General features: G+C 41.6%; 1 protein-coding gene across 2 annotated transcripts; it reads left to right on the top strand.

The window, feature by feature from the left end:
* The first annotated feature begins 65,621 nt into the window (after positions 1-65,621).
* Positions 65,622-283,755, top strand: LOC139344040 (junction plakoglobin-like). Of its 2 annotated transcripts, none has more exons than XM_070981948.1 (17): positions 65,622-65,864; positions 191,883-191,937; positions 192,837-193,070; positions 226,664-226,917; positions 227,006-227,244; positions 232,218-232,419; positions 232,513-232,657; positions 232,745-232,848; positions 237,338-237,457; positions 239,074-239,292; positions 254,419-254,571; positions 255,211-255,330; positions 255,780-255,930; positions 259,979-260,100; positions 269,674-269,716; positions 274,355-274,494; positions 283,036-283,755. In XM_070981948.1, the coding sequence occupies exons 2-16, from the start codon at positions 191,922-191,924 to the stop codon at positions 274,489-274,491; spliced, it is 2,259 nt and encodes a 752-aa protein (XP_070838049.1). In that variant the 5' UTR covers positions 65,622-65,864; positions 191,883-191,921; the 3' UTR covers positions 274,492-274,494; positions 283,036-283,755. The 2 variants fall into 2 exon arrangements, with proteins under 2 accessions (XP_070838049.1, XP_070838047.1); XM_070981946.1 differs by having other exon boundaries at positions 65,751-65,864; positions 232,215-232,419.
* Positions 283,756-288,358: the final 4,603 nt, after the last annotated feature.

The following is a 288,358-nucleotide window of genomic DNA, read 5'->3' as shown; positions in this document are numbered from 1 at the left end:
GCCAGCCGAGGGACATAGTCACCCCAACGTGTCCTGGGTCTTCCCCGGGGCCTCCTCCCGGTGGGACATGCCTGGAACACCTCCCTAGGGAGGCGTCCAGGGGGCATCCAATAGAGATGCCCGAGCCACCTCAGCTGACTCCTCTCGATGCGGAGGAGCAGCGACTCTACTCTGAGCTCCTCCCGGGTGACAGAGCTCCTCACCCTATCTCTAAGGGAGCGCCCCGCCACCCTGCGGAGGAAACTCATTTCAGCTGCTTGTATCCGGGACCTTGTTCTTTCGGTCATGACCCAAAGTTCATGACCATAGGTGAGGGTAGGAACGTAGATTGACCGGTAAATCGAGAGCTTCGCCTTTCGGCTCAGCTCCTTCTTTACCACGACAGACCGATACAGCGACCGCATTACTGCAACTGCTGCACCGATCCACCTGTCAATCTCATGTTCCATCCTTCCCTCACTTGTGAACAGGATCCCAAGATACTTAAACTCCTCCACTTGAGGCAGGAACTCTCCCCCAACCTGAAGGGAGCAAGCCACCTTTTTCCGGTCGAGAACCATGGCCTTGGACTTGGAGGTGCTGACTCTCATCCCAGCTGCTTCACACTCGGCTGCGAACCGCCCCAGCGCATGCTGAAGGTCCTGGCTCGAGGTAGCCAACAAGACAACATCATCCATGAAAAGCAGAGATGAAATCTGCCGGCCCCCGAACCACACCCCCTCCGGCCCCTTGCTGCGCCTAGAAATCCTGTCCATAAAAATGATGAACAGAACCGGTGACAAAGGGCAGCCCTGCCGGAGTCCAACATGCACCGGGAACAGGTCCGACTTACTGCCGGCAATGCGGACCAAGCTCCTGCTCCGGTTGTACAGGGACTGTACAGCCCTCAACAGAGGGCCTCCAACCCCATACTCCCGGAGAACCTCCCACAAAAAGACGCGAGGGACATGGTCGAATGCCTTCTCCAAGTCCATGAAGCACATGTGGACTGGTTGGGCAAACTCCCATGAACCCTCAAGCACCCTGTGGAGGGTATAGAGCTGGTCCAGTGTTCCACGGCCAGGACGAAAACCGCATTGTTCCTCTTGAATCCGGGGTTCGACTATCGGCCGGATTCTCCTCTCCAGTACCCTGGAATAGACTTTCCCAGGGAGGCTGAGGAGTGTGATCCCCGATAGTTGGAACACACCCTCCGGTCCCCCTTTTTAAAAAGAGGGACCACCACCCCAGTCTGCCAGTCCAGAGGCACTGTCCCCGTCTGCCACGCGATGCTGCAGAGGCGTGTCAACCAAGACAGTCCTACAACATCCAGAGACTTGAGGTACTCAGGGCGGATCTCATCCATCCCCGGCGCTTTGCCACCGAGGAGCTTGCAAACTGCCTCAGTGACTTCAGCCCCGGTGATGAATGAATCGACCTCCAAGTCCCCAGTCTCTGCTTCCTCTACGGAAGACATGACAGAGGGATTGAGGAGATCCTCGAAGTATTCTTTCCACCGTCCGACAATATCTCCAGTCGAGGTCAATAGCTCCCCACCTCCACTGTAAACAGTGTTGACAGAAAGCTGCTTCCCCCTCCTGAGGCGCCGAACGGTTTGCCAGAATTTCCTCGAGGCCAACCGGTAGTCCTCCTCCATGGCCTCCCCAAACTCCTCCCAGACCCGAGTTTTTGCTTCTACAACTGCCCGAGCTGCCACACGCTTGGCCTGCCGGTACCCATCAGCTGCCTCAGGAGTCCTATGAGCCAACCAGGCCCGATAGGACTCCTTCTTCAGCTTGACGGCATCCCTTACTTCCGGTGTCCACCACCGGGTTCGGGGGTTGCCGCCACGACAGGCACCGCCGACTTTACGGCCACAGCTACGGACGGCTGCATCAACAATGGAAGTGGAGAACATGGTCCATTCGGACTCAATGTCTCCAACCTCCCTCGGGATCTGGTTGAAGCTCTCCCGGAGGTGGGAGTTGAAAACTTCCCTGACAGCGGGTTCTGCCAGACGTTCCCAACAGACCCTCACGGTACGTTTGGGTCTGCCAAGTCTGTCCCACTTCTTCCCCTGCCAGCGAATCCAACTCGCCACCAGGTGGTGATCAGTTGACAGCTCAGCCCCTCTCTTTACCCGAGTGTCCAAGACATACCGCCGAAGGTCAGATGATACGACTACAAAGTCGATCATTGACCTCCGGCCTAGGGTGTCCTGGTGCCACGTGCACTGATGGACACCCTTATGCTTGAACATAGTGTTCGTTATGGACAAACTGTGACTAGCACAGAAATCCAATAACAGAACACCACTCGGGTTCAGATCTGGGAGGCCGTTCCTCCCAATCACACCCCTCCAGGTGTCACTGTCGCTGCCCACGTGAGCATTGAAGTCTCCCAGCAGAACAATGGAGTCCCCGGTTGGAGCACTTTCCAGTACCCCTCCCGGGGACTCCAAGAAGGCCGGGTACTCTACGCTACTGTTCGGCCTGTAGGCCGAAACAACAGTGAGAGACCTATCCCCAACCCGAAGGCGCAGGGAAGCGACCCTCTCGCTCAGCGGGGGGAACTCCAACACATGGCGGCTGAGCTGGGGGGCTATAAGCAAGCCCACACCAGCTCGCCGCCTCTCACCGCGGGCAACTCCAGAGTAGAAGAGAGTCCAGCCTCTCTCAAGGAGTTGGATTTTAGAGCCCAGACTGTGCGTGGAGGTGAGCCCGACTATCTCTAGCCGGTACCGCTCCACCTCCCGCACTAGCTCAGGCTCTTTCCCCCACAGTGAGGTGACATTCCATGTCCCCATAGCCAGAGTCGTTGTCCAGGGTTTGGGTCGTCGGGGCCCCCGCCCACGACTGCTACCCATATCACATAGCACCGGCCCCTTCTGATCCTTTCACTGCGGGTGGTGGGCCTACGGGAAGGTGGGCCCACGTCGCTCCTTCGGGCTGTGCCCGGCCGGGTCCCGTGGGCAAAGACCAGGCCACCAGGCGCTCGCCTGCGAGCCCCAACCCCAGGCCTGGCTCCAGGGCGGGGCCCTGGTGACGCCAATCAGGGCGACGTACGCTTCCTTGATTTGATTTCTTTCATAGGGGCTTTTTGAACTGCTCTTAGTCTGACCCGTCACCTAGAACCTGTTTGCCTTGGGAGACCCTACCAGGGGCATTAAGCCCCGGACAACATAGCCTCTAGGATCATTCGGGTACTCAAACTCCTCCACCACCATAAGTTGGCAGTTCAAGGAGGAGGCAATGCAGGTAGGCCTCATATATTGTTTGTGCCCTATCCATGTTGTGTGTATAAGTTTGTTTAATAATCAAAAAGTATGTCTGTGTATGATTGTGTTTGTGTGTGCGTGTGTGTGTGTGTTCTGTGAGTGAGTGAGTGAGTTCTGTGTGAAAAACAGTAGGCCTAATTAGTTCTCCATTAACATGCTTTTCTATATTCATGCAGGTATGTGTCTGATCTTCTGGGAGGAGAGAAGTTTGTGTCTTGTTCAGCAGTGCTGCCAACATTGTGTCATCTGTCCCAAGTGCTGGAGATTACCGAGGACGACCCTGCTTACATGGTCAAGTACAAGCAAAGCTTCACAGCAGACATGGACACTCGCAAGGAGAAGACCAACATCACATGGCTGAGAGTTGCAACAGCACTTGACCCAAGGTTAGATTGCCATTCTTCATTGCTTCATTCTTACACTCATTCTCAGCATTCTCTCTCTCTCTCTCTCTCTCTCTCTCTCTCTCTCTCTCTCTCTCTATCACTAGCAGTATGTTTGTTATTTAGTTGTAAATTTAAAATTTAAAAAAGGCACTGTAGAGATGGGTGTATTGTTACAATTCTGTTATACATACACCTGTACTTGTATTAAAGTTGCATTTCATCTCTAGGTTCAAGGACCTGAAGTGTCTTAAAAAACCAGACAGGGCTGAGGTGTGGGATTCAGTCTGTGCCTTGCTCCATGAGATGGAAAGGGAGAGGCCTGCACAGCCAGAGAGCCAGGTCACACCTGAGCCACCTTCAAAGAAGCCAGCTCTCATGCTTGCACACGAATGACGACGAAGAGGAGGACAGTGTTGAGCAATGTCTAGAGCGCTACAAGGCAGAGCCTCTTGCTGGCTTGGATGACTGTCCACAGGAATGGTAGTCCACACATCAAGGGTCACACAGTGACATGGCCCGCCTTGCACGCAAGTACCTAGCAACGCCAGCCACATCAGTACCTTGTGAAAGGTTGTTTTCACTGTCTGGGCATGTTGTACAGAAAAGGCGAGCTTCTGTTGTTTATTCTATATGTAACAACTGTACTGTACATACTTTATGTACATTGCTCTGCACTCAACTGGTTTTTGTACCTCGAGTTAGATACTAAACTGCATTTCTGCTCAGTACTTGTGCAGTGACAAAAAAAAAAAGTTGAAGCCATTCTATTACCAGCAAGTGTTTTTGAGTGTGGGAGGGAAATGGATTACTTACTGTGTAAAAGTACAAACAGTGTGTCAGTTGCTGGTAAAGCTCTTAATCTCCCTCACACAAACACATAACCACAGAACAATGTATCATTGTATTAGAGATTTGCAGGGAGATCTGGATTATATTTTATTCATGACACCCTAAAGGTTCTTATTACCAAGCCAAGGCCCAAAACATTCAATTAAAAGAGAATGAAGAGAATAGAGGAGAACTGATCCCTGTGCAGCATGCTGTAAGAGAGAGAAACACAAGTGGACAGGAGGGAGGGAATGGGAGAACACAAACAAGGGAGGAGCACCAGGCTGAGAACAATAGCACATGAAAGCCCAGTAGGGCGTGAAATAATACACCACAAGGGCTAAAGGATGAAAAGGGCTGAATACTGGACCCAGTTTATGGCTTAGTACTTGGTCAGACAATAAAGTTGTATTTTTTGTTTTTTTAAGTTGTAGTTTACATTTTTTTTTTCATCCTTGTGGTCCTGGAACTGAGGTGATACCTTACCCACTAAATGGATAGTAAGTTCAAACTTTAAGGGAAACAGACATGTACATCCATTCAGCCCCACAGGTGACTGCACTTCTGTTGTGGCGGTTAGTACCCAGGTCGCTTTATGTGAAAGTGGATCATGTGATGCACTGGATAAACATGGTAAACATACATGTCCACACACACACACACACACACACACACACACACGCACGCGCGCGCGCACACACACACACACACACACACACACACACACACACAAACACACACACACACACACACACACACACACACACACACACACAAAAAATCAAACATTTGCATCACTTCTTTCACCCAGGGCTATGGTAACTGAGAAAAGTAGACCTTTCATTGCTTTGATTTTTGCATACTAAATGAATGTTTTCCATGAGCTCCTTCACCATCTGTCTTTATCAAACTTCTTCTCTGAGATGACACAAATGCATATCACCAGAGGGCTCAGAGGTCAGGGACCACCATGGACCAGGTAGGAGTTCACTGTAAGTAAGATAAGATGCAGGGATACACAAGTTCTACTGAAACCAGGTCAAGCTAAACACATTCACACACATTCATTACTCACTCCTGACATCACCTGTCAGGATCCTCGTTTCCACGTTTCTACAGCTGTTGATCCTTTGGTGACATTAGAGGTGATGTTGGGATGTGCACATCAGAGACACATGAACAATTCACACTGATGAACAATTAACACACCCACATGTCTGCAATTACATGAGTGGATATAAAAGCTTGCACGAAGTGATGCAAAAAATACCGTTAAAAATAATGGCTGCTTTAGCAGTATTAGAAGATATTGCAAATGGTGCAATGCGAAGAGGGTATGTCGGCAGAGACAGAGAGGATTTACTGGCACATGATGACAACTGGCTCATCAGCCACTTTAGGTTCCCGTGGGCAATCTTCCTGGAACTGTGCGCAGAGCTGCAGCCGGCCTTGGAGTGCAACACAGCGAGGAGCCATGTGCTGCCTGTGCCCATACAGATGCTGACCACACTGGGGTACCTAGCAACCGGGACATTCCAGAGGGAGCTGGCAGACCGATCGGGACTGTGCCAGTCGACCCTGAGCCGAGCCATGCCAGCCGTGTGGGACGGAATTATCCGCATTTATACCATGGTCAGGGTGAATACTCGATTCTGATTGGCTGCAGGGTGTCCATTCTAAAGTGTTGTAGGACACCTATAAAAAAATTCCGGTCAAATAGCCTGATTGTTCTAAATTATTGCGCAGGCTCAAACACTAGTTGGTAACCGTGGCAACAGATTTAGGATAGACTTGGTGCACATTTAATGATCAGAGTGAATGGTGGATAATATTTCTTGCAATAAAAACAATTTAGGAAACTATCTGTGGACTTTGATTCTTTGAAACAAAATTTCGCATCATCCTCTGGACACACACAAGTGGTAAGAGGTGCACTTGCCCTCTGAAATGTATCATGTAACATAACGTTAAGCAATCATCTCACTTCTCTCCACTGATTAGGCCTAATATAACAGCTGCGGCCGACTGAGCTGCAGGTTCTGTGGCCAGAGCCGGTTACCTTGGCAACGCGTCACAACGAGAGATATTAAATAGTCCACTCAGCTGCTTCTTGTGGAAAAACTTATGATTTTAACGGTAAAAAACAACATTAAAGTATTAATAATTGATTTAACATTTATTTCTTTCGATAAGAGGTGAGCAGAGAAAAGGGTAACGCTGACACTAATGCTAAAGATGAGCTACTTCATCAACTGAGCACTCAAGTGCAGGCCCTGACTCAGGCTGTAAGCTCCCTCCAGTCAAATGCTCCAACAACAGTGAAGCAATCAACATCTGATTCTCAGCCCCAGTGTACCTGTCAGTGTCCTAATACACAGAGCAGACAGCTAAGAAAAGGGAAACTACATGCCAGCTGATTTCACCTCACCTGTGGCGCTGTTCGAGGTCAGCCATCCAGACATAAAAATGGAACAGCTAGTAATCGGTGATGGCCTAGTTATGGTTCACCACACCAAGCGGCCTTATGTGGAAATCCCAGTGGGCAACCATAGCCAACACAACATCACACTGGACCACTTCACAGTGTTAGGCAGTATCCAGCCCATCGAAAAGATAGTGGAAACAGACCAAGCAGACAACATTGAGGTCAGTGAAGTCGCCTCACCTGTTCTTGACTGTGGGGGAGACAAAAGTGAAACAGATCAGCCACCCCAGCTGTGGCACCCCCCCTCCGTTGATCTGAGTCATCTAAATGAAGAACAACAAGAACTTTTGAAAACAATGCTCTATGTGGAGTCAAACGCATTTGCTCGGGATGATAATGATATAGGATGTGTCCCAAGCCTTCAGATGAGTATAACACTGAAAGATGACATCCCAGTACAGCGAGCCTATGCATCAGTCCCCAAGCCCCTCTACCAGGAAGTCAAGGAGTATATCCAGGACTTATTGGCAAGAAAGTGGATTGTAAAATCAAAGTCCCCATACTCCGCCCCAGTAGTTTGTGCTCGCAAGAAGGACGGGAACTTGAGGTTATGCATTGATTACAGGCTCCTGAACCAAAAGACAGTCCCAGACAGACACCCCCTGCACCGTATTCAAGATCTCATTGACACGCTCGAGGGGTGCAGCTGGTTCTCAATTTTGGATCAGTTTCATTTCTGAGGGCTCACGGCACCTGACGGCGTTCATCACTCCATGGGGCTTGTATGAGTGGGTGCGTATCCCCTTTGGACTTTCAAACGCACCAGCAGCATTTCAGAGGAGCATGGAGGAGATGCTCAACTCACTTGAAACTCAGGCCAACCAAGTGCGAGCTCTTCAAAAAAGAGGTTCGTTATGTAGGAAGATTGGTCTCAGCCGATGGAGATAGGATCGACCCCAAGGATGTGGAAGCCATCCAGCCTCTGAGAAGTAAAACTCCCAGCACTGTTGGCAAAGTCCGTAAGCTTCTGGGATTCCTCAACTATTACCGGACGTACGTTCAAGACTCCTCTAGGGTTGCCAAACCGATGTATGAGCTCTTACAAACCAAAACCACTGCCACAGTGATGCCTCAGCCTAAGCAAAGGAAAGGAAAGTTGCCACAGTTGTCCTCCAGGGCTCCAGTGAAGTGGGATGAAGAGCACCAAAAGGCCTTAGACCAGCTCATACACATCCTGTCTAACCCGCCAGTGCTTGGTTATCCTGATTTTAATCTTCCTTTTGTGCTTCATACAGATGCGTCAGAACAGGGGCTGGGCGCCGTCCTGTACCAGCGCCAGGGAGGAAAGCTCAGGGTGATCGCCTACGGATCCAGAACATTGACGCCAGCCGAACGAAACTACAACCTCCACTCAGGCAAGCTCGAATTTCTTGCTTTGAAATGGGCCATAAGTGAAAAAATTTCGAGATTACTTATTTTATGCGCCCCACTTCATCGTCTACACGGATAACAATCCGTTAACCTATGTGATGAGCACCGCTAAGCTAAATGCTGTTGGCCATCGATGGGTCGGTGAGCTTGTTGACTTCCGGTTTGAGGTGAAATATCGACCAGGAAAAGTAAACATTGACGCTGACACTCTGTCTAGGTTGCCCTTAGACATTGACAGTTATGTGGACTCATGCACACAGGAGCTGCCCAGAGACACTATCCTGGCAACATGGGAAGGCAGTAGAGTTGCTAAGCAACGAGATGTTGCCTATGTAGCTGTCCTCAACATGTCGCAGCCTGATTCAACCATACAGTCACCAGAGCTGCTCCCGACCATAAGCCGCGAGGAGCTCATGAAATGACAGCGAGATGACCCTGTCATCGGTCAAGTCATCAGACTTAAAGAGACTAACAACGCTCTGACTAGTAATGTGAGAAGAGGAGTTAATGGTCTGACTAGGAAGCTTCTTCATGAGTGGGAAAAACTCCATCTCAAAGACAGTCTGCTATACAGGGTAACCAGTCAAAGAAGTCAACTTGTCCTGCCCAACCAGTACCGAGCTTTGGTCCTGAGACACCTCCATGATGATCTGGGTCACATGGGGACCGAGAGGGTCTTAGGTTTAGCTAGAGATCGATTTTACTGGCCATACATGAAACAGGATGTGGAGGCTTATGTGACTAGGAAGTGTCCGTGCATTAAGCAGAAGAAACCTGTCTCACACATCAAAGCGCCCATGGGGAGCATCTCCACCAGCTCACCCCTAGAGCTTGTGTCAATTGACTACCTTCATCTAGAGCCTAGTAGAGGTGGCTTTGAGTACATCCTGGTTGTTGTAGACCATTTTACCAGGTTTGCACAAGCCTATGCAACCAGAAATAAGTCAGGAAAAACAGCTGCAGAGAAGCTTTTTGATGATTTTATCCCACGGTTCGGCTACCCATGGAAATTACATCACGACCAAGGGAGAGAATTTGAAAACGAGTTGTTCAAAACCCTGCAACAGCTGAGTGGTGTTGGTCATTCAAGGACCACCCCCTACCATCCTCAGGGGAACCCGGCAGAGAGACTTAACCGCACCTTGCTCCAAATGCTCAGGACCCTGAAGGAGAAAGAAAAGGAGAGGTGGAGAGAACATCTGTCAAAAATTATCCATGCTTATAATTGTACCAGGCATGAGTCGACTGGGTTTTCACCATTCTATTTGATGTACAGCCGCCACCCACGCCTGCCTGTGGACATGATATTTGGCTTGGGTACGGATGAAGAAGCTACCTCTCCAAGAGGCTATGCAGAGAAGTGGGCCTCTAGGATGAAGGAAGCTTACAGACTCGCCTCTAAGAATAGTCAGCAGTCAAGTTCCAGGGGAAAGAAATACTATGACCGTCACATGAAAGGTGTTGTCCTTGAACCAGGTGACCGTGTTTTGGTGCGTAATGTGAGTGAGAGAGGTGGTCCAGGCAAGCTAAGAGCATACTGGGAGGACATGGTCTATGTTGTGAAGGAGAGGATTGCTGAGGGGCCAGTCTACAGAGTGACGCCAGAAACTGGTGGAAATAGAGTACGCACACTACATCGCAACCTGCTTCACTTAGTCAATGACCTACCAGTAGACTTACCTCAGCCAGCACTGAAGTCACTAGCTGGAAAGAAAGGAGGCTCACCAAAATACTCACCTGCTCCATCAACAGAACCACTCCAACAGAGAGCAAGAGTCAGACAAAATACAAAGAGACAGAGTGAGTGGAACCCAAGCAGTGACTCTTCTGATGATGAGGAACCCCGATACTGGCTGAGAATACCTGTAAAGAGAGGATGTGGGAACACACAAGTTCAGCCTGTATGTGAGCCTCAGAGACACACTAATCAACATTATAAACATGTAATAACCACTGAGAGATCTAACCACTCTGAAACTCGACCACTTGTACTTGAAAGAGAAACGAGACCAGGCACACATGTCAGTGAAAGAGGAGAGAGCTTGTCTGATGTAGAGAGCAGAGAAATGGGACAGAGGACATACGAGGAGGAATGGGCAGATGAGGAGCACCAACCTGTTGATCCAGTACCGGCAGGACCTGAGCAGGGAGTGAATAGGCTTTTAACCCCCCAGACAGAAAGTGAGCAGCCCAATGAGGAGCAGGCAACTCATCCTCAAACTCAGAGGTCTACCCATGAGAGAAAGCCCACTCGGATGCTCACATATCAAACACTAGGTCAACCCTCATTCCAACCCCGACCCATCTGCAACACAGTGGGGGCCTATGGACTGTCAGCAGTACCAACCTGGGAAATGCAACCATATCCCATGACCTATCACACACCTTTTCAGACACCGCCATACCTCACATCATACCAAGTTTTACCGTACACATCAACCACACTGTTCACTGCACCACTATTTGTGTATTGACAGTCGTGCATGTAGTATCATTAGACAGAATTGTCTTTAACTCACCTTTGGGTATTGAAACAGTACAAGAAATGTTGAATGTTAAAAAGATTTGAGGTTTAAGAGTAAGTAAATGTCTGGAGCCATTTTTATTTTGTCAGGGAGCGTGTGACGCTCATGAAATGGAAGGTCACATTTTATGTAATTTTATTTGTTTTATTTTGAAATATTTCTGTGAAAGAAATGCTTTCATTTGGGTCAAAATGCTCAATAATTACCGCTTTTATCTCATAAAAGTGAAAGCTGGAGAGCTACTCAGTGTCACCAGCAGGAGGCAGTGTGGCGATTTGCTTCCCCTCTTGGACTCCTCTTCTGAGTGGACTTTTGTTTGCTTCCTCATTCGACTGAGTGAAGCTGCACTGAACAGAAGTAAACTGTCGCCTGTCTCATTCTTTCTCCTGTTTTACAGGAACCTTATCTGTGCACAGGTACTGGGCACAGGGACCTGTTACATCTCCCATGGCAAATTGGCGAGGGTCCAGTCTAAGAATGGTTCATGCAGACTCCATGGACAAACGTGGAAGAAGAGGTGATACCCGGCCCACCGAGGAAGCCCGGGGCCCCCGTCTGGAGCCAGGCCTGGACGGAGGGCCCGTCAGCGAGAACTTGGTGGTTGGGCTTGCCACGGAGCCCGGCCAGGCACAGCCCAAACAGACTACGTGGCACCCTCATCTTCATCCTGTGGGCCCACCACCTGCAGGAGAAACCGCTGGGCTCAGGTGCGCTGCCATATGGGTGGCAATGAAGGACGGGGATCTCAACAGACCGGACCTGGGCGGCAGAAGCTGGCTCTGGGAACGTGGAACGTCACCTCTCTGTGGGGGAAGGAGCCAGAGTTTGTGCATGAGATGGAGAGCTACCAGTTGGTTCTGGTGGAGCTCACCTCTACGCACAGCGTCGGCTCTGGAACTGTTCTTCTGGATAGGGGTTGGACTCTATTCTTCTCTGGAGTTGCCCAAGGTGTGAAGTGCCAGGCGGGTGTGGGGATACTCACAAATCCCCGGCTGAGTGCCGCTACATTAGAGTTTACCCCACCAGACGAGAGGGTCCTCCCTACGCCTTCGGTCTACGGGGGGGAAAACTCTGACTGTTGTTTGTGCATATGCACCAAACAGCAGTTCAGAGTATTCGGTCTTCTTGGAGACCCTGAGTGGAGTCCTGCATGGGGCTCTGGTAGGGGACTCCATAGTCCTTCTGAGGGACTTCAATGCACACGTGGGCAACAATGGAGACACCTGGAGAGGCGTGATTGGGAGAAATGGCCCCCCTGATCTGAACCCAAGTGGTTGTTTGTTATTGGACTTCTGTGCCATGTTTGAACATAAGCAACGTTCATAAGTGTCCATGGTACCAGGTACCAGAATGCCCTAGGTTGAAGGTCGATGATTCATTTCGTTATCGTATCATCTGACCTGAGGCGCATGTTTTGGACACTCAGGTGAAGAAAGGGGCGGAGCTGTCAACTGATCACAATCTGGTGGTGAGTTGGGTCCGAGGGTGGGGGAAGACTTTAGACAGACCTGGTGAACCCAAGTGTGCGGTGCGGGTGAACTGGGATCGTCTGGAGGAGGCCCCTGTCCGAGAGATCTTCAACTCATACCTCCTGCAGAGCTTTTCTGGGTTAGGGGTCTGGCATCCCTGGAATCCCTGTGGAGGTTGGGGGCATCGAACCTGAGTCCGCGATATGTTATCTCGGAGGACTCCAGAGGCAGTTGTAAGGTATCGACAGGCCTGATGGGCAGCAGCTTCAGCCAAAGGGGAGCCAAAGCAGCGGGTGTGGGAGGAGTTCAGAGCAGCCATGGGGAAGGACTTTTGGTCAGCACCAAGGTGTTTCTGGAAAACCGTCCGGAACCTCAGGAGGGGGAAATGGGAACCATCCAAGCTGTGTATAGTAAGGATGGGACACTGTTGACCTCAATGGAGGAGGTAGTTGGGCGGTGGAAGGAGCACTTTGAGGAACTCCTGCATCACACCGATACGGCCTTTATTGTAGAGCTGGAAGCTGATGAGGGATCATCATCAATTAGTTAAACAACTCTGCAGTGGCAAAGCCCCGAGGATTGATGAGATCCGTCCAGAAATGCTGAAGGCTCTAGGTGTTGAGGGGCTGTCTTGGATGACATGTCTCTTCAACATTGCATGTGTAGGGACCTAAGATAATTGAAAGTGTGTTTTCAACATAGATGGTATATGCATTGGAAACTACTTTTCCCATAAACCTTTAAGTGGTGAAATGCAACAAGCAAAAAAAAAAAAAAAAAAATGGGAAGAGAAGAGGCACATGTTGGCCAGAGAGGTATGCAAGTTAACAGAAAGCAGAGAAAACATTTTAATATTGAGTGGACTGATATTTGTAGATTTGTGTACTTTTAAAGTACTGGCACAAGTATCAATTTGTAGTTAAACGTCATGTGTAGGTTGAATACTCGCTATACTGCAGTTTGAAGTGGAGTGCAGCTAGGTTAACTGCGTTTGTTCTCACTAGCTTTGTGACAAAGTGCTTAAGTGTGGACAATAAAACGTGGATGTTTAACCTAGTAGCCTCGTGAGGGACAGTCAGCTATAAATGCCAGCCGTCTCTTTCACTGAGGATCGGGAGAGACGAAGATTTTGCTGGAGGACTGGGCATGTTAATTAGCCGGTTGTCGCTGCCTGAGAGGACGAACTCTGCTGCTGGACCTGTGTGGCCACACAGACGACTATCTGTTGCATCTCGCCTGCTGCTGCTTCATCACCCGAGTCGGCCAACTTGTCTGCTGCTGCTTCATCACCCGAGTCTGCCTGCTCTTCTAACCTGTTTCTTCTTCCTCTTCTACCTCATGCATTTGTGAGGAAGAAGAGCCTTTTTTCTGAGGCACGGCATATGTTATTACTCATTAAACGATTGGAGAATTTGTTTTTCATGTGCACCAACTTAAGGGCCCCAACGGTTAAAAACCCAAGCGCTTGGTGATATTTCAAACATTTACAAAGTTTGAACTGGTTGACATATAATTTCATTCAGAGTGTACATTGTTAAAAAAAAATATACTTCATTGGGAGTGTTACAGAGTTCATCGTAGTAGCTAAGAAAAAAAACCCAAAGGTATTTCATTCTGGTATTTGTACTAAAAAAAAGGGGGTAATATTTAATTTACAGGAGAAGTGTGTGAGGGCCAAATATTTTTATTTGCCACTTTATTTTTGGTGACTATTTTGATTTCAAAGGGTACACTGGTACTTATTCTGAGTTGTTGATACTGTGAAACAACAGAAGTAATATTGTGTGGTGAACTTTAAGTAAAGCCTTTTCAACAACGACCAAAGACAGAAAATATGTCGAATACATAGAAAAGAGAGAGGGCAAAAGAAAATAAATGTATTCTGATTGCACATTCTACTTGACTGTCATGAACATTTTATTCCTCTAAGGTCTACTAACGTGTAAGATACTTACCATCGTTTAGCTCATAGTGGTTGAGTTAAATGATTCCACATTTTTGGAGGCACCACACTATCACTATCATTTCTTTTGATACATAAGCCTGTGACAATAACATCTACTGGTAAGTGGAGATTTAGCCAATTCAACATCAACTGCTAAGCACTCAGGATCCTGTTAAGTAAGGTTTAAAATAGTAACTCAGTTTAATATTATTCTTCCAGTGGCAGGAAGGGGTTACACGTGGAAGTCTGGGACAATTCCTAAGGAGTGGCAAACTGGGGTGGTGGTTGTTTAAAAAAGGGGACCAGAGAGTGTGTGCCAATTACAGGGGTATCACACTAGCCTCCCTGGTAAAGTCTACTCCAAGGTGTTGGAAAGGAGGGTTTGGCCAATAGTTGAACCTCAGATTGAAGAGGAACAATGCAGATTCTGTCCTGGCCGTGGAACAACGGACCAGCTCTTTACTCTCGCAAGGATCCTGGAGGGGGCCTGGAAGTATGCCCATCCGGTCTACATGTGTTTTGTGGACTTGGAGATGGCATTTAACCGGGTCCCCTGGGAGATATTGTAGGAGGTGCTGCGGGCGTATGGGGTGAGGGGGTCACTTCTCAGGGCCATCCAATCTTTATTTGCCCAAAGTGAGAGCTGTGTTTGGGTACTCAGCAGTAAGTCGGACATGTTTCCGGTGGAGGTTGGCCTCCGTCAGGACTGTGCTTTGTCACCAATTCTGTTCATGATATTTATGGACAGGATATCAAGGCGAAGTCGGGGGGAGGAAGGTCTGCAGTTCGGTGTGCTGAGGGTCTCATCACTGCTTTTTGCAGATGATGTGGTCCTGTCATTGGTTGGTGACCTCCGACACTCACTGGATCAGTTCACAGCCGAGTGTGAAGCGGCTGGGATGAGGATCAGCACCTCTAAATCTGAGACCATGGTTCTCAGCAGTAAACAGATGGATTGCCTACTCCGGGTAGGGAATGAGTCCTTGCCCCAAGTGAAGGAGTTCAAGTACCTCGGGGTCTTGTTCACGAGTGAGGGGACAATGGAACGTTAGATTGGTCAGAGAATTGGAGCAGCGGGGGCGGTATTGCGTTTGTTCTACTGCACCGTTGTGACGAAAAGAGAGCTGAGCCAGAAGGCAAAGCTCTCGATCTACCGGTCAACCTTCGTTCTGACTCTTACCTATGGTCATGAGGGCTGGATCATGACCGAAAGAACTAGATCTCAGGTACAAGCGGCCAAAATGGGTTTCTTCAGGAGGATGGCTGGCATCTCCTTTGGAGATAGGATGAGAAGCTCAGTCATCCTTGAGGGACTCAGAGTAGAACCGCTGCTCCTTCGCATTTAAAGGAGCCGGTTGAGGTGGTTTGGGCATCTGGTAAGGATGCCCCCTGGGCGCCTCCCCAGGGAGGTGTTCCAGGCACGTCCAGCTGGGAGGAGACCACAGGGAAGACCCAGGACTAGGTGGAGAGATTATATCTCCACACTGGCCTGGGAATGCCTCAGGATCCCCCAGTCAGCGCTGGTTAATGTGGCCCGGGAAAGGGAAGTTTGGGGTCCCCTGCTGAAGCTGTTGCCCCTGCGACCCGACCCCGGATAAGCGGTTGAAGATGAGTGTTGAAGAAATAATATGGTCTGCTTATCATTAATCATTGGTGGAACTTGCTAGATTAGTCTTTCTGTTAGAAGTTAAAAGAGGTCAAAGCAGTTAATTTGTGCAGAGAGGTGCACGTTGGATTGTCATTATGAAATAAAGGTGAAAAATGTGGAAAACAATCCAAATTAACTTAGTGAATTCTAAATATGTGAAAGAAAGTAATTTTAGAACCCTGGTGTAACACATTACCAGCACTGGGCAACATATAAACAAAATATATTTTGTGTATATACAATCAGCACTTCCACTACTGGAGATAGGCGCTGACAAAGTGAAGAGGCTTCAAACAAAACGCCAATGTGTTAAAAAGAAAAAGCAATAAAACACTTTCATTGCTCTTCCACCACCTGCTGGTGTATTGAGCCTGTGGCGCAGAGCTGCTGACTTAAAAAAAAAGAAAAAAGAAAAACCTCTTGGCCCTCTGATCATACCTGTTTAATACTGTGACTACTAATGCAGCTAGCACAGCCTCAGGGTTCTCACAAGGTGTGAGAAGTTTTGAAACATAAGATTGTGTGTGTGTGTGTGTGTGTGTGTGTGTGTGTGTGTGTGTGTGTGTGTGTGTGTGTGTGTGTGTGCATGCATGTGGTTATTTGCAATGCTGAGAGAATGTTTAGATATAATTAATAAAAAACATATTTCTGTTTAGACGTGTGCGTATGTGTGTGCAAATACATGCGTGTCAAGTTGTGGAAATATCAGGAACATTTCTCAAACTTTTCTGCCAACAGATCCCATGCTCATCTGACTCCACCAGGAGGATCTCCTTTCTTTGCCTCATTTGACAGCACTTCCATCACATCGCACTATTCCAAATGCCAACATCTGCTCAAAGCTGTCACAGCCACTGAAGGAAGGCAGAGAGACTACACAGTGTGGGTGGGGTAGAAATATCAAAAAATGTCCCCTCTCTCAAATTCAAGATATATGAAAACATCTTAGTACAAAAATCTTCCTCTGTTGCTCATTTGTTTTGCCAGTGCAGTGTGACCTCTGACCCCTTGTCTCTTCACCGTTAATCTTGTTGATCTGAAGACTAGAGCTTGTCTTCCTGGTGTGCTGTTGTCAGTCTGAGTGGATAAGATAAATACATGAAATGTTTATGTGTCACGTCTACATCTCATTGTCCAGTAGGCTTTAGAACAAGGCTGGGGAACCTCTGGTCTCTGGGCTGTATATGGTCCACCAGGCAATTCATAAATACAAAAAAATCAACTCAGAAATGCAAAAATCTTTACACAGCAATTACCCCTTTTAGCAGAAAAATCTAATATAAAATGGTAGATTAAATGACCAAGTTAATCTTGAAGGTAATACACATGTAGCAGTTGATGTCACATCAATGCATCATGGTCAATATCAAGAAAGCAAAGTAAAATTGTTCTTAAGTGTCTTAAAGAATGAATAGAGATGAAGGGAAAACCTATACTGGAAACTCAGTTATAGCAAGGGTCTGTGTGATTTCACCTTCATGGTGGACATTACCAAGTACCACAAGCCAACTTGGGGGTCCTTGTCCAAGCCAGCTTCTCATCTCTAAGCTTTCAAATGTGAACTCATTTGAAATGAAATTAATGCTGTGGCAAATGCAAATAGAAAGATTAAACGCTGTGCATTTTCCTACTTTGCAAGAGCATCTGAATATGCTGGTGAGTGTGCACAACTCCAGGCATTTGGTGAGGGGTTTACAAGACATGAAAAGTAAACAAAAGGAACTGAACATATTTGCTATGCTGTTGGAACCAGTGATGTGTCTGACAACATACACCACAAAATCATTGAGCTACAAAGCTACAACCTCTGAGCAGTTCCTTTTGTGGCAGTGTAGTGGGGTGGTTCGCTTATATTATCAGAGGGTTATAACAGAATAACACCAATTGCAAGCCAGACAACGCCACCTAGGGACTTTCACCCAAGGAGTTTTACCCAATTCTAAGCAATAAGGCAAACACAGGTTCAAACACTACGAGACAGAGACGTGGTTCAAAAGTAAATCAAGATTTATTTATTAATTGTTTAAGCAAAAAAAAAGAATACTATTAAACTGGAAGTGTCTGTGGAGGGAAAGAGAAAGGATTAGAAATCAGCAAAAAATGCAAGTCCAAATTATGGAAGAATGTATGAAATTTTATTACAATTTATTCTTTTAACAATAACTTTACTGAACACACTTCCAGTAAATGATCAAAAAAGGGGAGGGGGAGTGAGTGGAAGCTAGCAAGGGGGGAGGCAAACTACCAAAGGAAGTGTTCCAGGAGTGCACTTACCCACCACTCGTGAACTCACAGCAAACAGGTGCAGACTATCGTGTCCCAGTGCCCTTAACACTACAACAAACCGGTGCAGGGAACCACCCAGAGTGCCTAGCCTCCACCGCTAGCCAGCAACCACTGCACTGCAAGGACAAGAAAGAAAATGTTAAACAAAGAAACCACTAAAACTATATTAAACCAGTTGGTTCAGGCTAAAAGACAATTTTAATAACAATTTCACTAAAAGGTCATGATTAAAAGGCATAAAAAAAACAAAATGAGTTATCACATAGTTCTAACACTAAACAATGTGTAATTACTGTCAAACATTTCTGGCCAACTGTGATCATTCATACCTGGGCAGGTACAACAGTTACCCTGATGTCCTTCACTCAGTTCAGTACAATTCACCACTCAAATCAATGTTCATGGGCACCAAGACGACCATGCCATCAGTGCAGGAAAGGCAGGAAACTAATTAACAGACACATTGTAGCTTCTGTTAAAATAAAGGCTAAAACAGGCTAAAATGACCTCCAGGCCACATTACCTACCTCAGAGACATGACCATGTGACTGCCACCAGGCACAGACAAAGGGAGAGAGGCAGCCTACATGCCACAGGTGTCTTAAATAGGCTCTGCCAATTTACGGGGTTGGGAAAGGGGAGGAGTTGACCTACTTTTTGGAGAGGCTGCAGTCTGGCCTGAGATTCTCTCTGCTACACTTTCAAAACTGATTCTTGCAAAGACTTGGTTCTGCTCTGAATGACTCATGTGAACCTAGCGAGAGCGTGAGTAGCGTGAGTAGCATCATCATCATCACCACCATCTAACATTAGCTGCAGTAATTTAATGTTATTTTACAAATATTTGTTTAAATGATTTTTATTTTGTGGCACTTGTTGCTCAAATCTCCAGGCCTTAGCAACCTACAGGACATTATAAACATACAGCTTCCACGATGATCTGTCTCACAGTGAAGTTTCCAGCATTCAATTCAATTCAATTCAATTCAATTCAATTCAATTCAATTCAATTCAATTCAATTCAATATTCCTTTATTCGTCCCGCGAGGGGAAATTCCAAATTCACAGCAGCACCAATAAAGTGGATAGAATGGTAAAAGACAACAAGTGCATGCAAGTTAAACACAAGTATACACAAAAGGGTGGGATAGAAAGAAAAACGTCATCCTAAAAAAATTGTAAATAGTATTTACAGACTGTTCTGCACCAGTAGTATTGCATAGATTATTGCACAGGTTATTGCACAGATTGTTTCACACGTTTTTGCACAAATTGTTTCACACGTTATTGCACAGATTATTATACATATTATTGCACTGATTACTTGGAGCAGTTTCTGTTGTTAAGTCTGACAGTTGCAGGAAGGAATGACCTGTGATACTGCTCCTTCACACACTTTGGATGTAGCATCCTATCACTGATGGAGCTCCTCAGTGCAATGAGTGTGTGTTGGAGGGGGTGGGAGTCAGTGTCTGTCATGGAGGACAGCTTGGCTCTCATCCTCCTCTCCCCCACCTCCTCCACCTGTTCCAGAGGGCATCCCAGGACAGAGCTGGCCTTCCTGATGAGTTTGTCCAGCATCTTCCTGTCAGCTGTTGTGATGCTGCTCCCCCAGCAGACTACACTATAGAACAAGGCAGACGCCACAAGTCATAGAAGGACTTCAGGAGTGCCCCACACACCCCAAAAGACCTCAGCCTCCTGAGCAGATAGTGTCTGCTTTGTCCTTTTTTATAAAGTGCAGTGGTGTTATGAGTCCAGCCTAGTTTGCTGTTCAGATGAACACCCAGGTACTTACAAGATGTCACCATCTCAATGTCCCTTCCCTGGATGTTCACCGGTGATGGGGGAGAGTGCGGACGCCGACGGAAGTCTACAACCAGCTCCTTGGTTTTATCCGCATTAATCAGGAGGTGGTTCTGCTGACACCAGTCCACAAAATCCTGGATGAGTCCTCTGTATGACCTATCGTCCCCATCTGTGATGAGTCATCAGAGAACTTCTGCAGGTGGCAGGTGGGTGTCAGGTGGGAAAAGTCAGCTGTATAGAGGGTGAAGAGGAATGGTGCCAGCACCGTTCCCTGGGGGGCCCCCACACTGCAGAGGACAGTCCCTGACACACAGTCCCGTGTCCTCACATACTGTGGGTGGTTGGAGAGGTAGTCCACTATCCAGCATGTGAGGTGTTGGTCCACTTCTGAAAGCTCCAGCTTGTTTCTCAGGATGGCTGGCCTGATGGTGTTGAAAGCACTGCTGAGGTCCAGGAAAAGGACCCGAACAGAGCTCCCAGGTGACTCCAGGTGAGACAGAGCTCGATGGAGGAGGAAGATGAGGGCATCGTCCACTCCGATGCTAGGCTGGTACACGAACTGTTGGTTTCTTTGTAGATAAAAGAGCTTGGTCTGTACCAGCTCTATATGGAAAGTGTCCTGAGACAACTTCTGTTGTGATTTGGCGCTATACAAATAAAATTGAATTGAATTGAATTGAATTGAATTGAATTGAATTGAATTGAATTGAACTGCAGCAGGTCCATGGACGAGCTCACCAGGGGGCGCAGGTGAGCAAGGACCAGCTGCTCCAGGGCCTTCATGAGGTGCGATGTTAATGCCACCGGCCTGTAGCAGCTAGGATGTGGGGTCTTTGGTACAGGTACCACGCAGGACGTCTTCCAAAGGCGTGGCACCCTTCCCAGCCTCAGACTCAAGTTGAACAGATGTCCAATGATCCCGCTCAGCTGATCAGAGCAGGATCTGAGGAGCCTGGGACTCAGGCCGTCTGGTCCTGCAGCCTTCCTTATCTTTAACCTCCTGAGCTGATTCCTCACCTGGAGAGGTGTGAGGGACAAGTTGGAGCAGGGGGGCTGAGTGTCTTGTGAAGTGGATGGGGGCTGGGAGGAACAGTGGGGGGGTGGCGTTGGTGGCGGTGAGCTGAATATTGTGTGTGTGGGGGGGGTGTCAGTGGTGAGTGCTGGCAGATCAAAGGAGGGCTGCTGCAGTGCTGGTACAGCTGGGGGAGGGGCAGATGCTTCCTCAAACCTGCAGAAGTAGGTGGTCAGCTCATCTGCCCACCTTGAATCCCCAGCTGCCTGAGAGTTTGGCTTCTGGTGGCCTGAAATGTTTTTCAGGCCACTTCAGACTCCCCTGGTGTTGTTCTCCTGCAGCTGCTCCTCCATTCTCCTCCTGTATTTGTCCTTCCCCTCCCTGATTTTCCTTCTGAGCTCCCTCTGAACAGTTTTCAGCTCCTCTTTGTTTCCTGACTTGAAGGCCCTCTTCTTCTCCTTTAAAAGAGCCTGTTGCGGAGAACATCTTGTTTAAACACTCTAACATCTTGTTTTTGTACTCTGGCATTCAAATGTACTGGCCTGACTCTTAGCCCTGAGTCATAAATATCATATCCCCAGAGACAATCAGTAGTGGCAAACAAGATGTCCATGGCACCTCTACTCCTTATTTACGATGTCTGCAATATTATCCTCACGCCGGACACAACACATATACACACATATGGTTTACTTATCACATGTTTAGTGGTTAGTACTTGAAGATGTCTAGAATGTCCTGAACTGATTAATGTACTGGGCTGGTCAATCCCAACTCCTTAAATGTGAACGATTGTCTGTGAACGGTACTCATTCTGGCTGAGATCCTGAGGGAGCTCTGTCAGTCTGAGTCCAGCGCTGCATTGCTTTACCTGTGACCTACAATAAATACTTTGACTGTGAACTGAAGACTTCTCCGGACCGTTCTTGAGCTTCCAATAAAGAACCAAGCTTCAAAGCTAACAAATTGGTGCCGTGACCCGGATTGGCTGACTCTGAGGCCGTGTCCTATTGATGACCACCGGAGCCGATCAGAGGAGGATTTTTTTTTTTCAGACAATTCTAGGTGCCTAAATCAAAGGTATGCAGAAACCTCTTTTCTATCAGAAACTTCTGCACATTGGACATACCAAATTAAAATTGTCTGACTAAATGCCATCCACTGATCGCTGAAAACTAAATAGTTTTATGCTTAAAGAAAAAACTTGTTTATTAAATGAATGGTCACATGTAAAGTATAAACATAGATTATTTAGAAAGTTAGAGCTCCGTCATTAGGGCGTGGTAGCGACAAAGGTAAGCTCCGTCATTAGGACGTGGTAGCGACTGTTCAGTTACGGCCCAGGGAGGCGCGTAGCTGACTAAGATAAGCTCCGGCCCAGAGAGGCGCGTGGGAGCGACAAAGGACAGTTCCGGCCCTGGGAGGCGCGCGGAGCTGCAAGAGAAAAAGCTTTGGCCCTGAGTGGGGTGCTGAAGCTGTCAAGAGAACGACCTCTGGATCTATAGGCCGACTATAGATACGTGTAGCTGGCCTCAGTCTATAGGCCGACTATAACCGAGTGCTGGGCATAAGTATACTTATATAAAAAAAAAAAAAAAAAAAAAAAAAAAAGGACACAGGGACAAGTTTGTTATTTTTCACATAAATGTGGGGTGGTTTCCTACTTGATCGAGGTTGATTTCACTGTGTGAGTGACAGCGTATCGAGAAGTACAGACTGATAGAGAATTCCTGCTCTGACACAGATCTCAAGTAGTCCTGAAAAGGGGGGCATTGGAATAGATTAAAGGGGATTTTTCAGCTAAGGTGTTACAGAGGTTGGTGAATTAAAACGAGTGAACAAGACTGGGAAAACCCCCAGCGATCAAGCGCACATAGTACTAGACCGTGTGTAGAAGCTTCTTGATCGGGTCCTCACTCGGGCACTACGTCATTCTCCTTCTCTGATAACACGTGTGAAAACTTTTGAATATGGCACAATCTGTTGTTGACAATTGGGAAAAATGTAAACCCGGCTCTCTGGGGTCGGTGTTGCACACAACTTTGACTAGATGGCAGAAAAAGGTTATGCCCAAAGAAAAAGACAATGGTAGGGATAGATTTGTGAACTGGGTCAAGGACATGCAGATGAGAGTACAGCAAAAAATTTCATCCCTGATTTCTCTGGCTTAGTAGCTCCTCTGATTGCACTGATCACACAGGCTGGCTACACAAACTATAACTCTCCTTTGCAATGGACAGCTGAGGCTGATAAGGCTTTTGTTGATGTTAAGGCCGCATTATCTAGTGCCTGCTCTCTGCACTCTCCCGACTACTCAGAGCCTTTCCATTTGGATGTTGATGAAAAGAGCGGCTTTGTCAGTGCCGTTCTGTTTCAAAAGGGGGAGAATAGAAGTGCAACAGACAGAAAGATTTTGATGTACTACAGTTCAAAATTGGATAATGTGGAAAAAGGGCACCCTACATGTGTAAGACATGAGGCAACATTAGGGAAAGCAGTACAGAAAACGTCTCACATCACCATGAGCAACCAGACAATAGTGCATACTACACACAGCGTAAAAGCATTTCTTGACTCTAACGCGTTCACATTATCAGCAAACAGAATCTTGGGCCTACAACAGTTGCTTAACAAACCTCACATTCATTTCACTAGTGAAGGCACTAATATGGCTTGGCAAATGGACACTGTACAGGATCATGATTGTGTGGCAGAGACAGATAAGGAGATGTGGCTGCACTCCTCGCTACATAAAGAGCCGATTGAAAATGCTCAAATGATCTTGTTCTGCGACGGTCATAGTCATCATACACCAACAGGGACATTAATAACATCATATGCCGTTGTAGAAGATACACCAACTGGTTTACTGACAAAACAGGCACAAACTGTTGCACAACCAGCATCAGCTCAGATGGCGGAATTAATTGCAATCACCGAAGCATGTAAAGTTGCAAAAGGCAAGACTGTGAATATCTATACTGATTCGGCTTATGCGGTTCAAGCTGTGCATGTGGACATGTGTCACTGGAGAAGGAAAGGGTTTATGACCTCAGCTGTTAAACATCTGAATCAGTTAATTGACCTTTATTATGCTTTGTTAGAACCAGAACAGGTTGCTGTTATTAAGTGCAGAGGACATCAAAAAGGAAATGGCCACATTGTAAGAGGCAACAATGCTGCAGATACGGCAGCAAAAGAGATAGCAGGATACAATGTGAGTAAACAAATGTCTCAAAAGGCTCCTGATGACAAGCCACATAGAGATCTATGTGTGCAAAATATCAAGGAGCTTCAACAGGCTGCTGCTCCATCTGAAAAACAAGCATGGAGTGAAAAAGGAGCCACCAAAGATTCTCTAGGGCTCTGGAGAAATCATGAGGGAAAAATAGTAGCTCCGGCTGGACTACTAAATCTACTGTGTCAAGAGGCACACAGCAGGGGTCACTGTGCTAGTTCAAAGGTGACAGCTCTTATTTCACAACATTGGTGGCACCCGCATCTTAAAGACATCACCAACTACTTTGTGCAGTCCTGTGAAATATGCAATCAGTATAACCCGAAGATCTCCCTCAAAACTGGGCTAGGCAGCTATCCAGTTCCTGATGCCCCATGGAAAGAAATAGTAATTGACTTTACTGACATGGGGGCAGACCACAAAACTGAAGGTAAAAGATATCTTCTAGTCTGTGTAGATCCATTTTCTTGATGGGTGGAAGCCACACCTACCAAAACAGAAAAAGGAAAAGAAGTGATTAATTGGATGACAAGAGAAATTATACCCAGATTTGGAATCCCAGAAGTCATAAGATCGGACAATGGCCCTCATTTCTCTAACGAGGATCTGAGGCCTTTCTGAGAAACACTGACGTGCTGACGTGCTGAGGTAAGCGTATCGTCTCACTTCCTGTTTCTGGTTGCTGCCTTACGAGTAGTGTGCGTTTGTCGCTCTTGTTCCTCTGAGTGTAATTTGCTCTGTGTTTTGTTACAGCGGCCTTTTATCCGCGCTCTAGAGTAACATTAGTTCTGCTCAAGCACCCATAAGTCTGTTTATTTAGCGACCGTCAATTTTATTTGTCTACGCGCTTGTCTGCTCTGCTAGCTATACCAACTTAGCCTAGCAGCTAGCGATGGCTTCTCTCTGTCCCTCTCCAGCTCTCTCCTGCTTGGTGTGTCACATGTTTAGCTACTCCTCTGCCTCCTTTAGTGATACTGGTACGTGTAATAAATGTAGTTTATTTGGTGAGTTGGAGGCGAGGCTTAGTGAATTGGAAGCTCGGCTCCGCACCATGGAAACAAAACCATTAGCTATAGTTAGCCAGGCCCCCGTAGTCGGTGCGGACCGACCAAGTGCAGCTCCAGCTAGCCGTCCCTCGACAGCTCCCGAGCAGCCGGGAAACCAGGGAGGCTGGGTGACTGTTCGAAGGAAGCATAGTCCCAAGCTGAAGCCCACGGGTCACCACCAACCGCTTCATGTTTCTAACAGGTTCTCCCCACTCGACGACACACCCGCTGAGAAACCAACTCTGATTATTGGCAGCTCCATTTTGAGAAATGTGAAGTTAGCGACACCAGCGACCATAGTCAAATGCCTGCCGGGGGCCAGAGCGGGCGACGTCGAATCAAATTTGAAACTGCTGGCTAAGGATAAGCGTAAATACCGTAAGATTGTTATTCACGTCGGCGGTAATGACACCCGGTTACGCCAATCGGAGGTCACTAAAATTAATGTGGAATCGGTGTGTACATATGCTAAAACGATGTCGGACTCCGTAGTTTTCTCTGGACCCCTGCCAAATCTGACCAGTGATGACATGTTTAGCCGCATGTCATCGTTCAATCGCTGGCTGTCGAGGTGGTGTCCAGCAAACGGTGTGGGCTTCATTGATAATTGGCAGACTTTCTGGGGAAGACCTGGTCTGATTAGGAGAGACAGCATCCATCCCACTTTGGAGGGAGCAGCTCTCATCTCTAGAAATCTGACCGATTTTATTTATGAACCTAACCCCTGACAACTCAGAGTTGAGACCAGGAGGCAGAGCTGCAGTCCTACACGCTTCTCTGTGCCTCCATTAGAGCAGTTACCCACCCAACACTCCATAGAGACTGTGTCTGCCCCCCGACCACGTAAACTAAGTAAACCAAAAGTACAGAGAAGAGGAGTTAAACATAAGAATCTAATTAAAATTAGAACAACCTCTGCAATAGTACAACAAGATAGGAGAATTAAATGTGGACTCCTTAACATCAGATCTCTGTCCTCTAAAGCTGTTCTAGTAAATGAGTTAATATCAGACCATAATGTTGATTTATTTTGTCTGATTGAAACCTGGCTGTGTCCTGAAGAGTATGTGAGCCTAAATGAAGCTACTCCTCCGAGCCATATTAATACCCACATTCCTCGAGGCAGCGGCAGAGGAGGTGGAGTTGTTTTTTAAATGCAGTCTCACCGTAGGCTATAATCTGGTGCTTATCAAACAGCTGTGTGTATGTGGTCGGGACGGGAGAGCTGTCATCAGGGGGCGGGGTGGGCTCTGGGATGATCTGTCAATCAAGCTAGACGCAGGTGCGGGTGCCCGCTGCCCGCCCACACCGCCAAAAACAACAGCATCGCTTCGGCATGCAGCAGGAGACATGGAGGAAAAAGATGAAGGCATGACTCGTAAAAAAAGGAAATGCAGCTACAACAAAGAGTGGGAAACCATTTACTCCTCCTGGGTAAGACCAGTGCAGGGTGACTGCACCGAAGTTTTTTGTGATGTTTGTCAGAGCAAGTTTTCCGTTTCACATGGAGGTGAATATGATGTGAGACGACACCAACAGTCCGAGACTCACAAAAAACGTGTGGCTCAAAAGAACAGTTCCCATTCCATGAATACGTTCCTGCTGAAGCCCAAACAAGACTCCAACACAGATAAGGTGACAGCAGCTGAACTAACGAGCGTCTACCACACTGTACAACACTCCCTGTCATACAGGTCAGAAGACTGTGGCAGTAAGCTAGCATCTGTCATGTTTCCAGACTCTGAGATTGCGAGCAAAATGATGGTGTGGTGTGGTCGTACAAAGGCAGCAGCCATAGTTACAGATGTGCTTGCACCTGCCTCTGTGGAGACTTGTTTGAGAGAATTAAAAACACCACTGGTTGAAGTACTCTCAAGTGAAAAAAAAGTCCACACACCATTTTTTTCTGTGGCTTCAGATGCATCTAATCATGGCACTACAAAATTATTCCCACTTTCTTTGAGGTATTGGACACCAGAGCTGGGTTTGAAAAGCAAGATTCTCGACTTTTATGAGGATAGCCATGAGTCAGCAGCGACCATACACCGCCAGATAACAGGCAAGTTAGACGAAAATGGCCTGCAACTGGACTTGATTTCAGCTTATACAGCTGATAATGCTAGTGTAAACTATGGGAAAAACAATTCTGTTTTTCAGAAGCTGAAGGCAGACAACAGTGGCATTATCAAGGCAAACTGTATGGCACACATTGTGCACAACTGTGCAAAGCATGCTGGAGATAGACTTGACATAGACATTGATTCTGTGGTTAACAAAATATACAGTCACTTTTCAGTGTCTGCACAGCGTACAGAGGAATTGAAAGCAGTGTTTGCCTTTGTGGAGGAAGACTATCTTGCTGTCCGGAGAAATGTACCTACAAGGTGGTTGAGCCTGTGGCTGGCTGTCCAGAGGCTACATGAGAGCTGGGATGCCATTAAGTGCTACTTCCTGTCCCTGGGAGAAAGTCATTGCCCAAAAGCACTGTGGAATCTGTTTAAAGCAGATCAAGATGGTGAGGGTCAACCACCAGTTACAGGCCTACCGGGCTTTTCTCAAAAACACTTTAAAGGTGTTTCATGACGTGATTCTGATGTTGGAGGGAGAAGTCGTGACCATTTGTGAGCTGTATGACATAATGCTCAACCTTAAGCCCAAGCTCCAACAAAGAGAATCTGATTCCTTTTTTGGAATGGAGACCAGTGCTTTACTCAGAAAGTTTCCTGACCAAAAAGCTGCAACAATCAGACAGGATTTAAGGAGAGGACACTACTAGAAGCTGCACGCTCCAGTAAAAAGTATAAAGTCAAGCGGAACACCTAAGGTAAGATAAACATTGTCTTAGAATATTGGGAGCACTGAGCTAGTTTTGTGCTAGATTTTAAGACATTGCTGTATTTTTGTGTTTCACCAGGTGCTTTCCCTTGTGCTGAAAGTGCATTGTTTGTGTGGGTAAGACCTGCCTGCAGTTGCTGTGATGGAGAAAACTGAAAGACTTCTGATGGACAAAATTATAAGAAAGAATATCAGCCACGTGCTCTCCTAAGTGCTGGAAGAGCATTGATTTTGTTACAGTGATGGACAAAACTGAAAAAAAAAAAAAAAAAAAAAAAAATCATTTCATTTAACATATTTTTTTGTTCCCTCCTGTCCTGACCAGTTTTAGATTTGTATATCAGATTTTATTTATTTATCTATTGTTTTATGTAGGGCCAAATCTTTTACCTTGTGGCACCTTTATCACCACAAGGTGGCATTGCTCAGTAAATAACAGGTTAATACAGATAATTTAAAATGCATTTTTGGTGTAGGCCTAATTAGTCTATTACTGTATTGTGAACTGAATGAGTGAGGTGAGCTCCTTCTGCACCATTGTTTTTGTTCAGATTGTTTGATTTGATTTGTAGAGGCTATAGGCGAATGGAGCCTACTTCGGTAGCATACAGTACATACTTGAATATGTGCTTTAGTATTGTTCTATTAGAACATCACTTTAATAGTGTGGTGTTTATATTTTATATCTTTTTGTGCCTTCAGTACCACAATGTGGCATTGCACAGTAAATAACAGGTTAATACATAATTTAAAATGCATTTGGTGTAGGTCTAATTAGTCTGCATGAGTGAGGTGAGCTCCTTGCAGCATTTTTTTTTTTGTTCAGATTGTTGGATTTGATTTGTTGAGCCTAGAGGCAAATGGAACCTTCTTCAGGAGCCTACATCTTGTACTTGAATATGTGGTTCATTATTGTTTAGAACAAACTCTTTAATGTTGTGGTGTTTGGAGTTGAGCTAAGGTTTTGTTGTTATCTTACATGAACCTGGGAAAGTTGCATTAAAATAAAATATCATATACTTGAGCAGAATACCGGTAGATTTTTAAAAATTAATTATTGAAGACAACCACGACATCTTGGTGTCCCACATTGTCCCACTCAGATGTAGTCCCTGTCCCACATGTGGTAAATTGGGATCTGGTCACCCTAACCGGAGCTGACCAGGGACTAGCAGGGGAGTGGCTAGCTGACACAGACAATGGAGTAGACAGGAGGCTAGCAGACTGGGGGTCTGATGGCTGGAGCTGGAACTGACTGCCTCTCAAGCCTGGCTTTGATGGACTCTATCCTGCACAATCCCTTTGACACGTCAGCAAGATCCCAAAACCAGCCTTTATTATGTAAGTGAGTGTCTAGGAAGATTAAAGCTCCCAACCTATCCAGTGTCCAGGGAATCGTCCCAACAACAAAAGGCCAAATAATGCTAAATGTCATCAATGTAACAAAATAAGGCAAACAAAATCCCACGGAGTTGAAAAATCCAAAAACAAAAGCAAGCTCCAGGAAAACAAGACATGGATCAAAAATAACAGAGATACCAGGGTCTATATGAGAAAAACTCATAGGGATCACAGGGAACTAGAAAGCCACACATAAGGGATGACATGACAAAGACAAATGAAAACACATATAGACAGGGGAGAACTAATTATACACAGATGGACACAATCAAACAATCACAAGGGTGGGAAAACACAGTAAGTAAAGTGAACCTTGACACATGAGGGATAGCTACAAAATAAAACAGGAAATAACACAACCAAATAGTCCAGATCCTAACATCTGGCTTGTCATAGGCCTGAGAGAACAGGTAAGTCTAATGCACCCTTCTAAAAGATGGCACAGTTGTCGAACATCTTATATCATCAAATGACAAATGACAGGTTTTTTCCAGTGAGTGAGTCAGTAGTAGCTGAATGTACCTTCACCAGATTTACTTCAGGGGTATCAAGGGTACTGTTAGGAGACCAGAATCTGATGATCTGAAGGTTCTGGAGGGTTCATAAGCAGTGAGCAGGTCAGAAATTCATTCAGGAGCTTGACCATTAAGTGATATGTAGACAGTGTATATTTTGAAATTAATACTATATATTTAATCAGAAGTCAGTGAAGTGATCTAAGTATAGATCTAAGTATTAGTAGTATCACATTCTCCAGGGACCCAGCCTCCACAATGATCACCAATCAAGGAGTTAGTTAATGCTGCCACACTGAAGCTTAGTCAAATTGGTGAATTATTAAACAACAATGACTACAGATATCATCACTCAGTTGTCATCAGAAATGAGACAAACACTATGCTGCTTCCATGAACATATCAGTGATCTTACACAACCTGTGGTATGATCAAACACATCACAGCAATCATAGACGATCTGGTACCTGTCTCAGTAATCTTAAATTTGTCAGTGTTGAGCCACAGTCAGTCCCTTCTCCCATCACAGAATCCCTACAGCTGAAATGAACTCTTTTTAATGTCAGATTATTGGCTAACAAATTGTTTTTCCTTAATGATCTGATAAGTAAAAAGAACTTGCATTCTGTGTTTCAAGTTGAGATATGACTAAACAGCACCACTGGTGTGGCAACACTGAGCGAAGCTTGTCCTCAATTTATGCTTTTTATCAGTCAGTCAGGCAAAACTGGAAAGGAGGAGGCATTCCAGACATTTTTTCTACACAGTTTGGATGTAATGATATTGACCTGGGTGACTTGAGCTCAAAACAGAATTATCTGTACTCATCATTACACTGTATTTGCCACCAAGATATTCATTGATGTTTATGAAGGAATTGTTGATCCTACCTGGTATTACTAGATACCCTGAATTCAGACCTGAATATTCATATCAACAAAAAGAATGACTCCATAGCTATAGAGCTTTGGGATTTACTGGACAGCTTTGAACTCACACAAAATGTAAATTAAGGCACTCATCTAAATGGTAACATCCTGCACTTGGTAATAACAACAGGGCTTAACATTGACAATGGTAACTACTTTTACCTTGTGTCACTGACTACGTCTCTCACTTTGCCCCTTTTGGATTTAAGAATCAGTGCGACTGCTCTTCAAACCAGACAGAATACATCAAATTTGACAAATGCATACATGAATCCTACACCATATACCCACTACCAGCCCATTCTCAAACACAGGTACAATTGCATTACAGTCTGGATGTTCTGTTCAGCCCTGTTATGGCAGAGGGGGACAAAATTCCTGAACTACACTCTCTTCCATGCCAGCAACCTCTAACAGCAACCAGATGGGATGAGCACAAAGTGTGCGTTGAACAGGTGATTGTCATTAAGTGCTATGGTGTGCTCTTCATACAGTGGTTGTGTGAGGTTTGGTAGGTTGAGTGTTGGGAATCCAGTGAACTTGGTCTGTTCTTCAAGGGGGTTGACACCATATTAAAGGTAACATATTATGAAGCTTTTTCAATAAGTTACATAGGTCTATGATTTCCATAAAACATGTTTCTGAAGCTGTATGCTGGAAATAGCTTTCAGGAAAAGATTCTCGCCCCCCTCTATTTCCCTCTGTTTTAGTCCCTTTCAGAATGTGCTGTTTCTGGTGCCTGTAGCTTTAAATGCAAATGAGCTGCTGCTGTCCCACCCATGTTACTGTGGTAATGGGGAGAGCTTAGACTCATGTAGCACTACCTGTGCGAAAGTAGCGTATATGGCAGTAGTGAACAGACCAAGTTCTTCATTAGTTCAACCGTACATGTTCGAACCTGAATCGGATTCTGAAGGAGGGGAGGCTCCTAGAGAATTCAGCACGACGCTTCTGAAAGGTTAGTCAAAAATCATCTTTCTATTTTTTTTCTCTTCAGTACGAGCACCACCTGTACAGGGGGTAGCGTGAGAGGCCCGCAGTTCAGACGGTCAATGCTAACGCTAGGAAGCACCAATCGTAACTTGTAGCATACCAGAATGACGGGGAGAAACTCAGCTAAAAGCCTCTACCAAGCATACCCAGCACCCAAACGAAACATAATTCATACCCCAAGAAATTATATGGACAAACGACAACACAGAAATAGCACATGTCCACTTGGCTGATTTCACCACGTCAAGCAAACAATACAAGCCTGGTATCATATGAAAGCAGAGATTTCGAAGGTCCTGTTTGTTTACATAAAGAGGAGGGGGTTTCTAGCTTTTTATCTTTTAGCAATTTTTATTTGTTTGTATCAGTGCACATGTGGAAATTGTACAACAATGCAGTCAGAGCCTGAGAACAGGCCACATTATCTTTACTTACACTTATGATAGATAACATGCCACTGCAGATACTCACCTTATGTTATGCATAATAGGTTACAAAACAGCTGCAGCAGCTGGATGAAAGGCCTCCATGCATGATCCACCATCCAGGTTTAGATCCTGTTTGCCTAAATGTGTTCTGGCTGCAGAACGCATACAACACTTACAGGGCTGACTACGGTCCTTTACAGCTATGGGGGACAGAGCAGTGAGTTTCATCTATAATAACCTACTTCACTGTTCATACACCATAATAAACTAAGTATAGTCAGCCAATGCCACAAATTCAGATCAAGCTTTTCTTAAGCAAATACTGTATATTACACATTTATTCACACATTTTACAGATATACAATAAATATTTATTGACCGCAGTCATGAATATTTGTACATGGAAAAACTGTACAAGTGAAGGATTCACTGAATCCATATTAGAAAAATGTGAATACAGATGTTGACATTATAGAACCTGTTGACTAACATAATGTTCAATTTTCTCAGTTGCTACAGGTATCTAGCCTATATGAGTTTTGTGAGCTTTCCTCTCTGAGAGAGACAGAGACACTGAGAGGGAAGGACAGGAAGAGTGGGATGGAGAGAACATAAAGAGTAGGAGATTGAAAAGATGGCCAAGAAAAAAGAGGTGGAAATTGAGGCAATGGAAATGCAAACACACACACACACACACACACACACACACACACACACACACACACACACACACACACACACGTTACTTCACGTTACTTCACTTTTGGGTTAGGGTTAGTTTAGTGTGTATCAGATGAGGTGATTACATGGGTATGGGCAGATGGGATACAGGTGTATTCGGGTGTGACCTCCAATCTGCAGCCATTTATCAAGGAAAGATAGACACTAGTTTCTGCCAGTTTTCTATTCATCTATTCATTCTATTCATTGTACAGATACAGACTTTTGGTGCAGGTGAGAGTGTTAAAGGTCCCATATTATGAAGTTTTTTTAATAAGTTAAATAGGTCTATAACTTCCATAAAACATGTTTTTGAAGCTGCTTGCTGGAAATGGCTTTAGGAAAAGATTCTCACCTTCCCTCTGTTTCAGTCCCTTTCAGATTGTGCTGTTTCTGGTGTCTATAGCTTTAAATGCAAATGAGCTACACCTGTGTTACTGTGACCTTAAACTCACGTAGCACTACCTGTGTGAAAGGAGCGGATGTGGCGGCAACGAACAGACCGAGTGCTTTTGTAGTTCAACCATACATGTTCCAACCTGAATCAGATCCTGAAGGGAGGGGAGGTTCCTACAAAGCCTCAGACTCAAAGAATTCAGCAGGACGCTTCTGAATGGTTTGTCAAATAATGTCTTTCTATTCTTCTTCCTCTTCAATACGAGCGCCGCCTGTACAGGGGGCAGTGTGAGATACCTGCAGTTCAGATGGTCAATGCTCACGCTAGGAAGCACCAATCCTAGCCTGTTGCATACCAGAATGACAAGGAGAAACTCCGCTAAAAGCCTCTACCAAGCATTGCCAAACAAAAACAAAACATAATTCATACCTGGAAACACGAAAATAGCGAATGTCCACTCTAGTGCGTCTGCTGAATTCACCACGTCACAAAAACCACACAAGCATTACATAAAGAAGAAGGGATTTCTAGAGTGGGGGGAGAGCTCTTCATGTGATATACTGTCTCTGGGGCTTACTTCCCTCTTGATCATCATTGGTGGTGAACTTGGGTGCTGCCCCTCGAATCTCTTGACCCTGATCAATAGAGGTGTCGATCATCAAATTTGACCACTGGGTTGCTGAGACATTGACCGCTCTAACTGTGCTGTTAGTTTCAGCGTTCCATCTCATTTACACATGAATGGGCAGAGCGCACACAGATGACACTGCTGACCAGCACTATCTGAGGAAGATATGGCCATTTGAATGTAGGCACTTCTCAAACTATTTTTTTGAGAAATCCAGCCTGAAAGATTCCCACCTACCAGGGGAGCCAGGTAACAGTGCTGCTCATTGCATCTCATTTACATCAGTCCAACCCCCTAACCATTGTTCAAACTATTGTAGTAGTTTGAACAATGGTTATCAAATGGAAATGGAAATTTTTTTGTTGCAAAAAGCCTCTGCATAAAAATGAAAAACAAGGTAATATACTTAAGAGTTAGAAGGAGCAAATGTAGATACTTATTTCTAATATTAAATAAAATAAAATAAATTCTGTCACTCTGTGGTGCAGTGGGATGGATCAGTCTGCTGCTGAATGAGCTCCTGTGGCTGATCAGCACATTGATATCTTATGTTCCAGCTCCTCCGCTGCGAGGCCGAGGGATTCTCAAGTCAAGTCAAGTCAAGTCAACTTTATTGTCAATGCTGCTATATGTACAGGACATTAACAGAGGCCGGCACTTGATGATCATAAACTCCCCGAGGGTAAACAGTGTCTACAAATCATCACAGCGCCGTGGGTCTTACCTCCCTCAATGAGGGCTCTGTTTGCTCGGTAGCATGTTAGCCGGTCCAGCTGGTTTCCGTAAAAACGAGAACACAGCACTCTCTCACGGTCTGCTGGGTTGATCTCAGAAGGTGTATATAGTCCAGATTGTTGTCCAAGGAGCGTACACTGGTGAGTATGATAGATGGTATAGCCGGCTTGTATGGATTCACCACTAGCCTAGCCTGGATACCCTCACGCTTTCCTCGCTTCCACCTCCTCTCGCACTGCCTGCGGCGCTTCCTCTGCAGGTGCGCTGCAGTAGTGGGCGCCAGTGTCGAAACGGGCTGCCGACGTTTACCGGGTTTAATTTGCAGATTGCTGTGTTGCTGATGTCAAAAGTCCCACAGCCCTATGTGCGCATTGGGAGAGACAAGCGTGGCGAAAACATAAAATCACTCGAACACACCGATGAAGCCAAACATGTAGACCACATTACCAGCGTAGGCATAACCAGAAGCTGCATAAGTAGCCATGTGGTTCCCCTTTAATGTTCAGCTGATTGGCCGAAAAAAGAACAGAAGTGCATGAATAGCCAAAGAAAGCCAGTATGCTAATTTACTGCTGAATCGCCACACTCCCAACTAGGACCGTGAATTTCCGCTAATACAACCCAAATTCAAATAGAAATTTTATGGTTTTAAGGCCGCCATACTGTTATTTGAAGCACAGAGTGGCTTCTTCATGATTTCAACTTGCAAAAAAATGAAAATCACTAATTTTTTATAAAAAAAAAAAACCAAAAACATTTTTCGCCGTGCTATGTGGAAAAAGGGGATTGGATTATTGAATGACTGTGGGTGGTGTCAGAAACAAACAGGGGTCATTGCACGATTTGTGCTTGTCCTTACGTGCAACAACAGAACTCTGCATCTGGTGCCTTGACATTATGATTTCTAACACGGTGCTTTCGATAGCGAAATGGCAGATCTGTCAGAAGGTAACACTGTATCTGGTAGGTGGAGAGACACTGGGAAGAGGAGGGGGTGGTGGCTGGTGGGTGGGAATATACAAATGTGCGGGCTTGTTACATAATTATCCTCGCCGAATTTGATCGGCTTGTTTGGAAGCTGGAAGCAGGGTGCTTTCAGAAATCCGTATCTCACTCAAAAAAGCAGGGATGGTCTTATTTCACACTTTGTATGCTTGTGGTAGCACCTAAAATAACACCCCAAATCCCATGGGGATGGGACCTTTAAAGCCTTTTCTCCCTCTTTGTATACAGTATGTGTTTAGTCCATATGGGTATGGTGTTCTGTCTTGTGGAGTATGTGGAAATGTTTATTTGTTATTATAAGTAGTTTTCTGTTCATCCTCTCCTGTGTACAGTGTACAGTGTGCAGGTGTGCTGTGGTTGTAGCTTTTGTCCATTACGATGTGTACACAGCAGGGTCAAGCCTGGAGAGCTGCATATGGTGCAGAGCAGCAGCTGCTGGCAGGACCATCAGGAACCATAAGCAACATGGATGTTACAACCGACCAGCCACGACCAGTTCCCTCGATTCAACCTACTTTGAACTTCTTCCATTCCACTTACTCTCAGCTTCCCCCACACCACTGACTCTCAGCACCTATTCCACGTACTTGTAGTTTACCTGGCTTGGCCTTGTTTTAACATTCTATTCATTTATTTATTAGCATTTATAATAAAGATTAGAATCTTACAAATATTTAGCCTGTTGTCCTTTGCCCACTTCATGGCACTGGTTGATCAATCTGAAATAAGTGATTCCTACACCTTAACCCAAGTCTTCACCATAAAATTGAATGATTTACATTATGGGGAACTGCATTTTGTCCCCACAAGTATGCAGAGTCCCCACAATGTGAGTAATATATGACCACACACACACACACACACACACACACACACACACACACACACACACACACACACACACACACACACACACACACACACACACACACACACACACCATGCAGTCATGGTTGAGCTAACAAAGGGACTAGCCTGGGTTTTCAGCTCCTGGGAGATGAACTGGAGTGATAAATTTAGCAAAAACACAACTCCCCTTAGGCTGCACACACATACATACACAAAGATGCACACACAGTCATCATCCTTTCTTGCTCCTGTGTGTGTGTGTGTGTGTGTGTGTGTGTGTGTGTGTGTGAGTTTATGTAAGTATGGCTGCAAAACTTTGCTGCCACATGCATCCACTTTGTATGTGTGTGTGTTTTGAAATCATTTTGAGTGACCTGGCAACAGTATTAACCACACAAGTATGGAAAAGATGGATAAGTGCAAAGTGGAGAATATGAAGGGATTGAATTGAGCAGGAGATGGAAGAGGGAATGGTAGTGGGAAGAAAAAAATCAAGACGAGTAGGAAAGAGGAAAGAGAAGAGACAAAATGGATGTAAGAGAGCTAGACAAAATAGACAGGTTAGATGGGATACATGACAGGAGAGACCAGGAAAGAGAAAAGAGAAGGAAAGAGACAGACATATACATGAAATCGGAGTACACCACTTAGGATATCCTATTTTTTTCAGGTTGGTCACACTGATGACCCTGTTGCAGTGAGGAACACTGGCTCAGTGGAGACTTCTGCACAGGAGATCAAAAAATGATAGTGAATGTGTCTATTTTTAAGGGAGGAATAAAGATTTCATCTGGTATAGGGGCAGCGTTGCAGGGGTAGTCAGGAGGATCAAAAGAAACAAAAGTGAGCTACAAACACTTCTCGTTTATTGTGTGAAATAGAGCGATTTATTTTCCAGAAGTAGAAATCTGGATCATGTTCTGCTTCCCAGTGTTGAAGGAAAAACCAAGCATCTCACAGCTTGGGTAAAATTTGTATAGTTGCAGCCATTCTGACTGTGGACAAAAAAAGAAAAAAGAAATCACTGGGTCATTTCACCCAAACCACATTAAAAAACATCACTTTTGCTGGTGGTAAAAATAGTTTTGGTTTCAACTGGTAAGTTATTGAAATATCTGTCTGACATTTCTGCCAACAGAACAATACAATGATGTAATGATATTGTTACTTCTTTTCCAAGCATCTAAGAATGACATTGAAGGAAAGTCAACCACTGTCTGTTCTGAAACAATTCAGAACAGACAATCCACAAACAATGCTGTCAACAGTTTTAGCAAAGAGAGGTGGAAGCTGGTTGGAGGGAATGAGAGAAATAAGACAGAGGGAAGAAGGACTGATGTAGAGAAGTGTGAAATGTCAGAAGGAAGAAAGTGATGGAGACAAGGGCAAATTGTGTTTTTTGAAATAAAAACATGTCCCAAATATAATCCTGGGGAAACTGTGTCCAAAGCTCCAGGCTCTGTTTTGGTACCAAAGCCTCTGCTGTCCTGCAACATAAGATATGACATACACCACTCTCCGCCACCTGGAGTTCTTAGTTTGAGTGACGAACTGTTTTATGGTATTATTTTGAAAGCATGGTCACAAAGAGGCTGTAAAACACAACTCAGGATTTGGGGAGAGGGAAGGGTATATGGGGGGACAAAGGAGAGGTGAATCAAATCTGAATATGAAAAAAATGCAAAGCCCTCATTCCTGCTTTCTGATGCAACTCTGCAAAACCTGATTGGTTCTAATAAACACAGATTACCTTTTGGTCACTCATTTGGCAAACATTATCCATGCTCCAGTTCTTGTCACCAAATCATTATAATTACTGTACATTGGCTTTAGTCCGCTTTCAAACTCTTGTAAACTTCTGCAATATTATGAGATCATTTGAGTCACTAAGTTATGACTGCTTTTTTGATAACATGGTTGAAAATTTCAACAAAACCATGTCATCTGCTTAAAACACTTAAGGCCCCTACACATGATCAGCGGTAAAAACGCTTTGCGCCGGCTGTCCCATTGGCGTGGCGCACCGCTCGGATCTGCCGCTTCCCGCTGCGCTCAAAGTTCAAATTACTTGAACTTTGACCTCATTTCCCGCTGACCTTTTTAAAGCGCAACCAATGAGATAACAGCTCCAGGCAGCGTTTACGAACTACCGTTAAGCTTAATACAATGCTAACGTTAGCTTAGCTGTTTGTGTACATTCGCTATTCCAGGCAGACGCAGTAGTCACTGCGTCTGCTACTACTGTGGTACTGCAAGGGCCTTCTTTTGCGACAAACTCAGATACATTGTGTATAATAATTTACAAACAACGATTAGCTTTCCGGAGTGAGAGGAAGTACTTGTGTTGCCTAGCAACGGTGAATCGCTCGCACTTGTTGATGACGTATACCTGAGCTCCGCCGCCTCCACTCAGCGCCTCTGCACCCTACCTGGCGGTGAGCGAAGAGCAAATTTCTTATCATGTGAAGGCCCCTTTACTCCATTATAGGTTAAAATGAGGTTGACTCACAGAATCTCTCCATGATTAAACAGCAGCAGTGTTAAGAAAAGGCATGCAGAGGCAACATATTGATCTAAAGATGGCTGCTGGCCACTCGGACCATTCGATTGACATCTTACTTGACCAACTAGGATCTTCTATTTCATCTCCACAGCCAACAACAGCCAATGAGAGTCCATGTTTTACGCAAGTGCCTCATTCTCTTCTTTTGAGTGAAGACCGAGCCAGTTGCAACTGATTGTGCAGATGACTGGCACTTTGTATAGCCAATGATATTCCAAAATGTAGTACATTCTGCCTCAGTGGGTAATTTACAGTTAAATCAAGGAATTCAGGGAAAATAGGCATATTACACAGGGTTTGAAATGATAAATATAGTAAATGGCCTCAATACAAAAACACGTCTAAATATGAGTGTAGATGGCCTAAATATAGATTGCCTAAGTCTAAATATAGATATTAAACTAGACAAATATCATAAATGGCTTTTTTAGAGAACACAGAGACAAACCATTAGAAAAAGATCCAGATAATATTCATTTTTTGTAGCAGTTATCAGTTTTATTGAACTTGGTCTATGGTAAGGCTTCATGCTGTGGTCCCATTGTGTTTTACAGCTAACAAGGCCCAGATATTGTCATCTGCTGGCCTATTTGCAAAATAATATTCAGGGAGAAAAAAAAATATTAAAACTTAAAACCTATTAAAACTTTTATTACTGTTGAAGAAGCACAGAGCAGTAAGTAATAGAAGTTTTCCAGGTTTTACTTACAGTGGTCCTGACTGCTAGGAATAACACTTCAGGGTGTGACCTTTTAAAAGAGAACAAAATCATCCATGTACTCAAGATGGTTTCAGTTTACTTTGGGTTTGCCTTGGATAGGTGTTTAAGGCTAAATGTAAAAGAATTGTAATAGTTTTTTTGTTTTAATAATTTTTTTTGGGGGGGGGCTTTTATGATAGCAACAGATGAAGGTACAACAGGAAAGGGGGCAGAGAGAGAGGGGACGACATTCAGCAAATGAACCGCAGGTGGGAGTCAAACCTGCAGCCGCTGCAGAGGACTGATAGCCTCAATACATGGGGCACAAACCCTACCAACTGAGCTATAGGGGAGGCCAAGCACGCAAAAAGAGGTTTTATAACAATCAGCAATATTTTGCCTTGAAACTGTACAGTAGATACCTGGATATATTGGTAGGTGATATTCCTGCTGAACAATCCCTTATTTGAATTGAATTGATTTTTTAATACGAGCAATGAAGCTCACCAGTTGACTATGTCTTTTTTTTTTTCTTTTTTTTTTTTTCTTCAAAGGTCTACGCTGCTGTACCTACACAGGTACCACAACCCCACACAGCAACAGGCTGTGGCTATACTGAGCTGCTCACATCCTGGTGTGTTGATCTGTGTGTGAATGAGAAGCCATGCTCTTCTATAGAAAAGAGCCAGTGTGCTCAGTCAGCCTTGCTATGGTTAGTAAAGGTTAAAATACACAAAAGAAAATGGCTTGCCATGCTTCTCTGGGGGCTCTGAGCAAAGTCTTTCCAGGGTAAATAAAACTCAAAATGGAAGCTTTCGAAGCTATTGAGCTTGGCCTCATGGGTAATCCTTCATACTGAAGGGTTGGGGGCTTAAAGGGAATAAGCATACAAAAATGGAGAGGGAAGCAGAGAGAAAAACAAAGGGGGATTGACAGAGGAGCACAAAGATAACGAGAGCAAAGAGGAAGGTAAAATACATATGAGATGGAAGGAAAGGGAAAGAGGGATGGATAAGAGGATGAGACTAAGAAAATATGTTGCGGGGTAGAGTAAAGTAAGGGAAAGGATGAATGACAGAGAAATGGAGAGGGAGCGAGGATAGAAGGCTGGGATTGGACAGACTGCATTGCAGCTGTCTATTAATTTTTTTGAAATTAAATAATTTCTTGGAGACAGGGTTGCTGTTTTACATATGACGAAAAATAAGTAAAATAATACAATATTACCAATATATATTACCAATAACTGCAAGTTTCTCTGCTGTCTGAAGATTTTAAAAGTAAAATCCACATAAGACTAGAATGTATTTCAACTCGCATATGCCAGTTCAGAATATTGATACAACTTACCGGATTCCATTCATTCAATTCAGTGTTTTAAGTTGTTCATTGACTTCACTTGACTTCTTAATTCAAAACAAAGAAAGATTTCATGTCATTCACAAGAAAAATACCTTGGGTCAAATAAATGCCGGTTGTCTGTTCTTTAAACTTATCAAATTGTTTTGATAATGAATGGAACGGGCAATCATCAGGAACACTGACATTTATTTTTTAACAACGAAACTTGTACAACATTGCCATTTCATATTTTAATAGCTGTTATCTGTGCAATTGCAGACATCAAAGGTGTAAAACACCAAAAATGGCAGCCAGTGGGACGTAGTCACTGGCTGTTGGACATTAAGTTGCCTTTCTAATGTTTTGAAAAACTCTTTTGCTTTAGAATGCTAACAAGGTTACTGCATGTTAACCCTTTGAAATTACATTTGTAACAATTATCATATCCAGATTAGTGCTGTCAAAAATATTGTGTTATTAACGCATTAACGCAAATCAATTTTAACGGCGTCATTTTTTTTATCGCAAGATTAACATTCTTTGTAACCTAGTGAAATTGTAGTTTTTTTATAAGCTCTGGCCACTGCTAAGTAACGTTGGGTCGACTGACAACACCAAAGTTATCTGTGTGTATTGTCAGTGTGAACTGAGTTATCACCGTAGCACATCCAGTCTGAAATACCACTTTATGGCCAAACACACCGCAAATGTGAATTCTCCGCCGCCTCTGTGTCAAAACCAGGCGACAATGGATGGCTTTTGACAGAGGCATATGGATACCGCAACAAAGAACAAGCTTTCTGCAGCCATAGCCAAGTAATATTCATTCTTTCTGGAGAGAAATAAGAGGCTGGGTTGATAAGCTTCTGGTGAATAAATAGAAGGGCAGTATAGTCTGACTGCTTGTATGTTCAAAGGAAACTTAAGAAAGGAAAGTTTAAGCCATGGTTTAACTGCACTATAGGGAGTCCTAGTTTACAATGATGTGCACTTTGTAACTTTATCTTGAATCACCCTGTTTTGATCCCTTAGAAAGGGTTGTTGAAGGTGCTTTTTTGTAACCAAGTATTTATTTTTTTGTCATCTGTTTATTGACAGTGTTAAATTGTTTGAGATTTGATTCATTCAAATGTGAATGACTGCTCAAATTGAGAATGTTAGTCTGAAATATATCACTACACGTTGTTTTCAATAAAAAAAAACATTTGCACAAAGCAAGCCTGTCCACATTTCCATGTTGATAAGAGTATTAAAATGATAATTAATGGGACATTTAGAATAGATAAAAATGTGCGATTAATTTGCAATTAATCGCAAGTTAACTATGACATTCATGAGATTAATCACGATTAAATATTTTAATCAATTGACAGCACTAATCCAGATGTTAACATAAACCAATGGATACTGGACTCTTTTACATGCTTCATGCTCTCCTCTTGTGTACCTTCATTCCTGTGGAGATTTAGGCACAAAGACAAACAAAGTGACTTTGGAAAACCTAAACAGCTGAGTTTGATATTCAAAACATCATGGCACAGTAAGTTCAATAGAATAAACAAGTTGGGATAACTAAAGAGGGATATTATTTCTTATTGTGTGAGAACCCTTTTTGTGATTTAAAAATTTGAGTGAAAAAGTTAGAATCTTTAAAAACTATCCTATGGCCTTCCTGATCTTTCGTAGGTTGTCCAATGATTCCTTAATAATTACTTTGACTTTGAAGGAGTGAATGATAAAAAGATGATCAGAAACATTCCAGTGGGACTCCCTGAACAAGAGCACAGCTGACACCAGAGGCCATCTTTGAACAGACACAGAGGTCACATTTTCATTGTCAAATTTTTTTTAACCACAACTAGCGCTGTGCATTTTTAAAACTGCAGACCTATTTTGTTGATATTATGCATGTGCACAATAACACATATGTTGGCATGATTCACATTCGTCCATTGATATCAAACAATCAGATCAAGACAGTTTGAATATCAATTTTTATCAAAAATTCCAATTTCAAATAAAAAATGAGAGCCCTAATACACAATGGAAAAACCACTGAATGTAGATGGGCTTTTTTTTATAATTAAAGTATCCTTCGCACCTTTAAGCTGAAAGCTCTCTTATAGATTGGAAAAATAATATTTGTTGTCCAAATGACCTCGGTCTCAAAGGAAAAATAGTAACAATGTAAAGTAGTAGTGGTAAAGTACCTTGCTGCAGATGTAATCTATATACTGGAGTACCCAAGAATATATATGGTCTTTGTTTGATATGTGCATTGTTTAAGACCTTTTTCTGTATGTTTTTTTTTTAATTATTTTCTTTTGACTTTGTCACAATGTTCCACTTATCTATCTGCACAACCCTGATGATTACTAGAACCATCTTTTGTGCAAGCAAAGTACTAAGGGAGAAAGGTGGCAGAAGAGAGAGTGAGAAGGGGTGGAAAAATGAAAGAAGAAAATGAAGACTGGGGGAGAGTAGCGTGGGGGAGAGGGAGAAGATAGTCTGCATGTCAGGGCCATGCAGAGACCTTTGGAGGGGAAGGTGCTCAAAGTTAAAAGGGGGCACATGGATCACGAATTGGAAACACCGTACAGAAACATACCTTGCAATATAACCGGTTGAATGGTAGCAACCCACATTCATAAAGAATGTAACATGGAATCACAACATACCATATCATTGTCCACACCTAATATATTTGTTAGAGGCCACACTGCATGAAAAGTAGCATTTCCGTCAATTATCGTCACTGTATATTGCCTTGGAAGTTCTCTCTCAGCCCCTGTGACCGTGAGGTATTAAAATGCAAATGTAAATGCTGCAAGCTATACAAATGCAAATTGGGATTGTGTGTCAATTTTTGATGATGTCAGTTTAAAGAAGTTTACATGTTTTATAAAATATTCAGGTACAAAAATAAAAAAATCAAAGTACCAAGCAAAATCACGGCACTAGCCAGTGCAAAGCAAAATTAGTCTCTGTTTTGCTTGATGGGGTACATTGAACAGCTTCTGTTGAGGGGGTTGGTATGGAGGCTGCTGCTGATGGTATTGCTGGAGGTGGGCTGTATTGATCTGAGAGTATAGACACTAAAAAGAGCATGGGGGAGATAGTAGCTGATTAAACAAGTGTTACGTGATCATGACAAGATGCAAAGATAACTAACATTGAAAATGGCTCACTGTGACTGACCTGCCATACTGCTGATAGTTTTGAGGAGACTACCTGCTGAGAGAGGCTGCAGCCAAGGCTGACTACTTGAACCTTAACAGAACAAACTGTGGCTACTCTTCCTGGAGTCCTTGCTTTTCAGTTTTAATCAAATTGGAGGACAAAAATTAATCAATTCTGACTCCTCTTTATTTTAATTTCACAGCTTTATTTTTGTTTTCTAACCTCATTAAAACCAAATGCAACCAATCGTTTTGACACAAACATGACTTCAACATGAAGTGTTTCATCCTGTATTTATTAACAGACATGTATTCATATAAATAAAGGAGGGGTGAAGATACAGCCTATATCCACAAAGCCATAATTCAAGCTGTGCATTAATTTAGGACATATGAAGTAGATAATGTATTAAGTTGAATTTAGATCACCATTAGACACTGTTTCATCCTGTATTTATTAACAGACACGTATTTGTACTGTGTTACTAACTGTCTGTCTGTGTCTGTGTCTGAATCTGTCTGTCTGTGTTTGTCAGTCTGTATCTGTCTGTGTCTGTCTGTGTCTGTCAGTCTGTCTTTGTCTGTCTGTCTGTGTTTGTGTCTCCCTGTCATGAACCTTTTTCATTCTTTGACTCAAAACTAACATCTGTTATTAGTAGCAGGTGTTACTAATAACATTAATGGTGTCTTGATTCCATTCAGTGTCTGAGGGGCAACCATGCAAGATCAGATCAACATGCAAGATCACTGCAACTGGTTAATTGTTATTTAATTAATGTTATAAATTACATCCTTGCTTTTGTTGATATAACACAGATATGTCTGTTATAAAAGGTTAAATGGCAACTCTAAATAATATCAACACCTTTATCTAAATATCCAATAAACAGGAGTATCTTTCAAAATCTTCAATTGTTAATGAGTTGTTTGCATTTCTACTATGAATACAAATGTACTATCAAGTTAGCATACATTGTTCATACCATACTCTTATTCTTTATTATTGTGTCAGCCATTGCAGAGCAGAACAAACCTCACACAACTTTGTCACAACACTTTTACACTTGCTACAAATAAGTGTGTGTGTGTGTGTGTGTGTGTGTGTGTGTGTGTGTGTGTGTGTGTGTGTGTGTGTGTCCATGAGCATGCTTCCTGACAGCTGCTATGCAATGGAGAAAACAAGCCACCTCCTCAGCTGCCGCCTCTCCTACTGCTTCTCTGTGCTTTCAGTCTCTTCCTGTTCAGCAGATTGACAGCAGTCTGTTGCCTTATTTTTTGTTTGCCACCCACCAGCATGAGCTTCATTGATAACACTGAGTCATTAGCTGGGACTTTGTTTCACGAATGGCAATTACAGCAGGACACAATGCTGCTGTTGTTGGAGAAAAAAAACCCCAAAACAATACATGTACAGCAGAATGGTTTCCTCCTTAATACTGTCTGTGTGTCAGGAATTATTCATCCAGATAAACAAGGGTACTTTAAGCTATGTTAGTTAAGATATCAAGAATAGTAAATCACAATGAAGACATGGGTCTTAACGGTCATATGGTTTCTTAGAAGTTTTGGCCCTCCTAATATAATTCATTAATTCAGTAAAGCTAATTGCTTAGATCTGGGAATGAATTGTCAGACAATCAGGTAGGTGGGAAACAAACCCCCAACATAGTTAGAGTTTGGAGGCAAAAACAAAGGTGAACATGGAAAATATTCCCCAATCCTACAAGAGGATATATGACTGGGAGGTGAAAAGGCTTCTAGAACCAAAGGCAAGTCCAAATGCTACTAATAAAGCGGAAGGAGCAGCGTTAAATGTATTTAGAGTGTTTGATTTGTTTAAATTTTAACAGACTCTCTTCAAACCAATGGGTTCACAACTTCAGATCCAAAATAACTCCACAAGTGTGGTTCATTATTCAAACATTCAAAAGATTTCACCAATCTCTGTTTTGCCTATATGAAGTATGTAAACCAATCCTAATATGACTGAGGTATGCTAACTTTAATTGTCTTCACTATGTATTTCTGTGAAGTGGACTCACATGACTTTCAGAATGTGTTAACCTTACAGACTTCTTGTAACCAGTACAGTGTCAGCGAGGTACTCGACACATGTGGTTGAAATCGCCTTTCAAGAACATGCTGACAGGAGAGCATTTGGGTGATTCAGAATGGGAAGACTCTCCACTTCCTGCTTTCTCACGCATAATTGCCTTAGCAACCAGGGGATACCCGAAAGGGCATGGTGGCATCTAGTGGCCAAATTGGACACAGTATATATTCCACTCAGCTACATATATATAAGTTACTAATAGCAAAATACCTACAATGAGTAAGGCAGGTCCTGAAGAGATGGCTGAATGAAAAGATCTGGGGCCTCATTCATGGCGCATTTCCATTACACAGTTCCAGCTCTACTCGACTCGGTTCTACTCTACTCTACTTGGTTTGGTTGAGTTTCCATTACAATTGAGTACTTCATAGTACCTCCTCAACGTAGGCGGGGTCATCATACCACGGCTGCGTGAAACTGCCATGACGTCAATTTGTACGCGACGCAAACAGAGCCGACAAACAATGGAGGACATCGAGGCGTTGTTATATTCTTTCATCTGCCACCAAACCCAGAAAAGTCTGGACCTCGTCGACGGACCACGGTGATATTTTACGAGCAGCCATTTCCCTCGAGTGAGAATAAAGAATAAAGTCAGCGGTTGCTGTTGCCCGGCGTTACAATGGAGGGGGCGGGATTGTTTTTCCGGTGTTGGACGTTGCAGACCAGTGACGACACTCTCCGGCCAATCAGTGGCCAACAGGCTGTTAACGTCACACATATAGTATCGCTTCCACTCGCTTGTAACCTCGCCAGAGCAGGTACTAAAAATAGTACCGGGTACCAGGTACTATCCCTAATGGAAACACAAAACAACCGAGTAGAGTAGAGTCGAGTCAAGTCAAGCCGCGCTAGTGGAAATGTGGCATGATAAAACATTGCGTAGAATCCACACTAAAAGTGTGCGTACGCCCAAAAGCTGAAAATGGCATACACCAAAAAATATTCAGATTTATAAAACCATGCATACCCCCACCTGCACGCAATTTTCCCTTTATAAATCACAGTCCACCTGGAAGATTGTGCAGGTGGATTCACCTCACATCCTGCCCCCGACACACCCACATTTTTACCATGAATGGTCAATGCAAAGTACCTCATGAATGTCTTTGCATATAAATATGCCTGCTGATCAATGGCATTTTCCAATTGATCATGGCAGAGAAAAGAAAATTTTACGGAGACTGAAATTGTTAGGATCCTGCCTTCCTGTCTCTCCCAGTGTGTCTCCTCTCCCTTTTTCCCTGTGTGTGTGTCTGTCGGCCTGTTCACCCACAGTGTAAGGAAACCTGATGTATTGACTGGTCATTTTTACAATGCCATCCAAAACAGCAGGTATTATGGCGCTGAGGGATGGCTGCGATATCCCAGACCTAAGGACATAATTTAACTGAATTATATCATACCCAAAAGGGGCTTTAGACAGACAACGTAACATTATATAATATTAATCATATCAAACACTTACCTGACGGCTCATTCCCGCTGAAAGGAACCAGTAAACAGAAACCCCAGAGTAGTCAGCACCTGGATATGCACCGGGATGGCGCGGTTCCGGCGGGTGGGTCTATCTAACACTGGGCCCAGTTCAGCACATAGATCCAAGAGCACCGCTCTAGGGAATCTAAATTGGCTTATTAGCCAGTCATCATCATGGGCCAGGAAATCTCCGTGGTCCCTAAAACTTCTCTCCATCCTGATCCTACCATTTGCGTGATCTTCCAGCAGTGCCAGCGCATCCATTGTGCAGCATTATGCACGAGTGTCACTGCACTATTTATATGCTTACTCAGCAAACTGAATGATTGTTACACACCTTGTCACAATTAATACTAATCCATCAGTGCCATCCACTGCTCTGTATCATTTGAAGATGGAAGTATGATATATGAACATTGTGCATACAGTAGTAGGCCTCACTAAAGGAACACATCTATGACACTGCAGACTTGGTTGTTTATGATTACGCGGGTCTATAAGTCTGATATGTGATGACATTAAATGTATGAGATCAATCTGGCTTCAGTTCACCACCTCACCATCTGCACCGCCAGTTCCCCCTGTCTCCAAAATGTTCGTACAATAGCATCAAATTTGGCGTACCAGTGCGCACATTCTCACGCTAAGTTTATTTTTATAAATCACAATCAAGTTGTTGGCATAGCTGGCAATCAACAGGCTCAGAACCTCAATAGAATTTTAGGGTGTATTCACACCTGCCTTGTTTGGTTCGAATCAAGGCAGGTGTCTTGATGCCTTTGCTAAAAGGCCGATGGCTGTGTCTGTCCAGTGCAGGAGGGCACTTCAGGATAAGCCTGAAAAAGTCTACCATATAATCTTGGCTTGCTGCCTGCTTCACAACTTGGCCATCAGACAAGGTGTCCCTCCAGAAACCCCCAAAGCAGATGAGCCGATGCCCAATGAAGAGCCTGTCCCACCCCCTAATGCCGCTGCCATTCAAATAAGAGAGAGGATCATACAGAGATTTTAGGCAAGTCTGCTTGTTAGCCAGTTATGAAAGGTGACAAATCATTCAGCATTTTAAAGTTTATCTATTTAACATGTGTGTTGCGTACAAAGCAATCTGTGCCAGTGACTAGTGGATTTTCAGTAAAGTGTTAGCGATGATTGTCAGCTGATCCTTTATTTAATTTATAGATCTGGTTGTTTCTTGTTGGTTGTGCAGCACTGCCTCCGTGGATGCACCGATTGGGGTTGGGATGGCCCCGGCTGCTTTGGTTCCACCGACTCCCCCGGCTAGCGGGACTGGCTTGAGTTTCTGTGTTATTTAACGGACACCACATTATCATTATGATTACAATCTTCACAATTTAAACTAAATAAATATTTGTCAAACACCTCAGCCCAGCTTTTGTTTTACCTGCAGTGTGACTGGTTAATGGTGCAGCTGTGAGAGCATCTGCGTCTCCATCAGGAATAATCCTATGTAGTGTTGTGTCCCTGATTATGCCAACAATACGGGCATGGGTGACAGACTAGTTTCTGCTTGTCCTCCTGCAGTTGCAGATGATTCGTGTCAGTGACACATTTTTTGGCATTGATTTCGATGTCAGACCATTTCATTTTTATTTCTGACACTGCTCTTTCCTCTGACCCAACAACATTAATTGCAGCTGTTACTTTCTCCCAAGCCGAATTTTTTTCTTTTGTTGGTAACACCTGCATTGAGTGCCTCCACTTCTCCAACCAGTACTTCTATCTCGGTGTTGGTAAAATTCCTTTTCTTCGCCCTCTTTGCCATGATTTCGGAGGGGAGAAAAGTCCATTTACGCATTTTAGAAGGGATTCCTGCGACCATATATGGTCAATTGGTGGCATTTCTGAATGCAAATAATCCTACACGTGCACGAGCAGGGTAGTTTAGAACAGGTGGGATTTATCATCAGAGAGTACTTACAGCTGTGCATACGCACGTTTGATAAATCAGGTTTTTTGTTTGTTGTTTTTTTTGTTTTTTAAAAAAAGACAAAATGAACTCTCAAGGAGTGGAAAACTACAAACAAAAGGATTATCGTGTAACGGGGTGAGGCTAAACTCAAATGCTGACAAGGCAGGAAGGCACTGAAAGAAAAGGCACACATAAGTGACAGTCCATACAAAAATTCAACATTTAACTCACAAAAACAAGAACACACACAGAATAGAGGGAACTGGCGGAATGCTGCAATACTCATAATGGAAACGAACTAGGAAACCACAAGCGAATCAGGACAGTCTGGCAAAAGGTAGAGCCTAGAGTCTTCCTGAAATACTCTGCCATAATCAGGCTGATGTGCGCCGGGTGTGCTGCTGACTAGGCAAAGCTGGCTGAGTGCAGGGACACATCTAGCTTAGACAGACAGGGAAACAAACAGACAGCCAAATAACACAAGGGAAAAGAGAAAAGGAAGACACTATGACAAGACAGGCTAGTGAATCCTAATACAAAAAGGTTGTGTACAGATGTACAGAAAGACTTGCTGTGAAGCAAGTAACAGTAAGTGCTTTAAAGGCAAAGAAAGGTAATTCTATGGGAAGTGTTGAAAAACAAATCTCACCTTGATGATTAATTATCAGATTCGGACTGTTTTATCTTGTCCTGTCCTGTTGTTTTGTTTTAATTAAATTTAATTTTCCTTGTTTTTTTTGTTTTACCACGTTATTTTTTGTATTTATGTTAAGCACATTGTGTTGCATTGTATGCTTGAATTGTGCTATATATAGGTAAAATTTATTAGTATTATTCATTGATCATAGTCATTGAGCAATAGATGCACATAATATTTAAGTTAACAAATGTTAAAATTTTCACAGTAGCTTCTAACTACTGGGGGTAGTAAGAGCACATCGAAAGCCAAAGGATAATAGAGAAACGGCAGAAAGTCTACCTCATTACTCAGTTAATGAGGGTTAGTTGCCTTTAGTGTGAAAATCCGAAAATGCTTTTGCAGCCACCATCACATCTTACATGGTTAGGTATGACTTCAAGGGTAACTGCATTTAAGGGGGCTCCTGTGTCCCACTTGATTGTACAGAATAGCCATAGGGTAATTTGGTTCTTCTGTGTGAATCGAATAATACATGAAGGCTTACCTACAGACCCTAAATTTTTAACATAAATAAAAGCAGGATTAAATCATAATAAAAGCATGATGTATGCATTAATCCAAAATTTTTTTTGCTTTATTTAAATGGGGCGTGCAGCGTATAGGTGAATGCAAATATTTTACAGACTCTTATTTTAACCTGTTTTGCCATAATTTATTGTAATGCTGTTACATATTTCTTTTCTAGAATGGAGAAACTGCAACGTAACCCAATTTCCAAGAAAGTATTTCTGACTCTGATTGTGAGATTAAAAATTACCAATAAAATTTTTACAATTAAACAAGCACAGCTTTCAGGTTCAACCATGCATGTTTCAGACCTATTTTGAAGTGTCTATTGTGTAAAAAACACTTTCAAATACAGTAGAATCAAAATTAGTGTCTACTGCAAATATTTAGGGTGATCTCTTATGACACCATTATTTTTTATAGTGTCTGTGACATTTTAAATTATGACAAGGTTGCACTGACAGAGTAAATCCTTCTGAGATTCAAACTAACTCAACATGGTACAATGCTGCCCTGGTTTCCTGTTATAAGAGTGGTTCCTGTGTGTTGGCCATACTGCATTTGGGCTCAATCCCTGCCCTTCACACACAAACACGTACACGAACATATAGGGTTGGCCAAGCGACCGAAGCAGCAGTAGCAGCAGCAGTAGTGGTTCATGATGAGATTTTTTCAGGATTTGGAAAGCTGAGAGACCTCCAGTCATTCCCCCAGCTTCCTCTCTCTGTCTCTCTCTCAGACACATACACTCAGCAGCTCATAATTACACTGGTCTATTACTTTAATAAGAGAACTTCTTCTCATACTTACTTTTAGAAAAACATATTATTTCACTTTCATATAGATACAGACATATTGACACACATATTACGAAATGACAAGTTCGTGAATATCATCTTTCTGACCTCTGACTCAGGCCCATTATATCCATGATGTGTCATAGACAGTCCCACAGGTCCTGCTGTATTCCAGTTAAAGGTCCCATATTATGAAGCTTTGTCAATAAGTTACATAGGTCTATGATTTCCATAAAACATGTTTTTGAAGCTGTTTGCTGGAAATAGCTTTTAGGAAATGATTCTCACCTCCCTCTATTTCCCTCTGTTTCAGTCCCTTTCAGAATGTGCTGTTTCTGGTATCTGTAGCGTTAAATGCAAATGAGCTGCTGCTGCCCCACCCATGTTACCATGGTAACGGGGAGGGCTTAGGCCGTTTCTCAATATGCGTTCTTTTCTGTACTTGTGTTCTTGTGTACTTGAGAAACGTCATCACTCTGAGTCCAAGTACACACAAATACCCGGATGTGTTCTTGCCCCTCCCATTTTATCGAGGATGCATCGGATGGTGACTTGTGTGGACTTGGGGCAGCCATGTATCCCAGAATGCATTTCGTAGCAACGATGGCGGAGGAGAGGACTCACAACTGTAAGTTACAAGTTTCGAAATACTGCTGTTTTAGTAGTATGGAATGTGGTTTTAAGATTATTTTATGTGAGAAAGTGGATGTTAAAACTTAAAATCTGTGGTCGATTTATCACGATAGCGTGTAGTTTAAATTTTGCTCCAAAGTTTTCGGAGATGTGTAGTCCGGCAGATAATAATCATGTTACCCCGCTGAAAACAGCCTTATTCCGGCATAACCTTTTGAAATCTGCCACTGGCTGTGATATCTCTGTAGTAGTAAAACATGCGATATAATTCGTTTTCCGCACATGTAACAGGCAATCTTCAGTCTCGGAAACTGATGTATTATATGTCAAGGGGAAATTGTTTTGGCTTAGGGCGGAATGAAGATGAATGATTTTTATTACCAGAGCGCTATCTTTGTGCTTTCGACCAAATCTTTGCTTGCTTGTCCATTTTCCATGCTGTGCAAACGTACTATACTTGTTATAATGGCTGTCATTGTGCATTCAGATTAATAAAAGCAATATTTTAATCGAGGGACAACTGAGGAAACCCGGGCCCTGATTCAGTGGCGGGCGGGTAATGAGGCCCTTTTCACCGGCCGACGAAATTCGGCGAAGTCAGGATGGGAGTGAGTATTGATTTTAAGTGCTTGTATCATTGCTTGTATGGCTGGGCAAGGATTAGAGCCATATTTTTGCAGTCTTCATTCATAATGGTTAGCATTTTATTGAAGTTGTGTGTCACCTCACTTATTCCTGTATTTGTTTTTCCCAGGGACTTTGTTGCCACTTTGGGCTTGGGCATAACAGCCAAGCAAGCAAAAAAAAATGGAACAACTTGAAAGACAAATATAAGGTAATATCCCAGTTTCTGTGCTCGGTATTATTCTGAGAGCTTGAATTATTTTAAACAAATTACTTACTTTAATATGCCAGGACAATCAGTTTTACAATCAAATATTTAGGTGGCACGGTGGTAACACTTTCGCCTCACAGCTAGAAGGTCCCGGGTTCAATTCTGGCTGTGGGCGCAGGAGGCGTGTCACCATGCCTTCGGTGCCTGCAGCTTGAGGAAAGGGGCCTTTCTGTGTGGAGTTTGCATGTTCTCCCCGTGTTCACCTGGGGTATCCTCCATAAAATAGATCACTACCTGACCAATGGTGACAAAGAGTTGGGTCCCCGGGCACCGGCGTCGGCTGGCAGCCCAACGCTCCTGGTCTGTCGCGGAGGAAGGACGACCAGGATGGGTCAAATGCAGAGGAATTAATTTCACGGGAAGCATGACGTGAAGCATATAGTGTGCAACATGTCATGTGATGTGATAATAAAAGTATGTTTCTTTCTTTCTTTCTTTCTTTCTTTCTTTCTTTCTTTCTTTCTTTCTTTCTTTCTTTCTTTCTTTCTTAAAAACTTAATTTCAGGAGCTAAGAGACCCACCAACTGGCAAAGGGGTAGAGGCCGGGAGGTAGAGGCTGGGAGTATGGTGAGATGGATGCTGCACTCCAGGGGCAGCACTCAATTAGTCCGCCCCTGGTTGTTGCGGCAAACATCACTGCCACTGCAGGTGGTGTGGTGAGCACCTCGGCCTCTACCCCTTCTGCAGGAGAGAGCAGGGCCAGGCAGACCAGGAAGAGGTCCAGGGAGGGCGATCTGCTGAACTTTTTAAAAGAACAGGCAGAAAAAGAAGATGAGAGGGAAAGAGAGGCACTGGCCAGAGAGGAAGAGAGAGAAAGGGCAGCATCAGAAAGAGCAGAAAGATAATTGGCCCTGTTTGAGAGACTGGTGGACAAATTTTAAACACCTAGTATTGGTATAATATGTTGTTATGTTGTTTGCTATTAAATTCTGTTATGTTTAAAATTCAATCCAGGATTTTCATTTTTGAAAGCAGTGGTGTATTGTGAATATATTTACAACAAAACAAAAAATGTAATTTTTTTTGCAGTGCTATACAGTTATTAACAGTGTAGTGCAGTTAAACTTAATTTAACTAGAACCAGAAAAGTATATGCAGCTAATGAATATACAACATATTGACAATTATTTACAGTCATGCAGCTGAATTTAAATTAGACAGAAAGAACATTCAGCAGATTCAAAATATTTACACACACATCAATCTAATCTATCTTATATATCTATGATATTATAAGTAACAATATCTATAACTTATAATATTATAATATCCAATAGAATATAAGTTATAATAGTATAAGTAATAACATCTTATGTATATATAATATACAGTATCTATAATAGCATCTAAATTATGTTTTTAATTATTTTTTAACTCCGGCGAACATGACTACATCTGGAGAGGGTTTTTCTCTAGATGTAATCATGTTCACCCAGACATGGAGGCAGTTCCTCAGGAGCAGAGAGCTGGGCAGCAAGCCTTCTGCGGGCACCATTCCCAGACAGGTCCCTCTCATCCGTCGCAGTGCTGCCTGGGTCATCCTCATCATCTGGGGCCGGGCCTTCCTCTTCTTCCTCCTCCAGGATGTCACCTGTTGCCATGCAGATGTTATGGAGGATGCAGCAGGCACCAACCACCTTTGGGGCAAATCGAGGCCGGATCTCCAGGGCCCTCAGGAATATTGAGCGCCACCGTGTTTTAAGGACCCCAAAAGTGCGCTCGATGGTGTTGCACGCCCGTGCATGGTACCTGTTATATCTTGCTTCAACTTGGTCTGTTAATTAGAATTCAGGTAGAAAATGTATGTTGTATTTCAAAGTCACCAAAGTAACAACATAATATGTGTGTGTGTGTGTGTGTGTGTGTGTGTGTGTGTGTGTGTGTGTGTGTGTGTGTGTGTGTGGAGTGAGTGTTCTTACTTGCTACAGGCTGGCGATAGGGTGTCATGATCGCAACAGGACGCTGCAGGCACGGGTATCCTCCATCTCCCAAGAGGAAGTACCCAGCTGGTGGATACAGGGCCTGGTGGTACATTGGCGATCTTCTTAGGACAAGTGCATCATGCACTGATCCTGGTTGGCCAATATACACATCGAGGAATGTGCCTTTAGCATCACAGATGCCCTGCAGGATGATTGAGGGGAAAAGCTTTCTGTTTACATAGCTTTTCTTCTGTGGCTCTGCAGGAGGAAGGATCAGCACATGGCACCCATCGATGGCCCCGGCCGCAGACCGAAAGCCATCATGGCCAGCAAGGTGAGCAAAGCCAGCCCCCACCTTCTCCATCTGCTCTGCTTTTGGAAAATGGATAACCCTGTGGAGGATCGTCATCATTTCTTCAATGATTTTGTGTGCAATCCTGCACACTGTGGCGAGTGGCATGGCAAATATGTCTGCGGTGACTCTGTACGAGGCTCCACAGGCAAGCCAGTACAGTGTGACCAGCACCTCAACATCATGGCTCCATCCATGGGATTTCTCTTGGGGCAGCATCTGGAGCAGCATGATGATGCTGTTTCTGGACAGCCTGAAGGACGGTTTCAGCTCCGCTTCAGAAAAAAATGTGTTCAGGATCGGCACATTATTGTTTATTTGTGTGTATCTCTGCAAGGGGCCATGGTCCTGTTAAAAGAAAGGATTTTTTTTTAAAGAATTGTTTATTAATTCTTACAAATTGTTGTTGTATCTATGTGTTTTTACTATTTAATATTTATGGAATTGTGTTTTAAATATGAATTGTCTTTTTAAATGTGAAATGTCTGATATGAATAAAGAATTAGAATTAAATTTCCCTGTAACATATGACCTGTTTGTTCAAGTGCTTGAGAAGGTTTCTAGTTCTTTCATATCTTGATAGACTGCGTAAGAGCGCACATGATTACTGTCTCAGACATCAAACTTCCCATGATGTTGAAGGTTGTCTGGTTAATGTCTAATGATGTTTTAGTAAGGTAGTGTTATATAACAGCTCTACAGTATCTATCTATCTATCTATCTATCTATCTATCTATCTATCTATCTATCTATCTATCTATCTATCTATCTATCTAGTAGATATTGTAGATATCTATCTATCTACAATATCTGTTTTTGAGAGGTGTTTGTCCATCCCGTATGAATGAGGATAGACTAATATTTGAAACACCTCTCAGTATAACCCAGTACATTTCAACATCCCTACAAACTGCAGCTGACAAAATATAAATCAAAATCTTTAAATAAAATGTTTTATGTATGGTTACCCAGACTAGACAAACGAACAGTGCCAGAGAGACATGCCAACAAGGCACGCCTCCTCTCCATCCGCCTCCGCATCCTGGCTCGTCTTGTGCGGATCCGCCTCCTCACTTCGCCGGCCTCCTCCTCAGCTGCCTTGTACAGCGAACCGATAGTGATTACTGATGCAATCTGATCCATAAAGTTTGTTTTGTCTTTACCGTCTAAATATAGACTACTTATAACTCCACTATTGCTACCACACCCTCCACTACTACAACAACCTTCCGCAGTTTTCCCGCCACTGTCTCTTAATATATAGGCCACAAATCCTTGAAAATAAATATTCATATTCTTTTAATGAAAACCAAAACATACAGGGTCGTGATTTCTATCATATTTCGTTTTATTTCAAATATACATTAATGGCGAAAATAACCTGGAAGACGAGCTGAGATGGTGACGTCATCAAGTACGCTGCCGTTCCAATTGCAGAATGACCGTCCTGCGTCCTCCCATTCTGGAGAGACTGTACTCCCAAGTCGAACTTGCTAAGTCCGAACTGCCAAGTTCGCAAGTCCGAACTTGGCGTACTTGGTATTGAGAAACGGCCTTAGACTCACATAGCACTACCCAGGTGAAAGTAGCGGACATGGTGGCAATGAACAGACCGAGTGCTTTCGTAGTTCAACAGTACATGTTAGAACCTGAATCGGATCCTGAAGGGAGGGAAGGCTCCTACAGAACCTCAGACTCAGAGAATTCAGCAGGATGCTTCTGAATGGTTTGTCCAAAAATGTCTCCCTATTTTTATTTCTCTTCAATATGAGTGCTGCCTATACAGGGGGTCATGCCTACAGTTCAGACGGTCAATACTCATGCTAGGAAGCACCAATCCTAGCTTGTAGCATACCAGAATGAAGGGGAGAAACTCATCTAAAAATCTCTACCAGGCACTGTCACCCAAGTAAAACATAATTCATACCCGAAAACACGAAAATAGCGTATGTCCACTCTAGCTTGTCTTCTGATTTCACCACGTCATGTAAACCACACAAGCCTGGTATCAAGTGAAAGCAGAGAGTCCGAAGGTCCTGGTTGTTTATATAAAGAGGAGATGGTTTCTAGGGGGGGGGGTTACTTCCTTCTGGATTGTCTGTGGTGTTTCTATGGTGAACCTGGGTGCTGCTCCTCGAATCTCTGGACTCTGACTGGTCAATAGAGGTGTCGATCATCAAATTCGACCACTGGGTTGCTGAGACATTGACCGCTCTAACTGTGCTGTTAGTTTCAGCTCTCTGTCTCATTTACTAATGAATGGGCAGAGCGCACACAGAGGAGACTGCTGACCAGCACTACTGGCCATTCATCTCAGGCTGAAAAAAAAGTAGCTAGCGAGAGCACACACATTCAAATTTAAAACATGGGTGCTATTATTGGTTGCAAATACTTGTATGCAAGGTTTCTTATTTCTTTAGCTTTATAGATACATGATTTTTTTTATTTGATTGTATCAGTGCACATGTAGAAAGTGTACAACAATGCAGTCAGAGCCCGAGAACATATGCTGCCAGGAGGTGCCACGGGTCACATTACCTTTATCTACACTTATGATTGCAGATAACATGCCACTGCAGATACTCACCTTGTGTTATGCATAATACGTTACAAGACGGCTGCAACAGCTGGAGGAAAGGCCTCCATGCATGATCGACCATCCAGGTTTAGAAACTGTTTGCCTAAACATGTTCTCGCTGCAGAACGCATGCAATATTTACAGGGCTGACTACGGTCCTTCACAGCTACGGGGGACAGAGCGGTGAGTTGTATGTATAATAACCTACTTAACTTCACTCTTCGTACACCATAATAAACTAAATATAGTCAGCCAATGCCACAAATTCCGATCGTATTTTTTATTGAACATATAGCCAAGTTTTTCCTAAGCAAATACTGTATATTACACATTTATTCACATGAAACATTTTACAGATTGACCGCAGTCATGAATATTTGTACATGGTGATATAGTACAAGGATGGATTCATTGAATCAAAATCAGAAAAATGTGAATACAGATGTTGACATTATAACCAGTTGACCATCATGCATTGTACTTCAGATACTTTCAGAGTTTTCTGACACCCAGGGAAGATACAGAGGCTTCAAAGACTTTGACGTGGTTAACGCACACCAACAGGTTTTTGCCAACTGCAGCGGGGACGTTGCCTACAAAAATGACATGCCACTCTTCTGTTCTCTGCGGCTGGCAGCTGATGGACCAATTTGTGCTTGTCTTTATAGCCAACAACAGAACACTGGGTGTGGTGCCTTGACATTATGATTCCTAACGTGGTGCTTTCGATAGCAAAATGGCAGATCTGTGAGAAGGGGAGAGGAAGGGGGGTGGTATCTGGTGGGTGGGAATATGCAAATGTGCCCGCTTGTTACGTAACAGTGTAGGCGCCAAATTTGATCGGCTTGTTTGAAAGCTGCTTTCAGAAATCTGTACTTAACATACAAACATACTTTGTATGTGTGTGGCAGCACCAGAGACCCAAAATAATATCCAAAGTGAGTTTTTCATAATAAAAAGACACATACCACATACCTTTCATTGTGGGTTTTGTAGTGACGGATGAAACTGGATGTTATAGTGGTTGCATCCCTGATTTCACTGCTGTTCTCTTCTTACTACTCTCAACAACTTAATCTTTGAATCCAAACGTTATTATTTTTGGACTAGTCCCCACCATGGTAGCTGCCTCATGCATTGTCCTCTGCCATATCTTAGCAGGTTGTCAGGTTTGCACGCATTGCACAGCAATCAGAAATTCAATATTTTTTTAAAAACAAGAAGTAACTTAGTATTTAATAAATAAGTCCTTTTGAGCCATCTGTCTCAAATCAAATCTCAAATCATGAATGCCCAGTCAAATGTCTTACAAATGTTAGTCAAGCAGGTCTGAAGTTTTTAAATTTTATTACTTATTATTTTATTACTATAAGAATGACTTGAGTTAGGCGGCACGGTGGAGCAGCAGGTAGTGCACGTGCCTCACAGCAAGAAGGTTGCCGAAGTTTGCATGTTCTTCCCGTGTATGTGTGGGTTCTCTCCGGGTACTCCAGCTTCCTCTCACAGAGCAAAAACATGCTCATTAGGTTAATTGGTGACTCTAAAATTGTCCTTAGGTGTGTGTGAGTGTGAATGGTTGTATGTCCATATATGTTGCCCTGCGATCGGCTGGCGACCGGTTCAGGGTATACCCTGCCTCTCGCCTGTTGACAGCTGGGATGCCCCCCCCCCCCCCCCCCCACAACCCCAAAAAGGGATAGGCGGGTATAGACAATGGATGGATGGATGGATGGATGGATGGATGATTTGAGTTGAGTCATGTGACTCGAGCCAAGTTTGGGAGCTCCCACCCTGGATGTAATGGCTTGATGGCTGATGGTGGTGTAAGCTTCGAAGCGTACATAAAGTGCGTTGAGCTCTTCAACCAGAGAGATGTCCACCATGACTGTCCCAGAGGAGGTTGCTTTGCCAGTTGTAAAAGAGATTTTTTGCCATGTTGGATCACTGTGTTCTAGGGCTGTACCAAATGTTTTTACATTCAAAGCTTATATTAAGGTTCTTAATGATGCTTTGAATGTCTGTTGTCATACAATGGGAAAAAAAACGAAGGGAAACTACAGTGTTAAGTTTTCAACTTCCAGGTAGCTTCACCTCTACCATGAATATCACCACAATCATGGCTTCTAAAATAAAAACGGCACCACAGCATGTTTCATCATGAATCTGATCTGTATTAGCCTTGGCCTCACTGCTCAGCAGGCCACCAGTGTTACGGCTGTCTTTGCATGGTCTTAGCAAGCTAGTTGCTGAGTGCTAATCAAAATTACACACTGTTGCCAAGGAAATTAGTTCCTGCAGTTTGACCATTTCTTTTTCACACATACAGTATATAGCTTTATCATTACCTTCGGGAGAGGCCTGTCAAGTAAATTAAACACAGACATAGTGGCGGGGATCCCAGAGCAAAATGGGCTTCGTATAACAATAAAACCAATGCTTGCTGAGTTTGCAGTGCAGTATAAATACACAAAAACAACAAGAAAAAGTTAAGTTAATCCACTGAGTTGTCACAACCTCAGACGGTGGGTGTAGGTGAAGACTTTTGTGTTGGTTCTTGTAGCCAACAACAGAAAAATTGACTGCTTTGCTTATCATGGTTTCTTCATTTGCACGTGTTTTACTTGGAAATTTGATCTACTGGTAAAATGGGTTCAGAACTAACAGGCTGACCCAGCACTCATCATTTTTTTGTCCCTGATTCTGTCCAGCAGGCCCACTCCTCCCAGCTCACCTGGACACCAGCCATGGACACACGTTCTTTTATATCCGCCTGTTCAGTCTGCACTCAATTTAAGGCATCCACTATACTCAGCTCTGGTCTCTTTGTCCCTTACCGGTTCCCAGTTGTCCCTGGTCTCCATCACCTTGGACGTTGTCACTGGTCTACCCCTTCTAACCGTAAAACTGTCATTCTCACCACTGCTGCTCACTTTCTTGTCCCGTCGAAACTCTCCCTTTGTTGGGGAGAAAGCTGACCTCCTTGTTGAACACATTTTCTGCCTCCAAGGACACTGTTTCAGACAGAGGACTGCAGTTTACCTCATTGGTCTGCAGAGCCATGTGTTCCACCCTGGGTACCTCTATCAGCCTTTCCTGTGGGTACCATCCCCAGCCCACATGAACTGGCGAATCCCTCTCCCACGTGTCACTGCTTCGGGATTTGGAAACTTGCCACCCCCTCTGTCCAAGCTCAAGTGCATCACTGCTTCAGAGTTTGGAAACAAGCCAGAACCACTGGCTGATCAAACACTTTTTTGTAAAATTAACAAACACGTTTTGTCAAACAATCAAGTACTATTTGTATCTCCAAAGTGGAGGCATCATACGAAAAACACAGGGCTAACTGGCTCTCCCACACAGCTGATCCAGACTAATGGTCAAATGGAGAGAAATAATCAGGAAAGGCCATTTCCTGCTACATCAACTCCTCAAACCCATCTTCCTGGAGCTCTCTGCTTCACAGGATGGAACACACTTGCACACCTTGCCTAATGACTCTTCTAGTATGCCATCTTTTCTTTGCTCCCTTGACAATCAACCTTCCCTGTTTCTTACACAGGAACATGAAGTGGCCATCCCCTCTGCCCAAGCCCACATGCTCTGCTGCTTCAGGGTTTGGAAAGAAGCCAGAACCACTCTGCACCGCTCCTTGACCAGGAGGCAAAAACAGGCTAATTGGTGTTGTGTCCCAGCTCCCAGTTACACCCTTGGTCAAAGGGTATGATTATAATTCAAAAATCTTCGTCTTAAAGTTCATTTAAGAAAATTGTCTCCCCATTTTGTTGGAGCTTTTGATGTTGAATCTCCTTGTTTCCCAAGTGAAGCAATGCTCCTCTAGTCTTCTGTGCCTCCCAACACCTCTTCTTCCTCATCCCAGGGTGGTGGATGACCAGCTTGTCTACAAAGTCCAGGGTCTGCTGGACATGTGCCAGTGTGGCCACAAGTTACAGTATTTGGTAGACTGGGAGGGTTATGGTCCCATGGAGTGATGTGGGGTCCCACACTGCCAGATGCTGGACTTGTCCCACATCCAGAATTTCCATCTGTGACATCTAGACAGGTCCAGACAAATGTCAGGTGGCACCCATAGAGTCAGGGTACTGTCACACTCTCTACCTCCTCCGAGCCAGTTTTGTGTATCGGTCTGAGCTGTGTTTTGATTACAGGAGTACAATCTTCTCTGCTTTAAATACTGCACTTCAACTCCACCACACTGCCAGAGCATAAACTCAGCTACACACACTTGTTCAAGCCTTCTGAATCTCTGCATTTCTGCACTTGGGTTTACCCACTTAATCCGTTGTAATATTAGATGATTGATTAGTTGAGTCCACGAACAAACTGTATGGTGTCAACAGTTCTTTACAGAGGTTCCTCTGCCTTGAATACACTCGCCATGTCAGACAGATCAGAAACAAATATTCCTTCAAAAAGTCTCTAAAATATTATTTGATGAATCCCACATAAATATAATTTAGTTATTGATGTTTTTGTACATTCTTGGTTGTTTTTAGTTATTTTTCAGTGCTGGGTGCTTGTGACAATTTTGTTTTTGTTTTCATTATACTGCAGGTTGTTATATATGTTTGGAGTCATGTCACTTATTTTCAGATTTCTGTGTTGTATTTTGTGTGGCATTTTCTTGTCTTACTGATGCTGTGATGAAAAAATATCTTTGGGTGTTTGAACTGTTGCTGCACAGTGGCGCAGCAGGTAGCGTGCGTGCCTCACAGCGAGAAGGTTGCCAGTTCGATTCCAGGGTTGGGAAGTTTGCATGTTCTTCCCATTCATGTGTGGGTTCTCCGGGTACCCTGGCTTCCTCCCACAGACCAAAAACATGCTCATTAGGTTAACTGGTGACTCTAAATTGCCCCTCGGTGTGAGTGTGAGTGTGAATGGTTGTTTGTGTATATATGTTGCCTCGCGATCGACTGGCGACCGGTCCAGGGTGTACCCAGCCTCCCGCCCGCTGACAGCTTGGATAGGCTTCAGCCCCCCCGTGACCCCGAAAGGGATAAGCGGCATAGAAAATGGATGGATGTTTGAACTGTTCATCAGACCAGATTATCAATTTGAAAACATCACCCTGGGCTCTGGGAACTCTGGTGTGTGTGTTTTTTATTCTGCCCTTTTGATTAACTAAAAATGTTATAGATTAATCATAAAAATAGCCAACAGACTGAAAATAAGGACAAGCTGCTGTTGTACTTGATTAAGTCAGTGAACTGTTCCAGAGGTCGGGTGCACTACATGTACTGCCACCTCAGCAGTCCTCATTCTGGAAGTATTTTTTGTAGAGTTGCCTTCCTGATAATAGTGCTCTGTCATGTCACTATATTGGACTTAATGGCACTGTTTTATCACCTTCCATTCTGTACAATAAAGGACTTTTAGCAATTTAGCAATTTGTAAACACTATTTCTTACCTAATTATTTTCTACTCCACTGAAGTCAGTCCTGCCAGCACACTGTGTGCTTGTGTAACAGCTCATGGCTCCAGATTTTTCTGCTTGCACAACTGGAAATGTGATGTCGCAGCCTCGCCTCTACTCCACGGCGAGAAAATTTAATTAATAGCAGATTGTCACAGAGACTTTGCACATCCTTTTCAATTACTTGGTAAGAATTGCGGCAGTGTGTATATGCTCCGGTGTTCTCAGCTCCGTTGCTCCCTGCTCTCTAACCGCAGGCGGAGACTGCGCTCCACCGTCGCCAGAGATGCTCTATGTTTGAGAAGAGGGCTCACTCACTGTGGCAGCGGATGCTGTACAGCCTTGATGGTGTACTGTACCCGGTAGAATTAATGGAATGAGACCAGTAGTAGATGACATACTCTAAAATGAATTTTCCAACGATTTCTGATTGCTAACTACTGACTTAAAAAAAAAAACAACAACAACAACAACAACAAAAAAAAACAACCAAGCAGTTAACAAGCATGGCAATAGATATTGGGTTAATATCAAGTGTTAATAATGTATTTCCTTATTCTGTCTACAAGTAACAATTATTATTCATTCTAGAAGTGTGAGAGAATGACAGTGTGTTATGAATGGATAGAACAGATCAACATACATGAAGTGATAATCTATTCCATCCATTCCATAATATCACATACTTTGTTTCTAAATGTGGGGCTTTCTTAAATTTAAAGATTTGTGTACAGTTCAGTGGAAACTGTAAATGTTCAAGCAGGAAACAAATGAATTATCAGATGGTATATGATGGGCAGACACATAAGTAAACAACAACAAAAACTGTTTTTAAAAGCAAACTGAAGGCTATCCTCAAATGTTCAGCTGTCTTCCTCTGGACCATAATGGAAATTAATGGACAACAACTAACTCACATTACATCAGCATTCCTCAGGTCTCTGCACTGCATGCTTCAAAGTACATTCTATGATGCATCATCAGACCACCTCTGAAAGTCCTAGAGTAAAAAAAACACACTCTTAAATGCAGAACAAAACCTTCTGTCATACAAGGGGTGACACATCACAAATCATACAGAGGGGTATGATCATGGCTCACACTGTTGGATAGTCTCTCCTCAAAGGCATTCATGGTCTTCCACGTAATTGTCTCTGCCTGTTATCGCCAGGAATCACAATAGGTCCATACTGAATATAGCCAGTGCCAATGCTCAGTTCAAATGCAAGAAATAGTGTCTGATGTTCGCCCTTTTACTAACCACAACCCCAATCTGTAACTGTCCAACTCTCCAACTGTAACCATACCTTAGCTGCCATGCGCAGATGTTGTAGCCAGCTGCCCTAGTTCCATTGTAGAAAGGAGACTTTCAGCCTCGCTACATAAAGGACATGCTTCCTTTCTGGACCGAACTGAACATAAAAACATACATGAGATGCAGAATGGTCCAATATCAACACAGTAAAGAGATACTGGAATTAAGATCAGAAATTAAAACAATATGCAAATTCAGTTATTCAAATCGCTGTACTGTCTCCATCAGCTATTTTGTGTGATTCTTGAGGGGCAGTAAGTCACTTGGTGACAATGATGTGTGTAAAATTGAAAATAAATGTTCCCTTTGAGAATCTGGAGCTGAGCATGTGCTGCATCGCAGCACAACGCACGACATGGCAGTCATCTATGATCATATGTGACTGGGAAGCGTGAACACGACGCTTCTCGTCGTCGGAGTGAGACCTCCTCACTTTCTCCTCCTCTGCTGTGACGCTGTAGCAGCCGAGCGGCCGCCGGTTCGCTCTCCTCACTCCGCCCGACTGGCTGCTTGCTGCACATCGTGTTTAACGCGAGCCACAGCGAGGCAGACAGGGTACGAAGGCGAACACGCCACAGAGACGGATCTGCACCTAAACTGCACGGACTGTGGATTTAAAGAGAGGAAAGAAGGGAAAGTTGAGGCTGTCACTGCTGTGAGCCGCTCCAGACTGCTGTTCAGTTAACAAGGTAACCAAACCCAGCTGACCGTCTTTTTACGCATGGCAACCAGATAATGAGCTCGGTCACTACAGATGTGGTGGTAAATAGAAAGGAGGGTGAAGAGTGACCTCCAGTCGGTGGTCATCATACAGCATCACAACCACCAATAGACACACAGGCAGTTAACTGCATCCCCTTTGTCCTCCTGAAACTTCAATCAGCCTGATGATATGTCTCATCTTCAGGATGAGGGCTCCAGCTTTTCGTTGACATATTAAAATCCCATAGAAACACACCATTCTTTTAACAATGAACTGAATTAATGCGGGTTTCACCTTTAACTGCATCCTTGAAGGGAATATATTTTTAGGATGCTGGGAATGTGTGCTGCTGTAGGCGCAACGATCATGTCTGTATTAAAAAGATGAATATGGATAATGAGATCTTGCAGTGCGCAGGACTTTGACGTCGCTGCTTCTCGTGTGTGTTTGTGTGTGTGCGTGTGTGTGTGTGTGTGTGTGTGTGTGAGAGAGAGAGAGAGAGAGAGAGAGAGTGTGTAATTGGAATGAGACTGTTTGGAAACACAAAGTGTGGTTTGTGGGTTCAAGTCCCTCCGGTGTAGCTTTCCATGTCGCCTTGAGTCTCCCAGCATTCTGCCCCTGCATGACATTCATTCTCTCTCTCTCTCTCTCTCTCTCTCTCTCTCTCTCTCACACACACACACACACACACACACACACACACGCACACACCTTCCCTCGCCCTTTTCCCCTTTCAGTTGATTGAGCTTTACTGACTTCCATGTAAAATATCAACATTTCTACTAAAGCACCGTTTGCATGCATGTGCGTGTGCACATGTGTGTTCCTGCAGGCAGCAGAGGCATCTCATTGCCAACAGATGTTGAGGGAGAAGCTGTGAAATGCATCTGTAGTGAGACAGAGAGATCCCTTTAGGACGGATGTAATTGTCACCAGTGGTACTTAACTCTGTCTGTCTGTCTCTCCTCTCTCTTACACACACACACACACACACACACACACACACACACACACACACACACACACACACACACACACACACACACACACTTTCACACTGTTTCCTTGTTTCTGCTGTTGACTCCACATTCTTTGGCTGTGACAAGCGGGTGTAGCAGCCAGAGCTAGCCAACATAGTGTGTGTGTGTCAGTGTGATCATCGGTGCATGTCATTGGGTGGGTGCACTCTTTGCTCTCAATATTTGACTCTGTGTGTGTCTGTGTGTGCGTTTAAACATATGTGTGTTTACAGTATGTCTCAATATGCAGTATGTATGCATACAGTATGCCTGCCTCACTGTGTGTACCAGTGTGTGTATGACCAACACTGACCAATGGGGAGTTTGACCACCTCACCTGTAACAGACCCCATCAATATGGAAAAGCTTTATCTATTTTTATTGCTGTTAAATAATTCAAAAACAGCATCAGCAGATGTCACTTGTTCGTCCGACAGCCTTCGCTCGCTTCAATTCTCCTGCAGGTTCTGGTTGTGCGCTGTCAGTTTGTGTGTGTGTGTGTGTGTGTGTGTGTGTGTGTGTGTGTGAGAGAGAGAGAGAGAGAGAGAGAGAGAGAGTAGATTTAGATAGATATATCACCTAACCATTTCATCAAGTGAAGCCTGTTTTCCCTCTGAGGGAACTCCACCCTTCAGGCTCTGTTTGAAAAGCCTGAAGTGATAAATATTCATTGCTGATGTGAATTTAATGGTGGCACGGCACAGATCCCATTCATTGTATATGACTGACAGCATAATACTGGAAAGATTAGAATATATTCTTCCTAATTTTGTTGTATTTAATTTGAACACCATTGCATGTATGCTACATGTATGCTATTACATGTACATGTGAAGACTGAGAATTATGACCTGAAGCAGAATTGCGGGTCAGTGTTTATTTTAAATCCCTTACTCACTGTATGTTTTGGAATTTTACCTTTACTGTGTGCTGACAGTTGAAATTAGAGGTCTGTGAGGCTGATTCATTTGTGCTGATGAGATGTTTGACAAACTATTGTTATCGATAGAACTTGGCTGGTAGGACCATTGATGGACTGCACAGACTCCAATAGTCATGTGGGGATGTACATCACCATTCAGCATGAAAGTCAAGGTAGTATCATTCTGTAGCCTCCTGAGATCATTTAGATTTAAATTAAGTTAACATTGTATGAGACAGCTTTCTTCATAAATCATGATCATGATAAGGCAGTTTGTTATAGTATAGAATTATTAATGCATTAGAATGAAGATAATGGTAAGTCTGCTGACAGTACGCCATCTGTTTTGCTTGTGTATTGCTGGTTGCTGCTAGTGTTAACTATAAATTTGACCTTCACACTGACCGCATTTTTAAACTGGCAGAGGCATGACTCTTACAAGTGCATTTAAAGTTCAGAGTGAGCATAAGCAACTTCACAGCCTTAACTTAGGTGAGCTAAGCAGTTCCACTTTGAGGTCTTAGAATCCAGAGTAAGATGTAAACAACTTCACCATGTTCACAAGCAGCACTACAACATGAAGCAGCATGAAAATCCATGAAGGGAGCAGACAATGTATTTCACCACTGAGTCACTGTTACTCACGTGTCACCCTTTGTTGTCATCTCGACAAGTAAATGTGTGACAAAGTCAGTTGTATTTCATAAGTACGCTGATGGTGTCACTAGCTTAGTGTTAGATTGTAGCAGGACCAGTCCACTGGGAGCAGGTAGCTTATCAATCCTAAAGCAAGAGCACAAAGACAGTGTTCATTCATAGTTACCCTGAAATAAATTATGTCAGTTCTCTTGAGAAAAATAAGGTAATACAAAATAAATCTTCACAAAATTAACCTTATCTTACAATTCACTATCACGCGTGGACATAAGTGCAAGCTGTTGTTAACTTCTGACTGTATCGAGTTTTTTTTTTTTTCAATGTACAGATGTTCAGCCACACAGCTTTTATTTAAACTGAGTTTACACTCATGTTCTTTTTTGGAGGTGGGGTTCAAATATATATCGTCGCTGTCTGATAAAAAACACGTATCTCCACTTTTAACGATTTTGACTTTCCATTGGCTAAGGAATATTCACATTCTCCCCCAGCACAGGTAGCATTGGGGATCCAAGTGACCAATGGAAAGATGTTTTATTACATCATATATTTAACACGTATCTCCATTGGGTGTCAGAAGTGTCCATCAATGCGCGTATCTCCCGCCTCTGGCGTTGCCTGTATATCAGATGATTTGTCATGTCCGTAAACACAGACTGTATACCGTCAGTACTTGGCAGACTTATTATAGCATCTAACGCTAGGCTAATGTTGTCCTTGCATCGAGCGATGCCGTTCAAAAACTTTTTATAACCATGACAGTGTTGTTTACGGTAGATTACTGACCGAGATGTATTCATTGACGTCTGATGTGTCTGTTATGTGCACTGTTTTCTCCTTTTCAGGCTAGACATGTCTCTCACGTTAGAGGAGCTATGCGCAATAGCAAAAGTAAAATACAGTAGAGCAGCTGAGGCAGAGAGGAGGGTCAGCAGCAGTGAAGCGATAGACGATAAACTCTGTGATTTCCTTGAACCGAGTCAGACTGATGCATGTGCGTTAATACAGTATTAGATGACTCTTCGCCTATATGGACTAATCTGATTTCAACACAAAATACCAAAAAAATCTTAGATTAGGGTAATGTGCTATGTGGAAATGTAGGATAGCCTGCTATCAATAGTTTACGGATTTAATGGGACATGAACGGGAGACTCGAGGCTCGTAAATGACCGGACATCATTGGAACGCATTATTTAAAAAACACGTATGTCCAATGTCACTCACAACAACGCACGTAAATCCGATTAAAATACTACACGGGTTGCTAATCACCGTGTAACCATCTAACTTTAATGTGTGATTTGTTTAATGGATAAAACAAAGAGTATTAACAGCGTAAGAAACCAATTTAACATAGGAAATGAGTAAGACAACTTTTAATGACTTCAGGTGTAGGCCATGCCAGTGCTCGAACGTTACAACATTGCAGAGCCATGGTAAGCTTTACAGCCCTGGAATCATCTTCTCTTCTATATTTTCACTTAATAGGCAATGCTGTTGTCATTGCAACAAAATCACAAATCAGAAGTACCATTGACGCCTATTGACCACGATGAGGTAAGCAGCTGGGCCTGCTCTTGCCCAGGCAGAGAACTTTATTTAGAATGAATGCACTTCTGGTGATTGGTTGAGCATATTATACAGTTTGCAATTGATTTGAGTTCTCACATGGGGTTCCTTGAAGTATTTGTGCATTAGCTGTAGCTCGCTTCATGAGGGAAGTACACTGAAGGTCTCTTTGCAGCAACACAAAATATTCAACCAAGAACATATTCTTATTAAGTTGTCTAACATAACTATTATTCATCCAGACAAGCTGTCTAAGAACACCTTCTTATTTATTTATTTCCTGTTTGGAGCAACTGCCGTAGGGAGCAGTTGTCGGCGGACTGGAAGAGGTTACACACGCACGCACGCACGCACGCACGCACGCACGCACGCACGCACGCACGCACGCACGCACGCGCACAGGATGATTTGACAGGTGAAGAAGAGTACATTTTCCGCACTGGTGATGCTGCAGCTAAGGGGCTGTTTGCAGCAAAAAAAACCCTTTGAAAAACATCAGAGGTTAAAAAACAGGTTTGGATTGGTTGCATAAATCATGGATTATGTTCTCTTGTTTAGGGAAAGTACTAACAAAACAATTTTCTGGGTGCGTTCTCATACATATTTATCAAAGCCTGGGATTGTGATCACTGTGATATTTTTCAATCTCACTTCACATTGTCACAGTTCTATACCTTCACAGCTGGAAACACCTGCTGTACACACATTTTGCTACTAGTGGACTTTAAAAAGTTCCAATGGAATGCCGCAGAGGCTTAATACCACTATAAATTAACTAATATATCTTGACACTTCTAATACTACTAAGCTACTACTACTGTTACTGTTATTGTCATATTGAAATGCTGCTGCTAACTGTGACAACTGTGACATTATGACCCAGTACTGCAACTGGTGCTGCTACTGCTACTGCTACAGGATTAGAACTGCTACTGCCCTGCTATGACAGCTACTATACTACCACCTCCTCCCCAGGGGAGTGTGGGAGAATTGAAAGGGGAATGTGGAGGGAGAGCTATGAGGCAAAATACTGTGTGAGGTGAAAGAGACAGCTGGTGCATGCTGGTGTTCTGAAAACAAGAATTTGGTAGATGTGTTTTGGCTTGCTGATTTGGCCATTAATCAACAGGGTCAGTAGGAGAAGCAATGGCAGTGGCTGTGGCACACAGCTCATTGAGAACATTAAGGTATTTTGTGTTTTAAATCAAAAATATGATTCTTTCTTGGAGTCATAACTCAGTCAAAACTGATACATAAAATTTGGGATGTAGTGCAACACTCTGTGGATATCATTGTCTCAGATGTTCACAGATAATTGGCCATAAATCGGCTTAAAACCATAACCATGGAAAACATATGTTGCTTATAACTGCATGTTTCAAGTGTGTGTGTGTGTGTGTGTGTGGGGGGGGGGGGGGGGGGGGGGGGGGGGTGCAGCATGGATGATGAAAATGTGTGACTTGGAGTGGGAAGGGGAGGAATTCACAACCTTATGAAAAATATAAGTACAAATGATATATACTGTAGGATGTGAAATGGTTGTGTAGGTGCATGCAGCTTCTAGTTTCTGTCTTTAAAGACATCTTCCAACATCTTGAGCTGAAATTGCAAACAGCCCTGTCAAACTCCACGGGGAGATAGAGAGACTGTGTGTCCACTAGTGCAGACGGCCATTTGCCGTATTGAGGACCATCTTCTCGCTGAATACTGCTCCTGTAATTCTGTCCTGGCGGAATCTCCTGCTGACTTTGTATTGAATTAATTCCACTCCGTAAAATGTTGTTCTCCATCCAACCTCATACATTTCCTGTGACTGTGCTTCACTCTCTCTGCTCTGACGACTAGTCAGGTGTTCTGCTTACCCTGGATTGAGCTTCGTTGGGCATTTTTAGACCATTCTGGGCAGCACTTTGACCTTGCTGATCACATCTGTCACTATGCTATCAAGTCACAGTGCCTACACTCACTCCATCAGAATGTTCACGCACTTAATCACACCAAGAGTACATTTGCTCTGCAGGGTTTTTGCCACTGCCTCACAAGGGCAAAATAGTGGTTCATAGCATTGAAACTGAACAGAGTTTTTCCTCTGAGTACCTGTTTATGAAGTTCAGTTTCTTTGGCCCTGGTATTTCTTATTCAACTTCTGTCTGGCTTCTGTATGGCCAGTAAGACAGAGTATGATGAGCAAGAGCACTACTTTTGTTTGTGCACAAGCCCAAAACGTTGATGATGACATCTTTGAAGTGAAGTTAGTGATTGAAACAGCTTCTTGCATTTATTTCTTACAACAACGTGCACAAATTTTAGTCCTCCTGCTATCAAAATCACCTCATGCCCGATTCCCTGAAGAACAAGATCCGGGAAATGATTGCAACAGTGTACATACAATGAGTGTTGGGTTAGTCCTTTGAGCTGGGCCTGAACACTGTACATGTGGCCTGACATATTGGACATACTGTCAAAGCAATGCTTCTGAAGAAGAAGTCATAGAAGGTCACAACATGTTTCAATATTGTTGTAACCAGGTTGAAGACTGCATGATTGCTCTGCAGTGTTGATATCTGTTATGCCATCAGCTGTCAGTCTGTAAAAATCACAGCCTGGTGCACAAGATACCACTGTCCTTTGAACAGAATGTACAACCTGGGCGATCATCCCATCGTCATCATTAATGTTTCTTTCTTTAAGTAAATTATAGGTCTGCTCCAACATCAACTTGTAGAGGATACCATCACGCATTGTGTCTCCTCTAAAAGGCAATCCCTACCAAAGGAGGCACGGTAATAACAGTGTGACCTCACAGCTAGAAGGTCCCAGGTTCGATTCCCGCCGTGGGTGCCGTGGGGCGTGTTTTCCACCATGCCTTTAGTGCCTGCTGCTTGAGGAAAAGTGGCCTGTGTGGAGTTTGCATGTTCTCCCCGTGTTCACCTGGGGTATCCTCCTTAAAAAACTCCCATTAAAAAAAATGCAAGAAGATCACCACCTGACCAGTGGTGACAAAAGAGAACTGGGTCCCCGGGTACTGCTGTCGGCTGCAGCCACCGATCCTGGTCTGCCATGGAGGAAGGACTTGCCGGGATGGGTTAAATACGGAGAAAAGAATTTCACAAATGCATGGCGTGTGCAGTTCCCCCCCCGTAACTCTGTGCGACTTGTGACTAATAAAGGGATGTCTTTCTTTCTTTACTTCTTTGAAAGGAAATAGAAATGAACAAAAACTCCAAGCTTTCTCCTCCTTGTGCCGGTGTGCTGCTCATGCCAGCTTTGTCTTCTGCTCGTTGCATTAGGGTGCTTTTAGCGCCACCTTCTTCCTGTCTTTGTTGTGCCTTTTCTCCAGCTTGGTAAACATCCTGATTGTGGAAAAAAAATAAATAAATAATAAAGTGTCGTGATTCTCTATAATGCAACAAGTTAGTATTGTAACCACGATAAAATTATCTTAACAAATAATCAATTTTATTTCACATGCTTAACATTAAACAATATGTATGCTCTACTCTGCAGCTTAAGCATTACACACTGACCAGATACAGCATTGCCAAAGGGTCAAAACACAAACTCAAAATTCCCCAAGGGTTTAATAACACAGCCATCACTAGGTGGTGACATTGCATGTCAGGAAAAGGCAGCACGAGGGGCATATTATTATTATTATTTTTATATCACTACTTTGATTAGCTGGGCAGCACTTCAAAAGGCATGTATTTTTTATTTATTCTTTTTTTTTTTTCTTCAAACTTTTATTTGGAACAGTGGGGTGTAACATCCAGGCATACATAAGACAGTAATCAACAATTTCCTTGTACAAATATAAATAAGAGTATTATAGTATTTTGGTATAATAGTAAGAAAAATAATATACAAATGCACATTAACAATGTTAAATAGACATTGCTCTAAATATATATTTAACTGTAGTGCAAATTGTATTTCAAAACGAACAGAGATAGTGCCATATGATCCCAGACGCACACAAACGTACACACAAACGTACACACACACACACACACACACACACACACACACACACACACACACACACACACACACACACACACACACACACACACACACACATTTTGTGCCTCACTGTGAAGGGGGTAGATACCATTAGGTACAGGATAAAATCTTAACTATTTGCTCTGGTAGTGCTCTGATTAGTTGGAGGGTAAGCGGTGCGTGGCATTAAAATGGGATATGAAGGGTTAAGATTAAGATTTACTTTATTAATTGCCATGTGGGGTGCCATGTGTGAAAAAATTCCCCCCTGAAGCCCCTGACAGTGTACTTTATTTTCTCCAATTTAAGGAAAAACATGACCTCCCTAAGCCATTGGGAAAAGGACAGATTCTTAGGAGAGTTCCAATGTAACAGTATTGTACGTCAAGCTATGAGAGATGTAAATGCAATAATTTGTTTCTGTTTAGCATCTAAAGAACCATTTCGGGAGGGACACCAAAGATGGCAACATGATAACATGGTTGCAAATTGAGACCAAGCACTGTAGACATAGTTTTGAAATATCCATTCCAATAGTCATGCACCTCTGGGCATAGGAAAAACATGTGGCTGAGGTTGCAGGGATTATTTTGGCATCTGCGACAGATGTCTAAAATGTTTGGATATATAACTGAAAGCCTAGATTTGGAGAGATGAGCCCTGTGCAACACTTTGAGTTGTATCAGGCTGAGCCAAGCACACGTACTGTAGTAGTAGTTTGAACTCTATTAATGGCTGCCCCCCAGCATCCCACACTTATCTCTGTTCCCAGCTCCTGTTCCCACCTAGCTTTGGCATTAATAGTTCCACCATCTTTGAATGAGACAAGATAGTTGTAAATTTTGGAAATTAATGATTTTTGATGTATATTCAAAGAAAGCACATCAGTCCATGGAGGTTTAGGAGGAAGTGAAGGGAAGTTAGGAAGGGTGGAGGAAATATATCTCCTGATTTGAAAATATCTGAAAAGATGTGACTGAGGTAACCCATGTGAAGATGACAAAGAAGAAAAGGTAGAAAATACCCCATCTACATATAAATCTTGAAAATTCTTTATACCTTTTCTGTATGACTGCAAGAAAGTTGAGTCTAACAATGAAGGGGGAAATTAGTGATTATTGTGTATTGGGGTCTGAATTGATGCAGATAAAAACTTAAAGTGACATCTAAATTGTTGCCAAATTTTTAGCGTATGGAAGACAGCAGGATTATCTGTGTAATAGCTAATTTTTAGTGTCATGGAGGATAACAACAAAGCAGAGAGGGAGGATGAGGTACAAGAAAGCACCTCCAAGGGACACCAGGGAGTATTACGGGGCTCGAGCCGGTAAAGAGCCTTGTGAATATGGGCAGCCCAATAATAAAATCGAAAGTTGGGTAATGCTCTGCCACCACTAATTTTGCACCTTAGAAGCAGAGTTTTAGAATTTCTTGGAACTTTGCCTCCCCATATAAAGGAGTTATTAACTGGTCAAGTGCTTTGAAACTTTTGAGAGAGTAAAAGTGGAATATTTTGAAACAAAAAAAGAAACTTGGATAGGACATTCATATTTACTGCATTTACTCTGCCAATCAAGGAAAGTGGCGAACTGCTCCAACTGTCAAAGTCAGTCTTATTCTTAGAGATAAGGGGCTCAAAGTTAACTGTAAACCCCCCTTAGTCTTAGAGATAAGGGGCTCAAAGTTAACTGTAAACAGGCTGGGTAGCGTGCGGGTGACATTAATGCCAAGATATTTAAAGCCAGTTTTACTGAATTTAAAGTAGGGATCGACCAATTATCGGCCTGGCCGATAAAATCGGCCGATATTCGGCATTTTGTCGATGATCGGCATTGGCCGTTTTTTCCACCGATAACCGATAAAATTAATTAATGTATTTTAAAACACGCTCCTTTGGCTCTGATGCAGCCGTCTCTCTGCCCGAAGTCACCACTCTTGGCTGTGTAACAATGTCCCGCCCACAGCCCTTACTGATTGGCTACATGGCACAAGTGAGTCAGTGACAGCTAATCGACACTGAAGCCTCTACATGCAGCGCCACAGACAAGGAGAAGCAGACAACTGCTCCGGTTATCCACCAGAGATAAGGCGACAGAGTCAGTCAAAGTTGCAATAGAAACCTCTATGATGAAGTTTTAAAAACACCACAACCTTATGATTAATTTCAGTGATAACATGCAAGCCCAGAGTTGAAATTTCACCGACCTACTTGTCTAATCACATTAAGCATACGACTTTGCAAGATAAATAGTGTCACACACCAAAAAAAAAAAAAAAAAAGACGTAACCAAGTGAACATGACCTGAAGCTCCTTACTTAATAATAATAAAAAAAAAGACATAACGACATTCCGGTAGGTAGACTATAGCAAGTATAAGGGAGGAAAACCTGCTGAATTCTGCTGTTTGGCTCTGGAGATGAAACTGTTCACAACTTCAACAAGGTGTATTTCATGATCACCCACTGCTATGTTATAACTGCCACAACCGCTTTATAGCTTTGGCCAGATCGGTTACCATTACTTTGTGGGAATAATAAATCTCCTAACGTGTCTCAGCCTGTGGGGCAGCTCCTGGTTTATCAATAAACAACACTGGAGGTGATTATAGTCAATAAGTTTAACAGTACTACACGCTAAGGTGTCCTTGTTTGTTTACAGTCGCCTCTCCTGTAGGAATTAGATGACTTACTAATCCTGGGAATCAGTCTATGAATTGTAAAACTCTTTATGGCCCTTTGTCACTGAGGGGAGAAAGAGGATCAAAGGACATTCTGTGAGGGACACTGGATAGAGGGGGAAGGTTAAGGTACAATTCACTGTACCTGAGGAGTTTATGGTATAGTATAAACCCTAAAGAAACAGGATGAGTGAACTCCCCCAAATGGTCATTGTTCTTTAAGGAAAGATTTATGATTACCAGGTATGTGTGCGATAACCAGTTGTCCTTTTCCTGCTAACAGTATAAAAGCCAAGACATTGTGGAGATCTGCAGAGAACACTCTGCATGAGTCTTCCTTCCATGCTGCATGTATTAAAGAGACCTGATTCATCACACAGAGTCTATAATTCTTCAGAGAATTAGCAACTCTCAACAAGCAACACGGAGAACTTCCCTTACACTCCCTCAGCGCTCGTGCTCTCACTACACCGGTGCAGCAACGTAACTACTGGTGTTAAATGATCGTCTTTTTGCCTGTCACTCGTAAAGTCCAGGGATATGAGTCAGGCAGAGAGCACACGTCGAGGAGATTATTCTCAGTGTTTTATTTTCAATCAATAAATTTACCGTCACGTCTACAACTCACGTATGTAATGAAGCCTTTATTGTTTGCTTTTACAGTTGTGAAGTGCCTTATTCTTATTTATGTAATACGACATAGAGTATAGGCACAAGAGTTTACATCTAGCCTACTGTTCTGATATTCAGAATATGCCTAAATATAATAATAAATAAGGAACTATAGGTGAAAAGCTCTGGGAACCCCTGAAAGTGTAATCTTCATTTACTCACGCTGTTTTATGTAAAAATTTAATCTGAAAAGTAACTACTAAAGCTATCAAATGTAGTGAGCCAAGGTTCCTGCCACCCCCTTTATTGGTTTGCTCTTCATCATTAAGGGAACGGGAAAGGAATCATTAATCATCACTTTTTGTTTTAAAATAATTAAACTTAAAGGCATTTCAATTAAGATTTTGTGTTTGTGTCATTTTACAAAAAGTTAATATCTTTTTTTTTCAGTGTACACAAAACAAGCAAACAGTATACTGTATTCATTCTAGTCCCAGGTGTGTTAATCTAAATTTTGACACCAAAATTTTCATTTTTACTGCAAACGAATATCGGTTATCGGTTTTGCTTGATTATTAATAATCGGTATCGGTATCGGCCCTGAAAAACCCATATCGGTCGATCTCTAATTTAAAGGGCATATCTGTGTGTTGAAGGTGGAATGCAAGAGTATCAATAGGGTACCATATACTTTTTTGAAGATTTAATTTATAACCTGAGAAGGAGCTAAAATTGTCCAGAATAGACAAAATAGATGATATGCTAGACACAGGATCAGTTATAAACAATAACATGTCACCTGCATACAAAAGAAGTTTATGTTCAACACCCTTACGCACAACCACGATGAACAAAGGAAACCGCGATGAACAAAGGAGAAGGACCTTAATAGAAAGTGGTTCCATCGCCAGGGCAAATAGGAGGGGATAGAGTCGGCATCCTTGGCACGTTCCACGTGCTAGAGGGAAATACTCTGACTGATAATTGTTTGTATGTATGCTGGCTTGTGGAGTTGTATATAAAAGGCGAATCCATGACACAAAATTATTGCCAAACCCAGATTTTTCAAAAAGATAGTCCCATTCCACCCTATCGAATGCTTTCTCAGCGTTGAGAGAGAGAGCAATCTCAGGGAGTTCAGCGTGATTTTTCAAGTAGATCAAATCAAAGAGCATACGAGTATTAAAGAAAAGGTGCCTTCCCTTTATAAATCCATTATGCTCCTCTGATATTATATCGGGAAGTACCCTTTCCAAACGGGTAGTGAGTAATTTTGCCAACACTTATCATCCACATTTAAAAGAGATAAGGGTTTGTAGGAGCTACAGGATGTAGGATCCCTATCCTTTTTTAGAAGCAGAATTATTGATGCTTGTGTTAAAATAGGAGGCAAAGTGCCACCAATAAGAGACTCATTAAATATAGACAGAAGAATTGGAGCCAGCTTGTCATGGAATTTTCTATAAAATTCGACGGAGAATCCGTCTGGTGCTTTGTTTGTCTGCATTGCCTTAATAGCAGATACTATTTCAGCAACTGTAAGAGGAGACTCGAGATCCTGTACACATAAGGGGTCAACCTTTGGAGTCTCAATCTCGTCCATGAATTGTAGCATATTTGAAATGTCTGACGGAAACTCAGATTTGTAAAGTGACGAATAAAAGGCTTTAAAAATATCATTGATTTATGAGGGATCAGAAACTAGATTCGTGTAAGGGTATGTAACTTGTGGGATCAAGCGAGATGCTGTGCCTCTTCTTAATTGGTGGGCTAATAATCGCCCTGGCTTGTCACCATGTTCGTAGAAGCAGCTACGTGATTTCATTAGTGTCTGCTCTGCATCAAGAGTGGATATGAGGTCAAACTCCGATTGCAGATCAAGTCGCTGCTTACGTAATTCAGGGGAGGGATTCAAAGAGTATTTTTGGTCAAGTTGTAGTATCCTAGATGTTAACTCGCCAAGCTTAGCCTTATGTATTTTCTTTGAGTGTGCTGAGTAGGAGATTATTTGCCCTCTCAGATATGCCTTCAGGACTCCTATAGTAAGGAAGAAGAGGTAGAGTCATTTTGATTCAAAGCAAGGAAGTCATCAATGGATTCAGAGATAAATTTACAGAAATCACTATCAGACAGGACAAGGTGGTTAAATCTCCATAGTGGAGGGTATCTGATGTTGGAGGCAAATTTGATATCTAATGATTGAGGGGCATGATCTGATATAACAATGCTTAAAATATTCAGAAGAAGATACGTTCGAATTCAGAGAATGGTCAATAAAAAAGTAGTCGATCCTGGAATAAGAAAGGTGGACATGGGAGAAAAAAGAAAATTCTTTTGCTGTAGGATTGCGAAACCTCCAAGGATCAATAAAACCGTTCTGATTCATAAAATCAGAAAAAAGATTTAGCCATATTAGATTGCTTGTAATTGCGCGGATTGGAGTGATCTAGGGCGGGATTGATAACACAATTTAAGTCACCTACAAAAATTAGTGAATGAGTATTCAAAAAAGGGAGCTTGCTCAGTGTTGTGTGGGCAAAATTGAAATTAAAAATTAGCTAACAGCACAGGGGTTGAGTAAAGAACACCCACTACAATAATATACTGGCCATTTTTGTCGGAAATAATTTGAGAAGGGGAGAACTGAACTTTGTCTCTAATTAGAACAGCAACACCTCTGGACTTAGAATTAAATTCTGAGTAAAAAACTTGACTGATCCATGGACACTGAAGTCTTGTACTGTTACCACTACGTGTTAGAAACTCTGTGTATGTTGACGTAGATAAACAGAAAGCCAAACTTGTTTTCACAAGCCATGATTCGAGCGTCTTGCTCCTTTATTCGAGTCTTCTGAAGACAGTTTACAATTTAACATTGTGGCTTGAAAAGGTCGAGTGAAACTGAAATACATAACACAGAAATAGAAAAATATACCTCAATTATTGGCATTGGGAAATGAATACATTGGCAAACAGCCAGCGCCAAAATAGTGCATTAAACTTAACTAAACTGCTATCCCCGAAGTCAGGCCAGCTGACAGTCTTGTCTGGGCCCGGGACAAGATAATGTTAGATGGGCCCTCCCCTCCACCACCGCCGGGTTTTTTTGTCACTAAACATCACCAGTTATGTTTGATATATTGTGATAATGCAATAAATAAGGTATTTTATATGAGGGGAAGATCTTAGCTCTCCATGGCAGCTGAGATTTTTGCTAAATATGACATTTATATACTTGTCACAAAGGACCTGCTAATATTATTAAGAGTTATGCATACACATTTTCTAATTCTTATACATGCAGGAAAAATAGACCAGGGAAGAATAAATTAGGCATTTTAGTTTGAAGAATTTTCTCTTTGTCAACTGATAATACAGTAAATATGCATGTATATCAAACTTTAAATGAAAACTTTATCAGTTCAACGTCATGCTAGAATTGTCAGTTCTGTAACTTCAAAACCAAATGAACATCTCATAACTGACATTAGTTCCTCTCTTCTCCTGTCTTCCTCTCCTCACCTCTGCTCCTTCTCACCTCTCTCTCTTATCTTCCTCTCTTCTCATCTGCTCTTCCTCTCCTGTCTTCATCTCCTCACCTCTGCTGTCTTCCTCTCTTCTCTTCTCATCGGCTCTTCCTCTCCTCTCCTCTCCTCTCTTCTCATCTGCTCTTCCTCTCCCCTCCTCTCTTCTCTTCTCATCCCCTCTCCTCTCCTCTCCTCTCCTCTCCTCTCCTCTCCTCTCCTCTCCTCTCCTCTCCTCTCCTCTCCTCTCCTAATAATCGGGGATCAGAAATAATCATTTTCTGATCCCTGCTCAGCGGACAGCTCCCGCTCTCTCTCTCTGTCTTCTCTGTCACCTGCAGCCTGACTGCTCCTCCACTCCACCGTGACACTGACACACCCCCCCTCTCTCTTCTCCGTCACCGGCAGCCTCATTCTGCCCCTCGGCTCCACCGTGACACAACCCCCCTCTCTCTTCTCCGCCACCCGTAGCCTGACTCCTGACTGCTGCTCGCTCTCCCTCCTCTCTGCTTCTGTCAAAGATAACGTGTTTTGTCAGGCTTTGTACAAGCTAGGCTAATGGCCGTTAACATTAGAGCTAGTCTATTCCACTCGTCCCAGCTTCACTGTCGGGACATTTTTTAAAATATTTGTTTAGAACATTTCTCAACCCTTTGTTGTCCTCTTCTCTTTTTCTCTTTTCTTTCCTTTTCTGGGCACCGGACTTGTGCTTACCAGACATTTTGATCGTAGACCCGTGCGCCTTCTCAACTTCAAATTAATAACAATAATTATTATATTATTGTTATTAATTATTATATTTTATTATAATAATTATTATAACAACAATTATTATTCCTCTTCCGTGTCAAATTTCGATTCGCTACTTGTCCTACAGCTTTGAGAGCACCCAGGCAAATTATATATCAAAACATGCATCTTGATCGGAATCAGCATGCTATTACTTTTCTCAAATTTCTGGAGTTTTTGGCGACGTAAAAAACTCAAGATTTTTTCTCTTTCCACACTCCTACCAGCCAAAATTTACGCTCTACACGCATGATTTCTTCCACCTTTGTAGACAAATTTGTTCTGTCTTTCACAATGTGCTTGAAAAATCAGAGAGACTTACAGAATTTGAATTAGCCTCTAAGTGCGGACATGTCTGTCTCTGCTCCTCATTGACTCCAATACAAAGATTTTCTGAGAGAAGCAGAATGGACCCCTGTTTTAAACTTGCAAGTGTCTGCAAATATTGACTGTAGAAACACCAAAATCCCACCGAATCGTTCAGGAAGTCCTTACAGCGATGACGGTCTGTGTTTTTTTCTGATAGGAGCTACCGTTTTGTCAGCATAAGCCCAAATGTCAGACCAGTGCAGAGGCAGAAAATCGCTTTTTCTCCATTTGAATGCATGTGTGTCTGCTGCGCTGAGAGCAGGCGTGTGTGTGTGCACCTGTGTCTGAGTGGGTGACATCATCAGTCAGAGTGGGAGAAAATCTAAAATTACTACAGATTTTTCCTTTCCACACTCTTCCCAGCCACAATTTACGCTCTACACGCATGATTTTTTTTTTCCACATTTGTAGACAAATATGTTCTGTCTCTCACAATGTGCTCGAAAAATCAGAAAGACTTACAGAATTTGAATTAGCAGCCTCTAAGTGCGACCACATCTGTCTCTGCTCCTCATTGACTCCAATACAAATATTTTCAGAGAGAAGCAGAACGGACCCCTGTTTTAAACTCGCAAGTGTCTCCAAAATATTTTCTGTAGAAACACAGAAATCACACCAATCGTTCAAGAGGTCCTGACAGTGATGACGGTCTTTGTTTTTTTCTAATAGGGGCTACCATTCTCTCAGCATAAACCCAAATGTGAGGCCAGTGCAGAGGCAGAAAATGGTCTTTTTCTCCACGTTTCTGTCTGCCCCTGTCTGTCTGCCTGGGGGGCCCCTATCATCAATGGCAACCAGCTTGAGTTGCCATGGCAACCTCTGAGCCTCAGTACTTCTCTGAGCACTCCTCTGCCACACACACAAACACACATGTAGCTTCAGCTGCAGCCATGTAGCAGATTCAAATGATCAGCTCATCATCAAGCTCTGCAGTGGCTTGATAACGAGCCACTTATCTTACTTACTATTACTGGTGAGTTTGAAATGTTAGTCATGTAATGACAGATGTTGGTCTGTTAGCATTAGCCACAATGCTAACAGCGGCTAATGCTAACATGAGGTCCGATGAACTTGTTGGTACATACAGGTTTGACTTTTGATATCAGGTTGTTGTGCTAATATGCTAATGATTAGCATGATAATGCTAACATGCTAACCTACGATAAAATGATTCTTAAATGCATTCTAATGGTGTTTCAGATCTTTGTACTGTGTTATTTGACATGCTAATTTCAGCTTTGCATTAACCGCTGTTAGCATTGTCATAATGTACACACTCCGGCAGTAGCCCCCGTGGCCCTTTCAAAATTTCAACAGCAGGTAGTGCGCATGCCTCACAGCAAGAGCGTCACTGGTTCGATCCCCGGGTCGGGCAGGGCCTTTCTGTGTGAAGTTTGCATGTTCTTCCCGTGCATGCGTGGGCTCTCTCCGGGCACTCTGGCTTCCTCCCACAGGCCAAAACTGGTGTATCCTCACTCTGATCTCCTTCAGAAGCCTCCTCTCTCCTCGCTCTTCATCTCCTTCAGGTGCGTTTAAACAATTGGAAGATCCTTCAGCATGGTGGAGGGGAAACAACTTCTGGGTTGACAAAGGAGATAGGAGACGAGGAGGCACAATTCAGCATAATGAAAAGCACCCTCTATGTTGCCCTGCAATCGACTGGCGACTGGTTCAGGGTGTACCCCACCTCTCGCCTGTTGACAGCTGGGATAGGCTCGCCCCCCCGCAACCCCGAAAGGGATAGTCAGTATAGAAAATGGATGGATGGATGGATTTTATTTACCCCTTTTACATGCAGTCAAGTCCAGGGTTTCGACACAGTTATTTGTTCAAAGTTAAATTTCAAATGTGAAAGGTGTTAATTTAAAGGCTCACGTTTGTGCTGTTTGCAGTTTTTATGATTTTATTCATTTCAGCCTAACGTCTCCTTTTTATTTAGGGTGATGAGCAGGAACAGTTAAATGTAGCAGTTTCCCTCCAAAAGTATCTTATTCACCACTTACATATGCAGCATAGCAATTATGCTGCCAAAAATGAAACTCGTAGATTGACTGACATAATGTACATTGTTTTTGGAAATATGACTTATGACATACTGTCTCCCAAACAGTATGATTTAACTGTTTCTTGTGTTTGAGTGTTAAAAAAGCAGACAAAAATTTAAATAAATCACAATATCGAATTGCAATACTTTTGGGGATTGAAGGTTGTAGTATGAAAACCTCAGTTGATAGAGAGCCTCTTTACCATGAAAAAGTAAGCAGTGAATTTCACAAATGGAGAAGCAAAAATAAGTCAGTGAATTCTGTGCCTTTGTACTGTGTAAGAAGAAATTAACAAGCTGCAAAGTTCCACAAACCTGTCTGAAACCTGCTTCTCTAAACTTTTTACCACTACTGCTATAACAGTTCATGCAGCTGATAAATGAGGCCAACATTAACCATTACCGTCCAATTGCCAGCTGAATGAGGGAGTACTTAAATGAAAATTAGGAGGGCTAGTTCATTAGCCACCTTTGCATTATTAGTGCCAGACATTCTTAAGCTTTAGGCCAATAGGCATTCCACTCACATTTACATTAGTTATTTAACTTGTCAGTAAGATGAATGTGCTTGTGTAGCTAGCTGATTCAGTTCCTTATCACTCTTTTAAACTTAAATATTTTTAATACATAATTCAAATTCAAATTGTGGCCTTGTCTACAACCGTGATTCCAGGAAAGTTGAGACGCTGTGTAAAACATAAATACAACAGAATATGATAATTTACTAATCCTTTCTGACATATATACAATCGAAAACAGCAAAATGTGCTTAATGTTTTACCTCGTCAACTTATTGGTAACAGATGATAGTATCATGATTGGATATGAAAGAGGCATCCTTGAAAGGCTCAGTCGTTCACAAGCAAGGATGGAGAGAGGTTCACCACTTTGTGAAACTGGTTTCAGGAGTTAGAATTGTTTTACATGCACCATGATAGCTTGTCTATCTATCTGACACTAAGACACTAATAGTTTTCAATGTGTTTTGGACCCTTAGGCAACACAGAGTGCATTTTAGTGAGTACTGAAAGTAAATAAATCAGTATGTGTTTGCAGTCACTCCACTGGGAAAGCTTTAAGTTGATTCTGGTGAAGGCAAGTTAGGTTGTGCTTCAGGCCTCCAAACAGTGGAGCAATGTGGGCTAAACCCAACTCTGTGGAGGGAAGAAACCCAGACAAAGAGGAAGGGACCTATGTTACACTTTCTAAACCATCATGACCAAATACTTTCAAATCAAAAATAGTCTGTTTTATTTTCTATCTGAAAGGTGTTAGATGTCAGATGTGTAAACTGCCTTACCAGTGGCTGTGACAGAGTGGCTTAATTCTCACAGAGGACAGGCAGAATGAGTAGACGGCTGCAGGATATTTTACTGGCTGACATGAAAATCAATGCAGTGGTTGTAGAGATGCCACTCCTAAATCTACACTCTCTTGGGGTTTCTCTCTTTCTCTCTCTCTCTCTTTCTGTGTGTGTGCGCGCACGTGTGTGTTTATTTGTTTGTGTGTGTGTGTGTGTGTGTGTGTGTGTGTGTGTGTGTGTGTGTGTGTGTGTGTGTGTGTGTGTGTTGAGAACAAGTAAGAGAGAGACTGACTGTGTCTTTTGTCTAAAATTCTCATCATTTCTCTCTTCCTCACACTGACCTTGCTTTGGGTCTGGGTGTCTCTTCAGCTTCCATTTATCTATTTTCTCTCTGTTATGTAAAGCTGTAAACACACAGAATGTGAACATGTATTTGTGTGTATATGAAACAGAGACACATACACACATTGTAAGATGAGAAGGAATAAGCCAGGGAATAGAGGAAATGATTACTTACACACATGCGTGTGCACACGCACGCACACACGCACGCACGCACGCACGGCAAGGTGTTACTGTGTGAAATGCAGTAGTCAGTGTATGTGTTATATTCCCTCTCTTATACATTTTATGGATAACATGTTGGACCATATTATAAAATAATTACAACAGAATGAGACACACTCCTCATGAAATGTAATGTAAATGTAAATGCTACTCGACAATAACAACAATCATAATTTGACAATAGATGCAATTTTTTTTATTCTACATGTAGAATCTTCATTATCATCTACAAACAAACTGTACAGATATTTCACAAACATAAATGCACGGTCCAGTTATTATTCTACTGCAAAGGGTTATTTAACAAAATACTTTTTTGTAGACCCCTTTATGCTACTCACGAAACAAAATACTCACGAAACAAAATTCTACAAAATAATAAATACAAATAAACTATGCAATGATATATGGAATCTCGCGATATTGTGATAGAAATATGGCTTGATGCCGTCCTGGGACTGTGATGCTATCCACCGTGATGTTACATGGTTATTTACCACCTCTCTTTGTCAAAAATGGTATTGTTTTTGTTTAAACAGCAAAGGGCACAATCACAGTAGTCAAGAAGACAGACATCCTTTGGGTGCAAGCCAAGCACTGCTAAAGATAAGTCAAGGAGAAAATTACGGATGAACTTGCTGATAATGAAAAAGAGATTGAAGATGCTCCATCGACTTTAAGAGCTGATGCGTGGCAGCAAGCTTTTTCAGCCGGTTTCAAGAACTGACAATGGTGAAAAGGAAATTGACGCAAACACTGCTGGACGATGTACAATTACAATTAGTCCTTTGGCAGACGCTTTTATCCAAAGCAACGTACATATGAATTCACACACCGATGGCACAGCATCAGGGGCAGTTTTGAGTTCAGTATCTTGTCAATGGATACATCAGCATGTGGACTGCCAAGGCCAGTGATCAAACCATCCAACCTGATAAGTGGACGACCGCCGTACCTCCTGAGCCACAGCCACCCCCAACTACAACTACACTATGTGAAACACATTAAACATGAGAAGCCATTTGGCACATCTCCACCCAGAGAAGCTTAAATCACAACAACAACAAAGCTTCAGCCAGGTCAAAGGAGCCTGAAAGAAGCATTTGGAGCCCTGCTTCCCCATAAGAGTCCCAGAGCTAAAGAAATTACAAGATGTAGCGGTGGACATATAGCCAAAGACTTAAGGCCATTTTCTGTGGAAAACTGCTTACTACAGCTGTGCAGACCACCAAACAGAGACTGTTAAACCTGCCAGTAAAAACTGAACATGGTTGTGATCACCCGATGGAACAGCTCTTTCAATTATTTTTATAAAATGACTAAAAGTAATAGTAGCTACTGACTGCTGCATTGTTTTTGTTTCGAACAACCATTCATTGCCAAGACAATTCATACATTTTTTTTTGCACAAGCTTAGATCATGGCTGGCTACTTTTATTTTATGAAAGAAGAAAAACAGAAGCACTTTAAGCTAAAAACTCTCTCTCTCTCTCTCTCTCTCTCTCTCTCTCTCTCTCTCTCTCTCTCTCTCTCTCTCTCTCTCTCTCTCTCTCTCCCTTACCCAACCGGTCAGGGCAGATGGCCGGCCACCCAGAGCCTGGTTCTGCTTGAGGTTTCTGCCTGTTAAAATGAAGTTTTTCCTCGACACTGTTGCCAAATGCTTGCTCATTTTTATGGTGCAGAGTGAAGGATGAGTTCAGGAGTCTCACAGCCTGAGAGGTAAGTTGCTGCTTTGTAATCTAGTGATACAGAAGCACTTCTATATTGCTCACCAGACGGCAGCAATGTAAACAGGCTGTGGCTGAGTTGGGTATTGTTATTGAGTATCCTTTGGGCTCTGAACACCTCATCTCACCAATATCATTGATAGTTGGAAGATGGGTATCAATCAATGTTCTGGGTGGTTTTAATCACTTGCTGCAGAGCCCTTCTGTTCTGGGCCATGCAAATCCCATGTTTTAAATGTTTACAGTCAGATGTTTTCTGTTTCTTCTCTTTAAAAGTTGACAAGAACTTGAGATGCCCTTATAGCTCACCTGGAGGAGTGCATGCTTTATCTACTAAGGCTGTGTCCTTACCACAGTAGCCCAGGATTCCAACCCAAACTACTTGGCTGCATGTCTTCCCTACTCTCTTTAGTTTAGTTTAGATATGTATGGTTTTAAGTCCTTTACCTCAACCAACAAGCTTACTGGTTGCCATTAAAAAACAAACACGCCATTCAGATTTCAAATTGGTTAATGAGCTATAATTAAGCTCTAAATACATTTGTGGTGAGTAAGGTTTTAGAGAAATAACAGTGTGATGTGTTTGGTTATAAACAGCACTTAAAATGGGATTTACTTCGACTATAATCCCATTCAGTTTTTAACAGACACATTAAACATAGCAGTTTCAAGACGGTAAAATACTATGTTACCTATGTTACAGGCATGAGCATGATTTACTAGTGAAGAGATGTGTGGAAAGGCAGGGACTGGGGACATTAGTTGTGTGCGTCAAGCAGGCTGTTCTCTGTCAAACAGAATTGATCTCCCTCTTGTCTCTTCATTTTCACAAACTTGGTCTTGCAGTTCATAATAATCTTATAACTTTATAACTTTAATCTTATAACATTCTTATAACCAATTTTACAGCTCCCTTTTCATTACAACATGGGTCTGTATAGTAACCGCTCGAATGACATACCTTCCATTTTGAATTTACAAATCTGCAGTTGCACAGATATGCCTGGTTACCAAAGTTAGCAAATACTACTGTAAAATCTTAATGTCTGCTCGGGCAGTCAGTGAATATTCTAAATTTGAATTTATTGTGGGAATAAAGTGCAGCCCCAGTGGTGCTGCATTGAATGCACTGCATGACGGACAGGAGTCACAAAACCAGAGTTTCTTTTGTCCAGTATACATTACTACCACTACTGACATGCTGTGGTTCATGAGGTAGAATGGTCGTCCACTTATCAGAAGGCCAATGGTTCGATCCCTGGCCTCAGCAGTCCACATGTCGAAGTATCCATGGGCAAGATACTGAATGTGTGTTTGAATGGATAACTCTTGTAATATAATAATAGTTAGCAATATAATACTGCAAAAAAAGAAGAAGAAGAAGAAGAAGAAGAAGAAGAAGAAGAAGAAGAAGAAATGTACTTTATTTATCACACATAGTTAGTTGCACACATGCATGCTTCCGTGAAATTATTTTCTCTGCCTTTAACCCATCCTTGGTCCGTCCTTCCTCCGCGGCAGACCAGGAGCGGTGGGCTGCCAGCCGACAGCGGCGCCCGGGGACCCAACTCTGTTCATCACCATTGGTCAGGTGGTGATCTTCTTGCATGTTTTTAGCGGGGGTTATTTAAGGAGGAAACCCCTGGTGAACACAGGGAGAACATGCAAACTCCACACAGAAAGGCCCCTTTTTCCTCGAGCAGGCACTGAAGGCATGGTATGGTCAAAAGGGTGAATGCAGAGTGCTATACAAATACAGTCCATTTACATGACCCAGATGAGCAACTAGAGACATTTAAATAACTTTACCCATAGTTAACCATATTATCTTTCACCCAAACTTTAGTTTAACAACCACAGTAAGGTACATGTGTCAAGGAGCTACAGTGGCAGTCAACAACAACATGGACAGTGAGGCCACTATCTTGTTGCATTGTCTGCACAGGAGTTCACCTGATAATTTTGTCATCAATTTTTGACAAAAAAAGAAGAAGCAAGTATTACAATAAGCAAAATCAGTGGCACAAAAGGGTCAAGTTAAAAAGAAAAAAATGCACAGGATACAGAATAGAAAAATAGCTATGTATGTACATTATGTACAAATTATAAAAATACTGAAAATGCTAAATGCCATAAAAAAATCCTACTGCCCATAAAAGTACTATTGCCAATATTCCTATGAGAAAAACTACTAATGTCATATGTTGTGTTGCACTTGAGAAACACTGTTGCATTGAAATCTTGAATGAACATTGAATTTCTCTGTAAGGACCTGCAGTAGCGTTCTTTTGAGACTGAAGGAGCTGCTTAAGCCTTCTACTGTCTCATGCAGGGATGGGGTGGGATGGGTCTCCATGATTGATGTTGGTTTGGCTGACATTGTCCTCTCACCCACCTCCTTGATGTTGTCCGGAGTGCAGTCCAGGGCGGTCCAGTTCAGTCTTTTTCTGTCCCTCTCAGAGCCTTCACAGCCCCAGCAGACCACTGCATAAAAAACTGCAGATGCCACCACAGAGTCATAAAATGTTTTTAACAGTGTCCTACATACTCCAAAGGACCTCAGTCTTCTTAGTAGGTATAGACAACTTTGGCCCCTCCTGTACAGGACATCTGTGTTGTTTGTCCCATCCAGTTTGTTGTTTAGGTGAATACATTTAATATATGAACTCTGGCCTATTTTACAGATAAATAAATGAAGTAATGTAACAACTGTGACCATAAATTTGCAGGTGTCACACCTACTACGGTATAAGGATTATTTTTACTGAAGTACTTTTCCATTGCTTCAGACACTCACCAATTGCTAGATGAAGATGGTGGTCAAAATACTGTAAGCAGAAGTGTCTGGTCATTCTGCTGAAGTATAAAGATGTTGTTTTGGCTTTTGGTGACAGAGATTAGGTGATCCTCACACAGGTGGACAATTCAAGAGCTTCCCCAAGACCTCTGCCTGTCATTTCTCCCATTTGATCTTTGTTTGTTGTAACAACACAATACATTGTGGATATCCTCCTCTACTTTCGTCTAACGCTCTTCAGTGAAAACAAATGCAGACTGAGGTGTTTTTTAAGAGTCTTGAACTGTCAAGGAGTCGTGAGTGTCAATCTTAATGTGTTCTAGATCAGTGATTCTCAACTGATTGGTTGCACCCCCCCCCCCCAAAAAAAGTAAAAAAAAAAATCCTGTGATTTTATTTTGAAGGGATTTTTTATGCAGCGGAGTGCCGTCTCTTCGTGTCGTGGCTCGTAATTAAGAGGGGGGTGGTGGGTCTTGAAGCCAGACCAGTTGAGAACCACTGTTCTAGATAGTTTTGTGTCTTTGAGCTGTCTGCATGTGTTGCTCAAGTACTGAAAAATACTGCCACAAAGAGTATGACAACACAAGGAAATATGCAATAGAGCATAATTTGAAACAATAGATGTTTTTATATCATCACATGATATGTATCTTTTTATTGCCCAGCCCTTTTGCGTAGTAGTCAGACCTGATGTTATTGAATGGCCCTGGGGTCCCAGCCCACCTATCCAGGGAATTGACCCTCGCAGGTGAAATCAGATTTATTGTTGTTATTGTCACATATATATATTGCACGGTGGCGCAGCAGGTAGTGCGCGTGCCTCACAGCAAGAAGGTCGCCAGTTCAATTCCCGGGTCGGGCCTTTCTGTGTGAAGTTTGCATGTTCTTCCCGTGCATGCGTGGGTTCTCTCCGGGCACTCCGGTTTCCTCCCACAGACCAAAAACATGCTCATTAGGTTAATTGGTGACTCTAAATTGCCCCTAGGTGTGAGTGTGAGTGCAAATGGTTGTGTTCGGCTGGCGACCGGTCCAGGGTGTACCCCGCCTCCCGTCCATTGATAGCCGAGATAGGCTCCGGCCCCCCCGCGACCCCGAAAGGGATAAGAGGCATAGAAAATGGATGGATGGATGGTGTGCTCTAGGTTTAAATATTATCAATCATATTTTTCTGTGGAAATGGTCATAAGAAAGTAGTTCACCACCAAGAAAAGCTCACCTAATGGGGATGGTCAGCAGGTGCAGCCACACCACAAGATTCAGCGACCGCAATGTAAATCCGAACAGATACTCCTGAATAGTTATCCTGTTCAGGTCTTCTCAGGGAAGAAACCCAGTTTTGCCAGCACATTGTACCAGTCATTAAAAAACACCCATATCGTTTCATGGCAGTCTTTAATACATAAACCTACATACAAACAAACACTCATCTGCTTACTTTCCTCTGGTTCTATAGATTACCTGTAGCTTTGTGTTAAATTCCTACTGCTAATGCAGGCCCGGAATTAAGTCATTTTTAGGGCAAGGTCACTTTGGCCTTATACAAAAACAAATTAATTGGGGCATTGCAGCCAAAATGTAATGCACCACTTAACTTAAAAACATGTGTGTTAATACTTACACAGTGTACAAAATCCGTACAGAGTGAGTGAAATCTTGCGCTGCTATTGATGTCCACTGTGATGATGGCGATGCTGGGAAACATGTTTATTTGTTTTGCTGCATCACATGTAGTTTTGAATAAGGAAATCTGCAACTGTGGCTGAAGGGACATTATGGCCACATTGCAGGGCATCCATGGCACTGACTGTTTGGCTGTGGTATAAGTCATGCCCTACTAATGCAAACTGACCACCTGCTGCTGCTGTTGCTTCATGATAAAAGCCACTCAGAGGTTAAGTGCTGATGGATCGGCACAAGAAGAAGAAAAATTAATTTCTTCATTTCAGCCACATTGACCTCAATAGGCTCATTAAACTACAGACTGCACAGCACCAATTCCTCAGTGAGATAACCAACTTTACAGTGTACTGCTGCGCTGTGGAAAACTATTGACCGTGTAGGCAGCATGAGATCAGATCATGGTTGCTTATATGGTGATGAGAAAAGGCCAATTATTGACTGTCTTCTTTATTAAAGCAGCATAAAGTATTGAATTCTCTCAGTCCTCAGTTTGTTTGGCAGACACAGTTATTCTTCTACCATTGCATTTCTGAGAGAGCAGCTGCAGCAGGCATGTTTTCTGCCCCTGGTCGTCATCATGTTTGTCAGTTCCAACAGGATTTTGTTATTAAAAAGACAGTTGGGCTGAGCAAATAATCAGATTTTATTTTAAATTATGATTTTGGCTTCCAACAATTATGAAAACGAGATAATCGAGATAAAATGATTACTGTGTTGCATATTGGCAGTCCTTTCTCACATTTTATATACCAAATAAAAATGACATTATAATACACATCGTATATAAAAGTATCCATGTCTTCTTCTTCGTCTTCTTCTTTTTCTTATTTCGATTACTATTTTTATTAGTGCTGTCAGGCGATTAAAAAATTAATCTAATTAATTACAGGATTTGTAATTAATTAATCTAATTAATCGCATTTTAATCTCATATCTGCTAAAGGTCCCCAAATAAAGAATTAGAATTCTAGGACATTACAATTCACTGACATTCACATTACAGCTGGTGAATTCTTTTCATCACTGTAGTTCTCGACGGTAGCTGGAAATTAGAGTCAGATGATGCTATCTGAAACGCCTCTTTTAGGCCCTTGTCTTCCACGATTGAAATCGGCCTGCAATCAGCAGCAACCCACTTTGCGATTGAGTTTGTCAGTTTTTCTGTCGTGGCTTTGCTCATTCGTTTTCCTAACTCAGCAAGTGTGGGTTGGCGGAGTGAGCTCACGGTAGCACTAGCGGCACTAGCAGCAACTACATGTTTACATGTAGCGTTTAAATGATAATTCAGGCTGGAGCTGCTACGGTGATAGGAAAATTCTTTTTTACACAAGGTACAAATCACTGCGTTCTTGTTAATAGTCCCGTCTTTGTTCTTTTTATAAATAAACTTGCCGTTCAAAGGTCCAAGTAGGCTTGCCTCGCTCTCCGGTGTCGCATCCACGTCTGTTGTCACCCTGCTTTTGACTAGTAGCGCAGGTAGGATGCAGCCTACGGGTCACTCAAAGGGCCAAATTTAAAATGCTTGCGCAGTGACTTGCCACTCATGATTAATTGCGTTAATTTTTATAGCGCATTAATTTGCAGCGTAATTAATTAATCTAATTAACGCGTTAAACTGACAGCCCTAATTTTTATTATTATTATAAGGCATTTTTTTTATTTGTGTTTCAGTTGAATTAGATCTTAAGTTCAAGGAAAAAAAAATGCAGCATGCAATAGTGTGTGAAATTGATCTGAATATGTGTGGCTACATATTGTCATCCTACATTCTTGGGCTACATCAACACAGCAGTAAAATCAGTAACCCCAAAATAGGTAATACCTAATGTCCAACCAATATAGTGTGTTTTGAAAGACTGATATGATGACATTTTTCAATTTGTTGGCTAAATGTCCAATAACAACATCTACAGTAAATACCAAATACTAGTATGAATGAGAGTGTGAGTGTTTCACAATGACAGATCATCATCATCAGTCACTTGGAGTGTTTTTGTCATGTCCATGGGGGACAAAGTCAAGTCATTCAGTTTACTGCTAAACACAAATTCATACAAAACACTAGCGCAGGTAGAAATGTAAACGGTCAAGTGTGTGTGTGTGTGTGTGTGTGTGTGTGTGTGTGTGTGTGTGTGTGTGTGTGTTTGTGTGTTTGTTTGTTTGAATTTGTTTAAGTTCATTACTGTCCAGACATACTCCATCACTCTCTGACCATGTGTTTAATACTGAGTCTTGATACATGATTTTCTTGTTTGCTGGGATCATTTGAGGAAAAGCTGTGTGTATAGCTTATTAGGATAAACATTTGATGTATCAGTTGTTTTCTCTCAGGGGTCAACATGCCCAGAGCAGCGCTGTAGTGCAGCTTTGCAGATTTATTGTACCTGACTGCGTGCTTTCACTGCATCTCTCAATCGATGACATTTCAATTAATTTTAATGGAGAAAAGGGTATTACTCCCTCAAATATGACTACTTGTTGTCATATGATCGAAAGTTTACATTTAGGTACCTACTATAGGCTAGCGCCATTCACTGAATGAAGACCGAGAGATGTGGTTAAAAAAAAAAAAAAAAAAGCTCTGAGTTATTATGTGGCACATGTACCTTTGAGCACATGTACCTTTGAGCTACATTTTCTTCATGTCGTCAGGTGAAGTGACGACATTTTCCACACTTTTCTTTTTTACATTTTGTATTACTTTCTTGAAATCCATGAACATTGGCTGGTATCCAATTTCATTTATTCAAGTAGTGCACTTGGTACCTAATGAATCTGAGTCATTCCTTTCATAGTATGTTATTTTTTACTTCACTACATTTCAGAGCAAAATATTCTACTTTTTCCACAGAATTGATCTGACAGCTGCATTTACTTAGCAGTGTTTGTGTGGCAGCTGCAAATGGTTACTTGTGTTTGAGTTTTGGGGGTCTGCAAGAGTGTAATAAATGACACAAGGACAATGCAGAGACCCTTACTCAACCTCAAACAAATAACTTACTATATATAGAGAAATTGTTAGCACTCAGACATGAGGAACAGCTGCCTCAGGATATACAGTATAAGAACTCAAAATCACATTTTCTTTTGGCTTCTGTGAGCTTAATGGTAGAGAGGTCTATGTGAGATACAGTATATCAGCAACTGATAATGTGGGAATTTGTTTTGGGGATAATTGACTACCAGCTAAAGGAGTGAAAAATGAAACCTTTATCACAAAGTGATTAAAATGAATTTTAGAGGCTTATGCCAATTTCCAGCCTGGCAAGACAACAGAAAAGCACAGAGCCTGATACTATGGGCAGCTCTACCAAGTATGTGAGGACACACACTGATTCACAGTCTGCCTCAGACCTGATAAGAGACTGTGCGTGTGTGTGCGTGCGCACGCGCGTGCATGTGTGCATGTGTGCTTGTGTGTGTGGAGTAAAGTTTTTCTGTGTGTGGGTTTCTGTGGTAGTTTATGTTTCATGAGGAAACACTTTAATGGCATATGGGCTCTGCCTGCTTGACTGCTAGAATTCTGTATGTTGTGTATTCTACAGTACTGAGTAGATGAAAGTACTCCTAAAGGGGGTCATCCACTCATACACCAAATTTCTTTGGGGACCCCGACCAGCATAGTCAGCCATTGGCCCATGTGCCCTCCTTGTGCCCAACTCCTCATTCACCCTGCAGTCCTTCACTCCCTCTGCTGGTTGCAGGAAAGGAACTAGGGAGAATAAACTGAAATCTTATTTTTTAAAGCTCTGTGCTCCAGTCATTTCTGAACAAATTACATACCTACTTCAATTTTTATGTAAATTATCCCTAAGATGTGGAAATCTGTACATGTAGTCTCAATGCATAAGGGTGATGACAACAATGACTGTTGGCAAATTTCTATACTGTCATTAGTTCATCATCATCATCATCATCATCATCATCATCATCATCATCATCATCAACCTTTATTTAATCAGGTAAGTCCCAGCATTTAATGGCATAAGAGCTGATGTTGCTGCATGCCTGTAGATCACCTCACCATAATCTAGCACAGAGAGAAGGATTGCTTCTGCACTCTTTTTCTACAACACAAAGGGAAACATGACTTGTTTCTGTATAGAAAACCAAGCTTTGTTTTTATCATATATTTTGTCTTATTGGCATTGGTAAACAGAACTGGTCCTAAAATTGAGCCTTGTGGGACACCTTTAGTTACTGTCAGAAACTCTGATTTGGTATTATCCATTTTTACACTCTTGTCTGACAGACAACTATCTGTCTGACAGAAGAACCATTGACTGGTATTAGAATCAATTCCAATACTTGAAAGTCTGTGGACTTTTTAAGTTAAGATCTCCCATAATAGTTACTTCTGATTTCATGAATGGCTTAACTTCTCAAAAAATATCAGCAATCACCTCTAAGGGAGGGGAAGGTGGGCAAAATATGCCAACAATTGTGAAAACAGCATTTTGACTTTTTTTTAATATTCACTATCAATAATTCATTTAGCTTTGGGAGAGACACGTTTACTAACATAGATGTTTCAATGTTACTTCTGACATAGATTGCCACACCTCTAAATAAGTTGTAGTCATTTAAATTGGCATTATTATCCCCAACTGACTTTTTTTAACCAGGTTTCTGAAAGGACTAGAATGTCAGGATTGTAGTTAAACATCCATCCATCCATTATCTATACCGCCTATCCCTTTCGGGGTTGCGGGGGGCTGGAGCCTATCCCAGCTACAATGGGCGAGAGGCGGGGTACACCCTGAACCGGTCGCCAGCCAATTGCAGGGCCACATGTAATGACAAACACGCATTCACACTCACACTCACACCTACGGACAATTTAGAGTCATCAATTAACCTAATGAGCATGTTTTTGGTCTGTGGGAGGAAGCCGGAGTACCCGGAGAGAACCCACGCATGCACGGGAAGAACATGCAAACTTCACACAGAAAGGCCCCGCCTGACCCGGGGATCGAACCGGCAACCTTCTTGCTGTGAGGCACGCGCACTACCTGCTGCACCACCGTGCAGCCACGTAGTTAAACATACAAATGTTAATATAATCCATCTCTATTTTGGTAGGTATTGGGAATTCAAACAGGTCAGCACTGGGCTGACCACAATGACATGATTGGCAGCAGGTGGGAATGGGAGCACAGGGATAACGGCTATTGTATGCCATTGGTTTAGCCCCAAATGAATGCCAATGGTTCTGAGAGATGAAGGTTGTAACAGCTTCAGCTGGAGCAGCAGCAGCGGGCTGAGTAAAGGCAGCCTGAGGAGCAGTATTGGCTGCCAGATATGAAACAGTGTAGGAAGCTGAGCCATCACCCAGTTTGCTTCACACTTTGATCCACTGGTAACTTCACTTAACTAATCCAGCCGTCTGATTGCTATATCCTTCATCCACTTAAAAGATGTGATCAAAAACACTCAAGATCTAAAGCCATGGCATAAGTATGGCATTAAACGTGGAATGAAACTGGATGAAACTAGTTAATAATCAGCTCAAGAAATTCACTGTTAAATCAACACCGATCTTGTTTCAGATCTAAACATAGTACTGTCGGGAAATATTGTGCTCCTGCATGTTTTGTAACAAAAATTTGTAGTTTTGTGAAACATACAGTACAGTATAGTACTAATACTGTACCAGTGAGATGTTACAGTACTGTGTATAGTATACAGTACAGTACTGTAAATACAATAAAGTTTTGTGAAATATGCAGTGATTACATTGAGATGTTATGATGCTGTGTGCGTTACATACAGTAAAGTACAGTATATACAGTACTGTAAAAAAGAACCAAACCAATAACAATTTGTGGTTGCATTTTCCTACAGAATGGCTAGGAGACCTTCTGGGGGTGGACAGCAACGCCTGTTCACCCAACAGCAGGAAATTGCCATTGTGGAAATAGTCAGAGCAAACAATGCAATCCGTCTCTACCAGCTACAGCAGCCAATACTTGCAGATAGGCAAGTATTCGTCAACATAAATCGAGTAAGCATTACCACTATCAGACATATCTTGGTAAAGCACAGCATCACCAGGAAGCAATTGTATAGGGTCCCATTTGACACGAACAGTATCAGGTTCAAAGGACTTTGACATGAATATGTACAGGTAAGTGTTACAGTCCTTTAGATTTACAATACAGTATTGGTTTAATCCAGTAATAGCTGAATATGTACCATTGTATCAGTACCACATGGATACATTCAGAGGGCCGCAGGTACCTGTGTGTTTGTGTGCTGGGGTGGGGTGGGAGGGTGGGGGGGTGGGGGCGTGGGGGTTCTGTATGTGTAGTATTGTAGTTGTAGTTGTGTGTTTTGAGTAACGCCATCTACAATATGTATTTTTTTGTTACAGAGAATATTGGACATGGGTGGAGCTGTGCAGCCTCATGAATTTATTTACATGGATGAGGCTGAATTCAACCTCAGCAAAACTAGACGGTGGGGTCGTAATATAATTGGCCAAATGGCGATTGTGCATGTCCTGGGGCAGCGTGGGGGAAATACACATTGTGTGCTGCCATAAGCCTTTGAGGGCTACTGCACCATCATGCCAAAGTAGGTCCATACATTACGCAACATATAATCACATTTCTAGATGCTCTTCTTGATGCAGTTGTAGAGGACAGATCAGAGCAGCCCAGGTTCATTGTTATCTGGGATAATGTTAGTTTCCACTGGGCTGCTCTGGCCCAGAACTGGTTCACTAACCATGATCAATTTGAAGTTGTATACTTGCCCCAGTACTCGCCATTTCTAAACCCTATCTAAGAATTTGTTTCGCATATATGACCGCCAACCACATGCCCACATGCCTCTGTTACAGGCAATGGAATAGGCCTACGGAGACAGTGAGGTAAGAGGTCAATCCATGGATGGATTCGGCACACAAGGTGATATTTTCCCCGATGTTGATGAGATCCTCTGGCCAGACCCCAACAGACGGCAGGATCCATTAGCCCACCCATGCAAAATTGCAGTGTTATTCTGTGTTTACAGTAGTGTATTTGTGGTTTTATTTTTGTTTTATTTTCTCTTTACTGCATGTACTGTATTGTAGAGGATAGTGGTATAAGGTACAGTATTGAGTTGATGTAATTTGTAACCTTACAGTTATTCTATTACAGTACTTTTCATTTTTGGTTGTTGTGAAAACATAACAAAAACTGTAACAAAAAGTGCTGTACTGAGCTTCACAGAATGCAGCTGAGAAATTGAATAAAAACAGTGAAAATGAAAGACTGCAATGTTTTATATAAAGTACACCAGTGTGTGCTAATCTGAAAGTGTATTCGTATGATGCAAGTATGTATCTTTTTTTTTTTAACAGAGTGACATTTTGACAAAGGACTGTTTTGATAGCAGAGTTTCAATTTGACATAGATGTGAATGGACAAGAACTGTAACAATATTACATCCTCTATAACAAACTGTAATAACCATCTTTATGCAGATGATACAGTGCTTTGTTGATACCGAACACTGAAATCCTACAATAAGCCTTTGATAAAATGCAAGATCCTCTTTTTAATTTGAAATTAGTCCTGAATGCAAAGAAGACTGAATACATGCTATTATCTTGAGTCAGAGATATTGTGGACAATGGTTTACATATCACCACTCTGAATGGACACAGCACTGAGACGGTCTCAGAGTATAAGTGTCTTAGCATCTGACTGGATCAAAACGTTATGTGTAAATTTCACATTTACACAAAATTGAGTATTTGCACAGAAACAGAGCTAATTTTCCTGTTCTCAGTAGGAAGCAGATAATTGAGGTGGTCTTCTTGTGTGTTTTGGATACTGATGATGTTATGTGTAGACACACCTCTGCCTCCAGTCGCACAATTGTTTTAAGTTTTAATGTTTTTTGTAAAATGTTCCAGGTGTGTGCAGCACAAAAACAGCATCGTTCACAAATTGAGTGTCTGCATGCGGGACATCGAACATTAGCCAACCGAGTGGGCTAGATAACAACTGTGGGACCAGTTCAATAAGGAAGTGATGTGTGATGTGTGTGTCACCATGTATTACTCACATTGTGGGGACATAAATCTGTTTACACAGTCACATTGTGGGATTTTGGGGTGTTGTCTTTCTAATGGGGACAAAACACAATCCCCTATAATGTAAATCATTACATTTTTGGGTGAAGTCTTGGGTTAAGGTTAGGGTAAGGGTCCTATGCAAGTAGTGGTTGTGGTTATAGTTATGGTTAGAGTCAGTCTTCAGGTAATTAATGTAAGTGTGATGGAAACATGACTTTGTGTGTGTGTGTTTGAACTCACTGTAGAGAACTAAGTGACATCTAGGCATAGATGTCCATCCAGACCCATAATAAGAACAAACAATAAGAATAAAATTACTCAACATTCATTTGACAAATGCTTTTATCCTACAATAATGGCATTCAAATAGAACAGTTATTTCAAAATTGAAAGTACAACCTCCCAAACAAGTGCTACACTGAGGTGCTGAAGTGAAGTCTGAAACTTGTTCCTGCAGCTAAAGACTGAATTCAGTGGGAAGTTCATCCCACCACTGTGGGTCCAAAAAAAAAAAAAAAAAGAGAGAGAGAGAGACTTGACTGAGATGAGTGACCACAAGGTCCCTGGAGTGACCAGGCAACCAGTCATCCAGAGGCAGAGGAGCAGTGGTTCTGCTGGAGTCTAGGGTTTAATCATGGCTTGGAGGAAGGAAGAAGCAGTTTCTTTCACTGTCTGGTAGGCCAACTCCAGAGTCTACAACTGGATGTGAGCTGCAGCAGGGAGCCAGAACAAAGAGAACTTTGTTGGATTGAGCATGAGTCAGGCAGCAGATTCTAGACCAGTTGCAGAGGTCTGGTCACAGAGTTGCAGTACTCCTGGCAGTTCATAGGATCCTCCTGGCTACATTTTGCTGCCTCCCTGATCTCTTTCCAACTCTGTCTTGTGCATGTCTTTGTAGTCTCAGTGCATTGAATCATACAAACAGGGATGGGGCTGCACATGATTGCACACACAAAAAGGTGATGGAAGGAATATTTTCACATCTCCACAGACTGGCCCAATGTTAGATGTCTGAGTACAGAAAAGAGCATTTGAGTATTGAGGCCAGTTGAAACAGGGCAACATCAGAGGTATACAAATCACATTCACATACAGTATACAGAGGAGTATACAGAAGAAAAACTTTTGGAGACTGAACAGGTCAAAAGAGAGAGAGGGGAAACTTGACTGCGAGAGGTATGTATGAGTGGTAGCCGAGAAAATGTAGTGCCACAGGAAAGGATTGAATATATTAATATAGTGTACATTTAGACTGATACTGATTATTTGAGGTGGGCTTTCTTTTAGATGTCGAAATATATTTTTCTGTTGACCATGCCCACACAAGTCTGTTGCTTAGCTTCTGTGCCAGTTGTTTGGCAGTGTCTGCTTCTCCAAAACTGGGGGTATGCTGACCACCATTTACTGTTGCTAATATGCAGACTATGCACAAGTACCTTAAACAACCCCTTTTCAAAAAAGCTGAACTGTCCTTTTAAGTGGGCTACATCTGTGCCCAGTTCTCCCTATTCATTCTAATTACATCATGGTTGGTTGATCCAGTGCTCTGCTGGACTCCCACTGTCCCTCCTCTACAAGCTGCAGTCGTGCTGTCAGCAATGTTGCCAACTCTGGCAAGACAAATAAGCAACAGCAGCATCAAAAACAAACCCGAAATAAGCATAATGTTAATAAACCTGGTTATGGCCTCAATGTAAACAGGCTCAACAAATGAGTGAATGTTGGATTGCTCACAGAGTGTGCTGTACAAAGTGTATCAGCATTCTCATATGCCAATCCTCTACTTTTGAGAAAGTAGTTTTCTTTTCTCTCCATGTATTTGTTGGCACAGTTCAACGTCCGCTCCTCACTCATAGGAGGAAGCATGCTTGTGTTATAGAGCTTTTGCTGAGTCTGTATTTGTTACCACTTGCCAATATGATTAGAAATCATAACATCAATTTCCATAATTACGCAGATGATACTCGGCTATATGTATCTGTAAGCTCAAGTGATTACAATTCTATCAACAGCGTAATTGCATGTATCTCAGACATCAGCTTGTGGATGACTCAGAACTTTTTACAGCTACTACTGAAGAGAACATGCTGTATATATATAACACTCCTCTGTTGACAAAAAAACAGAGAGCCCACATTACTTCAATCATAAGATTTTTACTTTGTTACCTGTCTGTCACACAATTCTTTCATTGGTTTTTAAATAAGCGAGAATCGAACCCAGGACTTTCTAGCTGTGAGGCGACACTGTTGCCACTGTTCCACTGTGCCGTGAGCTTTCAGTAGCATTGAATTACCTATTAGTGAAGACATTCATACACGATCATTGTTTTTAAGCTTAAAATTACTTGCCACTGCATGATCATAAGTCGTCAACCTTTCAATCCATCATTTATTGTATTGTAATCAGAAGAAGACTGAGTAAAAATCTCAAGTGCTTAGCTAACATGAACTGCAAGGTTTTTAACATCTGCTTACCTCCTCATACTTGAAAACTCTCCAGAATCATCAAAGCAGGAGACATTAATCCATCCACATACACACAGCTAAGTGTCAACCCATTGTTTAATGTAATGTAGTCAATGTTGGCACCTTGCCTGATATGTATGAGGCATTAAAGGAACAATCCACGCTGACAACCAAAGTGGGTACTGCAAGGTTCACAGGGAATCAAACCCATGTCTCTGCTGACAGGCTGGAAAGCTTCCTAAAATGTCTTGTAATCTTTTTTCACTGAGAAAATTATCACCTAACAGCTAAGTGGTACGTCAGCTCGTTGCCATGGTGAACCTCAGCAGGTCTGACCTGCAGGTGTGTGTGTGTGGCAGTCTGTGTATGTCTGTTTGCATCTGTGTGTGTGAGCAGGTGAGAGACAGAAAGAGAGTGAGATTAAAATTAGGCAGATTTTGAACCAGAATCCTCTCCTCACGACATTAGCTCACCCTCTGCTAGCCTCAGTGTATATGTGTGTGCGTGTATGTGCACCTTCACTTCCTTTTGAGTGAGTGAGTGTGTGTGTGTGTGTGTGTGTGTGTGTGTGTGTGTGTGTGTGTGTGTGTGTGTGTGTGTGTGTGTCTCTATGGCAAAGCCTTCTACCTAACAACTCATTATCATGCAGACTGTCAACTGGTGTATAGCTCTGCTGCCCTCAGTGCATCTCTCTCACACAAACACAAACTTCTACAATCTCACACACACACACACACACACACACACACACACACACACACACACACACACACACACACACACACACACACACACACACACAGTGACAATGCTTCCTTTCCTTCCTTACTCATATGCATTTCTTCTCATCCCTCGTTTCCTCCCTCCCATATCTTCTTTGTCTTTTACTTGTTTTTTATCAGCTTTGTTGTTATTGCTTCTCTTTCAGAGCTTAGCCCCCTCTTCTCTTCAGTCAAGCATGGTACACACACATACACACTCAATGCTGCTGAGAGTCAAAACACACTGTGTGCGTGTGTGAAATGAAATTGTGTTCTGTTGCACAATTAGACCCTGGACGTTGGACTGGACTGAATTAATCCTGATGTGACCACACATTCCATCAAAGAAAAGAATTTTATAGGGACCTACAGCTGTCATGAGGACTGTCTTGTAGTTCAATCACCTAGAACAATAAACCTGAAATGAATGATATATTTGCTGAATGTGGTGGAGCATATACAAATGTGTTTGATTCCAGAGAGAGCAAAATGCTGTCATATGAATTATATCTTCACTGCAACATGCAGAGCATGAAAAAAAGACAAGCTTATATGTGCATCCAAGGAGAAGATGAAATGGCGGAAGCCGAGACACTCACAAGAATGTGTGTAACTAGTTTACCAGCTCTCAACTCTCACTTCATAAGTAAAATGTACAGCAGAAAACTGCATGGTTCATCCACCCCACTGATATTAGGAATGAATACAGGGTGCACTTAAGTCAACATTAGAACATAGAATTATCACTTTATAATCATGCTGCCTTAAATGCATGCCTGTCGCCGTCCAGTCAGCATGCTAACAATCAGTATAGGGTGCAATAACACAACTACAGTGCTCCCGTTACCAAGAAAGGTATACTTGGAAACAGCACAATAAATTGGTGTAATTTGGTGAAATGAATACATATCAGTAGAACACATACCATAATAAATGAAAATGACCACAAGTTTTTCCTGTAGTTTCTTCTCTTTGTTACAAATGCATGCACACATTTGATTTGTCACACATGATTTCTCTTGGATGCACACACTGCTGACTCAGTGTGTGTGTGTGTGTGTGTGTGTGTGTGTGTGTGTGTGTGTGTGTGTGTGCATGCTCTCCTGTCAGATTGGCCTACTCTACATTTGCTGTATCTGTGCCAACCCAGTGGCTAAGCACAGTCCACCTCTCTCTCTCTTTCATTCAGTCACTATATCTGCCTCTACTTACAGTATTTGTGTGTGCGCGTGCATGTGTGTGTGTGTGTGTGTGTGTGTGTGTGTGTGTGTGTGTGTGTGTGTGTGTGTGTGTGTGTGTGTGTGTGTGTGTATAGCTTATGAGGGTTTATGAAAGCAGTCATGGTGGCAGAGGAGAAGTTGAGAAAAGAGGAGGAGGAAAGGGTATGAGATTGAGAGGAGAGGAGAGGAGAGGAGAGGGATAGCCAGCGGGGCAGGAAGGAGCTTTGTGTGTGTGTGTGTGTGTGTGTGTGTGTGTGTGTGTGTGTGTGTGTGTGTGTGTGTGTGTGTATGGGTATAGTGGGAGTGTTAGGAAGTGAAGCCAAGTGTAAAGAAATAATCTTGACAAAGCCTGGAAATGTTGCAGCTCAGTAGTTGCCAGAGCCAACACACAGCTCTAATGTTGATAAATGTTTTTATTTCAGTGACTTAATGAGTGTGCCTGTCATTTTAAAAAAGCCAGTATAGTACTGTACTGGGATTATTTGGCTCTGTTAGCAGTTTGACATTTCAGTGTTGTCTTAGTAAACCACAATGTAAAGATGAGTGGTGTTTTCTCCACTTGGTCCAATATTTCCTAACCTGGCTTCAGCCCTCTGAATCACTACCCACAGTGAATTTTCAGAACTGTTTCTACTTTTTTTTTTTTTTTTTTTTTTTTTACATCTGCTGCACCTCCTTTTGCTTTGCTTAGCTTTGTGCTGCTTTTTTTATTTTTTTTACTTCACAATGCACACACATCCATATCAACACATCTGATACCAGTAATGCTCCTCACATTCAAATTCTCTTCTGAGTTTATTTTCCCTATTACAATCAATAACTCGTTTATTGGCATTTTTGTGATCCATTCACATTGTTGTCATGGCCCATGGGCCTGGTTATGACAGCCAGAGGCTTTGCTCTTTTTCACTACATTTGTAAATTTGTTCAAAATGTGTGTTTTGTAGAATATAGCAATTAGTCACACATTTGATTTTGTGTGTTTTTTGGGTCTTGGTTAGTTTGTTTTGGTATGTTTTCAATTAGATATTAAACATAATAGAGATGTAAATAGAACTTGTCATGTGTGCCAGTTAACGGGAGAGCCGAACCAGTGTGTTACGCCTGCTCCACTGCAAACATATCCCTTGTGGACTGTGTGGGCCTGCTGCTGTGCTCTGAATCAGGCAGAGAGAGAGATGTGCTGTTCTGTGAGAGCAGATCATGCTGAATGGGCCTAAGACAAATGCTAAACTTCTGTGACTGTGTGTGTGTGTGTGTGTGTGTGTGTGTGTGTGTGTGCGTGCGTGCGTGTGTGTGTGTGTGTGTGTGTGTGTGTGTGTGGTTGTTAGGAGGGGGAACTGAAAAGCCTGTCTCCTCTCTTTACAATCACACACTCTTCTCCCTCTTGTTATCTCCTTTCTCCTCAGTTTGCTCTTCTGCTTCTCATGCTCCTCCTCACCTCTCTCTCCTCTTACTGCCCTACTTTTTCCTGTCCTTCCATTTCTCCACCTTTCATTCATGATTACACCTTTCATCTTTCATTCTCCGCTGATTTCCTTCATTACCTGCCCTGACATTTTCCCCCTTGATTTATGTCCTGTCTTCTGTTTGTCAGGGTGACCAGAACAACTAGGCTGGTGAGGGGTTTTTGACCTGTTACTAAGGTAACAATGTAGTGTGTCTTTTTACCTTCCCTCCATCCCTATCTATCTATCTATCTATCTATCTATCTATCTATCTATCTATCTATCTATCTATCTATCTATCTATCTATCTATCTATCTATCTATCTATCTAATAAAGTATATTTTATCATGTTCTACAATATGATGCCTCTGTTTGCTGATCTTCATACATTCAGTATCACATACTTTCCAACAGCACTAATTCCATCATTTGTGTCACAGTCATGTCATGCAAAGATGTTTCACATTAAAAGCCTTCCAGTGGCTCAAACAAGGATTTACTTTCCAAGAAGTCGTTACCTTCTCTTTTCAAAGTCTTATTTTTCCGCAACATTTTAACATTTTTGACTTATTCACTCAGCTTCTCTCAATAGTGTCCTCTGATTGTCCAGCCCCCAAAATCCTGATGAGCAAAGAGAGGAGCAGATCAAAATGTTGATGTTGCTCATCAACATCTGTATCGCCTTCTTTTATGCATTGTTAGTGAACAGCTGCTGCCATCTTTGTTGTGGATAGTTAACATGGTTACAGATATTGTTTTTGTCTATCAGGTCAGTAAGACAGTCTCTTCTTTCTTCTTCTCTGTGCTGCAGTAATATATCCAGTTATCATTTCCAAACGCCAGTTGTGACCTTCCTCCTCACCTAGCATGCCACAGCAAGCTGCTCTTTTCACTGCAGGGCAGCTGATAATTCAGAAGCTGGATTCACTCACCTGTTCATTAAAATACTCTTCCTTGTCTGGGTTTAGCTTAGGAGAAAAACATAAATGTAAGATTATGTAGAGATATTCCTATAGGAACATGCAGAGGAAGATTTAGAGGATAGTTACTCATTTCTATCAGTAGCAACTAGAAACATAGTCGACTGATAGTCATCATCTTGCCAAATGTCCACTCTGACTCATGGATGAACTGATTAGAATTTGGTGGTCAAAGGTCAAAGATCACTGTGACTTCATGTAGCACATTTTTTGCCTATAAATCAAAACTTCATACACTGAAGCTCATACAAATGTCTAATAGGGGAGATTGTGACCATATTTCACATTTGGTCAGATCCTGAATTGGTGACACTAATCTTGGGTCCCACCCTGAAACTGTGCTGAATGTAGAAATAATCTGTGCTGCCGAGTTGAAGATGTGTGTGAAGCATTGACTTTTTAGAATTTCCAGCTTCTTTCCAGCAACATCCATATTTGAAGCATTCTCTATTGTCGTGGCTGGAACCTTTTGTAAAGAATTAGAACTTTCACAATAATAGACATGCAGTAGAACAACAGAGTCAAACTTAATGAAGTCAGATCATATCGGTTTTATGGGGTTAGGGTTCAGAGGGGACTGTTTTAATAATCAGGAGCTACAGTGTGTGATATTTGTTGTTCATTTCTCTATTTTTCTTTCAGTTGTCCTTTGTTTTTATTTGTTTTTATTTTATATAAATGTAATACTTTTCACCTTAGGTTACTTTTTACTTTTTTGTTTACAACCTACCTTTTATTAGTGAGCAGCCCTTATATCTCAACCTCAAACATTTTGCCATTATTTCAAAATTATTTACCACATTTACAGTAAGATGCGGATTTGATGGAAATGCTGTTGTTAGCAAACTCTGTTTCTCTTTACAATGTATCTGTGTGGATGTGTGTGTAAGCATACATGTGCACAACATTCTCTGCTGTTCACTTCAGCTAAATAAATACAGAGAAGACTGGAAATAAAGACAGGGACACACTTGTGCCAGAGGCTTGTGCATTTATTTCTATGTTTCCCAACCGTCTTCCAGGTCTTCTCTCTCATCTCCTCTCCCTCTCTTCCATACTTTACCTCCCTCATTTTCTCCTCCATTTTCTCTCATTTTAATTTGCTACTTTCATCTCCACCCAGTGTTTTTTTTTTTTTTTTTTCAATCTTTCTGGTAAGCGACTTAATTCAGTAAGTAAAAGACTAATTGAAAAACAGTAAGATGTAGCTGGAAGAAGACAGCGGGAGAAACCATGAGAGGAAAAAAAAACACTTTAGACAGGTAGAAAAATAAGTAAATAGTTAACAGTATAGTATACATTATATATTCCATACAAAGAAGGAAAACTGGAAGGAGAAATCTGACCAAAATAAAAAGATTCAAAAATTCTGGTGTCAGTGTGGATGAAGGAGATGGAGATGGATGGAGAAGGATGAGGAGAGATGTGAAAAAAGACAAGCAGATTAAGTGGGAGGAGTGAAGAGATCAAAAGGAGGAAAAGAAAATAGGAGAGGCGAGAGAGAGAGAGAGAGAGAGAGAGAGAGAGAGGAGCCAAGACGAATGGAGAGAGGATTAGAGTCATTGTGTTTAGTAAAGCAAACCAAGCATTAAACCAGCACAGAGAGAGAGACGGAGAGTGAATGATGATAAAAATGAAAACAAAAATGTCTGAATGATCTTGTTCCAAGTGTGTGGAGCAAAGTGACAAGCAGCCCGTCTGTGTTCTGCGTTGACTCTAGGAACAGACAAGTCACAAGACTTACACACTTATCCCGGTTCATTCACTCTCACCCTGCACGGCTTTATTTATGTATGCAAGAAGTAATGCAAACAAGGCCACAACAAGGCAGGGCTCATTTCATTGGTCAACACTACACCTGGCCAACCAACTGTTGGTTGGAGAATTTCAACAGAGTTTTAGGCCTACGCCTGAGAATTTGTTTTGGACCCAAAGATGCAGACCAGAGACAGAGATATCAAATATAACACAATTTATTTTAAACACAATGGGTGAAACAGAAATAAACAAAAGACACACTTAAAAGGAGTGAGGAGAAAACTAAGGAAGCTCTGACGAAGCAGGTATGAGGCACGGCATGTGCTGACATGGCAGAAGACGCTGAAACACAGAGCTCCCCCCTTTTATACTGTGCCTTAATCAGGATCGTGCATGTAAGGTGTGCACCTGAGGAGGCGGAGCTGACTGAGTGTAGGTGAACCGAGCTAGACAGACAGAGGAGAAGAGACAGGCAACAATAATACTGGGGAACAGGGAAAAAAAGACACTAGATACTAGGAATAGAACAAGTCTGTAGGATCGTAACACAGGGTTTTTGCACAAAAAACATAAATGCAAGAGCAAAGCAGAAATGTGAGAATGCACAGAAGCAGCCTGAGCATAAGGAGAGGAGCCGAAGACACAGTGCAAGAAATCTGGGCAACAGCTATATGTTTAAGTGCAAGCATGTGGTTTGAGTCATGCTCTCAAATTGAAAGACCATATTCTTGAATAAAGACAGGAAAAAGCCTTAAGTGCCTTAGAAAGAGAGGAGAATGAAGAAAGCATGTCAGTATAATAATTTGGTTCTAACCTAGTGAGTGATGTGCATGTAATGTAAAGCTGATGCTTTGACTTACATGTCTGGACATGAATACTCTCACTTGAGTAATATTTTGAGATGATAAAGGTTTTATGTGGTAACTTATATAATTTGACTGCTAAAATTCTGATTCAATTCCAAGACAAAACCCAGACTTCTGACTTGAAGATTTTAGAGATAAAGATGTGCTCTGTCCTCTGTGTGTCAGAGTGACCAGAGCAACCAGGCTGCTGAGGGGTTTTTGACCTGTTACCAAGGTAACAATGTACAATGTGTCTTTTTACCTTCCCACCATCCCTATATTATAGGTCACACCCATCAGTGATGCTGTGACAGTGACAGAGAAAGAGAAACATCAGAAAGGAGAGAAAACACTATCTCTTCAAAGCTTATATTTTGGTCAGAAGCAGACAGGAAACAAAAATATAGCAAAACACACAAAATTGAAGCTGAGCTCAGACAAAAACTCTGGCAGCAACTGCGGCAAAGTCATTGAGGTTGAAGGTCTGCCTACGAGATATATACGAGACGTGATTCCTGTCTAGGAAACAAAATTTGAACCAGGAACAGTGATACAGTGACACAGACTTGTCCAACCTTGTTCAACAATAGGGTGTATTCAAGAAACAAAGAAGCATAAGGTTGGCACTATTCTATTTCTATGTTTTCTTTTTTAGATATATATTTTAGCCATACTCGCAAGAGGAGTAGATAAATGCATAAATCAGCGACTGAAAACTATGACCATGAGACTCGTGAGATCATCAGTTGTTTGTTCAGATGTCCATGGCACGAATGGCAAATGTGATTTAATTATGACAGACTTAGCCATTTAGCATCTCCACTGATTACAAATATGATTGTAATCTGTTATAGTTTATTGTAGGCTACATGTGGTGGTAATGCACATGGAGTTATTTGGTAAATGCCAAAAAGGCCAGAAGTTGGATAAGTTGTGCAGTTTTAGCAGATAACAATAACAGCTAGCGAGCTAACATCTATCCATAAACTAGCATAAACAAATGGGCAGATCACGTTTATCGACTATGAGCATGACATGGCCTGTCACTCACACTGCCTTGCCTTTACAAATGACTGTATTCCAACTATAATGCTTTAGCATGGACAGATACTATTGAGCAAGTGTTCTTAAACATATTACTCCCCATCTGATCTTTATTCAAGGGCAGAGGACAGGAACAACTGAGGATAACAAAATGTCATTTAATCAATTCTTGTGACTGGGCCAGCATGAAACTGCATCAGACAAGGCTTAGACAATTAGTCCATGTTTATTTCTGCCTTGAACATATTCTTACAACTACGTTGTCTTAAACTACATTTGTCCAAGTGCCGAATTTTTCTTAGCAGACACTGTTGAGGTCAAACTTAAATACAACCATGTTTCCAAATGTGATGATTTGCAAAACACTGAAACCCCATATTTAATTGAAAATAGCACAAAGACAACATATACAAATGTTGAAACTGAGAAGTTTCATTGTTTTTTTTTAAATTATATCTATTTAGAATTTGATGCCAGCAACAATTTTCAAAAAAATTGGCACAGTGACAAAAAAGTTGTGAAATGCTAAAAAGAAAAGTTAAAAAAAAGTAAAAAAAACAAAAAAAAAGAAAGAAAGAAAGAAAGAAAGAAAGAAAGAAAGAAAGAAAGAAAGAAAGAAAGAAAGAAGGAAAAAAGGTCTCTGAAGTAAATATGGGGCAGGGTTTACTACTGTGACAGACTGCGCTGGCAAACGATGATTTAAAGAAAAATGTTTCTCAATGTAAGATTGCAAAGTGTTTGGGTATTTCATTGTCTACAGTACATGATGCCATTAAAAGAGTCAGAGAATCTGAAGAAATCTCTGTATGCAAGAGACAAGGCTGGAGGTGCATTAGTGCACATGACATTTGTATCCTGGACACTTGTGAAGGCACCATTAATGCTGATATGCATAGGTTTTTTGAACAAATTATTCTGCTAAGTAAACAATGTTGTTTTTAAGGGAAGGCCTTGTTTATTTCAGCAAGTCAATACCAAACCACATTCTGCATGTATCTGTAGTAAAAGAATGTGGGTGCTAAACTGGCCTACAGTCGCGACTTGTCACTCGTTGAAAATGTTTCGCGCATTATGAAATGTAAAATATGACAAAGGAGACCCCGAACTGTTGAGCAGCTGAAATTGTACATCAAGCAAGAATGGGAAAACATTCCACTTTCTAAATGACAACAGTTGGTCTCTTCAGTTCACAAACGCTGACAGAGTGTTGTTAAAAGAAGAGCTGATGCACCACAGTGGTAAACATGAGCCTTTCCCAACTTTTTTGAAATGTGTTGGTGGCATCAAATTCTAAATGAGGATATGATTTTCCAGAACAAGGAAACTTCTTCTCTTCTTTGCTTCAACATTTGATATGTTGTCTTTGTGCTATTATCAGCTAAATATGGGGTTTCAGGTTTTTTTTGGAAATCATCACATTCTGTTTCTATTTACATTTCGCAGTGTCCCAACTGTTTTGGAAACGGGGTTGTACAAAAATATTATTGTTAGTGTGTCTGTTAATAATTCAGAAGTCTTACAAAATTAATGTTATATCAGTGTGAACAGGCTCCTAAAAAACAGACTGGCATTTTGAAATATTGTTAAGCCATAACAGGGACTGTATATGAAGAGTGAGCATACATGGGAGCAAGTGTAATGAAATAAGAACAGGGGCAATATGATCACATTTTCTAATTTTGGTTAATATTCTAGCAGCAGTACTTTGTACAAGTTGATGTAGGTGAGCCAGAGAAAAGTCGAGCCTAGATGAGACAGATGCTTGAACAAGTGTTTCAGCATCAACACTCGAGAGAATGGGATGAATGCTGGCAATGCTTTGTAAGTGAAAATACGCAGTCTTTGTAATATTGCTGACATGCTCCTCAAGGGAGAAATTAGGATGAAACAGAACACTCAGATTTTTCGAATACAAGGACTTTGTGAAATTGTTTCTTGAGACTCACTATTACTTTGTGGCTTTTTTCTCACCTGTTTACATTTTATGTGTTGGAACTAGCGCTGTCAATCAATTAAAATATTTAATCGTGATTAATCTCATGAATGTCATAGTTAACTTGTGATTAAATTAATCGCATATTTTTATCTATTCTAAATGTCCCATTAATTATCATTTTAATACTGTTATTGTATCTACATGGTGGATAGGCTTGCTTTGTGCAAATGTTTTTTATTGAAAACAGCAACGTATAGTGTTATATTTCACATTAACATTCTCACTTTGAGCAGTCATTCACATTTGAAGCAAAATCTCACACAATTTAACACTGTCAATAAACAGATGACAAAAAAAAAGATTACAAAAAAGCCCCTTCAACAGCCCTTTGAAGTGATCACAACAGATAACACAACAGGTGATCCAAAATAAAGTTACAAAGTGCACATCATTGTAAACTAGGACTATCGTGCAGTTAAACCATGGCTTAAACTTTCCTTTATTAAGTTTCCTTTGAACATACAAGCAGTCAGACTATGATGCTCTTCTATTTATTCACCAGAGGCTTATCAACCCAGCCTCTTATTTCTCTCCAGAAAGAATGAACATTACTTGGCTATGGCTGCAGTAAGCTTGTTCTTAGTTGTGGCATCCATATGCCTCTGTCGACAGCCATCCATTGTCGCTTGGTTTTGACAAGGAAGCGGCGGAGAATTTGCATTCGCTGTGTGTTTGGTCATCAAGTGGTATTTCAGACTGGATGTGCTACGGTGATAATTCAGTTCACACCAACAATACACACAGATAACTTTGGTCTTGTCAGTCGACCCATCTGGCAACTTTTTGAAACTAAACTTTCCATTCAGAATCTTGTTCACATCCATTCCGGTGTTTCGCGCTTGACATCCTCACAAACCGCTAGCCTACGCTTTTACAACTAGTGAGCAGACAAGACCAAACACATGTGTGGCGCGTGCCTATTGTTTTGTTTTCCGGTTTACAATCAGATCCTGTAGTTTTTGTAACGTTACTAGCTGTGGCCACAGCGTATAAAAAAACTACAAGTTCACTAGGTCACAAAGAGCGTTAATCGCGCGATAAAAAAAATGACGCCGTTAAAATTGATTTGTGTTAACGCGTTAATAATGCGATATTTTTGACAGCACTAGTTGGAACATTTCATTTTATTAGTTTTTATGTAGCACTTTGTAACATTTTGAAGGTTGTTTTTGAAGGTGTTCCATGAATAAAGTTATTATAATGTGGGGATGATACTCCTGCCAGTATAAATCATGAAGGCTGTGCTGCTTTGTAACTCATCTTGCAGTGAACATGAACGTTACAGTATGTTTTCATTACTAACATGATATCTGATACAGTTGCAGTTGCATTGACGACTGTGGCCAAACACTCACTTGGTTAGATTTTGTTCAGATCTGATTCTGGTATTCCTGCCAGGTATACCTATAGACTTTTTCTATATTTCTGCCAATCGCTATTCATGCTCAAGTTTTTTTTTGCTGGCAGCAAGATTCTGCATATCTAAGGTGGCTGTGCTGGGAAAAAGTATTTGCCCCCTTCTAGATGTCTTATTTTTTTTTTGCATATTTGTCACACTTAAATCAAATCAAATCAAATCAAATCAAATCAAATCAAATCAAATCAAACACACACACACACACACACACACACACACACACACATTCTCACCACAGACAATAGCAGGGGTAACGAGACATGGCAGGGCACTAATGATTGAGAGAATGCAACCTTTGGGGTCGTCCACACCGAGAGTCATCAGTGACTGTGAGCACAGGGGGCACCGGTCCCATCCGACCCTGACAGACCGGCGGACCCCCACACAAAGGTAGGGAGTCCCCCCACCAGCTGGGCCGAAGGGGCCTGAGGACAGCACCCCTGGCCACAGATCAGACACATCTCTCTGTGTGGAGGACCCGCCGAGGAAACACTGGAATTAGAAAATAAACATTTAAAAGAAGAAAAGTTCATAAGATAATAAGTAAAGTAGATAAAATAGGGTCAAATAATACAAAATATAGAACAGCAAAATAAAAGGCATCTACATAAGATAAATGATAAAATGTAAAAAGATTTTAAAGGTCAGCTAAAAGCCTGATTAAAAAGGTGCGTTTTTAACCTTCTTCTAAAAATATCAACAGTCTCCGCAGTCCTGAGGCTCTCCGGCAGGCTGTTCCACAGGTGTGGAGCATAGTGGCTAAATGCCACCTCACTGTGGGTTTTTGTTCTGGCTTTTGGTATGGATAATAGGCCGTTGCCAGAGGACCTCAGGGTCCACGAGGGTTGATATGGTAAAAGCAGGTCAGATAAATAAGAGGGCGCAAGGCCAGTAAGACATTTAAAAACTAGTAAAAGAACCTTAAAATCGATCCTGAAGCGGACAGGGAGCCAATGCAGCGACTGTAAAACCGGTGTAATGTGGGCCCGCTCCTTGGTCTTTGACAGCACTTCAGTACCAGGCTTATTTTGTCTGTCTTCTCCCAAATGACCAACCCAAAAATAGAGTATATCTTCACAACTACAAGGGCTATATGAATAATCTTGGTCTCAAAGAAAGCTAAGACCTGTGAGATTACTACAGAAGTGTCAGAATCAAAACATACCTTGTCAGAGTAAATTAATCTTGAACACAGTAAAAATTATTAATTAAAAAAAACAAAACATTATTTTGAGTAAAAACCACCCTTAAATCATGTGATGAAGGCCAAATTCTTCTACGAATTAGGAAAGTCATATCTGATGAGTAATTGTGCAAAAGTACATGCCAAAATAATGAACCTGAGCAGTTTTATGGAGGTTTTCCCACAGGCGCTCTCTGAGCGAGTACCGTTATCTCTCTCCTGGCTCTCTACCAATCTTCTCTGTAGCGCCGTTTTCTTTTTTCTGTTGTTTTTACCCTCATGAAAGGACGAAATACAAATAAAACAGTAAAATAACACCTCGGCCTGCTTAGCAGGGTCGTCTGTGAGCCTCTGTAAGCGCTCTGCCTGTTTACTTGTGAATGACACGGAGAAGTGAAACTAACTACGCACTTACAGTAGTCAGTAGCCCCCCCCCCACCCATTTGGTCATTCAGGGGGCAGGACCCAAGTTCACCATAGAAACACCAATGACGATACAGAAGGTATCATAGAAGTAAGCCGAAAGATAGGGTATTTGATGCATGCACTCCCCCCACTCTTGAAACCCCCTCCTCTTTATGGAAACAACCAGGACCCTCGCGGTGGATCATAAACTAACACAGAGTCATAGGAGCAGACTGTAACAGCGTTTTTTCGAGCTGGAATATAACTTTTGACCACTAAACAGCAAAGGTAAGACATACTGTATGCTTTTGAGAAATATTTTTCTGCTACTCTTTGGCTGCTAGCTCGCCGAGTTTTGGTCACACAGTGAGGAGGCAGACATTGTCGTGATCATCAGACTCTCTGCTTTTATATGATATCAGGCTTTTGTGGTTTGTATAAAGTGGTGAACACAGCAGACGCTCTAAACTGGGCGTACGCTGTTTTTGTGTTTTCCCTATATGCCCATATAATTTATTGCAGTATGAATTAGGTTTCGTTTTGGCAATGCATGGTAGAGGCTTTTAGCTGAGTTTCTCCCCTTATTCTGGTATGCTACAAGTTAGGATTGGTGCTCGCGAGTGTGACCTTCGATCATCGACGTGCGCACGCATCCCAGATTGCCCCCTGTACAGGGGGCACCGTACTGAAGAGGTTACATGTGTCAGATCGTCACACAAATTTTAATATTAGACAAACATAACCCAAGTAAATGCAAAATGCAGTTTTTAAATAATGATTTTATTTATTAATGGAAAAAAGGCTATCCAAACCTACATGACCCTATGTGAAAAACTAATTGCCCCCTGAACCTAATAAGTGGTTGTGCCACCCGCAGCAGCAATAACTGCAATCAAACGTTTGCAATAACTGGCAATGAGTCTTTCGCATCGCTGTGGAGGAATTTTGGCCCATTTTTCTTTACAGAATTGTTTCAACTCAGCCACATTGGAGGGTTTTCGGGCATGAGCTGCCCGTTTAAGGTGACACCACAGCATTTCAATTGCATTTAAGTCCGGAATTTGACTCAGCCAGTCCAGAACCTTAATTTATTTTTTTTCATTATTATTATTTTTTTTTTTAAGCCATTCAGAAATGGACTTGCTGGTGTGTTTTGGGTCATTGTCCTGTTGCATAACCCAAGTGCGCTTGAGCTTGAGGTAACAAACTGATGGCCGAATGTTCTCCTTCAAGATTTTCTGGTAGACAGCAGAATTCATGGTTCCATCAATCACAGCAAGTTGTCCAGGTCCTGAAGCAGCAAAGCAGCCCCAGACCATCACACTACCACCCTGTTTGACTATTGGTATGATGTTCTTTTCATCATATGCTGTGTTCTTTTTACACCAGATGTAACGGGACACACACCTTCCAAAAAGTTCAACTTTTGTCTCGTCAGTCCACAGAATATTTTTCCAAAAGTCTTGGGGATCATCAAGATGTTTCTTGGCAAATGTGAGACGAGCCTTTGTGTTCTTTTTGGTCAGTAGTGGTTTTCGCCTTTGAACACTCCCATGGATGCCATTTTTGCCCAGTCTCTTTCTTATTGTTGAATCATGAACACTGACCTTAACAGAGGCAAGTGAGGCCTGCAGTTCTTTAGATGTTGTTCTGGATTCTTTTGTGACCTCCTGGATGAGTCGTCTTGCGCTCTTGGAGTAATTTTGGTAGATTATGGTAGACTTCCCTCTCCTGGGAAGGTTCACCACTGTTCCCAGTTTTCTCCATTTGTGGATAATGGCACTGACCGTGGTTTGCTGGAGTCCTAAAGCCTTAGAAATGACTTTGTAACCCTTTCCAGACTGATAGATTTCAATTACTTTGTTTCTCATTTGTTCTTGAATTTCTTTAGATCGCAACATGATGTGTTTCTGTTCAAGATCTCGCATCCTACTTCACTTTCTCAGACAGGTTCTATTTTAGTGAATTCTTAATTGAACAGGTCTGGCAGTAATCAGGCCAGGGTGTGGTCAGTAAAATTGAACTCAGCTTTCCAAAAAAATGTGGTTAATCACAATTGACTTATGATTTAACAAGGGGGGGAATTATTTTTTCACATAGGGTCATATAAGTTTGGATAGCTTTTTTTCCCTTAATAAATAAAATCATTATTTAAAAACTGCACTTTGTATTTACTCAGGTTATGTTTGTTTAATATTAACATTTGTGTGATGATCTGAAACATTTAAGTGTGACAAATATGCAAAATAGTAGGAAATCAGGAAGGGGCAAATACTTTTTCACAGCACTGTATAAACACAGTTGTGTCCATTCATTCATTCAAAGCCTGGACGACAAATTGCTATCTGCTTTGCAAGTTGGCAACCTGTTCTGGTTGATAGTGCCTTCATCTGGACTTTCTGCCTCGTGCTATGGCAAAGCTGAACCCCGGACATTTAGCTGTGCACTGACATTTTCACAGTTAACATCACTGCACCTGAATTTTGGGTCACATTGTGTTTCCTTCTTGTTCTTTTGTTCATGTTGGTGTGATAGCAAATTCAAAACTATTGGGTGGTGGTCCTACAGTAGTGGACATTAGTAATGCCAGGTTTTCCCTACTGTAGGTTATCTCAGAGTCACACATTTGGTCATCCAATGTGTGTGTGTGTGTGTGTGTGTGTGTGTGTGTTGCATTTGCCCTGTGTGGGTGCTGGCAGACAGAGCAGACCTTACATGGTGCATAATTATTTCTAGAGAGACAGCAAGGATGTAAAAGAGAAAAAGACAGATGGCAAGTTAGCAGTGAGGACCATGAGTGAGAAAAAAGTCAAAGAGATGCAAAAAGAGCAAGGTAATGATTGGCAGAGACAGAGACAGATGGGAAAGAGCGAGGCTGAGGGAGGGAGGGTGAGATGGAGGGATAAGGAAAGATGAGACATGACAAGTGGGGGAGGCAGACAGACAGCAGTGAGATGGAGGGGCAGGCAGCTATTGTGTGCTGGCCCTGCAGTGAACCTGCTGTTTGAAGCGTCTTTTTTATTGGTGAAAAACACAAACAGTAGTGACTGTACAGATACATCAATGATAGAAATGGGGGTAAAATATACCAGGAAAGACTGTGTGTGTGTGTGTGCGTGTGTGTGTGTGTGTGTGTGTGTGTGTGTGTGTGTGTGTGTGTGTGTGTGTGTGTGTGTGTGTGTGTGTGTGTGTGTGTGTTTGGTTGTTTGTATGAGAGGTAAGTAGGTGTGTGGAGTAAGCAGTATGATGTGTGTCAGACAGGAACCATACAATCTAACTGCTAATAACAAATAAAAATAATCGCATAGTTATGATAAGAATATAACAATATTAAAGCTATCAATAAATGTAGTACAATGCAATATAATAATGACCATTATGATTATTTATATGACAATGAGGTATGTGGCCATAGAGGGCCAAAGGAGAGGCAAGCGAGAAGCCATCCCAGCAGGAGACAAGCAGGGCAAGTCAGTGAAGGGATCCCCCCCGACTCCCCTTTATTTTATTTATGCATTTATTATTTATTCATTTTTGAGCTTGCTTTGGGCTGTGCCCAGACCCAGAGCAGGGGTGTAAATTGAGTCAGTCTCTGGTGACACTCTGTTTTCTGTTCTGAATGACGAACAGATGAGATTGGGTTTGTCCTGGTCTAAATGCAGAGGGCAGTGTAATGATGGGGCTGCAAGCATGGCTGGGTGCACATCAAGCTTGCAAGTGTGTATTTAAGACATTGGGGATGAGACAGTGTTTATGCACTGCAATGTTCACAACATGAACCTAGCCTTTCAGGATGCGGTTGCAAAATTGAAAACATTCAAAGATGCAATGAATGCTGTGAAAGACATAAATACATAACATGATCAGGGACTCACCAAGGTTTGATTTCCGCAGACTAGTGGGTGAGAACAGCTTACTCCTGCTTCGACAAATCTGCTAGACAATGCAAGTTACCGTTGTAACTGGTTATACCTACTTAAAAACCTAGGGCTACACGGCTACAAGATGACTGCATAAAGCCACCGGGGAGGTTTTTGAAGAGGCAGAGAAGGCAAGTTTTGGCTTTGGTTGGGAAAATGTGATAAGCCATGGGGAGCTTGCAACTCCTGAAGTAGGTTAGCTGCAGGGGTTGTCAAGAAGATGTCCCTGTTTCTTGCCCTGCCACAAGGAAATTTTCAGGCATCTAGGCATCTAGCAGTGGAAAAAACAAATGTTACGGTGAGTAATCTGAACACCTGTTTGTAGTTACAGTTATTAAAAAGGTCTGTCAGACACTATCCTTTGTCTCCTGCACTGAAGTCTCACATGCTGACATGTTTGCTATTTGTCTTACTATGCAAAAGTGGATGTAAATCATGAGGTACAGAATAATCCAATAAGGCCATAATTCCACAGGTCACTAGGTTACAAAAAAACAGGTGTGGCATCATGCACCATGAAACAGCATCTGGCCTCTTGCACCAGCTGCCCTGGGGCCTCCTAAACTGGGTGACTGGCCAAGATGTTCATGCTGGCACCAGGTTCACATTCATATTGCCGTGCCAAAATCAAGAGAGGAGGAATCAGCTGCACTCAAGGAGGGTAGCAAAGCCAGAAAGTACATTATCAATACATTGTTGATTTGTTTCTTAATGGGATTAGTTGACAACAAGAAAATATATGATAATGCCAGCCTTAGTCTTACACATACACATTTACACGTTCTAGCAGTAGACATCTAATATGACTACCAATATAGAACATGATGACGTTCACCACTGTATATTGCTCTGTGTTCTTAATCCATCCTGGGCTGGATAGATTTGCATTTTGTTAGTTTGTATTATATATTTATTATATATAGTATTATATATGCATTGTATGCTTGTACCTGTTTTGTGTCATTTATTAGCATATCTCTGCAGGAAGACATGCTCCTGTAAAGGTATTAAAATCCTGGAACAATCCTTGCTTTAATTTGATTTGATTTATTGTCATGGAAACAGCGTGGGTGTGGTTGCATTCAGATTTGTTTGATTGGACAGCTGGTGTACAAATGCAGTTTGTGACTGCTCTGTGACACCGTCAAGACAGCAAAGAAGAAGTTTGATGAAACTAGGACAGAAATTGCTCAGAAAATAAGTATTTTTTCTGGTGGATCAGTCATCCCTCTCACTCTCTCTTCTTCCCTATCTTTCCCAGCAGTCCTAATAGTGCCAGATTATCCATAGTGAAGATGAAAAGGGTTTCATTTCCCTCTGAGCTTCCTCTATGTGTGTCTCTGTGTTAAGAAGGAATATTGTGCCACATTGTCATAGATGAAAATAGCAGCCAGACAAAGTGAGTAATTATCTACACTCTCTTTCTTCTTCTGTCTCTCTCTGCCTTGCTGTTTGTCTAGTCCTTATCTCTCTCCATCTTCCTATTTTCCTGTCATGCCTCTCTCCCATTACTCTTGGCGTGTTTCTAGATTTTTATTTGTCACCTTGTCTGTCCATCCTTGTCCCTCCTCTCTCTGGGAGAGATGTGAACTAAGCTGACTAATTTAAAAAATGATGTGTAGCTTTTTTAAGTCATTTTCAGCAAAATGATAAATTCTTGTCTTCTTTGTCCCCTGTTGTTTGTTAACTGTGCACCATAGCAAGATGCATGAGCATGATCCAAGAAAGTACCTAAAAAGTCCTTAACCCAAAGTTGTAGCTCTCTCTGGGTTCTATCTGTGCCCTTTGCTGGACAAATGCCTTTCTGCTTGTGCAACAAAATGTACACGAAATATACACAAGAGAGTTTCTCTTCTACTTTTGGTAGAAGAAAGAAGTACATCCAAACAATGTTGATAACAGTCATCTTTGAGACTGTATAGTTTTCAGAAATGAAAGTACTGACATTTTGTCTCCGTTCAGTCGCTACTCATCTGTGCATAGTATAAGACAATTCAAACACCTTGGCTTGACATGAGGGCTGTACACTGAATGCAGTCATCAACAATTTTTTAATAATGACACAGGAGTAAATGCAGATATGTACACTGAAACCTGTACTTGTACTAGTCTGAATAGACAGCCAATTCCAATTAGTGAAGTTATGGTTATCTGAGGAAACATAGGCAAAAACATATAGTAATGCAAACTGGTCAGAATAGCGAAGGGAATAACTACAATGATAGCAACTTCTGCTAGGCTACACAGTAGTACTCCAAATATCCACAAGAGGTCTCTCTCAACTGCAACAAGGTATCTATAGTATAGATACTTGTTGTATATGGCCGCTGATAGCAGCATAGAAGGATCACACAACAAGTGGCAATGTTTATGTCACTGCAGTCACATCACCTGTTTGCAACAGAGTTGTTTGATGTTACATTCAGAACAGACAATATAAGTGCTGCTACTAAGATAGAAGTCAAGCTTAGAACAACACGTACCATAAATAGTACCATAAATTAGCAGGATTTTTTTTTCAACAGAAAGAAATTAACTGATTAACTACAAAGTAATTTGCACAGCAGTCTAATTCAACAGTCAGCTTGCAACCAGGATTTTATTTGACCATCTCACACAGTGTAACATTCAGTGATCAATGAGGACTGTTACTACAGGCATATTTTCTTTTCTGCATGTCTCTTATCTCTGTCATTTTCTCGTTTGTTTTTCACTCTGTCTGCACTGCCAATTTCCCTTTCCACCTCCATGTCCCTCTCTCTCTGTCTCTTGTTGGAGCCTCTGTCTATATTTAGACAGGCTGAGGCTGTGCTTGACCTGCCATGTGTTTTTGTGCAGATAGGTGTTAATAGGATTCACAGAACACAAACACATACAGAGAAAAACATATACACACACACATACATGCAAACTTGCAAATAACACCTTTCATACATAACCAAGTGCTTTGTTGCGTGGATGGATGAACCATACGACATACTGTTAAGTAAGGTTATGTTGTAGATCTTGATTTTTAGTTATTTGTGTTATTACACATGTCAATGCGTTTTTGACTTAGTTTTTGAATTTTGACTGCTGGAATAAAATCTGGATGTCGTGGTTTCACCTTGGTTCTCTATACAAATGCATAATGCACACACTATGCATTTAATTCTCTTTACCTGTACTGCTTTCAGTAGTACTTTTATCTAGGTACTAGTAGTATACTACAAATAAAGAGTGGCGTTGCTTGGGTCTCTGAAGAGAAATCCCTGGGACCCCCACCCTACCCATGCACGCTGCAAAAATTTGGTTTTTGCACACATAAATGCACAATTTCTTGGACATTTGAGATGAATACTGAAAAAAATAGATTAGTGGTTCTCAAAATCAGGTCCAGAGACCAACAGAGGTCCCTGAAAGCCCAGGCCGATCAATTATCGTTGTTGTAAACAAGTGGGTGGGGCCCTCCTAGTGGCCGGGGGCTCAAGCCCCGCCCCTGCAAATAAACTGATAGCTTGAAGCAATGAGTCCAAGTTGGAAATTAAAATGGGAAACACTGAGACATGCATAAGGCTTCACTTATTGTGTTACTGCAAAAATAGGAGCTCATTCAACAGCAGACTGATCCATCCCACTGCACCACAGACTGACATAATTTATTTTATTTTATTTTATATTAGAAATAAGGATCTACATTTGCTCCTTCTAACTCTTAAGTATATTACCTTTCTTGTTTTTCATTTTTAGAAAGAAAGAAAGAAAGAAAGAAAGAAAGAAAGAAAGACATCCCTTTGATGTTATAGCAGGCTTGTGTGGATTCGCCGCTAGCCTGGCCTGGATACCCCTGCGCTTTCCCCGCTTCCGCCTCCTCTCGCACCGCCTGTGGCGCTTCCTCTGCAGGTGCGCTGCAGTAGTGGGGGTCGGTGTTCAAACAGGCTGCCGGAGTAGGCCGAGGTCAAGTAACTCCTTAGCGTGTGCCAGGTTGAATTAGGGCCACGGGGAAATCACACTGAGCCCTATTGTTATCCTGCGTGTTTTTTCTTATTAGGGCCACGGGGCAATCGCACTGAGCACTATTGTTATACTGCATGTTTTTTCTTTTCAGTAAGGCCACGAGGTGAAGCCAGGCCTATTGTTTTACTGCGTGTTTTATCTTATTATTCCTCTTCTGTGTCAAATTTCGATTTGCTAATTGTCCTACAGTTTTGAGAGCACCCAGGCAAATTATATATCAAAACGTGCGTATTGATCGGGATCGGCGTGCTATTACTTATGTCGCGAAAAACTGCAATAAATTTCCCATAAGGAATGAATGGGAGGAGGTCAAAAAACTGACAAATCATTGGACTTTTTCTACTGCCTACTGCTCCGGCATACTTTCACCTAGAGACTCCATTTAAACTTTAAATTGTAGACACAAGTCTCGTGTATTGGTGTGTTATTCCACGTTTTGATAGGTCATATAGTTTTTGATCAATCACTGTTCAATGACCATGATTGTTCTGGGAGAAATTTTGAGCTTTCAATGGGTGTGTATTGCACGGAATGTTCATGTCAGAGTGGGTGATGTCATCGGTTAGAGTGGAAGAGATCCGAAAAAAACTCCAGATTTTTTGTCTTTCCACATTCCTTCCAGCCACAATTTACACTCTACAGGCATGATTTTGCCGACATTTGTAGACAAATTTGTTCTGTCTCTCACAATGTGCTCAAAAAATCAGAGAGACTTACAGAATTTGAATTAGCATCCTCTAAGTGCAGCCACGTCTGTCTCCTCATTGACTCCAATACAAATATTTTCAGAGAGAAGCAACGGACCCGTTTTCAACTCGCAAGTGTCTGCAATATATTTTCTGTAGAAACACAGAAATCACACCAAACGTTCAAGAAGTCCTTACAGCGATGATGGTCTGTGTTTTTTTCTGATAGGAGCTACGGTTTTGTCAGCATAAGCCCAAATGTGAGGTCAGTGCAGAGGCAGAAAATGGCTCTTTTTCTCCACGTTTCTGTCTGCCCCTGTCTGTCTGCCTGGGGGGCCCCAATCGTCAATGGCAACCACCTCAAGTTGCCGTGGCAATCTCTGAGCCTCAGTACTTCTCCAAGCACTCCTCTCCCACACACACAAACACTCATATATAGCTTCAGCTGTAGCTATGTACCTGATTCAAATGATCAGCTCGTCATCAAGCTCTACAGTGACTTGATAACGAGCCACTTATTTTACTTACTGGTGAGTTTGAAATGTTAGCCATGTAATGAGTGACGTTGGCCTGTTAGCATTAGCCACAATGCTAACAACGGCTAATGCTAACAAGCATTTGCTAACATGCAGGTTTGACTTTTGATATCGGGTTGTTGTGCTAACATGCTAACGACTAGCATGCTAATGCTAACATGGTAACCTATGGTAAAATGATTCTTAAATGCGTTTTAATGGTTGTTTGAGATCTTTTTATGTGTTATGATGGTTTGACTTGTGATATCAGGATGTTGTACTAATATGCTAATGATTAGAATGCTAACATGCTAACCTACAGTATTCTATGCATTGCATTGCATTCCATGAAATCTTTTCAATGTGTTATTTGACATGTTAATGTTAGCTTAGCATTAGCCGCTGTTAGCATTGTCATAATGTACACACTCTGGCGGTAGCCCCCGTGGCCCTTTCAAAATTTCCCCAGGGGAAATTGTCTAGTTTGCAGATTGCTGTGTTCGCGATGTCAAAAAGAGTCTGTATGTGCACATTGGGACAGATAAGTGTGACGAAAAAATAAAATCACTCGAACACACCGACGAAGACAAACACGTAGACACCACATTATCAGGACAGAGAGGAGCCGCTGCGTCCGCACGCGCTGCCATCACTACTATCCTCTTCGTCGTATTCTTCGTCATCTTCATCTTCAGCTAAGGTTAATTGTAGATTAGGGATGTCACACAATCGATTTTTCTTTGTTTGCACAACTTGTGCTGGGCTGACTTGTTGCTGGTTTTCTCATGGCTGGTCACAAATGAGTCTTTATTTCTATTAGTCTATATCTTTTTAAACAACATTTCTTCTCTGATTTGATGCATTTGAAAAGCAAGCACTTCTCATTTGTAACAATGATGTCACGTCTTCCACCTTACTGCAGAAATAAATTAGCAAGTAAGCATAAACACATGAATGTACGTACATGCCTGTATTACATATACACACACTAACACACACTACATGGAAATGCTATTCACATATATTTGAGCTGAATATAAAATATAGCCTCCAGCTAGTAAAACAGCAATGTGAAGTGGCAGAGAAGGCACACCTACATGCACACACACTCACATAAGTGTGATAGTAGTTGTCAGTGAGTGTGTCATTAGAAAAAACCTAGAGGGCCGTGTGTGTGTGTGTGTGTGTGTGTGTGTGTGTGTGTGTGTGTGTGTGTGTGTGTGTGTGTGTGTGTGTGTGTGTGTAACTAGGTGGATTTAAATATACACACAGGATACATGCTGTCTCCATCTTTCTCTGTCACTCTTTTCTCACATATGTACACACAAGTACACACTCTCTTTCTCTCACACACACACATGCATGCACAAATACAAGCTTACACAGACACACACACAAATACACACGCACACACAGCATTTTTATTTCCCTCTTCATATTTGCTCTTTTTTCTGACTGGTGTTTGCTGCAAACAAAGTGTCAACAGGAACTGAGTGGTTCCTATAGTTAAACAATTAGAAAAATAAAATAATAATGTATGATGCCAAAAATGTGTCATCAGATGTAAGTGCTTATCTTATCTAGCTTATCTTAAATAGCTTTTGTTAAAATTCAATCAAAGGGATAGAGAAACAAAGGGCTGCACGGTGGCGCAGCAGGTAGTGCGCGTGCCTCGCAGCAACAAGGTTGCCGGTTCGATTCCCTCACACCCCCCACCCTCCGGGTCGGGCCTTTCTGTGTGAAGTTTGCATGCGTGGGTTTTATCCGGGCACTCTGGCTCAGGTTAATTGGTGATTGTAAAATTGCCCCTAGGTGTGAGTGGTTGTGTGGTTGTGTGTTTGTGCCCTGCGATCGACAGGCGACCGGTCCAGGGTGTACCCCGCCTCTTGCCCGTTGATGGCTGGGATAGGCTCCAGAACCCCCTGCAACCCCTAAAGGGATACGCGGTATAGAAGATGGATGGATGGATAGAGAAACAATTCCTGAAGAAAATGCTCGTACTTGTTGCAGCATGGTGATGAGTGGCGTGATTCTGTTTCCAGTGTGTAAAAAAGTTTGACGTCTTAATCATATGAAAACTCATCGGCTGTAATACTTGTGTATGGTTTTGACAATACTGGCTCTGAAAGATAATTTTATAATGTTAATATTTATTTTCAATCCACTTTTATTTGTATAGCGCTAAATCACAACAAAAGTTGTCTCAGGACATTTTCCATATAGAGCTGGTACAGGCTCTTTTATCTACAGAGTCCCAACAATTCCATCATGAGCAAGCACTTGGTGACAGTGGCTTGTCCTTTTAACAGGCAGAAACCTCAGGCAGAACCAGGCTCTGGGCAGCCATCTGCCTCGACCAGTTGGGTCAGAGAGGGAGAGCAAGAGAGAGAGAGTGACAAAGAAAGACAGACAGAGAGAGAGAGACAGACAGAAATGCAGTCAGAGAGAGAGAGACAGACAGACAGACAGACAGACAGACACACAGACAGACAGACAGACAGACAGACAGAGACAGACAGACATGCAGTCACAGTAACAGTGACAGTGGATGTAATAACAGTAGTAGCAGTTGCAGTGGATGTCAGACAGGGCCAAGGCAGGAGACGTAGCTGTAATCCACAATCCAGAATCAGCCACTGTCCATGGGAACCTTGGAGACCACAAAGCACAGAGACGGGGAAGGACCTAAGTTAGTAACACAACACACAACTAAGGGCTGGTCCAGGACAAGCCTGAGCCAGTCCTAACTATAAGCTTTATCAAAAAGGAAGGTTTTAAGCCTACTCTTAAATGTAGAGGCAGTGTCTGCCTCCCAGACAAAGACTGGAAGATGGTTCCAGAGGAGAGGAGCTTGATAGCGAAATGCTCTGGCTCCTGTTCTGCTTCTGGAGACTTTAGGAACCATAAGTAGACCTGCATTCTGAGAACGCAGTGTTCGAGTGGGGTAATAAGGTACTATGAGCTCTTTAAGATAAGAAGGTGCCTGGCCATTTAAATCTTTGTAAGTAAGGAGGAGAATTTTAAATTCTATTCTAAACTTTACAGGGAGCAAGTGCAGAGTGGCTAGTATTGGAGAAATATGATCTCTCTTCCTGGTTTTTGTCAGAACACGTGCTGCAGCGTTCTGGAGCAACTGGAGAATATTCAGCAATGAATTTGGGCAGTCTGATAGTAAGGAATTGCAATAATCCAGCCTGGAAGTTACGAATGCATGGACTAGTTTTTCTGCATCATTTTGAGACAAAATATGCCTGATTTTTGCAATATTACATAGGTGAAAAAAGGCAGTCCTTGAAATTTGTTTTACATGGGAGTGAAAGGACATGTCTTGGTCAAAGATGACTCCCAAATTCTTTACAGTGGTGCTGGAGGCCAGCGCAATGCCATCCATAACTGCTATGTCATCAGAAGTGACTTTTTAAGATGTTTAGGGCCTACTACTATAACTTCAGTTTTGTCTGAGTTTAGCATCAGAAAATTGCAGGTCATCCAGGTCTTTATGTCCTGAAGACATGCTTGTAGTCTAGTTAACTGACTGGTTTCTTTTGGCTTCATTGATAAATATAGCTGGGTATCATCTGCATAGCAATGAAAATTTATTGAGTGCTTCCTGATAATCTTCCCTAAAGGAAGCATATATAAGGTGAATAGAATTGGTCCAAGCACAGAACCCTGCGGAACTCCATAGCTGACTTTAGCGAGCACAGAGGAGTCGTCATTAACGTGTACAAACTGAGAGCAATCTGACAACTAGGATTCAAACCAGCTCAGCGCAGTTCCCTTAATGCCAATGAAGTGTTCCGGTCTCTGCAATAGGATACCATGGTCAATGGTGTCAAATGCAGCACGAAGATCCAATAAGACCAGTATAGAGACAAATCCTTTATCAGATGCAATTAGAAGGTCATTTGTAACTTTAACCAGTGCTGTCTCTGTGCTATGATGCATTCTAAATCCTGACTGGAAATCCTCAAATAAACTATTTTTGTGTAGAAAGTCGCACAGCTGATTAGCAACTGCTTTCTCAAGAGTCTAGAGTAGTCTCAAGAGAACTACTTTTAAGTACTGTGGTATGTAGCCTGTTGATTGATCATGTCTAATACTCAGTGGCGAACTGTGAGCACTACAGCTGGGCCTTCACCTCAGCCCTCACTGCCAAGAAAAGAAATCATCGCGGAAAAAAAGAAACAGTACGATGAATTGAAAGCGTTCAACAACTGCAATCCTTTAATTAACGATGACAAGAATGTAAACAAATAGACCATAACATCAATAATATTCTCCGCAACAAGAAACATTCTCAATAGTACCTTCATAAAACTGGAGGCTACATTAAATAAACATAAGCCAAAATCTGGAAATATAAAATGAGGTAACCCAGAACGTGACACTGCTGACACCGACACCGAGGCTTCATCACCATGGACAGCGCTATAAATCACGGCGCACAGCAAGCCATACACACATTGACAAATAAATTCAAGAGCATCGTCAAACTATACAATTTCAAATGCACAATATAGAAAAAGTTACACAAAGCTGGTAGCTGGAGTTTTTTTTAAAGTTGAATTGAAGTGCAAATACCTCTCCATGCGCAATTACGCACGGCGCAATGAATACTTATGTCAAAAGTCACAATTTTCGTAGGTTCCACTACACCTCCTTAATTCTTGGAAAGGGACAGAAAGGGGGGAGCTATGGCGGGGGAATAAAAACCCTCTAAAAAACAAAAGTCCAACCACACACTTCTGATAAGTTTGATAAGTTTACATATTGAATTAAAGGCAAAGGAATTAAAGGCGCAAATTGCGCTGGATTTTTTTTTACAGACAACCTCCGCAATAAATACAAATTACTGAATGTCCACTTGGCCCGAATTAATCACTTGAAATAATAATCAAGGTGGCTTGGAACATAGGCCTACCTTACATGAAAACGAAGTCCATTCGTCGGTCTTTCTTTGTGAAGTGGGTGATGGCAGCGTCATAAAGTTTATCCTTTGACTTGAGCTCCAAAAGAAGTCCTTTTTCTATGGACATCAGTGCCAAAGCTCCCAGGCGATCCTGTCCAGTACTGTTTCTGGCGTGCGTCTTGATGCGCTTCAGAGCCGAGAAAGAGCGCTCCACAGAGGAAAGGCTGCCCTGAAAAAGGCGATGCTAACAAGCTAGCCTCAACTTCGTTCTCGTATTCCGCCATTTAATTGTCTCTCACCGCTCTCACCACTCTGCCCGCCTTTCGGACTTCACGAAGGCCTATGATCTTTTGTTTTTGTCCCACTTAAAATCAAACCGTGATTGGTCAATTTTCCCATCACTCTCCAAACCAAAACACATAGCTTGGCCTTCCCCTGGATTCATGAAGTCCTAACCAATTAATGAGCCAGCTAACCGGGCTTTGATAGAGACGGGAGATTCTGATTGGATAATATGTTTCAGGACAGTAACCCTTTCATTGCTGATGTGAACTTGACGGTAAACTTCACTTTAGAACATAGATTAGAGAAAATGTATTAATGTATTGTATTAAATTAAATTAGATAGATTATATATAATAATTTAATACTTATATTTTTTGGTCCAGATTTTTTTAAGGCCTTCTCTGAAGGCCTAGAAGGCCCTGAAGGTTCCCCCCTGCTAATACTGAAGAGTCAATTAAAGGTAATACTTCTTTAAACAGCTTAGTCTAAAACTGTGACAGGCTGAGTAACAGTTTCTACGGTTTCTGTGTTTGAAGACAAAACAGTACCTGTTGACGGCAGGAGCCAATGAATTCTGTCTCTAATAGTTAGAATTTTATCATTAAAGAAGCTCATGAAGTCATTACTGTTCAGAGCTAAAGGAATACATGGTTCAACAGAATTATGGCTCTCTGTCAACCTGTCTACAGTGCTAAAGAGAAACCTGGGATTGTTCTTATTTTCCTCTATTAGTGCAGAGTAATAGGCTGCTCTGGCACTGCGGAGGGCTTTCCTGTATATTTTAAGACTGTCTTGCCAGGCGAACCGAAATTCTTCCAAGTTGGTAAAACGCTATTTCCTTTCTATTTTCCATGAAGTTTGCTTTAATTTGCGGGTTTGAGGAGTATACCATGGAGCTAACCGCCTCTGTTTAATTATCTTCTTTTTTAGGGGAGCAACAGAGTCAAGTGTCATACGTAATGAACCTGTAGCACTATCAACCAGATAGTCAATCTGGGAGGGACTAACGTTAGCACAGGAATCCTCTGATGTATTGAGACATGGCATTGAATTAAATGCTGATGGGATCATATCCTTAAATTTAGCTACAACACTATCAGACAGGAGTCCAGTATAAGAATTTTTGCCTACTGGGTCTGGTAATATGAATTCAAAAGTTATTAAATGATGGTCCGATAAAAGAGGATTCTGTGAGGAGACAATTAAGTCTTTGATTTCAATGCCATATGTCAGAATAAGGTCAAGGGTGTGGTTAAAACACTGAGTTGGTTCATGTACATTCTGATGGAAGTCAGCTGAGTCTAATACTGAGATAAACGCAGTGCTAAGGCTGTCATTATCACGTCGACATGTACATTAAAGTCACCTACAATAATTACTTTATCTGCTTTAAGGACTAAACCTGATAGAAACTCAGAGAACCCAGCTATAAATTCGGAGTAAGGACCAGGAGAGTGGTATACTATAACAAATAAAACTGGCTGCACTGTTTCCATTTTTCATAGTTATAGTCGAGTTTAGGTTTAGGGTTGATTAAAAGGCTTGAGTCAAAAATGGCTGCAACTCCACCTCCTCTGCCACTGCCTCATATAACATTAAGCTTGCAAGCAGAGAACTTAAAATAACTGATACTGTACATGTCATCATCATGTGCTTTTGCACAGTCTCTCAGTGATTGGTAGTGAGTATTTTGAAATATATATATACAGTTGCTGATGTATGTAATAAATAAATGAATAGGAGTATATGGGCCTCCATGAAGTAAAACATATTACACAAGTCATGAACTGTACATGTCATCACAATGAGCTCAGACACAGCAGATCAGAGTGCTAAACTGAACTGAATTTGGAACTACAAATGGAGTTTGTTGACTTTATCCAATGGCTGAGATATGAAAAAAAAAAAAAAAGTTTATATAAATATTCAAACACTTGAAAAAACATTTAACTTTTTTCAAAAATATGCTTATTTGTTTTCTTCAGAGTCAGATGAGAAAATTGCTACCACTGCCATGTCTGTACAGTAAACACAGGGATAAAACCCGTAGTCAATTAGCTCAGCTTAACATAAAGACTGACTCCGTCCAATGGTAGCAAAATCCATCTACCAGCACCTCTACATGTCACTCATTATACCAATATATTTCATTCGTTTAAAGTTACAGTTTATGCAGGGTTATGTGTAGGACTATTTTTTGGCTGGATGCAAAGACTTTTTTGAGTCTCCACAGGTTGCTTAACAACCTCTGGGTGGCAACAAGACTCCATGGAGTTCGGGGAGTCTTGAGGAAGTTCACAGACTCATCAATTATTGGTATCTCACTGTTGGCAAAAAAGCAAATAAATATGTGTCATGTGTCTACATATGTCATGTTTGAATGAATGTCTCATTAAATATGAAAATAAAAACATATTTAATAAAAGACTGTGGAAATTACATAATATATAAATATAAGAACATAATTTGCAGCATAAATGTTTCTTCTCGTTCTTAATATAAAAGGTGCATGCTTGCTAACCTCTTAGTTTCACTGAATTGTACTCATGTTGTCATGTTTTCTAAGCAAAGCTTTATCATTGAGACCATTCCATTCTTCCTCAGTTTTACACTTCAGTTTTACACTCCTCTGCTCCCACTGCCACAACTGTTAATCTATCCTCCTAATAGCTTCATCAGTCATCATAAGAATCTTCAGTCAGCTCCTCATCATTGCTGGTGATCAACCACCAGAGCTATCAGATCCTCTGTCAATGATGTTTCAGTGAACAAGAGAACATATCTTCAGTTTCTGTGATTTGCTTGGTCGGATAACTCAGCATGTTCGCCCTTCTTCTGCTCTTCTTCACTTCACATTTATACAGTTACACCCCACCTCATGTGGTTTGCAGGGGATTTGGAGGCATGGGTGATAAAGACGCATGGTACACTTGTTAAATCCTTGATGAGCGTTAGTGAAATCATTCTTGCTTAGTGGAGGAGCCCATCATTATCCTGTCTCCTGCCTTATTTCCAAGCTGAAGATTACCATTCACATTCTTCTTTGCAGAAAGTCTGCTGTGGAAACAGATGATCTTCTTTTATTCACGCCCAACCTTGGTATTTTAGTTTTCTTTACTTGGATAGCAGTCTGTATGTCTGGGAAATGTTGTAAAATTCATGTCAAAATACCTGAAATATATTTTTCAAGTTGCGAATATCCACTCTTTCAGTCTTACCAAGCATGACATTCATATGTTCAAATGTTCATACCTCATTTGAACAAGTTAATGGAAATTTTTTCTTATCCAACAGAGCTTGAAAAGTTTGTCAGCTACACTCTAAAAACTTTTACTGTGCTCTACTCAATTTCTTTGGTGAAACATTTTTACACTTACAAATATTGAGTAAACTGAAACGTTGCAAAATCATTTAAATATACTTTATGATCTTGGTAAATCTAAGTAAAAATATATAAGTATATCTAACTAACTACATTTAGTACCATGACGTAAAACAATTGAGTAAATTGAGTAAAATCAATCAATGAGTCAATGCAATTGTGCCTCGCAAGTCTAAAACCACAAAAAAAAAATAAGTACATAAAATTCCAAATGCAAAGTAGATGTAACTGAAAATTAGACTGCTATTTAACCAAACATATGTGCTAATTTTACTAATTGTTGTGATGATTAATAATCAAAATAATTAGGTTGTACTTAATTTTAAAATTGTATTTTACCTTTTTTTAATGGAATCAATTGCTAATAAAAAAATGTACACATAGTAACATTTTAAGAAAGCATGTATTAAACCAAAATTTAACCTGGTTTACAATGCCAATGCTACAAAAAACAGCTCTGCATATTAGTTAAATGCATCAAGAACAATGGGCATCTCAATCAAACATAGTCACCACAAACCATCAAGAAAAGCCAAAAGTTTTTTTCTTGCCAATGACAATGTGAGACCAACAGGCAGAATTGCTCTGCAGACTGAACTCTGAAAATGGCCAAAATGTACAATTACCAGTAAAAACCACTTAAAACACTAAAAGTTATAGGACCAATATGTCATTTCTACTGTACTAAATCATAAAATGTCCTTAATATATCATCAGAGATTAAGAAAACATGCTATGTTGAGATCCAGACTTCTCTGACATGAAATAACCAGTATGTCCTCCTTCTAAATTTCCATTCTGGTCCATAATGTACCATTTTTATTGTGACTGGAGCAGGTAAGGAGCAGATATGCATTGTTAAGTCACTATGTTGCGCATTTCCACAGCCTGATGTGAAAGGTGTTGGACTTATGTAAGCGGGCAGCGAACTGGTTGAGATAACTGATTCTACCCGACCGAAAAAGGAAACATATCCTATACAGTAGCTTATCAACTCAATGTGCAGGACTTGATATTTAGTAGTTTTATAGTTTCAGCCTTTCAGCCTCCTGAAGCTTCAGTGTTCCTGACCTGCATGAGCTTCAGGTCTGGGGACAACGAGGCAAGCAGAGACAGCTCTCTCCACTGTCTGAATTTGGACTGCAGCACCCCTTTTAAATGCTACAAGTCAGAGATACATATTGGTCCTTTAAGTAACACATCACCGAACAATAACCGTCCAGAGTGAAATTTTGTCATTAACACATTTGTTAAATGCATAAGAACAATGGGAACAATAGCAAAAATTTGCACTCATATAAAAGTCAAAGTATGAAGAAAAGTTTGGACTATACAATTGTAAAACTGTCCAGCCTTTTATATAGCTCAACCTTCAACCAGTTTTTTCTTGCCAACTGAATTCTGCATACGGTTGAACTGCAAGTAATATAACAACAGTCCAGAATGACATCTTTTTCTTGGCTTACCTTGCAAATGAAAAAGTCACTTGATATCAGGGCATATTGCTGAACAGTAGTCAGAGTACAGTAATCTAGGTGCACAGGTAATTTTTCAGGCTCTGAACTTTAGTCGACAGATGTCCTGGATCAAGCTCCATCAGTACTTTTTGAAATACCTCAAAACTACATCTGATCTGCTCAGATCCAAGGCATAGGTTAGTCCCAGTAGATAACAACAAGCTCTGCTAAGATCACCAAGGCTTCTGAGGACAGTGACACCCTCAATTACAATCCCTATATCAGCAGGTTCATCAACTGACCCAAATTGGTTGCACAGCATGTAAATCTTCATCACTTCATCTTCCAGCTCCTCTTGTACACTGACAGGTGTATACGCAGCATCCTGCAGACATAAAGATAACTGGTTACAACTCATTTTAAGTCAGCTAATGTTAGCCAACTACAATTGCAGTGGATATATAGACCCTCAACTGAGAGAAGAAATGATATGTGCAACCCTGCTCAACCATACGTAAATCTCACCTAACAAACAAATCAAATTGCGCACCAAATCGTCCCTAAAACAGCCTCAAGCTAAATTTAAAGACTGAGTTAGTGCCATTGAGTAATTTTGCGATGTTCATATAATCCAATTAGCTGATTAATTGTTTCATCAATTGATAGATTAATCAACTATCAAAACAGTTGTTATCTGCAGCCCGACAGAGGTACTGTAAATGCATAATATCGTATCAATGACCCAGTGGTGGATATAGTTGGTAACAATTAATACTACTATATCCTAGACATTTTATCTTAACAGTTTGTGTTTTCAATTAATACTCCCTGAACAATGCTGTCAAACATGATCGAAATCAAAAGGTGCAACTCAAATTTGCTTACTTGTTGCTTTCCTGAACTTGTATAAACTAAACTATGCAATACACTGCGATCCTTTATTCAATGTTTGCACATTTAATGGTCCTGGAACACAATAATAAATGTGTGACATTTACCTTCTCTCGTTGTCTTTATCCAAATTCTCTCCCTTAGCAGTGTTGGTGCTGTAAACGGAGTAAAAAATATTTAACATGTTTTACAAGACAACTGTGCCCCAAACACTCCAACAATGTCATTTTCTGAAAATGACTGATGTCATAATTATATTGATAGAGGTATCATTCATTTGGAAAACAGGAAGTTGTAGAATGATCATATCATCAAAAAAATTATGTTCACTGAAATTCAACAGTCACTATCCTAACTTGAGACCGCATGCAAATCAAATTCCCATCACTGAACGCAGCATCAAATCAGACCATAATCAACCAGTCAGAGTACCTTAAATGCATTCACCTTCTGCAATTGGTAGATGTTTACACTGGCCTCAAATGGATGCAGCACTCTTCACCATCACTATCACCATCAATGGACTAGGAGTGGCACACATACACATGTAAAGACGATAAGACAGCAGAGACTTTCATTTTAAAAAATTGTTAGGTGAATGTGCAACATCACATGTTCTAGCTGTCATCAAGTATTCGCCCCAAAATATGGTAAGACCTTTAGCAAGTAGGACACTCAAAAATAAAATATATAACTCCTTATTAGAATAATAATAAATCATTAGTTTCATAAGAAAGGTAGTTAGTTACAGACATTTGTATTATCATACTGTGGCAAGCTGTTGAACTTAATATCTAGATTGGATATACATCACAACATTAAAACCAGGTACCAGGTTTAAGGTTTTGGCTGAATGTTGTATAACATCATTTCCCATACAATGACCACAGCAACCACTATATATTTTTTATATTTAAAATAGGAAAAAATAATATTTTTTTTTCAATTGCAGAACTATATGCAGTGCATTGACTTAGTCCACACAACAAAACAGTCACAGTCTCAAAAATGACAACTTAAGACCCATCCACAGGAAGACGAGACCAGGCCTAAATGCACAAATAGTTCATCAAACCTGTGTATCATCCGCACTAAGCTGGCATTTTGTGGGTCTGAAAACGATCATTTCTGAATCTAGGCCCCAGAATGCAAAGCATGCATCTGAAAACGCTGTTTCTGTGGCACCGTTGTTACGCCCTGTCCGCTTCTTTTTCTGACATGCTTGCGTCATAGCTCCACCTCTCAATAAATGCGCCAACCTCAGAAAATGACAACAACAATGGTGCCGTACAGTGCTGGTGTGTCCTGCTGAAGCCATTAGTTTATTTAGTTTACTTGCCACCGCCATGTTCTATGTTTATATCGTATAGATTTCTGTGCATGATTGAAGTCCCGCCGCCAGTTTCTGCTTGTTTCTGTTATGGTGTCATAGTGCCACCAACAGGCCTGGCATGTGTTTTACATTGTTTTCAGGCGTATCAAGTGAATTCGTGTGGACGGACACATTTACTGAAACAGCTCCGACTTAATGAAGAATGTTTTTAAAACTATAAGTGTTTTGGCTTCGTGTGAATGTAGCCTGAGTCCACACAAAATAACTAAGCTATTAAAATTAAAGTTTTTGCCAGCTGCTTTTCAATTTGTTTTGTATAAAACATGAATTTGATTTGTCTCATCTGTACAAGTGAGAGTGTGAGCGCTGAATTCACACTGGACAGTACAGAAGTAAATACAACACAGACACATCATTTACTTACTTGTGCTTAATTTTAAGCACTACTAGAATTAACAGGACTTCTGATAAAATCAGGGTACATAACAAAGATAACAAAGAACACCGGGCTCACTAAGTCCCAACCTACATGCTAACCAGGCTGAACACCGACATAGCTCTACCCCTCCCCCACCCAAATCCATTTGGGAGGGAAAGTTTGTTGCGCATCATGTTCTAAAATAATAAGCATAACGTTTTGCACATGATTTTACATCGTCGTATAAACCGAGCGTTACCCAAAACAGTTCGGTAGTCTGAATAAATAGACTACATACAGTCACGTCAATTGTGCAGAAGTTACGCTAACTAGCTAACTTACACCAGCAGGCTGCAACAGCATTCAGAAATTACACCGTATAAGTTATGTATGCAAGAAGACAGAGTAATTATTAATAACTTGATAACAATAATAAAGCTCGCTAGCTTGCTACTTACCCTGCTTTGATAGTGGGTCTTGCAGTTGCTCTTAGCATCAGAGAAGCACTTTCCAGCAGATCTGCCTTCTTTTTACCTTTTTGAATCTTTATCAATGGTGTTAGATGACTCATCAGTTTGTACAATGTAATATTTACCTATAGAATTGCAGTTTAGGTAGATGGAAACACACTCACGAACAAATAAGAAACTTCAAACTAAATAAAATGAGTCAATGGCTGCGAACAAAGGTCAAAAACATTGTGTTTGTTTAGTCCTTACAAAAAGTTTAAAGAACAAATTTCACGTTCAGTGAGGCTAGGTGCAAATTTACAAGCAGTGACTTCATGGAGTTTCTGCTGGTTGTGCCTTGAAATGTCCTATTGTCAGTAGTGAGCTTTGGAAGAGCTTGATATATTTAATTTGTCTTACTTTTTTGAGTAGCACGGTGGCACAAGTGGTAATACTGTCGCCTCACACTGTGGGCGCTGGTGGCGTGTCCTCCTGCTCGAGGAAAATGGGGGCCTTTCTGTGTGGAGAGGAGAGGAACGACAGACCAAGATGGGTCAAATGCAGAGAATTTCACTTTTCACAATAGCATGGCGTGTGCATGTAGTGTGCATGTAATGTGTTTTCAATAAAGTACAGTTTCTTCTTCTTTTTCACTGAGCTAGGTTAGCTATATCTGGCCTGTATGCTCAGCAAAACTCCAGACTACTGTACAGATTGAGATCAAATAAGCATATTCGCCAAAATAACTATTCCTTTGATGGTAGAGGTTTTTAGATCAGAAAATATCCATATGCTCATTTCGGAAGGCAGCTACAGATAACAGAGGCCTATTTTCTCTCTGACAGGTTTGATGGAGTTCTTGTCCATGTTCATGCTCCTGGGGGCATAAACCCTTTTGATTCAAGGAATCTTCAAGTAATATATTTTCCCACAACCACGGGACAAACTTTCTTCTTTTCGGTACACTACTCACAACAAAATATTCATCACCGTTCAGGCAATTCAAACCTGTGAGGCTGCAGTCACACAGCAGCCTCTCATTCGCCTGGATGCTAATGAGTTAATCCATAATCTGTCTATATTGCTGTACTTAGATGTGCAGTGTTTTTCCCTGAAAACAGCCAAGTGCTGGTAATTAGTGAGAAAGTTGCCCCGACATTTCGGCTGCAGGAGGAGTGTTTTGATGTTGACATTCTCATTGATGTGGGTGATGATAGTTCCTACTGCAGAGGCTCTGAAGTCTGCTGGGAGAGACTGGCTGTCACTTCCCATGCATACAAATGTACACACAAACAAAAGTACACACACACACACACACACACACACACACACACACACACACACACATATACATATACATGCACACACATTTCATTTATGTAATATATAACACGTAAGAACATACTGTTTATACATGTATACAGTTGATGCTGCATAGTGAAGCCAGCTGGACTGCATCTTCAGATGCTCTTATCTAAATAGGAAAAATAGACCAGAAAGAGGAAGCATACTCTTACATCTATGTAAAGTCGATCTCTCTCTGTCTTTCTCTTCCTCAGACATGCACAGACACACACACACACGCACACACTCACTCACTCACTCACTCACTCAGACACACGCACACACACAAAGCAAAAAGGATGCACCTTGTCGTAAATTGAACTGTATCAGTATCACAGTAGTTATGGAGAGTTTTAACACACTCGTAATTAGCTCATTCCCTGAATATTAGGCTCCTACTGTTTGTTGTGTGTGTGTGTGTGTGTGTGTGTGTGTGTGTGTGTGTGTGTGTGTGTGTGTGTGTGTGTGAGTGTGTGTGTCCAATCCAATCCAATCCATCTTTATTTATAAAGCACAGTTTAAATAAACTCAAGGTTTCCAAAGTGCTGTACATTAAAAAAAATAAACAATAAAATAAACAATAAAATAGACATTAAAACAGAAAACATAATAAATAAAGGGTAAAAAACCTGTGCACATAAAATAAACAATCTAGGTGGTGTTAAAAGCCAAGGAAAAGAGGTGCGTTTTAAGAAGAGATTTAAAAGTGGCCACGGAAGAGGACTGCCTGATGTGCAGCGGCAGTTCATTCCAAAGCTTAGGGGCGGCAGTAGCAAACGCTCGGTCCCCTCTGAGCTTCCGCCTTGTTTTGGGAAGCCTCAGGAGCAGCTGGTCAGCTGACCTGAGGGATCGAGTAGGTGCGTAAGGGTGCAGAAGCTCAGAGAGGTACACTGGAGCAAGGCCATTTTGGGCTTTAAAAGCAAATAAAAGAATTTTAAAATGAATTCTAAAATGGATGGGTAGCCAGTGAAGTGAAGCTAAAATCGGTGTAATGTGCTCAGACTTTCGAGTGCCAGTTAAGAGACGTGCAATGGAGGACCCGCTGACCCCCATGTAAAGTGCATTGCAGTAATCAAGCCGAGTGGTTACAAAGGCATGTATTACTGTTTCAAAGTGCTGTCTGTGCAGAAAGGGTTTAATTTTAGCAAGTTGTCTTAGCTGGAAGAAGCTGGTTTTTACCACAGCTTTAATCTGGCTGTCGAACTTTAGTTCCGCGTCCACTTTTACCCCCAGATTATTAACAGTGGGTTTGGCGAACTGCACCAGGGAACCCAGGTCGACTGGGGAGGTCACGGAAGTGCCACCAAAGACAATCACTTCCGTCTTGTTCTCATTAAAATTTAAAAAGTTTCGAGCCATCCAAGCTTTGACGTCATCCAGACAATTTAGAAGTGGCTTAAGTGCAGAAGAGTCAGCCTTTTTAAGGGGGACATAAATCTGGCTGTCATCCGCATAACAATGAAATAAAATGCCGTGCTTCCTGAGAATGGACCCAAGTGGAAGAAGGTATAAAGAAAATAAAAGTGGGCCCAACACTGAGCCTTGTGGAACCCCGCAAGATAGAGGAGCAGTGGAGGACACAGAGTCACCAAGGCCGACACAGAATGACCGGTGTGATAGGTAGGACCTGAACCAAGCCAGCGCCTGACCCCTGATGCCCACCCACTGCTCCAGGCGAGCAATTAGGATATCATGGTCCACTGTGTCGAAAGCAGCAGTTAAATCTAAAAGGACAAGAATTACCGAGTGACCAGAATCAGTAGCTAAAAAGATGTCATTAAAAACCCTTAAGAGTGCTGATTCTGTGCTGTGCAATGTTTTAAAACCAGATTGGAAAATTTCAAGAATGTTGTGGTCATTAAAAAGTCAAAAATCTGAGAATAGACAATCTTCTCTAAGATCTTTGATACGAAAGGCAGTTTGGAAATGGGCCTAAAGTTAGCCATAACAGTGGGATCCAGTCCAGTTTTTTTCCTGTTTCTGGTCCAGGTGTGTGTGAGTGTGTGTGTGTTCATTCCTTCATTCTTCTTTGTATCCTCCACAGTCCATCCTCATCTCCTTCCTATCTTTCCTTTCAATCAGTCTTTCTTTCTTTCTTTCTTTCTTTCTTTCTTTCTTTCTTTCTTTCTTTCTTTCTTTCTTTCTTTCTTTCTTTCTTTCTTTCCTCCTGGTCCCCCATCACATTATACGTCAAATGTCCTTCACTCCCAAAGTATTATTTAGGAAACCCAGAGCCCAGGTGATCGGTGGCTTATCCACTGGGTCCCTGCTGGGTCCTATGCTGGATGACATAGTGAATGGGGCACTGCCTGAAATTCACCATGTGTGGAAACCAGTTTTAGCGCTTTATGTATTCACCAAGGGGAGCAGTAATTAGGGAAGCTGAAACTGTTTACTGCCATCAGACTGGTGTACTAACCATTTTACTTCAAGTTGTGCATTGCTTATTGACATTTTCATTTCCCTAGTGCAGCTGAAATTAGCTGCTCTTATTACATTTGATGTATATGAGGGAGTGTCCTTCCCATATAGAGCATATTTCTAATGAAAATATGCTGAACGTGTAGGTACAGATCAAGATTTTTTTTTTTTTTGGCTTTTCGTGTTTAGTTGATGATCCAGTGCAACATTTACAAGTAGTTATGAATAAATAAGAATTTCATGCATTTTACAAATTTTATAATGTTTCGCTAAATCAACAACTCACAACTGTGTTATTTTTCTGGGGGGAGTATATTATGGTTACTGTTCACTGTATTTGTCAAATTTGACATGATGCTGCCAATAAAAATATTTCCTTCACAAATGTTGTATAAATGGTAAAATAGAAAGTATGTTCACAAACATTGGCTGCTTATTTTAGGCATGTGACATACGTAAGATTGTGCCTCTGTTTGCTTTTTGTGTGGTAATTATAACCCACAACACAATATACCATTTTAATTTATACGTCAGACTGACAGAATAGACCTCTTCATTATGATCATTAAATAAATTAATAGCTCCTGCTAGCTGGTAATAATTTTAAGTATGCTTTCACACCTATACGTGTTTGATCTGATCTGAATCAGTTGATGAGCTGGTAAACTTGGAGCGTTTTGATGATTCAGGTTCTTTTCATACAAAGAAGCAAGCAAGCCAGAATGTAGCACCACAACAAGAGAACATTTCATTGGTCAGATGTGTCTGAGCAGAAAAAACACAGGAAAAAGGTTCTGAAAGAGGTCCACTGGCCAAATACAACGTGGTTGACTATTTACAGTATTCCAAACTAACCACACTAACCACGCAAATGCACAAGGGTTCGTTCCAACCAAACCAAACAGGTTAGGTGTGAAAGCACCCTACGTTTTGGGACACGTCTCCACATGTGTTTCACAGCTACCTTGCTGAACTACTGCAGCTCACATGCATGAGGTGTCCACACATTGCTTCGACTGCCAGCCCTATCTTCCTATATTGAGTTTACCTTTGATAATGTCCATCGACAATGACGATGACATGATTTTTGTTTACCCTCATTCAAAGAGAGAGAGAGAGAGAGAGAGAGAGAGAGAGAGAGAGAGAGAGAGAGAGAGAGAGAGAGAGAGCAGAAGAAAACTTTTTGTTTTTCGTGATATTTTTTCATGTAATCACATACTCTTCAGATACAGACATTGAAACTGTAGTGAAAGGCTGGTATGATTAAAGCTGTTTTTAGTGTTGTAGTCAAGACCGCACCAACCGAGACCAAGACATTACCGAGACCAGAGAGTACCGAGACCGAGACACGACCAAGACATTTGGAGGTTGAGACCGAGACAAGACCAAGACATTTGGAGGTTGAGACTGAGACAAGACCAAGACTTCTGGAGGTCGAGACCGAGACAAAACCATGACCAAATATATTTAAGGAAAATCATAACAAAACATCAAAATGTGAGTTTTCTTTTTAATTTGTTTGCTTTTAAATAAATGACAACAACAAAAACAATCTCTGCTCTGCTGTTGTTGTCAAAGCAGCACAATGAAACAAATCTCAAATCTCAGCAAACTTGTTGTATTCCAAAACTGAGTTGACCTGACAAGTCACGATAAACATTTTATTTCAGAGAAAAAGAATGAAAATAAGTAAAGAACAAGGCCTAAGTTAAATAAATTGTGTGAAAAAAGCTAACATTTCAGTAAGGTATTTTTGTCAACATTCTTGAACATAGGTCTTTCTCTTGACCTCTCTCATGTTAGAGCCCTAACATTCAGTGACCTAACAACGACTGTTTCCTTCATGAAATTACAACATTAATTAATCAGGAACAATTTGACTGAAAATGATGTCATGCCAAGATTGAACAAAATGTGGTAACAAAACACCCCTAAAAGTCTCAGCTCAAAAATGAGAGTAAACTCATACAGGGCTTGTTGCTAAAGACCTCAAAAGTCCCATTTCTTTCCATGGTAATTAAGATGTAAAGAAGAGCTTGGTTGCATTTCAGAAACATGAGAGAGTGCAGCATTCTGTGACCTAAACGTGCATGGTGGGGTCTCATTATGATGCCTCCTCTACTAAAAACCCTCTCAACTGCTGCTCAACTGCTGGGGGAGCAGCATCTCAACAGCTGACAGGAAGAGACTTGACAAACTGATCAAGAAGGCTAGCTCTGTCCTGGGATGCCCCCTCGACTCAGTGGAGATGGTAGGAGAGAGGAGGATGATGGCTAAGCTGTCATCCATGATTGAGAATGACTCCCACCCCCTGCAGGACACTTTAACAGCACTGGAGAGCTCCTTCAGTGACAGACTGCTTCACCCAAAGTGTGTGAAGGAACGCTATCGCAGGTCCTTCCTTCCTGCAGCAGTCAGACTTTACAACCAGCAGTGCTCCCAGTAGACCACATACTCACTAGACTTTCAATATGACTGCACTATAATACACATTAACTGTGTTCATTCATACTGTGAAGATATTGTATCTCAATTTGTAATGCAATATATCAATTCCTATGTGCAATATAGGAAACTATTCACTATCATTACTCCAGTCAGGAGTACTATCATTCAATGTGTAATGTCAGTAGGCCTACTGATGGTTCATATTCATATCAATGTGCAATATCAGTATTGTTTGCTCATATTTCATTACTCCTGGTTTATATTGTTTATATTGTTTGGTTGATATTTAATATTTAATGTCCTTTTACTGATGCCTTCTATGTTTGCTACTTTTGCTACTGTAATACCTGAAATGTCCCCACTGTGGGACTAATAAAGGTATATCTTATCTTATCTTATCTTATCTTATCTTATCTTATCTTATCTTATCTTATCTTATCTTATCTTAACTGGTGCAGCGGATGCAGGAGTTGTGGGAATCTGTCACGGTTTTTGTACCAGAAGACAAGTGCATTGTCAGCCTCACTGTCCCATATGGCATCAAAGTATTTGCTTATTTGTATTCTGATGCTTGAATCCTGGCCTAAGCTGCGCTTTTTGTGAGCCTTGTAGCGAGAAAGAAGGCATGGGCATTTGACTGGAGGTGAATCACCGGGTGAGTCTGCATTTGTGGCTCCACACTCCTCACCTTCGCTGTCCGTTCTCAACCTCAGAAATCAAAGTGTCTGAAAAATACAAGCAAATGAAAGAAAATTACTATCAATTAATTAGTATCAAATAATTAACTGCTCTAGGGTTTAAATGAGCACTATGTAGCTTTGGACATTTTTTTTTTTTTTTAATGGAGGACAAAAATCATCACTGATTAAATTTCATGCATAAACAAAATAAACAATCTGTCTACATTTTCATAGATGAAAAAACAAACTGACACTGAAGAATAACATCATTTTCTACTGTCAATATTTGGCGGCCCTGCCGCTGTTTTAAAGACAGTACTTTGCAGACCTTATTTTCCTCAGAGGAATCCTTGTTTTTTTCAGTAATGGAAAAATAAACATTTCTAATTTTATACTCTTTCCTAATCATATTGTAAATATCAAATTTACAAGTTAGACTTTATGTTCCAAAACTACATAGTGCACCTTTAAGACATTTTCTAAAGATTCACAGATTTGCAGGAAGACAGTTTTTCTCTCGATGTAAAATGTATGTGTGTATACCTCAGTGTTTTCTTCAGATCATCTCTGAACTTCTTGATTGATGTTGCATTTTGCCCATTTGTAACATCACGATCCACCCAGTTTAATCCAAACTGTGAGTCAAGCATTGTAGCCAAAAAGTACACATTGTGGCTGAAAGGTTCCTGTTTCCCACTGTCTTTAGTCATGTTCGTTTTGGCAAAGATTCCACTGAATCTTCTCATCAGAGACTGACGAAGGGCCTTTACTATTGGCCGACACTGTATTCATGATTCCTCCATCTTCACAAGATGTGTATGCAAGTCCAGAACAGTCGGAACCACCATGCTAATGGTAACTGATTTCTCTCCCTCTGTCTGGTCTGTTGCCTCCAAGAATGGAGCGAGAATTGAAGTCAGTTCCTTAAGCTGGTTCCACTCTTGAGTGCTGAACACCACTTCTTCATAGTTTTTGCTGCACATTTCAGTCAGAGCTTTATGGTCCAAAGCTGTAAGGGCCTGCACTTGTTTCAAAGTTCTGTTCCAGCGAGTGTTGTTTGCAGTTGGAATAGTCTTAGTAGAATCAAATGCAGCCTCAAACTTGTCTTTGAACTGTGAGCTGCTGTGTAATAGAGTTGAGCGTGATGTTTTGGCAATAGTGCGAGAGATGGCTCTAACTTCCTCCATGCCGTCATTCACAATTAACAGCAGGGAGTCACCAAAACAAGAAATGCGTTCACCTGATGACCAGGGTAGTTCTGTGTCTTCCACAGGATTCATGTCCTCCCACAGGTGCTCATCATCTAGATTTTCCTCCTCACTCTCGCTGTCATCTGACTGCTGTTGTGGCATGCGAACTTTAAAAGCACACTTCATGTTGGCAGCATTGTCTGTGACAATATAACTTATCTTCTGACCATATTCTTCTGTGATCTCCTCAAAGGCAGCTCTCCACTATGTTTGCCTGGGAAACGTCTACAGTCCAGCAAGTAGGATACAAGGGCATAGCACTCCTTTGACTTGTTGCACAAACGCAGCCTGCGATCAGACCAGATGTTGGTAGTTACGGACAGTAACTATTGTTTACTGATTGATTGTTTCTCCAGCTTCTCCAAAACAGTCTCCTTAACTTGCTTTACCAGAACTGGTATGTGTTTCTCAGTAATTGTTCTTCTTGAGATTGGTGTGTACTTGTTGTCTCAAGAAAGTGTTTAAAATGTTCATTTTCCACAAGGGACAGTGGCAGACAACACCCAATTATCAAATCTTTGACGATGACATCACTGATTGTTTGCTGCCTTGGGGAATATAGATTGTAGACTGATCTGCACTTTCTGGGCAAAGGATGCTATAGTTGGCTGCGTAGCATCTACCTACCATCTACATCCTGCCTTGTAGTCCTTGTAGGTAAAACAAACACCAAGAGAGAATTCTCAGAAATAATGGTTTAAGTTGTGCAGAGAGAAAAAGTGTCAAAGCCTGTCAAGTTGCCTAATTGATAGGCAATTTTCCCACTTGAAAAAAAATATTATTTCTCCACTTAAAAGTACACTAGATTCAAATATTTTTCCCATTTTTTTTCAGGTTAGTAAAGTAATTTAGTTTGCAGTTTACATGTAGTTAATTTAGTTTTTTTTTTTTTTTTAGTTTATTAACTTTGTTTGCTTTAAGATTTTAAGTGTTGGCCGTGATAGTTGTTTTGATGAAAACTCTTTGAACAAGAGACAATACATGAATCTATCTATCTATCTATCTATCTATCTATCTATCTATCTATCTATCTATCTATCTATCTATCTATCTATCTATAGACAGACAGATAGAAGTGCTTAATGCCAACAAGCAACAAATCATAGCACACACCATGCATCACTGTAATACTCAATATATTCCCTTTTTCATAAAATGAAATTAAAGATCACTTTTGATTGCTGCTTTTAAACAATCTTTTAAACTTTATGCATTAGCATTACTTACCATGTATTGATTATCTTGAATGCAGCTTTTTTAACATTTGTATATTTTTATCAAACATATATTAAACTATTAAGCTGAGGAGTCTGGCACTCTAGTTTGTGGTATTTTCTTTGGCTGCTGTTTCTTTAAATTATCTGCCATACGGGGGACCGCTAGGGGCGCGAGATGTGGTACACGTGTTCAAGTGAGGCTCTGTTCCCTCGTACAAGTTTAACAATTTGAAAGCACAATTTAACGAGGAGAACTTTTAAAAGTTGGATAGCAACAGTCGGAGACGCTTAACTGAATGATGGGCAAAAGTAACAAAAACAAAGGAGCCAAAAGACAACAACAAGCCAACGACGCTAACAGTGAGGCTAACGCTAGCGGCAGCCATGTGGAAGCTAGCAGTGAGCACACAGACACTGCGCCGCCGGGTGAGACGCCAACTGTGACAGACATCATGTCAGCCATCATCCGGCTGAGTCAGAATGTCAACACAAGGTTTGACACACTCCAAATATCTCTCGCGGACTTGAAACAAGAGCTGCGGAGCTGAGATGCAGCTTCAGATATCCAGTGACCTTTGTGGTGTCGGTCGGTTCTGACAGATGCTCATTCAACAACCCAAAGGATGCTGAGAGGTTCCTAGATGACAACAAAATACCACGGCAGACGGATGCCTCAGCTAAAGCCACAGGGTACAGCTGAATCCCCACACAGGCCACGTCTGACTTCGGCTTCGGCGTCCCGACGCACATGGTCAGTTTGTTTACATTCTCTCTGTAAGGAGGGGGCGGCCGAGGGCACAGGTTATTATGGACGGTTACGAGCCTAGCAGGTTAGATCTAGGAGATGTTCGTTCTCAGAGGAGAGGGAAGGAGAGGCAGAGGGCCCCGGAGGTCATTAAACATTTTTCTTTATGGTTTGGTTCTATCTTTGTTCATGTTTTTACGCAGCATCACAGGTGTTCTGGTACTACAGTGGCGGAGCCTTTACAGCACATTTGGGTGTAAGCTAGGCTTACTATATAAATATGTATGATCATTATGTCTTCAAATAATGGTGTTGTTGCAAGAATTGTGAGATGGAACGTCAGAGGCCTAAATCATCCAGTGAAGACAGGGAAAATTCTGACACATTTGAAAAGCTTAAATGCAGATATCATTTATCTACAGGAGACACACATTAAAGATACAGCCAAACAAACACTACGCATGGGTTGGGGATCACAGGTATTTCAATAAAATTTCAGGGCAAGAGCCAGAGGAGTAGTCATTATTATTAAGAAAAACAGATCATTTGATCAGAGATGCACAATTGGAGATCCCAATGGTAGATTCTTAATTGTATCAGGAATACTCAATGGTATACCAGTAACATTAATAAATATTTATGGTCCAAACTTTGACGATCCATCATTTTTTCAAACAGTTTTGAATAGGATTCCAGATGTGGGTGACACAAGCATTATAATGGGGGGCAATTTCAACTGTATAATTGATGCCTCTTTAGACAAATAGTCGCAGAAGGTACCAATAATTAATAAATCCAGTGAGGTCCTAAAAGACATAATGTCTAAACGTAGTTGATATTTGGAGGCTGCGTAACCCCGCCACCAAGGCATATCCTTTTTTTCCCCAGTACATAATTCCTACTTGAGGATCGACTTCATGTTGTTAGACTCAAAATTGATTCCCAATGTTGTAGCCTCACATTACCACAACATTTTGGTAAGTGACCATGCTCCAGTGTCCCTTGATATCAGATTTAAACACTGTAAGAGCGCTCACATCTGGAGATTTGATAACGCCATCTTAAAAGATAAAAGCTTCTTGAAATATATGTCAGAAAGGTTGCCAGCAATTATAGCTACAAATGACACAGGAGATGTCGATGACTCGATATTATGGGAGGCTATGAAGGCAGTGCTCAGAGGCAACATCATTTCTTATATGACAAACAGGAAAAAACAGTCCAAAAAAAGATCAGTGGAACTGGACGAGTCCATCACCGAGTTAGAAAATTCATACCGAGTCTCGTCAGATCCCAACACCCTGCATTCAATAATCTCCCTGAGACAAGAATATAATACAATCTTATCCTCTCAGGTCAACAAGCAGTTAGATGCAATTCAAGATAGGTGACAAACCACAGAAATTACTAGCACGTCAACTGAGGCACATTCAAGCCTCGCAGGCTATACACAGAATAAGATCAGGTTCGGGAACTATTTTCATAGACCCTTAAGAAATAAACACATTTTATGGAATTCTATTCGAAATTATACAAGTCAAATAGCAATCATGATACTGACAGAATTAAATAATTTCTTTCCCAACTAAACCTGCCTCAACTCAGCCCTGAAGCAGTGCTCTGCTTGATAAAGAGATTTCTATAGAAGAGCTTATACAAGCAATTAAGGAATCTCCAAATAACAAAAATCCCGGGCCAGATGGGTTCACTACAGAATTTTCTAAGTGTTTCTATATGGAATTAGCCCCGCTCATGCTGCGTATCTTTAAACATGCTGTAGCTAAGGGCAGGTTACCTCAAACACTTTATAGAGCAAACATCTCACTAATTTTAAAAAAGAACAGGGATGAGTTGGAAGCCTCATCCTACAGGCCAGTGTCATTGATCCCAAACGAAACAAAACTGATTAGCATATTCATGCACATATTCATACGATTGTGCATCCTGATCAAACAGGTTTTATCCCTAATAGGCATATTTATTTTAATTTAAGACGTCTTCAATATACTCTATACTAAGCATAGTATTGTATAATAAGCATAGTAATATTAGTTGATGCTCAAAAGGCCTTTGACCAGGTCGAGTGGCCGTATATATGAGACCTTAAATGCATTTGGCTTTGGGAAGGTATTTATAGACTGGATACAGATTTTGTATGCTCATCCTATCGCAAGTGTTGTTACAAACCAGGATGTCTCCTCTGAATTCCCACTACTTCGTGGAACTAGACAGGGAGATCCCAGCTCCCCCTACCTTTTCAATTTGGTTGTAAAAACGCTAGCTACAAAAATTTGTCAGCACCCCAGGATATCACCTGTCTCTATTAAAGGGCAAGAACACCACCTGTTGCTTTACGCGGATGACATATTATTGTATGTGTCTAACCCAAAAGAATCCATTTCATCAATCATGGAGGTATTTAACCATTTCGGCTCCCTTTCAGGCTTTCAAATTAACTGGGAGAAAAGCGAGTTAATGCCAGTACATCTAAATCTTACAGTACCACGCTGAACTACTACTACTTCAGGAAGCTGGACTCAGTAGTGATTCCTTTTATCTGGCAAAACAAAGTAGCAAGTATAAACAAAAAACACCTCTGTAAATTAAAATAAGAGGGAGGGTTGGGCAGCACATCTAAATATTCTGGCTTTCTGGAGGAGTCCGAACCTCACTGAGGATACAACCAGCTCATCCCCTGCCTGGCTTTCTTTGGAGAAAGCAGCATGTGAAGGGACCTCTCTCCCAGCTCCATTGAACAGCCCCATCAAAACTAGCAAATCAATGTATAAAGGTAACTTTATGATACACAACTGGATAAAAATTTGGAACCAGATTAAATCACATTTAAAGGCCCCGAATATGTACAGGGATACGCCGGTTTTTAACAATCATGCCTTCAAGCCTTCTGCTGGAGACCCAGTGTTTGCTCAATAGAGGGAGAAGGGAGCGGGGTCCCAGAGCGATTTATATCAGGGGGGCACCTGATGTCTTTTGAACAACTGAAAGCTAAGTATAACCTGACAGTCTCACATTTCTTTCGCTATCTGTAGATCAGACATTTTCTAAAGGCCCATGTATCAACGTTATCAGACATTTCACGACACGATACACTTGAAAGAATAATTAAAATCACGCCAGGTAAAAAAGGAGCAGTATCAAGTCTATACCAGACACTCCTCAATCAGATAGAAACTAGCACAGAAAAGCAGAGGTCTGTGTGGGAATCTGAATTGGGAGTGCCTCTTTCCATAGAATACTGGGATACATGTCTTTCAAATATTCATCAATGCTCAATTAATGTTAGACGTAAACTAATTCAGTTTAAAATAGATTACACTATTCAAAGCTAAAAGTTAATAAGATGTATCCTAATGTATCAGCCTTGTGTGACAAATGCAAGAATCAGGTTGGAACACTCACCCATCAACATTGGATGTGTCCCAGTCTCCACTCATTCTGGTCTTCAATATTTGATTTCTACTCAAAGGCATTTAAAAGGTTATGTGTACCCTGCCCCTTAGTGGCCATTCTGGGATCAGCGGGTCACTCAACTCATTATTCTGACAGTACAAAGTCTTTACAACAGTCTGTTGTAAGACACTGGAAGTCAGATAACGTAACTTCAATTGAAATAAAAATGCAGGCAGACGGGCAATTTTTGATAAAGTATGGGAGCCTGTATTAAAGTATTTAAAGGACTCGAGTGAGGTCAATGGTACAATATGAACAACTTCTCAGGACAACTCTGTGATGATGTTGACTGTAAGCAGGTCCTTTTCCCTGTCATATGCTATTGATTTCATTTATTGTCAGACGCATAGCTTCAGACGCAGTTTTTACTGCCATTGTTGTCTTCCAGCTCAGGCTTGCACTTTTTTCTTGTCATTGTTGTTTTGCCACAGTACTTAAGCTGTGTAAAAATCCGCCATATTGTCATATCCAATCTTTTCATCTTTGATGTTGCTGCCGTGTTTTTTCTTCTTGTATTTCATTTTATTTTTGTATATCTCACTGTAAATACACATAATGAAAACAGATTACATGTGCAATTTGTTTATAAAGCTGCATCTACAAGTTATTTTAAGCTTGATTTCAACTATATCTCTTTTGAAACAATGTGTTTTAAACCAGTGGTCCCAAACCTTTTTTGCGCCAAGGACCGGTTTAATGTCAGACAATATTTTCACGGACCGGCCATTGAGGTGTGGCAGAGAAATACATCAAAATAAAATGATACGACCGTCTGCCTTTCTGCTCTCTTTATAGATTGATGCTCTGCCCCCTAATGCTCACTGGTCGCTATGGTAACATTTAAACATGCCTTTAAAATATGATACAGATACACCACAAAAATGAGTAAAAAGTGCATGAAAAATCTAACTCACCTTAACGCTCAATCAATGGGAGCCCTGAGCTTGTTTCTCTGCAACGAGGGAATGCAGGGTGCTTGGTCTGCAAGTGGTGAAGCAGTTTTGAAGGCTTCATTGCCTCATTAGAGAGTCGATCGCCGCATATAATGCAGAGCGGGTTTGGAGCGTGGGAATCACCTGTCCAGATAAATCCATTTTTTAAGTAGGACTCCTGGTACTGTCTGTTAAATGCAGCTTTCTTTCTCTTTGAAGTCGTAGGCTCATCCTTTGCCTCCTCACTGGGCCTTTTTCCCTTCGCAAAGAAACTTTCTAACGATGTCTGTTTTTTGCTCATTTTGCTAGTGTAAGATAGGCTTTTGGATGTTTTTGTCTACTGCCTTACATGTTACTGAATTAAGCTATCGGAGGGCTGTGGGTGAAGCAAGAGCACGGGGCCAACTCCTTCGGTGTAACTCAATCCACTTTAATGTCCGCCCGAGCGTAGGACAATTGACACTGACAACCCAAAAGTGGCATCTCACATTTTAACTATCACTCCGCCAATCTCAAAGTGCGCAAAATATATAGTTCCAGATGAAACTTAAACATTCGAATACAATATTCATAAATGTAGTTACAATTAATTAAATTTATGGTAACTCAAAATAATGAACAATTCAAAACAAGGCACTCTGCTGAACATGTCCTCACAAAAATAAATCTCATCTTACACTAGTTTGACTGTAAAATTTCAGCGGCAACGTGTCACGTGACCAAGATGTACCGGAGAGAAACCTAATTTTTCAAAATAAAGTATCGTTCAGACTCAGATAATAAATAAAAGGGAAATAATGTGGATTGGTAACTCTAAATTGCCCCTAGGTGTGAGTGTGAGTGTGAATGGTTGTGTGTATGTGCCCTGCGATCGGCTGGCGACCAGTCCAGGGTGTACCCCGCCTCCCACCCATTGACAGCCGAGATAGGCTCTGGCCCCCCCGCGACCCCGAAAGGGATAAGCGGCATAGAAAATGGATGGATGGATGGATGGATGGATGGATGGATGGATGGATGGATGGATGGATGGATGGATGGATGGAAATAATGTGAGTTATTTATTCTTTCTGTGCGGCCCGGTACCGAATGACCCACAGACCGGTACCGGTCCACGGCCCAGGGGTTGGGGATCATTGTTTTAAACCATTAATTTTGCCAGATTTATATTTTACCAATACATTATTCATCAGTGCCTATTCTTTGTATACCAGCACACAAAACTCTTGACTTGACAAAGCCTGGTGTGAGTATCAAACATTTTGGGGAAGAAATATGGCCCATTTCACTGATGTTGTTGTGTTACCTTGCTTGTGACAACAATGCCATGCAAGCTGACATTAGCAAGCTAACTTGGCTGTAGGCTACTGTATAGTTGGTGCTCTGAAAGTTAGCAAATGTATGCCTAAAATGACAAATGGAAAGCGCAGAGCTTATTTTTGCTTATTGTCTCTGGATGAGGGTGTTGAAATTTATGAAGACTTCTGATATAAACTTTCCCAGTGTAATTGTATGGTAACCATTAGCTTACCTATCTTTATGCTTCCTCTCGAGGTGACAGTAAAAGTTTGAAGTCGTACCAGCTGTTTCTGTGAGTTGTGCACTGCAGAATTTGCACACTGCCAAGTGTTTTCGCTTGCATGTCATTTTACAAATAAACTCCTTGTGGTTTAGGAAACCAAACTTAATTATTGCTGAGTTGACAGACATGTTTCATGACGAGTTCACCGGGTGCTGAGCATGAACACAGCCTCTGCTCCTGTCGTCTCCATCCTCTCTCTGTATGCAGGGCGTGTGTTAGTCACTCAAACTGTGTGACGCTGGGCAGGTAACTTAGCAGCTGCAGCTGGGGGAGAATCATTACTACCAATGATGTGAAGTTATTAGCTGTTTTTGTAGAGGCTCCTTTTTCACTCTTATCAGTAAGGCATGGACAAAAAGCCTATCAGTGGTGGTCTCGACCGGTGTCGTTCAAAAAACCCGAGTCTGCTCAGTCCAAGACCGAGTGAAAATACCTTCGATTCCGAGACGTGACCAAGACCCTCAAAAAATGACCGATCTCGAGTGCTACAACACTGGCTGTTTTATTGACCCATATATCCATCTTAAATGAGGGAGTGAAGCTTGATGCTTTATGACAACATAACCATGCTTTCTCCTTTGCTGCTGTTGCAATGATTATATCTGCTACAGGGCTGTCATTTTGGGGCATTTGCTGAAACTATTGATGTTGCTCTTGTTGGGAGAATGGTATATTAAGACAGTTTGAAAAACCTGATGAGGTATCATTGATCTGAACACTCATCATCACTTCTAAAATGTTCAGGTGTTACGTAAACTTAAAACCAAACTAGCAGTTTAAAGTGTCGGAAGTGTTTCTTAATACATTCATTGTATCCAATGTAACAATATGAAATCGAACCTGAAGAGCTCTTTTTTTAAATAATTCTTTATAAATTCAACATACTTCTCCAGGGTGTAGGGATTTCAAGGGAGTGTTGCTGCTCTGAAAGAAAAACCTTTCAACTGCAATATTGCTGTTTTTTTTCCTCCTCTTCTGTGACTTTAGGCCTGCATGATATTTTACCCCTGGGTCCCTGAGAAACCTGTTTTCTGTGTTATTAAAATAAATCATAATAAACAAAGCCTTGCAGCAATGTGTCACTGGCAGCTGCTTATTGCAGTGTCATTCGCCTGATAAATGAATAAATGTCTATGCTAAAAGTGGTGGTGGGATGATAGAGTGGCAAAGCGCATATTAATGTTTTCCTCCTGTTTGGGGAGATGAAAGGAGAGGAATTTAAGCCAGCGCAACAAAGAGAAAGGTAGGCTGAAGATAGAGGGAGGAAAGGCTGTCTGTCTGTCCGTCTGTGTGTCTGTCTGGCCTTCCATCTATTTAACCTCCTTTTCTACAGCATCCCTTTAACTTCCTTCCCTTTTCCCATCATTTAGTTTTCTTTACTTTTCCCTCATTCCCTTAGCTTACACTACATAAATTTGACAGAGGCTTACAATAAGTATACACTATTCAGCCTCTTACAATAGCTAAATGTCATCAAAAGGACATCAGACAGCCTCAGGTATTAGGTTACTTTTCAGTAGTATTGTGAACTTGGCTACTGCAAGAAGGTAATCAGTGAGGAAGACCAAAACACAACTGTTTTGTTAAAAATCAGTAAACCACTCTAGAGCTACTGTAAAGCTTGTCAGACAAACTCTTTTTCTTTAAAATGGAAAAGAATAAAACCAGGTTTTCCTCTCTCATGTACCTTCTATCGTGTGTCTCTGTTATATTCCCTCATGTGTTCATGCCTCTCTGTCTCAGTCTGCCTTGTACCCTTTCATGTCTCGCTACCATTGAATCAGACTGATATTGTGCTGCCCTCAATATTTCAGCTGTGGTTATGATGAAGAAATGATCACAGCCTGTTTTCATCTGTCTGTCAAATAGTGAAAATCTCTGAGCTTGAAGTTTTTGCTCCTGATGGAAGATTAAAGAGGCTGGCCGTGTGCTGAAGGTGCAACCCGTGACCTGAAACTGTCACAGGTTTGATACTCGTAAGACACTGTGTGTTTGAGAGTTGAGTTCTTCCTTCATGGATTAAACTTAGCATTGCATTAGAAAAAAAAAAACAAAAAAACAAAACAAAAAAAAACTACCACATTCAAAGGGTTTATATGCTTTAACTAGTGGCTTTATTAAGTCTAATGAATTGATCATTTTCTAATGCTCAGGTATAAGAAATTGACCAGAGCAACAAATGTTTTACAAAGCAATAAAAAAAGCCTGCTGACTGGTGTTTATCTTTCTCCAGCATGAGCCAAATTGACTGTTTGACCTCTGATCTACTGGAAAAGAGCTGCAGTGCATCTAAACCAACATCCATTTATTAATGACTAATTAACATATGAAATGAAGTAGGATAGAATACAACTTTAGCATTCTAGCATTCTTCAGGGAGGGAAATGTGTCTTTAGTCTTTAGCCCCATTTGCACAGGGTTAACATTACAGGGAGAGGTGAGGAATAAAAGATTCACTGTGCTCATCATCGTTTCAGCAGGACAAAGCCAAAAGTCTCCCCACAGGGAATCGGCAGAGTTGAGGGGAAGGCAAAAATACTGTCTGAGGTCAATTTTGAGTCAAAAATTGTACTCCTAGAATAACTCTCTCAAAATCTGAAAATACAGACATATAACACATGTTGTAATCATTTACTGTGACTTATGGATATTATTATCTCTGATGTCAACCCACAATAAGCGTCCATGAATTTCTTAAGTTTTCTTCAGTATCATAGTATTCCAGTGACTGTTGTCTAGACATGCATAGGTTCACTGCAAATAGTGTGCTGTTAATGGTGCCAATTCGCCAAATGTAAACAAATATGGTCTAAAAACAGAGCAAAAAAAATAGGAGTACATTCTTGTAGCTGACACCACAACAGTCCATTTAATGAGTTTTCACAGGGTCATACTCTCTTGATGGCTCTATCTTTTTCTGTCATTGTATTTGGTCCCCATTTAGGCCGACTGTTGTGTTGGTATGTTTCCATCTATAAGATAAGCTAAAAACAGTTTTCCTATGTACTCACACAAAAGTAAAATGTCACACTGATAAAATGCGGTAGAAGGAAAAAACTTTGAAATACAAGGACTTCACTGTTACAGGACAACCAGCCAGTTCACAGAAAAACAGTAGGTATTTGCGGCTGTAATTATAAATGGGGTGGGGTTGAAAAATGACCCTCACATGCACTCCGGAGTAGGGATAAGTACTGAAACCAGGTATTAAACTGGCCCTGGGGATAAATTATTAAAGGCTGTAGTATCAATAAGCTCTGACATTATCGGTTGTGCTGAAGACATTCACCTATGATGCATTTTTGCTATTCCCAATCTAGAAGGGAAATCTCTCTCTCTCTCTCACACACACACACACACACACACACACACACACACACACACACACACACACACACACACACACACACACACAATCTATCACTTGTGGGGACATTACATAGACTTACATTCATTTCCTGGAGCCTTTCCCTAACCACTATTTGCCTATTCCTAACCCTATACCTGTCCTAACCTTATCTAACCTGTTACCCCATCCTCAGTCTTCATCCTAAAATTTAATGATTTACCTTAAGGGGACCTGCATTTTGTCCCCATAAGGCAGGTGAGTCCCCACAAAGTGACTGTGTAAACAGATTCCCCACAAAGTGATAAATACCTGGTCTCACACGCACACACACGCACACACACGCACACACACACACACACACACACACACACACTAAAAACTAGGTTAAAAATAACCCAATTTGGGCTGTTTTATAACCCAACCACTGGGTCAATATAGCACCAGCCCAGCAGTAATTAATTAGACCCAGCAAGATGGATCAGTCCCTTTTAACCCAACAGATGAGTTAAATATTCTACCCAAATTCTGGGTCAAATTCTGCAAATCTGGGTAAATTCAACCACACATATTTGTTAAATACTCTACCCAAACTCTGTGTCAAATTAACTACAATTCTGGGTGATTTCAACAACATATATTTGTTCAGTAATCTATCCAAATGCTTGATCAAATTAACCAATATTCCAGATTAATTCTAACACATTACACTACAATCTACAAGAAAATAAACTGCAATAGACTACCCATATCTATAAAACTGTTCAACTACAAACCTGTAACAAAATACATGCTAGATTTGGTCATGCAAAGCATATATTATGCAATAAACACACTGTAATCTTTACAAGGCGCCACCTTGAAATTTATTATTACAAAATATCCACAATATAAAATGTTCTATCATTCAGGTCAGGAACTGAAACAGTTCAAATCAGTGTCAGTAAAACATTCAGTGCAAAACAACTGACAACAGTTAACAGGCCTAGTGTCCATTTTTGCCTGGTCATAACAAGGCGTCCTTGAGGCCGTTAGCTCTACTTGCAGGCAAGTATTCTACTTTGAAGAAACTTTACCAGTTTGGACTCTCCTCCTGGCATTTCATAGATTGCACTCTGCAGGACTTCCCACACTTGTTCACACTGCTTCGGGTATTTAATGTCTAAGATAAAGAATGCCTTGAAGCAGACATTGATGGCCTGAAGCAGTGCGTCGTGTTCCAAAGCCTGTCCAGCAATGATAGCAAAGGCCTGAGATGCATGCTGATGGTCATTTCCCAGTGTCAGGACCTAGGGGTATGGTCTGGATGCCTTGGCCTCATGGATGTACTCCACCATGTTTGTTTCAGGCTAAGAAAGAAAGAAAGAAAGAAAGAAAGAAAGAAAGAAAGAAAGAAAGAAAGAAAGAAAGAAAGAAAGAAAGAATGCAAGAGAGCAAGTGAGAGAGTATGAGTGAGTAAGGACCAAATGTCTACCAACTAGTATAGTAGAATTAAACAATAGACATTGTGAGGACCAGGAAAATGGTCCTCATGAGAAAAATTATTGTTTTAAGACAAAGGGCTCTATTTTTGACTCCGCCGCCAGCGCAGCGCAGGCTGTGCTGGCGGCAAAGTAGTATTTTCAAGTGGCGCAGGCAGGCGCACAGCGCATTTGGTATTTTGGTAAACCGAGGCGTACAGAGGTGCGCTAGGATGGGCATTGCGGCGCAGTAGGGAGGAGGTGTCGGCATAATGACCCGGCGCATTGGAATTTTCGACCATTTTGGTCTGCACCGGCGGCGTAAAAGTGCGCTGAAAGCTCGCCACCTCAGACCTGGTCAACTCTGTGCGCCAGCGGTGCAAGTGGATTTTCGTAAACCGGCGGAGTCGTGCACTCACGTCACCAACACCTCACAGTCAGGTTTCCACAGTGTCTGGCATTTCACTGCGATCAATTATTAGCAACAGCCACGACTCAATGCAACTAGCACTCAAGAGACAGAGCGAGACAGACACATGGAAAAAACGTAAGTGATGATCGTTGTCCACTATTACCCACGTCATTTCATTCCAAATACAAATGTTATGCTTACCGTTATCTACAAAGATGGAGTACATCATTGCTTTGAGGATGATGAAGAGGAGGCCGAGGATTTACTATCTAAGGACCTCATATTTAGACATCAGAATCAGAATCACAAATTCTTTATTTATCCTCGAGGGGAAATTGTTTTTGTTGCAGTGCTCCTTATAAGAATAGAATTAGAATAAAATTAGAAAAGAAAAAAGAGAGAGAACTATATATATAAAAAGCAAATATAAAAACAAAATATTTATATTGAGAATATATATATAAACAAAATATACTACAAAATATAGAACAGAATATAAAACAATATACACACACACAGAGAGACATGAGTGACGTCAGTCTCCTCCTGGGAGAAGTTTGGGCATCGGACTTGCTACTTGCCATGCACCTGGCCAGCGGCGTTCTTAAAGGTGAGGCGAGGAGCTGCTGTGATTGGTGAAAATTTGACTCGGCTGTGTCAAACCCACTCCACGCCTTCTCCCCTCCCTCTTTCTGAGTTGCGCCGCTGGGTGGGACTGAAATGAGAAGGAGGAGGAGATGCGCCGGTGGCACAGCACACGAAAATACCAAAGTCTGTGCCGCCTAATTATTTATTTGACATTTCACTTAGTATAGTCTGGAATAGTAATTTGTGCATAACAATGCTGTTGCAGTTGCTACTCAAGTTTTTCTTTATAACTACAGATTACTGTAAGAAGTAAAAAGTTGCTCTTATTCAATTCAATTTCAATTCAATTCAGTTTTATTTGTATAGCGCCAAATCACAACAGAAGTTGTCTCAGGACACTTTCCATATAGAGCTGGTACAGACCAAGCTCTTTTATCTACAAAGAAACCAACAATTCCCTTAAATCTCTTATTAAATGATTATAGTCCTTTATAGAACTAGAAACAAAAAAGAACTAAAAATGGGTAAAGTATGAAATAACCATTGATCAAGCCATTTGTTATGAATGCCAAGACCTTAATGAATACTAGTTTATTAAAACACTGAAAACATAACACCCTTTTAACCCAACACTTTTATTTTGAATTATAGTTGGCTCATCGTGAACAAAACCAAAGTTGTTTAAAAGTTGAGGTCTAAAGTTTTTTTTTGATCCATAGCAGTTGTGGTGTGGTATAAAAATCCACACAGATGACCCAGTGGTGCAGACCCAAACTGAGGTCGATGATCATTGTGTTTTGTTTTGTTTTGTTTTTTTTTTAAAGTAAGCCTGAGAAGTCTAAGCTTCAGCGCTATGAAATTACAAATCTCTTCTTGAAAAAAACACCCACATGGGATGGCTTTTTGGGGTGACAGCTGCCGCGATGGCATTTTCTATGAATTTATGCTGAAACGTATCTACAACCAAACAAAGGCTATTTTCAAAAAGGTGAAAACCTCATTAAGCTATTTGAAGACATAGTTATGGTACAACAGCGACTCAAAAAAGTCTCATACACCTTAATCTCATGCAAGTTCATGGCAGTATTTTTGGACAGTCTGGACATTCATGGCCTAATTAGGGCCTTCATCAGGGCTGACCCGGAGGGAAAGGCTACATTTGGAGTTAGTAAGACATGTTCTTTTTTTATTGCTGCTTACATCCTTAACACAGCAGGTTTTTGTTTTTGAGAGTGGGCTTTGGACACCCTTGTTCTTGTTTTTTGAGTCTGGTATGTTTATGTCTTGGATATTCATTTTTAGGGCTGCACGGTGGCGCAGCAGGTAGTGTGCGTGCCTCACAGCAAGAAGGTTGCCGGTTCGATCCCCGGGTCAGGCCTTTCTGTGTGAAGTTTGCATGTTCTTCCCGTGCATGTGTGGGTTCTCTTCCTTCCACAGACCAAAAACATGCTCATTAGGTTAATTGATGACTCTAAATTGTCCATAGGTGTGAATGTGAGTGTGAATGTTTGTTTGTCCTTACATGTGGCCCTGCAATCGGCTGGCGACCGGTTCAGGGTGTACCCCGCCTCTCGCCCATTGTAGCTGGGATAGGCTCCAGCCCCCCGCAACCCCGAAAGGGATAGGCGGTATAGATAATGGATGGATGGATCTTCATTTTTAATAATATGCATGACTTTCTTTCAAAATTGGATGTTTAATCTTTTCCGTCCCTCTCTGTAAAGTGCTGAGCTTGGGGAAGTGCCTATTCGTTTATACCTATTTCATGAAAAGGTCTTTACAGGGAGGAGCTTAAAAGATTGAACATACAACTTTCTAGATAGTTGTTTCTAGGTGTGTGTAGTGTTTGTTAAGCATCTTTGTGCTGACTCATTATATCGTTCTTGCCAGTTTAATCAGGGGGCAGTCTTCCTCTCTCCAATTTAGTACTGTTCCAGGAAGTCTCAGTTTTTCAGTTTGTCCAACACTATTATAGTTCTGTTGTCAACAGTGTTGAATGTAACACCAATGTGTAGCATTAGGACAGAAATTTTGCCACATTCCATATTTAAATGATAATTTAAACCTTGAAGTCAGCAGTTTTCGTTCTGTGGTTGGACCAAAATCCAGGCCAGAAATAACTATGTAATTGTGAGGCCATGAAGTTGTACAGTTGTCAAAAAATGTTATGTCTGACAATTACACACATACACAGTTAAACACACATTGGTCTTGTTCCATCATTTCTTTCTCACACAGTTTCTGCAGTACACAAAAATGCCAGAAATCTGATTTTACCAAAAGGTAACTGTTTCCCAATCAACTGCTCACAACACAGAGTGTTTATGATTGTGTATGTATGTGGTTTCCCTGCCAGTTGTGTAATTGGATAGGCAACAGTGGGAGTTACACTGTCAGTAGGTTGATAACGCTCCCTCTCTCTCCTTCTCTCTCTCTCTCTCTCTCTCTCTCTCTCTCTCTCTCTCTCTCTCTCACACACACACACTCACACACACACACACACACACACACACACACACACACATAGAGAAAGAGATAGAGAGATAGAGAGAGAGAGAGAGAGAGAGAGAGAGAGAGAGATGCATGCGTGAACGCAGTCATAGGTGCCTCAGCAATGAAACAATTGGAGCAAATTTATCCCCATTATACATTTAGGGGGAGCAAAGTTGCTTGTCTTTTTGGATTACCCTTTCACTTGGTTTAGTCGGCCCATCGCTGATCGTGGCTGTCACAGTCTCACTCACAGTCTGTGGCACACAGCACTCTGACTGTTAACAAAGGTGAGAGGCATGCCATTTAGCTTAAGTGTAATCATTGAATAAAAAAGACAATTGGAAAAGATGGGTTAGCTTATGCTGAATGAAACTGCTTGGCCTAGTGGCCTCAACATGATTTTAAATTTGACATAAGTAGCATTGTTCTGTTGCTGACCTGATTAAAGCGACCAATGAACTATTAACTGACTTTGCCAGCCTAGCTTCCAAACCTGAGCTCACTGATCAGACAGGATTTGGCTGTGGAGATGGGACATTTGGGAAGGAGCCGAATCAAAGAGTCAGCTTTTTTAACATTAACATGGCTATAGGTATATTGCATTAACCCTATTGATTTAACTATTTTGGATGTAGTGGATGGTAAACGCACATTAACACAATTTACCCTCTGTTTTCAAATGCAACAAAAGGTTTATTTACCCTTTTGTGGGTTTGCCATTACTTAAAATTGGACAATAGAGCCAGCGGACATCTATAGTTTGCTCACTTTTTATTTTACCGCTGCATCCCCTCTGATTTTCTTTAATTCCGGTTAATATCTCAGGCTAAGTTGCAGGCTCACTTGCCTCACACAACAGAAGACTAAACTATAGTGGGGATAGAGTGCCCTGCAACCTACATTTTAAACTACATATATTAATTCTATGATTATTTATGATATATCTTAATGCATTCTTGGTTTTCATAGATTCCTCTATGTAACTAGTCTAGACTAGTGCAGGTGGCTGTTTCTTAACTTAATTCAGGAGATGAGATGGTGTAGAAATGCAGGGGAAGGGAAGGACCCCCCCCCAACACACACACACACACACACACACACACACACACACACACACACACACACACACACACACCAATTATGTATCTTTCCAAGTTTTCTCTCCCATTTTAACACATAACTAGGCATCCATCAACACATTATTAGCATGGAGACACAAATACACAACACACAGACACTGAGATACATACATAGTGAACTGAAGTACTGTATTATAGCTGAGTGTTTGTATGTGTGTGTGTGCATGCGTGCGGGTGCGTGCGTGCGTGCGTGCGTGCGTGCGTGCGTGTGTGTGTTTGCATTTGAAAGGCAAACTGTCATTCAGCTGTCAAGCCTGGGCAGATGACTCATGCAAACAAAGAGACAAACAAACAGTAGGTGTAGTGGGTCGTCAAGATGGAGCTGACAGGGTCAATGACAAGTGACAAGTTAAATCTCTCGCTGTTTGCTTTTCTCGCCTCCTTCTCTCTCTGTTGGATTCCATCCGTTCTGATAAAATTGGACACTGCTCTGTGTGTGTGTGTGTGCGTGTGTGTGTGTGTGTGTGTGTGTGTGTGTGTGTGTGTGTGTGTGTGTGTGTGTGTGTGTGTGTGTGCTCCTGTGGAACAGAGAGGTATTTTGACCTTGAAGAAAACAAAGACAGGAAATAACCTTTGTCACCCTCTAGCAGAATTAAATTGGTATTATCTGAAAACATAGTCAGACACAAGAAAGACAATGTTTCTTAGAAGATTCAAGTGGTGAGAGCTGTAACTTCAAAGCTAACCCCGACCTATCACTGTCTATAATGCACTTCTCCGGGATTTGGAATAGTACATAACACCTGAACAAAGGACTGCTGAATGGGCTGTGTGTTATTGCATTATTACGGTGTTTTCCCCAAAGCTAAGGAGTAGAAAAGAAGTAGAGATATTTTACATTATGCTCAAACAGCAAGCTTGAAGACAAGCATACTGCATGTTAAGGCAGCCACAGCAACTACACAGTCAACAACACAGAACTAAGAAGAAGAAGAAGAAGAAGAAGAAGAATTCCTTTACTCGTCACATTTTTTACACACAACAAGCAGAGTTGATGAGGAAACTGTTCACACCATGCATATGTGAAATTCTTTCCCGCTTTTTGACCCATCCATGGTCAGTCCTTCCTCCATGGCAGACCAGGAGCGGTGGGCTGCCAGTCGACCAGCGCCGGGGACCAGTTCTTCTTTGTCACCATTGGTCAGGTGGTGATCTTCTTGCATGTTTTTAGTGGGAGTATTTTTTATGGAGGATACCTCAGGTGAACACGGGGAGAACATGCAAACTCCACACAGAAAGGCCCCTTATTTTTCCTCGAGCAGCAGGCACCAAAGGCATGGTGGAGGACATGCCCAGCGCCCACAACGGGATTCGAATTGGGGACCTAATTCTAACCTAATTCTAATGAATGAGAACTGCAAGGACATGAAGAGGGAAAGACAGAGCCAGGAGATGGATAGAGGAGATGAGCATAACATGGATCTGTCTGTATGTCACTATAAACAGAGACTCCAGTCTGTAGAGTAGTTCATTCACTTCACTGATAAACCACAGAGTAACATGATCATGAGACTTTCTATATCACATTAACACTTTTGTTCATATTCTCATTTTTTTATATACATTTATAATGCTTGGTTTTAGAGTGTGCTGCAGCTTACTCAGCATCCCCATATGAGTCCATATGAAGTCCATATGAAGCCTCTCACATTTTTGCTTGACCTCATGATGTTTTCCACTGAGGTCAAGGAAAAGAAGACATTTGACATAGGAGTATGACATAGGACATAATTTTTGGACTATTAAATTGCACCCATCTTGTGTCCAGCTGTTAAAGTATTTATTACATTGTACATCTTTTTTTTTTTTTTCCAAATTGACTCCTCTCCTTTTACAATACCCAATATGCAGATAGATGCATTTGAGAATTTTGATTATACTCTGTTTCTATTTTAGTTCTATTGTATTACACATTTCTATAGTATTATTTTGTATCATATATTGCAGTTTTACAATGCATTTATTGTAAGTGTTAGAATAACAAAATGTTTTGGATATAAATATTCATATTATCTGTAAGGTTTTTTTTTATATGAAAAAACTTCCTTTAGCTGCACAAATGAACAAAACAATTGATGCTTAATCCGTGTTAGCTCATACCTAGAACTAACCTAAGTCAACCGACTGGTTACTAGAATGGGTCACCTGGGAAAAACAAACAAACAAACAAAAAAAATTATTTTACCATACTAAATCTTTTTCTTTCTTTAATCTGGATAAAGACCCAGATTATGTCATGTTTCTTTGAGTGAAATTTCTCCTTCTGTTCTAACACCAGCCAAGTCTACGCATTTGGGAAGGATTTAACGGAAGTATGAAATATGACCACTAGATGTCAAGACTTTTGCTACTTGAAATATTTTATTATTATTTGTGGGTCTGGATAATTTACTTAAGGGTTTTGTACCTCTTCGTTTTATTTTGAAAAGCTATTTGTCAGTCTGTGCGACTTCCGGTTTTGTTTTGATCACGGTGGTAGTATGCATAGATATACACAGAAAGGCTAGATGGCTGATGGGACTTTCGCCGGCGTCGTCACCGGTCGGCCATCTTACCTGGGGGGACTTTTCCGCAGCGCTCTCTCGTAGTCGATGGAAGGTGAGCGACTTACTCAAACAAAAATACCCTTAACTTGCTGAATTCTTGACGGATTTACAAACGGTTTGGTTTATTAAAAACCTTATTAACGTGGCTATGATTCAGGCTGCGCAGACCTGTTGAAATTGCAGTTTTTCTTTTCGAAAATCGCTGCATAGTTGTGTGTTTGTTACAGCCATTTGCAAGGCTGCAATCTGGGAGTTTCAATTATTATATAGGTTTCCGTGAGACCAATAATAATTGTATGACAACAACATATTTTGTCTAAATGACAATTTTTGTGGATGCAGTTGGGTATTAGCTAGCAAAGAAACAAGAGGTTGTGAATGAGACATGTGAGCCACTTGGACTATTACAAAGTAACCTGGACTTAATTCTATACAGGTGGGAAAGGCATAATTACTCCCACTTTATTGTGATACAGTAACTGGCTGGCTTTGTGTTTGCAGAAATACCCCCCTACAGTACAAGATGCCACACTTTTGTGCAGCATATGGATGCTCAAATGAATGTTCCTTCAAAACAAGAGCCCGTGGAATCACTTTTCACTCGTAAGAAATGACTGGAGGGACATATTTAGGATAATTGTTGCTAACTTAGTGGATTTGTACTTGTATAATACAAGTTATTTTGACCCTGACGTTTTAGAAACGTTTCTACCATTTGTTTACATAATAATCACTGAATATTTCTTTTTCACATTTCTTTTAACATGATACTGTTATTTAGGTTTTCATAATGGCATTCAAGCATAGGCTACATGAATTACCCCAACAATATCATAATTTAGCTCAGTATTTTCGTCCTTACCATTAATGTTAAAGGTAAGAAGGGTGTAAAATGTTGTCAATAATTCATATATCTTGGTATCTTCTCATGTTTTTAAGGTTTGGAGTGAATGTTGCATGGTTTAGTGTTACTGTTGGTTTGGAGTGAATCTTGAATTGTTTTGTAATTGTGCACACCTGTTAAAAGAAACCTTGATGTCATGTTACTGAATGTGTTTATTTAAAAATTTATAATAAAATATATGTAGGGTAGAACAGGTAAGATGAACAAAACATCCCCTTGATCTTTAAAACTATACACACGAGACCCTAAAATAAGAACACAAACATCATTTCCAACTGGCTGTGGAATTCTTTGACTTCTGTGGTATAATTATTTTTTATGCTAAAGCAAATGGACCCAGGTCTAAACTTATACATTATGCATGTTAGTGATATTCAATGTATAGAACTATGTGAATCATTTAGCAAAAGATCATTCTGAATCATTAAATTAATTAGGTTTTATCAAAACGATGGTCATGGGGCAAGATGAACCAAAAGCCTTGGGGTAAATTGCCAATATGAATCACATTTCATATAATGTACATACATTATTCAGGTTAAGTTTGAAATATCATGTGGGTCAACTTACCCCTTTATATTTAATATATGTATTAATTAGAAATATAAAATATCAAACTATTAAATGTTTAACATAAACACTGACGATTTAATTTCACTGTCTATGTGTGCAGCTATGGCAGGTAATGGTCTACTATCTACTTTTTTAATTTAATATGAAAGTCCATGGTTATAATTATCCGTAAATATGCAATAACATAACTACATCTCTGGCGTTTATAACAAATCAAACCGTTAAATAGTACATGCTCCATAGGCATTAATGTTATCAGTGAGCCAGCAGCCCCTAGGTAAGATGGCCGCCGCGTAGCGTAGCGACGTCAGCCCTCATTGGCTCACAGTGTCTGTAAGCTATCTAGCCTTTCTATGTATATCTATGGTAGTATGTATCCAAGTCTTAGACAGAAGTGCACAGCCCATTGGTAAATAGCGGCAGCTAACTGAATGAGAGCCTGCTAGCTATGTGTGGTTTATACAGTACATATGTGTTTTGTTGATGTTTACTGCACTGTAGGTTGTCACTCTCTAATAAGAGTGTTATTTAGCGTTCGCGGTTAGTGAACGGTTAGCGCCGCTAACCCGCATTAGCGCTTCCGCTAGCCCGCGTTAGCGTCTTCCGCTAACTCGCGTTAGCAATTTCCGCTAGCTTTTGTCAGTATTTACGGCTAACTTCGTTAGTATTTTCGGTTATCAATGTTGGCCAAGACACAATAGTATTTAATCACTTGTGTCTGCTGTGTGTTATGGAGTTCAACATTACGTTTATTGTTGAAAGGGACTTTTGATTGCTTGCACGTTTAAAGGAATCTATGTTTTGTTTATTGAGAAAATGAAAGCAGCTATTTAGTAGTTACAGCTTCATTTGTAATATTATATGTAACTTTTTATATTTCATTTGATTGTTTCAGGTTTATGACCTGTGGTCTCTGCGGTCATTTTAATGTAAAATAAGACAAAGGACAAACACGAGTTATACCATTTGTGTGCTTCCTGTCAAGCCTTTTCGGAGGGCTAAATCTGAAATGTCTGAACAGATGGCACTAGGCAAATGCACATTATTGACAATAAAGTGTAGGTTAAAGCTTTTATGGGTTTTCTATAAATAAACTGATGTTGAAATATAACATCAAAATAAAATGATAAAACTATATTGTATGACAGACCTTGATCAAAACATAAATCATAGAAGCTGACATACATATTATACAGTCATCATTTCCAGCATTGAATATTAACATATGATTTTGTATGAATCAAAGTAATAGCATTATATACATGTAGAGACAGGAACTGTGGATAGTGCTAATGCAGGATATCAAAAATGGTCAGTTTACAATACTTTAGTTTAAAAAAGGAAGTATACAATGCCCACCTAGTAACACAGGTAATTAAATAACAGGAGAACCAGACACTTCGAATAGGTTTGTAGAGTACTATTAAAGTATACATATAGGCAGTTCCAAAGAGTTCTACAAACCATTGACCAGGAATTTTGAGTAGCCTGTAGGCTTATAGTGAACTATAGACATCTGATTTTATACAGAGGCAAGTGTCCTTTCCCTGAGGGGCATGGAGAGTTGTGTCCTTTCCTCAAGGCCACAGAGAGTAGTGTCTTTGCCTTAGGAGCACAGAGAGAAGTGTCCTTCTCTCAAGGGCACAGAGTGAGTGTCCTTTCCTTGCGGGCACAGAGTGTCCTTTCCTGAGGGGCACAGAAAGTAGGGTCCTTCTTCTGATATTATATTGTAATGAGAACAAAAAATCTTGACAGATGAAACATATCCTACCTTAAACTTCCTACCCCGTTTTCCATTACCTTGACAACATTGACCAAACGATCCATCACCCGCGGTTTTCTTCTGGCTTGCTCTTGATGCAGGGAGAGCAGGTTCCCCCTTAATCTACTCTCAATGTACCCTTTATGTGCCTTCAAGAAGTAAGCCTCTGCACAGTTTCGTTGGATACGACTTCTTTCATGCTCCTCAATTCTTTGATGCACATGCTTCCAGGATTGCATGCCTCCTCTAATAAAAGCGTCATCAAAAGAAGAGGGCTTTGAAAATGCCAAAATGCCAGTCTGGCCTCCTTATTCTCCACATCCCTCCCCTCATTTGTCTCTATTTCTATCCTGGACCTTGAGGCTTCACTGTCCCTTGCACTGACAGACAAAGCATCTTCCTCTATGTCTGGTTAAGATAACGTAAAATCAAAGCATCTATTAACCAACAGTATTACAACTACATGGTTAAATGCAACACAATGACATGATGTAGAAAATTGAGTTGGATATGAATAATCCACACTTATGTTACACTCAGAGCATATCTTAAAGGTGACATATGAAGCTTTTTCAATAAGTTACATAGGTCTATGATTTCCATAAAACATGTTTCTGAAGCTGTTTTCTGGCAATAGCTTTCAGAAAAAGATTCTCGCCCCCCTCTATTTCCCTCTGTTTTAGTCCCTTTCAGAATGTGCTGTTTCTGGTGTCTGTAGCTTTAAATGCAAATGAGCTGCTGCTATCCCACACATGTCACCCTGGTAACAGGGAGAGTGTAGACTCACGTAGCACTATGCGTGTGAAACTAGCGGACGTGGCGGCAGTAAACAGACTGAGTTCTTCGGTAGTTCAACCGACATACGCTGTCCTCTGCGGCTGGGAGCCAATGGAGCAATTTGTGCACAACAGAATACTGGGTGTGGTGGCTCGACATGGTGAATCCTGACACGGTGCTTTCGATTGCGAAGTGGCGGATCTGTGAGAAGGTGGCGCTGTATCTGGTGGGTGCAGTGACACTGGGGAGAGGAGTGGGGGTGGTAGCTGGTAGGTGGGAGCATGCAAAGGTCGGGGCTTGTTAAATAATAGTACTTGCCGAATTCGATCGGCTCGTTTGGAAGGGTGCTTTCAGAAATCTGTATCTCACTCAAAAAAGCAGGGACGGTCTTATTTCACACTTTGTATGCGTGTGGTAGTGCCAAAAGCACAAAATAACACCCCAAATCCCAGAAAAAGTGGGTTTTTCAAAATATGGGACCTTTAAAGTATGCAACATATGGACAATGAGATATTATATTACAAAAGATATTATCTCTGTAATCATTATATCAGATATTAGGAAGATATTTTCTTTCTAATATAATGTCTCATTATCCATATGTTGCAATTATTACATTCCCTATCAGATTTCAGTAATGAACTTCTGCATTTTGTTCAACCTATACACTGTATTCTATCCTCTGTTGTACCTATAACATTATGCAGTGTGTGCATACCTGTACTTGTAGCCGTGACTTCTCCTAGCACTGTCTGACCAGCATCATCGCTTGGCTGAGTGTGACTCAATTCTGAGACTGTGTGGAAAAAACAGAACAGGCACGCATACAAATTAAACTTTTTACAGCATGAGAATGGTAATTGCTTTTTCCCCCTGGTTATATATAGGCCACAAGTTAGGGGGTATACAATGCACCCACCTCCCAACAAAAACAACTTTCTTTGAAAGGTCTGGCTATGCTGCACAAAAAAAGAATGTGTTACAATACAGTGTTAATGCATTATAATATTTTCCATCCACGACAGAGAAAGATCAGACATGTCCATGGACACATGCATGTCAATTAATTTTGTCACATCTAGACGTGATGACTGAAAAATGACTGAGACCTATCCAATCTTCCCCCATATTGTGCACAACAATGTCCTGTATGGCAGTCATTCCCAAACTGTGGAAAAGCAAATTAAAAAATAAAATAATAGTTTAACCTTTTAACCTACATTTTACTTTATTTTAACAAGCCTGTTGTGCTTCTGTGATGACCAGTTATAGTTTTAGTGCTAGTAGGCCTATTAAGAGGTGCCAATAAATTCAGGTAGGACTGTGTGTAGACATATTTTATCATGTGTATTATGACAATCAAGCAAGAAAAAAATACAACTGATCGATTATAGATACGATGTTGACATCATTAGCAATGTCTATATTGCATTGGCCACACACTGCAACACTAGCTAGCTACATTACAACAGAGTGACTAAATTGCAAAAGAAGCCACGCTCATTCTGTGCAGTGCATTCAACCAAATCAGGGTGAAACAGTATCATTCGCCGGATTATACCACAATCGCCATCCACACAAACACCTCAATGTGGACATAAGTTAAATGCATTTTGGAAAACAATTATTTACCATGAGTCTATTTATTAGTAAACCAAGCTGGCTTGCATCGGCTAACATTACTTAACTTCTGCTAGTGAAGGCTATCGGTCAAACAGCTAATTCTCATAATTTAGCTTGACATTAGCTAGCAGTATCAGCAAGGCTATAAAGAAAACTGAATGCTTACTAATAGCCACTGACAAGCAAATGGTCAAATCGAAGAGCCCGTCAAGGATTATTAATTGCCCAAGTCATTGGTTTGTCTAAATATACCAGCCTGAGTGGCCCATAACTAGTCATTGCCACACACATTTGACTAACTTGTGCTAATTCGTGCCTGCGAGCAATAACGTCAATGCTTGAGCTAACTGCTTTTCTGTCAATTTACCCGCATCACTCGTTGACAGCTGATTTCGGAATAAATCCGTAATTTTTAATCACTTTGATGCATCGTCCTCCAGCATCATGTCATTGGCATATGTCATTATCATGTATGTAGCGTCATTCCATTAGACAAGGGGCCACTCAGTTCGTGTCAAAGTAGGTTTCATACATAGAATTTATTCTGATTCCAATAATGAATTATAATTTGTAACAGAATTCAGAAAATTAACAGGATACAGACAAAAAGACAAACTGTCCAGAGAAACAATAAAATAGAAATATCCCAGTCTCTCTCACACTCACTCCCTGCTGTTCACGGTGGCACAAATGGTGACACTGTCGCCTCACAGCTAGAAGGTCCCCTGTTCGAATCCCGCTGTGGGCGCTGGTGGCGTGTCCTCCACCTTGCATTCGGTGCCTGCTCGAGGAAAAAAGGGGGCCTTTCTGTGTGGAATTTGCGTGTTCTCCCCGTGTTCACCCAGGGTTTCCTCCTTAAATAACCCCCACTGAAAACATGCAAGAAGATCACCACCTGACCAATGGTGACGAAAGAAAGGATGGGTCCCTGGGCGCCACTGTTGGTGGGCAGCCGGCAGCCCACCGCTCCTGGTCTGTCGCGGAAGATCGACAGACTGAGGATGGATCAAACGCGGAGAATTAATTTCACAAAAAAGCATGGCGTGAGCATGTAATGTATGTGGTGCATGTATATGCAATGCTGTGATAACAAAAAGTACGTTCTTCTTATTCTTCTTCTTTATATTCTAACAAACTGGATTATCCAGTAGTCTGTACACTGTGTGTGGGCCTGCACGTATGTGTGTGAATTGTGCCATAAAAGAAATGCAAAAATCGTCTGGTATGATGTTGCATAATGCAATTTTACAGAGACAGAGAGAGAGGGATGTAAAAGAGGGAGGTTTAAGAGAAAGTTAAAAAAAATAAATAAATTTTCAAGACCTTGCTCTGTGCTCCCTTGTTAAAGGAATAATAACAATTTGGGAAATAGGTTTCTTTGTTGAAGTTTGTGTCAGGGCAAGGTTATCCAAGCCTAGCATAAAGAGTGGAAGCAGGGGAAAAAAGCAAGTCTGGGCTGCGGAGGCAGGGATAAGTAAAAGAAGGTAACAGTTTAATGGATAAATCAATCAATCAAATACATTCATACACAATTCATACATAAAAATGCAACACGAGGTGCTTGACAAAAGATGAAAACATAAAATAGTAATATAATAGCAAACGCCCCGCCCCGCAAAAAAAAAAACAAAAAAACACTGAGGGATCATGAGAGGAAAAAGAAAAAGAAAACCACCTATGAGGAGCTCATCCACAATGTGAAGGATCACAGCCCATGGCCACAGGGAGCGCCGCCGCAGCAGAGACCCCCGATCCAGATAAACCGGGGTGGACCCTACACATAGTGCGGAGCCCCCCGGTCCCCCGATCCGGGCAGACCGGGGTGGACTCCACACACAGGGCAGAGCCCCCCAGTCCTCCTGGCCCGAGGGGTCTCCAGGACGATGCCCCGGCGGGCAGACCAGACACACCTCCCAGCGTGGAGGCCCCCCATGAGGAAACACTGGAGTTAAAACCTAAAAGACAATAGAATAAAAAGACCTAAATCCTAAAAGACGGTAGAATAAAAGACCTAAAACCTAAAATTGAATAAAACAAAAGGACCTAAAAGCTAAAAGACAATGGGCTAGGGTAAAACATGACTGAATTAAAAAGGTATAAGAAATCAATTAAAAGCCATACCAAAAAGGTGAGTCTTGAGTCTCCTTTTAAAAACACCAACGGTCTCTGCGGTCCTGATACACTCTGGACCATAATTGCTGAATGCCGCCTCCCCGTGGGCTTTGGTCTGAACCCTTGGAATAATCAAAAGGCCAGTGCCAGAGGACCTCAGGATCCGCGAGGGCTGATATGATAAAAACAGGTCAGATAAATAAGATGGCCCAAGACTGTTAAGACACTTAAAAACTAATAAAAGCACTTAAAGTCGATCATGAAACACACGGGGAGCCAATGCTGCAATTCTAAAACCAGTGTAATGTGCTCCCACCCTCTGGACCTCGTCAGCACACGTGTGGCTGAGTTCTGGAGTAATTGTAAGTTATAGATAGTCTTTTTGGGAAGACCAGAGAACAGGGGATTACAATAATCTAGACGGCAGGAGATAAAAGCATGCATCATTACTTCCGTGTTAGCCTGAGGGAGAAACAAGAGGATCCTGGCTATGTTTTCAAGATGATAAAAACCTATCTTTGTTACATTTTTATTATGAGGAATAAAACTAAGCTCAGAGTCAAAAATGACGCCCAGGTTCTTAACAGATTGTGAGGGTGTAAAACCTCGTAGTTTTGGTAAAAGTGTCTCTCTCTTGCCTTCAGGACCAATAACTAAAACCTCTGTTTTATCCTGATTGAGCTGTGGGAAGTTCTCTGCCATCCATGACTTAATGTCTAAAATGCAGTTTAAAAAGGTATCAATAGGTCCCATGTCATCAGGAGACACAGCAATGTAAAGCTGTGTATCATCAGCGTAGCTGTGGAAGCTGATGCCGTGTCTCCTGATGACATCCCCAAGGGGAAGCATGTAAAGGTTAAAAAGTACTGGCGATAGAGGCCCACCAGGTTTCTGAGTCTGTTTAATAAAATGCAGTGATCGACTGTATCAAAGGCAGCACTTAGATGCAGTAGCACCAGAACTGTTTTGTGTTGAGTTTTGTGAGTCCGCATTACACCTGATATCATTTAAAATCTTTAAAAAGCTGTCTCTGTACTGTGGTTCACTCTAAAACCATACTAATATTTCTCTAAAATGTTGTTAATATTTAAGAAATAATTTAGTTGGTTAAAAACCAGCTTTTCTAAAATTTTGCTTAAAAAGGGTAAGTTGGATACAGGTCTGTAGTTAATAAGAATGCTGGGGTCTAAATTGCTCTTCTTGAGAAGGGGCTTCACCACTGCCGTTTTGAAGGCATCAGGGAAGACACCCGTCTGAAGAGAGCAATTCACTATATTTAAAATCTGTTCCTCTGAGAATCCATTAAATGTCTTTAAAAGTGATGTGGGAATTGGATCTAAAAGGCAGGTTGTTGGATTTACCTGGGAGAAAACTCAACCATGTCCTCGCATCGACCAGGGCAAAACTCTCCAGTGTTTCCTCGGGTAAAATCGACTGTCCAGGTGTGTTAAAAGTTACATTCTGATGTGATAAAAGACTGGATCTGATGTTGTCGATTTTACTTCTGAAGTGGCCTACAAAGTCCTTGCAGAGGGCGTCTGTTGGTTTCTCTGGGGATTTTTTAAAAATGGTGTTAGTTAAAAGATCGAAGGTGGAGAAAAGTAATTTTGGGTTGTTTTTATTATCTGAGATGAGGTTTGAGAAATGGGATATTCTTGCCTGTTTGACTATTTTATTGTAAAATTTGACTATTATTGAATATTGAATTTGAATATTTCATAGTGGACTGTGAGTTTGTTTTTTCTCCACCTTCTCTCCGCAATCCTGCATAGTCTTTTTGATTTTTTAATTTCATCTTTACTTCTCCATGGGGGTAAAGGTTTTGATTTTACCGTTTTTCTTAAAAGTGGAGCCACAGAGTCTAAAGTTACTTGCAGTTTCCTGTTAAAATTGTCAACAATAAAATTGCAGGGTGCAGGTAAGACTTCTGCAGGAGTGCTCTCTAAAATCTTGATAAAATTTGCAGCCACCTCAGAAGTTAGGTGGCATTTCCTCACTGTTCTCACTGGGGCGTCCTGATGGTTAAAACTGGCAATGTTAAAATACACACAATAATAGTCTGACACAGCCAGGTCAACAACAGAGGACACACCAGTGAAGAGGCCATAGGTTATGGTGTGTCCTCTGTTGTGAGTTGGCTGTGTGACGTGCTGGTTAAAATCCATGCAATTCAAAAGGTTTAAGAATTCTCTGGACAGTGAGTCTGAGGTGTTATCCATGTGCAGGTTAAAATCGGCAGTTATTAAAATTCTGTTATAAGAGGTGTGTATGATTCATAAAAGCTCTGAAAATTCATTGATAAAAGCAGCGGAATGATGGGGTGGTCTGTAAAACAGTGATGCAGAGAATAGGAGGACTGCTAAAAATAAAGGTGTGATGCTCAAAAGATGAGTAACTGTTAAAATAGACTTCCTTTGACAATAAAATATTATTAAAAATTGATGCAGTCCCGCCTCCTCTCTTGCCTTCCCTGGTGGAGAATAAAAAGTTAAGCATACTGGACGGTGTGGTGAATATTAGCCATTAGCATTCGGCTGCCGAACCTGTTGGGGTCTCCGTCAGCCCTATGAAAGGAGGGACGGTTCCAAAACAGGTTAAAATTGTCAATAAAACCAACATTAAAAGCTCTGTGGCCAAGTGTTTAATTCAATTTTCATTTCAATTCAATTCAATTTTATTTGTATAGCGCCAAATCACAACAGAAGTTGTCTCAGGACACTTTCCATATAGAGCTGGTGCAGACCAAGCTCTTTTATCTACAGAGAACCAACAATTCCCCCATGAGCAAGCACTTGGCGACAGTGGCGAGGAAAAACTTCCTTTTAACAGGCAGAAACCTCGGGCAGAACCAGACTCTGGGTGGGTGGCCATCTCCCTCGACCGGTTGGGTGAGAGAGGGAGGGCAAGAGAGGGAGAGGGAGACAGACACAGACAGACAGACAGACAGACAGACAGACAGACAGACAGAAATGCAGTTAGAGAGAGAGAGAGACAGAGACAGAGAGAGACAGAGAGACAGACATGCAATCACAGTAACAGTGACAGTGGATGTAATAACAGCAGTAGCAGTTGCAGTGGATGTCAGGCAGGGCCAAGGCAGGAGACGCAGCTGCAATCCACAATCCAGATTCAGCCACTGTGTAACCTGCAAGACGACAAAGCACAGAGACTCCGGGGAAGGAGCTAAGTTAGTAACACGCCGTGGTAGGACATGAAAGTGTGCAGATGGAGAGGGACAGAAAGACAGAGGAGCTTGGTGTATCTTTGGAGGTCCCCCGACAGTCTAATCCTATAGCAGCGTAACTAGGGGCTGGTCCAGGACAAGCCTGAGCCAGCCCTAACTATAAGCTTTATCAAAAAGGAAAGTTTTAAGCCTACTCTTAAATGTAGAGACAGTGTCTGCCTCCCGGACAAAGACTGGAAGATGGTTCCACAGGAGAGGAGCTTGATAGCTAAATGCTCTGACTCCTGTTCTGCTTTTTGAGGCTTTAGGAACCATAAGTAGACCTGCATTCTGGGAACGCAGTGTTTGAGTGGGGCAATAAGGTACTATGAGCTCTTTAAGATAAGAAGGTGCCTGGCCATTTATGGCTTTGTAAGTAAGGAGGAGAATTTTAAACTCTATTCTAAACTTTACAGGGAGCCAGTGCAGAGTGGCTAGTATTGGAGAAATATGATCTCTCTTCCTGGTTTTTGTCAGAACACGTGCTGCAGCGTTCTGGAGCAACTGGAGAATATTCAGCAACGAATTTGGGCAGCCTGATAATAAAGAATTGCAATAATCCAGCCTGGAAGTTACGAATGCATGGACTAGTTTTTCTGCATCATTTTGAGACAAAATATGCCTGATTTTTGTGATATTACGTAGGTGAAAAAAGGCTGTCCTTGAAATTTGTTTTACATGGGAGTGAAAGGACATGTCTTGGTCAAAGATAACTCCCAAATTCTTTACAGTGGTGCTGGAGGCCAGCACAATGCCATCCATAACTACTATGTCATCAGAAAGTGACTTTCTAAGATGTCTAGGGCCTACTACTATAACTTCAGTTTTGTCTGAGTTTAGCATCAGAAAATTGCAGGTCATCCAGGTCTTTATGTCATGAAGACATGCTTGTAGTCTAGTTAACTGACTGGTTTCTTCCGGCTTCATTGATAAATATAGCTGGGTATGATCTGCATAGCAATGAAAATTTATTAAGTGCTTCCTGATAATCTTACCTAAAGGAAGCATATATAAGGTGAATAGAATTGGTCCAAGCCTGTGGCGTCTGGAAAGCAGTGAGTGGCTGCGTTGAAGAAGCGAATTCCCCGGATTATTGAATCGCCCACTACTAAAGTGGTTGGAGGGAAGAGGGGACGAAGTGGAGGAGGTTGTGAGGTCCCGTGGAAGAGGATAGTGTCCAGACGTCTCTCAGCTTCCTGGATTTTGTAGAGAGTGGAACTCCTCTGCTCCAGCTCAGCGATTTTCTTGCCGAGGGCGAAACAGCTTTGCAGCCGGACGGCAAGGTAAGTGGAGCCATGGCTAACTGATCTGTGCTCAGCTAGTTTAGGGTTGGCACCTGGACTGACTGAAGGTATGAGAGGTTCTTGTAGTTGGTCCAGACTACAAAATGTTCCTCTGAGCCTCCCAGCCAGTGGCACCATTCTTCCAACACCATTTTTACAGCTAAGAGTTCATGGTTCCCGATGTCATAGTTACGTTCAGGGGGCACCAGTTTTCTAGAAAAGAAAGCTCAAGGGTGAAGCCTCTGATTGGAATCAGAGTAGAGGGACAACACCGCTCCTACCCCAGTATTGGAGGTGTCCACCTCCACAACACACTGAAGGGCTGGACTGTGTTGAATGAGGACCAGAGCTGATGTGAACAAACCCTTCAACCTGCTGAATGCAATCACAGCCTCAGAAGACCAGGTGAACAGAACAGAAGGTGAAGTCAGCCGGGTCAGGAGAGCCAGAACCCTGCTGTCTGTAGAGATTAGCAAATTCCAGGAAACACTGGAGCTACTTTCGATTCACAGGGAGTGGCCATTCCTCTACTGCCTTTCTGGGTCCACCTTCACCTGTCCTGGAAAACTGACAGTCACAGCATGAAATTCATATTTCCCCACTTTGGGAAACAGGTATCCAAAGACGAAATGGTTCAAAAGTCCCGTAGGACATCATTTACCAGGTTTTGGAAGACTGCTGGGGTGTTAGTGAGCCAAAAAAGCATCACTATTGTGTTCAATGCAGTCTTCCATTTTTCCTCCTCTCTTATCATAACCAAATGGTTAGCATTCCATGGGTCCAGTTTTGTAAAGATGGTGGCTCCCTGAAGAGGTTTAAAAGCAAAAGAGATCAAAGGCGGAGGATATTTGTTCTTAGCAGTTATAGAGTTAAGGCCACCGTAGTTAATGCAGTTACAAAGAGGCTTATCTTTGTTGAAGACAAGGAAAAACCCAGCACTGACAGGTGAAGAGGAGGAATAAATAATACTTGCTGTGAGGGACTAACTCTCCATAGAAACTCAGACTTGGGGCAGGGATAAATAAAAGAAGGTAACAGTTTTTAATGGATATTTCAAAAAAATCAAAAATAGACAAGTTGAGGGGATCCACACAAAGAGGCTTACACAAAGAGGCAAACGACTCAATGAATACTGCCACTTTTATACTGCGTCAGCAGATGGGTCTTGATTGAATAATTGGTACCATACCTGCCAGCCACTCCTCCTTGAACTGCCACCTTATCGTGGTGGAGGAGTTTGAGTACCCGAATGATCCTAGAGGCTATGTTGTCCGAGGCTTAATGCCCCTGGTAGGGTCTCCCAAGGCAAACAGGTTCTAGGTGACGGGTCAGACTAAGAGCAGTTCAAGAAGCCCCTATGAAAGAAATTAAAGCAAGGAAGCGTACGTCGCCCGGATTGGCGTCACCGGGGCCCCGCCCTGGAGCCAGGCCTGGGGTTGGGGCTCGCAGGCGAGCGCCTGGTGGCCGGGTCTTTGCCCACGGGACCCGGCCGGGCACAGCCCGAAGGAGCGACGTGGGCCCGCCTTCCCGTAGGCCCACCACCCGCAGGAAGGATCAGAAGGGGCCGGTGCTATGTGGAATGGGTAGCAGTCGTGGGCGGGGGCCCCGACGACCCAAACCCTGGACAACGACTCTGGCTATGGGGACATGGAATGTCACCTCACTGTGGGGGAAAGAGCCTGAGCTAGTGCGGGAGGTTGAGCGGTACCGGCTAGAGATAGTCGGGCTCACCTCCACGCACAGTCTGGGCTCTGGAACCCAACTCCTTGAGAGAGGCTGGACTCTCTTCTACTCTGGAGTTGCCCGCGGTGAGAGGCGGCGAGCTGGTGTGGGCTTGCTTATAGCCCCCCAGCTCAGCCGCCATGTGTTGGAGTTCTCCCCGCTGAGCGAGAGGGTCGCTTCCCTGCGCCTTCGGGTTGGGGATAGGTCTCTCACTATTGTTTCGGCCTACAGGCCGAACAGTAGCGTAGAGTACCCGGCCTTCTTGGAGTCCCTGGGAGGGGTACTGGAAAGTGCTCCAACTGGGGACTCCATTGTTCTGCTGGGAGACTTCAATGCTCACGTGGGCAGCGACAGTGACACCTGGAGGGGAGTGATTGGGAGGAACGGCCTCCCTGATCTGAACCCGAGTGGTGTTCTGTTATTGGATTTCTGTGCTAGTCACAGTTTGTCCATAACGAACACCATGTTCAAGCATAAGGGTGTCCATCAGTGCACGTGGCACCAGGACACCCTAGGCCGGAGGTCAATGATCGACTTTGTAGTCGTATCAGACTTGGCAGACCCAAACGTACCGTGAGGGTCTGTTGGGAACGTCTGGCGGAACCCGCTGTCAGGGAAGTTTTCAACTCCCACCTCCGGGAGAGCTTCAACCAGATCCCGAGGGAGGTTGGAGACATTGAGTCCCAATGGACCATGTTCTCCACTTCCATTGTTGATGCAGCCGTCCATAGCTGTGGCCGTAAAGTCGGCGGTGCCTGTCGTGGCGGCAACCCCCGAACCCGGTGGTGGACACCGGAAGTAAGGGATGCCGTCAAGCTGAAGAAGGAGTCCTATCGGGCCTGGTTGGCTCATAGGACTCCTGAGGCAGCTGATGGGTACCGGCGGACCAAGCGTGCGGCAGCTCGGGCGGTTGTAGAAGCAAAAACTAGGGTCTGGGAGGAGTTCGGGGAGGCCATGGAGGAGGACTACGGGTAGGCCTTGAGGAAATTCTGGCAAACCGTTCTGCTCCTCAGGAGGGGGAAGCAGCTTTCTGTCAACACTGTTTACAGTGGAGGTGGGGAGCTGTTGACCTCGACTGGGGATATTGTCGGGCGGTGGAAGGAATACTTCGAGGATCTCCTCAATCCCTCTGTCATGTCTTCCGTAGAGGAAGCAGAGACTGGGGACTTGGAGGTCGATTCATTCATCACCGGGGCTGAAGTCACTGAGGCAGTTCGCAAGCTCCTCGGTGGCAAAGCGCCGGGGGTGGATGAGATCCGCCCTGAGTACCTCAAGTCTCTGGATGTTGTAGGACTGTCTTGGTTGACACGCCTCTGCGGCATCGCGTGGCAGACGGGGACAGTGCCTCTGGACTGGCAGACTGGGGTGGTGGTCCCTCTTTTTAAAAAGGGGGACCGGAGGGTGTGTTCCAACTATCGGGGGATCACACTCCTCAGCCTCCCTGGTAAAGTCTATTCCAGGGTACTGGAGAGGAGAATCCGGCCGATAGTCGAACCCCGGATTCAAGAGGAACAATGCGGTTTTCGTCCTGGCCGTGGAACACTGGACCAGCTCTATACCCTCCACAGGGTGCTTGAGGGTTCATGGGAGTTTGCCCAACCAGTCCACATGTGCTTCGTGGACTTGGAGAAGGCATTCGACCGTGTCCCTCGCGTCATTCTGTGGGAGGTGCTCCAGGAGTATGGGGTTGGAGGCCCTCTGTTGAGGGCTGTACAGTCCCTTTACAACCGGAGCAGGAGCTTGGTCCGCATTGCCGGCAGTAAGTCGGACCTGTTCCCAGTGCATGTTGGACTCCGGCAGGGCTGCCCTATGTCACCGGTTCTGTTCATCATTTTTATGGACAGGATTTCTAGGCGCAGCCAGGGGCCGGAGGGGGTTCGGTTCAGGGGCTGGCAGATTTCGTCTCTGCTTTTCGCGGATGATGTTGTCTTGTTGGCTTCCTCGAGCCAGGACCTTCAGCATGCGCTGGGGCGGTTCGCAGCCGAGTGTGAAGCAGCTGGGATGAGAGTTAGCACCTCCAAGTCCGAGGCCATGGTTCTCGACCGGAAAAAGGTGGCTTGCTCCCTTCAGGTTGGGGGAGAGTTCCTGCCTCAAGTGGAGGAATTTAAGTATCTTGGGATCCTGTTCACGAGTGAGGGAAGGATGGAACGTGAGATTGACAGGCGGATTGGTGCAGCGGCTGCAGTAATGCGGTCGCTGTATCGGTCTGTCGTGGTGAAGAAGGAGCTGAGCCGAAAGGCGAAGCTCTCGATTTACCGGTCAATCTACGTTCCTACCCTCACCTATGGTCATGAACTTTGGGTCATGACCGAAAGAACGAGGTCCCGGATACAAGCGGCTGAAATGAGTTTCCTCCGCAGGGTGGCGGAGCGCTCCCTTAGAGATAGGGTGAGGAGCTCTGTCACCCGGGAGGAGCTCAGAGTAGAGTCGCTGCTCCTCCGCATCGAGAGGAGTCAGCTGAGGTGGCTCGGGCATCTCTATCGGATGCCCCTTGGACGCCTCCCTAGGGAGGTGTTCCAGGCATGTCCCACCGGGAGGAGACTCCGGGGAAGACCCAGGACACGCTGGGGTGACTACGTCACTCGGCTGGCCTGGGAACGCCTCGGGATCCCCCCGGAAGAGTTGGAGGAAGTGTCCGGGGAGAGGGAAGTCTGGGCGTCCCTGCTCAGACTGCTCCCCCCGCAACCCGGCCCCGGATAAGCGGAAGATAATGGATGGATGGATGGACCTGCCAGCCAAGCCCTGCAGTTAAACAAACACACACAAAAGACAGACAAGGGAGAGATTAGATTAGATTAGATTAGATTAGATTAGATTAGATTAGATTAGATTAGATTAGATTAGATTAGATTAGATTGAACTTTATTGATCCCTTTGGAGGACCCCTCAGGGAAATTGGAGTTCCAGTAGCTCAAAGCGATACAGATAAAAAGGTAATAAAATAAAATACAATAGAAATAGAGAAAAATATGAGAAAAGTAAGTGTTATACAATATATACAGTGATGAAGTGAACTGTAGTAGACCAGTGCTGGCCCCCCAGCACACTACCGTGTAGAAGAGGACACTGACGACCACAGACTGGTAGAACATCCACAGGTATTTGCTGCAGATATTAAATGGCTGCAGCCTCCTCAGGAAGTACAGCCTGCTCTGTCCTTTCCTGTACCTATACGTGGTTGGTGTGTGTTGTCCGGTCCAGTTTGCTGCCCAGCCACAGCCCGAGGTACTTGTAGGAGTCCACAGCCTCCACCTCAACTCCCTCTATCAGAACTGGACGTGGTCTGGGTCTGGACTCCCTGAAGTCCCAAAGAACTGTTCCTTTGTCTTTGAGATGTTGAGTTGTAGATGGTTCATGTGGCTCCAGGCGGCAAACTCCTTCACCAGGCTGCTATACTCCTCCTCTCTGTTGTCCCTGATGCATCCCACGATGGCTGTGTCATCTGCAAACCTCTGAATGTGACACAGCTCAGAGTTGTAGCAGAAGTCTGATGTGTACAGGGTGAAGAGAAGAGGGGCAAGCACCGTGCCCTGGGGGGCTCCAGTGCTGCTGATCAGACAGACAAGAGACAGAGGGGAAGGGAAACACAAAGGCACAATAGGACAAAAAGGAGGGGAAATTGCAGATCCTAACAGTAAATTGAAGACAAGTAAATTGAAAACTGTCCAACTGGCAGTAATAGAAGTTTGAACATACTGAGGATTTTTTTTTTATTTTATTTATTTATTTATTTTTTTCACTATTTTGCCTGAATATTACTTTGCATATAGATGCTTGCAGATGAGTGTATCTGGGACTTTTTGGTTGGAAAACACAATAGGACCACAACATGAAGTCTTATCCTAGTTCAAGTGCAATACAAACTGATAACAGTACCACAGAAACTGAATATTTTCATGTCTTCTATGGCAGCTGAGAGATTGGCTGGATCCAGAAAGGGCTTCTTTAATAGGCAGTAATATGTGACCAACTGTCTGACATTCTACTTTTTAAATCCAACTGGAAATGCAGTCTGAAGGACAGGTGAATGATTTTGTGAAAGTGCAACAGTGTTTTCCAGGGTTGACAGAGATATTTCACAGATGGGGGCTAATGTTGATGGTGGGCATGAATCAAAATCAAGTTCTCTGAACTTCGCTAAATCTTCACTATTTTGTCACAAAAGTCATGAAGAAATTCCTCACATCTAGCTGGGGCAGATTTAACTGGCTGGCTAAGCAGAGAAACAATCACAGACTCTATGGTTTTAAAGAGCATTCTGGGATAATGACCCTGCTGAGTGTTCAGATGTGAAAAGTTGGCTTTACTTACTTCTTTTATTGCACACTGATAAGAAGGCATTTGATGTTTGAGAGGAACAAGGGGCACACTAAGTTTAACCTTCTTCCATTTACTTTCTGCATTGTCTTTTTGAATGACTTACTTTTCATTTAACCATGGCAGAGTGGAAGATTTTGCTTTTTTATATGATCTAAAATATTCATGAAAGAGCAGTTAAAAACGCTGTCAGGCTCCTTTACATTGAAGCCCATTGGTATAAAAATGTGCTTGAGGTGGTAAAATCTTGACAGAAACAACCAACAAAAAGTGAATTTAGAGGGTGAATCTGGAACAGCCTGGCACTATAATGATTTAGATTAGATTTAGATTTATTTGTCCTTCTGCAAGGAAAATCTTGTCCACCTTTTGTACAACTTTAGAGTACACAAATACACAAAATGAGACAGAATACATCAAATTTGAAAAAAACAAACAAACACATGAATCCTACACCATAAACCCACTACCAGCTTGTGTGTATTTTGTTTAAGTCTGTTCTTGGAGGAGGTTGACAGCATATTAAAGAAGCAGGTGGAGCAGTAGAGGAGGATGGGTTGAACAATACTTTTAGCAGCAGAAGGTGGGGGGAATGGAAAGTGCTTTGAGTGTGCAGACGGTGGAGAGTCTTTGTTGGCACTGTTTATGGATGTCAATTCTGTGTTGTTCAAAGTTCAATTTATTGTCTATGATGATGCCGAGTTATTTGTGGCTCTCCACCATTTAAACAACTTTGCAAGAATCTGAGACAGCAAAATCATCCACAGTTACATCCACACAGAAACAATTGGAGAGCATCAGGTCAAGTCTATGTTTTTTTTAAAAGAATCTAAAAGTTAGATTTAGATAAAATTAAAGATAAGGAGGATGAGGGGCAACAAACATGGATATTAAATTCACCAAGCATAAGAAAGAATATTCTAACATCCTAAATAAAGCCAGAACGTTTAGGGAGCCTGCAGAAAAATGGGCGAATTATTCTTGGCAATAAAACTGAGACTCTCAAAGGTGGACACACAGCCAGATGAGACTGAAGAACAACTAAAACCTTCTAAACCAGCAGGCAGGCGTGAGCAATCTTGTGGATGTAGTGAAGCTGATGGGTGAGGAGTGCTTGCTATAACAGATTGCACATGGTGCATTCTGTGAGCAGGAAGCAGAATAGGTTAGAGGACAGGATCTGAGGGAAGCTCTGCCAAAGGAGAAAAAAAGTGAGTGTTACAGCCTCATTACCGCTGATGCCATATGGAGGGGAAGACAGAGCCTTTTAGGACCCTCAATGACCGACATCCAGGAGGGGAAACAGGGTGAAATCAAGAGGGCAGGGACGTCAGCAGGAGTAGCCACTGCATCAAAGGACACTGGCCCTCGGCTATCCACAGGCTTGAGACAAGCTGGGAACATAACTCCATCTGCCGCTGGAGTATATCCTTGATGAGCCATTTAATGGATTTTTCTTAATGCATTTTAATGTGATTGCAAATGAAGGTCTACAGTATGAAATTAGCCACAAAAAGTAGTCCATTTCACATTTTCTATCTCCCTGGTTTTGACCCATACCTGCTTTTTGACCTCTGTAAACATGAACTTTTCTCTTTTGTCACGCTTTTGGGTTGATCATTGCTGCATTTTTGCATTTTCTCCATCCCACTAATACAAACTATTAAAGCTTCCTCCTAATCCTGCCCTTAATACAAAGAAATTAGTGTAAAAACCTGAAGAGGACTGTGGTCCTAAACAAGGCTGGAAAAAAAAGCTCTGTGTTTGTGACAGTGATAGCAACAAGCAAATAGACAAGAGAGCCAGACTTTGGGCATGAATTAGGCATTGATTTAACTGCTGCAGGGGAATGAGCAGACACTGGCTTATGTGTCAGCATGCACACGCATGCACACACACACACACACACACACACACACACACACACACACACACACACACACACACACACACACACACACACACACTTTCCTCTCACTTTACTCTTCTGCTCTCTCTCTCCTTTTCTTCTTATAGTTCTCTCATTTCTTCTTTTCCCCATATATACTTTGTAGTGGTTGAACACCAGTGGGGTAATGGTCCAACATCTTGCAACTAAACTTTCCATGACATTTTTACTCCATGTGTTAACTACAGAGTCTGCTCAGTTTTAATTAGCCAGGGACTCTAACAACGGCACAGAGTAATTTACACCACGGATGCTCACTGGCAGCTCAGGGGTCCAGAAACACAAGGTTTTGGGAAAGCAAGTGAGAAAGTAATTTTAACATGTAAATAAAGCGCTCTGGTGCACTCTGACGTGGAAATAGAAGGAAGAGATGTATGGTTGTCATTCAATTTGTTATTTTTAAAAAATGAAACCTGATGTGGCTACCTGCAAAAGTTCAGAAGAACACGACAGTGGCACAACTCCTGTTATACCATGGTCTGGGTGAATACTTGATTCTGATTGGCTGCAGGTTGTCCGTTAAAAAGTGTTATAGGACACCTATAAAAAAGTTCCGGTCAAATGGCCTGATTGTTCTAAATTATTGCGCTGGCTCAAACGCTAGTTGGTAACCGTGGCAACAGAAACTCAGAACATACATTAACATACATTATTTTACAGTTTATTTATCGCAACGGCAAGACAATAGACAAGGTGAGTGATTTTATAGTTTCCTTTAACCTATTTGGTGAATTTGATCATTTTGAAGACTGGGGTGCACCAGAAGAGAAAGAGAGAAGAGAATATAAGAAGGAGATGCGACACAAGGAGGTGACACTGGAGGAATTGAATGCAAACTATCAGTGGACTTTGATTCTTTGAAACAAAATTTCGCATCATCCTCTGGACACACACAAACGGTAAGAGGTGCACTTGCCCTCTGAAATGATACTTTGTATCACAACATAACGTTAAGCAATCATCTCACTCCACTGATTAGGCCTAATATAACAGCTGCGCCCGACCGAGCTGCAGGTTCTGTGGCCAGATCGGTTACCTTGGCAACACATCACGAGAGATATTAAATAGTCTGCTCAGCTGCTTCTTGTGAAAAACTTACGATTTTAACAGTAAAAAACAACATTAACGTATTAATAATTGATTTAATATTTATTTATTTCGTAAGTGACCATGGTATAAGCGGGATAATGCCCATTATTCCTTACTTCAGTTGGAGATCCAGGGTCCTGCAGTAGTGGAGCAAACCGATTTTGTAACTGCACACTAGTTGGTTTGGGAGCTTTGTTACTCATCTTCCCTTTAGCTTTTATCCACGGCGGTGTTTTACTATGCATAGGTGTTGAGGAGGATGATAACGCAGGCCAGCCTGTCGCATCACAGATCTCTGGGCGCTGGGTTCTACCTGTTGGACGTCTCCCCATATCAGCTGATTTACTCTTGGGCTTTGCCCCGAGAGCATTCCAGGAAAGACTAATACTGGCAGATTTATTGCCCGGTACACAGCCCTTTAGTTTCGTGGGAGCTGTATCACAGCTGATTAGTTGGATGTTAGCATTCTCCAGTTCGCTGTTTTGTGTCAGCGCAAGTGCTGTCGTTTCCACTGGGTCCGTTCACTTCTGTGTTTATTTCCAGGTGCTGAACTTTAGTTTCAAACACTGCAACCTGCTGCAGAAGTTTGTAGAGGTCATCTGTGGAGAAAAGAGGCATCTTGGTGCTAGTTAGCTTTAGCTGCCAGCAGGCTTTTTCTTTTGGTAGGCCGAATCAGGCTTTTTCTGTCAGTAGGCCAGAGCAGAGTGTATCCTTGAAATATCAGAGGTCGCAAGGGTCATCCACAACATTTAAATAGTTGTCCATAAAATATGTCTTTAAATGTCCAATTCAGCCAAAAATTTAAACTTTCAAGTTTAAGGAAACTCCTCCTTGAACCGACACCTTATCGTGGTGGAGGAGTTTGAGCACCCGAATGATCCTAGAGGCTATGTTGTCCGGGGCTTAATGCCCCTGGTAGGGTCTCCCAAGGCAAACAGGTTCTAGGTGACGGGTCAGACTAAGAGCGGTTCAAAAGCCCCTTATGAAAGAGAAAAAATCAAGGAAGTGTATGTCGCCCGGATTGGTGTCACCGGGGCCCCACCCTGGAGCCAGGTCTGGGGTTGGGGCTCGCTGGCGAGCGCCTGGTGCCCGAAGGAGTGACGTGGGCCCACCTTCCCGTAGGCCCACCACCCGCAGGAAGGATCAGAAGGGGCCGGTGCTATGTGATATGGGTGGCAGCCGTGGGCGGGGCCCCTGACGACCCAAACCCTGGACAACAACTCTGGCTATGGGGACATGGAATGTCACCTCACTGTGGGGGAAAGAGCCTGAGCTAGTGCGGGAGGTTGAGCGGTACTGGCTAGAGATAGTCGGGCTCACCTTCACGCACAGTCTGGGCTCTGGAACCCAACTCCTTGACAGAGGCTGGACTCTCTTCTACTCTGGAGTTGCCCGCGGTGAGAGGCGGCGAGCTGGTGTGGGCTTGCTTATAGCCCCCAGCTCAGCCACCATGTGTTGGAATTCTCCCCGCTGAGCAAGAGGGTCGCTTCCCTGCGCCTTCAGGTCGGGGATAGGTCTCTCACTGTTGTTTCGGCCTATGGGCCGAACAGCAGTGCAGAGTACCCGGCCTTCTTGGAGTCCCTGGGAGGGGTACTGGAAAGTGCCTCCATTGTTCTGCTGGGGGACTTCAATGCTCACGTGGGTAGTGACAGTGATACCTGGGGGGGGTGTGATTGGGAGGAACGGCCTCCCAGATCTGAACCCGAGTGGTGTTCTGTTATTGGATTTCTGTGCTAGTCACAGTTTGTCCATAACGAACACCATGTTCAAGCATAAGGGTGTCCATCAGTGCACATGGCACCAGGACACCCTAGGCCGGAGATCAATGATCGACTTTGTAGTCGTATCATCTGACCTTCGGCGGTATGTCTTGGACACTCGGGTAAAGAGAGGGGCTGAGTTGTCAACTGATCACCACCTGGTGGTGAGTTGGATTTGCTGGCAGGGGAGGAAGCGGGACAGACTTGGCAGACCCAAACGTACCGTGAGGGTCTGTTGGGAACGTCTGGCAGAACTCGCTGTCAGGGAGGTTTTCAACTCCCACCTCCGGGAGAGCTTCGACCAGATTCCGAGGGAGGTTGGAGACATTGAGTCTGAATGGACCATGTTCTCTACTTCCATTGTTGATGTAGCCGTCCGCAGCTGTGGCTGTAAAGTCGGCGGTGCCTGTCGTGGCTGCAACCCCCGAACCCGGTGGTGGACACCGGAAGTAAGGGATGCTGTCAAGCTAAAGAAGGCTGGACTGGCAGACTGGGGTGGTGGTCCCTCTTTTTAAAAAGGGGGACCGGAGGGTGTGTTCCAACTATCCGGGGATCACACTCCTCAGCCTCCCTGGGAAAGTCTATTCCAGGGTATTGGAGAGGAGAATCCGGCCGATAGTCAAACTTGGATTTAGGATTTCATCTCTGCTTTTTGCAGATGATGTTGTCTTGTTGGCCCCCTCGAGCCAGGACCTTCAACATGCACTGGGGCGGTTCGCAGCCGAGTGTGAAGCAGCTGGGATGAGAGTCAGCACCTCCAAGTCCGAGGCCATGGTTCTCGACTGGAAAAAGGTGGCCTGCTCCCTTCAGGTTGGGGGAGAGTTCCTGCCTCAAGTGGAAGAGTTTAAGTATCTTGGGATCCTGTTCACGAGTGAGGGAAGGATGGAGCGTGAGATTGACAGGCGGATTGGTGCAGCAGCTGCAGCAATGCGGTTGCTGTACCGGTCTGTCGTGGTGAAGAAGGAGCTGAGCCGAAAGGCGAAGCTCTCGATTTACCGGTCAATCTACGTTCCTACCCTCACCTATGGTCATGAACTTTGGGTCATGACCGAAAGAACGAGGTCCTGGGTACAAGCGGCTGAAATGAGTTTCCTCTGCAGGGTGGCGGGGCGCTCCCTTAGAGATAGGGTGAGGAGCTCTGTTACCCGGGAGCAGCTTAGAGTAGAGTCGCTGCTCCTCCACATCGAGAGGAGTCAGCTGAAGTGGCTCGGGCATCTTTATCGGATGCCTCCTGGACGCCTCCCTAGGGAGGTGTTCCTGGCATGTCCCACCGGGAGGAGACTCCGGGGAAGACCCAGGACACGCTGGGGTGACTATGTCACTCGGCTGCCCTTTGAACGGCTCGGGATCCCCCCGGAAGAGCTGGGGGAAGTGTCTGATGAGAGGGAAGTCTGGGTGTCCCCCGCGACCCAGCCCCGGATAAGCGGGAGAAAATGGATGGATGGAAGTTTAAGGAAAATTAAAATAAATACATATGGGTAATAATGTGTGCTGTACTTGAGTTAAGTAATATCTATATTGCACTTATATAAACACACACACACACACACACACACACACACGCATGCACGCACACACGCACACACACACACACTTCATGTACTTCTGAGCATTAGTGTGACTTCCCACCAGGCAACGGGGTTCTGGGCTCTTGGCAGGGAAGATGATATGTTGTGACCTTTCACTAGCCATTGCTTCCGAGAGTTAGATAAGTTTGGTCTCTAGAGTTTTATACGCTTCACAATATTGACATTAGTGTAACATGCTGCTGCTCCTCAGGCCTTTCTGGCTTTCTGGGAAGAAATAATGTCTTATCACAACAGCAGCGGTGTGTGTTCTTCACAACTTGCAAATAGTAAAAAGCAGCTTCAAGTACATGATGGATGTTATACCCTGCAACTGTGTAGGGCCAAAAGGGGTATTTAGTGACAAAAATGTACACTGAAATAAATAAAACAGGATTACTTGTTTATGAGAAGGTCTTTGAATTTTTATCTTGATTTTTCTGTTTTAGTTTCTGCTAAAAACACAGATAGATGTGTTGAACATATGGGAAGTTGTCAACATGACTGGAAACACATTTGATTATGACAGTATATGAAATACAGCATGTGTGATTTTGTTGTTTTTGAGCAGAGGCAACAGTACAATATATTGAAACAAAAGAAGCACAATTTGAAAATATACACAATATGAGAATATATTTTTGACAAAATGTTTGTTTTTCTTATTTGCATATTGCACTAAAAGCATAGAAAAAAAAAATAGCATTCACTGTACTTTCACAGAAAAATAAATAGAATAACTAATATACCTCTATTACAGTAGAAGTGAAACAAGAAAAAGAAAAGAAAGAACAAAGTCTTTTTTTCTTTCACCGTCACCAAGATGGTGAATTATCAATGCAAATTTGTTGTGTTTAAAGGTCATTTCTAGGAGACAGGGTTGTTATACAACATGACTTTGGCCTCATGGTGAAATGCTGGACATGTCACTTGAAGCTCATGACTTTGATCCCTGCCAAGTCAAATATCCCCCTCAGATGAACTATGTGCATCTATAGAGGTTATGAATGTTTTTTTTCTTTGTTTTTCTTTGGAGTAATGTGGTAAGAGAACTCATTCCTTCACATGCTTTGCTGGATATAGTGGTTAAAGCCCCAATACTGCAGAAAATGATTAGCTTGAATCTTGTACGCAATCCTATTGGCAGACCTAATGCATCCTCTCTCTCTCTGCAGGTCAGAGGTCAGTAAAGGCAGTGGTACCAGTGGACAAAGATGATGTCCATGCAAAGTAAGTGTTCTGTCACCCCAGCAGCCAGCAATGTCTAGCTGTAATAGCTGTGTGCATTTTAAGCACATATGCACAATCACTACTCTTCCTTTACTCCCAAATGCATGCAGTCCTTCTGTAGGCTGACTGGAAAAATTTGTTATTGCAGACAGCACCTATTTGATCCTCACTCAGCTTTGACAAAATCCTTAAAGTATTTGGAAAGCAGAAATTCTCACGATTCTATCAATGTAAGCCATTTAGATTACTTTAAAATAATTTGCGTAGACTATTTTGGTTTTTTAATAAGTTTATGCAGTTATATCTATCTTTACTGCTCTGATATCCAATAATATCATTACTAAATGTCCTCTCCCATTCCGAATGTCCCGCTTTGCTTGTCTTCCTCAACAAACCTTAGAAAACATACAGAACATTCAAATTTACTGTTGTCATGACTATACTTGGAAAAGTATGTGCTTAGCCTATTGACTCTATTGTTAATTTCAAATCAAAAGTTTCAATTGCCAAATTAAAGCCTTCATCAAGTTATGCTTGCCAGATATCTGAAGAAGTTTTTTTAATACTGTTGTTCCCATTTTATCAATCTCTGTCTAAATTTTTTGTCAACTTTTTTTTTATCAAACAGAACTTTTCCAGTAGTGGCTGGTGATGCCTCCTCCTCTGTGGACGTTTTAACATCACAATTACTGATTTTAAAATGATTAAAAATAGTTCAAGTACTCAAACAAACTACTTTGTTATAGTGTTTAATACTTTGTTGTTATTTCACCCACATTAGTAGTGGTAGTGGTATAAGCAGTAGTAGTTGTGGTAGTAGCAACAAGTAGTGGTAGTAGCAGAAGTAGTAGAAGTAGTATTACTACTGTCTGACGTCAGTTATGCGTTGCTCCCTGTAGTGAGTGAGGCGGACAGTGTGGTGAAGGTGGCAGAGTGGCAGCAGACCTACTACGCCTCAGACTCTGGGATCCAATCAGGAGCCACCACAGTCCAGGACGATGAGAGTAGCACAGAGTACAGCGGCCGTAAGAAGTACACTGGTAGTACCATAACCAGTACAACTACTGCACCTGCTACTGCCACCACTGGGGGAGGAGGAGACACAGCAGCTGGTGGACTCGAGAGCCCCTCAGGTGAGAGTGCTTCAGCACTTTAGCTGAAAAATCATTTGGTTTTGGTGGGTCATGCGATCTGGGTTTGTTTGGTTTATTTCTGCCATTGCTTCTATTTATCTCATGTGAACCACTGGACACAGGAAGAAATAAAAGGTTCCTCCTTGCAGAGAAAGCTGACCTTTTCAAGCTCAGTCTTACACCATAATGCTTACACTTTCAAAACAAATACACCTTAAAAATTCCAATTACTCCCCCACAGTCCCATCAACAACAACAGCAATTAATCTATTCAACAAGTATTGTGTGTGCATCAAGAGATGATACTGTATATCTTATTCCTCTGTGCCATGGAGCTCCATCATTGTCCAAAAATGTTTAAAAACACATTAATGGTGATGTGTTCCTTCATTAGAATAAACTACCACTGTAGTTTATTTTGATTAATTTTGATCTCATACACGTCTTGTTGCCAGAAAGACCAGTTGGTGCACCAAATGTGGATTAACCTGCCTCTCAAAATAGTCACCAACAAATGCATAATTTCCTCCTTTTAGTAATGTTTCATAAAAACTTCAGTGGCCAGCTGAATTCCAAATTCCAAATGAAACTGTGGTGTTTTTAAAGATTCACATTATCAGTGAGAACTAATAGACTTTGAGCTAGGAACCAGAGACAGAGTGGGGAAGTCAGAAAGTATTTCAAGACAGATGATCTCATTGTTGGTTTTGGTCTTTTCATGGGATTTGTTGACAGTAAGAATACTACAAAATATTTCCAGCCTTATCCTTTAAGTTCAAATGATATTCTTTACATCCTTGTAGCCCTGAGGTATGGCAAACATACATGGCATTTTGTCATTATCCCACACCTCTGTGGGTTCAGAGGCAGTCTGTAGAAACATCTGTGCTGCCCAAGGTGTTGACTTTATGCTTTGTCTTTACATTTGGACATGTCCTTCTATGGATACTTCCAGTGTAGAATAAACATGTGTACTGTGTGTGTTTTGAGATGTATCGAACTCTTCTCTTAAGCAGCCTATGTATAACATGTTGAATACGGGTAGGGCTCCTCCTTGACAAAAATAGTGTATCCTCAGTACTTACATAAATGCTTTAAGTCATAATGATAAATGCTAAAAGTATTGGTGTGTGTAATATAGTATATGCATATGTTAATACATGATAGTGAATGATAGTCTATATGTATGTCTATAATGAGAATATAATGTACATAATAAGAATAACAGAAATATGACTAGTAAAAGAACATGTAGCAAGCAGGGCCACAGCAGTACAACTGAACAACTGACCAAGACATTGGTCCATATCAAACACTGCACTTAGGTCTAGGAGGACAAGAATTGTAATCTTGTTTTCATCAGAATTTAGTCTGAGGTCACTGATTGTTCATTTAGAGCAGTTTCAGTGCTGTGGTGTTTTCTAAAACCTGAAATTCCTCCAGAATATTATTGTGTTTAAGACAGAAATTAATTGGCACTGAAACTACCTTTTCCAGTATCTGACTGATGAATGGATGATTGGATATCAGCCTTTAGTTGGTTAGTGCATTACCATATATCATCATTATTATATATTATTCTGCGGCTGGCGCAGAGGAGGCGCAGCACAAGGTCAGCTCTGCTTCGCCGATGGGGCGTGGCGGCGCAGACTTTGGTATTTTCGTGCACTGCGCTGCCGGTGTATCTCTGCCCCCTTCTCATCTCAGTCCCCCCAGCAGCGCAAATCGGAAGGAGGGAGGGGTGGGGCATGGAGTGGGTTTGACACAGCTGAGTCCAATCTTCATCAATCACACAAGCTCCTTGCCTCACCTTTAAAAACGCTGCTGGCGAGGTGCATGGCAAGTTTCCAGGATGACTGAGCCCGCGCAGGAAAGTGTCCGACGCCCAAACTTCTCCCAGGAGGAGACTGACGTTCTGGTTGGGGAGGTCCAGGCTTGCAGTGGCTGTATCTACGGCCTCGTGAAATTTATTTCAATACTGTCTATCTGTTTAGTGTGGAAAATTATTGATCATCAGATGTTTTTTTGTACTGACGTATCCGCAAATATTCATTTAATGACAAAGCTGGGCAATGAGGTGCTCCTTCCTCTCCCGTGCTGCTCTGCTAGTTGACACCGCACATGCAGTTCAGCCTCTCTCCGTCTTAAGTTCTTTAATCCTCCGTGAATTCATAATGACATCCACGTCGTACAGCCATGTTGTGTAAAACGCAACATGCCACGAAGAATGCACCGACACCAGTGGCGTGGGGATTTTTTTTGAGGAAGCCAAGTGAGACAAAACCTCTAATCTGTATGTTTTTTAGGGAGTGGGGGACATAAAAGACTATGTTGCAGCTTGTATATCGCTACAGTATTTCATGTAATGGAATGACCTGTTAAGAGCACCCAGAGAGCGCTCATTTTACTTACACACGCTTGTTATGTAACCGACACTTTGAACACCGACACACGCCCTTTCACTCTCCCACCCTACCCCCTACCTTATCCTACCTTATCGTTTAATTGTCCAAATGTTTATTATACTGCATTGCCCAAAAGACAGCAACAAAACAATACAGTCGCAGTGACTGTGAACAGTTGACAAGTCTGTCTTGTCCACATGTATTTCTCAGATATGTTTTTATCCTTTTAAGACAAGAGAATGAGCGCTCTGCTGATGTGCTGGTGGCCGGTATGGTGAGCATGAGCTGCAGCAGTTTGCAGACCTCGGAGAGTGTGCCCTGTAGTTCATCAACAACAACCTGTTGTTGTATAGCGTGTGCAGCTCATCTCCTTCTTAGTGCTGGCTGAGTCCCTGCTCCAGGGCCTCCCAGCCGCGGCGACGACGTTTACGTCGCCGCCCAGGTTCTCCAACTGCCTGGACCGTTTCATCATAAAAGCCAATGAACGTCTCGTCTGTTCTTGTGGCTTTGAGAGCGTTGATCATGCTATTGATCCGGTCCTGGCATTTTTTGATGTCCACTGTCTTACTTTAAAGGACCTGAAAGAGTGGCTCTGTGAGGCCGAAAATGGACTGAAAGACTCCAAGCAGGAAGGTGAAGTCAAAATCCTCAAGTTTTTGCTTCAAGGCGGCACTGTGCAATGGTGTCCTTGTCCCATCCCGGCTCCGTCATTATCCTATCAAAAGCCACACATTCAGACACACTGCCTTTCTCATTAACATATCTTACTATGACAGTGAGTTGGCACTTGTCTGATGTATCATCCACTTGTACAGCAATGAAAGGGCATTTGTTTATTTCTTTATCAGTCTCATCCTGGATGATGTGAGCTATGCTTTCAATGATGTCATTCTGGATGGTGTTTGACATACCACTGAAGACTGTTGACAATCCCAAGTGCTCTGCAAGTGTGCTGTCAAACTCCGCAAATGCATGTACCAGCTCCACAAAATTGCCCCTGATTGAGCTGCCAGAGGCCTCATCGTGTCCCCTGAATGCCTGCTCTTAGCGTGCAAGGTACACGGCTGCAACAGCAAGTCTCATGAGAATATCCCGGTTCCTCTTCACCTACTCATTGTGCTTCTTTGCACTAATGCTTCTTGCCAAGTCCAAGGCATCGTCAATCCTGACACGCCCAAAAAGCTTCAATTTCACAGCACAATCAATGTGACTTTTTGATTTGGCGTGCCTCTCAGTTGACCGGGACAGGTTGGCAAGGTCGGTGAATCCTGCAGTGACCCAAGGATTGTTCAGGGTGCAGGAATCCTTATCAAAAAGAAGGCAGGGCCAGCAAAATAACCGCTGAAGTTTAGCGTTACCAGTAAGCCACTCAGTGCGGACATAATTCTCCTCATTGAAAGTCCAAAAACCTTTCTTCCTCTCCGTACGCAGCTCTAATTTAGGCGGTCTGCCATCGGATTTTATTTTTAGATGTTGCTGTAGAGGTACTTTAGTAGTAGTAGTAGTAGATTCTTACTAAATACTTTAAATCTCCACCCTCCATCACTGCACTTGCTAATTTTGCTAATAAAATGTCAACACAAACTTGCTAATCTCCCTGATTTCATTCAGTGGCTTGATGATGACGATACTGTGCTTTGATTGGTTTGAGGCCAAAGACTGGGTGGCTTCCCTTGACACAGTCCTGGCTAATCACAGGTAGTGTCATGACAGCAGCCTCACCTGATTGGTTAATCATTCTTGTTTATTTTCACCAAGGGACGCCAACTCGGCTTGGCCTCCTTGCGGACAACAGTGTGCAATATTGTATTTCACCACTCATTCGCCACGTAACGTTTAGGAGGGCGCTGTTTTACACATCGTAAAATGCTCAATAAATAGAGGAGAGAAATAAGGAAGAGATGACAGTGACGAAACACAGAATTACCAAAACTGTTGAAAGGAGTATTTTCATTAAATCACAGCTGAAAACACCGTTAAAACCACGCTGCCGTCTTGTTGATGGTGTGATATATGGCGTCATCAACAACATTTTCAGTGGATAGCCATTATCACCCAGCAGCCACCCATGCAGAGGGGTGTCCCCCTGAAAGATTGTACGGATGGTAGAATTCGCCAGGATGAACGATTCATGTCCAGGGAAATTGTCATTTGTCACCAGGAAATTTGAGTCACAGATCACTAGACATCCCTGTTTCACCTGGGTACATTCGGTCAGGTTGAGTGACCATGACGCGTGCCGAACGTGCTTGCGATGTGGTCAGATGAGATACTGATCAAAATATATGAATTTAGGTCTGACTGTATGTGCTGACTCAGATAGTTGCATTGAATCGAGGCTGTTGCTAATTATTAATTGCAGTGAAATGCCAGACACTGTGGAAACCTGCCAGTGAGGTATTGGTGACATGGGCGCACGACTCCGCCATTTACGAAAAATCCTCTTGCCCAACGATGTGCCGCTGGCGCACAGAGTTGACCAGGTCTGGGGTGGCCGGTTTTCAGCACACTTTTACGACGCTGCCGTGGACCAAAATGGACCAAAAATCCAAATCCACCAGCTGATTATGCCGACACCTCCCCCTACTGCGTTGCAACGCCCATCCTGGCGTACCTCTGTGTGCCTCGGATTACCAAAATACCAAGTGCGCTGTGCGCCTTCCAGCACTGTGCGAAAATACCACTGCACGGGGTGCGCACCCTGTACCCTGCCAGTGGCAGGGACAAACATAGAGCCCCAAGTGTTTGTACCGTTGTTTGAACTTGCTCATGCTTGGACATTGCCTTAGCTCCACCGACAGTTTGTTCCACAGTTTCACTCCACATACAGAAATGCAAAATGTCTTTAAGGTTGTGCGAGCACAAAGAAACTGGAATTTCAGTTTCCTCCTCAAATGATATCCCCCCTCTCTTTGAAGGGGAGCAGGTTCCTGGGAGTAGATTGTTTGTTGCTCTATACATGATTTGTGCCATTTGAAAATGAACCAGATCAGTGAATTTTAGTGTTTTTGATTTTATGGATAGAGGATTTGTGTGTTCTCTGTAACCAGTGTTATGAATTATCCTTATGGCTCTTTTTGCAGTTTAGACAGTGGTTGTAATGTACATTCATAGTAGTAAGTCTTGCCCCAAATCTCTGCACAGTAATTCAGATATGGTAATATTAATGAACTATAAAGAATGTGAAGTGACTTGTGATCCAGAAAGTGTTTTGCCTTACTGAGTACAGTTTGTTTTGCACATGTTTTATGTGAGATTTCCATGTTTTTTTTTTCATCTATAATTACACCAAGAAATTTGTTTACACGAACCCTCACAATGTCAACCCCATCTATCTATATTAGTGCTTGAGTATTCCTTTACAATTCCCAAATAACATGAGTTTAGTTTTATTTAGATTAAATGATAATTTGTTTTTATCAAATCACTTTTTTAAATTACACATTTCTGCAGTAGTCATCCTCAGAAGCTCCTGTAAATTCCCGCCTGCACAAAAAAAATATTTGTATCATCTGCAAATAAAACTTTTTTTTTTTTTTTTTAATTAGTGAACTTGTAAGACTCCAGACAAGGTGACGTAAGTGACAGATACAAGGTGACAAAAGGAACAAATACATTACAGACTGTGGATAAACGTACAGACTGACAACAGCAAAAACATACAAACTGACAGCAATTTCCACATGATTGTAGGAAGTATAAGTGTGTGTGTGTGTGTGTGTGTGTGTGTGTGTGTGTGTGTGTGTGCGTGTGCGTGTGCGTGTGTGTGTGTGTGTGTGTGTGTGAGCGATAAAGTGCCATAATACTGTGATGGAGATGTTTTTGCATTGTGATTGTTCTAAATCTATCCATCAGCGTTTGGGTTGATGAGTCCATTTGGCTAGATACTGTAATTTATTTGCTAAAAAGTTTAGTAAAAAGTTTGGTGCTTCAAGGCTGCCTTGGGATTTTTTCTTCTGTAAAATTGATAGTGGTATTTTTGTTTTTTTATTTTTCCAGTAGAACTGATTAATTGAGGAGTTGAGAGATTTGAACCATTGGTCTGTTGGGGTAGAGGGGAGCATAGAGAAGAGATAGATGAATAACAAACTTGACTGGACTCATAACACCACTGCACTTAACTAAATAGGACAGAGCAGACTCTGCTCAGGAGGCTGAGGTCTGACAGCCAAAATAATTAAATGATATAGAAATCATGTATTTAAATATTTTTGTGCTTTTATTCCGTTTGACTATCGACTTTGACAGCAAGGTTCTAAAAGTTATATAATTTGTGTGCATATTATATTTAATTTGTGTGTAAATGTAATAAACAAACAAGTACTGATATGTTTCAATGAGAGGTTGAGAAAATCAAAATTCAAATTCTTCTATTATTGTTGTATTTATACTGTAATAGTCCAAAATTATGTGAATATGCATATTGCATAGTTTACTTGACAGTAAAATAGCACATGATAGCTCTCTAATGCACTTTGCCCATGACAAGAGAAACAAACAAAGAAAAAAGCCTGACATACCTTCCCCCACAGCACGCTGTGTGTGGTTAACTACCGGCTATAACTTGTGAGAGGTGTGTATGCAGAGTTGGACGACACAGAGGATGCTCATTGCTCACTTCACTTCGTCAGTCATCTTTCAAGAACGCAGCGTGCACAAACGAATACCGCTGCAAAACCTTTTCACCGGACCAGTTGTTTACTCCCTCGGGTCGTCTTCGGTTTCGCAAGACTAGCAGTGGCCATCTCCAGCAGCTCAGCGATTGGCAGCAGGGCACGTCTGGGCACGTCAGAGCAGCGACGGCAGAGTGAGGGCACGTTGTGGATCATGTGACCGACCAAGGTAGATCTAAATTATTATTATTTTGTTTTATTTATTATTATTTTGGGCCACACAGACGGACTTTCACACACACACTTACAAAAAAAAAAAAAAAGCATGGAGGCACCCTCCATGGAGGCACCCTCCATGATAGGATGCTACATCCAAAGTGTGTGAAGGAGCGGTATCGCAGGTCATTCCTTCCTGCAGCTGTCAGACTGTACAACAAAAACTACTAAGTAATCATTGCAATAATCAGTGCAATAATCTGTGCATAACAATCTGTAAATACTATTTACAACTTCTTAGGATGACGTTATTCTTTTATCCCACTCTTTTGTATATATACTTGTTGTTTTGAATTTGCATTGCACTTGTTCAATACTCTATCCACTTTATTGATGCTGCTGTAAATTGTAATTTCCCCTCGCAGGACTAATAAAGGAATACTGAATTGAATTGAATTGAATTGAATTGAATTGAATTGAATTGAATTGAATTGAATTGAATTGAATTGAATTGAGGTAGGGTTTTCATTTTCACTGTTGCAATTCGTCCAATCAGAGAGAATGGGAGGTTTGTCCATCGTTTGAAGTCGTCCTGTATTTTTTTTTTAGCAGTGGAATATAGTTAAGGTGAATAACTCTGACAGCCTGGAGGAAATATTAATACCCAAATATTTAATGTTTCCGATGTGAAAGGGGAGGAGTGGGTCTTGAGTTGCAGAATTTGGACAGAGGGAGTATGGTTGATTTGTTCCAGTTAATTGTATATTTGGAGATCAGAGAGAAGTTATTGATTAGACTGAAGGGTTTTTTTTTTTTATGAAGTGCGGGGTTCTTGTAAATACAATAATAAATCATCTGCATAAAGACTAATTTTATGTTGTAAATGATTATTCTGAATTCCCTTAATGATGTTATTTTGTCGTATTGCTGCAGCGAGGGGTTCAATGAAAATAGCAAATAATGAAGGCGAGAGTGGGCATCCTTGTCTGGTTCCTCTGTGAAGTGTGAATCCCCTAGGGCCTAGGGCCACAATAATCACGAGGTGTAAAGAATTTTGATCCATTGGGCGAACGACTCTCCAAAACCGAATTTCCAAAGTGTATTGAATAAAAATGACCAGTTTACTTTATCAAATGCCTTTTCTGTGTCTAATGATACAATTATAGATTTGTTATTTGTTTGCTGTGTTAGATTAATAAGATTGAAGAGTCTGCAAGTGTTATCGGAAGCGTATTTTTGATAAAGCCTGTTTTGTCTGGATGGATTAAAATGGGAGTGACTGTTTCAAGTCGGGTGGCTAATGCTTTGGTGATGATTTTTAAATCCGTATTGATTAAAGAGATAGGACGGTAGCTAGAGGGTTGGGTTGGGTCTTTGTTAGGTTTTAGTATGAGTGACATATTGGCAGTATTCATGTGTGTGGGGATTATGGATGTGGTTTTTATTTCTGAGGTTACTCTATGAAATAGTGGTGAAAATATATGCCAAAAATGTTTATAATATTCTGCTTGGATCCTATCTGGGCCGGGTGATTTGTTATTTGGCATTTGATTTAGGGCTTTTGTTAGTTCTTCCTGGTTGATTGGTGCATCTAAAATATTGGCTGCAACTTCACAAATTGTGTCCTGTCCGTTAAATAACTCTTCACCCAGTGCAAAACTATCCCCCTGGTCCCATACAGTTCCAGTTAATTGATTCATATGTCATGATTGATTGTATCAAAAGCTTTCTTGAGTTCGATGAATATTCCAATTACGTACTGTTTATGATCTATAGCGTTTAGTGATTTCCTCAATTGATTCCATTAATGCAAATGATGTTGAACTGTTTGATCTGAATCTGTACTGACTGTCGGAGAGAAATGAATGTTTATCTATGAATTTATCAAATCTGTTGTTGAATATTTCTCTTGAATTTTTGAGAATTGTGGTAGTAAAGAAACAGGCCAGTAATTTGTGACGTGGTGTCTTTCCCCAGTTTTATACAGTGCCAAAACTTTAGCTATTTTCATTTTGTTTGGAAATTTACCAGTTTGGAGTGATAAGTTACAGATGAAAGTTAATGGTTTTGAAATCCCCCGAATGACCATTTTAACAATCAATGCTATTACAATCAGTAGATGTTTTAAGTTTACATTTATTTACAATATCAACTATTTCTTCCACTACTGTGAGGTACATTGAGCTTTGTTTTCTATCAATAAGATTATCATTCCAATCCTGAGATGACAATGGATCAGGGATTTTTTCTGCCATTTTCGTGTTTGTTATTATATAATATTACACTATAGTATTCCTTTCTGCTAACCCTTGTAATATTGGTTAACTTATTTTTATATTTTTTATATTTATTCTCTGCCTCTTTAGTTCTTTACTTTATGAATTCTCTATAGAATGTATTTTTCTTTTTACAGGCATTTTGTAACCCCTTCGTGATCCATGGTCGATCTGTGTATTTATGTTTTCTCTTATATTGTTTAATAGGACAATTTTTTATCATATAATGATGTAAATATCCTTAAAAATGTTTCATACGCATTGTAAAGCTTATTTTCCTTGTATACAACATCTTAATTTTGTGCTAGCAAGTCATTCTTAAGTGCATCCACAGTTTCATGTCTTCAGCCATCTTTATGCTAGTTTTTCATCTGGGTTATGTCCTTTGAAGTTGCCATCATAAACTGTAAAAACTGGCAGGTGGTCACTGATGTCAATAATTAGTAATCCGCTCAAAGTATTGTTTTCAATGTCATTAGTGAATATGTTGTCGATTCATGTGGAACTGTGGGGTGTGATTCTGCTGGGTCTGGTGATTTTTGGATAAAGGCTCATTCTGTACATTGCATTAATGAATTCGTCAGTCATTTTGTGCTTATTTGGATTTAAAAGATCAATGTTAAGATCACCACAGATGAAAATAATGTTTTGATTCATCCTTGAAAAAGATGCCTTGATTCAATCCTTCAATAATTCAATACTAGGACTAGTGCTCTATATGTACAACTGATTATTACATTTTTGTTTTTTTTTTTAACAGATTTCAATAGTTATGCATTCAAACAGTTTGTCAATTGCAGTTGATATATTTTGCACTACCCTATAATAAGGGCCATGGGGCAATCACACTGAGCCCTGTGTATAGGGCATACTGCTTGTTTTTTTTTTTCTTTTTATTACTCCTCTTCCGTGTCAAATTTTGATTGATTACTAGTCCTACAGCTTTGAGAGCACCCAGGTGAATTATATTTCAAAACATGCGTCTTGATCGGGATCGGCATGCTACTACTTTTCTTAAATTTATTGCAGTTTTTCACAACGTATGTAAATTTCCCATGAAGAATGAATGGGAGGAGGTCAAAAAACTGATAAATCATTGGACTTTTTCTACTGCCTACTGCTCCGGCATACTTTCACCTAGAGACTCCATTTGAACTTTAAATCGTAGACGCAAGTCTTGTGTATTGATGTGTTATTCCACGTTTTGATAGGTCATATAGTTTTTGATTAATCACTGTTCAATGATCATGATCATTTTGGGAGAAATTTTGAGCTTTCAATGGGTGTGTATTGCACAGAATGTTCGTGTCAGAGTGGGTGATGTCATTGGTCAGAGTGGAAGACACAACACGAAAAGTAGCATTTCCGTCAATTATCATCACTGTAAATTGCCGTGGAAGTTCTCTCTCAGCCCCTGTGACCACGAGGTGTTAAAATGCAAATGTATATGCTGCAAGCTATACACACAAATTGGGATTGTGTTTATGTGTGTGTGTGTGTGTGTGTGTGTGTGTGTGTGTGTGTGTGTGTGTGTGTGCGCGTGTGTGTGTGTGTGTTCTGTGCCTACAGAATACAAAGATTTTTTCTTTTTTCATGCGGATTTAAAAGTGTGTTTAAATAATTTTATAGGTTACATACAGAATAAGTGTCCTGACCCTCAAAAGCCTTTCATTTTCCACATAAATCCACTAAATTAAATTGTGAAAATTAAAGCATTTACAGTTCTTGGACTCGTCACAATTTTTCGCATTTTGCCACCACACCAGATGAAAAATGGTTGTGTGATTAGCTTGCAAAATTCCAGCAGGGTCAGTCCACTGATGATTCTTTAAGTAGGAATAAAAAGGGAACACACCAAAGTAACTTTTCTTTTTTTTAATTTTCGATGATGTCAGTTTAAAGAAGTTTACATGTTTGATAAAATGTCCCGGTACAAAACTAGAAAATTAAAATACCTAGCAAAATCACAGCATGTTTTTCTTTCTATGCAACAAAAATTGTCTCGCGAGAAATTCCGGGAGCGCGACCTCGCATATGATTGGACGCCTCCTCTGACGCAATGACGTCGGCAGAAAACGACCTCGGCGCCTCTGTGAACGCAAATGGAGTTTGGATCCGAACAGTTATGTTTCGGGTCCTGCTAAACTTTAACTCTATTCAAGCAATGGCCGGACGTCGTCTTCAGTTCACCCCAGAAGGCACTCCTCTGCGACGAGTGGACGGCCTGGCTGCGGAGCGACCATATCCAGAAAGTCCAAAGAATTTATAGAAGAAACTGCTGAGCGCCTTCAGTGGATTGTCTCAGCTGGTAACGCAGCTAATCACGCAATTGGCAAGGAGAATGACCATGATAAAAGCCAGACTGCTCGCTCTGGAGGAGCAGCCCCAACCGAACTGCAGCTGTGGAGACGAAGAGATGGGCGCATAAGTTGCAGTAAGTAACGTTAGCATTTAATACTACATTGTGCAGTTTTTAGGCAGCCAAACCTTTATTATTCTTATTGCACTAAGTTCCAAACGTTTGGTAAACATTCACGTTACATTTAACATTACAATGTATTTTGTATTTTAAAGGAAAAGGTGCGGCGTCTGCACAATAGTGACAGAAACGACAGGCGATGCAAACCTTAGCAGGGGTAAGTTAATAAAATACACAGAAATACTCAGGAAATATTCTGCAGAATCTAAGTAAATGTAAACGTTGCATGACCTGTTTGTACTTTTTGTGTTTTACAGACTAAACTCGCCCCACAACAAAGCAGTGACGTCACACTTGATGGCCACTTGAACTGGGAGTCCAGACATGGATGGTGTGGACAGAGGAGTCCTTTTATGTAAGTTGTTTTTTTTTTTTTTAACCCCTTTCTGTTGTTTCTTTTTGTTGTTGTTGTTGCTGTTGTTTTTACTGTTGCTGTTGTTTATTAGCTGCATTGTTTTTGACAAACATGGTCACATATGTTATCATGTATTATTGTTTCTTAGCAGTACTAATTTTATATTAATACCTGTATTTACAGCTGCTGGAAGCAAGAAGGAGTGTCCTAGCTCCCCAAACTCTGCCAGACACTGCAAGAGCGGCTGGAGAGCAACCCAAAGTATGTGGCGACACACCGCAAGAGGCTGCACATCGAGTCCCCTTCAAAGTGACAGATGCCAACTCAGTATGACCCAGAGGCAGCAAAGAAGCATTTCCAGAGGCCTTAGACTTTTTTTCATGCACCATGGACTAGCGGCATGGCCCAACCCAGAGACTCTTATCAGTGAATCCCTCTGCCCTGCTTGCTTTTTTTCCCCAGTAGTCACTGATTCTATTTGGTTGGTCCTTGTTGATTTGTGTTTATTTCATAATTTCATTAAAGACTTTTTCAAAAGGTTTCTGTTAGCTGTGTTCTTTGTGTTCTACTGTGTGGTAGTGTAGTTCTCAGAAGGTGGATAGTCAAATAAATGAATCATTAAAAAATATATATATATATTTATAAATATATATATATTTTTTCCACATTTGTCGACAAATTTGTTCTGTCTCTCACAATGTCCTCAAAAAATCAGAGAGACTTAGAGAATTTGAATTAGCAGCCTCTAAGTGCGGCCACATCTGTCTCTGCTCCTCATTGACTCCAATACAAAGATTTTCTGAGAGAAGCAGAATGTACCCCTGATTTAAACTTGCAAGTGTCTGCAAAATATTGACTGTAGAAACACCGAAATCACACCGAATCGTTCAGGAAGTCCTTACAGCGATGATGGTCTGTGTTTTTTTCTGATAGGAGCTGCCGTTCTCTCAGCATAAGCCCAAATGTGAGAGCAGTGCAGAGGCAGTAAATGGCTGTTTTTTTCCACGTTTCTGTCTGCCCCTGTCTGTCTGCCTGGGGGCCCCTATCGTCAATGGCAACCACCTCAAGTTGCTGTGGCAACCTCTGAGCCTCAGTACTTCTCCAAGCACTCCTCTCCCACACACCTATGTAGCTTCAGCTGCAGCTATGGAGCTGATTCAAATGATCATCAGAGCCACTGCAGAGCTTGATGATGAGCCACTTATCTTACTTACTATTACTGGCGAGTTTGAAATGTTAGTCATGTCATGAGTGATGTTGGCCTGTTAGCATTTGCCACAATGCTAACAGCGGCTAATGCTAACATGAGGTCCTATGAACTTGTTGGTGCATACAGGTTTGACTTTTGATATCAGGTTGTTGTGCTTATATGCTAATGATTAGCATGCTAATGCTAACATGCTAACCTATGGTAAAATGATTCATAAATGCATTCTAATGGTGTTTGAGATCTTTTTAATGTGCTATTTGACATGCTAATGTTAGCTTAGCATTAATTATTTGAAATCTCTGAAGAATCTCATCATAATGTACACTCTCCGGCAGTAGCCCTCATGGCCCTTTCAAAATTTCCCCAGGGGAAATTGTCTAGTTCAAGTTTCTGTCCACATATATGGCTAGATCTCCTCCACTTTTTTTTTTTTTCTTAATGTAGTTGAGTTCATATCCATCCAGCTCAAAATCCATTCCCTTATCATCGTTAATCCAAGTTTCTGATATGACAATAATTTTGAATGGTTTTGTAAATTGACTTAAGTAGTCCTTGATGTTATTGAAGTTTGCATACGTGCTTCTGCTGTTGAAATGGATTATAGATCATTTGTTGTCCGTTTTAATGGTCTGATTGTATTGTTTGTCTGTGTGATAACAGCAGTTATCATTAATGTTGGAAAAGAAATTGTTGTCTGGATCTATTTTGTTTTCTATGTCCAGTAAATTGTGGTCTGTATACTGAAGCTCCATATTATCATGATCAAGAATCCTTTGAGTTGTGTCATCTTTGCTTCTGGATGCAGGTGAATGAGTTATTTCCGATGGTGTCATGATGGTGTGTTGTGGAAAAGTCATCATACCTGACCGGTTTATGGTGATCATTGGTACCTGTCCAGTTCCTGCATTTTTCTGTTGACCACAACTTTGGCTTGCTCTGGCGTTCCGTTAAGCTTGATGAATTTTTCCTTTTTTTTTAAGTTGCGTGCCTTGTGATGTCTGAGTTTTGTTTTGTGAGATGCTTGTTTATGAAGACATTTGTTCCTTTCAGTTTTCTTCACTGTTTCAGCAGTGCAGTCTTGTGTTTTCTGTTTACAAATCTCATGATTATGGCTGGTGTGTTACTGACATTCCTTGGGGGCAGAGGGTGGCATGCCTCTATGTTGTTTAAATCCACATCAGTTCCCTTTGAGTGGAGGAAGGCAGCCACCTGTTGCTCTGCCAATCTGTCATCCTGCTCACTGCCCCCCCCCCCCCCCCCCCCCATTGTCAGTGGTCACCGCCTGGGCGTATGAACGGGGTTTGATGCGGAGCCCGGTAACAACCAGGTCATTGATCCTGGAGTACTGCTCCAGCTCTGCTACTCTGTTCTCCAGTCTCCAACCACCAAACGCCAGTCCTTCTCAGCGTTCTGGATCTGGAGAGCCTTCACCTCCTCCACCAGCTCCAGGATATCTTTCTGCTTTTTTTTAACCACAGAAATTTCCTCAGCCCAAAACTCCAGAGTCTTTTTGAGCTCATCTCCTTCCTTGGCTGTCATTGCCCTCTTCGGTGGCATACTACTGCTGCTGCTTGCTAGGTCGCACAACTAGCAGCACAACTTCCAGGTATTTTTTTAGCCCTTGATACTTACCTTGTCTTGAAAAACAGTCATCCCCCAGTCACGGGAGATAATGAGACTCTCTCCACTTAGCAGAGAGTTTTTGATTGAAACTCAAAAACCAGCGAGCTGCTGTTGTTCCCTCTGCAGAGCTTGATAGCTTTTCAGAATCTAGCTAGTCGCAGCATGCTAATCAAAGTTACACAATGTTGCCAATGTTAATATGCAAATGTGCTGGGTTTAACAGATGCATCGTGCATGCAGGCCCCGCTCTCTGAGCTGCTCTGTCTTTTAAAGATGATTTGCAGAGCCAGATTGCCAGATTTATCCCAGGCTTCAGCCTCTGGGTTATGGGCCCAGCACGCTTCCATTGCACCACTCTGCCATCAATCGACGCCACTCTGCTGTCAATCGATGACTGGTGTTATTTGAAATGTTCAACCGTGTCATTTAAAGAGCAGTGACTCAAATGATTTCATACCATTACAGAACTGTGCTTCAGCCTTGCTATTTAAAAATCTCTTTCGAACCAAAAATTCATTTTTTTCCTTATTAAGATTAGCATCAAAAAACAAATGGCAAAACATTGTCTATGTTTAACCAAGTTCAGAATGTTACCATGCGGAGCTTTGCATGTTGGGTAAGTTTGAAGCTGTCCAGTAAATTCATAAGCTCCATAGTTCTGGAGTAATTCTATTTGTTGACATCAATATTCAGGTCTCCAACAAGGATTAAGCTGTCATAGCTTATCTTCTATCTTATATCTATCTGATACCGAGTGCGATCAGCTCTGAGAATTCCTGCATGAACACAGATGAAAACAATGTAATGATAAGCACTGATAATTCTGCTTTGAGCTCAAGAGTAAGATATTCAAACAATATAAATTATTTATATTACCACTCTCATTTGCTCAATCTCTTTTGAAATGATAGCTCCAAACAAGAGTTACATATGTAACCACAGTTCTATGGATTATGGATGGACACAGTGTGTAATACATGGATTTTTCGCATTCTGTGGTGGTTAGGAAGGATGAAACTGTCCACACTGCACACAAGAGGTTTTGCATGTGGGTGTGAAGTGTATTCTTTAACTCACTGATTTTTCAGTCTTACATTCACTTAGAATGGTGAATATTTGTTGTCGAAAGGACAGAATAATAGATAATTTTTTGGAAAGGAGAAATACTGCCATTGTAATGAACACAACACTCTCGAAAGGGCCAGTAATTAATTGACTAATCCCACAATAAAATGACTAAATATAAATCATTAATTGCAAAAAAGTTTGTTGAGTGTTTTTTAAGGCAGGGGTGAATTTGAGTCACTAATTGCAACAGGTCCTCACTTGTAGGATTGGCACCACACTGAGAGGTGCTTTCAGCTAATTTGTCAAGGATTTCTTGGAGGATCTCTATAAAACCAAAGAGAATTCCCTCTCACTTGAAGTACTGGAAGTTCTCATCAGGCACAGCAGTTGCCTGCTGAGTCACACTTTCCTGGTAATCACATAATTGTCAAATCTTGACATCCAGAGGTTACATCCAAAGACTGAATGGAGTCACCTGTCAAGCCACCATTAAAACTGTCAACAATAGTACATGTCAAAGTGACTGCGAATGGGATCAGTTATATGTAACAGACTGTGTCTTTGTCCATGGTGCCACTAGTTGATGTCAGAAACACAAACATAGTGATGATTGAAAAATTGCAAATTGAAAGTCCTGTCCACTTCCAGAGAGAGAGAGAGAGAGAGAGAGAGAGAGAGAGAGAGAGAGAGAGAGAGAGAGAGAGAGAAGTTACGACATGTACACACATGCACAAATAAGAGAGAGAGAGAGAGAAGTTACGACATGTACACACATGCACAAATAAGAGAGCGAGATAGCATGTGGGGGGACAGGGAGGAGAGAGCAGGCAAGATGGTGGAGGTGGTCGTGTCAGTGGCTGAGGCTTGACAAAGAGATGAGAAGCACAGTGGAGGATGTGTTACACACGTCTGGGCACAAGTTGACAGGGAACAATACTGACTAGTACCACTGCTATCTGCGCCTTGAAGGTGTGTGTGAGTACCTGTAAAGGCACGTAAACATGTATGTGTCTATTTGTAAAAGAGAAGGTGGTCAAAGTGAAACAAAGATAGATCTTAATTGTTACAGAAAGACACAATAACTGTCTCTTTATCTCACAGAAACCTGATGAACAAATTCTGTTGAGAGTCCACCAGCTGTGGCTCTCGTCTTTTAACTGATAAAGCATAGCTTACCAGTTTTACTACAGTGGCACAAAAAATTACATAAAACACAACAAAGCCTGATAGCACATTATATTGACTGTGTCCCGTGCCGAGTGCTCAAAAACAAACATCAAATACAAATACAGTGATTGATTGCTAGTCAAACAGCAACAACAGGACTCAGCAGTCCCTTAATTTCACAGAACAGCAAGACTTACACAACAATGAAGCTTACATTTACACGCTACCATTAACTGTCTGTGCCCAGACAAAAACTCTTATGCCTGCATGAGACTACACAAATCTAGCTGGATTTAGAGATGACTTTGTCGTGGCCGACCAATTACCAGCATTGTGGCTGATCATGAACGACAATCAGGCTTCTATACCCGTGTAGCGTATGCTAAATGACCTGCAGTGTGGTGTCTGGTTTATGGCGCTGTGATCATTATATCTGTCACGGTGACCAAATTCAAAAACAAAATAATCTTGATCTTGGCATTACTTGAGATTGTTTTGGGAGCAATTAATGGGTGTTCAGAGTGTCCAACGTTTCTTGAGCTCAGACGGTGATGGTGAGGGCCATTAATGCCAGTGTTGCCAGTTCAATGGCAGGCTGGTCCCAGCAGGCAGCTGAGGATAACTGCTAAGAGCCAACATAGTGAACAGACAGTCTGTTACTCATCAGGTAAGTCAAAGGACTGTGGCTTAGGTTACTTAAAATTAAAACGTTTGATTAGGAACAGGCTGCACGGTGGCGCAGCAGGTAGTGCGCATGCCTCACAGCAAGAAGGTTGCCGGTTCGATCCCTGGGTTGGGCCTTTCTGTGTGAAGTTTGCATGTTCTTCCCGTGCATGCGTGGGTTCTCCCCGGTACTCCTGCTTCCTCCCACCTCCAACATGCTCATTAGGTTGTTTGTGTATATATGTTGCCCTGTGATCGACTGGCGACCAGTCCAGGGTGTACCCCGCCTCTCGCCCGTTGACAGCTGGGATAGGCTCCAGCCCCCCGCAACCCGGAAAGGGATAGGCAGCATAGAAAATGGATGGATGGAGGATTAGGAACAATGCGTCTCTTATAGTGACTCACATCGCAGTGGAAAGACTGTGTGTCTCCTGTAGTGAATGATGTTGCAATGTAAAGGCAATGTGAGATGGGGAGTGTGTCCCGATGGGTCTCATCTAGTAAACCATGATTTAGCTTCAGGCCTTTCAGGCTTCTGACTTTGCATGCAGGCTTGTCTTTGTTCATCCATGTGGTGAAGTCCCAACACTTGCTATTGTTGCCAAACAGAAAGTTTGGCAATAAGCTAGAATATCACCCATTATTATTAAAGGGTAAAGATTATATAAAAGCTCTTTGTTTATGTTGATCCAGGACCACCACTGCCATGTTCATCCTAGATAGTTTTGCTTAGGTTGATCCAGGACTATGATTGCCATGTTGACCATGGATAATATGCCTGCACCAGCACCAGCAGCAATGGTAGAGAATCCTTCTCCCATAATCACCTCTTATCATAGTTACACATTTCCATTGTCTTAATTATTGTCTTTTTGTTTGTGTGTTGTCCCAAAGGTGTTGGATAGTGCTGAGGTCAGGTTTCTGTGTAGGCCAGTCAAGAGGAACAGGTGTGACATTTCAATTCAATTCAATTCAATTCAATTCAATTCAATTCAATTCAATTCAATTCAATTCAATTCAATTTGTATAGTGCCAAATCACAACAGAAGTTGTCTCAGGACACTTTCCATATAGAGCTGGTACAGACCAAGCTCTTTTATCTACAAAGAAACCAACAATTTCCCCCATGAGCAAGCACTTGGCGACAGTGGCGAGGAAAAACTTCCTTTTAACAGGCAGAAACCTCGAGCAGAACCAGACTCTGGGTGGGCGGCCATCTGCCTCGACCGGTTGGGTGAGAGAGGAAGTAAAGAAGCAGATTCTGGCATAAGAAACTTTTGTATGTTTTATCTGGCCAACCACTTGATGTGCTACACAATATGTATGTACTACCATTAGAAATGGTGCTGCAAGGAAGAGAATACTTCCCCTGGAAATGTAAATTCCCATAAAAGTCTAGAGATAAAACACATTGGTTCCTCTTAAGTCCTGGTGGAATTATCCATGATAACTAGGCTTTGGTGTGCATCTTATCCCTCATTGTTGAAACCAAAATACTTGTGAGTGAGCCTGCATACAACAGAGAGAAACACAGTCAAACTTGTTGTAACCCCTGTCCAGACCAAGAAGACTATTTGCTTCACTTCCTATACATTTTCTAATCATCCTTTCCCCCTGAGGAAAGGCTTATCCCATAACATTAATTTCTCAAGTCTAGTCTGAAAATGGTAAAGGCCTCCCGCCCCATGTTGGCATTGTGGACATGCCAAAAATGATTTTTGAGCATTCAGTCAGAAATACTAACTCAAACCATTCACATAGGTTTAAGCCAATTAAGGGCAGCATTAGTTAGCTAATGCTACATTTATTCACCACTACCCATTCTACAGTATTCTTCAGCCTTGAAGCTTTCTGTTTCAAATCACAGTATTAGAATACTCTTCACATAAAACAAAAACCTTGCCTGTGTGTTTCTTGCAAGTTTTTAAGTGCATCGTTTTCTTCACCTCACTTTGGTGTGCCAAGTAGAAATGGTTTGTTACTGTCTCCTGTAGTCAGAGAGCAAGTTTATTTTTCTTTTCCTATACTGCATTTGGGTCTCACCTATGTGTTTTGGCTGACATACCTGTAAGTTAAAAATGCTCTCATTCCCAGGTTGTCAAATACCAATGTTTTGCACTAGCCCTCTGTGTCTCATACAAATGCACAAAGTTCCTTTAGCATCTGTATGAGATGCCTCCCAGAAAGCTGTTTCACCAGAAAGTTTTTCTGCTAGAAACCCTTACTAACATGCAGTTAACGCTGTGAAACAGTCATAGTTTGGTTAGGTTTTAGGAAAAGACCATGGTTTGTTTTAGAATAGGTACCTTTATGTATGTGACATAAGTATGTTATGTACATGACATTATGTACGTGACATAGGTATATAAAGTAAGCATTATAGGACTATATTATATAAAGTTAACATTAGTCACCATTGACTTTCAGTTTGAAAGGAGACATAACCCCCTTTCTGATAGGTTTGCATTAAATTGTATTCACTACAGCCACAGGATACTGTTGACACAGATACTCAAGAATCCAATGTGGCCATGCAGACAGTGTCAGAATCAGGTCAGGTCAGTTTTGAAAGAGACTAAACTGAACTAAATTAACCAATAAAACTCTGTTGAGAGTAGGCCTATAGACAACTCTGGTGGGTGTCTAAGAAGGTTGAAGGATGCATCCTTCTTGAGCACAGGAATGTTATGCTCAAATCAGACTACTCAATCTACTTATGGGCTTTAAGGAGAAGTATTGCTGCAGGATTTTTCGATGCCCTGCCTCACCACATTATCTAATGAGCGCCCCAGGTGATCACTTTTTATAATACAAGATTTCTGGAACTAAATAAAAATGAAAGCAAGATTTTTGACTTTATCAAATGCTTTGAAACATGAAATCATTTTTATCCATCCATTAATATCTGCATTTGCTTCAACCTAATTCAGTGTTTCAAATGTGTTGAAAGCACTCTTTCCACAACATCACTACTTGAGAAAGCTCTGTTTGCCCCCATCACTACTTGAGCATTTCATTTATATTGTGAAACCAAAGTACACTTGGTGTACTTGGTACTTGGTTAAACAAAAAGCTTTTCTTGAAATATTACAGTTTTTGCCCATTGCTTGAACACTTTTTGCAAAACTTGGCTCACTGTGTCAAAACTCTACACACAAGCAAATAAGACACAACACTGGAAAATAAACCATTCACATCAATGTCAAATTGAAACTCTGCTATCAAAACATAACAATCCTTTGTCAAAATGTCACTCTGATGACAAAATGATACACACTTGCATCACACAAATACACTTTCAGATTAGCAGCAACACACTAGTGTACTTTATATAAAACACAACAGTCTTTAATTTTCACTGTTTTTATTCAGTTTCTCAGCTGTATTCTGTGAAGCTCAATGCAACTCTGTTTGTTATACAGTTTTTGTTAAGTTTTTTCCAACAAAGGTTTTCAGAACAACCAAAAATGAAAAGTACTTTGCAAGGGGTACGTGGAAAAATTAAGAATTATTTCCATGATAATAAAAAATATTCTTAGAATATTCTTTTTCCCTGGGGAGACAATAACCTGTGGCACAGCCATACCAAAATCAAAGCAGCGGGAACCTGTTTACCTGCAGGTAAATATGGATAAATGGCTGAAACGTCCAGTTGCTGTGGATCCAGGAGGGGGAAAGGAACCTGCAGACAAACGCAAGAAAGATGCCAAACCTAAACCAAGGCAGTATAGTGAAAACTATATTTTATATGGATTCACTTATACGTCTGTGGAACCACTGTAGCCCCAGTGCTACTTTTGCGGTGAAGTCCTGGCAAATAACTCCATGAAGCCAGCCCATTTACAGCGACACCACAGCACCAAACACTCGGAAAGTGTTGGTAAAACTGAGGAATTTTACAAACGTAAGATGTCAGAATCTAATTTCAACGTTATTATTTTTCTTTAATAATATGTAAGGGATAATGCCCGCTTCGCGTCGGACGGTTCACGCCTCTGTGTCGTCCATTCATTTCTGATAATGGACACCTTGAAGGGCATTATCCTGCTTATACCATGGTCACAAAGAAATAAATATTAAATCAATTATTAATACTTTAATGTTGTTTTTTACCGTTAAAATCGTAAGTTTTTCACAAAAAGCGGCTGAGCAGACTATTTAATATCTCTCCTTGTGACGCATTGTCAAGGTAACCGGCTCTGGCCACAGAACCTGCAGCTTGGTCGGCCGCAGCTGTTATATTAGGCCTAATCAGTGGAGTGAGATGATTGCTTAACGTTATGTTACGTGATACAAAGTATCATTTCAGAAGGCAAGTGCACCTCTTACCGCTTGTGTGTGTCCAGAGGATGATGTGAAATTTTGTTTCAAAGAATCAAAGTCCACAGATAGTTTCCTAAATCGTTATTATTGCAAGAAATATTATCCACCATTCACTCTGATCATTAAATGAACACGTATGAGTGAGCAGCCCAGTGGAAACTAACATTATCCCAGATAACAATGAACCTGGGCTGCTCTGATCTGTCCTCTACCACTGCATCATGAAGTGCCTCTAGAAATGTGATTATATGTTGCGTGTTGTAGGGACCTAGTTTGGTATGATGGTGCAGTAGCCCTCGAAGGCTCATGGCAGCACACAATGTGATCTTTCCCCCACACCGCCCATGCACATAGATATTTCCCCCACAGTAGAGTAAATTGTACAGGAAACTTGTATCGTTAGTGTATGACATCAGCCATTCATCAAGTTAACAGGTGTCACCCAACTGATACACTATGACTCTGTGAAAGAAATTTTGGTTACATACCTGTACTCCAGTCTAAATGTCCGGATGACAGAGACGACTAAAACGGCTCAAGTTGGGCTGCATTCTCTGTCTCTCGTATTGTCAGTCCATGATTGAAGACATGATCAACTAAGGTTGCTCTGATTTTATTTGAAAGTTGTTGTCTTCTTTAGCCATACCTCTCACTCCCATACCTCTCACCCCCCCCCATTCTCACCCTCCCTCTTCCTCTTCCTCACTCTGCGACGTCTTCCATTGTTGTAAAAAAAAAAAAAAAAAGTGCTCCCTGTGGTCTTTTTAAAGTGCTTACTTCCTGATTGAAATGGTAACAATTAACCATTGAATTATTTTGGCCGGTGGCACATATATTGGCCAATTAGCTCATGTAGTGTCACTTTGAATGGCTGTGTTTCCAAATGGCAAACATGTGACTTTATGTCAGATTGTTATGTCTTATGCAGACAACCATGTTCAGTGCATTTAAAAAGTGCCATTTTGAATTGCAAAATGTGTGTAAAGCAGAAGATGTTTTGCTCTCTGTGTGTCAGTTTAAATAATTGTGCTATGCGTGTCATTTTAGTGAGTTAGCAATTGGAAAAAATTGTAAGTTCATATGCCAGTAAAGGCAGGTGAGCCAATACTTTTTGCAATATAGTTCAAATAAATCTATAACTGACGAAACACTTCTGTCACCTAAAACAGGTCAGTGGCAATGTTACTTCAATGCATATACAGCCTTAAACATCTAAACATCAGCATATTAACATTTAATGCTGAGTATATTATGTAGCATCCTGATATTTAGATTTAGCTCAAAGCCAATGCTATTGTGCCTGATGAAGATGGCACCTGTCTCTTGCTCCTCCTCTTTTCTTTTGCTATTTATTTTTTCTTTCTCACATCATATGTGCTGCCCAAGCACATCAGAGACTTTATTATCCTTGCCAGAAACTGTTCTGCTTCATGCTTCCACACCATCAGGCTCATTCTGCATGCCTTGAGCCTGTCACTATGTCACTTTACTTGCACTGTATTGATACATGTGTACGATTTTCCTGAGCAGAACCCAGAGACAGTTTAACATGCCATGCCTGACACACCAAGACCAAGGACCGTGCCCAGTGTTTAATATCCAGGACTTTCCTTCAAACCTTTTCCATACAGAAGAATGGAATTTTATGATGGAGAATGGATTTTCGCAGGACTGACAGAACGAAAAATTGTAACTGCCATACTACCGTGTGTCTTAACATAAAACTCTTCTGTGTACACAAACAATTTTAATGTTACTTTGGACTGTTTTGTCAATGAGGGCCAGTGGAAAGGATTAATGATGCTCAAGGATGGATCAATACTAACTTCAAACTTGGAAACTCTAAGTTTTGCCATTTTCATGTTACTTTACTGTTTATTTTGCATGTTGATCTTAGCATTAGCGTGTTATGCAGCTAATCTGCTCCTCACCAGACTCTCCTCACAGTATGAGAAACCATCAAAGGAGGCAGTTATTGCAGTGCAGGTGTCATGCCTCAGTCAAATTATGACCTGAAAGATCTAGTACCTGCTGCCACTTCAGTGTACAAGAAATCCTTTACCTTGATGGAGGACTTGATCAGGACAGTTTACATAAAAGTTAGGGCTTTGCTACTTTGTGCATTATTTACACCCAAATTATATTTCCATTTCATTGGCTATGAATAAAGTGCTTTAAGGAGGGTTATGGTCATTTTTAAATGTATTAACAGTCCTGTGATATTGGAGAAATATATCATAATCTTTCACAAAGGTTGTATGTAACACTTTCATGCATGTAGAAGGGTCAAAAACCTCGGCCATTAGCTAGTAATCCTTTACTATGGATAGCAAATACTGACTGTAGGAACACAAGACTTTTCTGTTTCAGTAAAACTCACTGTTGACAGATCACAATATAAATGACACAATATTCTCTATAGTATTCAGTATCAGACAGACAATCTGCAGCTTTGACAAACATTATGAATCATAAATATGATAATAATTGTTTCGCAATTTCTTCTGTGGAGGAGAGGACTTCAGTAGAGTGAGTGTATGTGAGAAGAATCAGTGGTTCATCACATAGTATTTATGTGCCTGTTTGAGATGTGTAATAAAGGTTACAAATAGATATTATGTATGAATAAATTATCTCTGACCATAGGTCACAGTAACTGCTGATACTTTGGTTATTGAGCAGTTTTTCAAGTACATAAGCAAGTCATGTACAAGATCAGTAACTCCACCTGTAACTATGTTGACGTCGTACAGGATAAAATCTATTCCATGCAAATCTCTGCCTCATTATGGTACATGTCACTGGTCTGACCAACCAAATATGTACATAGAGGAAAACACATGGGTGACCAGAGTAATCATTGTGCTATTATTTTTGTTATCTTTTGTACATTTATTTGGTGTTTCTTTTGTCAGAAATAATAACTTGACTCATGTTTCATATTGTCTTTTTTTTTATATTATACTTTCCAACTCCCACCATCCTGACAATTGCTGTAAGTATTAACATTACATGAGTTACTGTGCTCCATATGTTATATACTAACACTTCACCTCTGTATCTCTTCATAACAAATGCTTTCTACTTCACTGGGCTTTGTGTGTCACTTCTCACAACATAGTACAATTTAATTCAATTCAATTCAATTTTATTTGTATAGCGCCAAATCACAACAAAAGTTGTCTCAGGACACTTTCCATACAGAGCTGGTATAGGCCGAGCTCTTTTATCTACAGAGACCCAACATTTCCCTCATGAGCAAGCACAGGCGAGGAAAAACTTCCTTTTAACAGGCAGAAACCTCGGGCAGAACCAAGCTCTGGGTGGGCGGCCATCTGCCTCGACTGGTTGGGTTAGAGAGGGAGAGCAAGAGAGAGAGAGTGAGACAGACAGAGAGAGACAGACAGAAATGCAGTCAGAGAGAAAGAGAGACAGAGAGAGAGAGAGAGAGAGAGAGAGAGAGAGAGAGACAGACAGACATGCAGTCACAGTAACAGTGACAGTGGATGTAATAACAGTAGTAGTTGCAGTGGATGTCAGGCAGGGCCAAGGCAGGAGACGCAGCTGCAATCCACAATCCAGATTCAGCCACTGTCCATGGGAACCTGTGAGACGACAAAGCACAGAGACTCCGGGGAAGGAGCTAAGTTAGTAACACGCTGTGGTAGGACATGAAAGTGTGCAGATGGAGAGGGAGAGAAAGACAGAGGAGCTCAGTGTATCTTTGGAGGTCCCCCGACAGTCTAATCCTATAGCAGCATAACTAGAGCCTACTCTTAAATGTAGAGACAGTGTCTGCCTCCCGGACAAAGACTGGAAGATGGTTCCACAGGAGAGGAGCTTGAAAGCTAAATGTTCTGACTCCTGTTCTGCTTTTTGAGACTTTAGGAACCATAAGTAGACCTGCATTCTGGGAACGCAGTGTTTGAGTGGGGCAATAAGGTACTATGAGCTCTTTAAGATAAGAAGGTGCCTGGCCATTTATGTCTTTGTAAGTAAGGAGGAGAATTTTAAATTCTATTCTAAACTTTACAGGGAGCCAGTGCAGAGTGGCGAGTATTGGAGAAATATGATCTCTCTTCCTGGTTTTTGTCAGAACACGTGCTGCAGCGTTCTGGAGCAACTGGAGAATATTCAGCAACGAATTTGGGCAGCCTGATAGTAAGGAATTGCAATAATCCAGCCTGGAAGTTACGAATGCATGGACTAGTTTTTCTGCATCATTTTGAGACAAAATATGCCCGATTTTTGCAATATTACGTAGGTGAAAAAAGGCAGTCCTTGAAATTTGTTTTACATGGGAGTGAAAGGACATGTCCTGGTCAAAGATAACTCCCAGATTCTTTACAGCGGTGCTGGAGGCCAGTGCAATGCCATCCATAACTGCAATGTCATCAGAACGTGACTTTCTAAGATGTTTAGGGCCTACTACTATAACTTCAGTTTTGTCTGAGTTTAGCATCAGAAAATTGCAGGTCATCCAGGTCTTTATGTCCTGAAGACATGCTTGTAGTCTAGTTAACTGACTGGTTTCTTCTGGCTTCATTGATAAATATAGCTGGGTATCATCTGCATAGCAATGGAAATTTATTGAGTGCTTCCTGATAATCTTACCTAAAGGAAGCATATTTAAGGTGAATAGAATTGGTCCAAGCACAGAACCCTGCGGAACTCCAAAGATGACTTTAGCGAGCACAGAGGAGTCATCATTAACGTGTACAAACTGAGAGCGATCTGACAAGTAGGATTTAAACCAGCTTAGCGCAGTTCCCTTAAGGCCAATGAAGTGTTCCAGTCTCTGCAATAGGATACCATGGTCGATGGTGTCAAATGCAGCACTAAGATCCAATAAGACTAGTACAGAGACAAATCCTTTATCAGATGCAATTAGAAGGTCATTTGTAACTTTAACCAGTGCTGTCTCTGTGCTATGATGCACTCTAAATCCTGACTGGAAATCCTCAAATAAACTATTATTGTTTAGAAAGTCGCACAGCTGATTGGCAACTGCTTTCTCAAGAGTTTTTGAGAGAAAGGGAAGGTTGGATATCAGTCTATAGTTGGCTAAAAACCCTGGATCAAGAGTAGGTTTTTTAAGTAGCGGTTTTATCACAGCTACTTTAAAGGACTGTGGTACGTAGCCTGTTGATAAAGACAGATTGACATGTCTGATACTGAAGAGTCAATTAAAGGTAATACTTCTTTAAACAGCTTAGTTGGGATGGGATCTAAAATACAGGTTGATGATTTTGATGATGAAATTATTGAAATTAATTGGTGAAGGTCGACAGGAGTAAAGCAGTCTAACACTGTGACAGGCTGAGTAACAGTTTCTACGGTTTCTGTGTTTGAAGACAAAACAGTACCTGTTGATGGCAGGAGCCAATGAATTCTGTCTCTAATAATTAGAATTTTATCATTAAAGAAGCTCATGAAGTCATTAGGAATAGGAATACATGGTTCAACAGAATTATGGCTCTCTGTCAGCCTGGCTACAGTGCTGAAGAGAAACCTGGGATTGTTCTTATTTTCCTCTATTAGTGCAGAGTAATAGGTTGCCCTGGCACTGCGGAGGGCTTTCCTGTATATTTTAAGACTGTCTTGCCAGGCAAACCGAAATTCTTCCAAATTGGTAGAACGCCATTCACTGCATGAAAAGTCACATTTCCGTCAATTTCCGTCACTGTAAATTGCCGTGGAAGTTCTCCCTCAGCCACTGTGACCATGAGTTGTTAAAATGCAAATGTAAATGCTGCAAAGCTATACAAATGCAAATTGGGATTTTGTGTTTGTGTGTGTGTATGTGTGTGTGTGTGTGTGTGTGTGTGTGTGTGTGTGTGTGTGTGTGTGTGTGTGTGTGTGTGTTCTGTGCCTACAGAATACAATTTTTTTTTTCATGATTTAAAAGTGTGTTTAAATAATTTTATAGGTTACATACAGGATAAGTGTCCTGACTCTCAAAGGTCTTTAATTTTCCACTTAAATTGCTAAATCAAAATTGTGAAAATTAAAGCATCTACAGTTCTTAGACACTGGTCACAATTTTTTGCATTTTGCCACCACAACACCAGATGAACAATGCTTGTGTGATTAGCTTGCAGGGTCAGTGCACTGATGATTCTTTAAGTCGGAATAAAAAGGGAACACACCAAAGTAACTTTTCTTTTTTTTTATTTTCGATGATGTCACTTTAAAGAAGTTTACATGTTTTATAAAATATTCAGGTACAAAAATAGAAAATCAAAGTACCTAACAAAATCACGGCATATTTTTCATTTACGCAACAAAATGGTCTCGCGAGAAATTCCAAGAGCGCCACCTCACATATGATTTGGACGCCTCCTCTGACGCAATGACGTCGGCAGAAAATGACCTCGGCGCGCCTGTGAACGCGAATCGAGCTTGGATTACAATAGTTACGTTTCGGGTCCTGCTAAACTTTAACTCTGTTCATACAATGGCCGGACGTCGTCTTCAGTTCATCCCAGAAGGCACTCCTCTGCGACGAGTGAATGGCCTGGCTGCGGAGCGACCATATCCAGAAAGTCCAAACAATTTAGAGAAGAAACTGCTGAGCGTCTTCAGTGGATTGTCTCGGCTGCTAACGCAGCTGATGGCGCAGTTGGCGAGGAGAATGACCGTGATAAAAGCCAGACTGCTCGCTCTGGAGGAGCAGCCCCGACCGAACTGCAGCTGCGGAGACGAAGAAACGGGTGCGTAAGTAACGTTAGCATTTAGTACCACATTGTGCAGTTTTTAGGGTGCCAAACCTTTATTATTCTTATTGCACTACGTTCTGAACGTTTGGTAATCGTTCACGTTACATTTAACATTACAATGTATTTTGTATTTTAAAGGAAAAGGTGCGACGCCTGCACAATAGTGACGGACACGACAGGCAATATGAACCTGAGCAGGGGTAAGTTAATAAAATGCACAGGAAATATTCTGCAGAATATAAGTAAACGTAAACGTTGCATGACCTGTACTTTTTGTGTTTTACAGACTTTACTCACCCCACAACGAAACGGTGACGTCATATTTGATGGCGACTTTAACTGGGAGTCCAGACATGGATGGTGTGGACAGCAGTCTTTTAAACCCTTTCTGTTGTTTCTTGTTGTTGTTTTTACTGAAGCCTGTCTTAATTATTTCAAACCAATATATATATTCTTCCAGCGGCCTGTAAGACATATTATGAGATGGTGTGGAGGAGCTTCAGGTATGCCCAGCCAGCTCTTTCAGTTCAGGCAGCAACTGTGAAGATTTCAGCTCACAGCAGACAAAGAAGGAAGCAGGTAAGAGTCCCATGAATGCCGCTTTATTTTCACAACAATGTAAAAATGGGCTGAATTTTATTTATTATCTGCATTGTTTTTGACAAACATGCTCAAATATGTTATCATGTGTTATTGTTTCTTAGCAGTACTAATATTATATTAATATCTGTATTTACAGCTGCTGGAAGCAAGAAAGAGTGTCCTAGCTCTCCAAACTCTGCCAGACACTGCAAGATCGGCTGGAGAGCGACCCAAAGTATGTGGCGACACACCGCAAGAGGCTTCGCATCGAGTCCCCTTCAAAGCGACAGGCGCCACCTCAGTATGACCCAGATGCAGCAAAGAAGCATTTCCAGAGGCCTTAGACTCTTTTTCATGCACCATGGACCAGCGGCATGGCCCAACCCAGAGACTCTTATCAGTGAACCCCTCTGCACATTTCCTTGCTTTTTTCCCCAGTAGTCACTGATTTTACTTGGTTGATCCTTGTTAATGTGTGTGTCACGATTTCATTTAAGACTTTTTTTCAAAATGTTTCTGTGAACTGTGTTCTTTGTGTTCTACTGTGTGGATCGCCAAATAAATCAATGAATCATCAATCAAATAAAATATATATGTCATTTATATTTTATATATACATAAATATAACAATATAATAACTATTTTTAATATATTAATTTATTATATAATATATGAATTTAATATGTATTTATTATTATTATTTGTGGCGCACAGATGGCCAATAGCAGCAGAGTTGTGATCCAATCACATGATCACTCACTCATGTGATTGGAGTTGCTATCCAATCACATGATGGTTTCCTTTTAAAATGCCTGTGGAATCATCCAATGGTTGTTTGTGAAGTCAGCAGGCCAGCCTGAGTAGATCAACGTTGGTAGCATTCATGTGCTAATTAGAGCTATTCGCACCTTCGCGAAGGCGCGATTAACCACGCCCCCGCCGACAGATGGTTCGTTTCCGACGATTTTTGGAGCCAACGAAGTTCCCCGTAAACTTGCCGTAAATCATCGAAAATCAACGAACTTCGTGGGGATTTACGGGTCGAAAATGTGGTTTTTCATGCAGTGATTTCCTTTCTACTTTCCATGAAGTTTGCTTTAATTTGCGGGTTTAAGGAGTATACCATGGAGCTAACCTCCTCTGTTTAATTATCTTCTTTTTTAGGGGAGCAACAGAGTCAAGTGTCATATGCAATGAACCTGTAGCACTATCAACCAGATAGTCAGTCTGGGAGGGACTAAGGTTAGCATAAGAATCCTCTGTTGTATTGAGACATGGCATTGAATTAAATACTGATGGGATCATATCTTTAAATTTAGCTACAGCACTATCAGACAGGAGTCTGGTATAAGAATTTTTGCCTACTGGATAGTAGTCTGGTAATATGAATTCAGAAGTTATTAAATGATGGTCCGACAAAAGAGGATTCTGTGAGGAGACAATTAAGTCTTCAATTTCAATGCCATATGTCAGAACAAGGTCGAGGGTGTGGTTAAAACACTGAGTTGGTTCATGTACATTCTGATTGAAGCCAACTGAGTCTAATACTGAGATAAACACAGTGCTAAGGCTGTCATTATCAATGTCGACATGAACATTAAAGTCACCTACAATAATTACTTTATCTGCTTTAAGGACAAAACCTGAAAGAAACTCTGAGAACTCAGCTATAAAAAAAAGTATATGAACGGTTTAGAGAGTTTATGCATAGGAAGAACACTTGTGTGTCCACCAGTGTTTAGTGACACTAAACACCACTGTTCCTATCTTCTTATTGAATGAGTACATAGTTATCAGCTCCCTTAGCAGCCTTAAACACGGTTTTAACATTGAGGACATTCAAATCAAATCAAACTTTATTTATATGGCACTTTTCATACTTAAAAGCAACACAAAGTGCCTCACAGTGGCTAAAAATAACAAAGAAGAAAACCCAGCCCTCCCGCTCCCATAGATACATACAGAGACATATAGAGACACACACTCACAGACATGCACGCACGCACGCACACACACACACACCCGCACACACACCCATACGGACAAGGCAAGGAATAAGCCACCTTTGGGGGCCATCCACCATGAGAGGGCCCCCAGCCCATGACTAGGGTGCGCTGCCCAAGACCACCCCGACCCAGGCAGACAGGAGGCCCCACACCAAGGTGCAGAGGCCTCCAGCCATCCAGGCCAGAGCCGTCCCCTCGGCAGCGCCCCCATCAGTAGACCAAAAGCAGCTCCCAGTGTGGAGGGGCCCCATGAGGAAACACTGGAGCTAAAAACCAAGGGACTAAGACATGAACATAAAAGAAAATAAAATAAAATGAATAAATAGTAATTAAACATGTCGTTAAAATATCCAACTAAAATAAGATACAAATGAAGATTAAATATGATAAGAAGCCTGATTAAAGGAATAAGATAAATCAAACAAATCAATTGAAAGCCTGATTAAAAAGGTGGGTCTTGAGCATTCAAGTGCATCTGCATGACCTTTGCCTGTTTCTGCTTGAACTGCTCCAACACAATCAAATTATGCAGCTTCTTCAAATCATTTACCTCACCAGCTCTCACAGACTTATTGGAAGTTGCTTCCTGTTGTCATGAAAAGCCCAAATAAGTCTGTCTTGGGTATATCTGTCTGAAACTGCAGCCTGCAGACCTCAGGAACTATGTTTTTACTTCTGTCTGTTCATTCATTCATTCATTCATTCATTCATTCATTCATTCATTCATTCATATGCTAATTATGACAAAATTTCACACAAATGTGTATTACAAAATGATGAAGTGATGCAAAAAGTCAAAGTTCAACTTCACTGTTACATCATTATGTTCTGCAAAAACATTTTTGGCCACTATACCTCAGGAACAGAAGAAGAGATTGTGAACATATTTCAGAATTAGTTGGATACTGAATTGGTGACACTAATCTAATCAGTAATCTGGGAGTACCCACCTTGAAACTGTGGTGATTGTATAGATCTTTTGTGCTGTTTGGTTGAAGATGCATGTGACACATTTTAAAGTTTCTAGTTTATTTGCAACAACAGTAATTTTTTTTTGAAGGATTGTGTGCTGTCATGGTTACAACTTTCTATACAATTAGAATCAGCTTTATTGGCCAAGCTTGTGAGTATATTCAAGGAATTTGACTCTGTTTTTTTGTTTCTCTCAATGAGCTTACCCATTAATAGACCTATAACAGAACAATAAATCTTAATGAAGTTAAGTCAAAGCAATTTTATTTATCAGTTCCTATATCACAAATCAAAAATTTACTTCAAAAGGCTTCAAAATCTGTACAACAAATAACATCCTCTGTAGAGTCTTGACTCAGATGAGGAACAACTCCCATTCATGGGCAAAATGGAAGAAACCTCAGCAAGAGCACCAGAGGAGGGATCCCCCTCCCAGGATGGGCAGACAGGTAATAGAGGTCACAAGAACAGGATAGACGAACATTATGATATGCAGTAGTCCACCGCAAAGTCATTTGTTCAGCTGATATTGAGAGTCAGGTAATTGTCCTATTCCTCTGTAAATATAGTCTCTAAGTGAAGACAGCATGTTTCTCATGGGTAATTATTCACTGGAATCATACATGTCAAATAGTGATAACTTCCATTTTTCTGAAAAGTACACCAAATACCTTTTTAGTAAAGTCCTTCAAATCTTCAGTACATATACAGTATGAGTCTGGACAGACATTTATGTAGTGAGGCCATACAGATTTTTACAGTGTAATTGTGGGTTTGTTTTTGTATTCAATGATCTAGAGGTTTTTTTTTTTTGTTTTTTTTTAACTGTTTAAACTCACTCGTGCATTCAAACAAACACACACCAGTTGTGCAACATTCTTCCTCTTCCTCTCCTATGTCCATCTCCCCATGTCAGACTTAGATGCTCAGTACTCACTAACCCGGGCTCAGCGCGTGAGGGCCGCCATGTTCCCTGAGACCCTGGTGGAGGGGGAGGCAGCCATGCCTCTCCAGTCAGATCCTACACAGCAGAGCAATGTACAACGACTGGCTGAACCCTCCCAGCTGCTAAAGACAGCTATTGTCCACCTGATAAACTACCAGGACGACGCTGAGCTGGCCACAAGGGCGGTGCCAGAGCTCACCAAGCTGCTGGCAGATGATGATCCGGTACGATACTGACACTGTATTACCATGAATGTGTTTATTGAGCTTTCAGACACAGTTTCTACACACAGTTATTCTCTCTATTCTTTAGGTTGTGGTGAACAAGGCGGCCATGATAGTCAACCAGCTAACCCGTAAGGAGGCCAGTCGTCGGGTGCTGGTACAGTCTCCGGCCATGGTGGGTGCTGTGGTGCGTGCTATGACGACAGCAGTTGACATGGAGACAGCCCGCTGCACGGCCAGTGTGCTGCACAGCCTGTCACACCAGAGGGAAGGACTGTTGGCCATATTCAAGTCTGGAGGGATACCAGCACTGGTCCGCATGTTAAGGTAGCATGCTTCTTAGTAAATAGTATCTTAGTAAATTCAATGGCACTAAAAATTTTAGTGGTATTACATGGCCAAAAATAAGTGGTTGCTTTTGTGTTGAGACCAGTCTTTGAAAACTTGAAATAACTGCTTTTTGACCACATGGGGGCAACAGAAACAAGCTGTGAACACAATATTGACATATCATCATCTTGAAAGTTGATACGGCAAACTTATCATGAAACTCTTGCCTATTTACACATGTAGCAGTTCCAAAGCAACATTCTCATTCATCTTGAGTCATTTCCGCCACCTGATGAATATAAGTCCAGTACCTCTTCTTTTAGCTTTGTTTTTAATTCATTCCAGCTCCTGAGGGAAATACTTGACTTTCACTGCTAAATGCTCCTGTGTGTTCACCAGATGGTCATTAAGTGCTGAACTGGGGCAGGTCCCTGTTGCAACCCAAAGTGACACTATGAGAGTGGTGAGAGTGAACCAAAACTGTTCAGTAAAGTTTGGGGTCAGACAGCCAAACAATGAACTGAAACTTGCAATAACGCTCCATAAAACTGAGTGAAAGTACAAATTCAGCTGCTAATTCTCTGAAGGTTAATGTACAAGGGACCCCTTTCATATTGTCTCATTGTTTTCAGATTGTTATTTGAGCCACATCTTACACAGACATGAATATGGACACAGGCATAATGTTGGATAAACCCTTAAAATCAGATATTTGCTGAGTTCTGAGTCTGAAAAAGTCAGTGGGCATGATCATATTTGGAAAAGTAGATGGAAGGTCCAAGGTCACATTGAAAATTGACTCTTAAAATCTGATGACAAAAAATTGACTGGTGCATGATGAAAGGGCAGGTGTACACAGGATAAGGCTGTGCTATAAGAAAAGAGACATGGACAGAGTATTAATAAATGAGCAACCATGTCAAAAGAATTGTAGAATGCAGTTTATCGGAGGTAGCAATACATGCAGTATTATTGACATTTTTATTTTTATTTACTTATTTATTATTTTTTTGTATACAGACTTTTTCTGAATCAGGGGGATTATCATAGAGTGCCGTTACCAACATTCAACAGCTGGCAACTGGTGTGTATGGAGCATGGGTTTGAGCAAAAGGATTAAAATCTTCGTATATTCAAATATAGATTTTTTGAAACAATAAAACTAATGCAGAACTTATCAGAAGGCACAAAATATTAAGATGCTTGAAGATACTGTTTAGGTCTTTCAGTTTAATGAAACAAAATTAAACTTTTAGATTTTCTACCTGCAAGTTGTAAATGGTAATAAGTAAACAAGAAATCCCCTCAGAATGAAGGGAAATTAAAATTAACAAACAAAACAGCATTTTGAAGTATTAAAAATAATTCTGGAGCTTTAACATCAAAATAAAGTTATCAACAGCTTCTAAAAACTGTAAACTGTAAATCTGTAAATGTTATTTCAGTTGTAATTTCACTCACAAACAAACTCCATTTCTCACATCAGCCACATATGCAAAACAACACAGTCAAGCCAGCTTTATTGTCAATTCTTTAAATGTAATTTCCCACTATTCCACGGTGAGACAAGACATTTCTGACACTAAAGTAAGCAGTAAAGTGCAAAGGCACAAAGAATAAAGACAGACATATCCTAACACTACACTAAACAATAAATAAAAAAGTGCACAGTAGATGAAGACATTTACTGATACTAAAAATAAACAACAGCTTTTCATGTCATGTTTACTAATGACCAGGGGCCTCATTTATAAAACATTGCGTAGAATCCACACTAAAAGTGTGCGTACGCCCAAAAGCTGAAAATGGCGTACGCCAAAAAATATTAAAAACCGTGCGTACTCACACCCGCACGCAATTTTCCCTTTATAAATCACAGTCCACCAGTAAGATTGTGCAGGTGGATTCACCTCACATCCCGCCCTCCACACACCCACATTTTACCATGAATGGTCAATGCAAAGTACCTCATGAATGTCTTTGCATATAAATATGCCTGCTGATCAGTGGCATTTTACGTTCGATCACGGCAGAGAAAAGAAAAAGAAATTTTACGGAGACTGAAATCGAGGTGCTTGTGGGTGAGGTGGAAGTCAGTAAGGATATTTTGTTTGGTGGTCACAGTAATGGCGTCACAAATAAAATTTAAAAAAAAAATGAGTGCAGCACGTCGTCACCGCAGTGAGCGTTCTGAGGCAGAAATTAAAAAGAAGTGGTCGGATGTGAAGGTGGAGGCCAAGAAGAAAGTGGCATGGCACTGTCGAAGCGCATCTGCTACTGGTGGGGGCAAGGGCGCACCCGAGCCCACACCGCTGGACACCAAGATAGCCTCGATCCTTGGTACGGGATGGCGCGGTTCCGGCGGGTGGGTCTATCTAACACTGGGCCCAGTTCAGCACATAGATCCAAGAGCACCGCTCTAGGGAATCTAAATCGGCTTATTAGCCAGTCATCATCATGGGCCAGGAAATCTCCGTGGTCCCTAAAACTTCTCTCCATCCTGATCCTACCATTTGCGTGATCTTCCAGCAGTGCCAGCGCACTGTTACACACCTTGTCACAATTAATACTAATCCATCAGTGCCATCCACCGCTCTGTATCATTTGAAGATGGAAGTATGATATATGAACATTGTGCATACAGTAGTAGGCCTAACGGCTCACTAAAGGAACACATCTATAATACTGCAGACTTGGGTGTTTATGATTACGCGGGTCTATAAGTCTGATATGTGATGACATTAAATGTATGAGATCAATCTGGCTTCAATTCACCACCTCACCATCTGCACCGCCAGTTCCCCCTGTCTCCAAAATGTTCATACACAAGCATCAAAGTTGGCGTACTGGTGTGCACATTCTCACGCTAAGTTTATTTTTATAAATCACAACCTTTGCGTAGGAAGTTGCGTACGCAGCTTTCAAGCCTGGTTTTGTGCATAAGCAAGTTTTAGAAATGAGGCCCCTGGACAACATCATTAGCATAAAACAGAATACTTATTGCCTTCAAGGACTTCATACTGCAATTTCACGACATTGTAGATAAAATGGTAGACAATACACAGAGTTATCCTTGTCTAATCCTGAAAGGGGTTTGAAACTTTAATTAAGCACATATTAAAGACATATTGATTATCTTTTTGGATATCTCAAACTAAGACAAAATTAATTGTAGATATCTGAAACTGAAGATATGGCGAGCAAAAACTACAGTGAAGTTCTTGTATTTGGAGTCATTATTTGTTATTATTAATTCTTTTAATGTTATAACGGAGACGAAAGAGAAATGAAACTGATCCAAAACAGTTCTGTGAAGCTGAGAATATATTGTAGGTTCATTACTATGAGTGACCTCTCCAGATCACATTTTCATTTGATGCATTGTAACAAAAGTATTGCTTATAGCTGCTTTAGCCATGGATATTGTAGGACAAACAATGAAAATGTGTAAACTCTGCAATTCATCCAGTTTGTGTTCCTGATTATAATGTGGAATGAAGCATACAGTAGTTTAACAAAGTTTAGCAGAGATAAACGTGAGCGAAATTTCAAGTTTTTCAGATTGCCATGCGATGACATATTGAAAGTGTGCTACATCCAATATGGCAACCAGAGGCCAATAGAAAACTGTATCAGGTGACACTACGAGGCTAGCCTTTAATTTTTGCACCAAATTTGGGGCCTTTCCAATGCCCAGGCAGGGCTGCAGAGTTAATCCCTAACACTGAGGCTTAACAGAGGATTATTCACACTGATAATTGATTTGGGAGCTTAATTCACACAGAAAATGGCAGGAAATTGAATAAAACAAATCTATACTAAGAGAGCTTCACGGAGAGCAGCCTATTTGCTGTGTGTGTGGTTTCCATTCATGCCATCAACATGAAGCTTTTCTCACGCTGTCCCTCTTCACCTCTGCCTATTAATACACACTCTCACCCTTGCTGTTTTGTTCCTTGCCATTGTCACCCTCTGCAACCTTCTGCATAATGAAGTCTGTGTGTGTGTGTGTGTGTGTGTGTGTGTGTGTGTGTGTAAATAGGAAATATGCATTAATATGAGAAGTGTTACTTTTAGTCCCCTTATGCTACTAATAAACTAGAAATTATATAGATGGATGAATAAATAAGTCATAAAAATAAAATACATTTTTTTATGGTGGAGTATGAAGCATGAGTTGAGGAGTCTAACAACCTGAGGAGAGAAGCTACTCTGTAGTATGGTGGTATTACAGCAAATACTTCTCTGCTTTCCAGATGGCAGCAGGGTAAACAGGCTGTGGTAGGGTGGGTATTGTCTTTTAATATCCCTTGGTGAGGTGAGGAACCTGCACAGAGTCCAATAATCACTCATGCTCAAGAGATGGACCCATGATGTTTTGGCACCAGCTCAAACACACATATCAGAACTCTTTTTAATCTGAACTCAGTGTTGACTATTTTCCTCCATGGTCTTCAGACACTGACTTGAAAGGTCCTTGAAACTTCAGAGAAATCCCACATATGGACAGTTGATACAACTAGGGACATTTTTCTTTGGTTTAACAGGGCCCAGATTTTTTATTTTGGATATCCATGTAAATGTGATGCTAAATGTGATGCTAAAATGTCTTGATGGTCATAGTGGTAAAAATGAAGTTCCATTTAACTAAATTAACTTTTGTTGTGTTGTGTTTGTGGTTACTGCACTCAAAACCAAACCTAGTTCAAGGTGTACTTACCCAGGAGTGGGCAGTTGCAATGTGAACTTTGGATTGTATACATTCCAGGTACAGTTGTGCTCATAAGTTTACATACCCTGGCAGTATTTATGATTTCTTGGCCATTTTTCCGAGACTATCAATGGGATATATACTTGTGCAGAACATACACATAATCATACATTTCTTAATCCCCTATAATATTGGTTAATTTTATGAAATATGTGTATCATTTTCTTTCTCTCTTCATCTATTTATGTCACTTAAGCAGTTCTCCAGTGGAATCAGTCTTATTTTATGCCATCACTACCCTCCACAATTTGCTGCTGCACCAAGAAGGAGCCAAGATGGCAGTGCGTCTTGCTGATGGCCTGCAGAGGATGGTTCCCTTACTGAAAAAAAGTAATCCCAAGTTTCTGGCCATCACCACTGACTGTTTGCAGCTCTTGTCCTATGGCAACCAGGAGAGCAAGGTGAGGAGAGGACCTTGACATTAGGTAGAAAGTCCTTCTTGTGTCAACTCATTCAATAAAGAAATATGCATCTTACTTCCTGTTTCTTGTCAGCTGATCATCTTAGCAAATGGAGGTCCAGAGGGTCTGGTGTTCATTATGAGGAACTACAACTATGAGAAACTACTGTGGACCACGAGCCGCGTTCTCAAAGTGCTGTCTGTTTGTCCCAGCAACAAGCCAGCCATAGTAGAGGCTGGTATGTCCACATCACTGAGCAATAATGTAGAACATTCAGTATAGATGTTTGTATAATATCTAAATGTATTTTCACATCTGTGTTTAGGTGGTATGCAGGCTTTGGGCCAACATCTTACAGGTTCCAGTCAGCGTCTGATCCAGAACTGTCTGTGGACACTCCGCAATCTGTCAGATGCTGCAACAAAACAGGTATATATTGGTTCACCGACGACTACCACTACTACTATTAATGCTCCTAATGTCAGAAGCACTAAGTCTAGTTCTAGGGGAGCAGAGTACAACCTGTGATGTCCCACTTTGCCTACAGAGACATACACTATATTGCCAAAAGTATTCACTCACCTATCCAAATAATTGAAATCAGGTGTTCCAATCACTTCCATGGCCACAGGTGTATAAAATCAAGCACCAAGGCATGCAAACTGTTTCTACAAACATTTGTGAAAGAATGCGTTGCTCTCAGGAGTGAGAAGCATGAATTGCAGCATGGTACTGTGATAGGATGCCACCTGTGCAACAAGTCCAGTCATCAAATTTCCTCACTCCTAAATATTCCACATATTCAGTGGTACTATAACAATGTGAAAGTGATTGGGGACGACAGTAATTCAGCCACGAAGTGGTAGGCCATGTAAAATGACAGAGCAGGGTGAACAGATGCTGAGGCACATTGTGTGCAGAGGTCACCAACTTTGTGCAGAGTTAATTGCTACAGACCTCCAAACTTCATGTGGCCTTCAGATTACCCCAAAACAGTGCATAGAGAACTTCATGGAATGGGTTTCCATGGCCAAGCAGCTGCATCCAAGCCATACGTCACCAAGTGAATTTCCCTTCGAGGGACGAATAAAGGAATATTGAATTGAAGTGCAACACAAAGCATCAGATGTAGTGGTGTAAAGCATGCTGCCACTGGACTCTAGAGCAGTGGAGACGCGTTTTCTGGAGGGACAAATCGCGCTTTACCATCTAGCGATCTCATGGACAAGTCCAAGTGTAAAGTTTGGTGGAGGAGGGATTATGGTGTAGGGTTGTTTTTCAGGAGCTGGGCTTGGCCCCTTAGTTCCAGTGAAAGGAACTCTGAATGCTTCAAGATACCAAGAGATTTTGGACAATTCCATGCTCCCAACTTTGTGGGTAAGGGTTGAGGTAAGGGAGCCTGCTTGACTCTGTTAGGCTTTGCCTTAATTTAGAAGTGGTTGGACTCAAGATACAGACCAGAGACAAGAGTAAAAAGAAAACAAGTTTATTAAAAATGTGAGGAACAAAAGGCACACTCAAAGAGTGGAAATGTGCTAAAAATACAGAAACAGATAGAGCAACTGGCAACCAACTGGAGATACTCACTAAGCACCGGCTCTGGAAACTCAAGGAAGAGATCAGGATAATCCGACGACAAGCCAAGCTGAGAGTCTTCCTTATATACTGAGCTCTAATCAAGGGTGACAGACTGAGGATTGATTACTTTCCCAATGTGAAAAGGACCGATATATCTGGGGAAACTTTACAGGAATCAGTCCATAAAGGGATATTCTTGGTGGATAACCAAACGGACTGACCTGGCTGGTAGGGAGGGGCTGGATTCCTGTGCCGATCCGTCGATCACTGCTTCAGCTTTCTCCTGGTCTTGGTCGGTCCTCTCTGTCTGGCCATTGGACTGGGGATGATAACCAGAGGTAAGGCTGACCATGGCCCCAAAGGCCTTGGCAAAAGCCTTCCAGACTTGAGATGAAACAATCAATGCGTTTACATAACCCTTTCATAACCAGAATATCAGCAGTAACCCGGTTGTGCACGGCCATGTAAACACCAATAACCCTTTTGAAAAGGGTTTTTAAAAACCCGAATATGACCCCTGGGTTACTCCTTTTCTAATCTGAATATTTGGTCATGTGTACGCCTATCAGAATATCCCCATCAAACGGAACATTTATTTGTGTTCTGTACATGTTCTATTCGTAAGGAATCTTGGTCTTTTGAGTACAGGTAGCATGGATATGGATGGCACAGCTCCGGCTCCATTTCCTATTTCTTCACGTTCTTGCCTTCCATTAATGAAGAAAGTGAGACAGAATAGTGTAAAGTACTGGTGGTGGGTCAGTACCAGCACCAAAGCGCAAACGAAGGCGACTGCCCTGGGTTGTTCATTATCTGCCGTGCTGCTGTTGTTGTTGTTGTTTTTAGATACAGGAAGAAGTAACTGAAATGACACGCATTGCGTCATGACATTCTTGCGTCGACACGTCCGTGTGTCGTTGTTTTGATCGGGACATCCCAATTGATTACAATTACCAAGTATACAGGAATAACCCTGTTTGCTCACGCATGTAAACAGGTTATTCCGAATGTTTCAGAAACCGGAATATTGACCATAACCCAAATATTGACTGTTTGTAAACGTAGTCAGTGTCTGCAGGAATACCATGTAGCCTAATAACGTGCTCAGTCAGCAATTCAGTAGTCTCAAAAGCAGATGGGAATTTGTGGAGGGGACTAAAGTGAGCAGCCTTAGAGAAGTGGTCAACGATGGTGAGTATGCTAGTATTGCCCTTAGAGGGAGGCAAACCAGTGAGGAAATCCACAGCAATGTGGGACTAAGGTCTTCTGGCTTTTGTGTTCCGGGATCCTGGTCTGTAAGTCAGAGAGAAGTTGAATCGATTAAAGAACAGGGCCTACCTGGCTTGTCAACCATTTCGCTGTCTTGATATATGCCAGGTTTTTATGATCCATCCACACTATAAAGTGCTGTTCACTTCCCTCCAACCAGTGTCTCCACTCCTCCAATGCTAGTTTCACGGCCAACAGTTCCTGGTTTCCCACGTTGTAGTTTTGTTCTGCAGGGGAGAGACGAAAGGGAAAAAAGCACAGGGATGCAAGCGGTTTTCTGCACCCATCCATTGGAACAGCACTGCCCCCACCTCGGTTTCCGAGGCATCCACCTTCACAATGAATTGCTTGTTGGGGTCAGGCTGTACCAGTACCGGAGCTAAGGTGAAAAGCCTCTTGACTTTGTTGAAGGCTGTGTCTGCCTCATCTGACCAGCTAAACTTCACTTTGGTAGAATTTAGCTTGGTCAATGCGGCAGCAATTTTGCTATAGTCCCGGACATACCTTCGATAGAAGTTCGCAAACCCCAGAAATCACTGTAACTACATTCGGGTTTCCGGGATAGGCCACTGCTGCACAGTAGCAGGCAGTTTTGTTAAACTTATTCTTCTCTCCTGTTTTGATTAGTTAGGGAGGTAAGTTTTATGTCTTTTGGTTCTTTTGTTAGGTAAGTTATATCCTCCCCAGTTAGAATTGTTTTGTTTGTTGTTTTGGCCTTGGACCACCCTGAAGCCATTATAGTCTGGAACATTCTGTTCATTCATTTTCTTTTGTAAATAAATATAATAATCACTAGTAAAACTTGCTCTGGATCTGTGGCTACTTGGGACTTGGGGAAGATGGGGGCTTTTTTCCTGTTGTGCCTGAGCACCCCTAGGCCGGGCGTAACAGTGGCCTTGCAGTGATCCACAAACAGGGCAGTGTTGAGCCCAAGGTCTCAGAGCTTATTGATGAGCTTGGAGGGCACAGTGGTACTGAATGCTGAACTAAAGTCACCAGCAATCCCAAATATGTATTTCTCTAGTCCAGGTGGGAGAGGGCAGTGTGGACGGCTAGGGCAATGGTGTCGTCTGTTGATCTGTTTGGCCTGTATACAAACTGCAGTGGATCCAGTGAGTCACGGAAAGTGGAGCTGATCAAGGTTTAGGTTTGGTAGAGGTGAGTACAGGAAGTACTGGGTGGTGGTCGTTCTGGCAGAGGGCTTTGGTCTTCATATGATATTAGTGAATTTAGTCCAGGTCACATGTTTCTTGAGTTGGAGCCCTGGTAGTTAGACTTCACTTTGTCCCCGTGTTGTGTCTTAGCAGTGCTAATAGTTCTCTGGAGGGAATACCTGGATTTCCTGTATTCTATAGTCACCTGAGTTGGTCCACAATATTGGTCTGCCTTGTTTTGAGTTTCTTCCTTTAGGTGGGCAGAGGCTGCACTGGGATATGGTCTGATTTGCCTAAGTGGGGAGGAGGTGCTTACGATATTACATTTTCTAGTGTTCCATTGAAAAGCCCATCCTCCTCCACAACCCAGGCCCAAGACCCTGTTTTCCCTTTGTCTTCTCCATATTCCAGGTGCAGCAACAGGTAATCCCATCCCATGGATATTTCCATGTTGATCATGGTGAAAAAGTGTTGCCACTTGCAAAATACAGCATACAGAGCAATTTTGGGCTGGAGGAGCTGGGGATTGAACAACTAAGCTTCAGTGGACAACCCGCTCTACCTGAGCCACAGTCGCCCATGTTCAAATTGTAAAAAAAAGTAATTTTTTTTTTAACATAAACAACTGCAGGTTTCACAGCACGTCTTTTCAGCCCACTTGAGTTTGCAGACCTGCTATTACCATATATCCAGTGTTTCATCATGTGAACAAAGATGTGAAGCAATTGGTTACATTTATTTGATATGAGATGGAAATAACTATAACTATATTGATATTTTACTATCAATGGCTGAGTCGTCACACAGTGTTACTCATAACCCTGCTGTGCGGAAGCTGTACTTAAGCCAAGTTATCCCTGCTCAGATTTGAACATTTGACCTCTTGCTCGTCTGTCTCCCCCGGTCTGTCTTTGCAGGAGGGGTTAGATGGTCTGTTGCAGATACTGGTCACCCAGCTGGGCTCAGATGATGTCAACATGTTGACCTGTGCAACTGGTATCCTGTCCAACCTCACCTGTAATAACTCACGCAACAAGGTAACAATGATGAGAGGTCAAATGTTTGTGGTTATCTGAACATTTCCATTTTATTCTGTATGTGATAGTTGAACATGTGATTCCGAAACCATGGGTATTAATCTGCAGCTGCAACACCTTTTCTTAGATGGTAGAGAATGAAGTCCTGAGTAAACTCACTAAAGACATCCTGTCCTACCTCTTGAACATTTCCACTGAGTTTCATACAAATCTTATTAAAGTGAGGCAAACGGCAGAACTTTGAGTGCATTACTATTGAAATGCTGCAGGCTTTGTGATGATGAAAAAAAATCATATGATTGACTTCACTCCTTGCTTAACTAAAATTGAACTTGATGATGCTTTAATTTTGCTTCCTTTTTTTGGGTGCAAAGGGGTTTGAACCCAGAATCGCTGCTTGCAGATATATTTTTTTCAATGTATTGTCATTAAACCCAGCTAACCACCCCCTAAAACCTTAATTTGGTCTGAACCAAAGGAAAAAAGATTTATTGTTAGCTTTATGGTCTGGCCCAGTTTGTGTTCACACAGCCTTCTTTTCAACCAAATCTAGAGGAGGTAGGTATCTCATTTATTGGACAGCTTTTGTGACGTCCTCCTTCATCATGAGTGCTACATGCTACTTAACTGATTTGTTCATTTATCTTTTCTGATGTCAAAAAGAACTCATGAAGTAATTTATTATGATCAATTAAAGTTATGACTGAAACTAGACTTCATTTTCAGAAATAAGGTAAAATTTATGTAGACTGTTTCCTCGACAATTGATGGTCAGCCAATGGATAACAGTAATTTAGCTTTTGAATCCATGCTACAATTGCATATACGCTAGAGTTCAGTTGCAACTGCACAGCCTGGTTTGATCCAGATGAAAATTTGACTGACAGATTTCAGACCAGCCCAAACAAAGTGCACTAAATGGGCAAACACACCAGAATTGGTCTGTCCCAAATCAAAAACTGTAGGTGAAAGCAGCCTTAGCTTTCATTGACTCCACATAAACTTTTTACTTTGTTTATTCATTTCTGAATGCATATTTATGGATGTTGCCTTAATGTGTATGTACACATCTTAATTTACATTCCCATAAACTGCTGTAGTATAAAATGTGAGTGACATGCAGAGCTTTTGAGAGCTGGTCACAATTTGATGTCTTCCTGTGGGCCTTCACAATGTGCATTATGTGAATTTTTAAGAAAAGAAAAGAAAAGAAAAGAAAAGAAAAGAAAAGAAAAGAAAAGAAAAGAAAAGAAAAGAAAAGACCCAAAGGAGAAGCCAATATATTTCTTTCAGTATTTAATTAATGAAAGATTGTAGTTTCTTTGTATACTCTTCACCTTAGACAATCTGCATTCTGCACTCCTGAGGAAAATCAATTTATAAAAGCAATATATCATACTGATATTGACTGCATTCTCATTGCTTTCAAGCCAAGACACACACACTTATACACACTGTACACACATACCATTTATTTGTCACTGTTTTCTCTCCACTCCATGTTTTGAAATCAATTTCTGTGTTATACTTAGTGGCTTTCATACCACAAATGAAGCTTCACGGCACACCTGTATTCCACATGAGCTATTCCATTCTCTTAACCTGTTACCCCTCAGACTCTGGTGACTCAGTATGGCGGTGTGGAGGCGTTGATCCATGCTGTCCTTCGTGCTGGAGAGAAGGAGGATGTTGCTGAGCCAGCGGTCTGTGCCCTACGTCACCTTACATCACGCCACCAGGATGCCGAGCTGGCCCAGAATGCAGTACGGCTGCACTATGGTATCCCAGCTGTTGTCAAGCTGCTGGGGCAGCCACACTACTGGCCTGTTGTAAAGGTGAGCCACAGTAATATTGTTTTTATATATATACAGTACAGGCCAAAAGTTTGGACACACCTTCTCATTCAATGCGTTTTCTTTATTTTCATGACTATTTACATTGTAGATTCTCACTGAAGGCATCAATACTATGAATGAACACATGTGGAGTTATGTACTTAACAAAAAAAGGTGAAATAACTGAAAACACGTTTTATATTATAGTTTCTTCAAAATAGCCACCCTTTGCTCTGATTACTGCTTTGCACACTCTTGGCATTCTCTCAATGAGCCTCAAGAGGTAGTCACCTGAAATGGTTTTCACTTCACAGGTGTGCCTTACAGTATCAGGGTTAATTAGTGGAATTTCTTGCTTTATCAATGGGGTTGGGACCATCAGTTGTGTTGTGCAGAAGTCAGGTTAATACACAGCCGACAGCCCTCTTGGACAACTGTTAAAATTCATATTATGGCAAGAACCAATCAGCTAACTAAAGAAAAACGAGTGGCCAGAAATGAAGGTCAGTCAGTCCGGAAAATTGCAAAAACTTTAAATGTGTCCCCAAGTGGAGTCGCAAAAAACATCAAGCGCTACAACGAAACTGGCACACATGAGGACCAACCCAGGAAAGGAAGACCAAGAGACACCTCTGCTTCTGAGGATAAGTTCATTCGAGTCACCAGCCTCAGAAATCGCAAGTTAACAGCTGCTCAGATCAGAGACCAGATGAATGCCACACACAGTTCTGGCGGCAGACCCATCTCTAGAACAACTGTTAAGAGGAGACTGCGCGAATTAGGCCTTCATGGTCAAATAGCTGCTAGGAAACCACTGCTAAGGAGAGGCAACAAGCAGAAGAGATTTGTTTGGGCCAAGAAACACAAGGAATGGACATTAGACCAGTGGAAATCTGTGCTTTGGTCTGATGAGTCCAAATTTGAGATCTTTGGTTCCACCCGCTGTGTCTTTGTGAGACACAGAAAAGGTGAACGGATGGATTCCACATACCTGGTTCCCACTGTGAAGCATGGAGGAGGAGGTGTGATGGTGTGGGGGTGTTTTGCTGGTGACACTGTTGGGGATTTATTCAAAATTAAAGGCACACTGAACCAGCATGGCTACCACAGCATCCTGCAGCGACATGCCATCCCATCCGGTTTGCGGTCATTTATTTTTCAACGAGACAATGACCCCAAACACACCTCCAGGCTTTGTAAGGGCTATTTGACCAAGAAGGAGAGTGATGGAGTGCTGCGGCAGATGACCTGGCCTCCACAGTCACCGGACCTGAACCCAATCGAGATGGTTTGGGGTGAGCTGGACTGCAGAGTGAAGGCAAAGGGGCCAAAAAACATTTGCACAAAGCAAGCCTATCCACTTTTCCATGTTGATGACAGTATTAAAATGATAATTAATGGGACATTTAGAATAAATAAAAATGTACAATTAATTTGCGATTAATCGCAAGTTAACTATGACATTTATGCGATTAATCACAATTAAATATTTTATATTTTTATTATTCAGCACTATATATATATATATATATATATATATATATATATATATATATATATATATATATATATATATATATATATATATATATAGCAGCAACAGACAGACAGACATTTCCCATCATGCTTCACTCTCAAAACACTTCAGCTGTGACAACACCCGCTGGCATGCTGTGTCCCGGGAGAGATATACACAGACGGATAGAAAGGTAAGAGAGAGAGAGACAGTGAAAGCTCAAGAGACAAAGCTGGTTGTTTTGCTTTTCAGTGAAGAAGAAAGACTGAGAATGAGTGACAATGAAAGCAAGAGAGAGAGAAGACTGACAATAACTGGGTTTCAGTCCAAATTAAATGAACAAAAAAGTCTAAAACCCTGCAAGCAGTCCTGAGAGGTTCAATTTACAAAACAAAACGGAGGAAATGAACAACATACTGACAACGAAGCTATTTCTGGAGCTTACTTTGGAGCCTGGAGTGTGTGTGTGTGTGTGTGTGTGTGTGTGTGTGTGTGTGTGTGTGTGTGTGTGTGTGTGTGTGTGTGTGTATACACACACTCACATGTACTGTATGTAGATAGATAGATAGATAGATAGATAGATAGATAGATAGATAGATAGATAGATAGATAGAGTCCAAGAGCTAATGATGATAACACAAGAACCAGTTAATTTTGGAATTTTTGCTTTAACGAGTAAAAATTCCAGTCAGAAATTCTGTTGCAGCACCTGTGTGAGCCTCTACTTGGATACAGTAGAGCTTTGAGCTAAATGCTCACAATAACAACACTAACATACCAAATTGTAGCAGGTATAATGTTTACAATTTTCATCATCTTATTTTAGTGTGCTAAATTGTAAATTAGTGCAAAACATAAAGTTCAGCTGAGGCTGATGGGAATGTCATTCGTTTTGCAGAAGTTTGGTCATAAACCAAAGTATGGGACAAATTAACTTGATAATGGCACTAGAGGAAAGGTTAGATAATCACCAAAGTTATAGGATACATTCTCTAAGAACCTTGAATCCATCCAATACATGTTGACATATTTAATAGAATAAGTAAACACTTTGACCTGCTGCTTTAAAGGAGTAGCCTACAATAAATGGCATAGTGCCTTTGTGTCAAACATTGCACCCCTTCTGGGGCACATCAACAGCCAACTTTCAGGAGGTTACTGTTTCAAAAACAAGAAGGTCATTATGGACTTTTGTTCGTTTACTATCAGCTTGGATTACACCTCACTGAGAAATTTAACCTGCAGCAGTGGTTGTCAGTCAACATGTCCAAAGACAGATTTGGTGGATATTTTATATTATTTGTTTGATGTCTTTTGACATAGTTGTCTCTTTGCTCTGCAGGCCTTTGCTGAGCGTAAATCAAAATTGGCTACCATATGAATGATGCAAATTGCTTTTTGATATCTGCTAATGTCGGCCATATTTTACACTGGTGGGAGAGGAAAACAAACCCAGATAGCAAAATTCTTTTGGCCCATATCTGGCCCACACCTGACATGTTCATCCGGTCCACATATCACATGGAATGATGGCACTTGGGCGGTCCGCTCCTGTTTGCCAAAAGTGGGCCACAACCAAGCCATCACAATGCCAGATGTCAACCAAAAACAGGCCAAACAAACCAGCACTCAACCGAATGTGGGCCACTGTACACTTTTATTCTGGCCCAAGTACGGCATGGGAAGATGGCACATGGGTGGTTGTTTGCCAGAAGTGAGCCACAACCAAACCAACACAGTGCCAAATGTCAGCCGACACCAAATAAACCAGCACTCACCCAAATGTGGGCCACCACAGTACATTTTATTCTGGCCCACATCCCACATGGAATAATGGCACATGGGTGGTCCACAGCTGTTTGCCAGAAGTGGGCCACAACCAAACCAACACAGTGCCAAGTGTCAGCCAAGAAGAGACCAAATAAACCAGCACTCACCCAAATGTGGGCCACCACTGTTCGTTTTTATTCTGGCCCATATACCACTTGGAATGATGGCATGAATGTGGTCAACAGTTGTTTGCCAGAGGTGGGCCACAACCAAACCAACACAGTGCCAAATGTCAGCCAAGAAAGAGACCAAATAAACCAGCACTCACCCAAATTTGGGCCACCACTGTACATTTTTATTCTGGCCCACCTACCACATGGACATTAGAACTAGCTTTCAGACTTACCCAGAACTGGTTTACAGTCTATGATCTTGTCTAGCCTGCACACTTTGGAGTCACAACCAAACCATGACAAAGTACTATGTCAAATATAAACACATCATATAAATAAACCTGAACTGGTCTGAATTTGAGGCTACATGTCATTATGGTACCTCCAGATACTGTGCTAAATGGTGGCATGCAGTGGTCCAGTCTTGTTGGTCTCAGGGTCAAAGATGAAGATACCTCCTGAAGAACTGAAGAAATAACCAGACACGAGAAACAACTTGTGAACAGTGAACAGTGAACTTTATTTTATTTAACATAACATAACACAAACAAAACAAACATGAAGAACACATGAAGAACACATGCGGAACACGCTCACTCATGGCCCCAGCATTGTCATCTGGCCCTTTAAGAAATGCACAGAAGAACATATTTTGTTGACTCAGTAAAGCAGTGCTGTGTTTAACTAACTCATTCATGTGAGTGGCTCCACATCAGCATTTACTTTATCCAGCAGCTCCAACATGGCCTTTTTTATACTGTCTAAATCTTTTTTTTTTTCTTTTCTGTTGTTCCCAAAATATAAACACGAGTGAGGAACAGATTGGTTGTTCTACAGGGGGAGATGGTGTTTATTTTTTATATATTATGCCAAGGTAAGTATTATATTCCATTGCAACATGGCTGAGGCTCTAAGTTGGAAGCAACTCCATCCTACATATTAAACCTACCACATATCAAGTCTGAGATGACAATCAGTCAGCTAGCCTCTTTCACACAATCGCTGTGTATTTACACCAGTTGACCACATGGTGGAGCTGAAGACCATGAATGCAGCAGTAAAGGGAAAAGTTTGAGGTAAGACCACATCTTAAGACTCAAAACTTTTTTGTAATTATTTTGTAATTAGAATATTACACTAAAGTCAAATACAGTTTTCATTAAAGATGTGTTTCTAACTGATGTGTGATTTCCCTACTTTTCAGACCCATGAACTGGCTTTTAACAAAGGCAATGGGTGACAATTCCAGTTACAGTTTACATTACTGTCCCATCACTGCCAAGAGAAATCTTTACATTTACAAGAAAATGGGTATGCTTGCTGCATGGTGGCTGAACAAGCTTCTAATTCCTAACTGACCATAGTGGGAAAAATGGCAAAAGTCACAACACTGCCTTTTTTAATTATATTTGTTCATTCAGAATTGGTAATATTTGTTCTGTACTTTGCCCTCGTTTTTTTTTTAATTTTTTTTTTTTACATATGCCGACAGCTTCATCTTGATTTCTGCTGTAGAACAGTATCACATATATATTGCAAAATAGGTATTGTAGCTAACTTACGTGCGAGCTGTGTGGATCGCCTTTTCTCTTCTCTCTCTCTCTCCTCCCACCGTCCCTATCTCCGGTGAGATGAAGCCACCTTTTAATATAGGCCTCCACCTCCTGGTCTTTTGCAGTGGCCGTCAGCTGATTTTTTCGGACTGTTCCTAAAAATTGAGAAAACTGTAAAGCTTTGGATAGATTGCACACAATGGTGAGAAATGGGTAACTGCATGACATGCTATATCTTGCCCATACAGTAGTTGGGCAGCAATGAATGTAGTTTGAAAACAGTCTAGCCATGACCAGCCAATTACTAAAATTGTAGGAGGAAAACTCTCGCTTTCAGCTGACGAACTGATTGCAGACTGGTGCATCTTAGAGCAGGGGAGAGATAAATAGCTGGAAAAGATGATAAAGCACATAGAAATTTTTATTATGGTGAAGGTTGCTGACATTTTGGCACAGTATGTGCCACAGAGTATGTCTTCTTCAAAGCAAACAGAGCTTTAAACTGGTGCCTCATAAAATGTGATTGGGTGTATATGTTGTTGTATTATAAGTATTTTATAACGAGTATTAGGCTATCAGCATTTTTAATTAATTATATTACTTAAAGCTATGGTCTACGGTCTGAAAGACAATGAGAAACCCCTCCCCTCCGAGCCTCCTCACGAAATACCCCCCTAGAGCAGATGAGAGCAACAAGCCTGTTACCTGCAGAAAAAAAACATGGCTTTGAATGTGGAGTAAAATGTTGGATTCACAGTCACAACTTCTACAATAAAACCAAAGATTACCTGTTCAACATAAACCCCGCTGTAGGCTGAGGCTGTGCTCGGTACCGCTAATGGCAGCAGCGCCAGTACCCTGTTGCCACTGCTTTCAGTGACAGGCCGGCCGGGGGTGAAGGGGCAGCAGACGCTGAATTTGTGGTTTCATGTGTCTGTGGCTGAGCAGCTCAGAGCAGTTACAACTACTTGTAGTTTCTAAGCATAAGGGGGTGGGGACGAGGCGGGTCGAGGTGGATGGAGGGTACGAGCCAATGCAAGCTTACCGTGACAGTTGGATAGCATTGGTCAATTTCTATGCAGTCCCACGGCTGATAGACTGAATATATTTTTTGGGTTCTTTTTGCTATTTATATTGTAGATCGGACCACAGGACCATAATCGCTGAATAAAGCTGCAGCAAGAAAATCAACAAGCAATGGAATTCTATTTGAATAGAATAGAATATTGTCTGCTACCACACTGATACATAATCATTCAGATCTGCATCTTGATAAATTGATTTTATGATTAATTTCAGCACCCCTATCTAGCATGAAAGAAAAGGAAGGAAGGATTCATCAAGACACATCACTAAGAAATATAACCCACAATTAACACTCACCAGTAACTGGAGGCTGTGGAAGGCCGTCTTCTCGTTCACGCCACGCCAGTTCAGTTGTTTGGCCAGGGAGTTTGTGAATAGGTTTGAAATGGTTCGCGCGCCATATCAGTTTCGCTTTAACCAAATTACCATGCACTGCTGTTGTTGTGTGTGTGTGTGTGTGTGTGTGTGTGTGTGTGTGTGTGTGTGTGTGTGTGTGTGTGTGTGTGTGTGTGTGTGCACGCGTGTGTGAGAGAGAGAATGCCAAAATGCAGCCGCGCTAGGATGAACGGAACGATATTGCGTTGATAAGAGAAAAAAAACAAAAGCAGAATCAATTTGTGGTGCTTGGTCTTGGTTCTGTGGCGCTGCGCCAGGTCTATAAATGGGAAACACCTAGGCCACGTCTGCCTGGTCACATTAACCTTGTATAAAAACTGAATGTTAACTAGCTAACATTTTGCAGCACCGGCAACCTAACAAAACAATGTTTATTTCCAACAATAAGAGCTAAATGTTTCCCACAGAAAAATTCATTTATTTTTCGTTCAGGGACTCACCTCACCGTGACTTCTGTTCTCTCCTGGATCTCCATTTCGGGCACTTTCTGCTCCCTTGCTACCTTTTGTCAATTCGAATATGATGCATTCAAAGAGACTCGTAATTTGGAAAACTCCAACTTGAAGCGGAAAAAAACATAACGGAAAGTAGAGTTTGAATAAAGATACGATCCTTACAGACTTAAAAGCGTTGACTTAATTTAAAAAAAAAAACTGTCACTGTGGATGATATGTTCAGGTAAATGTAGGTCAATACAATTTTCAATGTCGACCTGCCAGTCATTTTCTATGTGACGTGGAAGTGTTTTCTGTTCACATACTGTCACTCTTGGCCTAGGCTCTGCTCTTATTGGCACACTCTGTCAAGGAATGTACAGTTGTGCATTTAATGAATTGAATTTATTTGTTTAAAAAAGGGACAATGCACAAAAAACATTAATCTTGTAAGACAAGAAGAGATGCTTTGAGCCAGATTATAGCAACACTCAACAGCTCACTTCCGTCTGTAGTCCCTGGGCAGGTAAAGTTAAAGCAGATAGGTAGGCTACAGTATTAAAATGATTGAAATATGAGTGACGACCATAATATTTTAAAAATAGATAGAATACACTAGTAAAAGCAGGGAACAAGAGCACCAAATCATGAAGTGCACAACAGCACAGCTTTTACTTTTATCACACATTCAAACACAATACATAGGCCTACATAGATCAACCAATAACCACACTCATACATATTAATAACCAGACACGTGTACACACACATGTGCAAACTCGCTTACCAGTGCTGACAAGCATATGGATTTGTACATAGAATAAGTTCTATGGGGAGGACAACTTGTTGGTCAATATATATAACTTTAATCAGCAAACAAAATTCATCACAGTCAGCAAATTATTTATACTGACAGATAATATTGCACTAAGAGAAGAAAAAGTTAAACTTGACTATGCCTACTGTAGGCTATGTAATTCCTGCTGGTATGAGTGTCAGACGGAACAACTCTCAGAATTCACCATCTGCTTGTTGTGAACACAATTAAGGCAGTTCAGGCCTAAAAGTCTTCAGTCCTCTGCTTCCATAGCAAGCTCCAGCAAAGAAGCTGGACGGGAGCTCCAGCATGGATGTATTATATTATCGGGCTCCAGTGGCGAGCTTCTTCCAGAATGACTGATGGAGCAATAGGCCTATTTCAGGTCGTTCCTGCTGCAACGTTGTCAGTCATGCCCATCATAGAACATTTCCACCGAAAAAGGAATATCTACTTATCTATTATCTTATGTTTAGGTTTAGGTTTATTTGTTTAGCACATAAATGCATTAACACAGAGTGCAAGGAGGGAACAAAGTCATCGTGGACTTGTACAAAGTTCCACCCCTATCAAGTTGACAACAACAGATGATCTGAAGCAAACTAACTTAACTTAACTTAACTTAACTTGTCTTGTCTTTTCTTGTCCTGGCACATTTGTACTTCAAAAAGTATGGGCCCCACCATATTACTGAACCATATTTGGGCCACTATAGGCTCACATCCATATTAGTCGATGCTAACTTGCCGTCTTTCGGCCAAAAGTGGCCCAAATGTGTTTCAGCAAAGGTGGGCCACGTGTGCTGAACCATATTTGGGCCACTTTAGGCTCACATCCATATTAGTCGATGCTAACTTGCCGTCTTTCGGCCAAAAGTGGCCCAAATGTGTTTCAGCAAAGGTGGGCCACGTGTGCTGAACCATATTTGGGCCACTTTAGGCTCACATCCATATTAGTCAATGCTAACCTGCCGTCTTTCGGCCAAAAGTGGCCCAAATGTGTTTCAGCAAAAGTGGGCCACGTGTGCTGAACCATATTTGGGCCACTTTAGGCTCACATCCATATTAGTCGATGCTAACTTGCCATCTTTCGGCCAAAAGTGGCCCAAATTTGTTTCAGCAAAGGTGGGCCACGTGCGTTTTCTCACATGTGGGCCACTTTAGGCTCACACCCAGATTAGTCAATGCTAACTTGCCGTCTTTCGGCCAAAAATGGCCCAAATGTGGTCCAGCAAAGGTGGGGCATGTATGTTTTCTCATATGTGGGCCACTTTAGGCTCACATCCGGATTAGTCAATGCTAACTTGCAGTCTTTCGGCCAAAAGTGGCCCAATTGTGTTTCAGCAAAGGTGGGCCACATACGTTTTCTCACATGTGGGCCACTTTAGGCTCACATACATATTAGTCGATGCTAACTTGCCGTATTTTAGCCAAAACTGGCCCAATTGTGTTTTCGCAAAGGTGGGCCACGTGTGCTGAACCATATGTGGCCCAGTTTTGGTTCACTTAAAGAATAACCATTCCCTACTCTGCCACGTATTTGCCAAAGATGGGCCATATTTGTTTTGTGATGTAAGGGCCGAATGTAGCATTTACCAAATGGGCCACTTTAGGCTAACATCTGTTTTGTGCGGGCCAGAAGAATGCCTACAGTGCCGGATTGTTGCGTGAAGTGGCCCACATCTGTATGCTATCTGGGAAGAAATGCTCATGGCAACATTTAATGCATCAACATGGCTTTACAACCATAACAAAGACTAACAAACACCAGGGGCAGCATGTGTGACATTTTAGAAAGCCATCATGGGCAGAAAAACACTGCTTAAAGCCATTATTTCAGGAGGAAAACATTTTTTTTCAGATCAGTAGGCCAGTGCAAATAAAGAAGGAAATAAACCCCAACTTAAACCCAACCCCAACCCCAACCCTAATCCCAAGAGCACTGCGCTTTCACCCAAACCTAACTTTACCCTGACCTTAAGTCTTCACCCCACAACATGAGTAATACACACACACACACACACACACACACACACACACACACACACACACAGCTACATGCGACCTGATTTGCTCTTAATGCCTAGATTCATTCCACTTCACTCTGTAAGCGTGTCTGTCATTTTCAGATGTGCTGATCCAGAAGACACTAAAAGCCTTTCTGCTCTCAGTCTAGCATGACTCAGATTTTGGCAACCAGATATGCAAATTAAACTAAATGTTTTATTTAAAATATCGACTTTCACACTTCATCTGCTGTGTGCACTGTTGCTCCCTGCTTGGAGTGTCAACAACATATCAGGCAGACTGGCACAGAATGCTACATACTGTATATAGGACACCGATGCACTGAGGTATATTTATTAAATGATAACGAATGGACAACACTTGTGGTAGACATCATGCAGCATGCTGGACCCAATGATCTTTAAAATGAGGACAACAGTGCGCACTTTCAGACAGTTTCTGCTCATAGGCAGTCATGATGTTGCACTTGGATGTGCGCAAGAAAAGTGTCAGCCGTGTGTGAAGTGAAAACAACTTCAAACTCTGGCCATTGTCACACACCCACACACCTGGCCAATGGCTGATGGAAAGAATTACAGACGTACGTATCCCTCTTCTTCCATTTCTTTCTAAAACACTTGAGCATATTGTCTTCACTCACCTCTCTGTATATCTCCACAAGAACAACCTGCTTGACCTCTACCAGTCTTGTTTCAAGGCAATCTACTCAACTGAGACTGCTCCCCTTGTCATCACAGAGGAACCCCACACTGCTAGAGCACCATCCCTCTCTTTCATCATCATCACGCTGGCCATTTCAGCAGTGTATGATACTGAGAACCACCAGATCCTCCTCTCCACCCTCCAAGATTTGGGCTTCCCAGGCTCTGCACTCTCTGCTTTCTTTCTTCATTCTTCTTCATTTCTTGCAGTTATTGGGTTGTATTCATGTGGTTGAACGCACATTTTGCCTGTTGCTTTGGAGAAAAGCGTCACCTAACGCCACTTTCAGAGGTAATGACATTGTTATCCACCTTGTTTGTAGTTTTTGCATCATGCTAATTAGTAAGTTATGTTGCAAATGCACACCAATGGGCTAAGCAAAAATGCTAAACATGATAAATTATAAATGCTTAGATTACATTAGACAGTTTAGATTAGACATATTTATGAATCTCTAGAGGAGAAACTCTTTTGCCACCATTTGAGAAAAGATTAACAGCTGATGGATCTAGACTGCACCCAAAAATTTTTTTACCCCTACTTGAGCAAAAGACCTTCTGAATCATTTGGTAGAACACTGAGGCAGAATTAGTCTCTCACTGAATTAGTTTCTTAGTCTGTTAAACACATTCTGTATTGGATGGCCTTCAAGTCAACTCAATACAGAACCATTTTTAGTTTGGCCCTTGTTCTCTTCTCCATAGTGACCTTAAGTGAGTCTGGGTAAAGCCTATCATTGAGCCAGCCTCTCTGATCATCTTATTGATCCTGATTTTTTATCATCTGAACTGTATGAATGTCAGGAAATACACACAGTCAGTCAGTCAGTCAGTCAGTCAGTCAGTCAGTCAGTCAGTCAGTCAGTCAGTCAGTCATGTTAGTCAGTCAGACAGCAGCATAGTCAGCTCTCTGGAAACCAATCACATCAGGAGGTTAACGATCTTTGTGGTGTTTTTCATTGCCTCGTGTTGAAGTGAGCGATGATGAACTAGGGCCTAAGCTGCCACAACTCTTTCACAGTCTGCCGCTGTTTGTGGAACTATTAACACCATGAATGGAGCGTAGTTGAATGATAGCCACATCACCAGTCCCAATTCCTGCCAGGACACTTTGTGGCATGTCATACCCCCCCTTTCTCTCCCCATGTTTCCTCTCTACCCCCTCAAACTGTCCAATGAAGGGAAAAAAAGCCCAGAAGAATAATCTTTTTAAAAAAGAAAAACAAACAAAAAAACAAACTAACACTGGGAATGAACTGTAGCATCTGCCTCTAAAGTTTACAAGGAAGTTGCCAACCCACACTCGTTACATCCCCTTACCCCCAACAAAAGCCTAGATAGGAGGTCACATTATTTTAAGATGAGTTCACATATCTACAATCCATAACACTTTTCATTTTCAGATACCCCTTGAAACATCTGCAAGATGCAACAGTGCTGTTGCTTCTCCCCTTCATTCCTCCAAGAGTTGGGAACAAGACAGCTGTCTCTCTCCCTCTCACAATCAACGACAAACTCAGCTCGACTTAGAAATGCCGGGTTGTGTCCTGTGTCACACCAGTGCTGATTCTAGTGACCATTCCCTCTGGCCAATCAGTGGTCTGCAGACCTAGTACTTTAGTCAGCTGATTTATCACACCACTCTGTCTGGGCCTTCACATTTTGGAGCAAGTTAGGCAGAGAATGATTTTTCTGCTTTGGAGTATGAGATTTTAACCAGACTTTGTCATTTTCTTCAAATACAGTATTTGCTCACTCTTGTATGTGGTTAGTCACGGAATCAAACCTGTATATGTCAGCAAAAACAGTCACAGTCACATCAGTCCGTCGTAGTGGCAACAACTGCAAGCTCTCTGGAAATACATCAGAAGTTTAACAGCCCTTGTCATGTTTTTCTGTTTGTTGGCATGAGTAGTGATGGTTAAGGTACTAAGCTGCCACAACTTTTGTGTAGTCTACAGCTGTATGTGGTGCTGTCAACACCATGAACAAACTGTAGCATCTGACTGAATGTTTACAAGGAAGGTATATCTTTTGCCTGACATCAGTTTACAACAACCCAGTGGCTGGGAGCAGTAGATGACGAACAGATTGAAAAAACAGGGATGGTGAGTTGGCTGATGGCATGGCCACCCTGCGACTTCTTTGACAACAATGGAGCTCTATGCAATGCAATGCTAGTTAGTAGAATACTTTCACTGTTGGTGTCGTGTGACAGCAAGAAAACTGATTAAAAAATAAAATCTATGTATAAACTGACTTTTGAAATTCATTACATCTGCCCTTAGTCACTCTCAATTTCACTCTACTCGGTTAACGAGTAGAGTGAAATTGGCACTTTCCGTTTTGTTTTTTCCATAACCACTATTTGCCTATTCCTAACCCTAAACCTAACCTAACCTTACCTAATCCGTAACCCTACCCTCAGTCTTTACCCTAAAATGTAATGATTTAACTTGTGGGGACCTGTATTTTGTCCCCACATGTGACTGTGTAAACAGATTTTTGTCCCCACAACGTAAGTAATACATGAGCACACACACACACACACACACACACACACACACACACACACACACACTTGCGCTTCTCTCTCTCAGTCTGACAGTCTGGCCAACTTGGACATAATTATATTAATGAATTCGAGTATTTGAGTTTTCTTGCACCCTGGCTGTCCATGTATCTTTGATTTAAATCTAAAATAGACATGCTCAACATTAGTACTGGATATCTTTTGTCATTTTTCAATTCTGGTGTTTATTCAATACCCACTTTTTTAAAATAGAAGGTAAATTAGGAACACACACACTGGCACAGCTGTGGCACAGCCAATTGCACAGCTGTTGGGAGCAATGTGGGGTTCAGTGTTTTGCCCAAGGGCACTTCAGTTTGCTGACTGCAGGAGCCAGGGATTGGCCACCAAGCTTCTGATTAGTGGATGGCCACTCTATCTCCTAAGCTACAGCTGTCCCTTAGAAAAGACAGTATGTGTTGCACTCTTATTGCCCCATTACTTTAGTGTCAGAGTGGGAATGAACACATTTATACCGTCATTGGAGTCAAGATATTTCAGTGCATCACGCTCTTCAGGGATCAGTGATAGAATTTTTAGTGACTGTATTTTCAACATGGAACAGGTATTGCAGGTATAGGTTATTGCAGTGAGATGCCACCGCAGAGATGGTAGTATCAGACTTGTCGCCAGAGGAAAATAACTGGACTAGCACCTGATTTTTGATGGCGGCCCATTTTTTTGCTTTAAAAGTGTTCTTTACAAACAATTTCTCAACAGCATTGAGTGACTTTATAGTATATGTGCATGAGTTTCCTTGAGTATCCCACAATTAAATATCTTGGTTTGAAAAACCTGGATATGCATCATGGAACACTTAAATACAACACAGGATACTGTGACATAAACACAACATCCAGGTTTTTGAACATTCTTTTTTGGTACACAACACGATAGCTGAGATGGTAAGGAATCAAGACATGACTGCAGAGTTAATCAGAAACACATCGGAAAACTGTATCATGTACACAGGGAGATAAATTAACAGGTTTCTCATACTACATCTCAAATCCCAAATATGATCAAAATCAGAATAAGGCTCAAAACCGGGGTCCAAATTAAGATAATTAATTTTTCATATGACAGACCCAAGACATTTTCTTTAGTTCATTGCGCAAGTTTGAACTTGAAAAATGGGTGCTTTTCCTCATAATTTAGTCAGTCAGTATATTAAAACTGTGATTAGAAAGATGAGTTCGTATTCACTTTTAAAGCTAAGCAGGGGGCCTGTTGGCTCTTGGTCTAGTCAGCCCAGTTTGACACCTGTGCTGGTCACAGAGAAAGATTCAGTCAGTTACAATCAATCACATGTTGAACGTTATCTAAGGATGTACATTAACTGAAAATGTTCTTACCAATGAGCAAATAAAAAAGTTAAGTAGCACTAAATGCAGAAGTAAAGGAAATTTTGAAACTGCCCAGACATACTATGCCAGCTCTCAGTACCTAACAGCTTGTGATACTTCAGTGCCAGTACTGGTTGGTATCAGCACGTGTGGTCATTTGACGTGCAGATGCTGAAGACATTAAGGTTATGAGAATGTTTGGACATAAAAATAGGGTTGTGTATCAGAAACATTTTTCAAAAAACCTTCACATAAACATTTCCTCTGCATGATTTCAAAATTTCCCTGCATTTGTGATGTGTTTACATTTTAAAGGAACTTTACCAACATGATTTTCACTGATGCTATTCCCTCTGAAATGTCTGTATGGTTACAGAGTATGCATGTAGCGATTTGAAAGTAAAATCAAAGCTTTTCTTGGCACTTTGCTGGTGTAGCAATGAGATAGCACTGAGCTCTCGTGAATGTTCAGATCCTGGCTGTTGGCCCAGCCATTTCCTCAGCAGTAAGCAAGCGCTCCATCCACAGACAACTGTTAAATCTTTTTAATCTCATCCCTGTGATTTCTTTTGATACGAAGCATCACAGACTGGTTGGTAAACATGAATGCAGTGCAAGCATTTTGCTGAAGTTCCAAACAGTAACAGGCACTGCCATTTGTGGGCACCACATGTTAAGTTGCCTGTAAAGCTGACCCAAATAGAGAAAGCGCTTTGGTCTCTGTCGTCTTCTCAGGCAACGGTTGGTCTGATCCGGAACCTGGCGCTGTGCCCAGCCAATCAGGCACCGCTGAGGGAGGCGGGTGCTATTCCACGATTAGTCAACCTGCTCCTGAAGGCTCACCAGGACACACAGCGGCATGCCTCATCTGCACAGCAGACATACCAGGTCTGGACAATGCACACACGCACGCATGCACACACACGCACACACACACACACATGCACTTACAACACGAAATCTTGAAGCTCAACTACATATACAATATGGCACTTACTGGTTCGCCACAGGAAGGAACAGAACGGCCACACAAACAGTCATAGTATGATAATTGTTTCAAATACATGACTGATGAGAAATTAACCTTAAACAGAGTGTTTTCTTGGGCTTAGTTTTGCACACAACTGAACAGTTTGCAGCAAGACTGTAGGAATTTGCTCAGTTACTAGCTACTAATCTGATTTAAACTACTAACTTAAATCGAACTTAGTTGATGAATGCCACTTATTCACGAAGAGGTGTGCATATGTGAGATTTAAATCCAAAGAAATTATCGGCACCCCTACCCCACCCCTAAATTACAATGCGGTTACCTATTCTACTCCTACTGGGGGCAAGTTTCCTTCACAAAAATGTTACCAAAGAGTAAAAACAGGAATTTCACAGTGCATAGCTTCTGACCTGCAGTCAGAAATCAGCAGACACAAGACCATAGTATGTAGTAGTGCCAAGCACGGTATTTGGTCAGCTGGTATAATCTTTCTTTGATATCTGTACCTCTGTCCTTATGTCTTTCTTCGTCATCAGGATGGTGTTCGTATGGAAGAAATAGTAGAGGGCTGCACAGGAGCACTCCACATTCTGGCCAGAGACCCCATAAACAGAGGAGAAATTGCCAGCATGCAAACCATACCACTATTTGTACAGGTGCACACACATGAACGCTACAAATGAATATTACATCAACATGTCTGGACAAACTGCAGAAATACCTGAAATGATATCAGCATCATGAACCCAAGGAGCCAGGTTGTTTCTTTCATGTCCTGAATAGTTTACAGTTCACTGAGTGTGATTTAAGGGATGGAGGAGGAAGTGAAGGTAGAGACTTTCATTGGTCAAATTCTACATGTAGCTTGAAGACATTTTGCCTTTTCAAGGACTAATATTTGGGACAGTTAAAAATGCTTTCCAACAGAAGACATTATTTTTACCTAAATCGTACATAGACAACCTACTTGCACAGCTGTGTACGCTTCTATATACACACAAGAGCATGAATAACTTGACTCCTTGCACCTTGTGCAATAATACATGGATCACTGGTTATGTTTGTGTGTGCATGTGTGTGTGTGTGTGCGCGCATGTGTTTCTAGCTGTTGTACTCGTATGTGGAGAATGTGAAGAGAGTATCAGCGGGTGTTCTGTGCGAGCTGGCCCTGGACAAACAGTCTGCAGAGCTCATCGATGCAGAGGGAGCTTCAGCACCCCTTATGGAGTTACTGCACTCCAACAATGAGGGAATCGGTATGTCTCTCTCTCCTTCAATTTGCACATATGGTGATATAGATAGATTCATGACAGTAATATCCTTTCACTGTCCCCCCTCAGCCTCCCAGCAAGCCCACCCTGCTCATGAGAACAAAAGAATGATACATAAATAAAATAAATCATAATAATTGTAATTAAATTTATTTATTAAATGCATAAACCAAAATAAAAATGGAAATAAAGGTCAACCAGTGATACATAACATTAAGATGTAAACCTAACCTTGAGCACTGTCCAAGGTCACAGTCCAAGATATGTGTACCCATATACTGATGAATCTGAACGTTTATGTTGTTTTGTGGTCGTCAAGCAAAAATAAGGATTGAACCCGAAAATGCAGACTTAACAAAAAGGCTGAGAGAAAACAGTTCAAGTGATTTATTTAACTAAAATAGAGGCAACCAAAAATCCACCAGTCCAAAATCCAAAAACAAAACCAATACTATTCTAGCCAATCTATACATATTAGCTTTCACAGCAATTGATCAGTATCAGAATCAGAAAAGCCTTTATTGCCAAGTACGATTTTACACATACGAGGAATTTGCTTTGGTGAAGTTGGTGCATGACACATCTAGTAAAAAAACATAAGATATTAAAGTAGTAAAAATGTAACAATATAAATATATATACATACGTTTGTTTGTTTTTTTAATTTCCTTTTTTTGGGGGGGGGGGCACGGTCTGTTTTTTCAGAAAGAAAACCAAGCTGAGCGTTAATGTAATGCAAAGGGCTATAGAAATGTCAGTGTGACATGATGGGGCAGAGGTGAAGTGTGAAGAGTGTCAGAGGGAGTTCCGGGCCTTATTGATAAGGCTGACAGCAGATAGGAAAAAACTGTACAGTACATCCTCTGCTGTGCTTTCTTGATGAGGGAGCTAATGTTCGGCTCTCACTTGATGTCCTGGGAGATGATAGTTCCCAGGAAGCGGAAAGCGTTGAGCTCTAGGTTGTCTGTTGTCCAGGTCACCTGATGGTCAACTTCCCACTTGTAGGCAGACTCATCGCCATCAGAGATGAGTCCGATGAGGGTGGTGTCACCTGCAAACTTCAGGAGCTTGACGGACTGGTGACTGGAGGTGCAGCTGTTCGTGTGCAGGGAGAAGAGCAGAGGAGAAAGAAGGCAGCCCTGGGGGGATCCGGTGCTGATGGTCTTTGCATCGGAGATGTGTTTCCCGCACTGTTTCCTGTCAGACTGGAAGCCTGTAATCTACCTGCAGGTGGAGTCAGGCACGCTCAGCTGGGAGAGCTTCTCCTGAAGCAGAGTTGGGATGATGGTGTTAAAAGCAGAACTGAAATCCACAAACAGAATCCTAGCGTAGGTTCCTGCGGAGTCCAGGTGCTGGAGGATGAAGTGGAGGGCCAAGTTGACTGCACCATCTACAGATCTGCTGGCTCTGTAGGCAAACTGGAGGGTGTCCAGGGGAGGGTTGGTGATGTCTTTGAGGTGTGAGAGCACAAGGCGCTCAAGGGACTTCATGACCACAGAGGTCAGGGCAACAGGTCTGAAGTCATTAAGTCCTGTGGTCCTTGGCTTCTTGGGAAGAGCGATGATGGTTGAAGACTTGAAGCAGGCTGGCATGTGGCATGTCTCCAATGAGGTGTTAAAAATGTCTGTGAACACTGGAGACAGCTGATCAGTGCAGTGCCTCAAGGCGGATGGGGAGACAGAATCCAGTCCAGCTGCTTTCCGGGGGTTCTGTCTCCTGAAGAGTTTGTTGACGTCCCTCTCATGAATGAAAAAAGTTGTCACTGAGGTGGGTGATGGGGGGGGGCCTTTAAGGTGGCCATTGGTGGAGGTGACTGGAGCTGGAGCTGTTGGGAGGTGTCATGGGGTTGATTGCTGGACTGTCCCTTTGTCTTTCAAAGCAGCAGTAAAACTCGTTCAGGTCGTTGGCTAGGCGTCAATCGTTGATGGAGTGGGGGGCTTTAGGCTTGTAGTTAGTGATCTCCCTGAGCCCTTTCCAGACAGACGCAGAGTCATTAGCTGAGAAGTGGTGTTGGAGCTTCTCAGAGTACAGTTGTTTAGCCTCTTTCACCGCCTTGCCAAACTTGTACTTCGACTCTTTGAATCTGTCTTTGTCCCCACTCCTGAAGGCCTCTTCCTTTGCCAACCTTAGCTGTCTGAGTTTGGCTGTGAACCAGGGTTTGTCATTGTTGTAAACAGTGTTGGGGCTAGTTACTCAAAAAAGTAATATATTACATATTACTCTCAAAAATAGCAATGGCTTACTTTACTTTATTACTCCCTGGAGAAAGTAACTAGTTATATTACTAGTTACATTTTTTTTCTTAATTACTCTATAATTACTCCCCCCTGGCTATCGGTATTTTGCCGATGTTCAAATGAAAGTTTTTGCTGCTTGCGGGGCTGCTCGTTCATGTCACTCCGTCGCTTCGCAACGAGCTTGATGTGTCTGTGCTGTCGCTCCAGGTGCTTCTTCAAGTTAGAGGTGGGTGGTTACCCGGGCAGAGTGTGCACTTCACCATCAAGTTATTTTCCTTCTGTTGAACATATTCAAAATAATGACTGAATCTCCACCCGTCGAAACTAGCTTTCTGCTGCTGGGAACCTTCCTCTGAAAAAGAGCTTGCCGTTGTTGACGCTTATATTTTTTCCAATCTGTCTTTGCGGGTGCCACTCTGCTGCTGGCTGCCGGTGATGGTAAATGATACCTCGTGACAAACCCAGACCAATCACTGTTCCATTCACGCCCCCTCCCCTTCCCTTCTGTTCTCTGTGTTGAGTGCGTTGTGTGTGTTGAAGGTGCTACTGGCAAATGTAACACAAGTAACTAGCTCAGGAAAACTGTAATAATATTACCATTTTTAGACGAGTAATGCCTTACACTACTAGTTACTGAAAAAAGTAATATTACAGTAACGTAAAGTAATGTTATTACAGTAACACGTTACTTTGTAACGCATTACACCCAACACTGGTTGTTACTCACCCTGGTGCGTGATGGAACACAGCAGTCCTCACAGAAGCTGTTGTAGGACGTCACGGCCTCTGTGTACTGATCCAGACTGTTGGTAGCAGTCCTGAACACATCCCAGTCAGTAGAGTCCAAACACGGCTGGAGATCCTCCACAGCCTCACTGGTCCACTTCCTTGATGTCCTCACTACGGGTTTGCAGAGCTTTAGCTTCTGCTTGTAGCAGGAATCAGGTGGACCATGACGTAGTCAGAGTGGCCCAGTGTAGCATGGGGGACGGTGTGATAAGCATCCCTGACAGTGGTGTAACAGTGATCCAGAATGTTCTCCTCTCTGGTCGGGCATTTAATTTGATTGGAGTTCATTAACAAAGGCAAAGGGGAGGGGGAGAAATCCTTGTTGTGTCCTGTATTAAATGGTAAATGGACTGTATTCATATAGTGCTTATCTAGTCTGATGACCATTCAAAGCACTTTTACAACACAAGACACACAACACAGACAGGGTAAAGAAATCGTAAAATATTGAGAGACAAACTAATGCTTTGCTTTTAGTTTTTTCATGGCGTTAGTTGACAATAAGAAGATGTACTATGACACCAAATAACTCCATAGACGGTGGTTAGTTTTACGTATCAAAATTAGAAATGGCTTGTTTTGTATCTTTAAAGATACTTGATTGCACTACAATTGCAAGAGGCCAGGGAAGTCGGTCCAATACTGCAGTTACATGTTGGTTCATTGAGATTTAGGATTAATATTTATTCTGTCCATAAATGTGATTCTGAATTGGATGTTTGGTGACTGTTTAACATGTCGGACATTGTCCCACTTCACATCATTTTTTTGCAAAATAGATAAATAAATGTAAATTTGAAAAAAGCCCTAATAAAAATTGTGATGGTTGCTTAAATTTGTGTTAATTCTTGTGATTATATGATTGTCAATTCTTGGAAGAACTGACTCTTCATGTTTTGGATGAAATTACCTTTAGTCCTTCAAAGAGGGCAAAATGAGTGTCTTTCCTTTTTCTTTGAAATGATTTGATATGTTTATAAATGACTGATGTTGCTGTCTACTTGCAGCCACCTACGCTGCAGCAGTTCTGTTCCGAATTTCAGAGGACAAAAGTTCAGACTACAGGAAGAGAGTTTCAGTGGAGCTCACACACTCACTCTTCAAACACGACCCTGCTGCCTGGGAAATGGTAAGAACCCTGTGACACAAAAGTTTAACTTTAACACCACTCTAACAGGACATGTGTTAGACAGCATAGATCAAAATAAAATATGTTTAAATAATTATACACCGAAAGTGTACTTTAAACTTCAACCAATTTCCAACCTGCTGTTTCTTCCAGGATTCCAAATGCTAGTCTGTGTGCAGTTGACAGACTAATTGAGCAAAGGCTCATTATTTGAGAAGTTCCTGCTTGTTTTTAGAGTAACCCATGATTTTCACCAGGCATGTATTTGTGACGTGTATACAACGTATATTTTTCTTCTGTACTCCATGCATCTCCAATCCCAGCTGGTTGTGTTTCAGAGGCAGAGCGTCTTGCCTGCCAAGCTTTGTTGACTCGCTCACATTGTGTTTATTTGGTTATTTACCCTTGATTTTTGTGCTTCTGCCATGAATAAGTAGGCTCTGAGCTAAATCGTGTCTTTTTTTGCCTATTTTAATTGCGTTTAGCATTGATGTTTGATCCGAAATCTAAACAGGGTGTTTTATTTTGTAAATTCTTTCATTCATTCATTGGTTGGCACAAAAATGGGTTGGAGTCTCAGGCCCAGAAAAAAATTGGTTTCACCAATGTAATAGCTACATTGGTCAACAGCGCACAGTGTATTGGTTTCACAATAAAGGTTCTAAAATTGTGACATACCTTTGTTATTTTTGGCGAGGGGTTTGACCTATTTTTTTTCTACTGGTCCGCATCCGTGTCACCTGACTGTCAAGTTTCTTTCTGTGACACAAAAAGGTGGACATTTCTTTATTCTCTGTAGAAACTGCAATATTTTCTAGTTTCTGCATTAAAATGGCTTTTGATATCATTTCCAGCGGGAAATACGCACTTTATTTTCATAATCTTTGTTCAGTGAAATTGTATAATCTTTAGTTTGGTAGTTATGATGAAGATTCAGGTCTTGACAGAATATTGTTGAAATGCAACATTTTCTTGTTAAGTTCAAGGTAATTACTTGGGGCCCAAAAGTAGAACTCAGACTTAGAGACCATGTCAAAATTCAACCAAGCTCAATATATTATAAGATTAGTGCACGGTGGAAATCTAGAGCGATGGAATGGGGCTGAGTTTATGTACTGCAGGCTTCAGGGGTAGCTGATGAGTGGATTGGCAGCAGGTGTATAGGTGAGTTGGTTAACCTTAGGTCACCACACCCAGATTGAAATAGACACACACATACACACACAAACACAGAGATTTATTTATTTTTTTTTCAAAAGACCTTTATTTGCAGTGCTTTAATAATCACAGTCGTCTCAGCAACAGTAGAGTTAAAAAAAATTCACATAAATAGGGGATTAAAAAACAGCTCTCCTCCAGTCACTGTACAGACTGCTGCAGTAAAACATCATCTGGAGGTGAAACCGTCCATATTCTGGGTCAGGGTTAAGAATTTAAAGTCCACTTTCTGGCCTTCACCAACTCTGAGAACAGAGTGAGAAGATCCACAGCTGCTCCAGCATCGATCATGGACTTCCTGGTCTTGTAGATAGCTAATTTAGCCTGTCCCATCAGGAAGTTCAGCAGCTTCCACTTCTCCGCCTCCTTCCTCTGGTACCCAGCACCGAAGATAAAAGCCGTTTCTGTCCAGACTTCATTGCACAGAGTAAAAACAGTCTGGAGGACTGTGAACAGTCCCTGCAGCCTCCGACATTCTAAAAAACAGTGAAAAATTATTTCCTGCTGCTGGCAGAAGGGACACTGTGTGGAGACAGTTGGGTTAATCTTCGAGATAAAAACATTGACAGCCAAGGCTCCCTGCAGAATTGGTGCCTTCAGTTTGGTCCTCCACATAGTGTCTGTTCTCTCAGCGAGCGCTTTCCTGTTCAACACAAGAACACAACCCCTGTAAAAACACCTTCTACTGGTCCAGAGGCTGCGAGAGATCCTGGTGGTCCCAGCTGATCCACAAAGAGACCCAGTTCAGGGAAAGGGTCTCCTCGATCAGGTGCTTCTGTGCTATCTATATACTCCTGCGGCATGTCCAGCTCCTCAGCAGTCAGCCTTCTGGTCCAAGTATCCAGCAGAGCCCTGACCTGCTGGATGGACCTCAGGCCCAGCAGTGAGGCTGCTGCTTCAGAGTTCTGCAGTTTGGGACCTGCAGCATCCACCAGATGTTTCAGTGTGATAACCCCTGCCTCACAGAGCCTCATGGTGAGATCAGGTCTCCTGGTGTCCTGGATGTCTAGCCTGGCCCCGTGAACTAAAGGCTCCTCCAGGAGGCAGAACAGGGATGCTGTGGGCTCAAGTCTACACCGCTGGAACACGTGCCAGGCTCTGAAAATTCCTTGATAAAAGGGTGATAAAACACACAGATCTTTAAAAACACAGTCAGTTAAAAACAAAGGGGCTTCTAGACCCAAACCCTGAACCCTCTGCAGGATCAGACTCATGAGTGGTCTCCACAGCACATCGTCAGCCCCTGTGTGCTGGCACCCTGCTCTGTGAGTGCACCAGACCTTGACCCCCTTCCTCTTTGGGCAGGTACAGGACACTCTGTGAATTAGTGACACATTATCAACAATGAACCTGCCAGGCACACAGTATGTTTGGGTCCGGTCTGGTCCATCACCGTCCTCAGTCTGTTAGCTAGGACTCTGGAGTGTGACATTCTGGATTGTGTCATGTTGTTTCCTGTTTTATTTTGTAATGTTAACCTCTTGTGTCGTTTCAGTTTCCTGTGTTTTCCCACCTTTCATCAACCACACCTGTGGCCACTCACTCACCTGCCCCTGATTATTACCTTCCCTGTGTATATATGCCCACCAGCTCCTCATGGCTTTGCCAGATTGTCTTTGTTCCCTATGACCTAACGTCTAGCATTAGCTGTGTGCTTCCTAGTGACATCGAACCTTGCCTGTTCATTTTCTTATTTCAAGGATTGGCTTTTTCCCTGTCTGTTTTGTGTTAGCCTTTTTGGATTCCTGGTTTTTATTTTGCCTTTTTTTGGGGATTCTCATAAAGACAGTGATTTTTGTTTGAACCTCACTCTGTCTCCTGAGTTTTCTTTTCCTCTGCACCTGAGTCCCAGTTTCTCTAGAGTTGTTACATGGAGAGCAGCTTGTAATCAGCACACAGCAGGGAGACAGGCCGCCAGTTCTTGATGTCCTGTAGGTCACCCTTCTTGGGCAACAACGTCAGAACTGCCCTCCTGCAGCTCTGAGGCAAATATGAGTCTTTGAAACACTCAGAGAAAACTTCTGTCAGGTCATCACCGAGTTCAGTCCAGAAGGCTTTGTAAAACTCTGGTGGCAGACCGTCGATACCCGGGGCCTTCCCCCCATGCATGCTCTGCAGAGCTGCAAACAGTTCGTCTGTGGTCAGAGGGCCCCCCATCTCTTGGTTGGCCTCCTCTGAGACTGTTGGCAGCCCTGTGCAGAAAGAGTCCAACAGGTCATCATTCTTAGTGTATTCACTGCTGTACAGACGACTGTAGAAGTCCACCGCTCTCTGCTGGATCTCACTGGCCTCCGTCAGCATCCCCCCTGTCGCCGACCGCAGGGAGTGGATGTATCTGCTCTGCCCATTCTTCTTATCCAGGTCGAAGAAGTACTTGGTGGATGAGTCCATCATCGCAGCACTCTGGAAGTGAGACTGGACCAAGGCCCCCTCTGCTTTGGAGCCCAGCAAGGCTTTTTTACACTTGAGGTCTTCATACCGACCCCGATTTCCTGTGGACTCTGCAGAAATCTGCAGCTCCACTATTTCAAACTCCAGATCCCTCATAGATTTGGTAATGTCACGAGAGACGTTGAGAGTGTACTGTTGACAAAGCTGCTTAATCTCCACCTTCCCACAATCCCACCACTGCCTCAGAGATGTAAAACCTTTTTTCTGTTTTTTAAAATGTTCCAAAAATAAGCAATGGTGTCTTTAAAATGTTCATCTAATAAAAGCGCAGTGTTAAAATGCCAGTAGGCTGATTTGTGCCTAACTTTTGCTATAATAACATGACATGAGACCTTGGAGTGGTCTGAGAAACCCACAGGCAGGATCTGACAGTTTTTAAAAACACTGAGATGATGTTTAAAGAAGTAAAACCGGTCTAACCGAGCCATAGTGAGACCTCTGTGTGCTGTGGACCCACGTGTACTATCTCTGCTCCCCATGTATCTCCCTCCACACATCAACCAGACTGTGAGTCTCCACCAGCTGCTTGATCGCACGTGGGGAGGCTGCATGAGGTTCAATATGGTTCCTGTCTATCTTGTCATTCTCAGTACAGTTAAAATCCCCCCCAAGAAACAAAAACTCTTCAGGCCCACACTGACTTACAACCACACTGAGCTCAGATAAAAACTGAACCCAGGCCCTATGTTTGGGGCATAAACGTTCACAAAAACCAAAGAGTGAGCCTCATATTTTGCTCGTACAACCAACAGTCTGCCTTTCACTACTTCCTCCACCACATATGACTGTGGGAGGAACCTGCGTAAGATGAGGAGAGCCACTCCTCCACTGGTCCCAGTCAGATGGCTCTGGATGATGTCACCATCCCAGTTCTTCTTCCAGTCTGTGTCACTGGTGCTGTCGCTGTGTGTCTCCTGAACAAACATTACATCAATGACCTTCCTCTTCATCAGCTCAAAGAGACACGCTCTCTTCCTCACATCTCTCGCTCCATTTACATTGAGGCTGGAGATATTAAAGCTGAAAAGAGAAAAAAGACTCCTCCACCTTCACTCTTTTCATATTCTCGGTCTGATGGAGGAAAACTTCCACCTATCTCAGCTCATAATGTTTGTCATGCTGCAAAGCCACAGACGGCTGAGAGACGGTAACAGCCTGACTGTCTGCAGCACACTCCTTCTCTTCCTCCTCCACCTCCACATTCAGCTCTGACACCTGCTTCTCCTGCTGCCTGCCTGACCTCCTCGTTGCGGCTCCCCTTTTGGCCTGAGAGCTGCCCAAATCTACTGTCTGCTTCCTCTTCAGTACAGGAAGCCTACAGACCTTCTCCTCCTCCATCAGCTCATCAACATCATCATCAACATCGTCATCAACATCATCACCACCAGCATCACCACCACCATCCCCATCATCACCACCACCATCATCATCACCTCCATCACTGTTCAAACCCACCCTGTCTGCTGCCTGGTTCTCCTCCCTCACAGTGTTACTGTCAGATTTTTCATTCAGTGTGGATGTTTCAGTTCAGTCTTATTTGTCTGAGTCCTGTTGTGCCCCTGTTGTCTCCGCACCGACCCGCACACCTTCACTCTGTGCGCGTCCTGCGTTGCTCTGCGCCCTGTCAGCTGAGGAGAGTCTCTAGGGACAGGCCCGCACCACGTGACCCTCTCCTCCACAACCAAAACACTTTAGTGACCCAGAATTAACAAAAATAGCGTAATCAAATTCATCCACCTTCAGACTGAGCACCAGGTTGAGCTCCTCGTCTTTCTTATTGAGGATCATGAAGACCTGCCATCTGTGTGAGACCACATGCTTGAGCAGCAGAGACTTACAGCCCGACGGCAGCTTCTTGATGGGGAAAACTATTTTTCCATGTCTGGACAGGTGAGTGATGAGAACCTCATCGGGGATGAATGGCGGGATGTTGGAGATGGTGACTCCGTTGGCTGGTGTGCTGAGCGGAGACACCGTCAGGAACGTGTCGTTCACGATGATGCCCGCCTCCACCACTTTGTTTGCTTTATTAACATCATCAACAAAAATCACCACGGCGCCATTGATCCGAGCAGCTGATTTAATGCTGCTGTAGCCCACCAGCTCCCCGACAGCCAGACTGCACTCCTCCACTGAAACCCAGGCGCGATCTTAAAGCCATATTTCCGACTGAGTTTCCTCAACTCCATACCGGCGTCTCTGCACGCCGACCAGCCAGGCCAGCTGACCGCAAAAACACTCGCAAAAAAACTCCTGAACCCTGTCAAAAACCCCTATTTACACCCCAAACACTGTGAGAAGCAACACAACTACAACACACACTATTTAAAACATGAAACAATAAAGACAAAAGATAGAAAAATCTCTAAACTACTGCTCTGACACACCATTCCACACACACTCTGACAGAGAGAGAGAGAGAGAGAGAGAGAGAGAGAGAGAGAGAGAGGGACAAACAGGCCATACTTGGGAGGGGAAAACAGTAGATAAGCAAGGAATGAGGAAGGAAACCTGCTAGATCCAAACATCTCTATCATTTTTTGGGTTTCTGACAGACTATATGCTTTGCTGCCACTACCCTCTGCTAAGCAACTGCTCCGGCCGTCCATTCACTCCAATACCAAGATCTGCTCCTAAACCTAACGAAGTAATTGGTTCCTGAAGATTACCCTCACTGTAAGATCAGATGTTCAGGTTTTCTTTTATTATTATTAATGGTATCCTTTCTCAAAATAAAAACAAGAAAGTTTTAATCATAAGTTTGTTTGTCTGTTTGTTTGTTTGTTTTCCAGTTTTGGACAATGGAGGGCTAAATTACCCATGATCCTCACACACCATTTCTTTGGAGACGAAGCTAGTCCACTTTGCTCTATCTGTTACAAAACTTTATTTTAAACTGATTAAGATTTTGTGAGTGAATGGTTCCGTCCCCTTCAGACACACACACACGCACATAATGTTGGAGTGCTTTATTGGATGACTTGGCTCAGTATTGATCTTCTTTCATCATTCTGTCATTCTACATTTTAAGAAACATAGTTTCATATCACATAAGCTTAAACAAGTCATAATAGTGGCAACAAAAGACTAAAAATTATTAATTAGGTTAAGTGGCAACAGGTTAGTACACAGTACGGGGTACGGGGTTCACAGAGGGCGCTGGCAAATAGTGCAACAATTTAAGAATAATGTTTCTCAATGTAAGATTGAAAAGAATTTGGGAATTTCACTGTCTGCAGTACATAATGTCATTAAAAGATTCATGAAAGAAACAGAAGGTTACCACCATATTTTTTTTTTTATCACTTTTAATACTTCTCAGTAGTGTGTGGATGTGAGCACCAAACAGCCAGTTGCTGTGTCTGTGAACCTGGGATCAGGATGGAAACAAGATGGGACAATCTGTTAGTTGCAAAGAGTATGCACAACTGAGAGAATTGCACAGCTTGAAAAGGAGATTTAAATGCTGCATCAATTAAGTGAGAATGAGCAATTCACAGACTCTGCAGCAGCTTCTGTACAAAGTGTTAAAAATGGACAGACTTTTATACATGGGATTACATCAACTGTAGTGCATGCTGACACAGGTCTGTTTGATCCACTGCACTGGATGTGTCCTAACGCCACTGAATCAGCTGTTGAGGCTATCAAACCATCCATCCATCCATTTTCTATACCAACTATCCCTTTCAGGGTTGCGGGGGGTGCTGGAGCCTATTCCAGCCGTCAACGGGCGAGAGGCAGGGTACACCCTGAACCGGTCGCCAGTCGATCGCAGGGCAGTCTCTGCAGGGCAGATCGCAGTCTTTCGTCCAAGTGTCTCTGATCACCGTCAACTCCACGATTCACTTTACTACTGCGAGTAACTTGATTCTCGTTCACGACCCCATCCTAATGGCAGCGTAGGCTACAACTAGCTATAACTGCAACTGAAACTCAACTGAAAACAGAGAAACACACCCCGATGGTTAATAAATTATAGCGTGTCCATGACGATTACTTGAAACAAATATGCTGTTTTGCACAGGGCGAGCTATCCACAGTGAACGGGAAGCGACATAAACATAAACATAAATGTTTATTTATGAGAATAAACAAGTGGGATAAAGTTACGATTTCCCTTCCACAGGCAACATGTCCTGTCTCTCTGGTCTCTGCTTTCAGACACATCCTAACACATTAAAACGGAGCTAGGACATGGACAGACTACTAAGATCCTGATAGGATAACATACCTGTCTACATTAGTGACACCTAACAAACAGAGCATAGAAATATAGAATATCGAATGACAATTCTTGTATCCTCCACATAGACAAAGCCCTTACTTGGCTAGGACCTAGGTACCTTGCTAAATCCCTTGTTCACTATTTGACTTCAAGAACACTGATCATCTGTTGCTTGTTCATTGGATGTTCCCAGCAAAACAAATCGGGGATGCAGCCTTTGTCAGGTATTATTCAGGTATTCTCTTTATTCTATTGTCATTCTTATTCTCTTATTTTTGCTATTATTATCAAGTGGGTTGTATTCTCCATCTTATTATACATTAATTTTCTAGCCCTGTTTTTATGGTTCATTCTATGTCATGGGGTGCATTTCCTGTAGGAAAGAGACTAAACAAATAAAGTTATTCTCATTCTTATTCATTATCTTCTTGGCAATGGCAAGTTTGGAGGATGACTGAGCCCAGTTGAGAAACACTGATTTAGACTAAACACTGCTCTTACCGTATTAGGGTGCAGGGATGGTGGTTGCTGTTTCAAAGCAGCTGGGAACACTTTCCTGTGACAGTGATATCTTAATAATGTCAAGATTAACATAAACTAGCTGATGTTTTTCATACACAGCCAGGGATGTTGTCTGGCCAAGCAGTTTTACTCGTTTTCATTCTCAACAGGATTTTTCTCACATTTGCTAAGGATGCTCAGAGTGGTCGATATTGTGGAGCTGGAGTGGATTTGACGGCCAACTCTTTACTGAGGAGATCAAAATGTGCATAAATTGATGACACCGCTTTTGTAGCCTGTGATGGTCTGGATCCTGTGCTACACATCATTGGTATTGTTGGAGTTAAGGTCTCTGTCCTGTGTCTCCTGATGTCCCTGCCTCTTTTATGCCAGCTTTAAATCTTGCACTGGTAGTGTTGTATGCTTCCATGTCACCTGATTGAAGGACAGTTTTTTGTGGGTTTTTTTGGCTCTGGGTAGGGCCCTCACCTATATATTCTTCCAGGCCTTCTGGTTGGGGAATGATTTTATTGTATTTGTTGTATTGTATTTGAAAAAATAACAAATCAAAACGTTTGGGGGAACTACTGGCCCCTGCACCTGAACACACTGCAGTCACACAGCAACCATTTTAACAATCTGACAGACAATCTGACACACACACACACACACACACACACACACACACACACACACACACACACACACACACACACACACTTCAACATACTGCCTCACCCATCTATTATGCTTCCTTTCCTATGCTTACTACAAGTGTTCCCTCAGACTTTACAGAGAAGTGTTTGTGAGAGATATGAACGCTAATACCTATCTTAACACAACAGGCCTCCCTCCTGTCCCTCACAAAATCAAGATCTAAATCAAATAATGATGTAACACTGTTGCCAACTTTAATTGATGAAAACATGAACAGTTCCCTGTACATATTATAAGTCTGCAGAGCACTGCCCCAGTACAGGTCAGTGCACTGCTGGTTACTGGATAACATAAATGTTATGCAGGAAAAAACAAACAAATTAGTATCAAACTGTCCAACAATTTGTGTATGTGTCTCCACCTCCACCTTTTTCCCTGTGATAGATACTCAACTGATCAGTCTAACCTACAAAATCACTGCATTTTGTTCATCTTTGTCTCTGTTCTTTTGTCTTCAGGCCCATAATGCAGTTCCTTTGGAGCCAACATACTTAGCTGATGGTGAGTACTTTGATTTGCAGGGGAATACTCCCATAACATTGTTTTAATGTAAATACACGGATTTAACATCTCTGTCTGCGGTAGAGTTTTAGGAACCTACACTTAAACAGACCAAATGACTGGTGTGGTGACCTCTCTTTGATGGTCATGTAATACACAGCGTCAACCCTACAGTGATATTTCTTCAGCGGTTAATGAAATCTTGTGTATTATTACATATTATTATTATATGTATTTTCATAGTTTTGGCAATAGTTACTGTTATTTTTAAGATGTAGTACTCTCAACGTAATGATCTAAAAAATACAGAAACATCAATGAAACTGCTGTTCATGTGGGGAAACATAAATCAGATTGTATAAAATTTTGTGAGCACAACAAAAATGTGGTATTGGTCTTGTTGACCTACAAAAACATACAGTCCACTTGCAATCTTAAGCCCCATTCTCACAGCATTTTAAGCATTGTGAAATAACTGGATTTGGTCTGTAATATATATCCAGTAGCACAAAGCCAAACAAAAAAGTTAAAGGTCTTCCATGGTAGTGAGAGGTGAGTCCAAAACCTGCTCCTTCTTGGAGTCAGAGCTCAGCTGTGAAACACACATTGATATTGTTCAGTGTGACGCATCCTGATGATATTATTATCTTTGATGTTCATGAATAGAATAATAAAAAAGGATGGTTGACAACAAAAAATGTAAGATTTCTCAAATGTTCTTTTTTCAAGTCTACAGTATCAAATAAGTATCCAAGTATCCAGTGATAGTTGTCTGTATGTTTGTGCAGAAACGGCTAATAGCTAATTTGGAATACTTCTACACGTGCCAATTTGGTCAAATGTTAAAATAAAAATTGAGCTAAGAAGAGAATACCAGTGAGATCTTACCCCCCTGATGGTTTTATTCTTTTCTGTCGTCTTGGTTCCCAAATGGGCCTTTATGTTGGTGTTAGCATGTTTCTGTCTATTTGATTAGCAAAAAACATTTCTGACTTCATCCATTTTCACACGAGGCACATTTGCAATGAACTAATTAAAATAAATAAGATAAGTAGAAGGACAAGCAGCTCTTCCTATGGAAAAATCTCAGAGATCCACTTAAAAGTACTGATGTGTTGATGAGATTTCAATTACGGGAGGACCAGTGAATTTTCCGAAAAGCAGTAGGTAATTGCAGTTTTAATTATTACCAGAGTGGTAATTGAAAAAAAAAAAGCACACATATATGCTTCAAAAAGGCTAACTAGCGCAGGTGATGTTAAAATCACACCACCTCCCCTTGAGGAAAAATAAATCCAATCGTAATGGAATTAAATTTTATTTGATGGTAATCATCTCCATCTGATGTCATCTGCCACTTGTACTGTTCATCATTTTAACCAGTGACAGACACAACCAGGGCCTGCTAAAAATGAAAAGCCAGCTAACTTCACCAAATTGTATCTCTGAGAGATAAAACATTTGATAAAAAAAAAAAATAAAAAAAAAAAAATATATATATATATATATATATATTTGGAATATCAGTATTCCTGTCATATACCTTCTCAACAGCAGGCCTGGGTCTATGCATGCACACACACACACACACACGCACACACACACACACACACACACACACACACACACACACACACACACACACACACACACACACACTTCATGAGGCAGTAATGCTGGCACGTTCCTTTCTGTGAACAGTGGGCTGTGACTTGTGTGTGTGTGTGTGTGTGTGTGTGTGTGTGTGTGAAAAGGGAGGGGAGACTGCAGATCTCCACAGCATTTCTCTTTTTTGTTTTAGGGCCGACTAGTAGGACTTCCTTGTTTAACTTAAGAAATGATTGCTTGTCCATTTATTTATTGCCAAAGACAGTTTGCTGCTTGCCAGTATTCTTGCCTGAGTTCCTCATATTAGTCTGATTTGTCCTTTGTTTAGTTTTTGTATTTCACCTTTGTTCTTGGATTTGGTGACCAAGCTACTGTAGTTCTCATGGTGCGTGCGTGCGTGCGTGCGTGCGTGCGTGCGTGCGTGCGTGCGTGCGTGCGTGCGTGCATGCATAAGGGTAGAGGAGCAGAAGGAGGAATAATACAGGTAAATAAATAAATAAATAAATAAATAAATAATGAATGAATGAATGAATGAATGAAGGCTTTATTTCGAACACATAAAAGCAATACGAAACAGCAAAATCAAAAACAAGTGAAACAATATTAACTTAACATGTTCGAAAAAGAGTAGGAAGAAGCAAAAGCTTTTATAATCCTACCCCTTCACCACTTAGTAATTAATGTGTCTACTTCTTGTGTATCCTGTTTTTTTTAAATATTAGGTCAAAAAGATTACATAGTTAAAATGAACATGTTTTAGAATATTTGAAATAAAAAACACAAAAAAATACAATAACATTCTCATTAAAATTAATGACAATACTGGGCGTGGTCATGGCATCCCTAGTGTTTACATGAATTACACAAAGTCAGCCTTAGTTTTGGTCGCTAAACAAAGCGGTTATTCAGTGTCTAAACTGCAAAAATGAAAAGCTTTTATGTACAGTAGAAGCTTATGTAGCACAGTGCATCCATATGGTGAAGGTAACAATATATATTCTATTTTTATCAAAAAGCAGTAGTCAAAAAGTATTGCTGCTTTATAATTCAGACCTACCGCTATTTAGAACAGTCTTAAAATACCAAAGCTAAAAAATAAATAAGCTGTTTTTTATTAGCAAAAAATGAGATGTAATGGAGGACAGTGCAGGAAGAAATGCAAGGTAAGTAGAGAAATGGGAGAGAGGAAGAAGATAATGAAGCAAGAGAGGAGAGAACTGAAAAAGGACATGAGCATGGAGGACAGGGGAGAAGAAGGAAGACGAAGTGAAGGAGAGATAATTGTTTGAACAAAGGAGAAAAAGGAGTCATTAAACAAAAATAGAAGACAGCTCTATCAGAGGAGAACTCTCCATTTCGCCATTCTGTCAGTTTTCTCCTTCAATGAATCCTTCTTCTCTCATGTCCTTTGCATACATACTTTGTGCAAATACCTCCATCTCACTATCTTTTATTAATATTTTAGTCTTCAATCCAAGTGTATCGCTGTGTGTGTGTGTGTGTGTGTGTGTGTGTGTGTGTGTGTGTGTGTGTGTGTGTGTGTGTGTGTGTGTTTGTGTGATTGACGAGGGTATTGGTCCCATTTAAAGCCAGGATCATTTTTTCCAGATGCTGAATCCACCGCAGTTGTACACACAGATGGACACACACACACACACACACACACACACACACACACACACACACACACACACACACACACACACACAGCTGTCAGTAATTGTAATGGCGGTCAATTGAAGGCTGATATCATAATGCAGGTGTCAGAGTCAAATGAACTCATTCATTCACCTTCCATGGAGCCTTCCACTCCACCTGCCACATTTTGAGTTTTGGTGCCCACAGAATGCTACACAATGAGGCCAATAACCAGCATTGACATGTGTCCTGGAAAATACGGATAACATGACAAATGTGAATGAGGACCCCAGGAAGACTAGTGACCACTTTGTGGAAGCTAATGAGGATCCAATAAAGAATAAAGAATTAAGTTTACTTAAAGCTGGAAAATATACAGTATATATATGGATTATATGTTTGTGGTCAAAACACGTACTGCTACATTGTAATTACAGTGGTTAGTTTCATATTTGCTCAGATGCACAATTTTTGCTTATGCTACAACTTAGCTCAGCTGACTGTCATCAAAATATTGCATCCTGTGGAGCATTAGAATGAATTGGGGAAGAAACGCCAATAATTTTACTCGAAAAGAGAAAGTAATGTAGTTTCAAACTAGATAACAAACTAGGTAAAATTGATAATTGATAATTATAAAACATTTATTCATATCTTTGTGAAGATGACTCAATCAAAACTGTGACAATAACAGGTTTTAGTTGCAGGCAACCAAAGAAGAAACTGTAACCGTTCCCGTCTCCAGTGAGCACAACATAAAGTAACAATGCCCTTGTCTAATCCAAGGACTGGTAACTACAACACAGTCATGAATGTCAAAGTCATCATAAATTCTAAGGACGCGTTTGTCACAGGCGATGTGCTCCTGCTGTAAATGTTCCTCTTAGTCTCCCCCTTAACTCCACATATACTTATATACATACTTAACTTATAATTGTTTTTTTTCCCTGACTGACTGGTGTATTTATTAAATAATGATTCTTTTTAAAGAAATAACTTGATATTTTGCAAAATACATATATTTGCTTTCTTTCAGGGAGTGAAATGAAAAAAATATCACTCTCATGTCACCTTATCTAAGCATACAGACAGGACTCAGTCCAAAGTTAAAAAACACACCTACCAACACCTCTAGACTTACTAATTAAAACACTGTATCTCTCTTATCTCACACACAGCTCATTAAATGATAAATCTATCTATCTATCTATCTATCTATCTATCTATCTATCTATCTATCTATCTATCTATCTATCTATCTATCTATCTATCTATCTTTGTGGTGTAAAGTGCATCTGTAAAAGATATTTGATTGATCAGATTATCTATATACATCTATATATATATATATATTATAGATATATCTATATACAAAACATTTTTCTCTCTCAGATTTAGATGGCTCTTACCCTCCCTATGGCTACGCTGATCTGCCTCTCGACACCCTACCGCTAGACCCAGACCTTCACGAATCCTACATCCCCGACATGACCTACAACCCCAGACAGGCCTACCCTGAACCACTCTAACAGGTAAACACACACACACATAACACTTTGTTAACAGTTGTAGTGTGGACAATTTGAAAGGGTTTCCTGCCAAACTGACTTTCCTTGGCTCAGCATCCCCTGTGAATCCTAATCATAATAACACACTGTAATTAGGTCTGTCTTTTAGAATGTGTAGAACATAGATTCCAAAGTGCAGGCTCATATAGCAGGTATCACTGGCATAGTGAACACAAGGTGAGATACCACAACTGGAGGAACTTCCCATGTCATGTAATTCTTTCTTTTAGAGTCAGTCAGTTAGAGCTATGTATGCTGACCTATAATGTTTTATTTGCAAATTACATGTTTTTTGTTCTATCAAGCTAGTCACCCAAAGACACCTGTATTAGAGTTACAGCCGTGTCCAGACTTAACAGTCTCATAATCATCTGTACATTCCAGTGGCAGAGTGGCCATTGGGACGATCGGGACAGTTCCCGGTCGGCCGATTAATCAACACCAACCGGCTCCGTGTATCATTTAGAGTGGCCATCATAGTTCTAGCAGTGGCAATAATCGTCTACAATATTTTCCTAGATATCCAATATCTGCCACTCAAAGGTCCAACCCATATTTACACCCGTTACTCATTGTCTCTATCTCATGGTAGACAGTCATGGTTACTCTGCAAACTCATCTCTGATTATTATCTCTTATCAATCTAGTCTATTAAATTTTGTGCAGCCTCCTTTCTTGATTTCATTCCTCTTATTCAGATATTACAGAGCTTTCATGGCCACAAATATAAAACAGCTAGCATTGCAATTTAATTTGCTTGTTTGTTCTTAAATTAACGTGGAATGGAGCAAAGCCTCCTGGGAATGGGAAATGCATTAGCCTATCACTCTGCGTTTATGAAATGAACCGATTGTAGGTCAAGTCTATTTACAGAAATGTAGGGGAGTGAATGAGCGGCCCCTTATGGCATGACCCTACATACATGATAATATCATACGTCAGACAGAGCGAAAGCGACGTGAGCAACCTCAAGGTTGAGGCAAAGTAGCAGCTAGCTAGCAGAGTTTTGACAGTCTATTAGGATTTGCGTGGTTGCTGTTTTACACATGATGGAAGGCAGAGAGAGAAAGGAGAAAGGAGGGGCTGAAAAAGCCAGAATAAAGAAGAAGCGGATGCTGGAGGAGGATGCATCAAAGTGCTCGATTACGGATTTATTCCGAAATCAACCGTCAATGAGTGATGCAGGTAAATTGACAGAAAAGCAGTTAGCCCCAGGGGTGGAGTGGGGCACCAAAGGCCACAGGGAAAATTCTGACGCACCGGCCGATCCCTGGCCCACCACTGGCCCATCCCCAGCCATTCACCTACCATATATCAACAGCGCAAACAAAATTTATGTCATTTTACCATACTAAATCTTTTTTTTTTTTTTTTTTTTTTAATCTGGATAAAGACACAGATTATGTCATGTTTCTTTGAGTGAAAATTTTCCATCTGTTCTAACACCAGCCAAATCTACGCATTTGGGAAGGATTTAAAGGAAGTATGAAATATGACCACAAGATGGCACTAAGCAAATGCACATTATTGACAATAGTGAACAAAAGTGTAGGTTAAAGCTTTTATGGCTTTTCTATAAATAAACAGATGTTGAAATTAGTGTTGTCAATCGATTAAAATATTTTATCACGATTAATCTCATGAATGTCATAGTTAACTCGTGATTAATCACAAATTAATCACACTTTTTTTATCTATTCTAAATGTCCCATTAGTTATCATTTTAATACTCTTATCAACATGGAAAAGTGGATAGGCTTGCTTTGTGCAAATATTTTTTATTGAAAACGTGTAGTGTTATATTTCACATTAACATTCTCACTTTGAGCAGTCATTCACATTTGAAGCAAAATCTCACGCAATTTAACACTGTCAATAAACATGACAAAAAAAAAAAAAAAACTTTGTTACAAAAGCCCCTTCAACAACCCTTTCTAAGGGATCAAAACAGGGTGATACAAGATAAAGTTACAAAGTGCACATCATTGTAAACAAGGACTCAGCCTATAGTGCAGTTAAACCATGGCTTAAACTACAAGCAGTCAGACTATACTGCTCTTCTGTTTATTCACCAGAAGCTTATCAACCCAGCCTCTTATTTCTCTCCAGAAAGAAAGAATATTACTTGGCTATGGCTGCAGTAAGCTTGTTCTTAGTTGCGGTATCCATATGCCTCTGTCGAAAGCCATCCATTGTCGCCTGGTTTTGACAAGGAGGCGGCGGAGAATTCGCATTAGCCATGTGTTTGGCCATCAAGTGGCATTTCAGACTGGATGTGCTACGGTGATAACTCAGTTCACACCGACAATACACACAGATAACTTTGGTCTTGTCAGTTGACCCATCTGCAACTTTTTTTAACTAAACTTTCCATTCAGAATCTTGTTCGCATCCATTTCAGCGTTTCGCGCTTGACATCCACACAAACCGGTAGCCTACTTTTTTACAGCTAGCGAGCAGGCAAGACCAAACATGTATGTGGGGCGTGCCTATTGTTTTGTTTCCGGTTTACAACCGGATGCTGTAGTTTTTCTGACGTTACTAGTAGTGGCTACAACTTATAATAAACTACAAGTTCACTAGGTCACAAAGAACATTAATCTTGCGATAAAAAAAGTGACACAGTTAAAATTGATTTGCATTAGCGCGTTAATAATGTGATATTTTTGACAGCACTAGTTGAAATATAACATCAAAATAAAATGCTAAAACTATATTGTATGACAGACCTTGATCAAAAAAATACATTATAAAAGCTGAGAGAGCTGACAGAGCCGTCGCATGGACTGTGCAAACTGTGCAACCGCACAGGGCCTCGCACCACTAGGGGGCCTCACGCCTGCAATCCTGTTTTGTTTGTTTTTTTTTTCTTTTTAATAAACACATTAGTTATATATGATGTTGTCTGTCTCTGTCAAGGTCACATTAAAAGCAAACAAATAAATAAAAAAAAAAAATCCAACAAATTCAGCAGGTTTTTCAATGTCACTATGTCATTAGGCCTCACTGAAGCACGTCTGAACATGTCAGAATCTCAGGATGTACCGGACCTGAGAGAGATAATCCCAAAGGGAACAACTACAGCACTTAAAACACTTCGATACCTCAAAGGGATTGAAGGAACTTTCCCTAACTGTGAGACTGTGCTCAGGATCCTGTTGACTTTTTCAGTAACCGTGGCATCGGGCGAGTGAAGCTTTTTGAAGTTGAAACTAATTAAAAACTATTTGTGCAACGCCATGTCACAGGACAGACTGTGTGGGCTTGCCCTGCTATCAGTTAAAAAGGACACTGCATCCAAACTAGATTATAAAGATCTTATTGCTGAGCTTACGGCCAAGAAGGCAAGGAAAGTGACTCTGACATGATCAGTTTCTGCTGTTGTGTACAGTTGTAATGAAAATGAACGTATATTATGAGTGAAAAATGTCCTAACCTAGTTCTTTAAAATTTCAAGATGCCAAAGAAAAAGTTACTGAGCTGACTTGATGTAAAGCCACTCGTTGCATAGTTGATATTTCCCCCCTTTGAAATAAATAGCAAAAAGCCCCGGCAGGCCTGCTAGTAGGCACAAACTAGCACAAGTTAGTCAAATGTGTATGGCAATGACTAGTTCTGGGCCACTCAGGTAAAGACACTACTCTCTGTGGCCTTGAGGAAAGGACACAACTGTCCGTGCCCCTCAGGCAAAGGACACTTATCTCTGTATATAATCAGATGTCTATAGTTCACAATAAACCTATAGGCTACTCAAAATTCCTGGTTAATGGTTTGTAGAACTCTTTGGAACTGTCTATATGTACATACTTTTATAGTACTCTACAAACCTATTCAAAGTGCCTATTAAATTACTTGTGTTATTAGGTGGGCATTGTATGCTTCCTTTTTTTAAACTAAAGTATTGTAAATTGAGCATTTTTGATATATTGCATTAGCACTATCTGTAGTTCCTTTCTCTCCATGTATACAACGCTATTACTTTGATTCATACAAAATCATATGTTAATATTCGATGCTGGAAATGATAAATGTAGAATTTGTATTTGAATTTGAATTTGTCAGCTTTTATAATTTATGTTTGTGATCAAGGTCTGTGATACAGTATAGTTTCATCATTTTATTGTGATGTTATATTTCAACATCTGTTTATTTATAGAAAAACCATAAAAGCTTTAACCTACACTTTATCGTCAATAATGTGCATTTGCCTAGTGCCATCTAGTGGTCATATTTCATACTTCTGTTAAATCCTTCCCAAATGCGTAGACTTGGCTGGTGTTAGAACAGATAGAGAAATTTCACTCAAAGAAACATGACATAATCTTTATCCAGATTAAAAAAAGAGAGAGAGAAAAGATTTAGTATGGTCATGACATGAATTTTGTTTGTGTCGTTGATATATGGGAGGTGGTTGGGTGGGGGTGGGCCAGTGGTGGGCTGGGGATGGGCCGGTGCGTCAGAATTTTCCCAGTGGCCTTTCGTGCCCCACTCTGCCACTGATCCATTCAGTAACAAATTTTTCCCCAGTATGTCCACATTAAGTTATTAATGCTAACAATTAATTAATGCATTTTGTCTCTTAATTTCAGCCCTGATCCAGAATGAGGGAGAGTCCCCCCCCCCCCCAAAAAAAAACAAAAACAAAAAACAAAAAACTGAGCTTTGTCAAAACAGATTGTATAAATCTTAAAATGTCAGCTCGGTGTTTCAGAGTGTTTTAGGTAAACCAAGGTTGTCCAAAACAATGGCTGTCCAGTGAATGTCGGGGGCTGTGTTGCAGTAAAGAGGCAAAACTTAAGTCACCTCCAACTTTATCTGTGATTGTTCATTTTAAATGTCAGTATAGCTGAAGACACAATATAGCTGATTTATGCTGATTTTGACAACATCATGATCATAGAATACTGATTTTATCAGTCATTGCAGCTTTACATTGCAGGGAATAACTAACTGAATAACAGGTAGCAGTTATGGGTTGTAATTAAATTGCTACTGTCATGTGGCAGTGCAACCAGCTGTGTGTGTAGCCCAGTCACAAGTGGGGGCTGTGTGCCAGCAAAGTTAACATGAGAGCTTGCTGTTATCTATAACTTTTCTGTGATCATACATTTTAAAGATTGATATCATTCATTGTCATTAAACTGTATTTATGTAGATTTCATAGGTGATGTTGTAAGACATGTAAGAAATGATTATTTGGTCAGCCACGCTGTTTATCCCCCTCCTTACCAGACACTGGCTGTGATGCAGTTTTGTTGTTTGACAACTAAAAAGAGGATAGAGAAGAAATGTCACTGGCTTTATATTAGTGATGCGTTTAACTGTGGACAACTCAAAACAACTTAAATCACCTGTAGGGATAGAAACTGTTAAAAATATTTTTAAGATATATATGATTTGAAGTGCCCTGCAATCGACTGGCGACCGGTTCAGGGTGTACCCCACCTCTCGCCAGTTGACAGCTGGGATAGGCTCCAGCCCCGGTATAGAAGATGAATGAATGAATGAATGAATGAATGAATGAATGAATGAATGAATGAATGAATGATTTAAAGTAGATGCTGTCTTAAGCACCATGTAACCCAGAACCGTGATTTCTGTCGTCAAAGTAGAGGATTAGATAAACCTGATTCCTCCTGGAGAACACAGATGTTTTGACCAGTATAATGATACTCCCATACTAGGATCGGGGATGGCTACAGCAGTAAGATTTTGCTAATAATGATCATACAATTGCACACTCAAGATTCAATAGCACAATGACACAATACTTAGATAAAGTAGGTAAAGTAGCAATTTCACAGATCCGAAGTTTGTGTTGATACTACAATGAGAAAAGTAGGGCTAGTGTGGCTGATTACAGCTGTGACAAAACCCTAACTGATGTCATGAAGGTAAGATTTTTGTTGTTGAGATAGTAGTTTGTGCCTCCCACTCTGCGTATTGAGATGTCAATTTTTTACACTTGGCAGTGGAGTGTGCGGACTTCAGCTGTATTGCTGGAGTGCTGGTATTATCCTTTTGTATTTTCTTGTAAATATCTGGACTGAGTCAGTTTTGTCAGCTCTCATGGACTGGTGTCCCAGGCGTTTAAGCTCTGTATGACTCTCACGCAGTGGCGTAGATGACGTAGGGTTGGTGGGTTTTGTAAACCCATGGGCCCTCTTGTGGTCAAACTTTTTTTTTTTTTTTTTTTTTTTTAAATGTAATGTTGCCGCGGTTGACCCTCGCAGCGGCAGGTAGCTCGGAGTGTAACGTCAGACTGGGTCACTGCATTGTGTTGAAATTAAGGGGGGATACGAGTGGCCCCTCCCAATTTGAACTGATCCATGCGTCTATTGATTGTGATTGGCTCAGCCGCTCAGACGGCGACCGTTATTTTTCTGGAAAAAAAGCAAAAAAAAAAAAGCAAAGGAGAGAGGCAAAGATGCTTAAAAGAAAGACGCCGCCCGAAAAAGAGATGTGTGGTGCAGATAAGCGGAGGGCAAAAAAGAAGAAGTTAATTGAGGATGCGGCCAAATGCACAAAACTGACAGATCTGTTCTGTCGTGTTGGGAGCAGCCAGGCCAGTGACGACACGGGTCCGAGCAGCAGCACGGCCACAGCAGGTAAACAAGCACTGTCTGCTGTAACACGGCGCTATCATGACCTCAGACTTGAGACTAGGGTTGTCACAAGAACCGACACTACCGCTAATCTGACCGTGATCGAACCTGGATCCGCTCCAGCTGCTTGGTGAGGCCACAGCCACAGTTGAAGCCCATAAACAGACGCGCCATGTGTCTTTCTCCGGTCAGTTGTCATGGGAACAAGACGCTCTGACGGTGGTGCGCATTTAGACCATAATACATCCATGGTTTGGAGCAGAGACAAACAAACGTCTGTGAATATATAAAACGGAGCTGAAGAATGAAACAATAAGTTTACACCAGTCAGTGGAAACAGCCTGAAAGTGAGTGAATGAGAACAACAGTTCTATCATTGAACTACTAGGAGAATAATAATAATGATGACTACATGACTTCCTGTTTGTGTGGAGGCATATTTACCATTTTACCTCATGTTTCTGCCTGAGAAGTCGTTTAAGTGCAGCTTAGCCTAAAACAAGTTTGATGGGTTCTTAGGCCTATTATTATTATTATTATTTAATAAAGTAGTAGTGATTTTAGAAGCACATGCTTTTTTTCAGTTGTGGTATCGAATAGAGTATCGAGAATCGTGGAAATTTACTAGTATTGGTATCGACTACTGAAATTCTGGTATTGTGACAACCCTACTAGACTTTACATATAGTGTTTGTTTTTTTGGGTGTGTTCAGGGCACAGACAGAACATTAAAGATTACATGATTACAAAGTTACATGCATTACAAATCATTAATTTTCTTGGTCAATTAAAAATAAAATCCATAGGCTTTACTATTCTTATTATTATGATGGCACCATCATAAGCCTGTCCTCGCATATTGGTAACGTTAAGTCCAAGTTCCTGGAGAGCTTTCATCAGTGAGTCATGAAATGATTCAGCATTGCCGCTGGACAGCTCATCAAACTTAATAAATCTCTCAACACTTTTACCACTCTTATTGACATACCTTATGGACAAAGAAAACTGATCCACTCTAGAAATGTCGATTGTTCCTGGCTTACTTATTGGCTGGAACAAACAATGACTGGCTTACTTATTCCTTACTTTTTGGGCTTTTTTCTGTCTTCTATTCGCGTGTGCAATGTCGGGCCCCTTTGACCTCAAAACCCATGTGGAATACAGCCTAGCTACGCCACTGCTCTCACGTGACACTAACATCTCTGATATGACAACCATATGGCCTGGTGACTCAGATGTGAGCTCAATCATTCTCAGTGTGTGACGCATTCAACAGAGGTTAAGTGTCTGGGATCCCTTCACCAGTTAGTCAGAACTGAAGAAGCTTTTTTGTTGAAAAGTCCAGTTTTTTCAAGAAATCTACAGCAAGACTATTTGCCTTGCACTTCAAGACATCCTATGTCTAAATAAAAGTATAAAAAACACATCTGGCAACCCACACAGTAGCCAGATATGCTGCACAGAAATACTGGATGGATAGATATATTGTTGTTCATCCAGCACATAGCCCCCCCCCCCCCCCCCCAAAAAAAATATAAATTGTGATTATAACATTTCTTTTTCGATCTAGCCCCCTACTTTCACTTCTAGTGTTCACCTAGGCTAACAGCGTCCTGATATCTTTATAATTGATACATAAACATGAGGCTGATATTAATCTTCTCATTCCACTGTGAAAAAGAAAGTGAATAAACTCACAGCCAAAAACATTATACTGTTTCTTTTGATTTTTGTGGTTTAAAACTTGCTCATTTGGCTGTGTAATTACAGTATATTTTCAGAGTTATTAATTAATTGATTGTTAATGTGGATATTTTATATTTCTTCTGATCTTTTTGATCTCAGGTTAGTTGATGATCATTCCTGAAGATATTTGCTGCTTTGTTGTTTGTTTTTGCAGGAGAATAAAACATAAATGCTGAAAGAAAACAAGAGAAGACCAAATCAGAGGAAGAAAGACTAGAGGAATAAATAGAGGAAGACGGAGATTGGAGGTTTTAATCACAAAGGGAATCAGCCTTTTCCAAAGGATGGAAAAAATATCCCATTTGGCAATCAAGAACTATCAAAAGAGGATACTTATCAAAAGAGATTTATTGTTGCTATAAATGGAAAATGTAACTTTGTTCTAATGTTTTACTGTGGGCTAAAAGTGGGGCTTATCTAAAATTTTGAGGCATTATTACACGGGTAACTTTTTGAAGCAATCAAGTTAGGCAAGAATATTTCACATTGAAAGTTTGGTGCATGTGGGACAAGCAGGAGGGGCTTGACTTAACTCAGCTGATAATCCCAAATGTTTTAGCATTTCATTTTTAAGGGAGTTACAGAGAATTTACATTTGCTGAAATGTTACAACCTCATTGTTAAATTGTGACGTCAGTGATGCAATTCCTGTTGTAATTAGTTGTGATATGTACAGGGATTTTTTTTCCCCCACAGGTGGATTTCTCATTGGAAACACCCATGTTAATCATTAACGAGTTCCATTATATTATATTTAATTATAATCCCCAGTTTGACCTTTTTTTCTGACATCACAAAAACACTCAATATGAAACTTTTAACATCATCTTGTCTGCAAAACATGCAGCATTTAACAGGAATAGATTTTCTCCCTGATGATAATAACTGCTAATCACCATTGCTACCAAATGCTACCCGTGTATCCCAGCCTGTAGCTGCTGTCTTTTAGATATCTCTTCTGTGTAGTTGAACAGTGCACATGTCCCAGGGTGTCCATGTCTGGTCGTTGCATGGTAGTATATCGTGTACTCATTGAAATATTCTTCACTTTACACACCAACCTTTACAAACCATTGTGGATTACTCCGGCCATTTGGGAAACCTCAGTGTGGACTACAATCCCACCATGTCCCAGCCTCACTTTCACCAAACGGACATTCTGTTCAAATGTCAACAGGAAATGGACTACAAATCCCTTTGGCATCTTTGGTATCAGACTACAGATCCCAAAAATGTCCAGCCATACACAATTAGACCCACACATGTCCAGTGGAAATGGACCGCACCTCTCTGACCAACTTGTACACACCTTTGTAGGTGCCATGAAGTACATTACAGAGTAAATTTACAACAGTACTTACATTGTGCTTTGACATAATGGCAGATGACTTTTGTACAAGGGGTGGGTTGATTATAGAAATTTGTCAACTGTACATCTATGTCAATGGAGGGGTAGGGGGCTGCAAACTCAAATATAATATATAAAATATAAAATAAATATAATAATACTTGCTGCTGTTCACAGCATTTATTAATGATTCAGTCTAATTGGTATGCAACACCTAGTCTACCTAACCATCACATCATAGTACAGTTCACATTGTCTGCATTTAAGTACAGCTGCAGTTGAAATGTGGATATCATGGACAGTTGGGGCAAAAAGTGTTTTGTTCAACAGGGACAACTGTGCTTGTACAATACAAGGCTGCTGGTTGCAATATCAACAAAAGCAGTCTCAGCCTACAATGTTAAGAAAGCACAACAACAATTACTTATCAATTGCTGACGCAATCTACTGTTTTCTATTGTGATGTGAATTTTCCATCCCACATTAAATATCATGACATTTCAGCCATAAATGTAACTAAATGCACAGTCAATAGTAGCATCCCCTGAAACTGTTTTATTGTGAATTGCTGTCTGTCGGCAGTAATAAGGTCTACCAGTGATTCTGCTCCTCAAGCTGTGATTGGACAGTTGATTGATTTTTTTTTTTTAATTTTGGCATTGACAGTGAGTTTCCTTATTCCAAAAAGAAAAGACTATTGCAGGTATCACGAAAACCAATGACAATGCTCAGTTTTTCGAATTGGCAGTCCGATGCTGCTCTCTGCTGGATGATGCTGATATGTAATACACCTTATTGCATTGTTTTCTGTTTTGGGATTTGATATTAATGTGACAAGGCAAGTTCATGTCATAATGAAAAAATACTGAGTTATTCAGTTATTAAAGATTAAAATATAAGTAATTCTTCTTTTTAATTATGTAAATGCATACACGAAAGGCACGTGCTTGTTGCCCCATTGGACAGGAATATTTAGATCTATGTTACTAAAAAGGCAACAGCAGGACCTTTTTAAAAAAATATATATATATATATTGACTGGTAGGCCTCAAGTGCATGAAACCACTTCAGTTTTTTTTTTTTTTTTTTTTTTACTTTGTTCCTCTGCATGGCAGATTGATTGTTTAATTTTCTGTAGCTACTCTTGTTTCAACTTCTTTTATTTTTGCCCTGCACATTTGTCCTGTTTTGCTCCACTTTTTATTGTCTAACAGCTGACTCCAGCTCCCTTTGAATAGACTCTTATCCCAGACAGTATCGTGGGCCTGGATATTTTTGTTTGTCTAACTAGTGTTCTCTACTGTTCATTTTTAAGTGTTGGTCATTCTGACCCTCGTTATTATTGTTCTATTTGTAGTGGTCATCCTTGTAATGATGTGATGTCACATTTGCTTCATTCATCACTATCAACATCACTGTAGCCAACCCTTGAAAGTACATGAACTTAGTATCATCTCTTGAGCAGAGCCCGGATTTAGTGTGGAGAAGAGTGGAAACACAGACAGAGCCTGTGGCAATGGGTGCACATTATGTTCCATTTAATTTAGTGCCTCAAGTGTGAAAAGGCCCTGGGCCTTCTGCAGTGTGGGGTTTAGGTAAGTCCAGGACTGAGAAATGCAAGAACAGCTCTGAATATGTGTGAATATGTTCCCCGATATTTGTTCCGTTTCTCAGGAGGTTATGATAAGAAATTGGAGAGATGCATTATTGGCACCTGAGAAAGAAACATCCCTAATAGTCACTGACGAAGTGGCTATATTGTGTGTAATTGCACTCCAACATTGTGTAAAATCATCCTAGTTTTAGACCAACAACTTTAAATATTGCATTTGAAAAATATAAACAGAGAAATGTCACATAAACAATTAAGTTTTGGAGACGGCATTAAAATTTGTAATATTCATGAATGCACAAACAGGCACAAAAGGTATTTCTGTGCAGGTGCAAACTCATGCAGCTCCAGCTGCAGCTCCAAAGCTTAGTAGGTATACTGTGGTCACGGATATATTAGTCACACCTGAAGTTTGGTAAATCTTGAGGGAAATTACTGATTGTTATATCATTTCAGTAATAGTACCTATTTTGTACTGTTGTCTTCATCACATTGTGTACATGTCTGTTATAATGAAAGAGGACTTCTTTTTTAACACTACAGTATATCAGACTGTGTGTTTGTGCCGCATTGGAACAACATGGGTGTTGACAATTGAACTGCTGAAAGGAGAAGGAAAAGCTAAATAGAGGGGAGGTTTCAGGGGAGGAAATGTGCCAAATAGTGCCCCCTGCTGGTTCTGTTTGTTGAGATAGCAACAAGAAAACCATTTTTCTTGAACAACATGAACTGAACCAGAAATAGTATTTGAAGACAACACTATGACACCACCCTTTGAAATATCCAAATAGTATCATCACATGATACTTATAGTTAATATAGAGTACTTGTTTTATATGACAATGAGACTTGTGTATAATATATAGCACTGTAAACCACAAGATATGAGGATTAAAGTTTATATCAAATCCCCTACAGAGACATCATGCCTTTGGATGTGACATATATGACACATGCAATATGCTGATATTCTTCACTTGATGTGAAGAATATCAGCGGAAGGCATGATATGTAAAGTAATGAATAGGGAACAGAGGGAGGCATGAATGCCAAAGAAATGTGTCTTCTGATTATATTCATTTTGTGCCTGATTGTTGTCTGGTGGAGTACTGGAAAGGCAAGGGTTCACACAAGTTTCAAAAAGAACAGTCCAGTGTCCTTTGTTGAAATGGAGGCTTTAATTGTGTAGTAACTCTTTGTCTTACTCTGGACAACATTCAGCAACTCGATCAGCACCATGAGTTTTCAGCACTGTCATTATCTTCTTCACTGTGTCCCATTCCAACTGTTAAAACCCTGTTTGTAGAATTTGAAAATTACTGACTTAGGTACCACCTGCTCTGTGACAGATCCTTCCTGGAGACACAGAGTGAATGGACTGTACTAAGCACACAGACCCAGTTTCCACCTGATGACATGGACTTATCTGGATCAGGGAAAATGCTTGTTACCACAAGTGTAACTGCACACAGATCATGTTGCAATAGGAATGCAGTTGCAAATGCAATGCAATTATGTCAACTAGCTAAAACATCCAGGTCAGTAAAGTGTGACACGTGTCAGGGATCCCAGGAGAAGGTATGGACAGGGACACTGTGGACATCTGTTCACAACTTTTCAAGTGCTGTGATGAGGTCTTTCTTATTACAAAGTACACCAAATTGACAGATATCTGCTTCACAGTTCAAATGGAAGACACATTATACTCATATTTAATATTTCAGCTGTTACAAGAGTATTCTTGCTAATGTCACCAACTCACTAGCCCCTGGTGAAACTGCCAGAGCAAGTCTTTGAAGAGGCATTATTTACATGAAGTGACCACATTGTCAAAATCTAAACTGCTTTACCATTAATGAAACAATAATAGTTGTAATATGAAAAGTTGTGGGTTTGACTGTTCTCCACCGCCTGTGGTTGATCTAGAATGCATCTTTCACAATTTCACGTCATGTGAGTCACATAGCAGTCAAAAGCAGTATCCCTAATAGAATAGGTGGAGAAAATACCTGAACAACAGCCAACTGTAATGTAGGGTTAGTGGTACTACAAAACTGTAGTGTGCTACAGTGCAGAGCATGCAGCAGCTAACGCTATAAATGAGAGAGCAATCTAAATGGCTAGACTGGGTACAGTTATTCTTTGAAAATGTTATGCTGTTTGAATCAGCCATTAGCCAACTGAACAATTACGTAAAAATATATGGTGGAATAACAAAGGGAAGGAATGAGAAATTGTGTAGAATATGTGTAAAGGTATTAAATCTTAATATGCATTTTTACAAAAAATAATCTGTCAAAGTTTTTAATTTCAAATAAATGAATTAAGCCATCTTACATTTCCTGTTTGTATCATGTTTATCATGTATTTCACACAAATACATACTGAAATTTATTGTCTGCCATTTGCAAAATGTTTTCTCAGTTTCACGTAGGCTATTATCATGTGATCTTATGCTTGTTGTGCATGCCTGTTTGCATATATGTAAAGACATTACATTAGTTTTGTAAGCATGAT

Source organism: Chaetodon trifascialis, chromosome 15 (assembly GCF_039877785.1).
Source record: "Chaetodon trifascialis isolate fChaTrf1 chromosome 15, fChaTrf1.hap1, whole genome shotgun sequence".
Classification (NCBI taxonomy): Eukaryota; Metazoa; Chordata; class Actinopteri; order Chaetodontiformes; family Chaetodontidae; genus Chaetodon; species Chaetodon trifascialis.
Note: the sequence above shows the minus strand (reverse complement) of the source record. Positions and strands in the feature narration are given on the sequence as shown.

Coding starts and splice junctions, on each gene's coding strand:
- LOC139344040 (XM_070981946.1), top strand. Junction 237,458..239,073: donor GTAATAACTCACGCAACAAG/GTAACAATGATG, acceptor GTTACCCCTCAG/ACTCTGGTGACTCAGTATGG. Junction 255,931..259,978: donor CTCCAACAATGAGGGAATCG/GTATGTCTCTCT, acceptor GTCTACTTGCAG/CCACCTACGCTGCAGCAGTT.